The 269,073-nt window shown below is 27.0% G+C and overlaps 58 protein-coding genes across 59 annotated transcripts; 32 read left to right on the top strand and 26 right to left on the bottom strand.

Moving 5' to 3' along the window:
* Positions 1-284: 284 nt before the first annotated feature.
* OCT59_029147 (uncharacterized protein) lies at positions 285-1,498 on the bottom strand. The gene is made up of 3 exons (XM_066141820.1): positions 952-1,498; positions 742-885; positions 285-663 (listed from the first exon to the last, which is right to left on the bottom strand). Exons 1-3 carry the CDS (start codon positions 1,481-1,483, stop codon positions 641-643), a joined length of 699 nt encoding a protein of 232 aa, XP_065994518.1. The 5' UTR covers positions 1,484-1,498; the 3' UTR covers positions 285-640.
* A 10,702-nt stretch (positions 1,499-12,200) lies between these two features.
* OCT59_029148 (uncharacterized protein) lies at positions 12,201-13,954 on the top strand. The gene has a single exon (XM_025332262.2). The coding sequence runs from the start codon at positions 12,224-12,226 to the stop codon at positions 13,709-13,711; it is 1,488 nt and encodes a 495-aa protein (XP_025174571.1). The 5' UTR covers positions 12,201-12,223; the 3' UTR covers positions 13,712-13,954.
* A 1,238-nt stretch (positions 13,955-15,192) lies between these two features.
* On the top strand, positions 15,193-16,699 carry OCT59_029149 (uncharacterized protein; the record flags this gene model as incomplete). Its single annotated transcript, XM_066141835.1, has 2 exons — positions 15,193-15,446; positions 15,517-16,699. 2 exons carry the CDS (start codon positions 15,193-15,195, stop codon positions 16,697-16,699), a joined length of 1,437 nt encoding a protein of 478 aa, XP_065994519.1.
* A 4,298-nt stretch (positions 16,700-20,997) lies between these two features.
* Positions 20,998-22,947, bottom strand: OCT59_029150 (uncharacterized protein; the record flags this gene model as incomplete). Its single annotated transcript, XM_025323556.2, has 9 exons — positions 20,998-21,011; positions 21,092-21,157; positions 21,247-21,300; positions 21,373-21,420; positions 21,498-21,560; positions 21,631-21,675; positions 21,752-21,763; positions 22,622-22,643; positions 22,714-22,947. 9 exons carry the CDS (start codon positions 22,945-22,947, stop codon positions 20,998-21,000), a joined length of 558 nt encoding a protein of 185 aa, XP_025174572.2.
* A 3,030-nt stretch (positions 22,948-25,977) lies between these two features.
* OCT59_029151 (uncharacterized protein) lies at positions 25,978-27,597 on the bottom strand (the record flags this gene model as incomplete). Its single annotated transcript, XM_025319090.2, has 1 exon — positions 25,978-27,597. One exon carries the CDS (start codon positions 27,595-27,597, stop codon positions 25,978-25,980), a length of 1,620 nt encoding a protein of 539 aa, XP_025174573.2.
* A 6,961-nt stretch (positions 27,598-34,558) lies between these two features.
* Positions 34,559-35,246, top strand: OCT59_029152 (uncharacterized protein; the record flags this gene model as incomplete). Its single annotated transcript, XM_066141863.1, has 3 exons — positions 34,559-34,576; positions 34,688-34,944; positions 35,015-35,246. 3 exons carry the CDS (start codon positions 34,559-34,561, stop codon positions 35,244-35,246), a joined length of 507 nt encoding a protein of 168 aa, XP_065994520.1.
* A 79-nt stretch (positions 35,247-35,325) lies between these two features.
* Positions 35,326-36,207, top strand: OCT59_029153 (uncharacterized protein; the record flags this gene model as incomplete). Its single annotated transcript, XM_066141872.1, has 1 exon — positions 35,326-36,207. One exon carries the CDS (start codon positions 35,326-35,328, stop codon positions 36,205-36,207), a length of 882 nt encoding a protein of 293 aa, XP_065994521.1.
* Positions 36,208-37,504: 1,297 nt separating this feature from the next.
* Positions 37,505-39,177, top strand: OCT59_029154 (uncharacterized protein; the record flags this gene model as incomplete). Its single annotated transcript, XM_066141880.1, has 3 exons — positions 37,505-37,914; positions 38,199-38,368; positions 38,759-39,177. The coding sequence occupies 3 exons, from the start codon at positions 37,505-37,507 to the stop codon at positions 39,175-39,177; spliced, it is 999 nt and encodes a 332-aa protein (XP_065994522.1).
* A 2,491-nt stretch (positions 39,178-41,668) lies between these two features.
* Positions 41,669-42,122, top strand: OCT59_029155 (uncharacterized protein; the record flags this gene model as incomplete). Its single annotated transcript, XM_066141887.1, has 2 exons — positions 41,669-41,785; positions 42,021-42,122. 2 exons carry the CDS (start codon positions 41,669-41,671, stop codon positions 42,120-42,122), a joined length of 219 nt encoding a protein of 72 aa, XP_065994523.1.
* A 418-nt stretch (positions 42,123-42,540) lies between these two features.
* OCT59_029156 (uncharacterized protein) lies at positions 42,541-44,075 on the top strand (the record flags this gene model as incomplete). Its single annotated transcript, XM_025326752.1, has 2 exons — positions 42,541-42,794; positions 42,878-44,075. The coding sequence occupies 2 exons, from the start codon at positions 42,541-42,543 to the stop codon at positions 44,073-44,075; spliced, it is 1,452 nt and encodes a 483-aa protein (XP_025174576.1).
* Positions 44,076-48,673: 4,598 nt separating this feature from the next.
* OCT59_029157 (uncharacterized protein) lies at positions 48,674-50,218 on the top strand (the record flags this gene model as incomplete). The annotated part of the gene is made up of 3 exons (XM_066141900.1): positions 48,674-48,927; positions 49,012-49,958; positions 50,172-50,218. The coding sequence occupies 3 exons, from the start codon at positions 48,674-48,676 to the stop codon at positions 50,216-50,218; spliced, it is 1,248 nt and encodes a 415-aa protein (XP_065994524.1).
* Positions 50,219-51,895: 1,677 nt separating this feature from the next.
* On the top strand, positions 51,896-53,410 carry OCT59_029158 (uncharacterized protein; the record flags this gene model as incomplete). The annotated part of the gene is made up of 2 exons (XM_066141903.1): positions 51,896-52,149; positions 52,219-53,410. The coding sequence occupies 2 exons, from the start codon at positions 51,896-51,898 to the stop codon at positions 53,408-53,410; spliced, it is 1,446 nt and encodes a 481-aa protein (XP_065994525.1).
* Positions 53,411-56,052: 2,642 nt separating this feature from the next.
* OCT59_029159 (uncharacterized protein) lies at positions 56,053-57,935 on the top strand. Its single transcript, XM_066141907.1, has 2 exons — positions 56,053-56,329; positions 56,398-57,935. The coding sequence occupies exons 1-2, from the start codon at positions 56,085-56,087 to the stop codon at positions 57,587-57,589; spliced, it is 1,437 nt and encodes a 478-aa protein (XP_065994526.1). The 5' UTR covers positions 56,053-56,084; the 3' UTR covers positions 57,590-57,935.
* Positions 57,936-59,168: 1,233 nt separating this feature from the next.
* OCT59_029160 (uncharacterized protein) lies at positions 59,169-59,375 on the bottom strand (the record flags this gene model as incomplete). The annotated part of the gene is made up of 1 exon (XM_066141910.1): positions 59,169-59,375. One exon carries the CDS (start codon positions 59,373-59,375, stop codon positions 59,169-59,171), a length of 207 nt encoding a protein of 68 aa, XP_065994527.1.
* A 1,327-nt stretch (positions 59,376-60,702) lies between these two features.
* OCT59_029161 (uncharacterized protein) lies at positions 60,703-62,440 on the top strand (the record flags this gene model as incomplete). Its single annotated transcript, XM_025319093.2, has 2 exons — positions 60,703-60,956; positions 61,027-62,440. 2 exons carry the CDS (start codon positions 60,703-60,705, stop codon positions 62,222-62,224), a joined length of 1,452 nt encoding a protein of 483 aa, XP_025174580.2. The 3' UTR covers positions 62,225-62,440.
* A 3,130-nt stretch (positions 62,441-65,570) lies between these two features.
* OCT59_029162 (uncharacterized protein) lies at positions 65,571-67,103 on the top strand (the record flags this gene model as incomplete). Its single annotated transcript, XM_066141921.1, has 3 exons — positions 65,571-65,824; positions 65,897-66,029; positions 66,435-67,103. The coding sequence occupies 3 exons, from the start codon at positions 65,571-65,573 to the stop codon at positions 67,101-67,103; spliced, it is 1,056 nt and encodes a 351-aa protein (XP_065994528.1).
* A 2,980-nt stretch (positions 67,104-70,083) lies between these two features.
* OCT59_029163 (uncharacterized protein) lies at positions 70,084-70,320 on the top strand (the record flags this gene model as incomplete). Its single annotated transcript, XM_066141925.1, has 1 exon — positions 70,084-70,320. The coding sequence occupies one exon, from the start codon at positions 70,084-70,086 to the stop codon at positions 70,318-70,320; it is 237 nt and encodes a 78-aa protein (XP_065994529.1).
* A 3,098-nt stretch (positions 70,321-73,418) lies between these two features.
* OCT59_029164 (uncharacterized protein) lies at positions 73,419-74,961 on the top strand (the record flags this gene model as incomplete). The annotated part of the gene is made up of 2 exons (XM_066141930.1): positions 73,419-73,672; positions 74,274-74,961. 2 exons carry the CDS (start codon positions 73,419-73,421, stop codon positions 74,959-74,961), a joined length of 942 nt encoding a protein of 313 aa, XP_065994530.1.
* Positions 74,962-78,297: 3,336 nt separating this feature from the next.
* Positions 78,298-78,711, bottom strand: OCT59_029165 (uncharacterized protein; the record flags this gene model as incomplete). The annotated part of the gene is made up of 1 exon (XM_025326753.2): positions 78,298-78,711. The coding sequence occupies one exon, from the start codon at positions 78,709-78,711 to the stop codon at positions 78,298-78,300; it is 414 nt and encodes a 137-aa protein (XP_025174582.2).
* A 2,754-nt stretch (positions 78,712-81,465) lies between these two features.
* OCT59_029166 (uncharacterized protein) lies at positions 81,466-82,073 on the top strand (the record flags this gene model as incomplete). The annotated part of the gene is made up of 2 exons (XM_066141942.1): positions 81,466-81,673; positions 81,814-82,073. 2 exons carry the CDS (start codon positions 81,466-81,468, stop codon positions 82,071-82,073), a joined length of 468 nt encoding a protein of 155 aa, XP_065994531.1.
* A 1,519-nt stretch (positions 82,074-83,592) lies between these two features.
* Positions 83,593-85,025, bottom strand: OCT59_029167 (uncharacterized protein; the record flags this gene model as incomplete). The annotated part of the gene is made up of 12 exons (XM_066141946.1): positions 83,593-83,618; positions 83,718-83,772; positions 83,864-83,883; positions 83,975-84,016; positions 84,069-84,103; positions 84,172-84,209; positions 84,381-84,395; positions 84,494-84,531; positions 84,704-84,735; positions 84,806-84,844; positions 84,910-84,925; positions 85,001-85,025. The coding sequence occupies 12 exons, from the start codon at positions 85,023-85,025 to the stop codon at positions 83,593-83,595; spliced, it is 381 nt and encodes a 126-aa protein (XP_065994532.1).
* A 6,449-nt stretch (positions 85,026-91,474) lies between these two features.
* Positions 91,475-92,218, top strand: OCT59_029168 (uncharacterized protein; the record flags this gene model as incomplete). The annotated part of the gene is made up of 2 exons (XM_066141950.1): positions 91,475-92,104; positions 92,213-92,218. 2 exons carry the CDS (start codon positions 91,475-91,477, stop codon positions 92,216-92,218), a joined length of 636 nt encoding a protein of 211 aa, XP_065994533.1.
* A 2,879-nt stretch (positions 92,219-95,097) lies between these two features.
* OCT59_029169 (uncharacterized protein) lies at positions 95,098-95,355 on the top strand (the record flags this gene model as incomplete). The annotated part of the gene is made up of 1 exon (XM_066141955.1): positions 95,098-95,355. One exon carries the CDS (start codon positions 95,098-95,100, stop codon positions 95,353-95,355), a length of 258 nt encoding a protein of 85 aa, XP_065994534.1.
* A 1,892-nt stretch (positions 95,356-97,247) lies between these two features.
* On the bottom strand, positions 97,248-97,873 carry OCT59_029170 (uncharacterized protein; the record flags this gene model as incomplete). The annotated part of the gene is made up of 4 exons (XM_066141961.1): positions 97,248-97,267; positions 97,340-97,387; positions 97,457-97,770; positions 97,869-97,873. The coding sequence occupies 4 exons, from the start codon at positions 97,871-97,873 to the stop codon at positions 97,248-97,250; spliced, it is 387 nt and encodes a 128-aa protein (XP_065994535.1).
* A 4,365-nt stretch (positions 97,874-102,238) lies between these two features.
* OCT59_029171 (uncharacterized protein) lies at positions 102,239-103,288 on the bottom strand (the record flags this gene model as incomplete). The annotated part of the gene is made up of 1 exon (XM_066141969.1): positions 102,239-103,288. One exon carries the CDS (start codon positions 103,286-103,288, stop codon positions 102,239-102,241), a length of 1,050 nt encoding a protein of 349 aa, XP_065994536.1.
* A 2,378-nt stretch (positions 103,289-105,666) lies between these two features.
* Positions 105,667-106,589, top strand: OCT59_029172 (uncharacterized protein; the record flags this gene model as incomplete). Its single annotated transcript, XM_066141975.1, has 3 exons — positions 105,667-106,023; positions 106,432-106,509; positions 106,575-106,589. The coding sequence occupies 3 exons, from the start codon at positions 105,667-105,669 to the stop codon at positions 106,587-106,589; spliced, it is 450 nt and encodes a 149-aa protein (XP_065994537.1).
* A 94-nt stretch (positions 106,590-106,683) lies between these two features.
* OCT59_029173 (uncharacterized protein) lies at positions 106,684-108,567 on the top strand (the record flags this gene model as incomplete). Its single annotated transcript, XM_066141983.1, has 8 exons — positions 106,684-106,688; positions 107,017-107,035; positions 107,105-107,204; positions 107,301-107,384; positions 107,448-107,527; positions 107,609-107,939; positions 108,207-108,492; positions 108,561-108,567. The coding sequence occupies 8 exons, from the start codon at positions 106,684-106,686 to the stop codon at positions 108,565-108,567; spliced, it is 912 nt and encodes a 303-aa protein (XP_065994538.1).
* A 3,744-nt stretch (positions 108,568-112,311) lies between these two features.
* Positions 112,312-113,772, top strand: OCT59_029174 (uncharacterized protein; the record flags this gene model as incomplete). Its single annotated transcript, XM_025319096.2, has 1 exon — positions 112,312-113,772. One exon carries the CDS (start codon positions 112,312-112,314, stop codon positions 113,770-113,772), a length of 1,461 nt encoding a protein of 486 aa, XP_025174588.2.
* Positions 113,773-117,906: 4,134 nt separating this feature from the next.
* OCT59_029175 (uncharacterized protein) lies at positions 117,907-119,836 on the bottom strand. Its single transcript, XM_066141995.1, has 3 exons — positions 119,594-119,836; positions 119,234-119,491; positions 117,907-119,163 (listed from the first exon to the last, which is right to left on the bottom strand). The coding sequence occupies exons 2-3, from the start codon at positions 119,485-119,487 to the stop codon at positions 117,969-117,971; spliced, it is 1,449 nt and encodes a 482-aa protein (XP_065994539.1). The 5' UTR covers positions 119,488-119,491; positions 119,594-119,836; the 3' UTR covers positions 117,907-117,968.
* Positions 119,837-120,514: 678 nt separating this feature from the next.
* On the top strand, positions 120,515-124,554 carry OCT59_029176 (uncharacterized protein; the record flags this gene model as incomplete). The annotated part of the gene is made up of 10 exons (XM_066142001.1): positions 120,515-120,879; positions 120,947-121,405; positions 121,470-121,928; positions 121,994-122,458; positions 122,527-122,674; positions 122,858-122,991; positions 123,068-123,505; positions 123,573-123,762; positions 124,168-124,474; positions 124,548-124,554. The coding sequence occupies exons 1-10, from the start codon at positions 120,544-120,546 to the stop codon at positions 124,552-124,554; spliced, it is 2,943 nt and encodes a 980-aa protein (XP_065994540.1). The 5' UTR covers positions 120,515-120,543.
* A 717-nt stretch (positions 124,555-125,271) lies between these two features.
* On the bottom strand, positions 125,272-125,824 carry OCT59_029177 (uncharacterized protein; the record flags this gene model as incomplete). Its single annotated transcript, XM_025332264.2, has 2 exons — positions 125,272-125,497; positions 125,682-125,824. 2 exons carry the CDS (start codon positions 125,822-125,824, stop codon positions 125,272-125,274), a joined length of 369 nt encoding a protein of 122 aa, XP_025174590.1.
* A 1,057-nt stretch (positions 125,825-126,881) lies between these two features.
* On the top strand, positions 126,882-131,351 carry OCT59_029178 (uncharacterized protein; the record flags this gene model as incomplete). The annotated part of the gene is made up of 14 exons (XM_066142010.1): positions 126,882-127,238; positions 127,306-127,411; positions 127,607-127,752; positions 127,817-128,269; positions 128,334-128,679; positions 128,763-128,788; positions 128,854-128,968; positions 129,164-129,300; positions 129,369-129,505; positions 129,815-129,833; positions 129,904-130,356; positions 130,431-130,567; positions 131,069-131,275; positions 131,345-131,351. 14 exons carry the CDS (start codon positions 126,882-126,884, stop codon positions 131,349-131,351), a joined length of 2,646 nt encoding a protein of 881 aa, XP_065994541.1.
* A 7,136-nt stretch (positions 131,352-138,487) lies between these two features.
* On the top strand, positions 138,488-138,727 carry OCT59_029179 (uncharacterized protein; the record flags this gene model as incomplete). The annotated part of the gene is made up of 1 exon (XM_025326756.2): positions 138,488-138,727. The coding sequence occupies one exon, from the start codon at positions 138,488-138,490 to the stop codon at positions 138,725-138,727; it is 240 nt and encodes a 79-aa protein (XP_025174593.2).
* A 1,010-nt stretch (positions 138,728-139,737) lies between these two features.
* OCT59_029180 (uncharacterized protein) lies at positions 139,738-144,421 on the bottom strand (the record flags this gene model as incomplete). The annotated part of the gene is made up of 5 exons (XM_025319097.2): positions 141,842-144,421; positions 141,022-141,736; positions 140,824-140,942; positions 140,424-140,726; positions 139,738-140,335 (listed from the first exon to the last, which is right to left on the bottom strand). Exons 1-5 carry the CDS (start codon positions 144,247-144,249, stop codon positions 139,738-139,740), a joined length of 4,143 nt encoding a protein of 1,380 aa, XP_025174594.1. The 5' UTR covers positions 144,250-144,421.
* A 3,724-nt stretch (positions 144,422-148,145) lies between these two features.
* On the top strand, positions 148,146-148,982 carry OCT59_029181 (uncharacterized protein; the record flags this gene model as incomplete). The annotated part of the gene is made up of 5 exons (XM_066142025.1): positions 148,146-148,148; positions 148,326-148,380; positions 148,465-148,573; positions 148,711-148,762; positions 148,860-148,982. 5 exons carry the CDS (start codon positions 148,146-148,148, stop codon positions 148,980-148,982), a joined length of 342 nt encoding a protein of 113 aa, XP_065994542.1.
* Positions 148,983-153,675: 4,693 nt separating this feature from the next.
* Positions 153,676-155,382, top strand: OCT59_029182 (uncharacterized protein; the record flags this gene model as incomplete). The annotated part of the gene is made up of 3 exons (XM_066142033.1): positions 153,676-153,929; positions 154,005-154,015; positions 154,226-155,382. The coding sequence occupies 3 exons, from the start codon at positions 153,676-153,678 to the stop codon at positions 155,194-155,196; spliced, it is 1,236 nt and encodes a 411-aa protein (XP_065994543.1). The 3' UTR covers positions 155,197-155,382.
* Positions 155,383-156,465: 1,083 nt separating this feature from the next.
* Positions 156,466-158,121, top strand: OCT59_029183 (uncharacterized protein; the record flags this gene model as incomplete). Its single annotated transcript, XM_066142042.1, has 2 exons — positions 156,466-156,719; positions 156,799-158,121. The coding sequence occupies 2 exons, from the start codon at positions 156,466-156,468 to the stop codon at positions 157,997-157,999; spliced, it is 1,455 nt and encodes a 484-aa protein (XP_065994544.1). The 3' UTR covers positions 158,000-158,121.
* Positions 158,122-160,083: 1,962 nt separating this feature from the next.
* On the top strand, positions 160,084-160,440 carry OCT59_029184 (uncharacterized protein; the record flags this gene model as incomplete). The annotated part of the gene is made up of 2 exons (XM_025326758.1): positions 160,084-160,189; positions 160,250-160,440. The coding sequence occupies 2 exons, from the start codon at positions 160,084-160,086 to the stop codon at positions 160,438-160,440; spliced, it is 297 nt and encodes a 98-aa protein (XP_025174597.1).
* A 1,940-nt stretch (positions 160,441-162,380) lies between these two features.
* OCT59_029185 (uncharacterized protein) lies at positions 162,381-163,533 on the top strand (the record flags this gene model as incomplete). The annotated part of the gene is made up of 4 exons (XM_066142055.1): positions 162,381-162,393; positions 162,616-162,656; positions 162,755-162,768; positions 162,840-163,533. 4 exons carry the CDS (start codon positions 162,381-162,383, stop codon positions 163,531-163,533), a joined length of 762 nt encoding a protein of 253 aa, XP_065994545.1.
* A 176-nt stretch (positions 163,534-163,709) lies between these two features.
* On the bottom strand, positions 163,710-165,976 carry OCT59_029186 (uncharacterized protein; the record flags this gene model as incomplete). The annotated part of the gene is made up of 2 exons (XM_025311149.1): positions 163,710-165,530; positions 165,596-165,976. 2 exons carry the CDS (start codon positions 165,974-165,976, stop codon positions 163,710-163,712), a joined length of 2,202 nt encoding a protein of 733 aa, XP_025174599.1.
* Positions 165,977-168,691: 2,715 nt separating this feature from the next.
* OCT59_029187 (uncharacterized protein) lies at positions 168,692-170,458 on the bottom strand. The gene has a single exon (XM_066142072.1). The coding sequence runs from the start codon at positions 170,413-170,415 to the stop codon at positions 168,967-168,969; it is 1,449 nt and encodes a 482-aa protein (XP_065994546.1). The 5' UTR covers positions 170,416-170,458; the 3' UTR covers positions 168,692-168,966.
* Positions 170,459-171,846: 1,388 nt separating this feature from the next.
* On the bottom strand, positions 171,847-173,362 carry OCT59_029188 (uncharacterized protein; the record flags this gene model as incomplete). The annotated part of the gene is made up of 3 exons (XM_025319099.2): positions 171,847-172,330; positions 172,431-173,036; positions 173,109-173,362. The coding sequence occupies 3 exons, from the start codon at positions 173,360-173,362 to the stop codon at positions 171,847-171,849; spliced, it is 1,344 nt and encodes a 447-aa protein (XP_025174600.2).
* A 5,079-nt stretch (positions 173,363-178,441) lies between these two features.
* On the top strand, positions 178,442-180,474 carry OCT59_029189 (uncharacterized protein; the record flags this gene model as incomplete). The annotated part of the gene is made up of 7 exons (XM_025309412.2): positions 178,442-178,633; positions 178,720-179,047; positions 179,180-179,193; positions 179,280-180,138; positions 180,212-180,250; positions 180,333-180,368; positions 180,431-180,474. The coding sequence occupies exons 1-7, from the start codon at positions 178,577-178,579 to the stop codon at positions 180,472-180,474; spliced, it is 1,377 nt and encodes a 458-aa protein (XP_025174603.2). The 5' UTR covers positions 178,442-178,576.
* A 4,503-nt stretch (positions 180,475-184,977) lies between these two features.
* OCT59_029190 (uncharacterized protein) lies at positions 184,978-185,298 on the top strand (the record flags this gene model as incomplete). Its single annotated transcript, XM_025326760.2, has 1 exon — positions 184,978-185,298. The coding sequence occupies one exon, from the start codon at positions 184,978-184,980 to the stop codon at positions 185,296-185,298; it is 321 nt and encodes a 106-aa protein (XP_025174605.2).
* A 16,212-nt stretch (positions 185,299-201,510) lies between these two features.
* On the bottom strand, positions 201,511-202,518 carry OCT59_029191 (uncharacterized protein; the record flags this gene model as incomplete). Of its 2 annotated transcripts, XM_025327679.1 has the most annotated exons (3): positions 201,511-201,567; positions 201,637-202,049; positions 202,152-202,518. In XM_025327679.1, the coding sequence occupies 3 exons, from the start codon at positions 202,516-202,518 to the stop codon at positions 201,511-201,513; spliced, it is 837 nt and encodes a 278-aa protein (XP_025170061.1). The 2 variants fall into 2 exon arrangements, with proteins under 2 accessions (XP_025170061.1, XP_065994547.1); XM_066142110.1 differs by lacking the exons at positions 201,511-201,567; positions 201,637-202,049 and having other exon boundaries at positions 202,135-202,518.
* Positions 202,519-216,811: 14,293 nt separating this feature from the next.
* Positions 216,812-217,369, bottom strand: OCT59_029192 (uncharacterized protein; the record flags this gene model as incomplete). The annotated part of the gene is made up of 1 exon (XM_025327678.1): positions 216,812-217,369. One exon carries the CDS (start codon positions 217,367-217,369, stop codon positions 216,812-216,814), a length of 558 nt encoding a protein of 185 aa, XP_025170059.1.
* Positions 217,370-218,454: 1,085 nt separating this feature from the next.
* On the bottom strand, positions 218,455-219,051 carry OCT59_029193 (uncharacterized protein; the record flags this gene model as incomplete). The annotated part of the gene is made up of 1 exon (XM_025327677.2): positions 218,455-219,051. One exon carries the CDS (start codon positions 219,049-219,051, stop codon positions 218,455-218,457), a length of 597 nt encoding a protein of 198 aa, XP_025170058.2.
* A 494-nt stretch (positions 219,052-219,545) lies between these two features.
* Positions 219,546-222,469, top strand: OCT59_029194 (uncharacterized protein; the record flags this gene model as incomplete). The annotated part of the gene is made up of 6 exons (XM_025327676.2): positions 219,546-219,636; positions 219,712-219,912; positions 220,198-221,820; positions 221,898-222,020; positions 222,096-222,270; positions 222,340-222,469. The coding sequence occupies 6 exons, from the start codon at positions 219,546-219,548 to the stop codon at positions 222,467-222,469; spliced, it is 2,343 nt and encodes a 780-aa protein (XP_025170057.2).
* Positions 222,470-223,187: 718 nt separating this feature from the next.
* On the top strand, positions 223,188-224,105 carry OCT59_029195 (uncharacterized protein; the record flags this gene model as incomplete). Its single annotated transcript, XM_066142148.1, has 4 exons — positions 223,188-223,190; positions 223,264-223,388; positions 223,464-223,691; positions 223,766-224,105. The coding sequence occupies 4 exons, from the start codon at positions 223,188-223,190 to the stop codon at positions 224,103-224,105; spliced, it is 696 nt and encodes a 231-aa protein (XP_065994548.1).
* A 1,627-nt stretch (positions 224,106-225,732) lies between these two features.
* On the bottom strand, positions 225,733-225,966 carry OCT59_029196 (uncharacterized protein; the record flags this gene model as incomplete). Its single annotated transcript, XM_066142156.1, has 1 exon — positions 225,733-225,966. One exon carries the CDS (start codon positions 225,964-225,966, stop codon positions 225,733-225,735), a length of 234 nt encoding a protein of 77 aa, XP_065994549.1.
* Positions 225,967-227,867: 1,901 nt separating this feature from the next.
* OCT59_029197 (uncharacterized protein) lies at positions 227,868-228,083 on the bottom strand (the record flags this gene model as incomplete). The annotated part of the gene is made up of 1 exon (XM_025320976.2): positions 227,868-228,083. One exon carries the CDS (start codon positions 228,081-228,083, stop codon positions 227,868-227,870), a length of 216 nt encoding a protein of 71 aa, XP_025170056.2.
* A 3,922-nt stretch (positions 228,084-232,005) lies between these two features.
* OCT59_029198 (uncharacterized protein) lies at positions 232,006-234,020 on the bottom strand. The gene is made up of 2 exons (XM_025330728.2): positions 233,748-234,020; positions 232,006-233,667 (listed from the first exon to the last, which is right to left on the bottom strand). Exons 1-2 carry the CDS (start codon positions 233,999-234,001, stop codon positions 232,464-232,466), a joined length of 1,458 nt encoding a protein of 485 aa, XP_025170055.2. The 5' UTR covers positions 234,002-234,020; the 3' UTR covers positions 232,006-232,463.
* A 1,661-nt stretch (positions 234,021-235,681) lies between these two features.
* OCT59_029199 (uncharacterized protein) lies at positions 235,682-237,244 on the bottom strand (the record flags this gene model as incomplete). Its single annotated transcript, XM_025327675.2, has 1 exon — positions 235,682-237,244. The coding sequence occupies one exon, from the start codon at positions 237,242-237,244 to the stop codon at positions 235,682-235,684; it is 1,563 nt and encodes a 520-aa protein (XP_025170054.2).
* Positions 237,245-252,427: 15,183 nt separating this feature from the next.
* On the bottom strand, positions 252,428-252,843 carry OCT59_029200 (uncharacterized protein; the record flags this gene model as incomplete). Its single annotated transcript, XM_066142189.1, has 2 exons — positions 252,428-252,550; positions 252,625-252,843. 2 exons carry the CDS (start codon positions 252,841-252,843, stop codon positions 252,428-252,430), a joined length of 342 nt encoding a protein of 113 aa, XP_065994550.1.
* A 93-nt stretch (positions 252,844-252,936) lies between these two features.
* OCT59_029201 (uncharacterized protein) lies at positions 252,937-253,407 on the bottom strand (the record flags this gene model as incomplete). The annotated part of the gene is made up of 1 exon (XM_066142195.1): positions 252,937-253,407. The coding sequence occupies one exon, from the start codon at positions 253,405-253,407 to the stop codon at positions 252,937-252,939; it is 471 nt and encodes a 156-aa protein (XP_065994551.1).
* A 113-nt stretch (positions 253,408-253,520) lies between these two features.
* OCT59_029202 (uncharacterized protein) lies at positions 253,521-255,401 on the bottom strand (the record flags this gene model as incomplete). Its single annotated transcript, XM_066142203.1, has 3 exons — positions 253,521-254,081; positions 254,178-254,451; positions 254,530-255,401. The coding sequence occupies 3 exons, from the start codon at positions 255,399-255,401 to the stop codon at positions 253,521-253,523; spliced, it is 1,707 nt and encodes a 568-aa protein (XP_065994552.1).
* Positions 255,402-262,735: 7,334 nt separating this feature from the next.
* Positions 262,736-263,392, bottom strand: OCT59_029203 (uncharacterized protein; the record flags this gene model as incomplete). Its single annotated transcript, XM_066142220.1, has 1 exon — positions 262,736-263,392. The coding sequence occupies one exon, from the start codon at positions 263,390-263,392 to the stop codon at positions 262,736-262,738; it is 657 nt and encodes a 218-aa protein (XP_065994553.1).
* A 4,336-nt stretch (positions 263,393-267,728) lies between these two features.
* OCT59_029204 (uncharacterized protein) lies at positions 267,729-267,962 on the bottom strand (the record flags this gene model as incomplete). The annotated part of the gene is made up of 1 exon (XM_066142228.1): positions 267,729-267,962. One exon carries the CDS (start codon positions 267,960-267,962, stop codon positions 267,729-267,731), a length of 234 nt encoding a protein of 77 aa, XP_065994554.1.
* Between the last annotated feature and the right edge of the window lie 1,111 nt (positions 267,963-269,073).

The raw sequence follows: 269,073 nt of genomic DNA on the forward strand, positions 1-269,073 counted from the left end.
AAAAATTAAACTCTTTGTTCAACATAATGCAATTGAAAATTTTACGACCGATCAATTTAGTGATGTTGAAACCTAAATTAAATTATATATCTATTTCTAAAACTTAACAATATAACAATCTAATCCAGTCTTATTAGAATGTAGTTTGGCATATTAGAGCGTTTTTTTCCTTAAATCTGAATTTGTTGATTTGAGATTATTTTGTTTAATTCATTTTTTTTATTATTTAGCGAAGTGACACTATAATAAAGCATTTTAATAATTACATACTTATACTGTAATTTATAAATATATCAAATTTGAAAATTTATATTTAATAACTGAATTGAATAAGTTACAAAAAAAAGAATTATTTAAATTACAAACTAAGAAATTTGTAAAATATTTACTACTCTAGTCTTAGTGTTTAAATAATTCTAAGTTAAATAAAAAAAAAAGAGAGAGAATACATATATTTAATAACTTGATAAGATATAAAAATAAAGAATTATTTAAATTACAAACTAAGAAACTTGTAAAATATCTTACTACTCTAGCTTAGTGTTTAAACAATTCTAATAGGATAAAGTAAAAAACAATTTCTGTTGAATATGTGATATCAAATATTACTTAAATCTTTTTAAGAACAAATAAGTAGTAATTAATTTTCATCTGTTTCAATATCTAAATAATTAAATAAATAAAATTAATTTCACATAAATAATTTGCAAGATTAATTTTTTTATATATCATAGTACATACCTAATGACCCCAAATCTTTAATTATACAATCATTCAAATCTTCACTTACTACTAGAATTTCATTTGCTTTTACACTAGCTTGTGAATCTTTACTTTCAAGAATTTCATTCAAATTTTTACTGTTATTTTCATCTGTTTTAATATCTAAATAATTAAATAAATTAATTAATTTCACATAAATAATTATTTTTATATATTTATAGTATATACCTAATGACCCCAAATCTCTAATTATATAATCATTCAAATCTGAATGACTTGCATGATATTCTTGTGAATCTTTACTTTCAATAATTTCATTCAATTTTTTACTAGTAAAACCAAGCAAGCGACTGTTGTAACATGCTTGTGGATGAGATTCAGCAGCAGGATTGTAATACTGCCCAATTGGTGCATTTATAAATACCATAATATTGCATTTTAACTCTTCATCAATATCTTCAATTTTCTTTCCATCTGGAAGATAAATCCACTTATTAAAAATATCCTTAACTTCTACAGAAGATGGTCTTTTTAATGGGTCTTCATCCCAACATTTTTTCATCAAATCCACATAGCATTGTGGAGTATTTTCAATAATTTCTGGTCGTTCACCTTTACAAATACTTAAACTAAGTTGAAGATCATGTGCTCTATTTTTAAATGGCGTAACTCCAGATGTAAACTCCCACATGATCATAGAAAAACTATATATATCACTAGCTGGAGTGTAAGGTTTACCTCTTAAAACTTCAGGTGCCATAAATGGTATAACACCATAAATACTATCTTTTTCTAAAAAAGATTTTACAGGTTTACATAATCCCAAATCACTAATATAAACTTGATTATCTTCATTTATATTCCCATTTAAAATATTGCCATCATGAAAATCACAATGAATAAGATTTTTTTGATGTATTCCATTAAGCCCATAAATAATTTTATATAACATATGCAATTTCTGTTTCCAATTATATTTAATTACTTCTGCCAAATTTCCTCTTAAATTACCTTTATTTGCATAATCCATTACTGCCATATAATTTAATGTATTTGGATTTTTTGTGAATCCATATAAATTAATAAATGCAGCCACTGTTGTAAAATTTGCAAGACATTTCCACTATAAAAATAAAATTAATATTATTTAAATGAATTATAATTGAAATTAAATAAATAATGCATTATCATACTTCTTTTAAAAATTCATCCAAATTTTCATTCAAATTATTGACACATTTAAGAACTACTTCAGCATTTTCTACATTTTCTACATTTTCTATACTATTTACCCAAATAGCTTTATATATAGTACTAAATCCTCCTTTATCAAGATATTCAACATTTTTAAATTGATTATAAGGGATCCATTTTAATTTTTCTTTAAGAATAAATTCATCCAAAATTTCATTTCCACTATTTCCAAATCTATAATTTAAATAGTTAATGAAAAAATTATTAAGGTTTATATTAAATTTAAAACTTTAATAAACAACAATAAATACTTACTCTAAAATTTAAATAGGAATTTAATAAAATATGAATTTTAGCCTTTGTAAAAATAAATACAATAACTTCGCTATATTATAACTTACCAATAACTAAATCGAATAATTTTTGTATAAATGATAAGAATTATATACAAATATTACATAAATAGAATTAAATAAATAACTTACAAGCTATATTATTGAATAATTTTTTTAATTAAAGAATTTAGTTAGGTTAAATTATATATAAATATTAAATAAATATTTAATATTGAATTAAATAAATAACTTATAACTTACCATCTAAAGAAATTACAAAATAATTTTTTAAATAAAGAATTTAGTTAGATTATTATATAAATATGCAATAATAGAAATAAATAAATAACTTACTATCTATATTATTAAATAATTTTTAAATAATTAATTTAGTAGTTTAAATTATATATAAATATTATATAAATATATAATAATAGAATTAAATAAATAACTTATAACTTACTATCTAAAGAAATTACAAAATAATTTTTTAAATAAAGAATTTAGTTAGTTTAATTATATGTAAATATGTAATAATAGAAAATAAATAAATAACTTACAAACTATATAATTAAATAAATTTTTAATTAAAGAATTTAGTTAGTTTAAAATTTAAATTATATGTAAATGTTATATAAATATGTAATAATAGAATTAAATAAATAACTTATAACTTACTATCTAAAGAAATTACAAAATAATTTTTTAAATAAAGAATTTAGTTAAAATATTATATAAATATGTAATAATAGAATTAAATAAATAACTTATTACTTACCATCTAAAAGAAATTATGAATAATTATTTAAATAAAGAATTTAGTTAGAATATTATAAAATATGTAATAATAGAATTAAATAAATAACTTACTACTTACCATCTAAAAGAAATTACAAATAATTTAGTTAAAATATTATATAAATATGCAATAATTAAATTAAATAAATCACTTATAACATACCATCTAAAGAAATTACAAAATAATTTTTTAAATAAAGAATTTAGTTAGAATATTATATAAATATATAATAATAGAATTAAATAAATAACTTACACTCTATGTTATTAAATAATTTTTTAAATAAAGAATTTAGTTAGAATATTATATAAATATGTAATAATAGAATTAAATAAATAACTTACCAGCTATAATATTAGATAATTTCATAATTAAAGAATTTAGTTAGTTTAAATTATATGTAAATATTATATAAATATGTAATAATAGATTAAATAAATAACTTATTACTTACCATCTAAAAGAAATTACAAATAATTTATTAAATAAAGAATTTAGTTAAAATATTATATAAATATGTAATAATAGTAATAAATAAATAACTTATAACTTACCATCTAAAAGAAATTACAAAATAATTTTTAAATAAAGAATTTAGTAATTTAAGTTATATGTAAATGTTATATAAATATATAATAATAGAATTAAATAAATAACTTACACTCTATATTATTAAATATTTTTTAAATAAAGAATTTAGTTAGAATATTATATAAATATGCAATAATAGAATTAAATAATTAACTTACCCCCTATATTATTAAATAATTTTTTAAATAAAAAATTTAGTTGGTTTAAATTATATGTAAATATTATATAAATGTGTAATAATAGAATTAAATAAATAAATTACCATCTAAAAGAAATTATGAATAATTTATTAAATAAAGAATTTAGTTAAAATATATATAAATATGTAATAATAGAAATAAATAAATCACTTGTAACTTACCATCTAAAAGAAATTACGAAATAATTTTTAAATAAAGAATTTAGTTAGTTTAAATCATATGTAAATATTATTATATAAATATGTAATAATAGAATTAAATAAATAACTTATTACTTACCATCTAAAAGAAATTACAAATAATTTATTAAATAAAGAATTTAGTTAAAATATTATATAAATATGTAATAATAGAAATAAATAAATCACTTATAACTTACCGACTATAATAAATTACAATAATTTTTTAAATAAAGAATTTAGTTAGTTTAAAATTTAAATTATATGTAAATGTTATATAAATAAGTAATAGTAGAATTAAATAAATAACTATAACTTACAAACTATTTAAATAAAGAATTTAGTTAGTTTAAATTATATGCAAATATCATATAAAGAAGTAATAATAGAATTAAATAAATAACTTACTCTCTATATTAAATAATTTTTTTAATAAAGAATTTAGTTAGATTAAATTTTATGTAAATATTATATAACAAGTAATAATAGAATTAAATAAATAATAACTTACGATCTAAAAGTAATTACAAAATAATTTTAAATAAAGAATTTAGTTAGTTTAAATTATATGCAAATATTATATAAAGTAATAATAGAATTAAATATATAACTTACACTCTATATTATTTAATAATTTTGAATAAAGAATTTAGTTAGTTTAAATGATATGTTAATTGTAATAATAGAATTAAATAGATAACTTACTTGCTATTTTATTGAATAATTTTTTAAACAAAGAATTTAGTTAGTTAAATTATATATAAATATTATATAAATAATTAATAATAGAATTAAATAAATAATAACTTACGATCTAAAAGTAATTACAAAATAATTTTAAATAAAGAATTTAGTTAATTTAAATTATATGTAAATATTATATATATGTAATAATAAATAAATAACTTATTATAACTTACGATCTACCAAATAATTTTTTAAATAAAGAATTTAGTTTAACTTATATAAATATTATATAAATATGTAATAATAGAATTAAATAAATAACTTACCAGCTATAATATTAGATAATTTCATAATTAAAGAATTTAGTTAGTTTAAATTATATGTAAATATGTAATAATAGAATTAAATGAATAACTTATAACTTACTATCTAAAAAATTTACAAAAGAATTTTAATAAAGAATTTAGTTAGTCTAAATTATATATAATAGAATTGAATAAATAACTTATAACTTACCATCTATCAGATAATTTTTTTTAAATAAAAAATTTAATTAGTTTTAAATTATATGTAAATATATTATAAATATATGATATTACAAAAGAATTTTAAATAAAGAATTTAGTTAGTCTAAATTATATATGAATAAATAACTTATAACTTACCATCTATCAAATAATTTTTTTTAAATAAAATATTTAATTAGTTTTAAATTATATATAAATATTTTATAATATATAAAATAATTAACTTACAAACTATATTATTTAATAATTTTTAAATGAAAATTTAGTTATTTAAATTATATATAAATATTATATACAGTATGTAATAATAGAATTAAATAAATAACTTACTTGCTATATTATTAAGTAATTTTTTAATCAGTTAGTTTAAATTATATGCAAATATATATAAATATGTAAAATAGATTTAAAATAAACAACTAATAACTTACGATCTAAAATAAATCACCAAATAATTATACATAAATATTATATAAATGTGTATTGAGAAAAAAGAATGAACTACATTTAACTAAGGGGAAATTAACCAGTTACATAATTTCCAGTCAAGCTTCAAAACTGGATTGTACTAGAAGTTATTTTCCCCCTGTTAAGATTAACAGCACTCATGTAATAATAGAAATAAATAACTTACATGCTATATTATCAAATAATTTTTTTAAATAAAGAATTTAGTTAGTTTAAATCATATGTAAATATTATATATATGTATAATAGAATTAAATAAATAGCTTATAACTTACAATCTATTTAAATAAAGAATTTAGTTAGTTAATTTAAATCATGTGCAAATAATATATAAAGAATTAAATAATAACTTACACCCTATATTATTAAGCAATATTTTAAATAAAGAATTGGTTAGTTTAAATTGTGCATAAATATTATGCAGCATATTAACATATGCCACTGCATATAGTGCCCAAAATTAAATCCTGTGATTAATACCCGAGTATTATACATGGCATAAATTATACAGTACCTATGGGTACTATTCAATTTTAAAACTAAGGTTCTTGAGTAAGACCCTGTAAGACCCGGATACTGTATGCAGTGGCATATGATAGGATCATGCCAATCTTGGCAGACCGTTATTTTTGCCAGTAAAAAGAGTGGAATAAAATATTGGTTATGTATAAAAATAACACATTAATAAATTAGGCATGATCTTGAGTGGCATGTATAATGATACAGTCATTGAACAGGAAGGGTAACATATAAGTCAGCCCTACAGGATGACTGATATTTTTATCCATCCACAACCATAATATATTCTATAAATATGTAATAGAATTAAATAAATATACTTACATACTATATTATTTTAAATAAAGAATTTAGTTAGTTTAAATCATATGAAAATATTTTTTAAATATATGATAATAGAATTAAATAATTAACTTACTAGCTATATTATTAAATAATTTTTAAATAAAAAATTTAATTAGTATGTATATTATATAAATAAATGTATAATAATAAATTAAATAAATAACTTACCCCCTATATATATTACAAAATAATTTTAATAATTTTTTTTAAATAGAATATTTAGTTAGTTTAAATTATATGCAAATATTATATAAATATATATATATGTAATAGTAAATTAAATAAATAACTTACCTCCTAAAATAATTTTAATAATTTTTTGAATAAAAAATTTAGTTAGTTAAAATTATGTGTAAATATTATAAATACTATGTAATAATAGAGCTACATAAATAACTTATAACTTACCATCTAAATTAAATTACAAAATAGTTTTTTAAACAAAGAATTTATTTAGTTTAAATTATATGTAAATACTATATAAATATGTAATAATAAGATTTGATAAATAGCTTAATAACTTACCAACTAAAATAAATTACCAAATATAGTTTTTTTAAAAAAGAATTTAAAGAATTTAGTTAGTTTAAATTATATGTAAATATTATATAAATATGTAATAATGGAATTGATTAAATAACTATAACTTACAATCTACCAATAATTTTTTAAATAGAGAATTTAGTTAGTTTAAATTGTATGTAAATATTTTATAAATATATGATAATAGAATTAAATAATTAACTTACCCCCTATATTATTGAATAATTTTTAAATAAAAAATTTGGTTAGTTTAAATTATATGCAAACATTATATAAATATGTAATAATAGAATTAAATAAATAATTTATAACTTACCAACTAAAATAAATTAATAAATAATTCATTAAATGAAGAATTAACTGATTTAAATTTATATAAATAACGAAATACAATATTATATAACTTACACCCTGTAGTATTATTAATTAATTATTAGATATAAATATTACAATGAAAGTATATACTGAAAATAATACATTACTTACAATCTGATCATTTAAATAAGAAAATAATTAATTTAAATTATATGTAAGTATTAAAACTAAGTATGATTAAAAACTGTAACTTACCTTCTATAATAGAATTAATTATTAAGTAATTATTTAAATAGTTACTGAACATTATAAAAATATTGTAAAAAATAACTTACTAACTATAGTATTATTAATCATTAAATGAATTATTTTAATTATATAAAAGTAAGTAATTTCATTATTATTCAATTACAAGATAACCTATTGACTTACGAGCTAAATTATTGAAGATAATTTTATGTAACAGATAAGGATATAGTTGTTAGTTTAAATTATATGTGAATATCACGTATATTAAATTATTTATAAATAATTTTCTTAATAATCAAAAAAAATTTTAATATTACAAATCATTTGGTGTTTTGCACTTACCTATATACTCCTCTGTACTACTTTCTTCAATTTCCTTGATACTACTTGCTTCAATTTCCTTGATACTGCTTTCTTCAAATTCTTCAGTGTTACTGGAAACTAGTTTTATTATATTGTAAGTTTGTTTTAATAATATTTAAATTATTTTTTTATGATTAAATAAAAATTTTAATATTTCAGTCTTTTTAGTATATTATATTTACCTTCAGATTCCGTGTCGTAACACAAAGCTGATTTTATTATTTGTAAATTTGTTTCAAAATTTGAATAGTGTATATTTTCATGCTATAATCTTTTTTACCTTCATCAATATATTGACTCATTACTATATAATTATATAATTATATCAAAATTCTCCCTAAAAAGAGATAATGTAAATATCTTTTTTTCTTTATTAAAACGCCTTATTAATATTTATGCAAAATGCAGATGCCAAATTTTCAGGTTTCACTGCATCATTATGTACATGTACTGATTGTACTGTGCAATATATGTTGATCACAAGCACTGCATGTATGACAGTATGACAACAAATTTTTTTGATACTGTCAAGCCTCGTTGTGGCACAGCAAAGAATCTCTAATGGAGAAAATTTTAATATACAATTTCTAAAGGTCATTAAATATAAGTAAATTTGGCTGCTCCGCAAGTTTACTTATAATGATAAAAGCGGTTTGAATATTTTTTTTTTTTTGAAAAATATTTTTTTCACTAAGTCCCCTTGGAAATGATCGGCAAAAACGATAATACATATGATTTTAATTTATTTTTCAGTAAAAGGTTTTAATTTATTTATATTTTTTTTGAAAGTGTGATGCCACAAGGAGGCTTACGCATTCCAGATATACCCATATTTTAAATCTCTAGCATAAAGTTTTTGAAACATAGCCGAAACTAAAAAAAATAATAAATTGTTAATAAAAGAATTTTTTTTAAAAAAGAACTTGAGCCTTTTTTTAAAATCAACATATTTGAAGCAGAACTGGTTATACAGCAAAAAAAAAAATTAGTGATTATAAAATACATACCTTTTTTGTAATTAATTATTTTTTTTTAGAAATCTTATCATAATGTACGTAAAAAAAAAAATTTTTAGTTCTCTTCATCTTCTTAGTTTACGAAATAAATTTACTTTGGATCCACGTTAGGTGTGTCGACACACCAACCTATCCTTAATTTAGTGATACAATTTCTTTCAATTTAAACTAGCATGACCCGTTGTTTCGCACCGATTAATGTTTTTTGATCAATATATATAATGAATTATGTACAAAAAAGTATTATACAAAGCAGAGATATGAACAAAAAAACTATAAATTATTTTAGTGAAAAAATAAATAGCGACTATATGTTTTTTCTTTATTATAAAAACAGCAGTAGGATAACGGGATAAGCCATTATTATACATAATATATCATGTGATTATTTCTGTATGACTAATATATTTCTGATATATTAATCTATGCTTCAAATCCTATTTTAACGTTATTTTTAGATACTGTGCTTTCACAATTATATTCATCCTTCTTTTTTGAGCTATTATACTATATGTCTACAAAAATATCCCCATTTTTATTTCGTTACTTTTCTAGATGTATTATTTTTTTTCCCAAGGTTCTGAAAAATAAATGATTTTTTATGATATTTACTTATAAAAAAATGACTAAAGTTCTAAAATTTGTTATAAAATTTGCATATCAATTATATATAATAATGGTTTATTTTCTTTATTAACATTTTGTAATGAATATGCAATTATCTAATAAAGTATATAATTTAAAAAATAGTATCGATAATTTAAATACCTATAACTATATGAATCACTTAAAAATTTTTTATCACATTTTAATATAATTATTAAATAAAATAAAAATTTTCATTTCTCTATTTTGTGAACCATTTTATTTAACAACATTTCGAATATCATTCACTATTATTATCTTTTTTTTGGTATTTTTTTTTTTAATTTATTATTCCAGATTTCGCTAAAATGTCTCATTTAGTGATTTCGAAGAATTTGATTCTTCTAATTTTTTTTTTTTTTGTTATATCCTTTTTCACTTTTTTCTATATTTTCAATTTCCCTTAAGAATGTTATTTTCAATCTCTTTTTATAAGATATTTTTCTAATAAAAATATGTTTTATGATAACAAACTGTGTGTCATATTTTTCGTTAACTATTTCGTTTTTTAATTATATTTTTTCAAAAAAATTTTGGTCAAATGATCAAATATAATATGTAAAAAGATTTTGAACGAATTAAAAAATTCTCAAGTAATTTACTTAAATATAAAAAGAACGATAAAAATAGTTATTTATTTAAAGTCTGAACTAAATTTTTAACAAAAACTAATTAAAAAAAATTTTAGTTTGAAAAAAAATTGAAAATAACAATTTTTCCAGTTTGAACCGAAAGAAAACAAAAAAAACTAATTAAAAAAATTTTTTCGGCTCGGAAAAAAAAGAACCGAAAAAAATAAGCCTATAACGGTATTTAAAAAAGTAAAAAAAAGTATAGCTTTGGCGATCTGCTGCGGCCGATCACGAGGTAGTAGAGATACAGAAGGTAAGTTTCATAAATAAAAATTACAGATTAAAATAGAATATTGAAATATTATTTATACTTTTCAATTCGGTATAATAAGAATAACGTTCACTTAAAATCATTATCAAACGATTATAAGTCCTAATAAGTTGTAATTGTCAAAAGACAATACATTTTTTTTTGTTTAACGTAAACATTTGGGTGTTTATTATCATGTCTGCATTTAATGTTACATAGTTCATGAAACTTTTTAGGTCTTAATTCATCTCAGCTTTCCCTTAGTAATAACTTTACAGTTATTAAACTCAAGTGTTAAAGTGAAAGTGCAAGTAACGAAATTTTATTTCTTTCACCTTAAATAGAAAATCGAGGGAACCAGGCATAGTTGCACGTAAATAAAGTAATAAAAGTACTTCATTATAAATATTTAATTAAAATTTTATTTTTCGTTAATAGATAATATATGTTTCCTTATGCTGGTTGAGCCATCAATAATAATGTTAAAGGAATTTCTGTTATATATTCCGTTAATGAACGTTGTAAATAGTTTTTTAGGCAAGAACAACATGAGACATTTCTGAATATTTCAAATTACATAATTTGTAATAACTTAACTTTTTTACTATTTGAAAAAAATTTGCAATTAGGCAATAGCTTATTTTTATTATTTATTATATTTTAGAAAAAAAAAAATTTAAATTGAATTAATGAATGTAAACGAAATATGAAACAAACATTTTATTCTAGTCTACCAAATATCATATTGCTGTATTGCATGACAGTTTACACATTTAATATTTTTGACAATTTATAATCAATTTTTTATTACATTTACAGATTATACTGTACGACACCTAAAGAGGATAAGCCAAGTGGGTACTGATATTTATACTTGAATAATGATGACGTAATTATTTGTATATATTGTTTTTTTTATACTTTGTATTACTTACGATATTTATAAAATTTAATAAATTAGAGAATTTTTGCGTACAATACGTATTTAATTAACACTTTTAACATTCCTATTAACTTTTTTACGCACAGAATATGTTAAAAAAAAAGATTTGATTAATTAATGTATAAATTAGTTACGTTAATACAAATTTTTTGACATTGAAAATTTTCATCATTGGCATAATAATGATCCAAAAACAATTATGAGAGACGCATGACGGTATAACTGTATAGAAACAGATGTAATAGATATAATAAAAATCGGGAAGCAGTGAATTTAATTCAAGAAATGTAATTAGAATAGCATATACTGCAACCTATAATAATTTAACACGTAATTGTGAGAGATTCGATGATGTCATCTGATCACGAGTAGTAAGAGCAAGAATACATGTTCGTATTCTTAACGGATTTCTAACTTTCCATTTTCAAATGGAGTAATTCTATTGATCTATGATTATGAGATTTGTGATTTGGGATTTTTGCAAAATTTTTAGCGCTTTTGAAAATAATAATTTCCGAATATATATCACGTGATCACATTCATCAATTAAATATCGGCGCAAAAAAAAAAAATTTTAAAATGATCGTCAAAAAAATATTGATTTGTTTAGTTACATATTTTACGCCAACCGTCGTCCTACAAATACAAATAAAGGTTATAAATTATTTCCCTTTGGAAAAAAAATTCAGTAAAAAAAAAAATGTTACAACTATGCAATGACATAATTTTACTAATATTAGAAGAATTTCAAGATGATGTCAAATCATTATTTTCATGTCTTTTAGTCAATAAAACCTGGTGTGAAGCAACAGTACCAATTTTATGGAAGAATCCTTCTAAACAATTTTTACCAGCCGATGAATCATTAAAAATTCTATTTAATGTGATACTTTCACATTTATCTGAAGAATCAAGAAATAATGTGAAAAATCAAGGAATTGATCTTTTTATGGAAGAATTTGAATTTCGACGACCTTTATTTAATTATATTAGTTTTTGGAAACATTTAAATTTATATTTCTTAAAATATATGATAAGTAAAAATGTAACAAGAATTGAAATATCTAATAGATTTATTGTAGGTAATGAAGTATTGAAATTATTTATTAATAATGATACAAAATTTATTTCCCTTTCTATTCCAAAAATGAATTTTTTTCATATTTCAGGATCTGAAAATTGTTTTTCAAAACTTGAAAATTTTCATTGTGATAATAATATTGATAGTAAAATTTTAGAAAGATTGGCTATAGTAAATAAGTCAATTAAAAAATTGACTTTTGAGTGTAACAGTACCATTAATCATGGAATCGTTAAATTTGTTGAAGTTCAAAAAAATTTGAAAGAAATCAATCTTACCTCAACAAAAGGAAATGAAATATATCGTCAATCTCTTGAAGAATTATTAATCAAATGTGCTGATACTGTTCAACATTTAAAAATAAATTGGAATCCTGTCACTAAATTCCTTTCATATCTCGTAAATTTAGTTAGTTTAGAAATAATGAATTCTGTTGTTTGTTTTTTTAAAATAAATGAGAATCATTTGGAAAAAGTATCTTTACCACATTTAAAATTTTTAAAAGCAAAAAGTATTTCATCAAATATTTTAACAAATATTATTGAAAATACGAAAGGTTATCTTATTGAAATCACTATTCTTCATCAAACTGAAGATGATGGAAAACTTATTCAGAAAATTTATCAAAATTGTCCTAAACTTAATTATCTTAAATTATCATTATATAATAGTGATATTTCAGAATTTCAAAATTTGTTAAAGAGTTGTCAATTTTTAATTGGAATAGAAATTGTTGATGTTTCTGTTGAATGGAAAGAATTATTTGATGTATTAGCAAAACTTTCACCAATTAGTTTGTTTAAATTTAAATTTTCTGCTGAATATTTTATTTGGGAACATAAATTGGAATCTTTAAAATCATTTCTTGATACTTGGAAGGATAGACCTTCTATGTTATTACAAATAAGTATAACAGGATTAAGAGGATTTGCAAGTTGTAGAATTCCATGGCAACATCATCAACAAGAGCCACGGCAAAGATTAGAAGCATTATTACGAAGATATAGAACATATGGTGTAATTAAAAGATACGAAATTGGTGGTATTGATTTTGAAGATTTTGAATGGATCCAAAAAAGAACCCCGACTTATACTTTAATAGTTTAAAAATTTTATAAATTGGAAAATATATTTAGTCAGTATTAGTTTTTTTTTTGCCTGTTTTTCTTATATATATATATTTTCGGTTAAACATTTATTTAAGTAATATATTTTATAAATTTAGTTATAGTATAGTTATAACTAAATACGGTTTAAAACTTACATTCTTATTAATGTAAAGTAACGTAAATAAATATGTACATTGAGTCAAATGTTATACACAATAAATTTTTAGTTGTATTTTTTTTTTCATGATAGTAGGATAACTCAAGAATTATTATTTTTTTTTTCGCAATAGTGGGATACCGGTTGCATTTTTCGGTCGGGTTTGTTTATTTGATTTACCTGTTTTTTGTGTAATATATGAAATATGCGACCTTTTGACCCATAAAATTTTTAGGTTTTTCAACATGTTCTACCAATTGAATGGTTTATTTTGTATGTGAACGAAAAATGCATTGAACCGGACTACCTTTAGAAACTACACTATCAATGTTGTTATAGCGCGTTCAATTCATTCATTGGTTTGTTATGGTTGAACCTAGAAGTCCTAGCACTAGTTGACTCAGCCAGAAACCTTTAACAATAATCCTAAAAGCCTCCATTACGTCATTTGCAATAATTATTATTAAAAGAGCGTACCATTCTATAATTATCTACGAGTAATAGTATTATTTCTTTCTAAGTTCTTGTTACTGTAATCATACTTTCAAATGACTTTATATCATTATATTTTCAAAAAAAAGTATATCCTATTTGGTGAAATTATGGTTGAAGTATTCATACACTTTATATTGAAAAGAGCTAACAAAGTGTTAATCTATAAAATTTTATGATTCCAGAATTTTTCCAGTCAGCCATGGGTGAAGCAGATTTCTGGAATATTTTAATTTTACTCGCAATTACAAACTTTTTAACTTTTTGAATTTAAGTAATTAAAATCGACTATATAACTATATAAGGAAGATATACGATTCATACATTTTTAAAAAAGGCTCAATTATTTATTCTTTCCTTGAAATGTAATATTATTAAATCTACTAAATTGTTTAAACGATTTAAAATCATATTATTGCCAGTTTTTGTAGTAGATATTGTTTGTAAATAAATAAAATTATCAACAGGATAGTATAAACAAAATCATGAATTAATTAGTTTAATTTAAGGAATTTTTGATATAACAATATTGATTTTAATTAATGTTACAAATTTGAATATGATAATTCAAAAAAAAAAAAGATTTGACATAAACCTAATATTAAGGTTTTTTTAATCGTCTTTGAAGAATCAAAATTAGAATAAATAAAATTTCAATTAATACTTCGATTGCTTTGCATACTTATGGGAGGACAAAATATTAAAATGGTAAGTTGTACGGAATTTGTCAGCTGGTCGTCCAACATATAACGGATTCACAAACTTTATTTTTTAAAAAAAAATTTTTTTTTACTCTTACTCTTTCACATTGCAAATTTGACAGGAACAATATGTCCAAGCAATTTTTTCCAAATTTAAGTCGAAACTATATTGAAATTTTGGAAGATGATGAATATTATGATATTACTATTGAAGTTGGTGAAGACCCAAATGTAAAAATATTCCGTGCACACATGATCATCCTGTGTTACCGTTCTCCATTTTTACGACGAACTTTGATTTCAAGTAGAAATAATAATAATAATACCGTAGCTCACATTAAGTTGCCAAATATCTCACCAGAAATTTTTCAGATTATTTTAAAGTGAGTTATATTATGAACTTTGACGGTATCTTAATATTTTTATTTATCGTATAATTTTTTTATAATATAGATATATTTATGGCGGTATCATTTCATTAAATGAACAAGACCCTTCGGAGATTTTAAAAGTTTTAGTCGCTGCTGATAATCTACTGCTTCAAGAGCTAATTGATTATTTGCAAACGTATTTAATTGAAAATAAATCTGAATGGATGGAACAATATTTTGAACTTATTTACCAAACAGGTTTTCAATCTAATTCTTTATTAGAACTTCAACAATATTGTACAAATTTCATGGCTAAATTTCCTGAAAAAATATTTGGATCACTTGATTTTACTTCACTCTCAGAAAAATCGTTAGTTTTACTTATTAAAAGAGATGATTTACAAATGAAAGAAATTGAAATTTGGGATCATGTATTAAAATGGGGTCTTGAAAAAAATCCTACACTTCTTCCAGATCCTATTACTTGGTCAGATGATGATTTCAGAATGATGGAAAATACTTTACAACATTGTTTACCTTTAATTAGATTTTTTAGTTTATCTTCGGAAGATTTCTTTCAAAAAGTTCGACCTTATAAAAAACTTTTAAAATTTCAATTTTATGAAAAGTTATTAGAATCATATTTAAATCCTAATAGTGAACCAAATGATAATATTTTACTTCCTCGATTTAGAAATATTGATGGAATTATTGATTCGAAAATAGTCAATTTAAATATTGCCTCTCTAATTTCTAGATGGATTGATAAAATTGATATTAAAAGCAAATACGCTTATGCAAGAGAATTATATTTACCATATAAATTTAAATTACTCTTAAGAGGAAGCCGAGATGGATTCACTCCTGAAAAGTTTCATGAATTATGTGATGATAAACTTTATACTGTAACATTTATTAAAGTGAAAGGAACAGAAGAAATTATTGGGGGATATAATCCTTTAGTATGGAAATCGAGTGGTACATTCGCTAAAACCAAAGATAGTTTCATATTTTCTTTTAAGAATAAAAATAATTTTAAAGATCTGATTTTAAGTAATATAATAGATATGAATGGTGCAGTGTATTATGGCAGTAATGATGGACCTACGTTTGGTTATGATCTAAATATTTGTAAAGGTAATGATGGTTCAAAAGAATATGATTATTTTCGGTGTAGACAAAAATACTATGAAAAAAAGATAAGAGATACGGAAGATAAGTTTTCAATAGAAGAATATGAAGTATTTCAAATAAAAAAAAGATGATTAATGCTCAAATAATTTACTTTAATTTTATTTGTTTAATTTATATTTAAATTAACTTTATCATTTATTATGTTTTAGAAATATATTTAAATTTAATGTAACTATAGATTCACTAAATAAGTGACATTATTTACCAAAATTATATTACTGTATTGCTTACCAGTTTGCGCATTGTAAAGGTGTAAGCTACAAATAACTAACAATATTAAATAAAATTTGACAATATAACACAAATATTTAATAATTTGACGCACAATTTTTACTGTGCATTTACAGAATATATGAAAATTTCAAGTTATTACTTTAATCATAAATTAATATTCTTAAAATTTAATAAATTGGAGAATTTACTATAACTTTCTCTATATGATAATACTAGTTATTTTTACAGTACATTTGTTTTTGTTTATGTTGATACATGATTTGCAAAATATTTTCTTATAGCTTTACTCATTTTAACTGCAATCTATCTATACTCTATAATTCTGTTTCAGTAAACTTAAAAATTATTTTTTTTTTCAACAGTTAAAATATATTTTTATTAATTTCCCAGTTTTGCTAAAAAACATAGATTTTTCTAAAAACTTATCCCAGCAAATACATTGTAAACCATTTATCTATTATTCATAAAAGGTCGTTAATTTTTGGCTATGGTGATACAATATCAAATCGTGGTTTTTATATTCCCTTCCGATATGTATCATACTCAATTTCAAACCAACAAACCAACGGATATTGTAGTTTATCTTTTAAAAAATTTTCTTTCTTAATGTAATAAACTTTTTCTTTTTCAAACAATAAAATATTTTTCTTTTCCTCAATTACCCATTTTTTCTGAATATTTACGTATATACGGCTGTATAAATATTGAAATATAAAATAACGAATAAATCACGTCTAAGAAATAGAATGATTATTTATGTTTTCAGTATTTAAAACACGCGATAGTGATACATTTAACTAATTTTTATTAGCTAATTATATTGGGCGCCAATTACATTTTCCCTATTTAAAAGGAAAAGCTAAATAACTTAATAAATGTTGTTGTTATTGTAGTTCGTTATTTATTATTGTCAAATTAAGTTTTTGAAACTACGTCATATTGCACAAAAAAGGGAATTTTTAAATCTTAAGCACATAAATAGCGCCCTGGTACCTCATAGTGTACGCTTCCACTTTCATATGGGTGTTAAATTGAAACCCTGATACCTTCTGGAGAATTTTCTTTCTGATTACCTTAATCATTAACTATTTTATTTATTCTTTTGCGTTCATTATGCTCTTTTTTTGATTCCGACAATGCAAACCCGTATGTATTTTAAGTACTGATGCATCCTCATTTCGAAAGTCCATTCTTACAAGCTCTTAATCGATGATCCCGAATTTTTTTTTGATTCAATACAAAGTTCCTTAAAGACTACAACCATCTTCCTATCTGGAAAAAATTTAGTTACGACTGGAATTGTATATACTTTTAATGGACAAAATGTTACATTCTTCCAATATACTTTTGGACCCTTTACAAAAATTTAATAGCAGTTTTTTCAATACCATTTGGGATCATGGATTAAAACTAGATCATCATTCTTAATTAGGGATGTTAAGTAGTTTGATCCGGACCAGTTTAACCTAAGTATAAGTTAAACTGATATTGTTTAGCCTAAACTAGTTAGTTTACTAGAAAATGAAACTAATTTTGATCAATTAATCAGCCAACAGTTTATAGTGTAAATAAAATTGTCAATAACTTTATAAATTCACACTTTATCTTCCCAATTATATAATAAAGATATTAGATTACTTTTCCGTAGTATTTATTGTCATCCGGGGAGACTAAAGTTAATTATAACATTATTTTAATCCATACTCTTAATAATGCTAATACCAACAAAACACAAGTAAGCCTCTTAAATACAAGTGAAACAGTAACCTACCCTTCTACAATTGATAATGAATGACAAGTGAAACATCAAGTACGGAAATATCTCTCATTTAATAAAAATTCAAGCATGGATAAAAATCCATTGATTGGTTCAATTTTATGTGATGATTAACAAATTGCCGACCTCACACATTTGATTCGAACTTTATTAATAAATAATTTGCAAATAATTAATAACAAATAATTAATAACAACTAATTAATATATTTAAATAATAATTTTAATTTAATTGTTAATGTATTTTTTTTATTATTAATAATAATAGAAAGTATCAATTTATTTTAATAATTAATAATAATATTAAAAGCAATTTTACCGTAGCAAGTCAATCTGGCTGATCACTTCAAATTCTCCATTGATCGAGCTTAAAAAAATTTTTATTTTTAAAATAAAAATAATTTAATAACAATAGAATAAACAAAACTTACTGCAGCATACCACCAGAATTTTAGCATCCAGATTTAGACACCATTCACCATCCAAAGGGGTATAAAATGGTATTGATGACAAGTTGAACATCGAAGAGAACTCAGGTTCGTCCTGCGTGATGATGTTGGATACGGTAGTTCTTGTTAGGTAATGTTGTGGGAGGCGACCTTATTATCACTATTACACTGTTTGCGTTTACTTTAACAAGAGGATTGCTTGTAGTGATTGGATTTCTGTCGTGTCGTGATATAGTGGAGCTTTTTCCATTTTTTGGGGATGAGTCGTCCCACAATTTTGCCATTTCCGCATGGAGCGAAGATAAGAAATCAATAGTAATGAAACGAGATTTAATATAACTGTAAATAATGTTAGAATGTTCTTTGGGAACAAGCTGATGGAAGATTAAGTAAATCAGATGGCTTTCATACCAAAAGATCTTATATTTTCATTACATGTAAGTGAACCTACGTTAAAGGGATGATACGAATGAATCATCTGTGAATTTACAATATAATAATCAATAATCCATAATGTATTAATGTAACTTGAAGGATACATATTATACATTTTTGTTAGAATAAATCAGATTGCATTATAATAAATCCTAAACATAATAATACCCTAATATTGTATTTGCAAAATCAAACAGTGGTTATCATAGTGATTTCAATCGCAGATTTTGTTTTATTTTCACTTTCCTTTTCAAATTCTGGAATTATATTTATGTTGAGGACTAGTTTATGAAACATTTATGTTTCTCTTTAATAACTCAACAAGAATCCAACATTTGAATAAACTATGAATTGGTTTAAGATTTATCTACAATTTAAATTATTGTATAGGAAAAATTCAAAAAAATATAATATTTTAAAAAATTCAATATAAGGAACTGAAATAGATTTTCTTTCAACTTCCAGTTATAAAAGAAAAGTTAATATTATAAACAAAAAACAAAAGGATATCAGTGGAAAAATAAACAAATTCATAAGTTCCTACTTGCAATAATTACTAGATGATTTTTCTGCTCAAGAATTTTATTGGTCCAATAAATTAATTTATTTTATTTATTTTGTTCATTTTTTTTTATTTTTTATTTTTTATTTATTTACATGATTTACATGTATGTACTGTATATAATAATACTTTGCATTGTATGTTAATTTATAAACCATTACAAAAGCAAGCTCGCCAGCGGCCTTCTGTTTCTTAACACGCTATTACCAATTTTTTAATAATAATCTTTAATGAAGCAACAAAAAAGAAAATATGATTTTGAACGCTATTTTGAAGCTAATGATAAATAAACAAAAATACAGACGGTTAAGAAAATTGCTATAGCTTATTCATTATATCACTCATAAAATTTTAATACAATATCGAAATTAAAGTGTGAATTATAAAAAAAAAATTTCAAACTCCAAATTTTATTAGAAATTACCAAAAAAATATATTATAATACAGTGTTTATTAGAATGAAAGCTTTTAATTGAGCCATTAAAATTGCTTTTTAAAAGTGGAAAGGTTTAGATCGGTAAATCGATACCAAATTGTTAATTGATATTTTTCATAGATAATACTGCAATATGATTTCATAATTCATAAAAATTTCAGTGATTTTCACGACTTGATGATATACATTATATGCTATTTGGACATATTTCTCAAATAATATTAAAGGCTCATTATGTCAATTCTTTTTAGTGAAATTATCTTAAATTTCAATCATAATATATAATTGAATAATTTTATAAAGTAATTTATTGATAAGTTATAATATAAAAACAAAAAATAAATAAAAAAATAAATTATTTAAATTACAAACTAAGAAATATTTAATCTTACTACTCTAGTCCTAGTGTTTAAATAATTTATATAAAAATACTTCATGTGTAATAATAGTATTACATAGAAGATAGCATTTTTATGATTACTTATCTATATCTAAAATTTATTAAAAAAAGACTTTAGTAGTGATTTTTGAAATTAATTAAAATTCAAATTTAAAAATAAAGAATCCTTACTATCCGGAAGTTCCAATTCGTCTTGTTCTTCCGAATGAAGATTTGGATTATTATGTATTTCGTCATCTACAAATAAAAATAATTATTTAGAAAGTATTAAATTAATTGAAATTATTATAATTATTATAATCAGTTTAAATAATTATATCACATACCGTCAATATCATCATGATATTTTTTTATTTGTTGTTGCATTGTTTCTTGAATATCTAAAAATTAAATAACGTTATGTTCAATATTAAACAATTAAATTTGATAATATTAATCATCATTCTACTTGCCATTTTTTGAATTCCTTTTGAATATTTTGGATAATTTTTTACTACCAACTAAAAAGTTTAAAATATAAATATTAATTGATTTGATTATCTAAAGGAAATAGTATTAAATATGTTTTATAAATTACCTTTAAAAATGCTAATTATTTTTGAACTATTCTTCTGATTATTCAACTTATCAAAATCATCAACTAATAGATAAAAATAAATCAAATAAAGTACTTTATTATATTAAACTCAACTTAAATATAATATACGTACTGTTATTGGGAATATGAAAGTTGTATGATTTATTACTGTGAAATGCTAATAAAAGAAAATAATTTATTATTTAATTATTTAATATAAAAATATATATAAAATTGTAATGTTTAATTTATACCTTCTTGTTCTTCTGCATTATTATTTAATTAAAAAGGTAAGATTTTAATTATTAATATCGACCATATATTAAAAACCAAATAAAAAATTTCAATAATACCTCCTGTTGCATTTCTTGGTTCAGGAAAATTTTCAAATTGATGAACTTTACTCGTAAATAATCTGCTACTATTTGTATAGTTTTCTAAATCACCTATTTCCAAACTATTATCTTCTTCCAGTTTAGTTAATAATTCATTTGGTTTATTTTGATAATATAAATTAAGTTTATTTATCTCTTCAATAAGTGTGCCGATATAAGGTCGCTTTGATGGATCAGCATCCCAACATTGTTTCATTAAATTTTTATATTCTAAAGGAGTTCCTGATACAATTTTTGGTCTTATACCATTAACAATATTCATAGCAAGATCATAATTATGTTCGAAATTAATAAATGGTGGTTGTTCAGATGAAATTTCCCACATAAGTATGCCAATACTATAAATGTCAGATTTAAAAGTAGTTACTTTTCCTGAAATAACTTCCGGTGCAATGTAAGGAAGATTTCCATATACACTCTTTAATGGTTTATCTGCAGGTCCACAAAATCCAAGATCACTAATATTAAATTTTCCACTACAAAAATGGAATAATATATTTCCGGAATGCAAATCTCTATGAATTACATTCTCATTATGAACTCGTAAAAGTGACCGAGTTATATCAACTACAATTTGAATTCTTTCCTTCCATGTAAGTTGATTATGATTTTGTTGTAAATATTTTCTTAAATCTGTATCTAATTTATTCATTACAAGCATATAATCTCCATTTAATGGATCTTTTGTTAAACCAAAACATTGGACAATCGCATCTGACCATTTTTTACTTATATTTAAATGCGAATTAGCCTATAAAATAAAGAATATATTATAAAAAATTTTAAATGAAAAATTACTATACCATTTTTAGATTACAAACCTCTTCAAACCAACGTTTATTTGCACTTTCAAGATTTTCTAATCTTTTAAGTACTACACACTGCTCTCCAAATCTTTTTAATTGTTGTTCATTAGAATCCCATTCAATAAAATATCCATCAGTCCATTCTGCTGTATAAATTTCAGAATATCCACCTTTTGTTAAATATTTAATATTTTTTAAATTATTATATGGAATCCATTCAACTATACTATCTGGTTCAAGTGTTTTCATCTGACATTCTTGTATTAAATTATCAATAACATCATTTCCAGATGTCCAATTTGAAAAATTATTTTTTAAATAATTTCGAACACAATATTCACAATATAATGTAGCTAAACATTTTTGGTTACAATTTTCACAAACTCTTCTTGTTCCTTCATTATAAATAAGTTTGTCTTTATCATAATTTGCAGTCAACATTCTTATTGCTTCGGATTTTTCATCTTTTGTAAGTGATTCATCAGCAAGAATTGTTTGTCTTTGAAATTCAGTTTGTTTGTGTATATCATTGTGAATATTATAATCCGTTAGTGCATATGCTTTATTAAGTGCAGTATAAATTAAATCTTCTCTAATAACAGACATGATGAAATATTTTATTGTAAATTTTTTTAAATAAATTTAAAAAAAAAAATTTCGGAACGGCCTACTTATAAAGTCAATAATGTGTAACAATGACTGCGTATGTACTCCTGTACTCAAACCTAATTATGATTTGTGATTTTCATTGTTAAGGAAAAATTTTTTTCCGATGCATCAAAAATTTAATTTTAACCAAAAAGTACGATAATTTTTTATTTAAACTTTTATTTTTTTGATTTTCAATTTTTTTAAATTAATTAATCCAACTTTACCATTTATTTTAAAAGATTTCAAAAAAAAAAAAAAAAATTATTATTTGTCTAAAGACGCAGTAATGGATCACTTACGATGATCGTAAATACTGTAACTATTAAATATATATACATCAGAAATTTATACCATTAAAATATTTTAGACAAATTTAAATTTGATTTTAATGTACATAGGATTGATAGAAGAAAGTTAAATTGATAAACTAACATTATATATGTTAAAAATTGTAATATAAAAAATATCCATAATATTTCTTTTTTAAGGATGAATATCTAAAAATAGAATGTTTAATTTTAATAAAAAGTTTAGCTTATAATAAGTTGCTACTCTGATATGAAAAAATCTTTTATAATTTATAAGTTTTCCATTTAAAACATTACGATATATCAGGTATTTACTGAAGGGAAGCGTCTATATACGACATGCGTGTCACGTCCGCTTTATATACGTTTATATTATTAATATATAAAACCTCTATTTATTTTTCGTAATTAACTGGATTAACTGAGTGAGACAACTGAATATGACGCTCAAGACACTAAAGTTTCAGAAAAACTAAGTTTTACTACGTGCTGATTAGTGAGGTATGACAATGGATTTAAATAGTATTTATATAGTATATTAATTTTTTACATAGCAGTTTAAAGTTAATGATTTTATAGTTTCTAATAGATGAATAAACATTGATTCTTTTAATGTATACATTCGCTGGCCGAGTGGGTGTCTGGGTGGTTACAGCATTAATAGTATATTTGAGATTCTATTAATAAATAATATCACGCATGTCTATTATAAAGGAATAATTTTCGTATGTAGTAATTTATATTGGGTCGCCATTTACTAAGAAAGAAAATTTTTGCGTCTCTTAATTCTTTCTTATATAAATTTAATCATAATAAAGAAAATTCGCTCACGTGAATTTTAAATGATATACTCGACTTTTAAGTAATTTTGTATTTTTCTGTATACACATAGTGAGTAAAAAATTACATTTGAAAATAACTGTTATTCAATTCTGTTAATTACTAATTGTCATTTAAATTTTTTTTTTGCATAAAAATCATGATATAATATGTAAAATTAGAATCATTTATTTGTTACTCAGTTTATTATTAAATGTTCTAATTTTTTCTAAGAACAGATCATACTGCTGTTCGAAGTATTCATAATGATTCTTCGCTTTAAAAGTTTATTAAAAGGTTGAATTTTTTTGAAAAAAATCTTCAGATGAAATACTAAAAAATCTCGTAAAAGGTAAACAAGTGTTTCAAAGTATTTTTCATCATTTTGAAGTCCGTCATCTGACCAAGTTGTAGGATCCGGAAGAAGTGTAAGATTTTTTTTTAAGTCCGCATTTTAATACATATTCCCAAATTTCAATTTCTTTCATTTGTAAATCAATCTCTTTGAATGAGCAAAACCAAAGATTTTTCGGAAAGAGGTGATTTAAATATTTTTTCAGGAGTTTTAGCTATAAAATTTGTATAATATTATTGGAATTCTAAGAAATTATTTTATGAACATCCACTTAGATTCATTTTCAATCGAATAATTTTGTAGATAATCAAAGTAGTAGTTGGTCAGCGGTAACCAAAACTTTTATAATTTCATTCGTTTAAAGAAATGATACCACCATAAATATATCTAAAAAAAAAAATTTATAACAAATATAATATTTAAGATGCAAATAAAAATTAGAGTGTAACTTACCTTAAAATAATTTGAAAAATTTCTAGCAAAAATACTTTGACAATTTAACGTGAGACAAGACACCATTATTATCATTTTTATGACGGAGGATGAAATCCGGCGTAAAAATGGAGAACGGTAATGCAGAATAATCAATAATCATATGTGCATGAAATATTTTTATGTTTAGGTCTTCACAATTTCAATAGTGATATCATAATATTCATCATCTTCCAAAATCTCTATATAATTTTGACTTAAACCTGAAAAAATCGTTTAACATTTCTCGCGCAACACAAACAAAAAAAAAAATAAGGTTACGAATATATGAAAATGAACAACTGACAGATGTAATCCTTTTTATGAGCCTAGGGCCTAGGCTAATACTTTATCCGATTAACGGATGATTATGTAAAAAAAATGAATAGCTTGTCATTATTATTTCAATTTTTTATTATTTTTATTTTTTATTTATTCATTTTATTATGTGATAAAAATACCTAAAATACATAATGAAAATTATGATATCATATTGTATAATAATAAATTGTAGTGGAGCAATGACTAATTTGTGATTTGAGACGTACTGTACAAAAACTCACTCTCCTTTTAGTACATTATTGTTGAACTAATTTATAAAATTGTCATAGATAATAAAAATTTCTTAAAAAATATTTATTTTAGGATAAAGCAACTAAAATAACAACTAAATAATTAATTATTTTCATTTACAAATTTATAAATATCAGTAGATAAATTGGCATATCCTAGAACTTTAATATTATGTGAATTAAATTCCTTCACTTCATCTTTCAAATTAAACAAATCTACATTTTTTCTATTATACCTATTATACCTATTATATCTTGAAATTAAAGTATTTTTAATAGCCAAATATTTGACTCTTTTCTTCTTCATAATATATTCTTTTATATAAGGTAAAATATTAATATTTTCATTATATTCTCGCATCACATTATTAATTAACAATTTCTTAAAGAAAATATCTTGAGAATTTTTTAAAAATACTTCAAAATCTTTTGCTTCAATGTAAAGAATTAAATTTAAATATTCAAGTTTAGAAGGTAGTGTTTTTCCTAAATTTTGTAATATTAAATTAATATTACTATCTTCACAATTCCTTACACTGATTGAAAGATAATTAAGTTTTTGTTTAATATTTTCAATTAAATCGAATATTGGAGAAGTAATGTGAATTTTAAATCTATCTAAATCAAGAAATTTGATATTTCTGCAATATTTTATAACTAATTCTAATAATTGTTGTTTAAATGACTGATTATAAATAGTAACATAATCAGAGCCTTCAAAATAATTCTCATATCCGAAATTTTCTAAATAATTCCCAGATTTTTGTAATAGTGCTTGTGACAAATCAATTTGCAATTTCCCACTTATAAATAAAGATTTCAATTTAAATGGTTTGGTTAAGTTAATAATGTGTTGAATAAAATTACCTAAATAAGAACAATAAATGATATGAACAGACTCCAAAACATTTAATTTTTCAAATACTTTAACTAAATTAATTATACCATTTAAATTGATGGAATAGAAAATTATTGTATTTAAGGTATTTGAACAACTAGATTCTTTTGATAATAATAATGATTGATACAAAGATAAATTATCATAACCTAATAAAATTCTTTTAAGATTTTGATGTGAATTAATTATTTGTGATACACGATTATCAGTTAACGTATTAGAACATAAAATAGAAACTTTTAAATTTCCAATTTTGTTAATGAAATTTGGATTTTGTAAAATCATTTCAAGAATGTTATCACAATATTCGCTATTATATGTGTTTATCTCAATTTCAAAAGTATGTAAATTTACTTCATTTTCAATAAATAATTTAATTAATGACATATTAATCAATCTTTTAAATTCTAATACTGATTCCAAAATTAAATTAGGTAAAAAATATATATTACTGAATTTTGAAGTTACATCATTAGCCTCTAACCATTTCTCAATAGAAGGAGTAATTTTACGTATATTCAAATATCTTATAAAACTAGGATAATTGAAAAGGGTATTTGAAGGTAATAAACAATCAATTATTTGATATTCATTTAATTTTGTTTTTAAATGATCATTCAAATTATACAAGTAAATTTCAATAAAATTATAATTTCCAGTAGAAATTGAAAATGGATTTTCCCATAATAATGGAATCGCCAAACGACACCATAATCTATTAACTAAAATACATGAATGTAAGGTTGAATAATCATTCTGAAAATTTTTGATGATTTCATTTGTTAATTCAGGTAAATCTCCTGAAAATATTTTCGAGCATGACATATTGTAAATGAAAAGTAGTGTACCATTTTATTTGTAAGACCAAACTGAGTTGAATTTATATTCAATTTTCGGAGTGATAATTCCGATATTGGTCGCACAATTGATGTCAATAAATTGTGTAACATGCTTAATAATTAGGCGCAGTTTTATTAATTACTGCATTCGTATTATTATGCAGATCATTAGAAAAAAAAATCAAAATTCTAACTAATAAAAAAAAAATTAATACTTTCAGAATTTGATTTAATTTAGTAAATTTCACATACTCAATCATGTGTAGCTTACGAAACGTTAAAATGCTTAGTATAATATAACAGATAAGTTAATTGGTAAATTAAGTTTTAATAAAATCTTTCTTTTCCTCGTATAATTAATTATTAATTGCCGTTAAGATCAAATTTATAATATTAACATTAATAAAGTGCCGTTAATAATATATCACGAGACTATAATTAATCTAAACCACAATTTAATCCAATTATAGTTAAAATATAGATTCATATAGTAAATTATCTTATTCGACTTTTTTTATATAAAAAATTATAAAAATTTTTGTAATTGTTAGTACGTGACGTAATAACTTTAAGCATTCCAACTTTTTTTACGGATTTTTATTGACTTCCAAGATTTTATTTAATAGAATTATTGCCGCAAATAATTAAGAAAGCTCATAATAAGAATATGCTGTTACCACAAAGACAAGAAAGAAAATCAATAGTGCATCTGTATAAAATTTTGCATAATGTTTTTGTTTAATTGAACTAAATGCAATATATCATACTGCAAAATTGCCGATTAAATGATTCTACAGTGTCCAAATCTTTTAGTTTTTTTTTTTGGTTAGTACTTAGTAACGCACTAACGCCTAATGCGCATGTCTTCATTAATCGTTTAAATTTAGTTCTTTAAAGCACATTTAAGAAATACATAGAAATAAAACAATTTTTAAATTTACTTACTAACACAACACTATTTGTAACAGTTGGCAATTATATTCTATAAGGCCAATTTCCGATATAAATATAAGAAAATCCTTTTTTATTTTGGTTTAAATACCATATACAATATTTTTAACCCGAAATAAATCAATAAATAAAATTTAAAATTTAAAATATGTTTTTTTTGAATCAAATATCGATATGAATATATATTGTTTATAAAATAAAGTAAGGTAAATTTTTCATCTCAGATAACAAAAACGAAGTTGTCACATAAAGTACATAACCTAAAAGAGAAGTTTGTCATAGAAATGAGATAATTGGGAATAATTAACATTTGAGATATCTTTAATTTACCTTTCGTAGCTCGCCCTTTACCTCTCCAATTGTGGTCGCGGTACTTTTGTCGCCTTTGGATGATTCAGTATCAGTATCACGGTAGGGTGAGTGAATTTTTGCCCTAGCAGCAGCTAAATGGGCGTAATATACCGGAGGTACCTATTTAAATACAATAAGATATTTATCATTTACTACATAAAATGATAAAAAATGTAATTTAAAACTTTACCAAAGATACTGCACGTGTACAACGCGCATATACATAACAAAGATTATAAGATAACATTTGTAACCTAAATTATTAATTATATATTAGTTACGCATATCAATTATTATTAAATTAGATTAAATTGACTTACCTATTTGCATCAAACCCGTTTTCGTCATATAAAACACGATAATGGGCTGGCCGAGACGTTCCCAGCAGTCCAGCATGACTTAATAAATCTGGTAAGGATTTAAAGTCATTTAGAAATGCTACAGAATTTATACATCAATGTACAATTTAATTACTTACAAAAATCAAATTCAAATGGATGTGTAATGTCCATATCAACAACAGTGCCAGGAATACAATTTCCCGTTCTATCGCCGCCATGAATTGGGAAAAGACGTGTGTGGTGTCTCTTCTGCACCACAACAAACGTGATATTGGGTTTATAACTAGCCTCAAGACTTCGACACGCGGCTGTAGTAATTAAATAGATTAACGAAAAGCATGAATAAATCTAAGAATAATATGTTTCAATTACCTCTAATCGCGGTTAGTTCACATTCTAATACCTCCATAAATTGACTCTCTGAAACTCCGTCTCGGTAAAATAAAATTTTTTTGGGTTTTAACCCACAAGTTTGATAAAATGCTTTTAACGATTCCTTAACCATATTTTCCAAATCTATTATTATTTCGGTACCGCCGGTTTGAACCCTAAGTGACGCTGCATAACGTGATGCCTTAACGTTCATGGAACCACACAGGGCAGCATAAGATGGACTTTCATCATCGGCTGAAGAGATGCAAAAAACATAAATATATTAGTAAAATAATTCGTGTGAAAAAAAAAAAAATTACAATTTACCAGTCGCCGTAGGATGAGTAACGTCTGCGCCCATCAAAATAGTAGGATCATCTATCAAAAATTGAATATGTTCGGGAATGAGAAATGAATTCTCTCCTCCAAGTTTAACGTTCATCTTTAGGCAAACATTCGCACAATATTGTTTTTTTGGGTTTTTCATATGTATACTTTGGATACACTGTGTTGCGACACCAATAGCTGTTTCGCTAATACGTTTAATTTCGGCATATAATTCTGGTCCAGCATTTGGGAGAATACAAAGAATAAGCTGTGGTTTAATTACCCTCGCCTTTTCTTTAGCATTCAAATAGGCTTTGTTTAATGATTCCTCAATATTTCCTATAGGATTTCCGCGACATATAGGAGGATCTCTATCTAAAATGTTCTGTTATATATGATTAGAAACTTGAATGATTCATACAAAAAGGGTTGATATCATTTAACTTACCATTCCAGTATCTTGACACGTATTAACTAATTCTCTCACAAAAAACTTAATAGCTTGATCAGGTAAGTGCTTATAATTAGAAAAGACCATAACTGACCATGAGCTGAGGGTGGCACCATTTGCTACTTTTTTATCTCGTAAATTCCACGCTCCACCATTCGGCCGGACACGATGCTCCCTTGACGACTGATGGTATTGAATTGTTGGAGTAGGGAGAATCCTAGCGTTCACCTATAAATTATTGTTATTAAAAATATTCCTATGATGCAACAATAATATTTCAAACCTACCACAGCCATATCTTTTGATACTTCCATCCCGAATTGTTTAAGGTACTCGTTACCTTTATAATTTAATATATTGAGACCATCATGGATCTTATTTGCCCGAACGTTCGGATTTTGACGAGTAAATTTCATCATTTCATCTGTTAGATTCTTATCCAATTTCCGCATATATCGTTGTTGCTGTTATACGAAATAACAAATTTTTTTAATAAAAACATTTCTTATAATCATATGATATCACTAGATGAATATATAATTACCGGAATTACGTCACAAACTTCTAATGGAAGATAAACGGTTTTCCTTACGACAACACAAGGAAGAAATGGGTATATTAAACGTTTATTGAATTGATTTTGAAAATAGGTTTTCACATCAATCCTACTACCGTCCTTATCAAACGTAGTATGAGAAGCTGGAGTCTTAGTTAATTTCTCAATCTTAAATTTTCGTTTATTTTCCGGGTTATGATTATCTCTTATTTTAAGATTTTTTATTCTCTTCTCAACTTTTTGACGGTCTTTATCTGATAATCCTTTACGTAGATCATTGGGAGATCTAAGATCCAATATTTTTGCAACCATCCGAATAAGTGGACCTTCTTCATAGAAGGCGGTAGCACTTAAGTCTATGTTTATCATCATTTTACCCCTTGCAGGACGTGCTGATTGGTAATACCCCTGCCAAGCCTCAATACCCCCAAAGAGTGATCTAGCTCCCTGCGGAGTGTAAAATGAATTACGTACAGTAGGATATTTTGCAGAAATCTCGTGACTGATAATGATGTCCATTGCCGTTATTGCTTATTACATAAATATGAACATAATCTATTATGAGATTCATTCTTATTTAAGAAAGAAAGAAAGGAATAAACTTACCCATTTGGCAATTTTCAGTCATCCTGCTTTTTGCGAATAAAAATTGGAATAGGTCCTCCATGTCAATATCTCTAGCTTTTCTTATTGTAATTCTGAAATCTTCAGGTGGACGTTTTCTTGCCACGGGCACGTTACCTTCCTCTAATTTTACCTAATTATAAATTAAGCTTAACGTTAATAATTTCAAAGCCATAAAAAAGTAAAAATAAACTTCAAGATATTTTACGTCAAAACTTTTGCCTTCAAATGGTAATGGCTTGTGTGTAAACATATTTGTTCTTCCTATAAACATTTACAATTGGTTAGTAAATATTAATTTCCCCCTTTTAAATACAAGCATATATTTAGACATCATATAGCATAATATTCTAAAAAAAGGAATTAGTATGTAATACAATTTGGTATCGCTATATTATAAAATTACATTCATTTTGTTTTAGATATTTGTAACGAAAAATATTTTTTTTTTTTTACCGAATACGTACCATCGAATACTGGTCTTACACCCCCAAGAGCTTCTTGGTTTTTCTCCGAAAAAAGGTTAAATACTTTCCTATTTAATCGCGGGGGTACCTCAGGTTTTATCGTTACATCATAATGTATAATTTTCGTTTTTTGCATCTTAGTAACTTCAAAGAAGTTTGCTCGAACTTTTATTGGCTCTCCTTCATTACCAATACCTGGTCTTTTTATAATTTGAAAAGTTTCTTTTTCCATATTATAAAATTAACGAAGATAATATAAATGGTAATAAATAAAAATATTTTTTAATTTCTTTTTCGTGACTTGAGATAAAGAAAGATATTAAAAGTGATTGAAATTTTTTTTTTTTTTTTTTTTTTTAAATAGAGTTTTTCCGGAATTCGGCCAAATTTATAATTCTGACCAGAATTATGACTCGATAAGATGATCATTGCTTTTTGGCGATAGCCGTTCCAACAAATTCTTAAAACCGACCGGACTTTCCGACGATCATTGGTCTAAGGACGAAACAAAATCGGAAAAGTTCACAAGGTCCTTAACAAAAGTTCGTATTTGACACCAGACATAACACCAACTTATTTTTTACTCCTTTACCTTCGGTTTGAGACTTTTTTCTCGGGGGTTGATAAGAAGAAAAGTATTTTAGGCCTTTTGCAAGAATTTTACTCACCTGCGGTCAAAAAGCGTTCTAAACCTTACAAAATACAAGGTTTCTTTGAACTACAGAAGTATCGGACGGTGAACTAGAAGTTTTGAACGGAGACAGACAACTTTTTTTCTCTTTGACTACTTGTGGACTTGGACTTGGACCGTCTTTGGGCTTCGGATTTCTAGGGATTCTTGGGAATTTTTTTAGTTCTGTGGCGCAGTACAAATTTGACAACAACAAACTAGGAAGTTTTGGATTCTCGTCCGCACCAATAAGTTTCGACAGAAATGGCGCAATCGATCAGCGGTCACGTAGTCTCGCAAATTATGAACCACACATTAGAGTTTGGAACCGGTTCTATTTTCGAAAACCGATTTAAAACGGGTGCAACCGGTTCAATCTGTTTCAAACTGGTTTCGCAAAACCCGATTGAAACCGAATAACCATCTGGTTTATATTTGATAATTCTGTCCAGAATTAAATGTGATCGGCATAAATCTGGCCAAGTTATAATTCGACCAGAATCACAAATCTTGTGTAACACAATACTTTGCCACACTCCGATCACCAAAAGACGTCATCAGTATTCTCCATACGTTATCGGACCGGATTTTTGGATTAGCTGGACTCATCTGCTCAAGGTTAACTTCTCGGTAGTGTTCGTGATGCGTCTACTTCCTCGGCGGGAGTACGCACAGTATCCCAATCATGGAGGTTTCAGTTTTGTGACCTGGCTAGGGAAAGGTCGGTCATGATGGGGAGGGAATGCATGGTTTACTGCCGGGAGCCCGTAATGAAGGGTAGGTAGTTAGTTGGAGTCGGTAGGTTGTGTGTTCCGTTTTCCAGAGCGACGTCAGTTGGTGTTATAGTTTAGTTTTTTAAATATTTTTTGTTTTATTTTTTTGGATGGCCATATGGTGTTATTTTATTTAGTTTTGTATTTTATTTATTATCTGTTATAGATAGACTGGTTAGTTATAGGGTTATCGTTGTCTGACGGTACCTCTATGTGTTATGAGTGTTTTTATACACCAAATAAATAAATAAAAATGCGTTGCTATTTTTTTTTTTAAAAAAAAAAAATTTTTAAAACCGGAAGTAACAATAAATTTAAAACATTATTCTGGCTAGCGCTATAAAATTGGCCCGAATTACTGCCCCAATGGATTAGGGTTTGGTTCATACCAATTTTATCAATCCACTTTCGAAATTAAAGAAACTATTAAATTAACAAATAATTTCTAGATTCTAATAAGTTTTTTACTGGAGGTCAGAATTATCAATTTTTACCGGCACTATATTTTTTTAATGCTGGTCGATCGTCATAATTTCAGTCACAGGTGATCATCACCCCGGTGATAGTTAGAAAAATTCTTCTAATAATTCCTCATAAAATTGACTTTTATAGTTTTCCATATAACAAATTGATATAATTTTAACAATGTTTTAATTAAATGATTACTTAATTATTACTTACATCACCCAGATAAAATAGACAAGATTGCTCATTATTTTAATTAAGTTCATAGGATATTTTGATAGTAAAATCGATTTTGGTGAAACATCACAAAGATTTCGTCTTGAATAATCAAAATCAAAATTAAAAATTTTTGAATTAATACTTTGACTGCTTGTATATAGTGCTTCGATCCGGATGGGTTTTTAACGGATCGATCCGCGGTTTACTACGGGTTGGCATGAGTTGGAGCTATAAGTTTGGCCAAAATTAATAAAATTTGTGGAAGGATAATTTTTTTAAATCTGACAAAAATTATAGTTTGACAAAAATAATAGAAAAATGTTGTGATGCTAATTAACGGATCAATCCGGATCGAAGCGCTACTTGTATACTTCACAATAATGGCAAATATTAAAATGGTAAGTCGCACGGAATTTGTGACATCCAACATTTAATGGGGATTCGCAAACTTTATTATTAAAAAAAAAGTTGTTTTCTTTCTTATTCTTTTTCATATTATAATTTAACAGAAAATGTCCAAGCAATTTTTTCCAAATTTAAGTCAAAACTATATTGAGATTTTGAATGATGATGAATATTATGATATTACTATTGAAGTCGGTGAAGATCCAAATGTAAAAATATTTCGTTCACATATGATTATTCTGTATTACCGTTCTCCATTTTTACGACGAACTTTGGCTTCCAACAAAAAGAATGATAATGGTGTCTTGTCTCATGTTAAGTTACCAAACATTTCACCAGATATCTTTCAAATTATTTTAAAGTAAGTTTATATTGCTAATTCTTATTAGTATTTTAAATATTTTATATTTATTACATTTTTTATTATTTAGATACATTTATGGTGGTGTTATTTCATTAAATGAACAAGAACCTTCAAAGATTTTAAAAGTTTTGGTCGCTGCTGATCAACTACTGCTTCAAGAATTAATTGATTATTTGCAAACATATTTAATTGAAAATAAATCTGAGTGGATGGAACAATACTTTGAACTTATTTACCAAGCAAGTTTTCAATCTAATTCTTTATTAGAACTTCAACAATATTGTACAAGTTTCATTTGAAAAAATATTTAAATCACTTGATTTTACCTCACTTTCTGAGAAATCATTGATTTCGCTTATTAAAAGAGATGATTTACAAATGAAAGAAATTGAAATTTGGGATCATGTATTAAAATGGGGACTTGAAAAAAATCCTACACTTCTTTCAGATCCTACTGCTTGGTCAGATGATGATTTCAAAATGATGGAAAATACTTTACAACATTGTTTACCTTTTATTAGATTTTTTAGTTTATCTTCGGAAGATTTCTTTCAAAAAGTTCGACCTTATAAAAAACTTTTAAAACGTCAACTTTATGAAGAGTTATTAGAGTCATATTTAAATCCTAATAGTAAACCAAATTATAATATTTTACTTCCTCGATCTAGAAATATTGATGGAATTATTGATTCAAAAATTGTTAATTTAAATATTGCATCTTTAATTTCTAGATGGATTGATAAAATTGATATTAAAAGCAAATATGCTTATGCAAGAGAATTATATTTACCATATGAATTTAAATTACTCTTAAGGGGAAGCCGAGATGGATTCACTCCTAGAAAGTTTCATAAATTATGTGATAACAAACTTTATACTGTAACATTTGCTAAAATAAAAGAAACAGAAGAAATTATTGGAGGATATAATCCTTTAGAATGGAAATCAAATGGTAAATTTGTTAAAACCAAAGATAGTTTTATATTTTCTTTTAAAAGTAAAAATAATTTTAAAGATTCAATTTTAAGTCGTATAAAAGATTCGGATCATGCGTTGTTTTGCGGTAGTAATGTTGGACCTAAATTCGGTACTGATGATTTTGATATGATTGCGATGGAAGATTCAAAAGAATATGAATATTTAAGATGTTTACAACGAAGTTATGAAAAAAAGATAAGAGATACGGAAGATAAGTTTTCAATAGAAGATTATGAAGTATTTCAAATTATAGAGAAAGATGATCAATACTCAAATAATTAATTTTCTTTGCTTATTTTATATTAAATAAACTTTATAATTTATTATATTTTAGTATATTTAAATTGAATAATTAAATGTAATAATTATGGATTCACTAAATATGAAGCATTTTATTTACAAAACCATAATATTGTATTTTCACTCCAGTTTACTTGTTTGATACTGTTTATTATTATAGACTACAAATAACTTACAATATTAAATAAGTTCTGGCAATTACTTAGTATTTTGACACACAATTTTTTAATTTACATTTACATTATTACTTCAGGCGTAAATTAATATTCTTATAATTTAATAAATTGGAGAATCTAACATTTTCCTATATTCCATGTTTACGGTCCTATATATAATACCAATTATATTGTTTATGTTGACTCATTGTTTGAAATGATGTCTTTCTCCATTTTAAAGGAATAATTTATTTTCTGTATACACATTGCGAGTACGAGATTATATTTGTCATTTAAATTTTGTTATGATATAAAATTGGTAAATTAGAATCACTTATTTGCTATTAAATTTCTAATGTTCAAAGTATATCATATTATCATATGGTTCTTATTACAGTATACCAAAAAAAAAAAAGAATCATAAACTTAACATACATTTGGATAATGGTTTGATAAAATAAGTTGACAGCTTGACACAATTGTGAATTTATAAAATGTATATAATTATATAGTTTTAATTAGCTTTCTTATAATTTGAAATACTTGTTTTCAAATTCTATTTAAAGTAAAATAAAGCGACTTGAGAAAGATTTGATTATGCAGTTTATATACAATATTATTCAAATTTTAATAAAGAATTATTATATTGCAAATAATCAACTAATTCTTATTTGATTAGCAGCTGTCAATACAAAATTTCTGAAATTCATACTCATTTAATAAAATGATATCACCATAAATATATCTGTATTATTATTAAATTAACTTGCTATAAAATAACCAAGTTATTATTGAAAACTAAATGTTACTTTATAAGAATTTGGTAAGATATTTGGCAACTTGACGTGGGTAAAGGCGCCGTCATATAAGTTGGTTCATCTTTAAAAATGAACGTTTTATTAAAAGAAAAAAAAAATAATTTTTTATGTTGTAATCTGCTAAAATATTACAATAATATTGTATTCTAGAAATATATAAATTAAATATGAATGAGTGACAAAGGATCTAAATCTTATACATCATTTCTCAAGTCTATTGGTTAGAGGATGAAATAGGAATGATTTACATGTTATTTGTTGTCTTTTTATGGAATACTAAATAAAAATTGTACAACGCCGAAAAAAATGAAAGCAAACTTCTTTTCTCCTTTTCCTTTACCAAACAATCCAAACATGGCATGTTCAAAAATATTTTCAGGAGATTTACCTGAATTAACAGAAGAAATTATACAGTATTTTAGAAAAGATTTTTCAACATTATATTCATGTATTTTAGTTAATAGATTATGGTGTCGTCTAGCAATTCCATTATTATGGGAAGATCCATTTTCAGCTCCTACTCAAAATCATCATTGTATTAAAACTTATTTTTGCTTTTTAAGTGAAGACAGCAAAGCAAAACTTAATGAATATGAAATTAATGATAATTTAATACTTTCAAATACACTATTCAATTATCCTAGTTTTATTAAATACTTGGATATAAAAAAAATTTGTCGTTCTATTAAATATTGGAATAGTACTTTAGCTGATGGGTACAATAATGAGTTAGGAAAGTTAATTTATAGGTCATTATTTGAAGTGTTTATTGAAAATGAAGGAAATTTACAGTCTTTTGAAGTTATACTGAATACGAGTGTTGATCATTATTATTTTGGGGATAATATGGATTTGATTTTACAAAATCCAAATTTTACATACAATATCAGAAATTTAAAATTAAATTTTAATCCTATTATTTTTCAAAATTACATTCCATTTTTGACATTTTTATGCTCTAATGCAAATCAATCTTATCTATTGTTTTTACTAAAAATAGAATTAATAATTATTCATTAATTGAAAAATATTTATCACAAATAATTATTTCCCAACATAATCTTCAAAAAATTTCATTTGAATATAATACCAACCCATTTTTATCATTAAAAGATTCTAATTGTTCTAATACTTTAAATACAATTATATTTTTTTCCATTGATTTTGAGAGTATAGTTAATATTTTTCAAGAAGTTTTTAATCAATTGAATGTTTTAGAATCTTTTCATATTATTTATTGTTATTCTTTAAATTTTGAGCTTATTCAACAAATAATCAAGGTTATTAAACCTTTTAAGTTGAAATCTTTGTTTATTAAAGAAATATTACATATTGAATCATTATTATTACTATTACAGAAATTTAGTGATTGTTTAGAAAATTTTGGATTTGGGTTTATGAATGAAGAATATAATGAATCAAAACAACAATTATTTGAATTTATTATGAAATATTGTAAAAAGATTAGATATTTTGAATCAGGTGTACCTAATTACGATAATATTTACTTATTCATTGAAAATAATCAACATAATAATATTAATTATCTTACTATTAAAGTGGATTATATCGATCATTATACTGTTTATAATAAATTGAGTTCAACTGTATTACAAAATTTAGGTCAGGTTCTTCCTTCTAAATTAGAATATTTATGCTTAACTCTTTCTATTAAGACAAGTGATTTGGAAATATTTTTAAAAAATTCACAAAATACTTTTATTGAGAAATTATTAATTAGAAATATAGTAATGGATGAAATTGGAAATATTTCATTTTGTATTAAGAAATATATTATGAAGAAGGAAAGGTTTAAATATTTGGCTATATTAAGTCTTGACGATAATGCGGATGAAAGTGATTTGTTTTTTTTAAAAGATGAAGTAAATGAATTTAAATTACATAATATTATAGTTCAAAATTATGATGTTTTACATATTAATGAATATGATTATATAAATAATCATTTACAATATTAATAAATAAATTATATTTTTAAGTATCACCTAAATAGGAGATGTATGATGTCATCTATTTATAAATTAGAATTATAAAAAAGTATTTTGTTATAATTAATCACTAGAGAACTAATTTTTTGTTACAAAAAGAAATACCAATGGTGTAATCTTCTCATGGTAAAATTGTTCTATGCTACTTTGCTCGTAGTGTGCTCTAACGTTTACGTCAAATAGGTTGATCCCATGTTCCTTTCTATAGTAAATCTTAGCATCTCCTGTAAAATTTTCTGATTGTTTGTACTTTGTAGTAGTTACGCTGTAACTTCTTGGGAGTTTTTCTCTTTCCCAGATGTAAGTCATTGCCTCCAGTTCAGTTTTGAAGTGTCATATGTTAATGATATAGCTAACACCATAACATTTGTTGTGAATTTCTTTAGTGGGACCTTCTTCTTTTTGTTGTTATCGGAAATAAAGTTCTTTTAATTGGTCATGTTTAAAAACAAGGATCACGTGGGATTATATTGCTTGAGTGCGTTTGATTAATGTTCTTTTCATGTTCTTTTACATCGAAATCAGGAATTTGACATAACATGGGCATAATTACATGAACCTTGAAATGTCTTTTGAGAATTAGGATTAAATCCCTCATAAGGATTATTGCAGTATATGAAAAATCCAAGGTAGATCACGTAAGCCTTATACCTTACAATTAGTAAATTTTTTTTAATGGATGAGCAAAATGGTTAAATAAATTTTAATTAATCTAAGATTATTCGTTCAATTTTAATTTATTTATTTGTCAACCTTTAAAAATGGAAAAACACGTCTATTTTTATATTTTTGTATAAAATCTGACATATGTCGTAGTTTTCTATTATTATCTGAAGTGGACGTTAATTTATTTTTAAGCGCCAATAATTTATCTTTTAAAAGTGTACGTAAACGGTGAAAATAAAGAGTAACTGTAGACTTGGGAAATTGCCTATTAAGAGAAAATACATGTGAGATAATTTCCTAACAGAAAATTTAAATTCTGTTTAAAGGATATGTCTGTTCATGTGCATTAATAGTGATTGGTTAAAATTTTGTCATGTCAGTGGCAAAAGCCGATCATCCATTAATACATGAAAACTATGTAAAATAAGTATATTATTATTGTACGACCTGACCATAATAGAAAAGTTTATCAATAGTCTATATAAGTTTATTTTAACAAATTTTATTTTAATATAGATGAAGACTATTAAAAATTCTTACAAGGAAATACTTTTAATAATTGCAATATAACTTTTTACTTTTAAATAATAGTGTTTATTGCAAAATGAATAACTCCTCCTACTAACAGCAATAATAAATAATATATAATATATAATTTATCCGATGCTATAATTTTTAATCTCATGTTATGGCGTATGATAATTTCTAATATGATAGAACATGCTTGCTTTAAAGTGAAATTTTATAACGTTATATAAATGTAAAAAAAAAAAAATAATTGGCAACTTTAATTATTAAATATTCAATTGATTTTTCATGTCAAAATCAAGACTATTTTAATAATTATGGTATCATTTAACTATGATTTATTATAAATTCGCAATACGAAATTTTTAACATATGAAATTATTGATCGGATAGTTATAATAAATTTAAATTTTATTGATATAAAAACCTGGACGGTCGGGCCAAAAAAGCAAATTATGATATGAAAACCAATCTTATAATTTTGCGTTATCTATCCTGGATATTTTGGGCAGAATTAAAAATGCCATGAAACTCCGCCCATTAATATTTGCTAATGCTGGTGCGGTGAAAATCACCTGCGGTGAGATTTAGCAATACCCAATATAATTTGTTTCTTTTCTACATTGTGAAAGTTCTCCGTCATAATAACTTTTTACAAGCATCCGAATATATTGATTCTTAGAAAGGAAATCTGGGTTTTCCTCAAGAATCTTTTTAGTCGAAGTACGGATTCGAGAACACTACATTTTTGGCATTTCATTATCATTTTTCAGATGCAAATTGATAAACTCTCCTTTTATTTTATTCTTGCGAGGGTTCATTCCGCTGTAATCGCAACAGTTTTAACCATTTTTGCGAATCTTAGTAGTCTTATAGCCGATTTTGCGATTTAACGATTTATAGTGATTTGTTTCAAGTATATATATTAAAGTAAATATATTCGTTTTTCGTGGGTTAGACAGACGAGTGAAAGGTACTAATTCCGATCGAATTTTCATTTTCATAGTCCGGCAATAGGACGGGATTTCAGGTCGATTGGGGACGTCATAGCTAACTATCCGGAGCAACGATCAACAGCTCGGAAGATGTTTGTCGAATCACATGTATTTACTCCTGTGTTACAAAATAAATGCGTCATACGACAGGATCTGTACAATAGATGAATTCAAATAAAACTTTTTTACTCTTGGTCTCACATATCGCTAGTTTGTACCAATAACATTTCGTAAAAACCAGTATATGAGTCAAAAACGTCTATAATGTTATCATGGATTTCGCTGTAGTTATTGATAGTGAAAAGTTGGTTAGCCACCTCAAAGAGGCTATAAAGACGAAAAACCAAAATTTTAATAGAGTAGAGGCTAACGAACTCAGGCTTTGGAAGGTTGAATTTAATGAACACTGATGCAACTCACGAAAAATGAATAAGTTTATTCTAATGTATATACTTGAAACAAATCACTTTAAAACACCAAAATGTGTAAATATCATACTAATGAAGAATTATGTAACAATATCGTTATAGGTGATCCGACTCGGAATCTTCCTAAACCCATCAATTATCGTCCCGGATATGATATGGATTATGTTCGTGCATATTACTAGAGTAAATTTTCTAGATTGGGGCTTATTATGGTAGAAATAATAGATTAACCGAAGCGGGAAAGGAATTTGACGCATTATCAGTTGTGAAACCTGGTCAGACAATGGTCAGACCTTAACTTCTTGGTTGTATTTAACAATCACAAATTATAGTTTATATCATCGATTCTGCTTATTTGTGGGATTTGGAGAAGGTAAGATGGTTAATTCTGCCTATTATCGACCTAGAGTTCATAAAATAAAATGGCTTCTTGCTTCGATTGTTGGAAATCAGTAAAGATCGATGATGTGAAGCCAAAAAGATATATCTTGAACGTTGGCGTTGTTCATATCTATGAGGTTAAAGCTAGAGATTCGATGAAGCATCATTAATACTTTGCAGTAATGATAGTAGGACAAAATATTTAAAATGGTAAGTTGCATGGAATTTGTAAACTGATCGACATCCAATATTTAATGGATTTGCAAACTTTATTTTTAAAAAAATTTTTTTATTTACTCTCTTACACTTTTTCACATTGCAATCTAATAAAAAATATGTCCAAGCAATTTTTTCCAAATTTAAGTCAAAATTATATAGGGATTTTGGAAGATGATGAATATTATGATATAACTATTGAAGTTGGAGAGGATCCAAACGTAAAAATATTTCGTGCACACATGATTATCCTGTGTTACCGTTCTCCATTTTTACGTCGAACTTTGTCTTCTAACAAAAAAAATGATAATAGTGTCTTGGCTCACATTAAATTCTCAAATATTTCACCAGAAATTTTTCAAATCATTTTAAGGTAAGTTATGTTCTAATTTTATTAGATAATTTTGAATATTTCATATTTCAGTATTTGTCATAAATCTTTTTCTTTTTATTTAGATATATTTATGGTGGTATCATTTCTTTAAATGAACAAGAACCTTCTGAAATTTTAAAAGTTTTGGTTGCTGCTGATCAACTATTTCTTAAAGAACTAATTGATTATTTGCAAAAATATTTGATTGAAAATAAATCTGAGTGGATGGAACAATATTTTGAACATATTTACCGAACAAGTTCACAATCTAATTCTTTATTAGAACTCCAACAATATTGTATAGATTTTATGGCTAAATCTCCTGAAAAAATATTTAAATCACTTGATTTTACCTCTCTTTCTGAAAAGTCTTTGGTTTCGCTCATTAAAAGAGATGATTTACAAATAAAGGAAGTTGAAGTTTGGGAACATGTATTAAAATGGGGACTTGGAAAAAATCCTACGCTTCTTCCAGATCCTACAATTTGGTCAGATGATGATTTCAAAACGATGGAAAATACTTTGCAACATTGTTTACCTCTAGTAAGATTTTTTAGTCTTTCATCTGATGATTTTTTTCAAAAAGTTCGACCTTATAAAAAACTTTTAGGGCATCAAACTTACGAAGAGTTATTGGAATCGTATTTAAATCCCGATAGTGAACCAAATGATAATATTTTACTTTCTAGATATAGAAACATTGGTGGAATTATTGATTCAAAAATTGTTAATTTAAATATTGTATCTTTAATTTCAAGATGGATTGATAATGATATTGGAAGTAAATTTGCTCACACAAGAGAGTTATATTTACCATACGAATTTAAATTATTATTAAGAGGAAGCCGAGATGGATTTACTCCTAAAAAGTTTCATGAATTATGTGATGGTATACCTCATACTGTAACATTTATTAAAATAGGAAGAACAGAAGAAATTATTGGAGGATATAATCCTTTAGAATGGAAATCATCTGGTGGATATTGTAAAACCAAAGATAGTTTCATATTTTCTTTTAAAAATAAGGTTAATTTTAAAGATTTAATTTTAAGCCGTGTAGATGATGCAAGTAGTGCATTGTTTTATAAAGATATGTATGGGCCCACATTTAGTAATGACATTTGTTTGTATGTGAAAAGGAAGAATGATGGTTCAAAAGATTATGAGTTTTGTCGATGTAAACAATCAAGTTATAAAGAAAAGTTAAGAAACACAGAAGATTACTTTTCAATAGAAGATTATGAAGTATTTCAAATTAAAAAGAAAGATGATAATATTTAAAATTATATATTTTTACGCAATTGTTAAATTAACATATTATTTTTCTCAAATATTATCTTCATGTTTCTACTCTGTTTTTCTGTTTTTGAATAAAATCTATATATTTAACAATCTATTGTGAAGTCTGATTAAGGGTTTTGAAAATAAAATTGCTAAAAAAATAAATAAAAAAATAAATTTATTAATTGTTAATAATTTGAAATAATGCAGTATGGAAGCAATCCTATGTTAGTGATATATTTACTACGTTTTAATTTGGTTAAAATTGATGATAATTAGTCAATAAAGGAGTTATTTGAGTTGGCACATCCACAATTCCTACATACAATTTTTTCCATCATTCAATATTTGGTTCATCAATAACGGTAAGAACCGACGTTGATATACAGTATCTCCAGGTTTTTCTCTTCAAATGTAAAAATAGCGTTTCAACCAACTTTTTATATTGTTCGAATCATCAGAGGCAAATTTAATTCATTACAACAATTTTATATAATAAACTAGATTAGGTTTATATGTGGCCAGACTGCTTAAGACTACTTTGCTAATAACTTAAAATTTTTAAAATGTATTTTAAAATTAATATTACAGTACATTATATACAAACCATGTTAAGATACTCGTTATTGGTCTTGTAGGGACATTTTAATATAACATTAATTGTAATATTAATTTATTAACATATATATTTAACATATTGAAAAATATACTGTAAAATTTATTGTAGAATTTATTTAAAAATATTAAATACTCAACTACTTTAAAAATACTAAACGATTTGAAATTTAAGTTGAAAGAATATTGTCCACATTTCAACCTGCAAAAAAATGAAAAAGAAAAATGTCAATGAAACATTTCTAATAAATAAATAAAATCACCCTCATCACTCATACCCTTAGCTTATTCAATATACCTTTAAGCCAATTTCAACAAAGAGTTAAATCCTACAAAATAAAGAAATTATAATCATGTTGATTTAAACTCATTAATCCTGCAACTCGACAAGTTACGGCTAAAAAACTTAAAATAGTCATAAATGTATAAATTATAAAGTTACAATATAATTCATGTATAGATAATAAGTTGGTATTTTTTTTTTTTGAACAATACTAAGTTCACTTCTTTTTTATAGTTTCTCTTATGTTGTCCTTGAAACTGCTTTAGAAATGGATCAGATATTTGGCGTACTTGAAATGATTAATAATAGTGAAATTTACATATCAGCAGCAAATTTGCTTTTACAATGTTGCAAGGTATTTTATTAATTTAAAAACCATGGTATTGCAAGTTTTGCAATGTTCTAATCAAATAATTTTCTAAACAAATGATTATGGATTGTCGACATACCAAAATCGATTTTAGTGGAACTGACATGCATGTGTTTAAAGTCCTGGCAGACACAAAACATAGTCAAATTTCTGTTAAAGTAAGTGATACAATTTCGATTTTATAGTTCAAATATAAAATAGGAATTGAAGATATCTTTAAATTCGTGCTTAGCATTAGTTTAACAATAAAAAGTTGTGAGACCTATGTATATGATTATCTTGTAGATCAACTTCCTTGCGTTATTGAAAAATTATATTTGAAAAAAATATTTCTGATATATTACTAAGCGTACAGTATATTATCCAATGAAAATTACTAAAATCTTGGGTCTAAACCGGGTTATTCGAATTAAATATATTCGGGTCAGGTTAAAATCGGGTCATTTCTATTTTCGCCGGGTCGAGTCGGATATATTCTCCAAACCCGACCGAATCTGACCCGGTAGGAGCACTACATCGATCCAATGAATCTAATTATATTAACCCTTTTAATGATTTTAGAAATTTTAAACTTCAAGATTTTTTATATATTTTATTTTCTTCTAATTTTTCACATAGTGGAGGTTTTTATAATCATTTAGAATCTAATGTTTTTAATAATTATTCATTCACATTAACATAGACAATAGTTTTATTTTTATTTATAACGTCTAGTTCCTACATTTCTAAATATATAGAATCCTTAATATAGTTTTCTCATTTGTATATTTTTTTTTCGGTTCGTTATTACTATCCTCAATTGGTTGTAATTTTGGATAGGTCCTAGGGTTCTTTTAATTAGAAGTAAGGGTCCGGACTGGTTGGTTTTTTTTCCGGCCTTGACGGATGACAGGTCCTATAATGGAGTTTCCTTACCCTTTGGGTAGATTATACTCCTTTGATGCCCTTGCCAACTTCACATAAAATAAATAAAAAATAAATAAACGGAATAATGATAATTATTAAGTTTAAAAATTCAGTATAAATTCCGTATACACAATTTTCATTCCGTATACATTAATTTTTTAAAAAATCTTCAAAAATAAATTACTTATGAAATATACGGAATTGTGATACGGAATTTATTTTTTTTTATTTTTTTTTGTGATACGGAATTTATACAACCACATATAAAATGAATACAAAACGTGTCATTTCCGTACATAGATTTTTTATAGGGTCAAATAGGTGTAAATCTTAGCATCTCCTTTAAAATTTTCTGATTGTTTGTGGTAGTTACGCGGTAACTTCTTGGGAGTTTTTCTCTATCCCAGATGTAAGTTATTACCTTCAGTTCAGCTTTGAAGTGTCGTATGTTTAATGGTGTAGCTAACACCATAAAATTTTTTGTGGATTTTTTTAGTGGAGTGGAACCTTCTTCTTTTCGTTGTTATCGGAAGTAAAGTTTCTTTAATTGGTCATCTTAAAAACGATGGTCACGTGAGATTCTATTGCTTGAGTATGTTTGATTAATGTTCTTTTTCATGTTCTTTACATCGAAATCAGGATTTTGACATAACTTAAGCACAATTACATGAACCTTGAAATGTTTTTTGAGTATTAGGATTAAATCCTTTACAAGGATTATTGCAGTGTATGAAAAATCCAAGGTAGATCACGTAAGCCTTATACCTTACAATTAGTAAATTTTTTTTAATGGATGAGCAAAATGGTTAAATAAATTTTAATTAATCTAAGATTATTCTATTATTTAAAAAATATTGCATAAATATTTGACGATTTGGTTAGTTTCTTAAATTAAATACACATTCAAATTTAATTTATTTATTTGTCAACCTTTAAAAATGGAAAAACACGTCTATTTTTATATTTTTGTATAAAGCGCCAATAATTTGTCTTTTAAAAGTGTACGTAAACGGTGAAAATAAAGAGTAACTGTAGACTTGGGAAATTACCTATTAAGAGAAAATACATATGTGAGGTAATTCCCTAACAGAAAATTTAAATTCTGTGTGCATTAATGAAAATTTATAGCCGATCATCCATTAATCCATGAAAAATATGTAAAATATGTGATATTGTTCACGTATTATAATATTATTATCGTACGATCTGACCATAATAGAAAAGTTTATCAAGACTATTAAAAATTCTTACAAGGAAATACTTTTAATAATTGCAATATAACTTTTTACTTTTAAATAATAGTGTTTATTGCAAAATGAATAACTCCTCCTACTAACAGCAATAATAAATAATAAATAATATATAATTTATCCGATGCTATAATTTTTAATCTCATGTTATGGTCATATGTAACCGTATAATAATTCCTAATATAATAGAACATGCTTGCTTTAAAGTGAAATTTTATAACGTTATATAAATGAAAAAAAAAAATAATTGGCAATATTCAATTGATTTCTCACGTCAAAATCCAGACTTATTTAATAATTATGTATCATTTAACTATGATTTATTATAAATTCGCAATACGAAATATTTAACATATGAAATTATTGATCAAATAGTTATAATAAATATAAATTTTATTGGTATAAAAACCTGGACGAACGCGTCAAAAAAGCAAATTATGATATGAAAACCAATCTTATAATTTTGCGTTATCTATCCTGGATACAATATTATTTGGCTTTATTGTGTAGCATTAATTGTAAAGACGGTATACTTGGTCCGAACATTTATTTCGATTTTCGAAACTGTTATACAAACTGTTATTATAGTGTGCAACCAAAGGAATTGCGGTATCAAAAGGTTTTATATGAACTTGGCGTTGGTACCACTAATAAAATTATTGTTTACAAAAAAAAAGGATAACTTGTTGTGATATATAAATTTACTTGATAGAAAAAAAATGTTGTGGCGATATAGCATGTGACGGCTGTGGCGCGTCAACCAACCTCCGACGTTAGTTATCAATTGACGCAAATCAACACATATTTATTTATTTATAAAAAATTTCTTATCCGATAAATAATCATTTTTATGCCTAACTTTAACTTACAATAAAAAAAATAATAATAGTGCTTCGTAAAATTAAGTAATTAATTATGATAAATCAGATTCCTATATTTGCATTAGACTTACTATTAATACTTTTTTTTGGTTTTTTTTTATAATTTTTACGTAATAATCCTAATCCGTTGATCATTAAAAGTGGATGAAGTATTAACGTGGTTAGCCTATATTCTTAAAAAGGATGTCATCTGTTGGATCATTTAAATTCGTAACCTTAATTATTTTTTTTTTTTTTTTTTTTTTTTTTTTTTGTTCGTTTACATTTGTATTTTCGCAAATTTAATAAGAGAAATGTCCAAACAATTTTTTTCAGGGTTAAGTCAAAATTATATAGAGATTTTGGAAGATGATGAATATTATGATATAACTATTGAAGTTGGAGAGGATCCAAACGTAAAAATATTTCGTGCACATATGATTATCCTGTGTTACCGTTCCCCATTTTTACGCCGAACTTTGTCTTCTAACAAAAAAAATGATAATAATGTCTTAACTCACATTAAATTCTCAAATATTTCACCAGAAATTTTTCATATCATTTTAAAGTAAGTTATATTATAATTTCTATTAGGATAATAAATATTTCATATTTCAGAATTTATCATAAATCTTTTTTTTTTATTATTTAGATATATTTATGGTGGTATCATTTCTTTAAATGAGCAGGAGCCTTCTGAAATTTTAAAAGTTTTGGTTGCTGCTGATCAACTATTTCTTCAAGAGCTAATTGATTATTTGCAAAAATATTTGATTGAAAATAAATCTGAGTGGATGGAACAATGTTTTGAACATATTTACCGAACAAGTTTACAATCTAACTCTTTATTAGTACTTCAACAATATTGCACAAATCTTATGGCTAAATCTCCTGAAAAAATATTTAAATCACTTGATTTTACCTCTCTTTCTGAAAAGTCTTTGGTTTCGCTCATCAAAAGAGATGATTTACAAATGAAGGAAGTTGAAGTTTGGGAACATGTATTAAAATGGGGACTTGTAAAAAATCCTACGCTTCTTTCAGATCCTACAACTTGGTCCGATGATGATTTCAAAACTATGAAAAATACTTTGCAACATTGTTTACCTCTAGTAAGATTTTTTAGTCTTTCATCTGATGATTTCTTTCAAAAAGTTCGACCTTATAAAAAACTTTTAAAACATCAAACTTATGAAGAGTTATTGGAATCATATTTAAATCCTAATAGTGAACCAAATGATAATATTTTACTTCCTCGATATAGAAATATTGATGGAATTATTGATTCAAGAATTGTCAATCTAAATATCATTTCCTTAATTTCAAAGTGGATAGATAAAGTTGATGTGAAAAGCAAATACGCTTATGCAAGAGAATTATACTTATCATACGAATTTAAATTATTATTAAGAGGGAGCAAGGATGGATTTACTCCTAAAAAATTTCATGAATTATGTGATGGTATACCTCATACTGTAACATTTATTAAAATAAAAGGAACAGAAGAAATTGTTGGAGGATACAATCCTTTGAAATGGGAGTCACATAAGCAAGCTGTGTGGGGAGAAACCAAAGATAGTTTTATATTTTCTTTTAAAAGTAAGAATAATTTTAAAAATCCAATTTTAAGTCCTGTTAAAAATGTTAATTATTCATTATATTATAGAGATGTGTATGGGCCCACATTTAGTAATGACATGTGTATGTATGTGAAAGAGGGAGATGACGGTTTAAAAAATTATGAGTTTTGTCGATGTAAACAAAAAAGTTATAAAGAAAAGTTAAGAAACACAGAAGATTACTTTTCAATAGAAGATTATGAAGTGTTTCAAATTATAAAGAAAGATGATGATATTTAAAATTATTATATATTTTTACGCATCTGTTATATTAAAAATATTATTTTTATCAAATATTATCTTCATGTTTTTACTCCGTTCTTTTGTTTTTGAATAAAATTCATATATTTAACAATCCATTGTGAAGTCTAATTTAAGGGTTTTGAAAATAAAATTGCTAAAAAAATTTAAATTTATTAATTGTTAATAATTTGAATAAAGCAGCAAAGAAACAATCCTATGTTAGTGATATATTTATCAAGTTTTAATTTGGTTAAAATTCATGATAATTAATCAATAAAGGAGTCATTTGAGTTACATCCACAATTTCTACGTACAAATTTTTTTTTTCATCATTCGATATTTGATATTTGGTTCATCAATAACGGTAAGATCCGACGTTGATATACAGTATCGTCAGGTTTCTCTCTTCAAATGTGAAAATAACAACTTTTTTATCACATTGTTCGAATCATCAGAATGAGACAAATTTAATTCATTATAACAATTTTATATAATAAACTAGATTAGGTTTATATGTGTCGACTTCGTCGCCGCCAGACTGTTTAAGACTATTTTTGCTAACAACTTAAATTTTTTAAAATGTTTTATAAAATTAATATTACAGTACATTATATATAAACCATGTCAAGATACTCGTTATTGGTTTTGTAGGGACATTGTACAATAGTTAGTATAAAATTTATCGTAACATTAATTTATTAACATATATATATAACATAAATTATGGTTAAATATATTGTAAAATTTATTGAAAAATATACTGTAAGATTTATTTTAAAATATTAAACTATTCTAAAATACTAAACTACTTTAAAATACTAAACGATTTGAAATCCAAGTTGAAAGAATATTGTCCACATTTCAATCTGTGAATTAAACATTTCTAATAAATAAATAAAATCACCACCTTTCATCAACCATTCCCTTAGCTTATTCAATATATCTTTAAGCCGATTTCAACATCCAAGAGTTAAATCCTACAAAATAAAGAAATTATAATTATGTTGATTAAAAACTCATTAATCCTGTTGCAACGCAATAAGTTACAGCTAATTTAAAAAATTAAAATAATTATAAATGTATAAATTATAAAGTTATTACAAAATAATTCATGCTTATAGATAACAAGTTAGTGTTTTTTTTTTTTAAACAATACTAAGTTCACTTCTTTTTTATAGTTTCTCTTACGTTGTTCTTGTAATTTCTCTAGAAATGGATCAGATAGTTGGCGTAGTTGAAATGATCAATAATAGTGAAATTTACTTTGCAACATTGTAAAAGCAAATTTTTTGCTGCTGATATGTATTTTATTAACATAATATTGCAAGTTTTGCAATGTCTCAATCAAATGATTATAGATAGATTATGGATTGTTACAGGATATTTTGACATATCAAAATCGGAACATCGCAAATCTGTTTTATAAAGAAGCAAAATAAAAAACAAGTTCTTTTAATTTTAGAATCAGAATTGAGTTAAAAATTTATACTGTGCATTATTTAATAAGTATTACTTAACAGTAACGATAGGACAAGATATTTAAAATGGTAAGTTACACAGAATTTGTAAACTGATCGACATCCAATATTTAATGGATTCGCAAACTTTATTTTTAAAAAACATTTTCTTTTACTCTTACTCTTACTTTTTTCACATTGCAGATCTAATAAAAAAATGTCCAAGCAATTTTTTCCAAATTTAAGTCAAAACTATATTGAGATTTTGAAAGATGATAATTATTATGATATTACTATTGAAGTTGGTAACGATCCAAATGTAAAAATATTTCGTGCACATATGATTATTTTGTATTACCGTTCTCCATTTTTACGACGAACATTGTCCTCCAACAAAAAAAATGATAATGGTGCCTTGACTCATATTAAGTTATCGAATATCTCACCAGACATCTTTCAAATTATTTTAAAGTAAGATTATTACTAATTCTTATTAGTGTTTTAAATATTTTTATATTTATTATATATTTTATTATTTAGATACATTTATGGTGGTTTCATTTCTTTAAATGAACAAGAACCTTCCGAAATCTTAAAAGTTCTGGCCGCTGCTGATCAACTACTACTTCAAGAACTAGTTGATTATTTGCAAACATATTTGATTGAAAATAAATCTGAGTGGATGGAACAACATTTTGAACTTATTTACCAAACATGTTTTCAATCTAATTCTTTATTAGAACTTCAACAATATTGTACAAATTTCATGGCTAAATTTCCTGAGAAAATATTTAAATCACTTGATTTTACCTTACTTTCAGTAAAATCGTTGGTTTCGCTCATCAAAAGAGATGATTTACAAATGAGAGAAATTGAAATTTGGGAACATGTATTAAAATGGGGACTTGAAAAAAATCCTACACTTCTTCCAGATCCTACAACTTGGTCGGATGATGAATTTAAAAAAATGAAAAATACTTTGCAACATTGTTTACCATTAATTAGGTTTTTCAGCTTGTCGGCAGATGAATTTGTCCAAAAAGTTCGTCCATATAAAAAACTTTTAGGACGTCAACTATATGAGGAATTATTGAATTCATACTTAAATTCTGATAGCAAACCAAACGATAATATTTTACTTCCTAGATATAGGAATATTGATGGAATTATTGATTCAAGAATTGTCAATCTAAATGTCATTTCCTTAATTTCAAGATGGATAGATAATGTTGACGTGAAAAGCAAATTTGCCTATACAAGAGAATTATATTTGCCATACGAATTTAAATTATTATTAAGAGGAAGCAAAGATGGATTTACTCCTAAAAAGTTTCATGAATTATGTGATGGTATACCTCATACTGTAACATTTATTAAAATAAAAGGAACAGAAGAAATTATTGGAGGATACAATCCTTTGAAATGGGAGTCACATATGCATGCTGTGTATGGAGAAACCAAAGATAGTTTTATATTTTTTTTTAAAAATAAGAATAATTTTAAAGATTCAATTTTAAGCTATGTTCAAGACATGAATAGAGCATTATTTTATCATGCTGAATTTGGACCTACATTTGGTAGTGATGATATTACTATAGGTGTTGATGATTCAGAAGAATATGACTGTTGTTGGTGTAAACAAGAAAGTTACAAAAAAAAGATAAGAGATACAGATGATTTGTTTTCAATAGAAGATTATGAAGTATTTCAAATTATAAAGAAAGATGATTGAAGTTTAATTTTATTTGCTTATTTTATATTTTAAATTAACTTTATAATTTATTATGATATTTTAGAAAAAAATATTTAAATCAAATAAATAAATGTAACTAATGGATTCACTAAATAAGAATTATTGTAATTTATAACAATTTACTTATTTTTATATGGTAATATTTATAAACTGCAATTAACTAACAATATTAAATAAAATCTGACAATATAACAACAAATATTTAACACACAATTTTTCTGAACATTTGCAGATTATATGAAATTTCCGATTGACATTTATTGTTTATGTTTATTAAAATTGTTTGAAATGATGTCTTTTTCCATTTTAATATTGGGTTACCATTTATTAAGAAAGAAAATTTTGCCCCTCTTAATTCTTGCTTATATAAATTTAATAGCAGCTAATATTTGAAAGGAAGTTCACGTGAATTGTAAATGATATATTCAACTTTGACTTTTAATATTTTTCTATATACACATAGCGAGTAAAAATTATATTTGAAAATAACTTATTCAGTTCAATTAATTATTAATTGTCATTTAAATTTGTTGCTTAAAATCATGATATAAAATTAGCAAATTAGAATCATTTATTTGTTATCCAGTTTACTATTAAATGAGTTGGATAATACTTTGATAAATAAGATAAAATAAATTTTGTTGACAACTTGGGCCTTATTCCAAACCTTCTAACTAAACTAGCTACGATTAACTATCTACAGGTAGGGAGAAAAAACAACAAAAGAAAATGCAGCTACTCGTTACAGTAAGTCCAGTTTAAACTATTTCGACTTTTTTCCCCCATATACCTTCCGGCATACAAATAAAAGATTAGTCTAATCTAATTATCCTAAACCCCAACTAACATTGGTAGCAACTAACGCGATCTTGCCTATGAATTTTTGATCGGAACATTTTTGACGTGAAATCACGTGACTTCGATCTCAAGGAGCAAAAGGTTAGTACTCCATTTTCTATATCTTTTCCAGAATCCGGTGCTGGTGGTAGTCCAAGGCCAATAAGCTTCCCAACCTAAAGATTGTTGATTGGTCCGAAGGGTTAACTCATCCATGGTCCACAAAATTCCGAAAGGTTTCTAACATCCTCACTCATCTAAATACATACTCCACTAACCAAAATTCCGTTTTCTTTTTGTTTTTCTAAGCCTGGTTATCGCCTTCTGACAAACATTTTATTGGAGCGACGCCTCGCCCTCTTCTGGCGCTTTTTGGTCCACTACCTTAAAGCTGACATTCCAAATTTAATATGTTTTCTTATATTTAATCAAATTGTTTGATGTATAATACCTGCAATTTCTTTTGCTTAACTATATATAATTATGGAGTGGATACCATAACCACCATATGCTTGAATTGAGTACAAATCTAACAAAATTTTACTAGACAGAATACACTTTTAACTTTATACTGTAATATTACTTATCTAATTTGTCATATTTAGATTACCCTGTATAAATAATTTGAATTGTGTAGCATTGAAAAGTGTGATATTCTTGCGTCCGATCTATTTCGTATTTATCATAATTTATCATAATTAAGGAATTTTGATTGACCTTCCTAACTACGATATAAACCAATCTTTAAACTAATCCATTTCCAATTAATTAAAATCTTAACTGGATTTTTTCTAACAAAAAAAAAGTAATTAATTGCATTTTATTTGCGGTCATTTTCGCTCTCTTAATTACCACGACTAATCATTTCTATAATAATGATTTTTTTTTTATTGTTCAGTTTTTACCGTAAAGACCAAAACTACCTTTTTAGTCTTTTTTTTTCATTAACCCAAAAAATATTGTTTATTCTTTTTTGGTTTGGGTCAAGACTATAATCAGATTAGAACTATGTAGTAAGTCCTATTGCATTGAGATTTTTTATACTCAATGGATATTATTTCTGACTAATAAATTCGCATGAAAATTTTTTTTGATATTAACGAATTTTTTTTTTAGTGAGATTGTTTTTAATTATATAGATGCATAACAATATTAATAATTTTGTAATTAAATCTATAATAAAATTTTTTGATAAATCTATTTAACTAAAAAATCTATAGATGTTTGGATTAGCCTCCGTATAAATAATTTGAATTATGTAACTCGAGATCCCATGCCATATAATTTAAAACCTCCGCCTGATCCATTTATGGTCAAAACCTATTCGATCCGTGTGCATTCCAATCAAATAATCCAATTTCAGTTAATGAAATTTTACCTTAACCGGAATTTTTTTTTTTTGATTATTAATTCAAAATATTTTTAGCTCATTATTATTTTTTCATTCTTTTTCCATTTAAGCTTAATCAAACTAAAGAATTATTTTTTTTTTAGGTCTTAAAAGACCAATTTTTTTTTATATTATTTTTTTCAATCTTTTTTTTTAGACCGTATTGTTATTTTTTAAATTTTTGGTCAGTTACCGAAACTGATCGGTAATTTACCGAATGATTCGGTTTTGGTAAATTGCAAAGCCGATACCAAAACTGATCGGATCGACCGATACCGATCGTAGCCCTAGCATTACTTAACAGTAATATTATTTAAAATGGTAAGTTGCACAGAATTTGTAAACTGATCGACATCCGACATTTAATGGATTCGCAAAAGAAATTTTTTTATTTACTCTCTCACATTGTAAATCTAATACAGAAATATGTTCAAGCAATTTTTTACAAATTTAAGTCAAAACTTTGTTGAGATTTTGAAAGATGATAATTATTATGATATTACTATTGAAGTTGGTAACGGTTCAAATGTAAAAATATTTCGTGCACATAAGATTATTATGTGTTACCGTTCTCCATTTTTACGACGGACATTGTCCTCCAACAAAAAAAATGCCTTGGCTCATATTAAGTTATCGAATATCTTACCAGACACTTTTCAAATTATTTTAAAGTAAGTTATATTGCTAATTCTTATTAGTATTTTAAATATTTTATATTTATTATATTTTTATTATTTAGATACATTTATGGTGGTTTCATTTCGTTAAATGAACAAGAACCTTCTGAAATCTTAAAAGTTTTAGTCGCTGCTGATCAACTACTACTTCAAGAACTAATTAATTATTTGCAAACATATTTAATTGAAAATAAATCTGAGTGGATGGAACAATGTTTTGGACTTATTTACCAAACAGGTTTTCAATCTAATTCTTTATTAGAACTTCAACAATATTGTACAAATTTCATGGCTAAATTTCCTGAAAGAATATTTAAATCACTTCATTTTACCTCGCTTTCTGAAAAATCATTGATTTCGCTTATTAAAAGAGATGATTTACAAATGAAAGAAATTGAAATTTGGGATCATGTATTAAAATGGGGACTTGAAAAAAATCCTACACTTCTTCCAGATCCTACAACTTGGTCAGATAATGATTTCAAAATGATGAAAAATACTTTACAATATTGTTTACCTTTAATTAGATTTTTTAGTTTTTCTTCCGAAGATTTCTTTCAAAAAGTTAGGCCTTATAAAGAACTTTTAAAACGTCAACTTTATGAAGAGTTATTAGAGTCATATTTAAATCCTAATAGTGAACCAAATGATAATATTTTACTTCCTCGATCTAGAAATATGTATGGAATTATTGATTCGAAAATTGTTAATTTAAATATTGCCTCTTTAATTTCTAGGTGGATTGATAAAATTGATATTAAAAGCAAATATGCTTATGCAAGAGAGTTATATTTGCCATATAAATTCAATTTACTCTTAAGAGGAAAAAGAGATGGATTCACTCCTAAAAAATTTCATGAATTATGTGATAATAAACTTTGTACTGTAACATTTATTAAAATAAAAGGAACTAAAGAAATTATTGGAGGATATAATCCTTTAGAATGGAGCTCGAGTGGTGATTATGCTAAAACCAAAGATAGTTTTATATTTTCTTTTAAAAGTAAGAATAATTTTAAAGATTCAATTTTAAGTAATGTAATAAATGTGAATTATGCAATGTATTATGGTGATAATGTTGGGCCTACATTTGGTCGTGATATTGATATTTATGTTGAAATGGGGAATGGTTCAAAAGAATATAATTATTGTCAGTGCAAACAAAAATACTATGAAAGAGGGATAAGAGATAAAGAAGATTTGTTTTTAATAGAAGATTATGAAGTATTCCAAATTATAAAGAAAAATGATTAATACTCAAATAATTTCAGTTACTTGAAGCTTAATTTTATTTGCTTACTATATTTTTAAAAAAATATTTAAATTGAATGAATAAATGTAACTATGGATTTACTTTATCAAATAAAAATAAGTAAACTGGTATGAAATACAATAATATGGTTTTGTAAATAAAATTATATAAAGTTTATAAACTACAAATAACTAACAATAAGGCGTAAATTAAATATTCATAAAATTTAATAAATTGGAGAATTTAACATATTCATGTATCGTGCTAGTTATTTTACATTTATTTTTGAGATTAGCTGTCATTAGATTTTCATGTGTAGTAATTTATATTGGTCCTATTTTTTATACTAAATACATGGTCCTAATATATTAAAAAATATTATCATTGCCATTTAAAAAATGAAATTTTGTGTCTCTTAGTCTCTTCAATTCTTTATACTTATATGAAATTGAGATAATAAAGAAAATTCACATGAATTATTTTTCTTTTAAATGATAGTATATCCAACTTTGACTTTCAAGTAGTAATTTTTATTAATACCAATATTAGTAATGATATTGTGTTGGATATATAATATACTGTATATAACTGTATATATGACTGTTTATAAAAGTATGTTATTTAAAATCAAATAATATGCTTACTAAAAAAGCATATAATGAGAAACGATTCTTACTTGTGAATTCTGCATTATAATATGATTTTTCTGTATGCACATGATAGTGTTTATATGTATTCGGTTTACTTTTAAAATTTTTTAATTTTTCTTAAAAGCAGATCGTTAAAATGTATAAATATAGGTTTGATCAATTTTTTTTTTTTATAATTTGAAACACTTTATAATTTCCATAAGAACTTGTCTTTTGTATCTCTCATTTTTTTTTATAACTATATTGCTTTACTGACACTAATCGTATTATTAATCTCTTCCCCTATACTGTATATCAATACCATCATTACCAAATGTAGGTCCGAATATATCTATCTAATCTATCTAATTAAAAAAAATTTGTCATATTTAGATTACCCATATAAATAATTTGAATTGTGTAACATTGAAAAGTGTGATATTCTTTTTTTTTTTTAAAAAAAAAACTGTAACGCATCTTTATTAGGATTTAATAAATAATGTATCCTTAATAACAAGATACTTAGAGCTAACCGTGTCAAACACGTGATAACCCTATAACAGAGTTTAATCTATTTAATAAAAAAACATTACAAAAATAAAATAAATACTTACTCCCTCCCATGATCAAAAAATTAAATTTAAAAGAAACCTAACTAAGCTTTCAAACTATTTAACGTAGGGAAAAGGTTGAAAATTGTAATAAAACTAAACCTATGCTATAACTATCATGATAGATGATTCCCAACGGTCTCACGTTTAACGTTAATTATTTCAATCTTTCTCCCAACCCTACAAAAAAAAGAAAATTAGTATTCTAGACTATAAATCTTTATGGACGAAAGTGCATTATTTATATTTTGCTATCGGTAAATTTTTTAACGTGAAACCACGTGACTTCGATTCTATATACACGATCGTCCGTATCCTTATTATTGTATATTTTCCATTCCTCATTTCTTTTTCGATCTCCTCTTGTTCTTCTTCTTCGTGTTTACCGCATTTGGCGTAATCTTTACTGATTCTTGTTTTACGCTCGTCTCTTCTTCTTTTTCTGCTTCTTCTTCCGATTCCATATTATTCTCGTCGTGCTCATTCTCGTTTGTCTCAACCAAGACAGGCTTGCGAGACGGGGCGTGAGGTGATTCCAAGATCGGCATTTTGTCTCCGACTTCTTTTCCATCTTGATATCGATTTACATCTTCTAGTCTTTTTGTGAAATCATCATTTAGCGTCTTATATGTTTCAAGATCATTTTGTTGTTCCGCTAATTCGATGACTCTTCTTCTTACTGACGTGGTATTTTCTTGTTTCTTTAACCAAAAAAGTGTGATATTCTTGCGTTCGATCTATTTCGTATTTATCATATCATAATTAACCGACTACGATAACCAATCTTTAAACTAATACATTTCCGGTTAATTGATTTTAACTGGATTTTCTTTATTCTGATGGATTACTACTAACAAAAAGTATAATTAATTGCATTTTATTTGCGGTCATTTTCGCTCTCTTAATTACCACGACTAACCATTTCTATAATAATAATTTTTTTTTTTATTGTTCAGTTTTTACCGTAAAGACCAAAACTACCTTTTTAGTCTTTTTTTTTATTAACCCAATAAATATTGTTTAATTTTTTTTGGTTTGGGTTAAGACTATAATCAGATTAGCCTACTGCATTTTCGATGTTAGAGATTTTTTTTTTGTCAATGGATATTGTTTCTGACTAATAAAATCGCATGAAATTTTTTTTTGATATTAACGCATTTTTTTTTAGGGAGATTGTTTTTAATTACATAGTTAATTATATAGATACATGACAATATTAATAATTTTGTAATTAAATCTATAACAAATTTTAAATTTTTTGTTAAATCTATATAACAAAAAAATCTATATAACTAAAAAAATTTGTCTGATGCTTGGATTAGTCTCCGCATAAATAAAACCCATGACATTCCTCCGCCTGATCCATTTGTGGTCAAAACCTGTGCATTCCGATCAACTAATCCAATTCCAGTTAATGAATTTACCTTAATCGGGAATTTTATTTTTTGATTATTAATTCAAATATTTTTAGCTAATTTTTTTTCAAGCCGAAAAATTTATTTTTTCTCATTTTTTTCCCATTTAAGCTTAATCAAACTGAAAAATTATTTTTTTTTTTAGGTCTTAAAAGACCAATTTTTTTTATATTGTTTTTTTCAATCTTTTTTTTTTTAGACCGTATTGTTATTTTTTAAAATTTTTGGTCAATTGATCGGTAATTTACCGAATGATTCGGTCTCGGTAAATTGCAAAGCCGATACCAAAACTGATCGGATCGACCGATACCGATCGAAGCCTTAGAATTACTTAACAGTAATATTATTTAAAATGGTAAGTTGCACAGAATTTGTAAACTGATCGACATCCGACATTTAATGAATTCGCAAAAGAAATTTTTTTATTTACTCTCTCACATTGTAAATCTAATACAGAAATATGTTCAAGCAATTTTTTACAAATTTAAGTCAAAACTTTGTTGAGATTTTGAAAGATGATAATTATTATGATATTACTATTGAAGTTGGTAACGGTTCAAATGTAAAAATATTTCGTGCACATAAGATTATTCTGTGTTACCGTTCTCCATTTTTACGACGGACATTATCCTCCAACAAAAAAAATGATAATGTTGCCTTGGCTCATATTAAGTTATCGAATATTTCACCAGACACTTTTCAAATTATTTTAAAGTAAGTTATATTACTAATTCTTATTAATATTTTAAATATTTTTGTATTTATTATATAATTTATTATTTAGATACATTTATGGTGGTTTCATTTCTTTAAATGATCAAGAACCTTCTGAAATTTTCAAAGTTCTGGTCGCTACTGATCAACTACTTCTTCAAGAACTAATTGATTATTTACAAAAATATTTGATTGAAAATAAATCTGAATGGATAGAACAACATTTTGAACTTGTTTACCGAACAAGTTTTCTATCTAACTCTTTAATATTACTTCAACAATATTGTACAAATCTTATGGCTAAATATCCTGAAAAAATATTTAAATCAATTGATTTTACCTCTCTTCCCGAAAAATCTCTTGTTTCACTCATTAAAAGAGATGATTTACAAATGAGAGAAATTGAAATTTGGGAATATTTATTAAAATGGGGACTTGAAAAAAATCCTAAACTTCTTCCAGATCCTACAACTTGGTCAGATGATGATTTCAAAATGATGAAAAATACTTTACGAGGTTGTTTACCTTTTATTAGATTTTATAGTTTATCTTCTGAAAATTTCTTTCAAAAAGTTAGGCCTTATAAAAAACTTTTAAATCATCAACATCAACTTTATGAAAAGCTATTGGAGTCATATTTAAATCCTAATGATAGTGAACCAACTGATGATATTTTACTTCCTCGATCTAGAAATATTGATGGAATTATTGATTCGAAAATTGTTAATTTAAATATTGCATCTTTAATTTCTAGATGGATTGATAAAATTGATATTAAAAGCAAATATGCTTATTTAAGAGAATTATATTTTCCATATAAATTCAATTTACTCTTAAGTGGAAAAAGAGATGGATTCACTCCTAAAAAATTTCATGAATTATGTGATGATAAATTTTGTACTGTAACATTTATTAAAGTGAAAGGAACGGAAGAAATTATTGGAGGATATAATCCTTTAGAATGGAAATCAGGTGGTGAACATGCTAAAACCAAAGATAGTTTTATATTTTCTTTTAAAAGTAAGAATAATTTTAAAGATTCAATTTTAAGTAATATAATAGATGTGAATCATGCAATTTATTATGGTGAAAATGTCGGGCCTGCATTTGGTCGTGATATTGATATTTATGTGAAATGGGGGGATAGTTCAAAAGATTATAATTATTGTCTGTGTGAACAAAAAAGCTACGAAAGAGGGATAAGAAGTAAAGGAGGTTTGTTTTTAATAGAAGATTATGAAGTATTTCAAATTATAAAGAAAAAATGATTAATACTCAAATAATTTCAGTTACTTGAAGTTTAATTTTATTTGCTTATTATATTTTAAAAGAAATATTTAAATTGTATGTAAGAAACATTTTATTTACAAGAACCATATTTTTGTATTTCATACTAGTTTACTTATTTTTATTTTATACTGTTTATAAACTATAAATAACTAACAATATATAATAAAATTATTCAATATATTATAAATATTTAAATATTTTGACACATAATTTATTGTACGTTTACAGAATATATGAAATTTTCAAGTTATTACTTTAGGTGAAAATTAAATATTCTTAAATTTCAATAAATTGGAGGATTTAATATATTCCTGTATCGATCATTTATTTTTGATATTATCTGTCATAGTGTCATTATATGTTCATGTATAGTAATTTATATTAGGTGCTGATTTTTACAAGTAATATGCTTACTAAAAAAGCATATAATAAGAACATGATTTTTACTTATTTTTCTGTATGCAAATGATAGTGAGTAATGAGCTGTATTTGTTATTAAATTCATTAATTATCATACTTAGAATTAATGATGTAAAATTAGCAAATTAGAATTTATATGTATTTGGTAATATTTAATTTATCTTAAAAGCAGATCGTTAAAATGTATATACAGTATATAGGTTTGATCAATTTTTTTTTTATAATTTGAAACACTTCATAATTTCCATAAGAACTTATCTTTTGTATCTCTATATTGCTTTACTGACACTAATCGTATTATCACCATTACCAAATGGTCCGAATATATATATTATATCTAGTCATATTTAGATTACCCTGTATAAATAATTTAAATTGTGTAACAATGAAAAGTGTGATATTCTTGCGTTCGATCTATTTCGTATTTATCATAATTTATCATAATTAAGGAAATTTGATTGACCTTCCTAACTAAGATATAAACCAATCTTTAAACTAACCGATTTCCAGTTAATTAAAATCTCAACTGGATTTTTTTTATTCTGATGGATTAATACTAACAAAAAAAGTATTATTAATTGCGGTCATTTCCGCCCATTTCTATAATAATAATTTTTTTTTCATTTTTCAATTTTAACCGTAAAAACGAAACTACCTTCTTTTTTTAGTTTTTTTTAATTAACCCAAAAAATATTGGTTATTCTTTTTTTGGCTTTCGATGTTTAGTGATCACTATTTTTTTAATTAATGATATTGTTTCTGACTAATAAATTCGCGTGAAAATTTTTTTTTAGTGAGAATTTTTTGATTTAGTGAGAACTTTTTTTGTTTATTGTGATTTTTTTTTTTCAATATGAGTTTTTTAATATTAACTGTTAACGAATTTTTTTTAGTGAGATTGTTTTTTAATTATATAGAAACATAACCATATTAATAATTTTGTAATTAAATCTATAATAAATTTTTTGATAAATCTATATAACTAAAATATATAACTAAAAAAACTTGTCTGACGTTTGGATTAAGTCTCTGCATAAATAATTTGAACTGTGTAACTTAAAATCCCATAATTAAAACCCGCGACATGCCGATTTATCCCAATCAACTAATACAATTTCGGTTAATGAAATTTTACTTAAATTTTTCGATTTTTTTCAAACTGAAAAAATTTTTTCTCCCTTTCTTCTTTTGGTTTAGTTTTTTTTTTCAAACTGAAAAATTTTGTTTTTCTCATTCTATTCCCGTTTAGGTTTAATTTTTTTTCCCATACTAAAAATTTTTAAATAATCGGCCTTTTTTTTCAGAATTTTTTCGGTACTTATTTTTTTTTAGATTCCTTTTTTTTCGGAAATTTCCCTTTTTTTTGAACCGATTTCTTTCTTTATCCTTTCTTTTTCTTTCCCAAATTTTTTTTTATTTTTTCTTTCAATTTTTTTATTATTATTAAGTGAAAAAATAAAATATTTATGTATTAAATATATTTACAAAATTATTATTTTTTTTAAAAAAAAATCAATAACATGTACGACTGGCCGGGTCAAAACTATATATGGTATCATATAAAAATTTACTATTGAAGATTTTTTTTCACGTGTTAATTCCAATTATATTTTCCTAATACAATGTTATAAATACAATAATACTGCAACTATAAGTAATAATAATCATATGATACAATTAAAAAGGTTGACGCAATAACTTCCCCTTCCATGGGTAATTAATTGACTTGTTATTTCCTTGATAGTATTATTAATTTATTATGGTCATTTTTTTAGACTCTTTTGGGCTGCTATCCGAGCTTGATACTTTCGTTTATATGATTTGTAAATACCCATGCTAAATTTAGATGTCTAGTAATTCTAACTCGTTTTGCAACCAAAAACATTTTAAAGTTAATTTTAATTCCAGAATAACAGAGTTACGTTGCTAAATTTGAAATATTTTATCAATTAATGAAAAAATAACCTTCTTTTTACTCAATATTAGTATAGAGAGAGGTTTTACAGGGCATTGATTTAAAAGTTGAATAATAATGCAAAAATAACAAACGTAACTTTGTCAGAGATATGTATGAGAATGGTTATTTATAAAAAAAAGTAATAAATAATAAGAAAGTTTGCGAATTTTTAGATGTCTAGAGTGAACTATTCTGTAATTATTGTGGCCTATGTAAAAGAGACTCTCTATTAAGTATCTGTTATGATTTAAAAAAATCTTTGATTAATAGTTTAATTAAGCTACTTGATATAGTTTTGATTTACATAGTTGACCGATCACGACGTTGATAGAAAGATGATTAAGATTTTCAATTAAATTAATTAAATTGAACGCTGGATAAATAAATATTATATCCCGTGATTCGAATATTGCCTGATACACGGATTTTTGCCTGATACACGATTTATTATAACCATTTTTAATTATAAAAAATCACGTGATACCAGATAAATTGTTTGATTTTCAAATTCATAAAAATCAAAAAAATTGATATTTTACAATATTTTATGATTAATTAATTAAAGAAATTGTTGATTTAATAATAGACTATTATATTCACTTTAAAAGAGAAAATCGATATATCATAGCAAAAAAAAACACTACCCGGAGCAAAGCATAGCTTTCGTGATCTAAATTGAAAATTCCCTTTAAGCTCCAAAATGAAGGGAAGCTAGAACCTATAAATTTACAAACATGAATTTTTTAGCATAAAATTATATTTATATTTGCAAACCGAAAAGTTTCCCATTGTCGATCCCACAATAATGGTGGAACAGTGGTGATACAACGTACACAAATATGAAAATAAATTCGTCAGCTGATCATTTTTTTTTTTAAAAAAAAAAATTTCTACTCTAAGTCGGTTATACATTTTTTTTTTTACATTTACTAACTTTAAAGCAAAAAATGTCCAAACAATTTTTTCCGAATTTAAGTCAAAATTATATAGAAATTTTGGAAGATGATGAGTATTATGATATTACTATTGAAGTCGGTGAGGATCCAAACGTAAAAATATTCCGTTCGCATATGATCATCCTTCGTTATCGTTCCCCATTTTTACGACGAACTTTGTCTTCCAACAAAAAAAGTGATGATAGTGACTTAACTCACATTAAATTATCAAATATCTCACCAGAAACTTTTCAAATTATTTTAAAGTAAGTAATATTCTGATTTATATTAGTAATGTAAATTTTTATAAGTTACATTAAAATTTTATTTATGTTTAGATATATTTATGGTGGAATAATTTCTTTTAACGAGCAAGAACCTTCAGAAATTTTAAGAATATTAATTGCTGCTGATCAACTTCATCTTCAAGAATTAGTTGATTATTTGCAAGAATATTTAATTAAAAATAAAGTTGAATGGATGGAACAACATTTTGAATTAATTTATCAAACAGGTTTTCAATCCAATTCTTTATTAAATCTACAAAATTTTTGTACAAGTATCATGGCTAAATCTCCTCATAAAATATTTAATTCATTTGATTTTACCTCACTTTCTGAAAAGTCTTTAATTTCGCTTATTAAAAAAGATGATTTACAAATGAAAGAAATTGAAATTTGGGATCATGTATTAAGATGGGGTCTTGAAAAAAAATCAAAAAATTCTACACTTCTTCCAGATCCTACAACTTGGTCAGATGATGATTTCAAAATGATGGAAAATACTTTGAAACAATGCTTACCTTTAATTAGATTTTTTAGTTTATCATCTGAAGAATTCATACAAAAAATTCATCCATATAAAAAACTTTTTAAGCATCAACTTTATGAAGAGTTGTTAAATTCTTATTTAAATCCAAATAGCAAACCAAATGATAATATTCTACTTCCTAGAAATAGAATTATTAATGGAATTATTGATTTAAAAATTGTTAATTTAAATATTGTATCTTTAATTTCAAGATGGATTGATAAAATAGATATTAAAAGCAATTATACTTATACAAGAGAATTATATTTACCATATGAATTCAAATTATTATTAAGGGGAAGCCGGGACGGGTTTACTCCTAAAAAGTTTCATGAATTATGTAATGATAAACTTTATACTGTTACATTTATTAAAATAAAAGAAACAGAAGAAATTATTGGAGGATATAATCCTTTAAAATGGGAGTCACATAATAGTGGTAAATGGGGTGAAGCTAAAGATAGTTTTATATTTTCTTTTAAAAGTAAGAATAATTTTAAGGATCCAATTTTAAGTTATGTTAAACAAATAAATCGTGCATTATATTATAGTAATAAATTTGGACCCACATTTGGTGATGATATTGAATTATTCATAAATGAAGATAATGAGCTAAAAGAATATGATCGTTGCCGGTGTGTACATAAACATTATGAAAAAAAGATAAGAGATACAGGAGATTTTTTTTCAATAGAAGATTATGAAGTATTTCAAATTTTAAACAGAAATGACTAATGATTACATACTGTAATTATAACAGTTTTATGTGCAACTTATTGTTGTTAAATAGAAAAAGGTATTATCTTACCTAATGAAAAGTCTTCTTATAATTTATGCACGCAATTTATTATTGGTAAAAAAAAAATATTATTTTTAATAAGAAAATATATATTATTTTAATAATGTGACTGTTAAGATACTACTAGTTTCAGGTCAAATAGCTTATGAATCAATTGATGTAACAAATAACTCATGAACTTTATACTTATTACTTACATAAATGTTTCGATGATAGGACAAAATTTTGTTCTTTGTAGTGTTTTCATAAATTCTTTCTTTTTCTTTTCTTTTCTTTTTTTTTTTAAAAAAAAAAAATCTTGCATCCATTTAAATTTAATTGTTTATAATAATATTGGTGAAAATATAAATAAATAATAATAAAATGTTAAATAAAATTATTAATAATAAAAAAATTACAATAAAATAAATAAATTTATGAATTTACTTATAATTTCTTCGATTTTCTAAATAGTTTGTTTAACCAAATAAATATTTAATAATTATATCATACAGTATAATATCTAACACTATTGTTCAGTCTATATATTAGGATCATGAATGAGTTTTATCAGACTTGTGATATCTTAAATGTTTAATCAGTTTGTTAATAAATTGAGATTTTAAAAAAAGAAATCTATGTTTTCTGGCATTAGCCATTTTGTCTTTTATATCCATCATATCCGGATCTCTAATCCCAACGATACCTGATCGAAAAACACAGATAAAATGTCGTTGAAAATGAGCACGTTGCTTTTTAGCGGTGTGAGGTATTGTACTATATTCATGACAAAATTTCTCTAACTTTTTACGATAAATATATCTTTTGTCGTGGTCCATGAAGTAACGATGGCATTTGCTTGATAACGGACCGTATAACTGATGCCAAGACAGTGAGAGTAAACGAGTTTCATAGCCCAACGTCGTTGGAGTAGGTTAGCGTGACATGCCTTGTCATTTTTTTTTTGAATTTTGGAAGGAGTTGATATATTTTTCTTTTGAAGTTTTTAAAGGTGTTAAAAGCAAAAAGTAGTTTTTGGTGCTTGACGCAAGTGCATTGGCCATGTAACATAATAAATGGACTCGGTATGGAGCATGTATTCCTGAGGCCTTCCTGAGCATTCCTCATATGCTGAAAGCTCTAAGCCCACATAAAGTGATTGCCTTAGCCCTGAGAAAAGTACTACAATTATTTATGAAATATTATATATATTTTTATATTTTCTTATAGTTTTCTACATGTATAATTTATATCAAATATAGTATTTTATTTTGCATATTTTATATTTAAATTAATAAAAATCCATAGTTTCACTTTATGTTGTTACTGACCTATCAAATTTGATCTACTGTAATCATAATTCCTGAAATTCGGCCACAATAATTCTTAAATTCGACCCAAAATAATTCTAAATTCGGCCATAAAAGTAAAGATTCGCTTTGTGAAATTGCCAAAATAAAACTTTAAATTAGATTAAACTCGGCCCACAATAATTTCTAAATTCGGCCATATAAGTAAAGATTCGCTTTGTGAAATTGCCAAAATAAAACTTCAAATTAGATTAAACTCGGCCCACAATAATTTCTAAATTCGGCCATATAAGTAAAGATTCGCATTTGTGAAATTGCCAAAATAATCAACTTATATTCAACTCGGCCCACAATAATTTCTAAATTCGGCCATAAAAGTAAAGATTCGCATTTGTGAAAGGTTTTTTGCCAAAATAAAACTTCAAATTAATTTTGACAATTATTCGTTATTTATAAGTACATTTAGGAAATTGTTACACCACATGTATCAAACAAATACTTTCTTTATTTGGAATTTATAATCAGAATAAATTAGTAGAGTAAACAAATCGTAAAAGAAAATATATATTTGTTGAGAATTAAAAATATTTTTTCTAATTTTTTTTTATTTTTTATTTTTGTGCGAAAAATCCAAAATCCACTAAAGTCATAAATTCATTAGCAAAAACCTAAATTTTTCAATATGGGAGATTCTCTCGATACAGTTCCCTTTAATCATAGTTGGTATGAGACCCTAAATGGCGGAGCCGGATTGTTTGCCTTAGCGGTTGCCATAATTTTTGTATTTATTATAATTATTGTATTCATTATACGAATCATTCAATTACCCCGCCTCCGCCAGCAAGTTATCGATGATTTTAGTGTTGTTGACAACACTCGAAGTGTCCCTACAAGAATACTTAAAGTGATCATTTTCCTGTTACTAACTGCCGGGTTAGTAGGAGTAATTTATTTCAATATTTCCAAAATGATATATGATTCCCCCAAGATATCTGTGGCGTTAATAAAGAACAATATGATGGCTCCATTTATGCTTTTTTGCAACGGTGAAAAAAGAAGTCTCAAATATACTTCTGCCGAATATTATCCTGCTATTAATGGTATTTCTGAATCTGCTCCCATTGATTTAGTCCAACAATTTAGTATTATTTCAGGAAAAAATGGGGAATGCCAATTTTTTAATGGTACAATGTTCCTTAAGCCAATAAGTGACAGCAGTGAAGGAACCTATTCACTAAGCTTTATTGGTGATGCTTCCGGTATTATTGTTTTCATTGGCGATAACAATACGAATATGGATTGGACTCTTACCATTCCTCAAGGAAACTTGCTTAGTAATGTAGGGGTTCAAGTGTTAGAGGGAAATGGTGGTACTATCCAATATACAGAGACCCGTCATACTGATTTAAACGAAAACGTGGATAGAAGCTTTCAGATCTCTGTCATTGAAACTGTTATTATCGAACCTGCTTTAAATGGAACACGAATAAACGTTACCATCTTCGAACCAAGAATCGTCACAAATCAGGTTGAGAATCCATCCATCACGCTAGCTGACCTTTTTAGTAACGTCGGTGGTTACCTTGGCATCTGGGGAATTTTCGGCTTTCTCTTTGGTAGTAGCAAGATGGATCCATTCGGGTTTGTGGCACGGTTTGTATTCATAAAACAAGATAGGGAAAAACTTCTTAAGGAATTGAAAGGTGATGGCAATGTAGAATTAGGCACCTGGGAAAAAGAGGAAAAGGAGGTTGACATTGACACCAAAACGAGTATTCTTAGCAATCAAGCTGAATTCAAAAACCTCCTTTCAAAATACTATGTCGAAACAGATTATTACGAACATGCCGTCGAAAATGTATAAGTATGATAGTTATTTAATGTCTGCGTGCGTAGAATTATACAATTTTTTTTATGATAATATATATATATATATATACTTTTTGTAATATTTTGATTAAATAGTATATAAAATTAAAATGTATAACATCATTAACATATAATAATTAACGGTATCAGTTCCCACCATATTTATTATCATTCTTTCATGCTATTCATTGTATTTTTAATTTGGAAAAAAGATCAAAATATTTCGTTTACAAAAGATTTATCAGATTTTCATGTTTTATTGATCATGTGATATGTTTCTTTGATTGATAGATTATTTTATGTGAAGTAAGTCGGCAAGATTATCAAAAAAGCATGGTCGACCCAAAGGAAGACCTGATGTGTTTCTTTGAATAAAACTACCCCAGCGTCACCATAAAAAATTCACTTTCACGTGACCTTTGGCCCGCATTACGGCATTATACACTAACGTGAAAATAGTGATGAATAAGGTGTGATTTTGCCCACCCGAAAAAAACTAAGTTCCTCAAATAAATATAAAAAGTGAAAACGCGGTAGGGTGTGATGCCTGTGATGAATATTTCTACTGTCACATGATAATGAATTAATAACATATCACGCACATTATGAAGCAATACCCTTCAGCATGTTCAGAATTTTTCATATCAAGCTCTATTGACATGGAAATTATTTGTACGCAAACGTTTTCATCTAGAATACGTAGACGTGCGTGTGGACGTGTAGAAATAAAAAAAAATAAAAATGTAAAAAAAACAAATATCGTTTTACAAGTATTTAAAATATACAGTAATATAATTTATTTATTATAATGTAATTAGATACTAAAAATGATTATTAAAGATGATAATGCAAATATGCAACACATAAAGGATCAAATATAATTTTTAATGGTTAAGTAAAAATGTCACAATTTTTACAATATTTTAATTTTATCTTTAATAAAGTATATGATAACCCAAATCTTCATTCTGAAGAATAAGATGGTAAAAAAAAACTTTTTTCGATTGTAACATTATTTTGATTTATTACTAATTTTCTTTATTTATATAAATATTTTTTTCTAGCTACTGTAGACTATGATATTGATTATTTTAATTTTAAATTGTTTTTTTTTTACAAACTCATATCTTTAACAAAGCTAGCTTTTTTATTGATACCCCAACTGTCTATTCATAATAATAAATGTAATTTTTGACAAGTTTAATAAATCAAAAATAAAGTCTAAATATTAATATACCTTAAAGTATAATTTACTAATGTTATTAATACAGTAGTATTAGTTTGGGCTTTTACGAGTGTAAATCGTGTTTCTGTAATGAATAGTTCAATATTTGATATTGGTATGTTTGATTTAAATTATCATTATTATAATTGATTTGATTTTATATGTAAAGATATTTTATCCCATCGGTATTATGTATACACCGATGGATTTTTTTGTAAATTATTCCACCGGTATAGAAAAAGTATAAAAAAGTATAAAATCCATCGGTGTATACGCCATACACAATGAGATAAAATGTGTAACCGTAACGTTTAGATTAACCTGTATAAATTAATTTTGAATTGCTGGTCCGTATTCTTTATAACTAAGACCCGATCAGCAAGTTTTTTTTTTCAAATATCATTTTTTTTTTATAAATAATCCCATTGTTTTGGTCTTTTAAGACCGATTTTTTTTATATTATTATTTTTTTTTTGGTCATTTTTTTAGACCATATTAATTTTTTTAAAACAGTCTTTTTGGACCGGATTATTGTCCTTTTTTTTCAGAATTTTTTTCGGTACTTATTTTTTTTACGGATTCCTTTTTTTTCAAACATTTCCCTTTTTTAAACCGATTTCCTTCTTTATCCTTTTTCTTTTCCCCAAATTTTATTTTTATTTTTTTTCATATTAGTAATTAGTGAGATATTTTTTTTTTCTATAACAATAGATTGCTATAATGAATTCTTTGAGATATGGCAACAATACATATGTATTTTTTTCCAATAGAGGATGTAATTTTTTTTAATGTTACAATAGAATTTTTAAGACTAAAAAAAAAAGGATTTTTTTTGTAACAATGTGACAATAAACTACTTATACAAAATTGTTTTTGTAACGAATTTATAAATAAATCATAAATTTCACAGTACCGCAACATTTATTTCGTGTGATAAATAAAATTTGCCATTTAATAATAATAATATTTCATATACTGTATAACACTTGCACACAACTCATTGTTATTTGTATAATCATATAAATTGTGTAATTTATTACATTTATTTCCTACTAATCCCATCATAATAATAGTAAAAAACTAGGCCTATTCACATTGCATGGCAAATAAAATATAAGTGTATTTATTATTACTCTCTTACTTTATCGTCCCTGGCGCATCGCGACAGGTTACGCCTAGTTAACTAAATAAAAAGGTAAAAAAAAAGAAATTATTTGTTAAATTAGTAATTAAATAAAATCAGATAATTGTACTTTATGGCGCATAATTGAATCAACACAGTCATACATAGTAATATCGAAAAATAAATAAATAAATAAATAAAATAATAAATAGAATTAATAATTAAATTACCTCCTTTGATGACTTTTTTTTTAAAATATGTCATTATAGTATTACACTTTGTTAAAATCCGATTTGCAAATGAAGTAAAGCAAATATCTTTTGAAATTAAATTATAAATAAATGAGAGAATTTAAAAAATATTATTCACTTTGAAAGCGAAAATCGGTGTATTATAAAGCAAAAAAAAAACCCTACAAAGCGAAAAGCATAGCTTTTATGATCTAAATTAAAATTCCTTTTATGATCTAAAATGAAGGGAAGCACCACTAAATTTGCAAAATGATTCTTTTAATATAAAATTATGTTTTATTTGCAACCGAAAAGTTTCCTAAGATTATATAAGAACTGAAATAATGAGCTTCTACAATCTAAATTGTCGAATGTCGATCCCACAATAATGGTGGAACAGTGGTGATACAAAATACAAATATGAAGTCAGCTGATCTTTTTTTTTTAAAAAAAAATTTCTACTCTAAGTCGGTTATACATTTTTTTTTTACATTTACTAAACTTAACAGAAAAAAATGTCCAAACAATTTTTTCCAAATTTAAGTCAAAATTATATGGAAATTTTGGAAGATGATGAGCATTATGATATTACTATTGAAGTCGGTGAGGATCCAAACGTAAAAATATTCCGTTCACATATGATCATCCTTCGTTATCGTTCCCCATTTTTACGACGAACTTTGTCTTCCAACAAAAAAAATGATAATGGTGACTTAACTCACATTAAATTATCAAATATCTCACCAGAAATTTTTCAAATTATTTTAAAGTAAGTTACATTCTAATTTTTATTAGTAATATAAATCTTTCATAAGTTACATTAAAATTTTTTTTATGCTTAGATATATTTATGGTGGAATAATTTCTTTTAACGATCGAGAACCTTCAGAAATTTTAAGAATATTAATTGCTGCTGATCAACTTCACCTTCAAGAATTAGTTGATTATTTACAAGAATATTTAATTAAAAATAAAGTTGATTGGATGGAACAACATTTTGAATTAATTTATCAAACAGGTTTTCAATCCAATTCTTTATTAAATTTACAAAATTTTTGTACAAATTGTATGACTAAATCTCCTCATAAAATATTCAATTCATTTGATTTTACCTCACTTTCTGAAAAGTCTTTAATTTCGCTTATTAAAAAAGATGATTTACAAATGAAAGAAATTGAAATTTGGGATCATGTATTAAGATGGGGTCTTGAAAAAAATTCTACACTTCTTCCAGATCCTACAACTTGGTCAGATGATGATTTCAAAATGATGGAAAATACTTTGCAACACTGTTTACCTTTAATTAGATTTTTTAGCTTATCATCTGAAGAATTCATACAAAAAATTCATCCATATAAAAAACTTTTTAGGCAACAACTTTATGAAGAGTTGTTAAATTCTTATTTAAATCCAAATAGCAAACCAAGTGATAATATTTTACTTCCTAGAAATAGAATTATTAATGGAATTATTGATTCAAAAATTGTTAATTTAAATATTGCATCTTTAATTTCAAGATGTATTGATAAAATAGATATTAAAAGCAAATATGCTTATACAAGAGAATTATATTTACCATTTAAATTCAAATTATTATTGAGGGGAAGCCGGGACGGGTTTTCTCCTAAAAAGTTTCATAAATTATGTGATAATATTCTTAGTACTGTTACATTTATTAAAGTAAAAGGAACAGAAGAAATTATTGGGGGATATAATCCATCAATATGGAAGTCAAGCAGTAACATCAAGTCAAAATTTTCTGAATGGGGTAAAGCTAAAGATAGTTTTATATTTTCTTTTAAAAATAAGGATAATTTTAAGGATCCAATTTTAAGTCACGTTAAGAATATAGATCATGCACTACTTTATCATTCTGAATGTGGACCTGTATTTGGTAACCATGATCTTAATTTACATGTAAATGAGGATGATGATTCGAAAGACTATGACCGTTGCTGGTGTGAACATGAATGTTATGATAAAAAGATAAGAGATACAGAAGATAGGTTTTCGATAGAAGATTATGAAGTGTTTCAAATTTTATACAGAAATGACTAATATTCACATGTAATTATAACAGTTATATGTGCAACCTATTGTTGTTAAATAGAAAAAAGTATTATCTTTCCTAATGTAAAGTTTTCTTATAATTTATGCACGCAATTTATTGTTGGTAAAAAAAATATTATTTTTAATAAAAAATATATATATATATATATTATTTTATAATGTGACTGTTAAGATATTACTAGATGTAACAAATGACTCGTGAACTTTATAAATATTACTCGGAATTTTTTCATGTAATTGATGTAAATCATTTTTTCCCATAAGTTACAATATTAAAACTGAAGAAAATTGATAGTATCATTTGTAATCTTCTATAATTTCGGTTTAGATATCAGTTAAATAATATATTAAATATACTACTATATCATCATGTCGTTTATTCACATTATCATAAATATTGTAATCTACTAAAGCATATTCTCTGTTAATTGCAGCATTAAACTAATTGATTATTACCAAAAGACATAATGGGTTTTATTGTTGAAGCTTCGAATTTTTAAAAATTAATTCGAGGGACTAAACTTATAAAGTTAATTGTGTAATCCCATAATCGTTAATAAAAAGGTACTACATGAGTTCGTGGTACAGTAACTACAGTTTGTACACGTAAATTTTATTTTAGAAAATCAAAAAATTAGAAATTACATTAATAATAAATTATAATGGAACGGTTATTTCCCGGTATAAAATAATTATTATTGTTCAAAGTGATAATTTTCATAAGGAAAATCTTACAAAATTTTATTTATATAAATTTGAAAATAATTTTTTGAGATTTTTAAAAATAATTCTAAATTTCTAAATATTTTACTTCATTCTTGGATTGATTTTATTTTATATATTGTATGTACCGTAATAATTATCATAATATAAATAATTCGATCAAAATTTATTTTATACAAAGCAATTTAGAAAAGAAATATAAGATATTAAATTTGAATTAAAGCGAGTAATGAACGTTTCTTTCTTTTTAAGTTTTTAAAATTATTTTTTTTTTACAAGACAAATTTCTTGCATGTTAACTAGTTTTTATTTTCAGAAGATTGTTATTATAGATTCTTAATTAAGATCATTAATAAATTGATAGGCGTATACGAGGTAAATATTGTAGTAATATGTCAATAAATACAAACTTTCATGTATTGTTCTATCATTCGTTTATTTATAAACTTTACCAGTAATTAACACAAGTGTGCGGTTTAGTCATGTGCTAAAATCTTATGATTTTTTTTTGTGCCCATGCATAAGTTTGAAGAAAATCCAAAAAGACGATTAAACATTTTGCATTGTACAAAATTCTTTGATATATATATATAGTTAATAGTAAATAACTGTATTACAAAATCAGATCTAAAAGGGATAAATGACATGTTGTGTAATGTTATGTAATGGTCCATGCTTAAACCTGTAAAACTTTGTAAAACCAAAACTAAAAAATACAAAAAAACGAAAGGGGACTTAAATAAAAAAAAAGAATAAATAAAAATATTTTTAGGAAAATTGATTAATATTTCATTAAATATATTCATTTATGGAAATTTTATGAATAATTTTGCGTGATACTCAATTATTTATCATTGTATATTAATATAAATATAAAATCACGACATGTTTTTTATGTATTTCAAAATAAATAATAAAAGAAGTAAAAAATGTCCATAAATGTAATCTCGATTATAAATTATTTTTTAGATTTATTTTTTTCAAATCAAGTTCGTTAAAATGATTTAACTCCAAAATATTTATTCTTTCTATTTTATTACGAAATAAATAAATATTACATCTTATTATTTAAATATATTAATTAAATTTATACCTCGTTTATTACAAATCTTGTAAGTCACTAGTTACTACGCAAACTTTTTGAAGTAACTTCTTTTTTTGAATCTCTTGAATAGCCTATATTCCATCTATTCTCCTTATATACTAATGTCCATATTGTTGAGTATACAGTCATAAAACTATTTTTACCTATTTCTTAAAATGATTATATGGTATCCATTCTAATATTGCATCATTATAGCCACTAACTTTTAATTGAATTTTTTGAATGAAATTATCAATTTTTTCATTTCCACTTGTCCAGTTAAAAACCAAAATGTAATCATTTTTATCTGGATTTTGAAATATTCCATATATTTTAAGAATCTTTTTAACAAATTTCCTTGTTATAGTTAAAATTATTCTTAATAATATTTAACCTTATTAGAAGTTTATTTCTAAGAAAATACTCATTTTATATTAAAAACATTAATGTTACATTTAATCAATAACAAATTACTTAAGAGTATAATAGTTGCAATAAAAAAATGGTTTCTCAATTTCTACCATATAACTTATTTGTAATTATCACCCGGTCAAAGTTACCTATTAAGTAGTATACTGAAAAATTTTATAAACATAATTTTTGTTCAATTATTTGATTAGTCATCGTTTATTAACATTTATTGGCATTAAACTTTGAAATTAATATATTAAAGCACACTTAATAATTATAATATTGATCACTATGCTATTTGGAGACTTTATATTCTATTGAAAAAGTACGAAATAGAATTTCTTTCTCAACTTCTCCAAACGTTCATAAGCTATCATGATCATAAGGAATGTCAATTTCTATACCTGTGTAATATCTCAAATTAAATGTAGGGCTCATATTGACATTGTAAATCAACACACTCAGAATAATAAATACATCACGAATTGTTTCTTCCCGGCTATCAAAATTTGCTATAACTTATGAAATTTGTAAATTTATCTTGAAATTATTGAAAATTAATAGGATTAACTTAATTGTACTCTATTTACTTATTTTTATTCATCAAAAACTAACTAAAATAAGTTACATAACGGTTTTTTTGAACATATCATATGATTTTCATTATACTGTATACAAAAGCTTGGAATAATAGTACCCTATAAATATTTTGAGAAACTTTAATTTGACTCACATATATATAAATGATTGTAAAACATTAACTATTTACTTTTCTTTATAATTTGAAATACTTCATAAACTTATCTACTGTATCTCTTATCTTTTTTTCATAATTTCGTTGTCTACAATAACACTGGTCAAAATCTTTTGAATCATAATTCTCAAACACAAATATATTAATATCACCACCACCAAATAAAGGACCATATTTAGTATGATAAAATAATGCATTACTCATATTTTCAACATGACTTAAAATTTGGTCTTTAAAATTATTCTTATTTTAAAAAAAAATATAAAACTATCTTTAGTTTCACCCCATTTACCATTATTATGTGATTCCTATTTCAAAGGATTATATCCTCCAATAATTTCTTCTGTTCCTTCTATTTAATAAATATTACAGTATGAGGTATATTATCACATAATTTATGAAATTTTTTAGGAGTAAATCCATCTTTACATCCTCTTAGTAATAATTTAAATTCATAAGGTAAATACAATTCTCTTGTATAAATGTATTTACTTTTAATATTTATTTTATCCATCCATCTTGAAATTAAAGATGCAATATTTAAATTAACAATTTTCGAATTAACAATTCCATCAATATTTCTATATCTAGGAAGTAAAATATTATCATTCGGTTCACTATTAGGATTTAAATATGACTCTAATAACTCTTCATAAAGTTGGTTCTTTAAAAGTTTTTTATAAGGTCGAACTTTTTGAAAGAAATCTTCAGATGAAAGACCGAAAAATCTCACCAAAGGTAAACAATGTTGCAAAACATTTTCCATTTTTTTTAAATTCATCATCTGACCAAGTTGTAGGATCCGGAAAAAGTTTAGGATTTTTTTCAAGTCCCCATTTTAATACATGTTCCCAAATTTCAATTTATTTCATTTGTAAATCATTTTTTTTAATAAGTGAAACCAAAGATTTTTCAGATAGTGAGGTAAAATCAAATGAATTAAATATTTTATGAGGAGATTTGGTCATACAACCTGTACAAAAATTTTGTAAATTTAATAAAGAATTGGATTGAAAACCTGTTTGATAAATTAATTCAAAATGTTGTTCCATCCATTCATATTTATATTTAATTAAATATTCTTGTAAATAATCAATTAATTCTTGAAATGAAGTTGATCAGCGGCAACCAAGATATTTAAAATTTCAGAAGGTTCATACTCATTAAAGAAATGGTACCACCATAAAATATATCTAAATAAAAAAAAAAGATTTATTATAAATATAAAATATTTATTATTGTCCGGAGCGACAATCACGTGAATTTCCCTGTCCGCCACATGATCGTTACCCAATGAAATCGCAAATTTTAGTTTTTCGCTCCGGACTTTCAACGGTTCCCGTTTCCTTAGTTCTAATAAAAATTAGAATATAACTTACTTTAAAATAATTTGAAAAATTTCTGGTGAAATATTTGACAATGTAAAAATGGAGAACGGTAATACAAAATAATCATATGTGCACGAAATATTTTTACGTTTGGGTCCTCACCAACTTCAATAGTAACATCATAATATTCATTATCTTCCAAAATTTCCATATAATTTTGACTTAACCCTGAAAAAAATTGTTTGGACATTTTTCTTATTAAGTTTGCGATGTTTACGATATACGAATATAAGAACCTAGACTAACGATATTAATACTTTAATGGTCAAAAGATGATTATGTAAGAATGACAAAAAGTTTGAACATTGTAGATTATCACATGCATTCTGCAGATTCTGCAGATTGGCGGAAACGTATTCAGTACACATGATTTCTTTGTATTACCATAGTTCTCCGTAACTTGATAAAAAAAATGATGACCTTGGTTCACATTTAAAAATATCTTTAAGTTATATTCATTCTTCTAATATTTTGATATTTTATACTCATCACAAATTTTTACTTGTTATTTAGATTAAATGAACAAGAAACTACATAGTATATTTAAATTTTAGACTTCAAAAATTAACGAAAATATTTGATTGAAAATAAATCTGAAAAATATTTTGAACAAATTATTTATCGAAACAGTTTTCTTCAAAAAATATTGTGCTATCAGTCAAGCAGTCTACCAACTAATATAATGACTAATATTGAGGAAGCACAAGTTACAATCTTTTAAATTACTTTGCTAAATTTAAGCAATAAGTGACATACAGTACAATCAATAATTTTGATAATTTGACTATAAATTTCTATCATATGATAAAAGTATTGAGTGTTATATTAGTTTACTTTATTCACATCCACAAAAATTTTTAAATATTATTATTCTTTTTTTTTTTTGATTCATAGAAGCTATGTTAGTTGAGCAAAACCAATCAACCCATATTATTCAATAGAACTAATAGTTATACTGCAGATTGTAGTAGAGAATGACGATCATATTCGCACGAAATAATTTTATTTTCGGATCTTCATCAACTTAAATAGTAATATCATCCTCCAAATTTCAATATAATTAATATAATTTGACTTAATTTGAAAAAACTGTGTTGGCACTTCTTCATTTATTGAACTTGTATATACAGTATTGAAGTGAGGACAAGCAAATGAAAAAAAGAAAATATTTTTTTAAAAATAAATAAAAATTGGAGCAGCTGACGTAATTAGACTTACCATTTTAATATTTTGTTCTCTCTTACAGATCAACAAATCTAAACTATTGTAACGTGAAGTTATCTATCAAATCACGACCGAACAAAATAAATTAATCAATATATTGTATATAAAATTAGTCAGCAACTGCAAGTACAAAGAGAAAAAATTAGGAATAATTGGAATACATGTATTATAGAGATTTAACGTCAATTAAAACGAAAGTAGTAATTATGGGTTGGGTTATCTATATATTGCGGTATATAATATATTGTAAACTTTTATTTAATATATATTTTAATTAATATCATATTAAAAGATCATTTTAGAATTAATTATATATATATATATACAATATATTGATTGAATTATGGAAGTTTTAAATTAACTTTTTTTTTAAAATAGAAACAATATAAATTTTGACTTTTTTTTCCTTCAAGATATCAGTCAGATATCAGTTTCTGTTTTTAATGTACGTGATATCATGATATAAGTATATTTGATTAATATATCTTTGTGTGTAATGTGGCTTTGTGTGAGTGATCAAGTTGGTGAGCTGATAGATAACATCAATAACATCATAACAATTTTTTTCGTATTCAGAGGCTTATAGTATATTCATAGTTGAATTCCAAGTTGATATGCAACGGAGCTTGATAAAAGGGTCATGTGTGATACAACTTTTTTTCGTGTTTATAGCTAAGTTAATAGATAACTAGATAACGCGTAAAATCAATGGCTAAACAATATCCCAAGTTGTTTGTGCATCGGACTTTGATAAAAAGGTCATGTGTGATACAAACTTTCGTGTTCAAAAGCTTAGTAATTCAGAAATTGTTGTGATCAGAATTATTTGACAGATTCGCAATAAAGATATAAATACCCACCCTCCCCCCTTCGCAAAAAAGAGAAATTTATAAACTTTGTAGACAAATATGTCTGAACAATATTTTCAACAACAAGAAATAAAGAGCTCGTCATTAGTCGATTTTGATAGTTGGTCAGTTCAAAACTTTAACCACTGTCAGATGGCCAGCACTCACAAAAAGTTTTATTCGTGCCTTAATTCCATCTTATTAGATGAAAACGCGTCGGAGGAAGAAATTAGTGCAGCTAGAGGACTAATTAAGGCGAAAAAAGTGAGTAATTTCAAACCAGTTCAACATACAGTTAGTGAACTGAAACTAAGCTGAATCACGGAATGGTGTTATTAGTTGCTTCTTACTCAATTTATTGCAAGGTAGTTAGGAAAACTTTTTGATATGTTTAACTGAATCCTCAAGCCTTTCTCAGCGTTTGCATTGCAGATGATTTAAAATTCGCTGGTTCTTTATGGAAAAATCTGGATCTTCTCAGGAAGATCCATGAAGGATTTAAGGATGATGAAGGCGCGGATTCTAGGGAGAAAACTTACGAAGAGAGGGAAAGAGAGCTCTCTCTCAGAGAGCGAGAAATGGCTCTCAGAGAGAGAGAGGCTAGTGTCCGTGCTCTGGAGTTGTCCAACATGGAAAAAGAGTTGGAATTGAAGGCTTTAGAAAATTAATAATTTATAGAATAATTTTTACAAAAAATTATAAAACATAAAATTATAGGTCTCATAGACACTTTATATAAACATAAAAATAAATATAAAGCCAACGACTTTTGCATATAAAAATAAATTCTTAAATAAATAACTTTTTACAATATGTCAACACAAGCTTCTGTCAAAAACTTACAGAAATTCTTCTAATAAAATAGTTGACAAAAATCATACATACTAACATAATACCCTTTCGCTAAGTATCGTGCAAGAAATATATAGAACTACCATTAACAACAATTTTCATTTTCATTTTTATTTTTAATATTACGAGTGAAAACAGCATCAGTTACTGCATAAAAATTTCCACTCTTTATTCCATGTTCCTTCTGATGATAACGATATATACTTTTTAGGTGAAATTTTATTGTATCATGCTGAATTTTTTTGCGAGTATTTTTTTTCTTAGATGATTACTATTGTAATGCCACTAAAACAAGTTAACTAATGAGAAGAAATGGCGCAAAACATTATAATGAAAACAAAGGAAACAAAAAGTACGAGAATACGAACTTCTACATCATGTAGCTTACAATGTGTACAATGTGTAATTACTCTACACTCTAATTGCAAAGAACTTTCTGCTATATTAAGCAAGTTGCTCGTACACTGTGGCTTGTTTCCCATTCATTATAAATTCTCACGTATTCCATGAGCACATTAATGATTTTATTATGAAAGCTATCTTAGATTTTGATTATGACTTGAAATCAGATGATTGTCCTGCTTATATCCATAACTGCGAGAAGAAATCATTCAAATTTTAAATTAAAAATTTTCTTTCTGTATGGAAAATTTCCTGGTGACATGAATAATAACCAAAACATTTGTAATTTTGTCAAAGAACATATCGTAATTCTTTTCAAAAAAAAAATTTTGCTAATAACAAGCGGATATTAACAATTTAATCAGACCGGACGTATTGGTCAGTCTTTTATGAAAGCAGCACAAAATATTTGATTGCAGTAAATCTAAATTAGTGGTGTATCGATTAAGTCGTTATACTGCAACTGATTTAATTTTATTAAGATGGCAATATTTTCACTAATTTATCGTTACATGATACAAAGAAAACAAATATAATCGTACTCGAACTATAATTTAACGTTTCTTCACATTATTGCATCGTTAAAATTATTGTTAAGTAGCACATATATATTTGAATTACTATTTCTTTTTTTGCCTTATTTGTCACATTGCTATATAAACTACAAAAAAATATATCTGAAAATTTTTCTTACGCAAATTAAATTGCATTTTGTGAGGTATTGACTTCATCCCCCATTATCTTTTACTCAATATTATTGGCAATCCATATTTAAATTTAAACTGACGTTGGACAAAATTTGGTCTGTCTGGTCAAAAAATCGACCGGAAAGATTCAACAATTTTTATGATTTATTAAATAGAATTTATTCAATTATTACTTCCATTGTAAACAATTTATTATACAATTTATTATAAAATACTATACAATGTATTAATATAAATGAATGTATTGTCTATCTAAGGGTAAATTTTTGTAAAAAAAAACATAAATATAATAAAGTTTCATCCATAAAAAACAAACTAAAAAAAACATTAAATTTTTAAGTTTCGAGTTACTTTTTTCGAAACTTATCTGGATTCCACATTCAAATACTCCAAAGGAACCGGCTGTCTATAAAGAAAAAAAAAAATATTATTAGCCATTTCTTTATAAAACAAATTTGCTTTTTTTAATGTTTCGAAAACTTAACCAAAAAGCTGACCTGATAATTTAAGATGATACCTACAGAATAGACGAAAGAAGAAACGGTTAGTTTCTTCAAAATTAAAAAGAAAACTTTAAAAATATCGAAACAAACCATTTCAAAACTTACTGATTCCATCACCAGGATCCAAGAAGCTCAATTTACCAATACCTGCAAAAAAGAAAAAAAAAATTAAAAATGTAAGTTTCGCATTGAAACTTACCAGATTCTAGACAAAGCTCAAGGTCGAAGCGATATCTACAAAAAAAGAAAAAAATGAAAAAAAACAAATAAGTTTCAAAAGAAATGAAACCTTTGAAACTTACCGTCCAAAGTGAAAAGTCAGAGCTGATACATACAGTACCTTAAAAAAAGAAATGAAAAAAAAATCAGAAAGATTTTTATAAAAAAAAATCAAAAAAATGTTTCGAAAGAAAACTTTCAAAACTACAATACAAAGTGAAGAGTCGAAGCCGATACATACATTTTGTTAAATAAAATAGAATTTCGAAGTTTTACCTTCGAAATTCCATACCGGAAAGCCGAAAAACTGCAAAAAAGAAAAAAATAACTGAAACGTTAGCAAACGTTTCGTTAAATAAAAAAAAAAAAATTTCGAAATACTTTCAAAATTCCATTCAGGTTTACCTTCGAAATGGAAGATCGGGATACATGGCTTCGGCTTCCTGAACCCAAAAAAAAGAAAATCGAGACGTCCTTCAGTAAAATAAAAAAAATAAAAAAAAATGCATTTTTTTTATCCCAACGTACCTACAATAATAAAATTAAACGCTGATTAACATTTGCTAAATAAAATTAATCTAAAAAAAATAAATAATATTTATTCTAAGGCTATACCCCTCAAAATGAAATCTGGCGGGCGCCTAGACCTATAAAAAAAAGAAAACTGAATGTTAACTAATGCTCGTTAACTAAAAATAAAAAAATTTTCGAAATTACCTTCCAAACCCGAAATGGAGTTCGGCGGCGTCCTTGGATCTACAAAAAAAATTATTTTTTTTTTTGGTTATTTTTACCTTCAAAATTGAGTCCGAGACACGTACCTTCGGCGTCCTAGACCTACAAATAAGAAAAATGAATGCTAGTTAGCATTCGTTAAAAATAAAAAAAAAATACTTTTTTTTTCGAAATTACTTTTGAAATAGAGTCCGGGACCCATCCTGGACCTACAAAAAAAAAGAAAAATGAATGTTGGCATGAAGGAATCAAAATCGCACGAACATTCCAATTTATTCTTTTAGTTCAGGAACTAATCTTAATTGGCGCGGTTAAAGGACTAAATTAGTATCAAGAACATCAAAAGTTTTAGAATTAGGGTAAAATACTCCAACTGAGTGCTTTGCCCGGAAAACCAACTAAGAGACAGTTTTGAACCAAAAATGATTGAGACGGCAAAATGTTAGTAAAAGCTCCAAAAAGTTAGCATAAAAGGGCTATCCAGAAGAGTTGTGGCAAGGACAACGATAATGTCAAACAGCATGGTGGTTTGAATCGGATTTAAAAGTCACGTGATGTTGATCATTATGTCAATGAGGGAATAAAATTTAAAAATAAAATATTTTTTTTTGTTAAATTTTAATAAATTGAATAATGAAAATTGAAATTAAATTTTCAGGTTAATGATCGGCAAATAAATTATTGCACAGAAGCATATCGATTGGCGTAATCACATGCCATTTATTTATTAAAACCGACATATGATTACGCAACCCCGCCGATAATGGTTTGCAGAATCATATGATATTGAAATTGCAGCTAAGGCTTAAGGGTCAATTAAATAATTTAACCATTAACTTTTCATATTTCGAAAGTTTCGGAGGTTTCTGAAATTTAGAAACTAGTTTCTGAATCGACCCCTGGAGAAACTCAGGTTTCGCCCACGACACTAACTGCAATAAAGCTAAATTAGAATATAAAAAATGTTTTTTTTTATTAAATTAGAAAAGAATCATTTTTTTTTGTTTCTTCGTTAGAAAATTAGAAATTTTTTTTTTTTTGCTTTTTCATTAGAAATTGGAAAAAAATATTTTCCTACCAAATTGATCGTTTTTTATGGTATTTTTTAAACAATATTTATTATTGAAATTTTTTTTTTTTGTAAAAATGAGTTTAAATAATATTTCTTTCTTCATTTCTTTGTGAAAAAAATTATTCTAAATAAATCGATTTTTTATTTATTTTATTGAAATTCGGTTAATTAAATATTAAATTTCATATTTATTATTTGTTTTAGCTCCTCAAAGAAAAAAGATGATCAACTAACATGATAAAATAACCCGGTGCTGATCGATTTATGATATAATGCTTATGAATATTTTTGAACAATGTATTTTGCATAAATATTGTTACTGGCTGACATTTAATAATAAAAAAATGCCATAATCATGCTTGTACATATGATTAATATTTTTGCATATGATGCATTTTGCATAAATATTGTTGCATACAATGCTTGTACTTATGATCAGCATAAACATTGTTACCATACTAATAAAGGCGTTTAATAATAAAAAGAAGAAAAAAGATATTTACATTATCTTTCCTTCTTTTCCAGGAGAATTTTTGATATAATTATACAATAATGGCTCTCAATAACGATAAAGGTAAAAATCATATATAGCGTGAACATTTTTAATACAAATTAGATTCTAAAATTTTTAAACAAATTGTAATAAGTTTCAATCAGCACCAAGGAATATGAAGGTAATTATAATATATTAAGCAAGCTAATTAATAAAAATTATTTGTAATAATTTAAATACTATCTATCTATGATTATATAATATACTTATAAATTAACCATATTATGTCAAAATTATATTAATTTAGCTCGTAAGTTGATAGGACATCTTATAACTTATAATTGAATAATAATGAAATTACTTACGTTTGATATATTCTATATAACCAAATAATCCCATTTAATGCTTAATAATACTATAGTTTGTAAGTTATCAGTTATTTAATTCTTAAGTTCTTTACTTTATTTATAAATTCTTTGTTTAAAAAATTTTTTGTAATTTCTTTTAGATGGCAAGTTATAAGTATATAATATTTAGAAAAAGTAATTTATCGACCTCCGATGTATCGACGACTACTTATTTGTCACTTAAAGTCGTACCCCACTTTTCAAAAATTCCATTTGTCACGTTATTTGTCACATGCATTAATTTCTTAATGTCGTAATGCTGGCCAAAAATAATGTATCGAGGTCGAAATCCTAATATTTACATTTAAACTAATTAAATTCTTTATTAAATAATTATTTTATAATATAGGCGGTAAGTTATTAATTTAATTCTATCATTACATAACTATATAATATTTACATATAATTAAACTAACTAAATTCTTTATTTAAAAATTAGTTAATAATCTAGATCGTAAGTAATTCTATTATAGCATATTTAAATAATATTTAAACTAACTAAATTGTTTATAAAATTATTTAATAATATAGCTGGTAAGTTATTTATTTAATTCTACTATTGCATACCTATATATTATTTTTAAACTAACTATATTCTTTATTTAAAAAATTATTTAATAATACAGCTTGTAAGTTATTTATTTAATTCTTACATGTTTATATGATATTTGAATATATATATTTAAATAATAAATTCTTTATTTAAAAAATTATTTAATAATATACTAGATCGTAAGTTATTTATTTAATTCCATTATTGCATATTTATATAATATTTATGCATAATTTAAACTAATTAATTCTTTATTTAAAAAATTATTTATAATATAGCTCGTAAGTTATTTATTTCATCTTATTATTACATATTTATATTTATATTAACACATAATTTAAATTACTAAATTCTTTATTAAAAATTAATTAATAATATAGCTTGTAAGTTATTTATTTAATTATTGCATGTTCATATAATATTTAGCATAATTTTAAACTAATTAAATTCTTTATTTAAATAGATCGTAAGTTATGAGTTATTTATTTATTCTATTGTTACTTATTTATATAATATTTACGTATAATTTAAAAATTATTTAATAATATAGGGCGTAAGTTATTTATTTAATTCTATTATTACATATTAATATAATATTTACATATAACTGGATTTAAACTAACTAAATTCTTTATTTAAAAAATTATAGCTAGTAAGTTATTTACTTAATCTTAATTTTGCATATTTATATAATATTTAATCATAATTTATACTAACTAAATTCTTTATTTAAAAATTATTTATAGAGCGTAAGTTTTTTATTTAATTTTATTATTACATGTTCATATTATATTAACATATAATTTAAACTAACTAAATTCTATATTTACAATAATATAGCTCGTAAGTTATTTATTTAATTTTATTATTAGTTATTTAAATTATAATTTAAACTAACTAAATTCTTTATTTTAAAAATTATTTTAGTTTGTAAGTTATTTATTTAATTCCATTATTTACTATTTATTATTTACTAAACTAAAAAATTATTTTGTAATTTTTTTAGACAGTAAGTTATAAGTTGTTTATTAACCATATTTATATAATATTTACATATAATTAAACTAAATTCTTTATTTAATAAATTATTTAATAATATAGCTCGTAAGTTATTTACTTAATTTTATTTTTACATGTATATAATGTTTAACTAACTAACTAACTTAAATTCTATATTTATAATATATATATAGCTTGTAAGTTATTTATTTAATTCTATCATTGTATGTTTATATGATATTTATACATAATTTTAAACTAACTAAATTCTTTATTAAAAAATTATTTAATAATATACTAGGTGGTAAGTTATTTATTTAATCTTATTATTACATATTTATATAATAATAACACATAATTTAAACTAACTAAATTCTTTATTAATAATTAATTATAATAATAATATAGAGAGTAAGTTATATAATTATTTATTTAATCTAATTTTATATAATATTTACATATAATTTAAACTAAATTCTTATTTAATAATATAGCTCGTAAGTTATTTATTTAATTTTATTATTACATATTCAAATAATATTCACATATAATTTAAATTAACTAAACTCTTTATTTAATAATATACTAGCTCGTAAGTTATTAATTTAATCTTATTATTGCATATTTATGTAATATTTATGCATAATTTAAACTAACTAAATTCTTTATTTAAAATTATTTAATATTATAGGCAGTAAGTATTTATTTAATTCTATTATTACATATTTATATAATATTTATGTATAATTTGAACTAACTAAAAAATTATTTTACAATTTTTTTAGCTGGTAGTAAGTTATTAGTTATTTATTTAATTCTATCATTGCATATTTACATATAAACTAAATTCTTTATTTTTTAAAAAATTATTTAATTTTATAGGCAGTAAGTTATTTATTTAACTTTATTATTACATATTTTATAATATTTGCATATATTTTAAACTAAATACTTTATTTAAAAATTTATTTAATAATATAGCTCGTAAGTTATTTATTTAATTTTATTATTACATATTTATACAATATTCACATATAATTAAAATTAACTAAATTCTTTATTTAAAAATTATTTAATAATATAGCATGTAAGTTATTTATTTAATTCTTATCATTACATATTTATATAATATTTATGCATAATTTAAAATAACTAAATTCTTTATTTAAATAGATCGTAAGTTACAAGTTATTTATTTAATGCTATTATTACTTGTTTATGTAACTAACTAAATTCTTTATTTAAAAAATTATTTTGTAATTTTCTCTAGTTGGTAAGTTATAAGTTAGTTATTTATTCAATTCTATTATTACTTATTTATGCGTAATTTAAACTAATTAAATTCTTTATTTAAATAATTATTCTATAAATATAGGTGGTAAGTTATTTATTTAATTCTATTATTTGCATATTTATATAATATTTACGTATAGTTTAACTTAACTAAATTCTTCATTTGAATGACTATTTAATAACTAATATAGGAGGTAAGTTATTTAACTCTATTACATATGGTTAAAAAAATTGAAGACATTAACGAATAATTAAAATACAAGATTATGAAATTTATAGATACACCAGTCGTTAATGAATATCATCTACAAGCATATTATACAAGTCGCTTGCTTGATCTTACCAGTAAAAAATTGAATGAAATTCTTGAAAATGCTCAGTAAGTGAATATTTGGATGATTGTATTAAAAGATTTGAGGCCATCAGATATGTAATATAGTATATAAAAAAAATTAATTTGCAAATTATTTATATGAAATTAATTTTATTTATTTAATTATTTAGATATTAAAACAGATGACAATCAACTCTTTAAAAAGTGATATTTGATATCCATGTATTCAACAGAAAATGTTCTTTATTTTATTGCTTTTTAGATTTATTTAAACACTAAGGCTAGGGTGGTAAAATATTATACAATATTCTTAGTTTGTAATTTAAATAATTCCTATTTTTAAATTTTATATATATTTTCATTTTTTAGAATTATTTAAACACTAAGGCTAAAGTAGTATATATATTGCGAGTTTCTTAGTTTGTAATTTAAATAAATCAACTTTCCAATTATTATCAAAATAATGAACAGTATATAAACCAAAATTATAATAAATAATGTAAAAATTTTTTTATATTTATTTCAAAAGCTGATTCATTAAATTCATAAATAATTACAAAATCACTGACTAAATAAAAAAATTTAGCCAAAATGTATTTTCTACAAAGAATTTTTTACTTCACTAAAATATCCCATAGAATTTTTTAATGTATCTAATGAATATTATTTTATTGTTACTGTATTTTTATAAAATGCAAATTACATTACTATATTATAATAATTATTATGTTATTATTAAAATATAATTGAATTTATAATAACATAAATACTGTCTAAAATTATACACAAATGAATAATTTTGCGGTCTATTCACGCTGATTTCATTTGATATCGTTGCAGTAACATTATCACTAGTATTACGATATTAAAATCAAAATGCTATTTTGATATTGTCAAATAATATTTTAAACTCGATTTCAAATTTCAATGTTACGTGAACCGAAAAATCAAATTTACGTGCTTCAATATTCCAAATTTATGTCAAATAAAAAAAAAATTATTTGCTTTGAAAGCAATTATAACGATAAAGCAACAATCTCTATTGCAATGCGCATCTATTGTAAACTCTAAAGTTGTAAACGTGATTTTAACATAAAGTTTTTAAGATGAAACAATGAATTAAATATATTAAATATATTTTTTTATTACATTTTTTGGGTTAATTAATCCTATATCATTTTCATGTCATCATGTGTCGTCTGTGTCGATCATATTACGTCACAAAATTTTTTGAGTAGTTTGCAAAAGGCCACATTAGCCTAAACTGAGAGGTACACTGATGCTTTATTTTGTCATAACAAGTCACAAAATCTATTTTATTTATTAGTCACGATGTATTCAATAACTTATATATACCCAACGTTAATATTTGAAAACTCGTACATTTTTACATTTTTTTTACTTTCTCAAAATTAATATTGAAAAATTCGTACATTTTTTTTCAAATATCCACCTATTTCCAATAACGTTACGAAATATTTTAATTCTAATCTAACAATCATGTCATATATACCATATAGAACCATAAATGATCTTGATACAAATCAAATATTTGCTATGCAGCCTATGCTCAAAAAACAAATAGATCACGTAAAAGACTTTATGCCTATTATGGAAGAACTAGTTAAGTCGGTGAAACAGTTGCAAGAGGAGTTGGTAGAGGTTAAAACTAGGTTGAGACGGTTAGAATTATTAAGCAAATATCGAGATTGGATTACAAGATTAAGATCTATTATGGTACGAAAGATGAACGAAAGGAATAAAAAGTTCAATATAATGAATCAAGAGTTCAAGAATTGGGTTGAAGTAGCAGAAATGCTTCTGGTGGAGGCGGATACTAAAGTTTTATACGAAGAGAAAGGTGAACGCTATGAGCAAACATGTACAAATCTGTTAGTCAATGTTTTAAAAGACTTTGACTTGAAGAAGTCAAATTTTAATCAATTGCTGCTCATGTATGATGAAAGTATTTTCGGATTTCCCAATAAAAAAACAACTCTCGCAGATCTGCCATATGCTCAAGTAGAGTTGGCCGGGACAACCTTTCCTGAAAGCATGGCAGATTACAAGAAACTATTGGAAAAAGCTTTGAATGCCATAGGAATTTGGAAAAAGGAGTTCGTAATTAAAGTGAGTTGCATTTCTGTGTTATACTCGAAACTGTAAAAGGAATATTAATTTTTGACATATTCGTTGGTCTTTAAAAAATTCTTATTCTAATCTTTATTTTATATTTAGAAATAGATGGCATAAGGGGAAATCAATAATTCGTTATTTCATTTTCCCGAACTAGTAATTATTATTTGGTATTATTTAACTTGTTTAATTTGCTTTTCCTTTGGCATTTGTAGTATGTGCAAAAAAAATTCTGTTGGTAACAATTAAATAATGTTACGTTTGATATTATTGAACATTTGCGTTTAAAATGTGAGCTAGCTAGATAGATAATATACTATATCCGATATTCCATAGGATCATGTAAAGCAAAATTTTATAGTTATCCGATAGTATTTTATATGCAATATCAAATATGAAATTTATTTCATTATTATTTATACACGCAATAAAATTATATTTATATACATTATCAATTCTATAAGCTAGTGATAAGATTATACTTTGTTAGACTATTAATAAACTATTTATACATGATCATTGAGGCCTCTCGGATATAAAATTTATCCGATAGAAAATGATTACATTATTTTTACTTATTACAGGAAAATGATTGGCTGAATAAGCCACTTCGTGGCTTATTTTCAGCCAATCATTTACCCTCCATAAGTAAAAATAATGTTATTCACTCTTTTCCATCGGATAATAATATAGTATATGCTTTTGTTACGTAATAAAAAAGGGAACGGTACTTGTAAATGAAGTCATTTTAATTTCTATTGCTCTATTGCAATTATCACGTAAATTTTTTCTTTTGCTTTATTTTATATGCAATAAAATTAACATTTTTTAGCACTTTATAATGTTTCTGTAAAAAAAATCAAAAATAAATTTAGAAACTTGTTTAACTAATCTTGCTAAGCGTACTTTTCTAATTGTTAAATATAGATTATAAAAATATAAAACCGCTTCCTAAAATTAAAATAAATAATGTAAAATTTTTTATATTCAATTCAAGTGCTAATGACACTAAAGTAATTAAAATTTCATCATAAATATTTGATTTATTTTTAAAGAAATAATACCACCATCAATATATCTAAAAAAAAAATCATGATAAAAACATTTAAGGTGCAAATAAAAGTGCAAATGTAATAATTTAAAATATTTTTTGGTGAAATAAGTCAAGTACAAATTTAGAAAAGATTTCTTATTAAATATATATTATGACATTGTTACTATTGTAAGAATCTTTCAATTTTACGTCTATCTCCAAAAAAAAAAAAAATTCCTGTAAAAAATTTTACATGAATATGATACATTTATGGAAATAATATTAAATAAAAAAAAACACGGAATAAATTTTTTATGGGGCTTGAGATATTTTTTATCCGAGTGGACGGACAATATTTTGAACTTATTTACCGAACCAGTTTAAAATCTAATTCTTAATTTTATGGCCAAATTTCCTGAAAAATATGGTTCCACTTATAAAAAAGGATGATTTACAAATGAAAGAATTGAAGTTTGGTAAAATTTATCCCTCAAAAATGGTAAAGTCGCTTGAATTTATTTCTAATAAATCTTTTGCTCTATTTACTCTCAGAGATGATTTACAAAATGAAAGACTGAAGTTTAGTAACATATATTAAAGTGAGATTTTGTACAAAATTCAACTCTTGTTTCATATCTAATACTTATTTTTTTTTAGTTCACAGATGAAGAAACTGTACAAAATATTCGTCTATACAAATTTTTAATTTTCAAGAAATTGTTGAATTTATATTGAATCGTAATGGCGAATTAAATTCCCAAAAATAAGCAACTCGTAAAATTTATTGAAAATTCTTTGTAAAATTTCAACAGACAATATAATAAATATAATTATAATTGAAAATAATGTTTAATGAAGAAAATTATGCTATTCCGGCATTAAAAGTATTATAATCCTAATTACTTTAATCATCAGTTTCATTGATTAGCAATTTCCCAATTTCTGATTCTATATCAATATTGATTTCCCACTTCTTTATGATCATAACAAGTGATAAGCTTAGCTATTTTGTTTGGGTTAGAACGATTTTTCATTCATTGTTATAAAAAATTTATATTAATTAATATTCCAATTTTAAGCGTAGAAATGTTATGGATTTTCCCGTTATACAATTCAAATTATTTCAAAAGAATTTACTGATATTTGTAGTTTTATGTATAAAATTTATTTCCATCATAACTAATTATATAAATAACTTACACAGTACGAAATGATTTTAATATAATCATCTAAGTTATTGGTCTATAGACAATAAAAGCCCCAATTTCTTCAATTATAAAAGTATTGCCTTCTAATTGTAAATTATTTTCATAATCATTATAAATATATAAATTTTGAACTTTCACATATAATGAATTCCAACCAAAATTAAAATCGGTACTAATATAATCTAATATATCTTTAGAATTATTTACACGATTAATTTTCATATTTTTCATATCTTCATTATTTTCGAATGAAAAGATTTTATCAGATTGTTGACCTTAATTAAACTAGACTTACTACTTAACCTTTACATTTATTCTTAAATGAATTAATATCAAATTGATAAATAAGGTCAAATCTATTTAAAGGAATCTTCTTTCAGTACGAATAAATAAAGGATTTTTTATCAATCCAATTGGAAATTATATTCACAAGTTACAATTTGAATAAAACATATAATTTAGGTTGATCAACTAAATAAACGTCATGATATTTTCATAATATCGTTAGGGATAATAGCCTTAAGAATAACGATATTGTAATCATCGGCATGATTAATATAGAATAAAAATCTTTTGAAAGTCAAGAATAAAAAATTCTAGTTGTAAATAAAGATAGACAAACTGAAGTTTTGTTCCAAGAAATACAAAAAGCTAATGCTAAACGGACGACTAAGGATGATTTTTCAAAATCAGATGATAAATTAAGAGAGCCTGTGGATGCGAACGGTCACGTGACCAACGAGGGAATGGAAGGTACTTATAAGGGTTTAAGTCAGAAAGAAATTGCTGGAGAGGTTCCAGTATCTGCTGAAGAGATAGAAATATATAACAAGGTAAATCAAGCTTGTTCATCACGTTTACCACCTGAAATAAAAAAAGAGAAAGTTGTGGTAGACGAAAAAATTGGACAAAGCGAGTTAATAAAGAGGAATTGTGTAGGGGAACGATTAGTAGTGAAGGTTCTGAAGATAGCAGTGAATCAGAAAATGGTGAGACAATTTTAGAAGGGAAAAAACAGGTAATGGGAGGAGGAAAAAGTAAAAAAAAGAGTAAAAGTAGGAAGTCAAAGAAAAAAAGCAAGAGAGATGGTAAGTAGGTAAGTAAAGATTTATTGGTAATAAAGTGTGTTAGCTTAAATTTTAATTAAAAAGGGTTAAATTAAAATTAAAAGATGGCTAGCGTTAGTATAGTTGATAGAATTTATAGTTAAATTTTTATATATTTGTAAAATATTTTGGTTTTTATTATGTTGGTTTTTGAAATTTTTAGATTAGTTACTTTATTAGCAGATGCATAGCGTCTAAATTGTGATAGGTTGTTTTATATAATTATCACAATATTAATAAAGATTAAATTTGGAAAAAAAAAAAAAAAAATTCTAGTCATTTTTTTCTTTTACCGAAAAAAGGCAAAAGGTCAATAAAGTTCATGTGCTCGAATGCGCGAATGATTTTTTGGTTAAAATTCATGTCAATCAACGACCTAATCGCCTATGGCTTCTGAAAAACACGCACATAAGCACGACCAGCATTTTGGATTACCGCGAAATTTTCAAAATATCATTTGTACACCATAAATGAAGAAATATTTTTCATATTTTAAACTATTAAGTTTATTTATACCACCTACATTTTATTTAAGACTTCCAAGATATTGTGTAAAAAATAAAAGTACATTAATAAATCAAAGTCATGGCTGATAAGTTGCATATCGAACATATTAAACCTTTAATAAGTTTCTGTTAAGATCGTTATGCTGAAATAATTTTTTTTTTTTAATGATTACTTAATTTACTTTTCACCAAGTATTTTTTTAACCGTGGCGTAGTTATTATATATAATTATGTATAAAGGAAATCAGGAAATCAGAAAATTAAATCGAAAATTAAATCAACAATCAAAATTAAGCTCAAAATTTAAACTGTTTTTACCGTTTTTGCCAAAATTATATTACAGGTTAAACATAAAGTCCACAAAGTTATTGCTAATAATTCTGTCATTCTATTGAAGATATATTGTATTGTATATACGCCATTTCAAATCCTCACTATATACTGGCAGCGTGCTAAAAAAATTTTATATATAAAAGCCTTTAGATTTTCATAAAATATCGAAATTAGGTTAATTTACTGACTGTTCCTGGTAGGCTGCAGCCACTATATTTATCAGGAAATCTGGCGAATCACATGAATTTTCCATGATTTTGTAATACTACACCTTTTTAAAAACGAATATTTGAATTTACCTTTAATTGTAAAATTATCAATATCGTCATGTTCAAATAAGTCGTGCACTAATTACATATGAGGATTATTTATTTGGGAACACTTAAAGATCCGGATACAATGTAGTCTGGAGATGTATTTGAAAAAAGATTTGCTATGTTCACTGTTTACGTTTTAAAAACAGATTTCTAAAAATGGCTCCAGTTAAGCTATAGCTGACAGTCGATGATTGGAAGTTAAGGTGATGTCAAGTTTTTTTTAATGGATTCTTTCCTAAATTTTGATGGACGTCATTCTACAAAGTTAAATCATACAAAGAACATACAATTTTCTCTTTTATTTTATATAAATTGATGCTTAAGTACTGTATATAAAAAAAATTTATTAAAATCCATGTTTATTGAAAATTAATAATTCGTTATACCAACAAAATAAAAATTTCGAAATAATTTAATCGTGAAAATAAAGTGATTGTAAAACTTATTTCAATTTAACATAATATTGATGCTAAATTTTTATCGAATTATCCTATCAATCAATAACATTATAGAATTTTAATTGTACAATAATAAAAACAAAGAGATAATATAATATTGAGAAAAAGAATATATAGCTTTAACCTAATTTGAATAAATAAAACCAAAAGAAATGATAACTAACTAATTTAATAAACTAAATAACCTTTGATTTTCCTGTAATATAAGAGATAAAATGAGTTAACCATTAAATTTATTTCTTAAGAATAAATTGAAATATATACGTACCAACATTATCTTTAATTGTTAATTGAGAAATATCAATTTGTAAAGATTCTATTTAATGAAATAAGATATATTAGTATTTTTTACATTTAATTCATACAAAATTATTACAGTATTTACCTGAAAATTTTTCACTAATTATATTGTCATTTTGTTCATCATAATAATCATCTGAATTTTTTAGTTCTGGAAGATTATTAAAATTAAGTAATCTACTTGTATAAACGGCTTCAGAATGTGTTTCGTATGATAAATTAGTTAAAGGTATACTGCTAGTTGGTAGATTATTATTGATTTCTTCTGCTTCTCTAATTTCTTTTTGTAATTCTGTATCCTGTTTATATTCCAATTTAAGGGATTCCTTTTGCCATTGACCTAAAACTTTTTTGACTTCATTTGCCGTAGGTCGATTTAATGGATTTGCATCCAAGCATCTTTTGATTAAATTCACAATCAATTGAGGTACTTTGATATTAAATCTTGGTCTAAGTCCTTGACAAATTTTTATTGCTAAATTTTTATCATGGCTTACATCATGGTATGGAGGTAATCCAGAAATTACTTCATACATAATTATACCAAAACTATAAATATCAGCAGCTTTAGTATAATTTTGTCCTCTTAAAACTTCAGGAGCAATATAAGGTAAAACTCCATATATACTGTTTTTTGTATTTTCCGATGCATTATAATCTGCAGGTTTACATAATCCCATATCAGTTATAGAAGCATAATCATTTTCCGAAAAATGAAGTATATTTCCAATATGTAAATCTCGATGAATTAGTTCTTTTTCATGAATACTCTTAAGTCCTAGTGTAATTTGGTATAAATTTAATAGCTTAGTATCCCAAGTTAATTTATAATGATTTTTATCCAAATAAGTTCTTAAACTTCCATTATTTGCATATGTCAAAACCATCATGTAATTTTTTGTTTCTGGTTCTTGTGTAATTCCATTAACTCTAACAACAGAAATTATACAATCTTTAATAGTCTTACAATGCATTGTTATCTATATACATTTAAAAATCCGTTAGTAAAAATCGTATTTAAAAATTTCATTAAATTAAGAAATTAGGTAATACCTCATTGATAAATTCTAATGTAACATTTTCTGAATTATTTAAACTTTTCAGAGCTACAAACTTATCTGAACTATAGTGACGTCGTTCCCAATTTTCATTTTTATTATCCCAACCATCAATATATCCATCAATCCATTTTGCTCTATACACTTTTCCAAAACCACCTTTTGCAATATATTCAATATCATATAATTTATTGTAAGGTATCCACTCTAATACTTGATCATAAAAATTCGCTGATAGTTGATTGTCTTGAATAAATTTGTCAATATCGTTATTACCACTAGTCCAATTTTGAAAATTTTGTTGAAAACGTTTTACATTACATGTTTTACAGTATCCACTTCCAGTATTTTTTTGTTTACATTCTTCACATTCCCCATAAACTTTCTCATAATCCATAGTTCAATAGATAAATTTAGAAAACTTTATTAAATGGTTAATAAAAATGTGCAAATCAACAGCAAAAAAAGCTGAATGTTACCTTGAAATTTTTTTTTTCCGATTTACGTTCACATGCACGACATAAGTGTAACATAGATCGACAAAATAATACTGCGTCAAATGTTGGACAAAAAATGATATACACAGTATTGAATTGTAAAAAAATTTTTTCTTATACTATGTTCAAAAGTTTGAAAAGTTTATTTGATAATTTAGTATTTCTTATTTCAGAGATCCTAAATAATGAATTAATAACTCTACAAATTTATTATACATTTGAATGATATAAAATAAATTCTCGTCATAATAATTTATTAAAAAATTTTGTTTGTAAATCATGCTAATTATTCTGTATAATAAAATAAATTCTACTTTACTAGAAATATAAGATGGTCACAATAATTTATAATATAATTTAAACTCGTTTAAAATTTAATTTACGCACGTTTATTTAAAAAGATCCTGAGCTAATTCAATTAAATTCAGTTTGAAAATTAACATCCCGGAGCAACAAATGTGATTGTTGTTCACATCGTAAAAGCTTAGTTATAAAATTTTCAATTAATAACTTTTAAACTATTGTTTTAATACATTAAACCTTCCATAGTTATAGTATTTTTATTAAAACTAAGCCTTCGTAATACACTAGACTTTTTTTTATCTTCCAAAGTGTTGAATTTTTTTCATTTTGCTTAATGGGCTCTATAAATTTTAAAGAATCAAATTTTGTGTGATTAGTAGTTTTAAGAAATCTTTTTTCATCCAACTAAATTTAATCACTCTTCATTTCTTTTTCTTAAAATTAAAAAGTCCAAGCTAATATTATCGCCGATTTCAAATTAGTGTATCGGATGATTTTTCGATCAATTATAAAAAAAAAAATACCAAAAACACAAGAAAGTAACTAAAAACAAATTAAATACAAAAACAAATAATAATATTAAATTTATCTTACACATTAATTAAAAAAATAAATTTATTAATGAATAATAAATAAGTTATATAAAAAAATAAAATTTTTTATTAGATTATAATGGTAGTAAAAATTATTCCTTCAAAAAAAAAACTTTTCCTTATATTAAACATTTAAATATTTAGATTTTAGAGACAAGTATGTATGAACCACTAAGGAAGTTAAGTTAGAATTAATTATTGTAAAAAAAATTGTAAATTTACAAAAAAAGCTTAAATTAAAAAAAAGATAAATCTTTTCGTCCTAATAAAACCAAAGACTCAAAAATAAACTTCTATAATAAAACTTACGGAGTTACGGTAGAACCGTTAAAATCGTTAGTAGGAACCTCAAACTTGCTTTTTTACCTTTAAAGAAATCTTTCATATATATGAAATATTCACTAAAAAAAATAAACTTTAAATAAATTTAATTAATGCTTCGTGAAAACTAGTACTTTATGTCGCACCGATCGACAAATGACCCAATATCACTAATTCGAAAATTTTCTTTAATCAAGAAAAATTACTGTATATAGAATTTTAATTATCTCATTTAAAATTTAATAAAGTTAGAAACCAAAAATTTCCTCTTTCAAATATTTTTTATCATATATTGTTTTTAATACAAATTAAAGAGAGAATGTATCATTATGATGTAAGTTTGCCGCAAAATTTAGCCGCAGGAGCAGTAATATTATCATAATAATCAGCTCCTGAATATGCTTTATATGATAAACTTATCGAAGATATTCTGCTAGTTTGTAATCTATTGTTGATTTCTTTAGCTTTGATTTGTTTTTGTAATTCTATTTGATCATAAAATCTATTACACAAATTAAATATCATAAAGGTCTTCTGCTTTTGGTCGGTTTAATGAATTTGCATCTAAGCATATTTTAACTGAATACACAATCAGTTGGGTAATTTAATTTATCATGACTCAAATCATGGTATGGAGGTAATTCAGAAATCACTTTGTAAATAATTATATCAAACTATAAACATTAGCATTTAGGAGCTTTAGTATGATTTTGTTCTCTTAGAACTTCAAGAGTATAGCGCCGTGTATACTATTTTTTGTATCTTTCGATGTATTATAGTCTGCAGATTTGTATAATCACTTATCAGTTTACCATAACATCAAATCCAAAATGGAGTATATTAACAACAAGAAGTAATTTTCATGGGGGAGCTTGACATGCTTTTAAAGTTCTTTTAAGTGAAAGTTATTGTAAAAAAAAATGGCTTCAATTTATAAATATACAAATTGTTGATCTCTCCTTTATAAATAAGCTTTGTAAAATAAATAAATTTTTTAAATCTAGCTTTTTCCTTAAATCAAATGAATAAACAAATGATTTTTTTCTATTTATAATGATATAGAGAAATGGCAGATTTCGATTTATTATAAGTTAAAATAGTAAAATAGTAAAAATTTAATGGAATTGCTAAATGTGACCTGGGCAATTGTTGCTTGGTGTTTTTTTCCAAATAAGTCACATGATGTACAATATATAGAGTAAGTTTATTAATGGGCTGACGGCTGATTTTTTTAACTTAGCTAATTTTTGATTGGCTAAACTTTAATATAAAATGTTGAAAACGTTTTTTGAATGTCTGGGTTGTTTACTATAGTAGATAGGGGAGTTAGTAGTTCTTTTTAGTTTGTAACCTTTGAATTATTCTTTTCAAGAATTCCTTTTTATTTAAGCAACTGTTGATAAAATTGATAACATATTTATTATTTTTTTTTAAAATTAATTAATGAATGTTAAAAATCAAATTTTTTTTAAAAAAACTACCATATAATACAATTGAAACCTATGAATAGAACGCCTTACTACAACACAACATTTGCGTAAATACATCACTCTGTACCTAACAGTGTACATTACGGATAAAAGCCCAACTTTTAAAAAGAAATACACAATCAAGTTTCTTGGGCTGGCAAGAGTTATAGTTAAATCATGTTAGTAATTATACTACTTGGAGACCTATAGTAATTCTCTTAGAGAGTAAGGAATAATACCAATTGTTTTTCGTGAATGTTTAAATATATCTTTATTATCTTTACTTCTGGATTTAAAAATTGGTAAAGTTTATGTAGTAGGTATAGAAAGCAGCGGTTAAATCAATACACTTAAAATAATATATTACGTGTTTGTTTTCCCAGTCATCAAAAATTTGCTATAACTTAGTGTAAAATTTAGATTTTATATTAAATTATTATAATTAATAGAATTTAATTTTATTATAATAAAGTTTAATTGTATTAATTTAGATTCTCAAAAAGCAACCCTAAATTAGGTTTTATAACGGTATTATTAAATGTAGAATTTTTATTATACTGAAAAACAAAAGCTTGTATACAGCCACATACAATATACTGTATGTATCGATTCAAACATTAATTATTTTATTTATTATTTTTCTTTATGATTTGAAATACTTCATAATCTTCTATTGAAAAATCTTCTATATCTCTTATTTTTTTTTCATAATATTGTTGCATGCTCAAAAGATTGTCATATTCTTGTGAATCATCATCCTCACTTACATTTATATTAATATCATACGCACCAAATGCGGGTCCATATTCAGCATGACAATATAATGCATAATTCATATTCTCAACATGACTTAAAATTGGATCTTTAAAATTATTCTTACTTTTAAAAGAAAATATGAAACTATCTTTGGTTTTATAATATCCACCAGATGATTTCCATTCCAAAGGATTATATCCTCCAATAATTTCTTCCGTTTCTTTTATTTTAATAAATGTTACGGTATGAGGTACATTATCACATAATTTATGAAACTTTTTAGGAGTAAATCCATCTTTGCTTCCTCTTAATAATAATTTAAATTCATATGGTAAATATAATTCTCTCGTATAAGCGAATTTGCTTTTAATATCATTATCAATCCATCTTGAAATTAAAGATACAATATTTAAATTAATGATTTTTGAATCAATAATTCCATCAGCGTTTCTATATCTAGGAAGTAAAATATTATCATTTGGTTCACTATTAGGATTTAAATAGGACTCTAATAACTCTTCATAAAGTTGACGGTTTAAAAGTTTTTTATAAGGTCGAACTTTTTGAAAGAAATCTTCAGATGAAAAACTAAAAAATCTTACTAAAGGTAAACAATTTTGCAAAGTATTTCCCATCATATTGAAATCATCATCTGACCAAGTTGTAAGATCTGAAAGAATTGTAGGATTTTTTTCAAGTCCCCATCTTAATACATGTTCCCAAATTTCAATTTCTTTCATCTGTAAATCATCTCTTTTAATGAGCGATATCAAAGAATTTTCAGGAAGAGAGGTAAAATCAAGTGATTTAAATACTTTTTCAGGAGATTTGGCCATAAACTTTGTACAATATTGTTGTAGTACTAATAAAGAATTAGATTGTAAACTTGTTCGGTAAATATATTCAAAATATTGTTCCATCCACTCAGATTTATTTTCAATTAAATATTCCTGCAAATAATCAATTAGTTCTTGTAGAATAAGTTGATTAGCAGCAATCAAAATTTTTAAAATTTCAGAAGGTTCTTGCTCATTTAAAGAAATGACACCACCATAAATATATCTAAAAAAGAAAAAAATTTTATGATAAATATAAAATATTTAAGGTGTAAAATAAGAATTAGAATATAACTTACTTTAAAATAATTTGAAAAATTTCTGGTGAAATATTTGACAATTTAATGTGAGCCAATACATCATTATCATTTTTTTTGTTGGAGGATAAAATTCGTCGTAAAAATGGAGAACGATAATACAAAATGATCATATGTGCACGAAATATTTTTACGTTTGGGTCCTCACCAACTTCAATAGTAACATCATAATATTCATCATCTTCCAAAATTTCTACATAATTTTGACTTAATCCTGAAAAAAATTGTTTGGACATTTTTCTTACAAAATTTGCGAAATACAAATAAATGTAAACGAACAAAGAAAATAAAGTTAAGGTTACGAATTTGAGTCGATGTTTAACAAAAACAAATGGATAATCGACAAATGATATCCTTTTTAAGAACATAGCCTAACCATATTAATACTTCGTCCAGCGGTGCTAGTAGTTTGATCATTTCGTAATTTTAGAAATTAAAGTAATCATGAATTGGGCTTGTAAGTTTAATTATCAAATATTTAAATAAGCTTTTGTAAAAAAAAATTTTTGTTGACCATTTTTTTTCTTTGATTATATTTAATTAAAGAAATTTTTTTATTAAAATTCAATTTATCCATTACAATAGGATAATTTTTTTATCTGGATTCTAAAAATTAAATTATCATAAACCAATAATGCAATTTAACTAATTTAACTAGTAAGGGCAGTGACAGATATTACCTAATATTCTAGGGGGAGGGGGGGTAATTGAAAATCTTAGGTTACATATATACTATATAAGGAATGGGGGAGGGGGGGTAAGCTCTTATAATAAGCTGATATTAGGTAATATCTGTCATTGCCCTAACACACTGTATATATATAATTGACATTTACTGCGCACTGTTCATTCAAGCATTATATTCTACTTGTAAATTCTTATTGATGAATGTACAATTGAGAAATTTAATTTATTCAATCTTATTCATAAACTTTTACTTGACAGTTACAAGTTTTCTGTCAAGAAAATAAGTACTATATGTTATGATATTTCAACGTTTATCTGCAGATCAATTTTTATTTGAAAAAAAAAACAATTAAGGGTAAATTTAAAATCCAGCCCTTTGTATCTCGTCTTTATTCCAAAAATGGATATTTTTTATGCCCATCATTTAATTCTGGCCAGAATTAAATACGTCATGTGATTTAACGAAAAAATCGGAAAAAAAAAAATGTCAAAAAGGAGATTTAAGCATCACGAGATACACATTTATTCAAAAATTAATTATTGATAAAAAATTATACCAATAAACCATCTCTTTTTTTTTTTTATAATAGTTTAATTTTTTTATTTTTATTTTTTTTTACTTGTTTCTAATAAAAAAAACTTGAAGAAAAGATTAATTTTTTTCTAATTTTTTAATAATGAAAAAATCTTTTTTTTTCCTAATTTTCTGATAAGAGACAAAAAAAAAATTAATTTTTATAATTTTCTAATATAAAAAAAAATAAACTACTAATAAAGAAACGTAAAAAAAATACTTTATATATCAAAAAAGATTTTTTTTTCTTTATTAGAAAAAAATATTAGAAATTAGAAAAAATAAATGTCCGTTAGCTATTGCATATATTAGAATATAAAGGAAAGGGACTTCTTTCGTTGCAAGTAAATCAATACTGGTACTTAAATATATATGAATATTTTTGCTAATTTCCTTAAATTCGATGGTGTAACCATATTTCTGAGAAGTCCTCCGCAAGTTGTATGTTTAAACTGAATATAAAAAAAGAACGGATAATTTGAAACGCCAATTACCAAAAACAAAGTAAGTTTTTAAGAAAAATTCTCATGAATTTTTCTTGCTAAATTCGTGGGAATTTCTTCCTTTTGTACAAAAATACTTTATAATAAATGCGGACGAAGTCCCCCGGCAAGTTGCATATTCAATAATTAATAGTTATCCGGTATCCCGTGATTTCTGATACACGATTATCAAAATCACGTGATACCGGATAAAAGACTTGTACGTTTTCGTGGTACATCATTCTTTGTTAACCAAATTTAGTATTTTACTTTTTTTTTACGCAAAAAGGTAAAAGGCTTATACGTTTTCATTACGCCATATTTTTTTTTTTAGTATTGAACTACTTATATTTAAAATCAAGTTATTAGTCTATCGTATCGTTTAAAAATTTTAATATTTTAATGGAATTTCTTGGTTTGAGAGATTTGACCGCCGGGAAAAAAATTATTGCAGAAAATTTTGCAAATTGGACCAGTGGAAATGAAATAATTGATAATTTCATTCAAGAAAAGCAACTAAATTACGATAGTACATATGCAAATGGTGTTTATAAAAAAGCAGTATTTGAATGGATACCATATAATGAGCTTATTAATATTAACGAAATAGGAAAAAATTGTTTTGCTACAGCAATATGGAAGGAAGGTCCATTATTTTATTTTAAAAGTGAAAATGAATGGGCAAAAATTTCGTATGAAGTTGTTATATTAAAATTTTTATATGACTTACAAAATATAACAGACGAACTTATTAATAAGGTATTCAATTTCTCTATTAATTAATTAGAATATTAACTTTTTCCATATATTGATAGGTTGAACCATATTTAAAAAGTGATGTTAATTTTTGGAATATCTTAAAATCCGGATACGGAAGTTTATCTTTTAGTTTTTAGTAATTACTATTTTAACTATTATTGTGAAAAATGTGATAATAAATACGGTAGTAGTTATAGTGAATGGTGTAAAGAATGTCAAATAAATCAATTAAAAAATGATTTTACAAATTGGACTAGTGGGAATGAGAAAGTTGATAACTAGTTGCCGTGATGGGATATTTGAATGTATGTCATACAATGAGTTTATCATTATTGAAGAGTTAGAGAATTATACTTTGGCAATATGGAAAAAAGGTCCATTATATTATGATTATAATGATAAAAAAAGGTAAGAAAATCGCGTGAAAAAGTTTATTTGAAATATCCATTCAATTCACAAGAAATTACTGCCAAATTTTCAAATGAGGTATTAATATTTTCTATATTTAAATCAAATATCAATATAATATTAATTTTTCCATATTTTAATAGGTGGATCATATTTGAAAAATGATGTAATCCTTGGAATATCTCAAAATCCTGATAAGGAAGTTTATCTTTTAGTTTTCAATGTTAAATATTTTGACCATTATTGTGAAAAATGTGGTAATGAATCCAAAAATAGGCTTGATAAGTGGTGTAAACAATGTGAAATAGATTATTTAAAAAATAATTTTGCAGACTGGACTATTGGAAATGATAAAATTGATAATTCCATCCAAAAGATGCTATTAAAAATTAATAGTTGTCGTGGTGGGATATTTGAATGAATATCATACAATAAGTTTATTGAATTTAAAGAAATAGGAAATAATGTCTTAACAGCAATATGGAAGGATGGATCATTATATTTTAGCAGTATAAGAAAGAGTTACGATCGGGAAATAAATAAAAAAGTCATTTTAAAATTCCTATGTAATTCACAAAATGCCAGTCACTTATTTTTAAATGAGGTATGAAACTTTTCTAATAATCTAACTTATTTTTTAATAATTAATAATATAATGATTTTATATTTAAAGATCGTATATTCAGTTAAGGAAAATTATGGAATAACTCAAAATCCAGATACAAAAGATTATATGTTAGTTTGTAAAATTGAATACTACTGTGAAAATTGCGGTAAGCAATACAATAATCAATTTGAAATAAATAATAAAAGCTGTATATCATGTCAGACAAATCCTGAAAATAAAGAAATTAATGATTTAATTCAAGAAATTAAATTAAGTATTGATAGACGATCTGACATTATGTTTGAATGGATACCATATGACCAGTTTAATGATATTAAAGAGATAGGTAAAGGTGGTTTCTCTACAGTATATTCAGCAATTTGGAAAGATGGCTTATTATCTTATAAAGGGAAAAGAAAATCAAATACAAAAATTGCTTTAAAATGTTTAAATAATTCACAAAAATTACTTGATAAGTTTATAAATGAGGTATGAAAATTCTTTATATATTTAGCAAAAACAATAGCTAGTAATTTACTAATTTATCCATATACTAATATTATTTAATAGGTTAAAGCATATCTACAACAAAATGTAAATAATATTCTTAAAATATATGGAATATCTCAAAATCCAAATACAGAAGAGTATATTATGGTTCTTGAATATGCAGAAGGTGGAAATTTCAATAGTTATTTAAAGGAAAAGTGTGTAGTTTTTGATTGGTCTAATGGATTAAAAATATTAATTAATATTATTGAAGGTCTTCATAAAATTCATCAAAAACAAATAGTTCACCATGATTTTCATACTGGGAACATATTATTTACAAAATGTGATAATTATGTTGGTTTATATATTGCATGTATTTCTGATATGGGATTATGTAAAAAAGTTAATGGTATTAATTAAACACATATTTATGGAGTTATGCCTTATGTAGCTCCTGAAGTGTTAAAAGGAAATCCTTATACTCCAGCAGCAGATATATACAGCTTTGGTATGATTATGTATGTCATAGCAACTGCAAAACAACCTTTTGCCAATTGTGCTCATGATGAGGTTCTAGCATTAAATATATGTAATGGAATTAGACCTGAAATAAATGATCAAATTGCACCAAAATGTTATATTGATTTAATGAAAAGGTGTTGGGATTCAAATCCAGATAATAGACCAAATTCAGTTGAAATAAAAGAATTGATTGACCTATTTGGCTATTCATTAAATCAATATTATATCATGAAACAACAAATACATCATGAAATTGAAAAACAATTTAATGAGACACAAGAATATAGAAAAGAAAATTTTTTATCAATAAAAAATAATCAATTAACTACTCATACACAAGCTATTTATACATCTCGATTACTTAATCCTTTTACAAAAAATCTTCTAAAATATAATGATAATATTAATAGTAATACAGTAGAAGTTACTGATTTTACAAAGTAAGTTGTATTTTTTTTTTTATTCTTCTGTTTTTATTTTTTACTCATCTTTTATTCTACTTTTATAGCTTATAAGTTATAACCATTTTTTGTAAAAAAAATGATAGTTTAAATTATAAGAAAATAAATGTATTAAACTACTAATAAATGACATAAATATGAATAGCAGAAATTATTTTGACTAAATTTATGATATATCCTTTCAGTTAATATTTACTTTTAGGAAAAATTTAGTATACTTTTTTTCATAAATTATTTATTATTAGGTAGCAGTTTTATATTTACTAGTTTTTGTTTAACACTGATTATAGAGTAATATGTAAAACTTTTTTACATAATAAAAATCAGTTTGTAATTAAACAAAGTTTACTTTTAGAAAATTTATTATACTTTTTTTTTCATAAATTATTTTATCATTAAATAGCAATTTTATCTTTATTAGTTTTTGTTTAACACTTGATTATAGAGTAATATGTAAAACTTTTTTACATAATAAAAATCAGTTTGTAATCAAATAAAATTTTATAATTTTATGAATGATTAATAGATAAATACCATAAAATCAAATAATTGAATTTAATTTTTATTATTATTTTAATATAAAAGTAAGTACACCAACAAATTTCAGCAACTTTTGTAATCTTGTATATTTAAACTTAATACAATTTAGAAAATTCAAATATTATAAATATTATAAACTTTATTATAACCCCTCATATTAACTTACTCTGATATATAAATTTTAATTTCGGCCAGCACTACGAATTCTGCTGACAGATTTGTTATATATACCATAAAATTTCCTCAGATCATCTTTATTTTTTGAAAAATTGAGACCTAATTTTTTAGTGAAGCTTTCGAGATCTAGACTTTCAACAGTATTATTATTTGTCACTTCAGGTTTTGAGGTGAATTTTATATCAGTAGACGTTTTAAAATTAGATGCAATATTTTCTTTTGTTTCAAGTGGGTTTTCAGAAATTTTAACACCTATGAGCAATTTGCATGTTATCACTTTGAAAATATAATACTATTCCGAAAACTGAAAACCCCAGTAAAAAACCTTTAGTTTTCTTTTTAAATCACTTTAGGGCTTCTAGAATTTGCATACTGTTATAGGGAATTTGTAAATACAAATTTTATTTAAATTAACAAATCGAGAATTATTTATAATTCAATCAATATTTATTTACTCATTCTGAATCGAATTACATAATTTTTTTTTACTATAACTAGAAATCTTTTTTTATATATATATAGCACAATTATATCACTTTTGTAGCTGGGAATTATTAATATAGATCATGTAAGTGATGTAACCAGAATTATGATAATAGTCATGATGAGTCTCTTCTAATTTGAGAAGGATATGTTGGTAACACATATTTTCTTTATTAAATTTAACAGGAAATTTCATATATTAAAATATAGTAGTCTTAAACCATCAACTAACACAATATTAAATTTTTGTGGTCATGATGACATGATATCAAAAAACTACTACAGTGCATACAATTTAGTCCCAGCAATTAAATTTGATGAAATTTAAATCACTACTATTCATTCAAAAAAAAAGATAAACATAAAGTATAAACGTACAATGATAAACCAGATTAAGCTTAATAAAACTATGTTTTTAAATTTCCTGTAAAGTATTTTTTAATAAAGTAGTAGCAATTCAAAGTTGAAATATTTTACTATTAAATTAAATATTTGGCCGTTTTATTCTGACCAGAATTACATGTAAGTCTGGCCAAAATTACTTTCGTTTAATTATTAACTATGTAAATTTGGCTAGAATTAAGAATTATAACTTAAATTAAATAAATTTGACCAATAAAATTACAGGATTAGTATTACATAATGTAAAAAATTTGGCCGCTTAAAAATTTTTTTGTTGGGACTAGGTTGTATGCACTGTATCATTATACCTTGAAACTTCAACTAAGAACTGCCAATATTAAATTTCTTTATATAGTAAGTCTGTATCAACCGATTTATTAATTAAATATTGTATTACCAACTATATTAATATTTGAATTGATTTCATTACTATTTTAAACCATTTCACTATCATTTCATTATTATTTACAATATTATTATGAAACAATGTTGAAAGGTCTTATAATTTCGTATCAACATTATTTTGAAATATCTTTGAAATTATTTCGTACTTAATAATAAATAATTTAGTAATTAATTTGAAATTTTATTAATACACTTTTGCAATTACATTGAAACTATATTATTCAGACTGCATAATATAATTTATAAATATAGTATATATTATCCTGAGAATGCTGATGTACGAAATGAATGTTCAGTTGATGATCAAGCCATTTTATTGCATAAATACGCCTCCATGTATAATCTGATGGATACTGTAATTTATATATAGGGCACTTCTCAATAGTATATAGTATATTGAGCAACAAACCAATCTAAAAAAAGAAATGGTACTTGTTAATTTCCTTTAGTACTATGTAAAAATATTGTTCTAATTTGTGCGTGTAAGATACTCTAGTAGTTGTTTCTTGAGAAGTTCCATAGTTTATAAATCTTCCAAAACATCTATAACATAACCAACCTTCAATTTTACATCAATTTGATCGTTATCATCATTATCTACAATCGTATAGGATGCACTCTTATAATATTTGTCTTTGCGTGATGCTAAATGTTCTGATACATTTAATTCTTCATCATAAGCCTGACATAATTCCGCAAATTCAATAGATATAAGCCCAGCCTTTTCCAATTCATGTCTTTTGAGCTGTGATCTGACGTATATATTAATATAACCTTCAACCTTGCAGGATAACAGCAAATCTGTAAATAATAACTAAAATTATTTTTAAAAAAACCTTGGAATGGGATTCTTATTTTAGAAATAATTCAAATATTTTTTTAGCAAATGATAATAATTTTAGAGTGATTCAAAAATTACAAATGATTAATGAGTGATAAAAATACGAAAATATGAAAAATGTTATATAGTAATTGGCTATGCTAATTTTCGCCCCTAGTTCCATTGATTCCGGCTGGTGAACCGGGTTCGATTGATCAAGATCTAGAATTTATTGATTTGTAATCATCCGGACCATGTCTACTGTCGTCATTACATGGAATCTGAGCTAATTCCACATCGGATCCAATAGGGACCTGGTACCAAAAATTGGTAGGTCTGCATATGTATGATGAAAAATATAATTTGATAGAATTTTTTCAAGTATTGAAAAATTGGATTATACTGATTAAATGGATGCATTTTTGACTTACTTTATCGATAATCAAATTGTTTTTGACCGATATAATTATATATCAAAACATACAATTCGTCAAATTTTTAAGGAAGAGTTATGTAATATCATATGGACTTGGGTTTGATTAAGACTTTTCCACCATAATTCTTAATATAATTTACTATAATTATTATAAATATGATGATGTTAGAGAAGAAAATATATAAATGGTGAAGTAGTGATAAATGAGTCAAGATTTATTGTAAAATTTTATTTGTGAAATATGTATGAGATATGTATGACAAATTATGACTATCAAGTTTACTTGTTTTTTTCAAAATATTAATAAATTATAATATTAACACTATAAGCGTTATGTTTTGATATCGTATGACATTATATTAACAAACTAACTTTAATAATAAAAATGTTATTTTAACATCTAACATCTCAGTTCTTTTAACATCCCATTGAACATCTCAGATATTCTTTTAACATCCTCAGATCTCTGTTCGTTTAACATCTCAGTAATTTTATTTTAAAAAAAATTGAAATATTCTTATTTTATTAAGAAAAGATGATAAGGCTTAATGTGGATTGCCTAGTTTTCATTTTTAATGAATTACAAATCAAAGAAACATATTTATATTCTTGTCTTTTAGTTAATAAAGAATGGTGTCGTTTAGTAGTTCCAATCTTATGGAAAAATTATCCACAGAAAATTAATGATAAATTAAAAGAAAATAAATCAAAAGAAAAACTTTTTAATATAATACTTTATTGTCTTTCATCAACTTCAAAACAACTTTTATTTGATAATGGTATTAAATTACCTTCAACAATTCTTTTAAAACCACCTTCATTTAATTATATTAGTTATTGTAAATTTCTGAAATCTAAACTTATTAAAGAAATTATAGAAATGGTATCTGGTGAAACCTTTATAACTGGAAGATGTGGAAAATACAAATATTTAGAACAAGAGTTATACAAATTATACATTAGTCAATGTAATAATATTAAAGAATTATCATGGAGAACCTCACAACCTATATTATCATTCCCAGGAGCCTCAACATGTTTTTCTCAACTTCATGGTTTGAGTATTGAAATTGATAAAGTTGATAATGATTCACTTTATAAGATGGCACAACTTTGTAAAGATTTGAACGTATTAATTATTCATGATTATTCTCAAGAAAAAATTTCTGGATTAATCTCTTTAATTGATGCACAAAGAAAATTAAAAAGTGTATCATTTGAACATATTACGAAAGGACCTACTTGTAAAGAATTAAGTGAAGCATTAGCAAGGAAAGGAAATACGATTAATAAACTTAATTTACGCTCAGTTAGAATTATTCCACCTTCATTCTTAACATCACTAACTAATCTAAAAAAAATAACAATTTATAGTGATTATGATAGTGATGAAGATACTAAAGAAGAATTTCAAAATTATCTTGCAATTTCAGAATTTCCTGAACTTCAAATTCTTTGTCTTAATGGATTATCATGTTTTAAAGAATCTGCAACTTTAGTTGAAAAAACAAAAGGAAATATTTCACAAGTTAATATTTATACTTTTGATAATGTTGCTGAAAATACAGGATTGTTGATTAAAGCAATAGCTAATAATTGTCCAAATATTGAACAATTATCAACATATCTTGTACCTGAAGATTTCGATTATGTTAAATCATTGTTATTAAATTGTAAAAATCTAATATATTTAGGATTAAATAGTTTAGATTATTCTATGGGTATGAATGATGAAAATGATAATATAGGTGATAATTTATTAGATATATTAACAAATTTTTCACCAAAATCTTTAACTAAAATAGTAATAGGTGCAGGTTGGAAATATTCTGTTGATGCTTTTGAAAGATTTTTTGAAAGTTGTAGGGAACGAAAATTATATTTTTTTGGAATCACTCATAATGGTGATAATTTTGAAAATATTACATATAAACATTTAAACATTATAAGAAAATACATGGATGAAAAAGTGATTATCGAATTTTTCGATTATTAATCTGATGCGATAATAGGAAAATTTAGATACCGACAGATAGTTTGCATTTGGAGTTGTGCAATTTTTGTCATAGGTTGTATTTATGATGTAACTGTTGATTTATAATGATAAACTCCGTATGTAGTAATTGTTGTAATTATGTAAATAAGAGCAGTTTTACTATTTAACATGAGCAAAATCTTTTATCTATTAAATATTATTTTTGCAATATGTAAAGAATAAATAAGCAGGATGAATATTTTGTATAAATCTATATTCCTTTAAGAAACATTATACTTTTAAGGAGTTCTGGAGCAATATGAGTTCTCTTCACAGATATCAAATTGCCTGCATCGCTAAATAATCTTTCAGAAGCCGTTGAAGTTGTTGAAGCTGCCAAATATATTTTTGCCAATTTTAAAGAATTGGAAATTGTTTGGCATGCAAATCTCACCAAGTAAAAGGCCAAAAGGGTCTATAAAAGAAGTTATTTTAATGGTATTATTACTAATATAATTAATTTTAAATTTTAGAAATACAATATGGATACAAATGTATGCAAAGAAATTATGCTACGAGTAAGATGGATCCCAAATATTTATTAAATTAGAGTGATATCATTATTATTTTTGTATTGTTTTATTTAGAATTATTTAAACACTAAGACTATAGTAGCAATATTTGCAAATTTTCTTAGTTTGTAATTTATATAATTCATTTTATTTATTTATAAACTTGTATACAATATATAGAATATGAATATACTTATGATTTGAACAGTCAATATTATAGATTTTTACCATATTATTGAATTTGAGGATAATTAGATTTTTATTTATAATGTATCGAAACCAATTATGTACCAATATATTGATATATAGCTAACTAATGTCCAAACTTTAAATTACACGAAAATTACCAAAAACTGTAGCGTCATAACCGTCACATCCATGCAATTTATTTACCATACGAATACTTAGTTCAAAGGAAATTTTAACTGGATATAAAGCCTTATAAAGTATAGCACATTATGTAATGCAATAGTAATTTCTGACTATAAATGTATACAATTGATTAAATAAATAATTGTTGGAAGAGTAGTAATTGGAAATATAAAATTATGTTATATATTGAAGATGTTGTAAATATAAATATCAATAAATATAAGAAATACTTTTGTAAAAAAGTCGGAATTTTCAATAATTATCGTCGGAACAAATTAATTTTTGTCTGGAATATGAATATTCTATAGATTTTTAATGATTATCAGATTTTTTGTTATTTACTAAAATTGCAGAAAAAAAGTGTTATTAATAATAGTAACTAAACTTTTATACTTTTATACACATGATTTTTAATATCTGTAATAGTTTTTTAAGAATAAAAACGTGATAGACTTAGTTTCAATATTAAAAATAAATTGTAAGGCAAACTTATCTTTAACTAAAGAATTCAATAAAATCAATTATCAATAACTTTACAGGAATCTTAAAATTTTTCAGTTCTTATTTAAAAAAATTATCAAACAGACACAATTACAAATCATTAAATGAATACTCTTAAAATTACTCACTCTATTATAGTATTGTGCGTATGCGTAAAATTAATATGATATTAGTAAGTTCAGATCTTAATAAACTTATAATAATGTTTATAATAAGACTATCTTAACAACTTATACTGTTATTTAATATCTCAGAAGGATTTACCAGTAGACTGAATTCGTGTTCCATCCCGTTCTCCCCTTAACTTTTATTAATTGATTAAACTATTAAATATGCATTATACAAACTTTCATTTTATTACGTAATTATTATTATATTTTAGTTTTAAAATTAATATAATGAATTGAATAAATATAATATAATCATATAAGTCAATCAATAAGGTCATTACAATTTAAAATATTGCCTAACATTATTCCTATTAAAATTTTAAAACTATCCACAGAAATAAAATAAATTAGTAAAATATAAAAATTTTATAATTTATAGTAACTAAACTTTCAAATGGAAATTGCTATTTATTTATAGTTTGGTGCCATATTTCTTTTGATTTGTTATAATGTCCTAAAAAATGAATAGTCTCTATAAAAAAATCCGAATATTAAATTTTTGCGCGTACGGAGCAAATATTTGCACGTATTGCCGTATAGGGGAATTTTGCGCGCATAGCGCAAATTTTGCGTTATATATGGTGTACGCAGAGCGCTAACCATCTTCAATAACTTCAATAATATGCGCGGGGATGTACTGTACGCTGCGCCTACACTGCGTCTACTACGTTGATCGTAAATTGTTTCTTTTATTTTCTGTTATCACCTTGTATTTAACGTGAATTGGTACCATTTTTAAAGTAAGTTTGAATTTGCAGTACATGTAAGCCTACGTGATATTTCCTTAGAATCTTCATATTTAAAACAATTGTTGGTAATTAACACATTTTCTAATACTTAATATTAATTTTGTTTGATGAACTATTAAAAAACCAAACTTATTATAAAATATTCGTCGCATTGTCTAGATTTTAAATTTAATGTTTTCTTCAATATATTGGATAGGGATAGGGATAGTTTATTTCAAACCGCTTTATTATTATTAAATCAATTTTTTACACAAAATCTATTTTTATTATTTCGCAAAAAAAGTTGACTACTATGGAGACTACAGTATTCTGGTGGGATAGAAATTTTTATCACGTGAATTGTAACTAATCTTGTCCCTGTAAAAAAAGTCAATCCGTTTTTTATATTCCATCTTTTTTTCCGTAAAAGGCTCATATTTCCGAAATTAATAACCTTATATCGCGGAATTTATCGAATTATTTACATTTTACGTGAATGGATCCGTGAAAGGCTCATTTTTACGGAGCTTTTATAGAAATAACGGATAAAATTTTTTATAGGGCGTGATATCATAAATCATTGCACAATATGATAAATTGATTATAATACATAAAATAAACTTTTTTGTACTTTCATACGGTCAAGAAAATAGATCTGAAAAATGATGTTTGAATTGTAAATTGTAATTGTTTTATCCATCTTTAGACCAGTGAGAATCAATCATGGCAGAATTATTTAAAAAAAAGTAAATTTATGCCGATTATGTTAATCTATTTTCTTAAAATTATGGTTAATCATTTATAATTATGGTTAATCATTTTATAATGATGAGTTACAACCTTCCCGAATGACTAAATGTACTTAAGTTTTCAAAGATCATAAATAATTTCAAATGTTTACTAATAAAACATAGTATCAGTGTAAATTAATGTATTAATAAATTAATATAATGTATATATCTCACCATGGCTCACTGCTAAATATTTTCATAAATCAAGTTTTAATTAAAAAACTTTCATATAAAATTTTTCCCTCCTCCCCCTAAAATTTAATCGGCATTTTTTGATTCACATGTATTGATATTGGTATAGAGGCTTTTATAAAAGCATGATTACAACCAGACACCATTCTCTTTCATCTTACCTCTTATCTCAAATTAGTATATTACGTGTTTTTTTTCAATTTACTATTCCATTCATGATATGTTATGAAATTTGCAATAATTTTAAATTTATTTCAAATTATTAAAATCAACGATAAATTAGAAATTAGGCGACATAAAGTTAAAAAAGTGATTCTCATTTCAAAATTTACCTAATTTGATCAAACCGCATGGATTTTTAAAAATTTTATCGCATCACAAAAGATTTCATACGTTGATTTTGCATTAGTTGCATATTATAGTAAAATATAAAATATATAATATAACAATAAATTCTCATTACAGCATTAATGATTTTTAACAATAAAATTTCATAACAAACTTTAGTATATAATTGAAGCAATATTATTGGTTAAACACAAAAAATCAGAAATTTGGGATTCTTGCTCGAGAACCAATTTTTTAATTTTATCAAGGGTAACATTAAACTAAGCCTTATAACGATTGTTTGTCCGAAGCTTTAATGAAGTTTCTTGTTGTGCTGACACGTTTTCCCTTTTAAATTGTGTTATTATTGTATATTTTACTGATTTAATTTCCTTTCTTGTACTCCCATCGCCATTTACGCATTTTGTGTTATTTTTGTGTTACTTGCTATACCGCTTTCCTGATTATATATATGATATTTTTGTATCAAAAACAGAATATTAGCATCGGTAATATTTGAATTTCACTTTATTTAATTTAACAGATGCATATAAAATTATAATTTTAAATATCATCGACTTTCTCTATAATTTGAAATACTTCAAAATCTTCTATTGAAAAACCATCTTCGATATTTCTTATCTTTCTTTTATAACTTGTTTGTTTACATTGACAAAAATTATATGCTTTTGAATTATCACCCCTAATTACATATATACAAATATCATTATCAAATGTGGGTCCATATGACTTGTCACAATATAATGAACAATTTATATCTTTTACATGGCTCAAAATTGGATCTTTAAAATTATTCTTACTTTTAAAAGAAAATATGAAACTATCTTTAGTTTTACAATATCCACCCTCTGATTTCCATTCCAAAGGATTATATCCTCCAATAATTTCTTCCGTTTCTTTTATTTTAATAAATGTTACGGTATGAGGTACATTATCACATAATTTATGAAAATTTTTAGGAGTAAATCCATCTTTACTTCCTCTTAATAATAATTTAAATTCATATGGTAAATATAACTCTCTCGTATAAGCAAATTTGCTTTTAATATCATTATCAATCCATCTTGAAATTAAAGAAACTATATTCAAATTAATAATTTTTGAATCAATGATTCCATCAATGTTTCTATATCTAGGAAGTAAAATATTATCATTTGGCTCACTATCAGGATTTAAACGAGACTCCAATAATTCTTCATAAAGTTGATGCTTTAAAAGTTTTTTATAAGGTCGAACTTTTTGAAAGAAATCTTTAGATGAAATACTAAAAAATCTTACTAAAGGTATACAATGTTGTAAAGTATTTTCCATCATTTTGAAATCATCATCTGACCAAGTTGTAGGATCTGGAAGAAGTGTAGGATTTTTTTCAAGTCCCCATTTTAATATATGTTCCCAAATTTCAATTTCTTTCATTTGTAAATCATCTCTTTTAATGAGTGATATCAAAGATTTTTCGTGAAGAGAGGTAAAATCAAGTGATTTAAATACTTTTTCAGGAGATTTGGCCATAAAACCTGTACAATATTGTTGGAGTACTAATAAAGAATTAGATTGTAAACTTGTTCGATAAATTAATTCAAAATATTTTTCCATCCACTCCGATTTATTTTCAATCAAATATTTTTGTAAATAATCAATTAATTCTTGAAGAAGTAGTTGATCAGCAGCAACCAAAACTTTTAAAATTTCAGAAGGTTCTTGCTCGTTTAAAGAAATGACGCCACCATAAATATATCTAAATAAAAAAGATTTATTATTAATATAAAATATTTATTATTCTAATAAAAATTAGGAATATAACTTACTTTAAAATAATTTGAAAAATTTCTGGTGAAATATTTGACAATTTAATGTGAGCCAATACATCATTATCATTTTTTTTGTTGGAAGACAAAATTCGGCGTAAAAATGGAGAACGGTAATGCAAAATGATCATATGTGCACGAAATACTTTTACGTTCGGGTCCTCACCAACTTCAATAGTAACATCATAATATTCATCATCTTCCAAAATTTCCATATAATTTTGACTTAAGCCCGAAAAAAATTGTTTGGACATTTTTCTTATAAAGTTTGCGAAATAAAAAAAAAGAAAAATTACGAATTTGAGTGGATGTTAAACAGATAATCGACAAATGATATCCTTTTTAAGAACTTAGCCTAACCATATTTATACTTCGTCTATTGCGGTGACTAGTATGAATCAAAATAATCATAGATTGGGTACAGTTACTGCTTGTAAGTTTAATTATCAAATGTTTAAATAAGCTTTTGTTTAAAAAAAAAACATTTTTTTTCTTTGATCATCTTAAAATAAAAAAGAAAAATAATCATGAAAAATAATTAGATTTATTAATATTTAATTAAAGAAATTTTTATTTAAAATTTATTCATAAATCAATAATCGTGAATTTTTCTTCATTTTGTACAATAAATATTTTTATAATAATAAATATTGTTCAATAAAAGACTTGTACGTTTCCGTAGTACATCATTCTTTGTTAACCAAATTTAGTATTTTACTTTTTTTTTTTACGATACGTCATATTTCTTTGTACATTTTTTTACGCCATTTTATAAAAAAATTGCACCTCCGTTTTGTGGGCGCGGTTTGTGTCGATCTTCGCCATATAAGGAACAAGTGACATTTAAGTGTCACATGATCACGTGCAGCCACGAGTTCAATATCTGAGGGACTTAGTTTTTTTTTAGTGTCAAAAATTTATTTGTCACCCCGTGATACAAAAAAACCGCGCCCACAAAACGGGGGTGCAAAAAAATTGAGGTATGACGTTTTTGGTAACTCTAAATAAAAATAATCTAACGTTAATTGGAATGATCGATGAATGATTGTCTTATGCGTTTTCGTTGTGCATCATTACGTCACATTTTGTTTGTACGTTTTTTACTTTATTTACTCCATTTAATAAAAAAAAAATTAAGGTTTTTACGTATTTAGTAATTTAAATAAAAAAAATAATAATAAAAGGCTAATAGGTTTCATTACGCCATATTTTCTTTGTTAACCAAATTTAGTATTGTACTATTTATATTTAAAATCAAGTTTATTATTCTATCGTTCATTCGTTCTTACGTTTAAAATTTTAATATTTTAATGGAATTTCCTGGTTTGAGAGATTTGACCGCTGGGAAAAAAATTCTTGCAGAAAATTTTGCAAATTGGACCAGTGGAAATGAAATAATTGATAATTTCATTCAAGAAAAGCAACTAGATTACCGTAATTTTGATAAAGCAGTATTTGAATGGATACCATATAATGAGCTTATTGGTATTAAAGAAATAGGAAAAGGTTGTTTTGCTACAGCAATATGGAAGAAAGGTCCATTATTTCATTATAAAAATGAAAATGAATGGGTGAAAAAATCGTATGAATTTGTTACATTAAAATTTTTATATGACATACAACATATAACTGACGAACTTAATAAGGTATTCAATTTCTCTATTAATTAATTAGAATATCAATATAATATTAATTTTTTCCATATATTGATAGATTGAATCATATTCAAAGTATGATGTAATAGTCTTTGGAATATCTCAAAATCCGGATACTGAAGTTTATCTTTTAGTTTTCAATGATATTTGTTTTGACCGTTATTGTAAAAAATGTGGTAATGAATACGATAATATTTGTTATAAATGGTGTAAAGAATGTCAAATAAATCAATTAAAAAATGATTTTACAAATTGGACTAGTGGAAATATAAAACTTGATGATTTTATTCAAAAAATGCAATTAAAAATTTATGAATATAATATACTATTTGAATGGATACCATACAACGAATTTATCATTATTGAAGGGTTAGAAAATTATACTTTAGCAATTTGGAAGAAGGATTCATTATATTATGATAAAATGTATAATAAATTAGAAAGAAGATCAAATAAAAAAGTTTATTTAAAATCTCTATATAATTCACAAGAAATTACTGACGAATTTTTACATGAGGTATTATTATTTTCTATATTTAAATAAATATCAATATAATATTAATTTTTTCATATTTTAATAGATTGAATCATATTTAAAAAATAATGAAATCTTCGGAATATCTCAAAATCCGGATACTGAAGTTTATCTTCTAGTTTTCAATGATATTTATTTTGGCCATTATTGTGAAAGATGTGGTAATAAATACGATAATAGTTTTAATATTTGGTGTAAAGAATGTCAAATAAATCAATTAAAAAATGATTTTACAAATTGGACTAGTGGAAATATAAAAATTGATGATTTTATTCAAAAAAGGCAATTAAAAATTATGAATTATGATGATACGATATTTAAGTGGATACCATACAACGAATTTATCATTATTGAAGAGTTAGAACATTATACTTCAGCAATTTGGAAGAAGGGTCCATTATATTATGATAAAAAAGATAAAAAATTAATAAGAAAATCAAATGAAAAAGTTTATTTAAAATATTTATATAATTCACAAGAAATTACTGACGAATTTTCAAATGAGGTATTAATATTTTCTATGTTTAAATTAAATATCAACATAATATTAATTTTTCCATATTTTAATAGGTTGAATCATATTTAAAAAACAAAGAAATATTCGGAATATCTCAAAATCCAGATACAAAAGTTTATATTTTAGTTTTTTATAATGAATATCTTATCCATTATTGTGAAAAATGTGGTAATAAATACGACGATGAAGAATATAAACGGCGTAAATGGTGTAAAAAATGTCAAATAAATCAATTAAAAAATGATTTTACAAATTGGACTAGTGGGAATATAAAACTTGATGATTTTATTCAAAAAATGCAATTAAAATTTAATATACAAAGTAGAACATTTGAATGGATATCATACAATGAGTTTATCATTATTAAAGAGTTAGAATATTATACTCTGGCAATATGGGAGAAGGGTCCATTATATTATAATAAATATGATAAAAAATTAGTAAGAAAATCAAATGAAAAAGTTTATTTAAAATCTCTATATAATTCACAAGAAATTACTGACGAATTTTCAAATGAGGTATTAATATTTTCTATATATTTAAATTGAATATCGATTTAATATTAATTTTTTCCATATATTGATAGGTTGAATCATATTTAAAAAATGATGTAATCCTTGGAATATCTCAAAATCCGGATACTGAAGTTTATCTTTTTGTTTTCAACGATATTTATTTTAACTATTATTGTGAAAAATGTGGTAATGAATACGATAATAGTTCTTATAAATGGTGTAAAGAATGTCAAATAAATCAATTAAAAAATAACTTTTCAGACTGGACTAGTGGAAATATAAAAATTGATGACTTTATTCAAAAAATGCAATTAAAAATTAATGGATGTCATAATGAGATATTTGAATGGATACCATACAATGAGTTTATTGAAATTGAAGAAATAGGAAATAATGACTTAGCTACAGCAATATGGAAGGATGGACCATTATATTATAGTAGTATAAGAAGGAGTTACGATCGAGAAATAAATAAAAAAGTCATTTTAAAATACCTATGTAATTCGCAAAATGTCAGTCACTTATTTTTAAGTGAGGTATGAAACTTTTCTAATAATATTACTTATTCTTATTTTTTAATAATTAATAATATATTGATTTTACATTTAACAGGTCATATATTCAGTTGAGGAAAATTATGGAATAACTCAAAATCTGAATACAAAAGATTATATGTTAGTTTGTAAAATTGAATATTACTGTGAAAATTGTGGTAAAAAATACAATAATCAGTTTGAAATAAATAATAAAATCTGTATATCATGTCAAACAAATCATGAAAATAAAAAAATTAATGATTTAATTCAAGAAATTAAATTAAATATTGATCGTGATGTTAAACAAAATGACATAATGTTTGAATGGATACCATATGCCCAGTTTAATGATATTAAAGAGATAGGTAAAGGTGGTTTTTCTACAGTATATTTAGCAATTTGGAAAGATGGCTTATTATCTTATCATTCTGGATGGAGAAGACAACCAAATACAAAAGTTGCTTTAAAATGTTTAAATAATTCACAAAATTTCCTTGATGAGTTTATAAATGAGGTATGAAATTTCTTTATAATTTAAATATATTTAACAATAATAATAATATTTAAACATTATTCAATAGGTTAAAGCATATACAAATCAAAAAATAGATAATATTCTTAAAATTTATGGAATATCCCAAAATACAAATACAAAAGAGTATATAATGGTTCTTGAATATGCAGAAGGAGATTTTAATAGTTATTTAAAGGATAAGTGTGAAGATTTTGATTGGTATAATGGATTAAGTATGTTAACTATTGCTATTGAAGGTCTTAATAAAATTCATCAAAAACAAATGGTTCACCGTGATTTTCATATTGGAAATATATTAATTAGAAAATTACATGGTTATAAGAGCATATCTAGTGCATGTATTTCTGATATGGGATTATGTAGAAAAATTAATGATATTAACGAAACAAGTATTTATGGAGTTATGCCTTATGTGGCTCCTGAAGTGTTAAAAGGAAATCCTTATACTCAAGCAGCAGATATATACAGCTTTGGTATGATTATGTATGTCATAGCAACTGGAAAGCAACCTTTTGCTAATTGTGCCCATGATGAGGTTCTAGCATTAAATATATGCAATGGAAATAGACCTGAAATAAATGACAAAATTGCACCAAAATGTTATATTGACTTAATGAAAAAATGTTGGGATTCAAATCCAGATAATAGACCAAATTCAATTGAATTAAAAGAATCTATTGACCTATTTTACAATTCATTATATCGATTAAATCAACATTTTGAAATATCTATTGAAAAGGAACAATTAGTAGATCGTGAAATTGAAAAGCAATTTAATAAGACACAAGAATATAGAAAAGAAAATTTTTTATCAATAAAAAATAACCAATTAACTTCTCATACACAAGCTATTTATACATCTCGATTACTTAATTCTTTTACAAAAGATCTTCCAAAATATGAAGATAATTTTAATAGTAATACAGTAGAAATTACTGATTTTACAAAGTAAGTCGCATTTTTTTTTTATTCTCCTGTTTTTTATTTTTTTACTCATCTTTTATTCTGTTTTTATATATAGCTTATAAGTTATAACCATTTTTTGTAAAGAAAAATGGTTTAAATTTTGAGTAAAAGAATGTGTTAAACTTCAAATAAATGATATAAATATAAATAGCATACAGTTTATACTGTATTTACTAGTTTTTGTTTAACACTGATTATAGAGTAATATGTAAAACTTTTTTACATAATAAAAATCGGTTTGTAATTAAACAAAAATTTATGAATGACTAATAAACAAATACCATAAAATCATATAAATAAATTTAGTATTTCTTAAAATATATTAATATTAGTATGAAAGTAAGTACACCAACATATTCAATTATTTTCAACAACTTTTGTAATCTTAAACTTGCAATTTACAAAATTTAAATATAATAAACTTTATTATAACCCCTTATATTAACATCCTCAGTTGCTCTGTGATATATAAATTGTAATTTCAGCAGTACTACGAATTTTGTTACCAGTTTCAATTTTTTTTGAAAATTTAAATAAAAAAAAATCATATAAATCAACATTTAATTAAATTTGAGTCTTTTACTTGAAGAAATCTTTCAAGATTCACTTATGAAAAAATTTGAAAGATGAGCTATATGAAATTCTAATTTTCAATAAGTATTATTTAAATATTTAAATTGAAGAGCATGAAATTTTAAAGTGAATTTTATATTAGAATATTTGAACATTTTTTAGCTCGATTCCATCAAATTACAATTATTGCGATACAAAACATGTTTTTATGTGAGGTATACTTGCGTACAACATCGTTGAAGTTCTAATAAATTACTGGATTGAAAACTTGTTCTATGTGTGAGTTCAAAATGTTGTTTAATCCACACAGATTTAATACTTTGCAAATAATCAACTAATTCTTGAAGTTGATCAGCAGCAGCCAATAATTCCAAATTTTCTAAAACGTTTTGGTCGTTTTGCCCATTTAACGAACGAATGCCACCTAAAGGTCTGCATTGACATCTATTTTACCCGGCTCATTTTTCGGGAAGAGAGGTAAAATCAAGCGATTTTAGAGTGATTTTAGATACTTTTTCAGGAAATTTGGCCATAAACTTGTACAATATTGTTGGAGCACTAATAAAGAATTAGATTGTAAACTTGTTCGATAAATTAATTCAAAATATTGTTCTACCCACTAGATTTATTTTCAATTAAATATTTGTTCGGGTCCTCACTCGGGTCCTCACCAACTTCAATAGTAACATCATAATATTCATCATCTTCCAAAATTTCCATATAATTTTGACTTAATCCTGAAAAAAATTGTTTGGACATTTTTCTTACAAAGTTTGCGAAATAAAAAAAGAAAATAAAGTTAAGATTATGAATTTGAGTGGATGTTAAACAAAAACAAGTGGATAATCGACAAATGATATCCTTTTTAAGAACCTAGCCTAACCATATTAATACTTTATTTAATATTTGATGATTAAACTTACAAGCAGTAAGAGTGATCAATTCTTCTGTATGAAATTAACTTTTGTAAAAAAAATTTTGTTGAACATTTTTTTTCTTTGATCATCTTCGAAGAGCTAAAATAAAAAGAAAAATAATCATGAAAATAATTAGATTTATTAATATTTAATTAAAGAAATTTTTTATTTAAAATTTATTTTAAAAATTGTCATAAATCAATAATCGTGAATTTTTCTTGTTAAATTAGTGGAAATTTTTTTTCCTTTTGTACAATAAATACCTTATAATAATAAATATTATGCTTTGGGGACGAAGTAGTTACATATTCTAGTTGTTCAATAAAAGACTTGTACGTTTCCGTAGTACATCATTCTTTGTTAACTAAATTTAGTATTTTACTTTTTTTTTTTACGCCATTTAAATAAAAAAAATTAATTACGTCATATTTTCTTTGTTTTTTTTACGTCATTTAATAAAAAAATTGCACCCAAGTTTTGTGGGCGTGGTTTTTTGTGTCACGGGGGTGACATATAAATTTTTGACACTAAAAAACTGTTAATGATTTTGAACTCGTGGCTGCACGTGTTCAGTGACACTTAAATGTCACGTGCTCCTTATATGGTGAAGATCGACACAAACGCGCCACGAAACTTGAGTGCAAAAAAATTAAGGTGGTAACTCAAAATAAAAACAATCTAACGTTAATTGGAATTGATACTGTGATTGTCTTATGGCGTTTTCGTAGTGCATCATTACGTCACATTTTCACATTCATTTAATTAAAAATTAAAGGCTTATACATTTTCATTACGCCATATTTTTTTTTGTTACCAAATTTAGTATTGTACTATTTATATTTAAAATCAAGTTATTATTCTATCGTTCATTCATTCTATCTTTTGAATTTTAATATTTAATGGAAATTATTGGTTCGGGAGATTTGACCGCTGGAAAAAAAATTATTGCAGAAAATTTTGCAAATTGGACCAGTGGAAATGAAATAATTGATAATTTCATTCAAGAAAAGCAACTAAATTATGATGCTTCATATACAAAATATGGTGATATAAAAGCAGTATTTGAATGGATACCATATAATGAGCTTATTGGTATTAAAGAATTAGGAAAAAGTTGTTTTGCTACAGCAATATGGAAGGAAGGTCCATTATTTCATTGTGAAAGGGAAAATGAATGGATGAAAAAATCGTATGAATTTGTTACATTAAAGTTTTTATATGACTTACAAAATATAACTGACGAATTTATTAATAAGGTATTCAATTTCTCTATTAATTAATTAGATTATCAATATAATATTAATTTTTTCCATATATTGATAGGTTAAATCAAAAAGTGGTGTAATCTTTGGAATATCTCAAAATCCGGATACGGAAGTTTATCTTTTAGTTATTTGTGATAAATATTTTGACCATTATTGTAAATGTGGTAATGTATACGATCAGAGTTATTATAAATGGTGTAAAGAATGTCGAATAAATCAATTAAAAAATAATTTTACAAACTGGACTAGTGGGAATATAATATTTGATCACTTCATTCAAAAAATGCAATTAAAAATTAGTAAATATTATGATACTGTATTTGAATGGATACCATACAACGAAATTATCATTATTGAAGAGTTAGAACATTATACTTCAGCAATTTGGAAGAAGGGTCCATTATATTATACTGATGATAAAAAATTAGTAAGAAAATCATATGAAAAAGTTTATTTAAAATATCTATATAATTCACAAGAAATTACTGACGAATTTTCAAATGAGGTATTAACATTTCTTTATTTAAATTAAATATCAACATAATATTAATTTTTCCATATTTTAATAGGTTGAATCATATTTAAAAAATAATGAAATCTTCGGAATATCTCAAAATCCAGATACAGAAGTTTATATTTTAGTTTTTCACAAAAAATATCTTATCTATTATTGTGGAAAATGTGGTAATAAATACGACGATATAAAGTATAAATGGTGTAAACAATGTGAAATAAATCAATTAAAAGATAATTTTACAAACTGGACTAGTGGGAATATAAAATTTGATGACCTCATTCAAAAAATGCAATTGAAAATTAATAAATCTGATACTGTATTTGAATGGATACCATACAACGAAATTATCATTACTGAAGAGTTAGAACATTATACTTCAGCAATTTGGAAGAAGGGTCCATTATATTATACTGATGATAAAAAATTAGTAAGAAAATCATATGAAAAAGTTTATTTAAAATATCTATACAATTCACAAGAAATTACTGACGAATTTTCAAATGAGGTATTAATATTTCTATATTTAAATTAAATATCAACATAATATTAATTTTTCCATATTTTAATAGGTTGAATCATATTTAAAAAATAATGAAATCTTCGGAATATCTCAAAATCCAGATACAAAAGTTTATATTTTAGTTTTTTATAATAAATATCTTATCTATTATTGTGAAAAATGTGGTAATAAATACGATGATATAAAGTGTAAATGGTGTAAACAATGTGAAATAAATCAATTAAAAAATAATTTTACAAACTGGACTAGTGGGAATATAAAATTTGATGACTTCATTCAAAAAATGCAATTAAAAATTAATAAATATTCTGATACTGTATTTGAATGGATACCATACAACGAAATTATCATTATTGCAGAGTTAGAACATTATACTTCAGCAATTTGGAAGAAGGGTCCATTATATTATACTGATGATAAAAAATTAGTAAGAAAATCATATGAAAAGTTTATTTAAAATATCTATACAATTCACAAGGAATTACTGACGAATTTTCAAATGAGGTATTAATATTTTCTATATTTAAATTAAATATCAACATAATATTAATTTTTCCATATTTTAATAGGTTGAATCATATTTAAAAAGTGGTGTAATCTTCGGAATATCTCAAAATCCAGATACAAAAGTTCATATTTTAGTTTTTTATAATGAATATCTTATCTGTTATTGTGAAAAATGTGGTAACAAATACGAAAATCGGATTTATAAATGGTGTAAACAATGTGAAATAAATCAATTAAAAAATAATTTTACAAACTGGACTAATAGGAATGAGAAAGTTGATAACTTCATCCAAAAGATGCAATTAAACATTAATGATTATCATGATAAGATATTTGAATGGATATCATACAATAAGTTTATCATTATTAAAGAGTTAGAAAATTATTCTTTGGCAATATGGGAGAAGGATAATACTAATGATCAAAAATCGGTAGGAAAATCACGTGAAAAAGTTTATTTAAAATATCTATACAATTCACAAGAAATTACTGCCGACTTTTCAAATGAGGTATTAATATTTACTATATATTTAAATCGAATATCAATTTAATATTAATTTTTTCCATATATTGATAGGTTGAATCATATTTAGAAAATAAAGTAATCTTTGGAATATCTCAAAATCCAGATACGGAAGTTTATCTTTTAGTTTTCAATGTTGAATATTTTGACCGTTATTGTGAAAAATGTGGTAATGAATACGATGATATAAAGTATAAATGGTGTGAACAATGTCAAATGAATTATTTAAAAAATAATTTTACAGACTGGACTAGTGGAAATGAGAAAGTTGATAACTTCATCCAAAAGATGCAATTAAAAGTTAATGTTTATCAGGGCGGAATATTTGAATGGATATCATACAATGAGTTTATTGAAATTAAAGAAATAGAAAATAATGTCTTAGCTACAGCAATATGGAAGGATGGACCATTATATTATAGCAGTATAAGAATGAGTTACAATCGAGAAATAAATATAAAAGTCATTTTAAAATACCTATGTAATTCACAAAATGTCAGTCACTTATCTTTAAGTGAGGTATGAAACTTTTCTAATAATATACCTTATTTTTTAATATTTAATAATATAATGACTTAATATTTAACAGGTCATATATTCTGTTAAGGAAAATTATGGAATAACTCAAAATCCAAATACAAAAGATTATATGTTAGTTTGTAAAATTGAATATTACTGTGAAATTTGTGGTAAAAAATACAATAATCAGTTTGAAAGGAATAATAAAAGCTGTATATCATGTCAGACAAATCATGAAAATAAAAAAATTCATGATTTAATTCAAGAAATTAAATTAAATATTGATCATAATTCTGGAGACTTTGACATAATGTTTGAATGGATACCATATGACCAGTTTAATGATATTAAAGAGATAGGTAAAGGTGGTTTCTCTACAGTATATTCAGCAATTTGGAAAGATGGCGTATTATTTTATGATTGTAATCCTTTTAAAACTGGATGGAAAAGACAATCAAATACAAAAGTTGCTTTAAAATGTTTAAATAATTCACAAAATTTCCTTGATGAGTTTGTAAATGAGGTATGAAATTTCTTTATAATTTACATATCTTTAGCAAAAATAACAATATTTACACATTTATTATGATTCAATAGGTTAAAGCATATACAAATCAAAAAATAGATAATATTCTTAAAATATATGGAATATCCCAAAATCCAAATACAAAAGAGTATATAATGGTTCTTGAATATGCAGAAGGTGGAAACTTCATTAATTATTTAAAGGAAAAGTGTGAAGTTTTTGATTGGTCTAATGGATTAAAAATATTAACTGACATTATTATTGGTCTAAATACAATTCATCAAAAACAGATGATTCACCGTGATTTTCATATTGGCAATATATTATTTAAAAAATTACATAATTATAATGTGTGTATTTCTGACATGGGATTATGTAAAAAAATTGATGATATTAATGAAACAAGTATTTATGGAGTTATGCCTTATGTAGCTCCTGAAGTGTTAAAAGGAAATCCTTATACTCAAGCAGCAGATATATACAGCTTTGGTATGATTATGTATGTCATAGCAACTGGTAAACAACCTTTTGCTAATTGTGCTCATGATGAGGTTCTAGCATTAAATATATGTAATGGAATTAGACCTGGAATAAACGATCAAATTACACCAAAATGTTATATTGACTTAATGAAAAAATGCTGGGATTCAAATCCAGATAATAGGCCAAATTCAGTTGAAATAAAAGAATTGATTTTCCTATTTAATAGATATCAGATAAATAAGGAAATTGAAAAGCAATTTAATGAGACACAAGAATATAGAAAAGAAAATTTTTTATCAATAAAAAATAATCAATTAACTACTCATACACAAGCTATTTATACATCTCGATTACTTAATCCTTTTACAAAAAATCTTCCAAAATATGAAGATAATTTTAATAGTAATACAGTAGAAATTACTGATTTTACAAAGTAAGTTGCATTTTTTTTTTATTCTCCTGTTTTTTATTTTTTTACTCATCTTTTATTCTACTTTTATAGCTTATAAGTTATAACCATTTTTTGTAAAGAAAAATGATGGTTTAAATTTTAAGTAAAATAATGTATTAAACTTCGAATAAATATATAAATATGAATAGCAGACAGTTTTATACTGTATTTATTAGTTTTTGTTTAACACTGATTATTAGAGTAATATGTAAAACTTTTTTACATAATAAAAATCAGTTTGTAATTAAACAAAATTTTACTTTTAGAAAATTTATTATACTTTTTTTTTATAAATTATTTTTTGTTTAACACTGATTATAGAGTAATGTGTAGAACATTTTTACATAATAAAAATCGGTTTGTAATTAAACAAAATTTTATGAATTATTAATAAACAAATATCATAAAATCAAATAAATAAATTTAATTTCATTATTATATACTGTATTTCTTAAATGTATTGGTATGAACCAACGGATTCAGTTATTTTCAGAAACTTTTGTAATCTTGTATATTTAAACTTGCAATTTACAAATTCAAATATCATAAACTTTATTATAACCCCTTACTAATTTTGCTGCTAGTTTTAATTTTTTTTAAAATTTAAATAAAAAAAAAGATCCTATAACTCAACATGTAATTAAATTTGAGTCTTTTATTTGAGGAAAATCTTTCAAGATTTACCTATAAAAAAAATTTTGAAAGAAGAGCTATACGAAATTCTAATTTTCAATAAGTATTATTCAAATATTTAAATTGAAGAGCATGAAATTTTAAAGAGAATTTTATATTAGAATATTGAACATTTTTTGGCTCGATTCCGATCCATCAAATTACAATTACTGCGTTGCAAAACATGTTTTTTATGTAGGTACATACATGATAATTTTTACATTTTTTTCATCGTTAAATGTCCCATTTTTCTCTTATTTTACCATTTTTTTAATTTTTGGGTTATTTAAACATTCTTTTTTTTACTTTTCCAAATAATATATACACTATATTATAAACTATATTATAAAATATATAATTAAAAGTGTTTATGTAGAAATGTGAAGCTTTTAAATCAGTTATTATAAACAGTGTTAAGTGTAGTGCTTCGACCCGGATGAAAACCGTCATCCGGATTACACAAAAAAAAAATCCGGATTATATCCGGATTGACCCGGATTTTGAATCCGGATCAGATAATCCGGATAGAAACCGGAAACCGGATTGGATTTACAAATGATCGGCAATAATTCTGGCCAGAATTCATAACGCCGGCCAGAATTACAAATTGTGTAACATTAAATTTTCATGCCAGCCGATAAAAAATTTTTTGCCCGGTGGCTAAACTATTTTCCGGTGTCACGTGATGTTAATTTCGGCCAGAATTACAAATTTGGCCAAAATTATTCAAGACCACGAAATTTACATAATTCCAATTTCATTAAATACTTTTCTTTAAAACAATTTCATATTATTTCAGCATTGTCTCAGAATATTGTTTAACATTTCTTTGTAAATTAACTAATTATGAAATTTTAAACAAGATATTTTTATATACAGCTAAAGATTACTATAAATAGATGTGTTGGGTTAGTAAGGCAATTTTTTAAGGATTTGTTTCTTCTTTCAAAAATTAAAGAATCATTTGAATCAAATTATATAACACTAGTTTTAATTTTTAAAAAAAGTTGTTATAATTATATAAATTTATAATATTGAACAATTTTTCATTTAAAACAATAATTATTATTTTGTTGTAACAAAAATAATATAAAGTTTTTTTTCTTTTGAACGTTTGAATGTGAAATCTAAAATTATTTGTTATTTGTTAATGTATAAATTTAAATAAACAAATCTGATACAAACTTCAATAAATAAATTATAATTGAAAAATCTTCTTAAACTTACTGTATTGAAAAGTTTAATATAACAAATATAAATTTAATAAATTTTAATAAAAAAATTGGTATTAGGCGCAAAAATAATTAGCCATAATATAATTTAGATATAGATCTTTATGGATCAGCAAAATCATTATTAATTAAAAAAAAAATAATAAAAATTTCATCCGGATTCCGGGTCAAACCGGATATTTTTCATCCGGTTTATAATCCGGATGAAAACCGTGAAAATCCGGATATCCAAAAAAAAAAAATCTGGATCAATCCGGATTGATCCGGATACGGGTCGAGGCACTAGTTAAGTTTAACTAATACTAAAAATGTATTAAAATATAATATATATATACATATAGTATGATATAAAGTATGTGCAAAGAACAAGAAAATATAAGAAAAATTTAAAAAATGATTTAAAGAGTTTATGGAAAATTAATCGATATAAGAAGTATGTATAAAAATTAATGAAAAAATGAATGATGAATCAAATAGAATAGAAAAATAACTACAGATATTGATAAATAAATAAATTATGGTTATCATTTATTGGATGAAAAATATAAAATATTAAAGATAAATAACAAAATATGATAGGTTTCTAATAAAATTACAAAAAATTTTGCAGTAAAATTGTGATCTTATTTTAAGAGCAAGAGACTTAGAAGAGTTTTTATTTACTTACACTGATGAATTTGAATTTTCTTCAGGAAATTTACTGAATGATCAGAGGAATAAAATTCTAATTTTTAAAGCTTATATTAATAGTAGCTGAGATACTAAGATACGAATTTGAAAATATATGACTAATATGAGTAAAGGTAACAAGGAGTATAAAAAAGTTTTTATATGATCAGAAAAAAGACTTACATCTTCGTCCCTGATGCGTTTTTTGTTTTCGTTCAATTGTTCGGATTCTGCTTCTAAACTTTTTCTTTGTCATTGCTTTTGGTAGTTGATTTATCTTTTCCACTAATCTTTGTAATACGATTGCTAAATTCCGATTTAATTGATTAAATTTTTGACAACTTCTTTACTTGGCACTGTAGAAATTGTAGGACTCATTGGCGGCTTGGCGCATCAACAAATTGTTCGTCCTCCGGAGGAGTTTGTGCGTTATTTGTAGGAGTCTTGCGATATCTCGACTTCTTAAAACGTCCATCTTTTCCTATAACTGAAGTTCATTTTGAAGGTAAATTTATGATCTGATTTTTACACTGCAGGGTCTCGAGGGAGTCTCAATGAGTACAGTAAACTTGAAGCTGCTTTTTGCCACAAACAGCTGGAGGATCTCACGCAGGTCTTGATCGTTCTGAGGCGAATATCTTTCTTTATCTTCGCTTATGAATTTCAATACCGTTTCATCTTTTTCAAGAGAGGTGGTTCATATTCTTTGTGTATTATTCTGAGGCCTTCGAGAGTCGCATGTTCAATATTTGCAGTCCACTTATTTGACTTCCGCTCTTCCACTTTGGACTAATGACGACATCGAACACTGTAATGCAACAACCGGTTAGTAGTTATTTCAGCCTGAAGATTTCAGACGAGGCCCCCAGCTGAAATACAACCTAAAATTTCGCGAAAAATATATACTATAGACAGACTTACTAAGTAATAACCGTAATGCAGCGAGTTCATCGAGTAATTCCTGTTCACGATTTGAAGTGGCGGTTGATGCGGTGGCTCAACTATGACGTGAATATATCCTCTCCAATTGATCGTCATGCCTTCCATAGCCTGCGGGTAAATTGTGCTTTTTCTGCCTTAATAACTTTTTTGAGGTGGCCAACAAACTGGTCCTTCTCAATATCAACAGGAGATATGATATTGCACGTGTAGTATCATTGTAGTATCATTGAATACAATGAATGTATTGAAGCAAGAGTGAAACTCGAAGGATCTAAGACAAGACTATTACCTTTAGTTGAAGTATTTAAGACTTTAAAGCGTTCGCGGTTGTGTTTCCTTTGACGAGACAGAGTAACGTGATAGACATTTTTCAGCTTTTATAGTATTTTTGCAAAATGTTATTGGCTCAAAGTACAGTGTGTGAGGACAAGAGTAAAAAAGAATTTTATTTGAAAATACTGAGGTAGGAGTATATGTGAAAAATTCATCAGTTGTACAGACCCCATTGTATGACGCATTTATTTTGTCGCACAGGTTATGCCGTGTGGTCATTTATTTTGCAATACAGCCTATTAAAAAGATAAGGATTTGATCAACTTTCTTGAAAAACTTATAAAAAAGAGCTTAAAATGACTCTCTCCCCCTGCCCCAATGGCATTTAAGAATTTAATTTTCACTGTGATTATAGCGATAATCTTCATCATTATTCTGTGAACCGACAGGAATGGTGAAGTGATGTCATTTGGAGCGAAAGTGGCTGCGGATTTAGATGGACACAGCGTCCAACGTAAATGGTAATTACATTTTTGTATTACCACAAGTACTACTTTTTATTTAATTTTTTGAACAGAAAAACATTCGGTTTATACGGCTAAATAAAAATATTTTTTTCTGACAAGCCAAATCCTGCAGTAGTGTCGGACAAATCTTAAATAGCTAAAGACGGACGATTAAATATTCTAATGACAAGAAACCACTTCTCAAGAAGCACTTATCATAAGAATTACGTGCTAAAGAAAGAATCTATATGAAAGGCAAACCAATCTATATTTAGATTACATAAATAAAGAATAAAATATCCATCAAAGAAAGAATAAAGTTTACCTAATTGATTAATCCAAAAATCAACATTGTAAATGAGAAGTACTGATGACTAAAATACTCCCTGAAGAAAAAATACATATTTTAGCATAAAGTCTAATGAAACACAATAATCTCTTAATTTCCCAAATGTTAAAGACACACAAGTATTGTTTCTAAACTCCTAGTTCTTTATCCATTATGAAAACTTCCCATATTCCGTTTATCAGTAAGAATTAATCTGGTCATAACGAACTTTTGAAATATAGAGAGAAAGATTATCGAGGATTATCACTAGGAAGGGCGCAGTTATCATTGCACATCAACGGAGCCGATATATGAAGTCAAAAATCCCTAGGTACTACTCCGGATGCATCCGGGGTAACTATCCGGAATTTTTGATCTGTACGGCACTTCATACCGATACGAATAACGGGTCACTTGATGCTTCGAGTATCATTGTTGTATATACTGTAAGTTGTTGCAACTACCATTCTCTACTTTATTATTAAAATATTCACCTAGCTAAAAAATTGATTTCATACTGTATCGGCTTGAATACAGTAGTCATAGTGTAGTCATTCGAGCCATTCGTGTAAAAATGATCGTTTTATGTTTAGAGTTGGTAAAGTCGGTCTTAGTCCTAAGACCCACAAGTTCTATCCGGTAAATCTACAAACTAAGTCCATATATGAATTATGTTGTGACGAATGTGACGTTATACCGTGCAATAAATGAATTTCAAGAGGATATTATTGAAAGATGGTTAGCGCTCTGCGTACTCCGTATATAGTGCAAAATTTGCGCTATACGCGCAAAAATTTTCCTATATCTTGTATGCGCAAAATTTACTCTATACGTGCATATTTTTACAAAAATTTTCTAAAATTATCCTATATCAAATGTAACAGTGGAGAGAATTATTTCGCATCAAAATTTAATTAAAACAAAGCTTCGAAATAAGCTTTGCACAGAAAATTTGAATAAATATTTTTAAAATGATTTTAATCAATGGTCCTGATATAGAAGATTTTGACTTTGAAAAAGCATACGATAATTGGATTAATTTAAAAGCAAGGCGGATGCAAAATGTAGTAAATTCTCAAGAGTGAAATTAATTTTTATTAATGAATTGTAAATAAACATTTTTAGCGGTAGGAGATGTAAATTTTTATATTTTAATAATAAATAAAATTTTTTTGCGCGCTTATTATAATTTGCTTTTATATATAAAGAGCAGATAAAAAATTTTTGAATAAGCGCACATGATTTTCACTTGCGCCTACAAAAGTTTTTTAAATTTCGTCAGATAAAATGGAAGTGTGACACATGACGAATAATTTCTGCGATCACGCGAGTGTAAAATTTTGTTGAGAAGATATATACTATCTGCCATTGTCACGTGACACTTCTACATTGGTGTGCGCTGCGCCTACTGCACCGATTCACTGTTTGTCACAGGTAATTCCGTAAAAAAAAATATTTCAATATTTCACCTCTACTTTTTAATTATTCTTGGGAGCATCCCATTTGTCATCCTATTATTTGTCACATGCGTTATGCGTAATTTTTTGATGCCGTAATATTGGCCAAAATTACTCCCAAATTTTGATGTTTAATGACGTTTTTTAATTTTTGTGAAAATAAAAACATATGTATAACGAAATTTATTCATTATTTGATTCGTTTAAAGGTTTAAACCAGTATAACTGAAATGAAATCAGTCGATATCATGTGTAAATTTAGGGATGGCAACGGTCGGTTATGGTCAGTTATGGTCGGTTATAATCGGTTATAGCAATTTAAACGGTCAGTTATGGTCGGTTAAAAATTGGTTAAACGGTCGGTTAAATGGTCGGTTATACCATTTTACTTAAATAATTGGTTAAATGGTCGGTCAAATGGTTAAAAATGGTCAATCAAATAAATGGTTGGTTAAACGGTTGGTTAAACAGTTATGATCATAACCGTTGCCATCCCTATGTGTAATGCTTTAAAAAGGGACCGATGCACAACATCAACGTGAGTATCTTTACAATTATTGAAACATTCAAAAAAAAAGTTTCACCTATTTTATTAAACTTTATTAATCACGTTTCTTAATAAAATATAAGTTACGGTACATTTCGCCGAAACCCATCTCTCCGAAGTCATTTCGCCGACGGAAGGGATGTTTCGCCGAAAGAACATTTCACCGAGAGTGCATTTTATTGAATCCATTTTACCGAATCATCCATTTGCCGAATTCCATTTCGCCGAATTTTCGTAGCGATTAAAGTAGTATTCATTGCGCAATGAAAATAAAATAAACTATTTCTAGAGATCTCTTTTTTTCTAGGATATTATCATAACATTCAAGTAACATATATTAAATGTTAAGCAATAAATAAATAACTTTATACCTCGTATATCAAAGTAACAGAAATGTTCTTAGAGAATTGACGAGGTATTATCAACGAACAGTGGATTAAAGTTAGTAAGGTTAAAGGAGATAAAGATATAATTTATAAAATATGTGATAGATATATGGATAAAATACAAAAGTTATTTTGGAATAAAAGATGTGAGGAAACGATAGAACTTGAAAAAAACTAGAGGAATGACGAAAGAATTAAAAAGGAAAAGAGGGAAAAAAGTAATTGAGAGTGAAGGAGATGAAGGTTGTAGTGGCGACGAAGGAAAAAATAAAATTAAAAAAAATAGTAAAAAATTAAAAATAGTTACAAAAAATATGATGTTAGAAAATAGTAAAGATAACGTATTTAGATTAGGGGAATATGATAAACATAAATGGGGATATAAAAATAATGGTATTGTTCCAGATTTAATTAGATTATAGTTATTTTAAAAATTGATAAATTAGGTAGATATAGTATACTTCGTTAGTTATACGAAGGTTGTTGATATGAAGAAATTAAGTTGGACTCATTAGAGTTGTTTCTTAATTTCATATGTATTTCTTAATTTCATATGTACTTCTAAATTTACGATATAATATGAAATTTAAATTCAATTACTAATAAAGAAATGCGTTTATCAAAATAAATAAATAAATAACTTTATTTCCTGAAAACATTTATTCACGAAAAAGTAAGTAAAAAAAAGATTAATGTATTATAAACAATGAGATAAATTTAATAAAGATCAAATTCAAAAATTTTTCTAGAAAAATATAAAAACGATAAAATACAGTAACCAAATAGAATAAATAATTTTCGGTGAAATGTTCATTTACAAAATAACCATTCGGCGAAATTTCCATTTGGTAAAATGGGCTTCGACGAAATGGAATTCGATGAAATGGATTTCGGCGAAACGTCCCTTCGGCGAAACATCCCTCCGGCGAAAAATCCCATCGGCGAAATGGATATCGGCGAAAAGTCCAGATACCAAAATAAATAATAAACAAATGATTCATTTTAACCCACAAAACACATTACACCCTGTGACATTAATGTAATAAAGCTTTATTTTTTAGTGATCGTTTTCTCCTTTATTAATTTTTTGTATCACTTAAAATTCTCGCGTAGTTGATGACGCAGCAATCGCAAGTAATTTATTGTACTTAAAATTTTTTTTAAATATTTTCTTAAGTGTATATGACATTCAAAAGCCATTTTTATCTTTTAAAAACGATTTTTATATTTTTGTATAGTGTCAATTGGTAATGAGTGAAATTTTATGCTAATAAAAATCTTTAATAATCGAACTTTAAAATTACATAACGTATATTACAAAAATAAAAATAAAAAAATAAAAAATGCTCAAAAATGTTCAAAACATTAACTTTTTTTTTAAACTAAATAAATTTATCAGGTAAATTAAAAAAAAAAAATTTTTTTAAATCATTTATTGATTTTGTATTGTAGTGATTAAATTTTTGATAGTTTCTTCCATAGAATTTAATTTTCCAGAAAATTCTTCTTCCAAGGATATAATTTTTTCTTTTAATAAACTAGTTTCTTTATCATCATCATTATTATTATTTTGAATAATATTAGTTGATTTAGATAAAATATTTGAAGATTTTGATTTTGATAATTTCTCCTTATTATAATTTTCATCAACAAACCAATATAATGATAATGGAGTTTCTTGTTCTTTTCTTGGTGATGCAATAGAATCAGTCTCAGTTGAATAATAATGTGAAAGATCTTGATAATGATATCCTCCTCCTTCATTATCATCATCATCGTCATCATCATCATCATCATGATCGTCCCAAGGATTTTTGTCATCAACTTTTGATAAGAGATTTTTTCTTGCTTTCTCGGATTTTCTTAACCATTCTTCAATATAATCAGATTTTCCGATATAATAAATATATCGAGGATTTCCTCTTTTATTTCCAAGAGGTTTTTCGATCGTTTCATAATCTTCGATCAATTCCGCTCGATATTCTAATACTGCATGTCTACCAATTTCTTTTGCTTCTTCATATGCGCCACTAAAAATTAAACATTATAAATAAGTTTATTTGAAATATGATTAATATAAATAATCATTATTTTATATATATATATATTAAAACTTACGTCATGATCGCAATCAACATATTCTGTAAAATTGTAACAAGAAGGATACTACCAATAATAGAATAAACATCTACTGGCCAAAAATCCCATTGTTCTAATTGATCCCAACGACCACCAGTCCAAAAGAAAACCGATTCAACAGATTTAATAAAATTTGTGTAATAATTATCTGATTTATTATCCACATCAATCACTTGATCCACTTTATATGGTAATGGTTGATCTGAATCAGTAGGTGTGATACTAAAAGAGGAACCATCAGGTATAACTCCTATGGTTTTAGTATCATTAAGTAAAACGAACCTAATAAAAATAAATAAAATTATATTATGAAGTTTTAGTAAAAATATCAATCGTCAACGTTACTTTTTTAGAATTTTTTTTTAAAATTTTCACTCACATAGCATGACCAAATCCGAGGACAACCACTAGAATAAAAACTAAGAAAGGTATAATTTGTTTAAATATATTAACTAAAATATAAATGTAAGCTCCAGATCTCTCAAAGTATCGTAACAACTATTTTTATTAAAAATAAAGTTAGTATCAAATATTTAAACGTTATGTGTATTTAAATATTCATTATTCAGAAACTTACCAAAAAAAGTTCCAACCACATTACTAAAACTGCAAATGAACTAAGAATAATATATATTCGATAGTTTCTTAAATAATTTTCAGCTTGTTCTTGATATTTTTCTGGTTCTTCATCTTGATTAGGGATAGTAAGAAGAAGGTATAGAAGGAAACTAGTCATCACTAATTGAAAAATGACTGAAAACAAATCAAAAAAATTATAAAGACCAAAGTATCTTCTCCATCCCTCATATTTTAATTGAATTCTTTCAGTATTCAATAAATAAAATCCCAACCAATAAAATAAAATAAGCATTACAATATTTATATAACCACTAGCAATTTTTTCACCTATCACTTCAATTGCACCGTTTATGATTGCAAAAAGGAATGCAAATACAACGTATATAAGTGCATGTCTTAAGAAATGATTTCTTGCCGCTTTCCATTTAAAATCAATTACTGCGGCTATTGATGGATTATCGTAAATTTCTGCACCATTGTCTTCTCTTATCATTCTCAAAAATGGACTCATATGATGCTTTTTTCTAAGCACATGACCACGTGGCCAAAATAATAATTTTAAAAATTTGAAAGGAATCTTCCAATATTCTACTCGTTTATCTTCAAATTTCTCAGGATATACGGTAAAATCAGGAAGAGGTACCATGTAAACCTGATTAATAAGTGAAGAACTAGGGGCAGAAGTCACTAAATCTGAAATAATTTTCTCTCCACTAAAAAAAAATGATAGGAAAAAAAATTAAAAAAAAAATGAATTATTTTCGTTTATTGTCTGTGCTACACTTAATCTTATTAATTATTAATATATTAATATCTACCTTTGTTTTCCTTTAACGATTGATTTTTGAAAGAAATTACGTTCTTTTCTTTTCTTGGTGAGACCCAAATTTACGTTTAGCGCATGAACATCTTTCTGATTACTTCTATCCATGTCTTTATCACTAATTTTAGATTGATCCAAGTAAACTTCGCTGGCACCAAAACAACGTTTTTGAAATAGTTCTTCAACGTAAAATTCTAAATTATATTCATAAAGGATCGGAATTGCTTTAGCAACGGTAAACATCCAATTTGAAGAATCTAAAGCATTATTAGAATAATAGTCTAATAAATATTTAACTATCATCGTATCTTTACGATAACCTCCTTTTGTACATGCGATAGCTATTTCAAGATCAGTCTCTTTCGCGAGTTGACCACCCCAAGAATTACATCTTGGAATATGTAAATAATTATTTTTTCTATCGGATATGGACCATAAAATATTTCTAATAATATATGTACAATTACCACGAATTAGATTTGTCATAATATCATAACGTATATCTAACATCCGCCATAAACCGCATTTTTTAGTTAAATATTTTCTAACGATACGTTCAGTTTGTTGAATCAAATCATCAAATTGATGTTGCCTTTTTGGATCTAAAGGTTGACCTTTTTTCTCATTAAAAAATTCTAATGCTTCACAAGCATGTACTGGAGGATTAACTTTTTCAGGCCATTCAAGTGTAACTGTATCTCCAGGTTCAGAAAATGAATTTATGGAAGGAATATGTAATGTTAAAGAGAATTCTTTATGACCAACTTCTAAAGATTGGATTTGCATTGGTCTATTAAAATTATTTGTCCAAATATATTCAAGAATTTTCGTAGATGATAATGATGATGCTTTTGAAGTTGACGTTCCACTTTTTCTTTTACGCCATATTTGAACGGTGGATTCACCAATAAATAATTGAATAGATTTATAATCATCAAGATAAACCGAGGTACGTTCATAATTTTTATTTAATATCCAAGGTTCAGGATTCTTAATAATTCTATTTTCGAATTTAGAACCTAAATATTTTCCATAAGTATCGTAAATTGAATGATAATTCATGGTAGTATTAGTTGTTATGGCAGCTGATGAGGAAGTATTGGACTTTTCGTTAAGTTGAATAACATTTCTTGTATTATAATTTACAGGATCTAATAATTTAATTATTTCAGAATCTTGTAATAAAGAAGTAATATTCCCATCATCCGTAATTGTAATAAGATTTCCTGAAGAATTAGCCAACCTTTGATGATGTTCACATTTTTTAGGAAATAACGAAAAAGTATCATTTATCCTTCTAATACAATTATCAGAACTACTAAATAAATCCCAAACTACAATAGTAGGAGTTTTAACTATTTCTGAATTTTCTTCTTTATAACTTTCTTTTTCAACAACGATCAATAAATTTTCATCATTCTTTAAGAAATCGAAAAAAAGTATTTGAATATTCGTTTCATCAAATTTTTTTGTAGTAACCTCCAAACCATTCTCCATTAAATAAATGGTAATACTATTTGCACCACGACAATAAGCGAATAAGGATTCATTCTTTGATATAGCATAACAAGAATAACCACTTCCTAAAAATGAAGCAGCATTTTCTTCCGATTTTTGAAAAGTATTTTCTAATAAACTTGATCTTAAATTATACATTTCAACAGTTTGTATTTTATTTTTATAACTTTCTACCAAAAAACGATCTTTTACTAAATTTTGTCGAATAGAAAAACTAGAAATTTCGTTATTTGATAATTTACTTGGTAAATTAAAATTTTCAACGGATTTATCAGAGAAGAGATTAAACCAACCATGAACATAGTTTTCATTTATCATAGAATTGATTTTATTATGATGAATAGAAAATCTTGAAATTCCATAAGAATTTATAAGGGCTAAATCTGTCTTTTCAGAAACCGAACTTTCATCATCCAAGAATTTAATTATACCACCCATATCATTAATTGAAGAAGAAATTCTCGCTTGTTTAACAGAAGAAATGACCCAAGTATGTTTGATAGTTGAATCAGCATTATTAACATCATCATCAAAACAAGAGACGGCAATTAATACATCAGTTGTCCGATCAGGTAAAGTAATTTCATTAGATACGGCTAAACTCCAAATTACAGCGGGAGAATCGAAATTTTTAAAACTATCATAATTTAAAGTATATAATTTTGATATATTATCGGATTGACATAATTTTAATTGATAAGTTGTGGTATTTAATGTTACTATCTGATTACCATCTGGACTTATAGCTATATATTGATGACCATTATAAACATTCCTTTTGTTACTATACTTTGATTCAAAAGAAGCAATTGACCTAATCTCTGCTTTTTCTTCGTCATTATATAAATGCGATGGTGTTTGATTAGTTTTCTGGAACGCAAACATGATTATTAATTATACTTTTACACGTTATATATTTTATGTGTTCAAAAAAGATTTTTTATTAATCCATTCAATGGATTAATAAAAAAGTAAATGGAAGGAATTTTTTTTTTTGAGAAAAAAAGAAAGAAATCTTGTTTTTATTTATATACTTTTTGATTTTTTTTTTTATAATAATATTTGATATGCAATGCCCATAATAATTTATATGTAACTGTAACTTTATTTTTTACATAATCATGTAACATATCACACATGAAATACCGTTCTATATTTAACAATACTTGTATATATATATTCGGATTTTTTTTTAGCTATGGAAAAGCATTTCCTTCTTAAGTTAAAAATATAAATTGAACTTTTACTATATTCAATTATAATTGGACACTCCTTAACGCCGCAAAGTATTTATTTGAAACTCAATGAGAAGTGATCGACTTTAGCAACCCATTAAATGTTGTACAATTCAATAAGAATAAATATTTATTCATGAGTACGATAAATAACTTTCCTTTATCGTCTGTATTAGTTACTTAAAATTAATAATCCGAATGCAATTATAATAACGGATATAGCGCCATTTGTTTTTTTTTTCTTCTCGTAACAAATGGAGATTCCGTGCATAAGCAAACAAAATGTTTGAAAAAATGAGATGTAACTTAAGTTTACCTTATTATTTAACGTAATCAATTATATTGAAATGTATTAATATTAAATTTAATTAAATTAATTATAATTTTAATGAAAGAATTCAAAATAAAATTAGAATTTTTAAAAAGTTCTTTATTAGTTCAATGTGAAAATGGGATCGGTTGTAAGTAATATTTAAACCGTAATATATAAACCAATTAAACCAAAGGATTTTCTTCACTTTATTTGACATTTTGGAATTTCAGGGTATAGTAGATTAAGTAATACAATGTACAGTATATATCATTGTCTGAAACTGAGATAACTTCCCTGCAGTTTCTAAATTCTAAACCAAATTTCTCTTTTAACAAAAAAAAAATATATATATGTTTAATTCAGTTAATTTATTATTATTTTTTTATTGTTATTTTTATTTCACCCTCTAATTGTATCATCCCTAATGTTTCATATTAAAAAAAAAAAGATGTTTTTAATTTAATCTCCTTTTACGTTTTTTTACAAGTTTTTTTTTTTCAAACTTGTTTGTATTTTTCTTTGTAATTAAAAATGTCATTATCTTTATTATTATTAATATTTTCGAGCAAGGTTAAAATGGTGAATTTTATTTATGGAAAAGTGTAGATCATAATTTCATTTTTTTTTTTTATACATGTAATGCAAAATGTGATCGAAAATGTGAAGATGTTCCTTAAAATTTTAACAACCAATTAAAATCAACAACTCACATAATTCGTTAACTGATTTGTTTGTATTACACATTTACATTTAGAGTTTAATTATTGTGATCTTTTCGGAGTTTCGGAGTTATCTAATAACTTTGAAACAATATCAACAATTATTCCTTTTTTATATAAAAAAAAATTGTTTAACAAATAAAAAAAGTATAAGTTCTTTTTCCTTCTTTTTTTTGAAGAAGAAGAAGAAAAAAAAAAATTTGTTTTTGTCTTAAAAATTCGTTATATAATTTCTTTGTTAAAAAAAAAAATTGATCTTCATTATTAAAGAAATGTGTTTAGAATAATTATAAAAAAGGTATTTAATGACTAATTGTGATTATTTGTGATTCAATGGTGCAACCCTTTTGATTTTCAATAATAATATTTCGAAGATAAACAAAGTACAAAAAAAAAAAAATCGTACGGTCTATTTTAAATATGATTTATATGTAATAGTGCCGATCGTTAACTATACGCCATTGAAGCTTAACTATATTTGATTAATCCTTTTATAGACATGCCAAGAATTTTTTGTAAAAACTAACTATTATAAGTAGTTTATTGAAAAAAATATAAATTATACTTTAAGAAATATATTTACATTTTTGATAAATATTTTCATATGAAATTCAAGCTGAATGTATTTTGCGCAGTGCGCAATTTGCGCGAATCCGTAATATATTTTCGCGCAAAAATTATTTATTAAGAAATAAGAATTTGATTATAAAAATAAATAAATAAATAAATAATCATCTATTTAATTAAACAGAATTAAGGAATATTTATTAAATTTTATAATTGTTACAAGTTATTAACAACTACTTGAGCACCTAAATGACCTAAATGACCTAAATTTAACGAGTCAAATTATTCAGATAATTGCGCCCAATGATTGTAAGCCGCCTCAAAATCAAAAGAATGTAAGTAAAGTTTACTGACTAAAGATGGTAAATTGGTTAATCACTGGTCGAAGTGGAGTGATATGCAGTAAATTTACGTCGGAGAAATTTTGTACATATGTCACGTTTAATATAGATTTACCAGTAATTTCGATTAAATCTAGTTAAAATGTATGTTACAGAAATTAGTTGTAAACTTGTCCAATTTCCATGAAGTGTATATATCATTTGAAATTTACAAATTTCCATTATATAAATGTAATTTAAATTGCAATAATATCATCATTTAAATTTATGACATATTTTTATATCATAAAGAAACATTAGTGAAATTCTGCTCATATTTGCAAGTATATAACTAAAATATTAATAATAAATACAAGAAATACAGTGTATCCATATAAATAGAATTGATTTTGTACACGCTATTAATAATAATTAAATATGATTAAACTGAAATCCAACCACTATGGTAGCATCGCATTTTATGTCTGAATTAGAGTTTCGATCCGTAGCGGTTTTATCCGGTTTTTATTTGGATACCGGCTCGGTTAATTTAGGCTGGGACCACCAAAATTAATAAAAATTTATGGAATAATATTATTTTAATTCTGGCCGAAATTATAGTCCACTCAAAGCCGAAATTTGTAACCTTTTTTAATTATAATCCCACGTTAAAATATTTGAGGTTTTATCCGGATCGAAACACTAGTCTGAATTCCTTGTAGACGAATTTCCAATTAATACCATCTCTTTTGATTCCTTTACTGTTTAATTGATGATTTCTCATTATCATCACAATCATTTGTATTGTTAAACTGTATTATTTATCATTCGTTTTGGTGGTAAATTAGGATCTACAATAAACCAGTGATTTCAATATGATCAGCTTCGGTAATCATCAATACCGATTAACCGATACCGGTTGGTAATAAAAAAAATAGGGTTAATACACGCCATCATATAAATCAACTTACCAGAAATATTAGATGGATAGAAAGCAAAGAGAAAGTCCATTTATATCTTACATCACAAATTTTAAATGCAGTCAAGGGAAAACCCATTTCTATAAAAAAAAGCAAAGAGAAATGTTAGAATTTTTCCAACATTTTTTATTTTTCAATTGAAAAAAGATTAAAATTGGAGTCTGGATCGTCGTCTAACGTAATTAAGGCAATTCGTTACACAAAAAAAAATTAGGTTTATCAAATATTTATGAAAGAAAAAAGAACATCTGTACAATTTAAATAATCTTTCACAAAGAAAAAAAAAGTAAAAAAGTTCACACTCCTTAATATAGTAAATGATTTTAAAAGAATTAAAAAATCGATTAAAAATTCCATTTAGATTTTCCAACATTCTTTAAATCTTTTTTTTTTATGATATAATTTCAGTAATTTTATAAGAATACACTTACATCACTAACGTAATAAACGTCAGCCTGAAGGTTCCATCTTATCCCTAAAAAAATAACTAACATTTTACATAATGACATCATCTTGCTTTTACCTACTAAATGGATCTTTTTTTAAGATTTAAGAATGTTAGACACATTTCTAATGTTCTTTTACATAAAAAGCCACTCTTTTTTACCCTAAAAAAAAAACAGAGAAATACAAACATTTAAACCGCCATGGTAGTAAATGACATTTTCCAAAGATTAATACCAAAAAATATACTTAACATAGTTTTTTGTTGCATTTTTTTGTATATTTAAAAAAAATTACAATTGAAAAAAAAGCTTGTGTCGCGTTTATAATCAATTCTATCCCTTTATATGAAAGTATAATTATTCAAATTATTCCAAATTAAGCTTAATAGACATTTTGTACATAAAATCAATTGGTCATGTCGTGCCAGTCAATCAGGTAATTATAATTATAACATACTTCTTAAAGTAAAAAATACTTTCCTAAAAATATCTAAAAGTTTAAATTCATTATCATTTACAGCTACTAATAATCCAGGAACTTTAACACAGCAGCAAGATATTAGCATTATCAACAAACATTTTAAATTAATTGAGGAAATAAAGTGCTATTTTCCATCAAGCAGAGATTAGTGAGAATGAAATAAGATTTTATTTATTAAAATAATATATCTCTTATAATAACGGAAATATAAACTTCGTTGACGTTAATATCGTTATTCAATTTAGGTCATTGTATTCGTGGATATATCGATATCCAGATAGGCAGCAGGTCTCAAGCGTTATTCAAACGCAACGAACTAAGACTCTACTTTAAAAAGGTTCGTCACAAGAATTCCTATAAATTTATTTAGAAAATTGATCACACGTCAAAGATTTTCATAATAAAAACCATCGTTTATTCAAAAATTTTTATAGGGAATATTCGATAGAATTTTAAATTTTCTATCAGGATGTAGGCCTATAAATTTTAAATTTCGTTTATATAGTAAAATTTCAATAATAAGTAAGTTGGATCGAATAGTTCTTGACCATAAATAAGATCAGGCGGAGGAATGTCACAGGTTTTAATAGTCATGGAGACTAATTTAAATGTCAGAAATATTTTTTTAGTTATATAGATTTATCAAAAAATTTATTATAGATTTAATTACAAAATTATTATAATTATTACATATCTATATAATTAAAAACAATTTCACTAAAAAAAAAAATTTGTTAATATCAAAAAAAAATTTTCACTTAAATTTATTAGTCGGGAAATAATATTGAAAAAAACAATCTCAATAAATAAAAAAAGTTCTCACTAAATCAAGAAAATTCTCACTAAAAAAAATTTTCACACGAATTTATTAGTCAGAAACAATATCATTTACTAAAAAAAAGTCTGAAAAAGCCGTAGGACATAGTTCTAATCTGATTATAGTCTTGACCAAACCAAAAAAAAAAAATAAACAATATTTTTTAGGTTAAAAAAAAAATTCCGAAAATTTTGATTAAAAAAAAATCCCCTAAAAAATCAATAAAAATAAAAAAAAAAATAAGAAAAATTTAATTTTGGTTAAGTTAACCGAATGAAAGAATAATAATAAAAAGAGGGATAAAAAAAATCAAGTTAAAATTTAACTAACCGGAAATGTATTATTGGTTATTGTAGTCAGGAAGATAATGGTGTAGTTATGTCAGGAAGGTCAATTAATTAATTAAATACGAAATAGATCGGACGCAAGAATATCACACTTTTCAATGTTACGCAATCAAATTATTTATGCAGGGTAATCTAAATATGACAATTTTTTTAATTAGACAGATGGAATAAATTCACCCTTTTTTTTGATCGAAAATGTCGAAAATGGGACGATGTTCCTTAAAAAATTTTTTTTAACAACCAATTATTTCATTTCACATAATTCGTTACTGATTTGTTTGTATTACACATTTACATTTAGAGTTTAAATTATTGCGATCTTTTCGGAGTTTCGGAGTTATCTGATCATTGCTTATTGTTAAACTTTGAAACAATATCAACAATTATTCCTAATTGTGTTAAATAAATAAATAAATAAAATTTAAAATTAGAAGTATATAGAAAAAAAAAATTGTTTTTGTCTTACAAATTCGGTATTATAATTTGTTAAAAAAATGATAGTAATCAGAAAGAAACGTTTTTGAACTCCATTAATATCGTACAAAAAAAAAATCGTACAGTTTATTGGCCAAATAATAGTGCCGATCGTTACCTGTTAATGGATTACGTCATTGACTTCATGAACAAATTCGTAAATACTAACTATTGTAAGTAATTTTATTAAATATGAAATTATAACTTTAAGAAAACTACAATGCTATATTCATAATTCATACTCAATTTATTATTTTATAGGTGTTCTTTCTAAATAAAAAAAAACTTTTTATGGATCCAGTATTTTTTTTGAATAATTTTTTTTATCATTAAAAATCAATTCTCTTCATATTTCATGTCGATAGTTATTAAAAAAAAAATTGTTTAATAATATAAAAATATGTAGCACCAAATAAAATAAGCAGTGTTACAAAATCAGGATACTTAATCAAGAAAGGAAAAGCAGGGGTAATTAATAAGGTGACGTCAGCGGATGGACGGAAGGAAAATTTCATGGGTTAATCCAAAATCGTTAGTTCATTATAAGTGCTCTATAATAGAAATCTTTCGCTACGCTCCAGACAAAAAACGTTAATCGCTACCATTTTCGGCGAAATGTCCAATGGAATTCGGCGAAATGGACGACTCGGTGAAATAAATGGATTCGATAAAATACACTTTCGGCGAACCGTCCTTTTGATGAAATGGATCTCAGTGAAATGTACCGTAACCTGAATAAAATAATTCCATCAATTTCGAGGTAATATATCATCATATGGGACTATCAGGATCTCTTGATTTAAAAATTCTTATTAATAACAAAAAAAAAAATTGAATAGTATGAAATTTCATTTTATTTTATTCCATCTAAGTTTACAAAATACCTATAAACTTGCTTTATGAAAGTGAAATATTATATTGATATTTTTACGGATGCTATCAAGATTCATAATTTAATATACGATCTGTATATAGCATTTCTGATCATAATATGCAGTATGTACAGTACGTTTAATATAACAGATATAAATGTAAGTAAGCCAGATATTATTGATTTAATTTGGATTTTAGCGAATTAGTTTAGTTTAATTCATTTAAATTTTGATGGATTATTGAAAAGTCTCAAATCTGAATATAGAGCAAAAAAAAGGTGATGTCCGTATAACCATCAAAATTTCATAACAAATTAAACTTGTAAAATAATTTCAAATTAATAAAATTAAATTTTAAACATCAATCATTACTCTTGTTCAATATATACGGACTCAGTGACTTAATTTCTGATTATGAGTCATTTGACAATTGATCAAGTCATTTAATTCATTGTATAAATTATATCACGTAATATTCTGGCCATAAATTCAAAATATGGAACCTTTTGGATATTTTTTTGATCATCAGATCACTCATCAGTCTATCAATTGAGATTTTTGAGACCCTAAATAATTCTTATTATTTACATGAATTTCTTAATACGTATTCAACACATGTTCTAGCGCTGTACTCAACTACCCCAAGAGCACCCCCAAAAAATTCTGCGTTAAATCATGTGATTATCTCATATCACATGATTGGGATAAACGATTACGTATTAAATAAATTAAACTTTTTACAACGAGGTATTTTTTTACACTTTTCCACTTCAAAATATGGATATTAATTTGCAGAAATGTAAAAAATGTCGAAAAGTTTACCTTTGGAAGCGTTCATTAGTGAAAATACATGCCAGTTTAAAACTTGTAATATAATTATGTCGCCATAATGCTACTTTACAATATGAACAATCTAATCAATTTAATTCAAAACTTTTAACACTAGAGGAAATATCAAAATAGCTTTTTGAATAGATTTTAGAAATTGATACTAATGAATACTTAAAAAATGATTTATTTTAATTGCAATATTTCAATTGATATGATGGACGATGATGGCTATTATTATATTTTAAGGATTCTTATACTTCAAAGAAAGCAGCTGTTATTTTAACATTTTGGTATAAATGTTCTCAATATAAATCTCTTGCAAAAAGACCTAGAAATGAATCCATTGAAAAACAGAGATCGAATACTAATTGAGCGATTTAATTGCAATGGGTTGATTAAATTAATAACATAACGAATTTAATGAATAATGATGAATCTACCTAATTTACAACTGTAAATTCAACAAGTGATAAACAATGCAACTATTTAAAGATTATAAATTAATACTACATGAAGCATTAAGAATTTTAAAGGAACAAGTAAATATTGGTAATAAATGATGGGCACAAGCAGTTCAAACAAGTTTCAAGGGCGTTAAAAATTTAGTAACTAATATTAATAAGTAAAGACAAATTACAAATCCACGACTTGGAAAGATCATACGATGTTTTTAGAAAAGTGATTTACTTCGTAGATAAAATAGTAAATTAATTAAATTATGAAATATTCGCTTTTTTAAAATTATTTGAACTTTTTTAAAGGTGATTTTCAACATTTAAAATTTTAAACAAAATGTTAAATATTAATTTTATGTGGTTACGAAACCGTTTATCATTACAAATCACAATCATGTGATATGTGATAATCACTTGATTTAACGCAGAATTTCTGGGGTACCTATATAACTTTTTGAACTTTTTTTTATGCATCAGAGTAAAAATCAATTATTTTAAAAATTAAAAATAATACATATATAATTATAGTGGTCAAAAAAGGTTTCAGAAAGATACTTTTATTAATGATTGGTATATGAAAATTTGCGGATATATTTTTTATGTACACTTGCAGCGGGTCACTATTTTGTAGTAGTCTTCGATTTTTTACAATCCGGAGAACATGTTGAATACACGATAACGCTTCTCAAGGCTGAGGACTGGAAACGAAGACGTGTTAATATTACGAGGGAAAATAACGAAAATTACAGACCGTAACAGGACCCAGAAATATATATATAGGGGTCAGGTGATGAAAAAATCTTTTATGAGTGTACGCATTTTTTCAGGGCCGGAATTATGATAATGCCAGTCGGTTACTATAATAGGAAATAAAATTCTGACTGGCATTATCAAAAATTATCTAAAAAAGGAAAGATTTTCATGATTTTTTAATACGCCTGACCCTTTTATATATATATATTTTATATATTTCTGGGTCCTACCGATTTTACGATGACATGGATATGTTCCTCGGGACAATATTTAATCAGTGAGCCATTATGATATTTATTTATCGGATTTAAAATAATTTTTACAGAAAAAAATGATGAAAATATTGTTGATTATATCAACAATAATTTTGGTTCTTTCTCTTCTTTTCTGAATATGCAATTTGTGTAACTTCAAAAAAATTTTGGCTGTATATTTTTATGTACGCTTATAAGTAAAATGCTCCCTTAGTCAATATATTATTATTATTTACTTTTTTCACGGTGAAAATTTGTATTTTTGTATATATATTGCAAATTCGAATTTATTTGAAAAAGTTTATTTTCATTCGTTGATCACTATAAGTAAATAAAGTATTAATTTGGTTAGCCTATGATCTTAAAAGGATGTCATTTGTCAGCTGTATAACATTCACATTCGTCTTTTTTTTTTACTTTTGTATTTTGCAAACTTTAATAAAAGAAATGCCCGAACGATTTTTTTCAGGTTTAAGTAAAAATTATATAGAAATTTTAGATGATGACGAATATTATGACATCACTATTGAAGTTGGTGAAGACCCATACGTAAAAATATTCCATGCACATATGATTATCTTGCATTACCGTTCTCCATTTTTACGACGAATTTTATCCTCCAACAAAAAAAATGATAATGGTATCTTGGCTCACATTAAATTGTCAAATATTTCACCAGAAATTTTTCAAATTATTTTAAAGTAAGTTGCGTTCCAATTTTTTTTAGTATTATAAATAATTTATATTTATCATCTAATTTTTTTTTTTTTTTTTAGATATATTTATGGTGGCGTCATTTCTTTAAAAGAGCAGGAACCTTCTGAAATTTTAAAAATTTTGGTTGCTGCCAATCAATTACTTCTTCAAGAACTAGTTGATTATTTACAAGAATATTTGATTGAAAATAAATCTGAATGGACGGAAAATTATTTTGAACTTATTCATCGAACAAGCTTTCAATCTCACTCTTTATTAAAACTTCAAAATTTTTGTACAGATTGTATGAGTAAATCTCCTCAATCATTTGATTTTACTTCTCTTCCTGAAAAGTCTCTGGTTTCACTCATTAAAAGAGATGATTTACAAATGGAAGAAGTTGAAGTTTTGGAAAATGTATTAAAATGGGGTCTTGAAAAACATCCAACGCTTCTTTCAGATCCTGCAACTTGGACAGATGATGATTTCAAAATGATGAAGAATACTTTACAACATTATTTACCTTTAGTTAGATTTTTCTGTCTTTCATCTAAAGATTTCTATCGAAAAGTTCACCCATACAAAAAGATTATAAAGCCCCAACTTTATGAGGATTTGTTGATTTCTTATTTAGAACCTGATAATCAGCTAAATGATGATATATTACTTCCTAGATACAAAATTATTGATGGAATCATAGATTCAAGAATTATTAATTTGAATATCGCATCTTTAATATCTAGTTGGATTGATAAAATAAATCTTAAAAGTAAGTTTGACTATATAAGAAAACTTTATTTACCATATGAATTTAAGTTATTATTGAGAGGAACTAGAGATGGATTTACACCTAAAAAGTTTCATAAATTATGTGATAATATACCTCATACTGTAATATTTATTAAAATTAAAGGAACAGAAGAAATTATTGGAGGATATAATCCTTTGGAATGGGTAACTCATGTTAATTGTAAATGGGGTAAAACTAAGGATAGTTTTATATTTTCTTTTAAAAGTAAGAATGATTATTTTAAAGATCCAATTTTAAGTCATGTTAAAGATATGAAATATGCAATATTTTCTCATACTTTATATGGACCCACATTTGATGATGATATTAATATACGTGTGGACGTGAATGACAATTCAAAAGCATATAATTATTGTCGGTGTAAGCAAGAAAGTTATGAAAAAAAGATAAGAGATAAGGAAGATAACTTTTTAATAGAAGATTATGAAGTATTTCAAATTATAAAGAAAAATACTAATTGATGTTTAAAATTTAAATTTATTAAATTGAATAAGTTATGGAAATTTTTGATGTCCAGGAAAAAAGCAAACGTGATATATTATTTTATCGATTTAATGACTCAAGTCCAGAAAGTTATGATCAACTTTCAAACAACAGATAGTAAATAATTTTCTTATTATCTTTATAACCATTATTGCTTTTTCTTCTGCAGTTAATAAATAAAGTTTGTCCTAAAAATGGAGAATTATAATACAGGATAATCATATGAACATGGATCTGGGTTTATTATATTTTATTATTTTGATCATTTTTTATTCAAATTTACGATTTTTCAATTTTGTTATGCCAAAACTTGAATGAATTAAAACTGATCTAACTCAATAAAATCAATGATAATCAATAATGTCTGGCGACCTATCGGCCTATCTATATTTATATCTGACATATATTCAACGAACTTATGTATACAGTTTGCATATTAGTCGCGTGTTTTAGTGTTGTTTTAATAAATTTGCATTAACGAATCAATGATATGTAATGAATATAATAATAACGCTTGTATCCGCAAAAGTATTAACACATTCTTTTTAACACTTTCGTATGAAAATGGAATAAGTAGAACTCTATACTTTAATTTTTTTTTTGCCATTAATAAGAAATTTTAAAATTAGGATCTTCCTAATATAAAAACATTGTGGGTCTATAAATACAGCTATGGCAGGTCGTAAACGATAAAATAGTTTAATAGTTTAATAATAATAAAGCGTAATAATATCGAAGTAATATTGAAGCAAGTATTGATTATTATACCAGGTTTCCTAATAGTCGTCCGTAGCTAAAAAAGTCTATCAGTAGCTTAAAATTGTATACGGACGTTAGTCTCCGTGTTATAAGCCAGTTATTTCACGGAACATATTTATTATTTTTGGCTTTAGCTTAAAATCTAATGAAATTTATTATAAAATACTAGATTAATAATTATTCGACTTATTGGACAAAAAATATGAAGACCCTAAGGTAATATCATGTATTCGTATTATTGCAATTAAATATCTAAATAACATTAGTTTTTAGAATTATCGCATGTACTGCAAATTCAAACTTATTCAGATTTTAATTAATGGTAGACTAAGTATTAATATGGTTAGGCTGGTTAGCCTATGTTCTTAAAAAGGAATAACATTCGTCAGCTGTTTATTTGTATAACATTTCACATTTGCAATTATTTATTTATTTTTTTTATTTTTTTTATCCGTTTATTCTTGTATTTCGCAAACTTAATAAAAGAAATGTCCAAACAATTTTTTTCAGGATTAAGTCAAAATTATATAGAAATTTTGGAAGATGATGAATATTATGATGTTACTATTGAAGTTGGTGAGGACCCAAACGTAAAAATATTTCGTGCACATATGATCATCCTGTATTACCGTTCTCCATTTTTACGTCGAATTTTATCCTCCAACAAAAAAAATGATAATGATGTATTGGCTCACATTAAATTGTCAAATATTTCACCAGAAATTTTTCAAATTATTTTAAAGTAAGTTTACATTCTAATTCTTATTTGCACCTTAAAATAAAATATTTTATATTTATCATAAAAAAATTTTTTTTTTTAGATATATTTATGGTGGTGTCATTTCTTTAAACGAGCAAGAACCTTCTGAAATTTTAAAAGTTTTGGTTGCTGCTGATCAACTACTTCTTCAAAAAATAATTGATTATTTACAAAAATATTTGATTGAAAATAAATCTGAGTGGATGGAAAAATATTTTGAATTAATTTATCGAACAAGTTTTCAATCTAACTCTTTATTAGAACTTCAACAATATTGTACAAATTTAATGGCTGAATTTCCTGAAAAAATATTTAAATCACTTGATTTTACCTCTCTTTCAGAAAAGTCATTAGTCTCACTTATTAAAAGAGATGATTTACAAATGAAAGAAATTGAAATTTGGGAACATATATTAAAATGGGGACTTGATAAAAATCCTACACTTCTTCCAGATCCTATAACTTGGTCAAATGATGATTTAAAAATGATGGAAAATACTTTACAACATTGTTTACCTTTAATAAGATTTTTTAGTCTTTCATCTAAAGATTTCTTTCAAAAAGTTCGACCTTATAAAAAACTTTTAAAACATCAACTTTATGAAGAGTTACTGGAATCTTATTTAAATCCCGATAGTGAACCAAATGATAATATTTTACTTCCTAGATATAGAAACATTGATGGAATTATTGATTCAAAAATTGTTAATTTGAATGTTGTATCTTTAATTTCAAAATGGATTGATAATGATGTTGAAAGTAAATTTGCTCACACAAGAGAGTTATATTTACCATACGAATTTAAATTATTATTAAGAGGAAGCCGAGATGGATTTACTCCTAAAAAGTTTCATGAATTATGTGATGGTATACCTCATACTGTAACATTCATTAAAATAAAGGAAACAGAAGAAATTATTGGAGGATATAATCCTTTGAAATGGGATACTTTACATGATAATGATGATGTTAAGTGGGGCGAAACTAAAGATAGTTTTATATTTTCTTTTAAAAATAAGGATAATTTTAAAGAACCAATTTTAAGCCATGTAAATGATGCAAGCCGTGCGGTGTATTATAGAAATAATTTTGGGCCTACATTTGGTGGAGGAGATATTGAGATATGTGCAGATATTGATAATAAAGAATATGATTGGTGTATTTGTATACGACAAAGCTACGAAAAAAAGATGAGGGATACAGGAGATTTGTTTTTAATAGAAGATTATGAAATGTTTCAAATTATAAAGAAAAATGATTGATGCTCAAAGTCATATACAATGATCAAAAAAGTCTTTGGAATAATTTTTAAATGTAAGAGTTTTATATGAAACTAAATTTTTGTCTTAAAACACAATATCTAATTTCTTAATAAAATTGCATTAAATTCAATCAACTGAAATTTTATATTTTTTAAGATTTTAACTTTAATATAATTAATTTATAATCAAATATACTAAAGTAAAATAAACAAAAGAACATTAAATTTGTCCGGGTGTATTTTATCATGAAACTGTTTTTAAAGCTGTTCAATTAGTAAATATTAGCTAGCTTATTTTTTTACAATGATTGGGTGATTTAAATTTTAATAGAGAGTTAGTATTTGGCCTGTTGCTAATGTACTTTTGGTAGCTTATTTATTATATAAACTTTGGGGCGTAAAAGTGAATCGACCAACAACCAAGGTTCGAGAGGCCATAATTTACTCCAGATAAAGTGGTATTAAATGAGAAGCATGTTCGTGTTTCCATTGACGTCAATTATTGTTTGGTGTTAAATATGCTTACAGGGCCAGAATATGAATTTTCAAAACGTCCAACTCATACTCCCAGTCCCAGCATACCAGATTCCAACTGTCATCTCGTGGGCTCATTGATCTTGGTGATTGGGCAAAAAGAAAGCATGTTTTTGAAGATATGGGCGACCGGCGACAGCATTTCCCGAATCTATGATACACTGTTCTACGCTGAGAGAATGCAGAGTTCGGATCTCAAAAGCCCTTCCACTTCAATCTGAATCTCCACTGTACTCAAGGCATATGCTTATCTAACTTGACAGGAGAAAGAATCCCAAGTCTCCTAAACCTCAAGTACTAGTTTCGGTTCACGGGGACAATAATTCACGTACTCTTTGATCACACTCAAAAATGCTTTACAGTTCCTTGCCAACAATCTTCTGATACTCCCGTAGACCAGCAAAAATTTAGCTTCGTGGATTTAGGTTTAGGTAATACCAAATTATTACGGCGGCGTAATTATTACACCATTGTAATGTTGAAATGAATTATACCACAATAATGTCGAATTTCCGTAATGCTTCAAGTTTAAGGATATACTGGGCGAAGGACGAAGTGGTAAAATGCTCCTATGTGAGTTTTGTGGCGATATGATTGCTTTGAAAAGTGTAGACTTATCAAAAGCCCCACCGTATGTCCTGGAAGAAATACAATAAGAAGTCGAGATTTATAAAGACCTAACTGAATATCAGGACAAGTATATCCCAAAGTTAGTCTGTTATGGATATTATGGAGGAGGTATAAGCTTCATTATCGGCATGACCATTGTCGGTACTACGTTGAGTAAGCATAAAATAACAAAACGGTAAAGGTCGAGGGCTATTAAGAGGTTAGTAGCGATTCACAAGCATAGAATCCTCCACAATGACATTCAGGAGGAAAACATCTTAATTAATGATCTACCTGATTGACTTTGGAATGGCAAGTTGGGCAGACATAAAATAGAAGAGAAGTCAAGGAGGAACAGCTTAAATATTCTAACTTTCTAGATAGATATAATGCTTAAGGATTTAATATTACCAAATTCCTGTATTGCGATTTCTTGCAACTCTATTTTCTTATTATTAATAAATATGTACTTTATAACAGACATCATTTTGTAAAGAACGTGAGGCGAATTTCCAAGGCACGTAAATGTCAAGTGGTTTGTTAGTAACCTATGTATTTATTTTTACATGTATCAAATCTATTTTAATAAAAGTATTTTCATTTTATCATGTGGATATGTATTTTTTTTTAGCGGATCTATTAATAAACCCAAGGAAAAAAGATGTATTGCATGCGTCTTTGGCCATTTATTTCAGGCCTATATTTCGAGCAGGTTCTTTCTTCCATATAACATTTTCACATAATTCTAAGATAACAAAAATCAATCTAACACAATGATCTCAAACACTGATATTTTTTTTGTCGTAATCTTCAGCGTCGCAATTGCAATTTTCGGAGATGTTAACCCGAGATGTCTTGATATATATGATCAGGGCATTTTTCGGGAAATGTAAACATTTATATAATCTTTGCCATTGCTAACATCTTTTTCGCAAATATTTAATGGGATTACAAGATAATAGTTTTGAAAGAACTATCTTAGCATTAAGCAATGAGCTTCAAAGAATACGTTCGGAAGCTGAATGGAGAAATGACGCGACATCTCAATGTAGGTCATGCACTAGAAAAAATTATATCTGACACTTATTTGCGCCTTACTCATTTTTAGCAGGGACAAATCGATTCTCTACTACAAGTCACGTTTCTATGGGACATTATTCTGAATATACAGATGAATATGAAACATACTGGATTGAATTTACGGCCCTTTTAATAATAGGAGGAAAAGAGAAAGTTGTTCTCCAACACAACTGTATTACATTTTATCAATCGAAATCGGTCTTAGTTTTAGCACATTAGCTAGTTTTTAACGACATCAAAATCACCAAAGAAGAACTATGAATAAAGTAAATAAGGAATTAGTTAGTTTTTCCGATAGTTTTTCCGATAGTAGCAGTCAGTAGTAATAACAGTAGCAGTAGCGGTAGGTAGTATTAGCGGTAGGCAATATTGAAATAGCTTGATACTGGAACTCTCATTTATGGCCTAAGATCAACTCCCTCCCTCTTTGATAGCATTGTATTGTTTCGTCTACTATACCATTTCTCTAGATTCTTTATATTTTCTTAGTCACAAAGGCAGATATCTGGAAATTTTAATAAAGTTTCGCCCGACATGGGCTTTTACTAATTTGGAACATTTGGAACCAAACAAAGACATATTTGTTATTGCTTTATTGATCGTACAAAAAAAAAGGATTATTAAATTTATGTCAATATGGTGTGGTTAATTAAATTATAAATAAATAATGATAATATGATGCAGTATAGGTAATTACGATGCAATTGCTGAAAGCATTTTACAAATAATAAAGACATAAAACAAGTTGGTCATTAATCACTTTTTATGACAAGTATTAACATTACCTACTCTTTCGTAAGTCCAAACTTACTCGTCGCCAGTCAGGGTAAAACATGAATCGCTATTTTGAATCATAAAATATCGATTTCTTCTTGATGAGTTTGTGGATACACATGAACACAATATAAGTTTGGATTATCATCCCAACAAACAAGCTTTTTTTTGTGCAATCAACCAATCCTTTATCGCGTATCACAGTACCATTACAGTCCGTTACGTATATGTGAAAGATTCCCGAACAATAACCACCGATGACGGATACTCCAGTGTATGCTACACACATAGACGAAGTTGTTAGAATAGAAATTCATCAAATAGTTGCTACACATAATCGAAAATTAAGTACTTGCATTGAGTTATGTGAATAAACAAAAAACAGATGAAAATGATGAATATAAGTTTATGAGTGACACTAGAATATTGCATGGTGAACGTAGTAAATTGTGAGAATTGTAGTATGATGTTTTTATGCTAACTTTTGGGTTTCTTTTATAATTTCTGTCAAGTTTTCACGTGTTTTCTTAGTATCTATGTCTTTTTATAAATTGCGCATCTCGAATAGTTTCAGGAGTTTTAATGCGACTTCGTTTTTATTCTTGCCTCGTAAAAATTTGAAAATGTCCAATTTAATTTGCTTATCATGCCTTCTTAATCGACCAGAATTTGCCTTAAAAATGATGTCTGATATTACAATTTCGACAGCACCTATATAAAGTTATTTATGTATTGCGTAACAATTAGTTACTTAAATGTTAAAGTGATAATGGAAAAAAAGATATTTTAAAATGGAAGAGTTTGTTTACAGCAAAATTCAAAATATACGGGACACTTTAAGAAATTTGATAAGAGAAGTATAAATAGCAAGTGACATAAGAATAATAGTATCAAGATAATATATAAATAAGACAAATTGGACAACAAAATTTCAAAGGAAGAGTCATCATTCAAGTAAAATTATATGGTTATAAAAAAAAAAGTAATTATTGTTACATGTTATATACTATTATACTTTATTTATAATCTGCTAATATACTTTTTATTTTCATTGCGCGTTATAAAAATGTTAATCACTATCATTTTCAGCAAGATTCCATTCAACAAAATGGAATTCGGTGAAATGGACGCGGCAAAATGACGATCTTTAATCATACATGTTGCCGATCAGTAATAATTATTGCGTGAAATTAAAAATTCATCGTCATCAAGTGATCTCATTACTTTTAAAATACAAGCTATATATATATACTGAAAACCGGCCTTATTTGAAATTCATATACGTGCGTATAATCTCATTAACCATGCGGGTTTACTCAGCAATTAGAATCCCGTTATAACAAAAAACTGGACTCATAATCATAATCCAAAAAATTCATATCCTCATGAATAACAAAAGTATATTTAAAAAATTTATATCTTTATATGCAAAACATTACATTTTTATTAATGTAAACATATCGGCTGATCGGAAAAATTGGGCCTGATTTCATGTCACTAAATTTTGTTATGTGTAACATAAATCATAAGATCTAGTGGCTTAGAATTATTGCAGATCCCTAAAACTCCATTCTAAATTTATAAACACATAAAAAATATTTTAATATGTAAAACACTAAGAAACCCATCAACCAAGAAAGGAACCCATCAATAAATTTCAAGTAAGTAACCAAAAGAAAATTCAATGTTGCTACCTTTTATTTTTAAAAACGCGTTAGTATTATAATATTTTGCTTAAAAAAAAATTTTTTTTTAATAGAAAAGACAATTGTTGTACCTATGTCTTCAAATAACGCGCCTTGTAACAAGTTTGAATGTAAGATATGTGGAAAAATTTATAAAAGACGTTCAGGTTTAACTAGACATGCAATGACAATTAAAGAAGCCAATAGTGTAAAGTCAACTATATATGATTTACCAGAGAAGGCAATTGAAGAGACGCGGCAAGTTTTAGTTTATCATATAAAGGAAAGACTAAAACAACATTCAAAGCATGTTGGTAACGTTCACATCATGGTTAATTGTACAGAGAGTCAGTTTTTTGGTGTTTTCAAAGGGCATATACATAATTATTATCCAAGGACAGGGAATTATAAGTGTATATTTAAAGGCGTTGATTCTTACTCTACTCTATCACATATATTGGGAGATGATAATTGTGGAGCTAAATATTTTTTGCAACATCAAAAAACATTTGTTTTAACATATCAGCTGCCATCAAATCCAAGTAATCATCCGGATCCTCTTCAAAAATCGTGTCTATATCAAGAATCAGACCCCCTTCAGGAACCCGATCCTCTTCAAGAATTGCATTTATGTCAAGAGCCAGATCCCCTTCAGGAACCTGACCCTCTTCAAGATCAAACGTTAATGCATGCAGCTAGAAAGCAACGAACTCGCAAACCAAAGCCTATACAAATTGTTATTGGCTGGAAAAGAAAATCGAAGTCAGATGTGCGCAATATTGTATATTCATCGGGATTTGCTTTTATAAATTTTACAATTTCACGTACAAAAGTTGTAGATAATCTTTATTAAAGTATAAAAATTAGAAATATAGAAAGGCTTTTGTATGAAAGTGTAAAATAAAAAAATTAAAATTAACATAGAAATTAGCGAAACTAATGCAATAATATTTTAACAAATATATTTTCAAACCAAAATCTTTAAAATTTTATTGAAAAATACACGAAAAAATACATGAAAAATCATTTTTACTTGAGACATAAACGCTTTGGTAATTGAATTGAATCAATTTCACTATGATTATTAAAATATAAAACTCTATTTTCATGTTCAAGAATATCTACAATTGCAGATTTTCTTCCTTTTCCAGTGCCACCATCTTTAGTTGTTTTTTTGAAGAAATACGAAACTTGTTGATGATTTTTTTTTTCAACAGCTGAACACGAAAATGCTGCTAAACCAAAATGGTGATGAATACGCATCATTTCTGGAATATGGTACACTAATACATGCATATACGGTGTAATATCACTCGCCTGGTAAAAATAATTAGAATCCAAAAATTGATGTAACCATGCACGTGCATCGTTAGAAAACTGTGCAGCATCGGTTTTAGGATTTTTCATTGCCTTGTGAAGTGAATAAAAGTTATTCCACAAATTTCGAATTTGGGCTGCTCGAGAATTTGGAAAAAGTTTAGCTAAATTAAAATGTTGAAGTACAATTAACTTATCCTGCCCCATTAAAGAAGTATATTGCCAATTAGTTGATCCCACTTCAAGCCAAAAATGAAATTTAACATCAATATGCTTCATTTCTTCAACAATTACGTTTCTTGCTCTATCCCCCCAAGTATTTCTAGATTTAAGTTCATCAATTACCAGTCGCCAAAGAACATCTGTAATGCGTAGCATAACATGCAGTTCATCTGGAACCCAATTTTGTAATGGAATCATATCAAAAATTGCTGGTCGAATATAGCCTTGATAAAATGTATGATCTATACGAATTTGATCCATAGTTTTACTAATTGTCCACTCATATGAAAAATCACCTTGCTGCTCTTTAGATACCTCACACCATGGGCAGAAATACTTGCTATTTGCCGCATTCATCCCTAAGCAAATTGCAAGAAACTTCCAATCTGACGAAAAATAAAGTTCAATCTTCCATTTAATGCCCTGATCATCTTTTAACCCTTCTTCTTTTAGCTTTCTCAATTCAACAATTAATGGCTCTAACACAATATGTAAAGTTTCATATTTTTCGATACCAGGATATAGAATTGTGGTATGATGACTTTCTGGCCGATGGAAATTATCAATATCATCAATAATTGAACAAGTAATCATCACTTGTTTAACCTTTCTTCCAACATTCCTCCCATCACCAGAAATTCGCAAATGTATTTCAGGATTTGTTGTGTCTAACACCTTTTTTTTAACTAGATCTGGTATTAAGTATTTTAATATGTTAATAATATTTCGTCGTCCTCCTTTTCCAATTGATTGTTGCATATTATCAATGATTTCAGCATCATTAATATGCACTTCAGAATTTAAAGAATTGTCAGATAGTGGTGGTGCTATATTTACAAGTGAAATTGGTATAATTTCATTCATTTCGTATGTAATTTCTTTTCTTTCTGCAGAAACTTTCCATTCACGTGGTAAATCATGACTGATCGAAGCTAAATTTCTATAACCTTCACGTGTTATTTGACCTTTATCACACGCTTGAACAGCAGCTCTTGCCTTATGCTTTAATTCCTCAGTATTTTCCTTACCAACACTAAAATGAAATGATTTTTTTTTAATATTGAACTCAATTGATTTTAAACTGGGATCATCTTCTGAATGACAACTTTCTGTTGTTGTTTGATCAAATATTGCATATACAGATTTTGCAATTTTTTTTGCTCGATTATTTTGTCCAGTTGAAGTCAAATTATCAAATGATTTTAAGATTGTTACTTGTCGGTGAGCATCTCTTGCTTGCTGAAGTACTTCCAAATGAAGACCAAAGAAATGTGGTCCTGAATAACGTGTCTTAGTTTCTGGATCTAAGACCTATCTTAAATATTACTTTTTGTATTAATCAATTTATAATAAATTTAATAAATAACTATATATACCTTAGCATATAAACCTGCCGCATCTGAACTTGATTTTTCTGACTTTACATGATATTGAAATGCTTTTCCAAAATACACCCAGTAAACCGGATTTTTTTCTACATATTTAATTATACACCTAACTGATTGCCTTTTCTTAGGCTTTCCCCAACTAGATTCAATCTCATAATTATCAGGAATTCGAAAATTTTGACCTTTTGTATATTTGAGATAATTAGCAGGCGGGTAATATCCTTCTTCAATAACGTTATAGGTATAACTTCGTCCAAGTTCAAAATATTGAATGATATTTTCTTTAGGATAGTTATGAATTTCAACAGGATTCTTTCTCTTAGTTTGTTGATTTATTTGAGGCGGTAAAGGAGTTTCATTAGTTTCCATCTTTTTTCTGATAAAATAATTCTTTTTTAATAAAAAAAAATTTTTTTTTACGTGTAATATATTATATCGCAAATAGCAGTTACACCATCTGCAATATGATAATCTTTTATTAATTTGAAAATGTAAAATCATAACCAATCAAACGCGTAAATAGAATTCTATTTATAGTAAATTTTAATTAAATCCCCAAAAAAATTGGGGGACTTTTCCAATCAGCCGATATGAGCAAATTGAATTTTTTTTTTTTTTTGACTAATAACATTATTAAATTTTACGTAGTATAATTATTAAACTTATTTAAAATATTAATAAAAATTTAATTTTTAAATAAAAACCATTAATGTTTTCGAAATATTTTAAAAAACATATTATGTAATAGTTATTTCATGAATATCAGTGATTTTCGTGAAAATCATGAACTCTTTTATCTCATGGAGACTAACGTCCAATGATGGGAAAGGTATAAATAAACTATAAAAGACACGTGAGCATAAAAATATCTGGAGACCAAGGACCCCATAGTTGTCACATCCGATTATGTTTTAAACTTAATATATTATTTTTTTAATATTATGAAATAATATAGATAAAAATGTTTCTTTTAAAGAAAGAAACTTTTGATACCAAAATTATGCAAACTTACTGATTAAAATTAGAGATAAAGTTGTGTAACAAGGCAAAATTTGGCAAAAAAATATACACTTTTTCACTATCAGTATACATAGAAGATGGCAATAATAAATTTTTAAAATTCTTAACATAGGGATATGACCTTGATTATAATTGCCCGGGTCCTGGCGACCAATGTTATCTTTTTTTTTAAATTTTTTTTAGACGCAATAATTTTGACATTTTGTTATATTTTGTAATGAATAAGTGCCAGGATAATGAGTGTCAGGATCTTGAACTTTCGGGATTATGATTTGTCAGGATTGTGAGCGACGGGCTTGTGATATAACAGGATTCTGATCGTTGGGATCTGATGTCCAGCATATTGCTTGTTACATATTTATGCAATCCTAAACAATAAAACTATAAAATGACGTTAATGAGCTATTTTCTTTCCTCTAAAAATGTTTGAACTCAATCAAGACGTTATTTATTTGATATTTAAAGAATTAGAAGATGTAACAAATCTCTTTATTCATGTCTTTTTACTAGCAGAACATGGTGTAAAATAACGGTACCAATTAATTTAATGGAATGACCCTGTTAGACGATTCCATTCAACAATGTGCTGTATGTAATAATTTATTTAATGTAATGATTTTACATCTATCAGAAGAAATAATTTGAAGAATAAAGGAATTAATCTTGCTATAGAAACATATCAGCAACCTTTATTTAATTGTATTAGTTTTTAGAAACATTTGAATTTATCATTTTTGCAATATATGATGATGAAAGTAAATTACCTTACGCTATAATGATAATGAACTAAATATTATTTAATATGAATACAAAATTTGTTTCTCTTTTCCAAAGGCTATCATATTTTCATATTGCAGGGAATGAACATTGCTTTTCAGTATTTAAATATTTTTATTGTGATGATGAAAGCAAGACACTTGAAGAATCTTTAATTAAATGTGCCGATACTATACAGTATTTGAGAATATTTTGGGAACCTCTCACAAAATCTCTTTTATATCTAGTAAATTTAGAAATAAAATCCCATAGTGACACAAATTGGAAATATTTATTAATTAATTTTTAATTTTAATGGGATTAGAAATTATCGGAGCATATGATTATAAATGAATTTAATTGGAATAAATTATTCAAAATATTGACAAGATCTGTACCAATTAGCTTGTTAAATCAGTAATAAAGGTTTGTTCTTAGTTCTAATAATAGTAATACAACTGATAATTGAAGGGATAGACATCCTATGTTATTATATTTAATAGCATGGGAGCAAGAATCGCATCAACATTTTATAGATCTATTACAAATATATAAATCAAAAGGAATAGTCAAAGAATATATCAGAAAATTTTGAATGGGTTCAAACAAAATTTATACACCATTTTATGATTTTTAAATTAATATTGAAATTTTCAAATACAAATGAAAAAATTTGTATTTATAATATTCTTAATAGTATTTTACATGATTTTTGAGTTTATAATTTTACTATGTAGACTAAGGCAAATCATGTGAAATTTAATAAGGTATTTGAAATTTATTTTTTTTCGTACTTAAAGTATCGGATATCTAAAATCATTAAAATTTATAATAACTTATCTGCATGGTAAATATCATATAATAATTTACAGTTCATAACTTCGTATACCCTGTAAAAAAAAAATGTCCGGAAATTGTAGCTAAAAACATCCGGAAAATGTCCGTGTGTCCGGAAAACGTCCAGAAAATTGCAATATTCCGGACACTTTCTGGACGCTGGGTCTGAACCCTCCTAGACATTTTCTGGACATTTTCCGGAAAATGGAAATTTTCCAACGTCCGGAATATTGCAATATTCCGGACATATTCCAGACAAATAAACATTTTCCGGACGTTTTCAGCTACAATTTCCGGACATTCTTTTTTTATAGGGATATATTTAGTAACAGCGAATAATACGATTTAGCATAAAGTGACATTATCGAAATATTGCTCAATTTGGAATAATAGCACATACATTACGACACCAATAATTATTAAGACATATTTTAAAATAAATTTCCATTTGCACAATCTTACAAGAGAAATAAATATCCTAAATAATTAATACATTTATTGACTTCTAAAATTCCTTTATAGAATTACTCAATATCCTGATAATCATTTAAAGCAGATTACCATTTTTAAAATTTATAAATTTTAACAGAAGAAATGTTTAAACAATTTTTTAAGTCAATACATTGAAATGTTAGGAGATGACGAACTCCATTTTTATGACGAACTGACGAACTGTACTGACTTTTCATACCAATAAAGAGCTTTTTCAGAATTCTTTTCTGTCCCTTTCCATTCTCATAACATGGCTATTGCTTAATACCATTTTCTGCTGCTTTTTGATACCAATAAGTGGCATTTTCCGAATTCTTTTCTGTTCCTTCTCCCTTTTTATAACATACGGCTAAATTAAACATTGCTTCTTTTATACCATTTTCTGCCGCTTTTTGATACCAATAAAAGGCTTTTTCTAAATTCTTTTCTGTTCCTTCTCCATTTTCATAATATCTAGCTGAATTAAACATTGCTTCTTTAATATCATCTTCTGCTGCTTTTTGATACCAATGAAAGGCTTTTTCTGAATTCTTTTCTGTTCCTTTTCCATTTTCATAACATAAGGCTAAATTAAACATTGCTTCTTTAATACCATTTTCTGTTGCTTTTTGATACCAATGAAAGGCTTTTTCTAAATTCTTTTCTGTTCCTTTTCCATTTTCATAACATATGGCTAATTTAAACATTGCTTTAGCATGGTTATTTTCTGCTGCTTTTTGATACCAATGAAAGGCTTTTTCTAAATTTTTTTCTGTTCCTTCTCCATTTTCATAACATAATGCTAAATTAAACATTGCTTTAATATAATCTTTTTCTGCTGATTTTTGAAACCAATGAAAGGCTTTTTCTAAATTCTCTTCTGTCCCTTTTCCATTTTCATAACATATGGCTAAATTAAACATTGCTTTAGCATGGTTATTTTCTGCTGCTTTTTGATACCAATGAAAGGCTTTTTCTAAATTTTTTTCTGTTCCTTCTCCATTTCCATAACATAATGCTAAATTAAACATTGCTTTAATATAATCTTTTTCTGCTGCTTTTTGATACCAATGAAAGGAATTTTCTAAATTCTTTTCTGTTCCTTCTCCATTTTCATAACATATTGCTAAATTATTCATTGATTTAACATGATCATTTTCTGCTGCTTTTTGATACCAATAAAAGGCTTTTTCTGAATCCTTTTCTGTTCCTTTTCCATTTTCATAAGATCTAGCTGAATTAAACATTGCATCTTTAATACCATTTTCTGCTGCTTCTTGATACCAATGAAAGGCATTTTCTAAATTCTTTTCTGTTCCTTCTCCATTCCTATAACAACTAGCTAAATTAAACATTGCTTTAGCATGACTATTTTCTGCTGCTTTTTGATACCAATAAAAGGCTTTTTCTGAATTCTTTTCTGTTCCTTTTCCATTTTCATAAGATCTAGCTGAATTAAACATCGCATCTTTAATACCATTTTCTGCTGCTTTTTGATACCAATAAAAGGCTTTTTCTAAATTCTTTTCTGTTTTTTCTGTATTTTTATAACTATTGGCTAAATTAAACATTGCTTTTTCATCACCATTTTCTGCTAATTTTTCTAAAGAATTAATACATTCTTTACACCATAATTCTTCATTAAAAGATCTATTGCAATATGAACAATTTTTGGTATTAACTGAATTAGAGTCTTTATCTGAGATATTTGATTTAGTTTCCATTATGATTATTTTAGAAATTTATTTTACTGAAAACGAATTTTTTTTTAAACAATTTTTTTTTTTATTTAGTGTATTAATGAATAAGGAATATTTTAACCAAAATTAGAAATAATTCATTTTTTCGGGCCATATTTTTCCCGATGCACTAATCTGCATCAAGAAATATCTCGGAAAAATATAGCAATAATTAATCAACGGAATTTCTAATTTTTAGATTCATTTTACTTTTTTTAATAGATTTGAGTAGCGGGTTACAAAATTTCGAAGGTAAGATGCCTTTCGAAAGAATTTTTTTTCGAAACTACACATCTCTTTAGGGTCAGAATTACGTAATTCTGCTTTGAATTATCTAAAAGGGAGGGATCTACACATTATTTCGAGTGGGTCCCGTAAGATTTGTAAATTTAGTATATATATTGACATTTTTTTAAAAAATTTTTGAATAATATCCCATCAGGAGTTAGAAACTAAAAAGTTACAAATAAATAAATTACTCTTTAGCTGAAATAGATTATTAAAATAATTTTAAGAAATATCACTATTAACTTAAAATCAAAGTTTTCTAAAAAATTGCAAGTACGATTTCGTGATTAAATGATGATCAAAGAAATTATACAAATATTCGCAATTCATTTATATTTATTTATTTAATTGACATACTTATCTTTAGCAATTACAATTACAAATAGTATATATAAAAAATAAAGCAGATTTTGGGTGTTCATGTCAAAGCAGATTTAATCTATCGTTAGCATATGGTTTAACATTTTATATGGGTACTAAATTTATTTAATATAATCTATTGATTTAACATCATAACATGAAGATTCTGACTTGCAAAGTTGCTAATATTATGGCATAAATCCTAATAGATGTTAGATAATTTTTATATTACAGAGTTTCTTTCATTATATCACGAATGCAATATTTTTTTTTTGATTTTTAATCTAAAAATAAAATAAAGATTTAGTTTCTTTATAAAATTATTTTATTTATACGGAAAATAATTTAATTTAAATACTTAATAAAATTGTGATTAGACTATATTGTAACACTTGTATTTTTCAATAATTTACAAAGAAAATTTTATAGTACAGTATAAACAATATCAAAATGAATTTCATTAAATACGCCAAAGCGTAAGTATATATGGAACCTCACGGTAAAGTCATTCATCCAGTATTTTTTTTTTTCATTTACGTATCACACTTTATAATAGCTCACATGTCAGTTTATGTAAAGTAAAAAGATATACAAAGAAACCTCCTTAGGATATTACATATACAGTAACGGATAAGCATGACTTAGGAGTTATGACCTTATCACACGTTTGATAATAAATTCAAAATAACTTTATTAAATAATGTTTCAAATATATTAAATATATTAAAAAAGTTATTCAAATAAAACAATTACACATTATATATATAATTAATCGTTTTTCCTTATAATTTGAAATACTTCATAATCTTCCATTGAAAACACCCCTTCAATATCTCTTATCTTTTTTTCATAACTTCGTTGTTTACATCCAAAATAATCATATTCTTTATCATTACCCTCATTTGCATACATATCAAAATCATCATTACCAAATGTAGGTCCAAATCTATTATGGTAAAATAACGCATTGCTTGCATCATCTACATGGCTTAAAATTGAATCTTTAAAATTATCCTTATTTTTAAAAGAAAATATAAAACTATCTTTTGTTTCACCCCATTCAACATCATCATCATGTGGTGTCTTCCATTTCAAAGGATTATATCCTCCAATAATTTCTTCTGATCCTTTTATTTTAATGAATGTCACAGTACTAAGAATATTATCACATAATTCATGAAACTTTTTAGGAGTGAATCCATCTCTAGTACCTCTTAACAATAGTTTAAATTCATATGGTAAATATAAATCTCTTATAGAAGTTAACATCATTATCAATCCATCTCGAAATTAAAGAGATGATATTTAAATTAATGATTGTTGAATCAATAATTCCATCATTACTTCTATACCTAGGTGGTAAAATATTGTCACTTGGTACACTATTAGGATTTAAATAAGACTCTAATAATTCTTCATAAAGTTGATGCTTTAAAAGTTTTTTATAAGGGCGTACTTTTTTAAAGAAATCCTCGGATGAAATACTGAAAAATCTAACCAAAGGTAAACAATGTTGTAAAGTATTTTCCATCGTTTTGAAATCATCGTCTGACCAAGTTGTAGGATCTGGAAGAAGTGTAGAATTTTTTTCAAGACCCCATTTTAATACGTATTCCCAAACTTCTATTTCTTTCATTTGTAAATCATCTCTTTTAATGAGTGAAATTAAAGATTTTTCAGAAAGTAAAGTAAAATCAAATGATTTGAATATTTTTTGTGGAGATTTAGTCATACAATTTGTACAAAAATTTTGAATTTCTAATAAAGAATTAGATTGAAAACCTATTTGATAAACAAGTCCAAAATGTTGTTCCATCCATTCAAACTCATTATTAATTAAATATTCTTGTAAATAATCAACTATTTCTTGAAGACAAAGTTGATCAGCAGTGGTTAATACTCTTAAAATCTCCGAAGGTTCTTTCTCATTTAATGAAATTATACCACCATAAACATACCTATATTATTAAATATAAATAATATTAAATATTTAATATTTTAAATAATTATTAAATTACTGTATAACTTACTTTAAAATAATCTGAAAAATTTCTGGTGAAATATTTGGGAACTTAATATGAACCAAGGTACCATCATTATTCATTTTTTTGGAAGCTAAAATTCGTCGTAAAAATGGAGAACGATAACAAAGAATAATCATATGTGCACGAAATATTTTTACATTTGGATCTTCACCAACTTCAATAGTAATATCATAATACTCATTATCTTCTAAAACTTCAATATAATTTTGACTTAATTTTGAAAAAAATTGTTTGGACATTTTTATTCTTAAGTTTTGCGAAATACGAAGGTAAAGCGAAGAAAAAAAAATTGTTTGTTACGAATGGTGAATGTTATACAAATAAAAAGCTGTCCATTTTAAGAACTTAGGCTAACCATAACCGTATTAATACTTTATCTGATCAACGAATGATCACATAAACAAAGGTCTTATTATTGTTAAAACATTTACAAAGTTATTGATACTCTACAAAAATTTTAATATGAAAAATTCTTATCATACGAAAAAAGTAGTATGAAATTCAGCTTACTCCATTTTAATTTATATAAAAATTTTTGTAATGTATACGATAAATTTTGCGGATACTAATAAAGATTCATAAACTACAAATATACTATTACATATTATGGTCGCTCATACAATTTTTATTGAAATTAAAATGGGACATCTAACTAAAATATTATAATGTGAGAAATTTCGGCGTAGCAAAATTGATATAATCTGATCTTTCGTTAAGTAAATTTTACGTTAATGTTGATGATTATTAAAATGTATTAATTATTATGAACTATTGTTTGCAATACTTTTTTTTTACGCCGATTATGATCACGATTAAGCTGACTCACTGCGGTTGATCTGAATGAACCGAAATTTCTTTCTTTATTTTATTTACTTTTCGATCTTTCGAACAGAAATATTTTTTTTAGTTTATTTTCTTATTTTTTTTTTCAGTTTTTTGAACCAAAAATTTTTTTTAATTTTTTTTTTTTGTATGTTTCTTATTAAACCGAAATTTTTAAGACAAAGTAAATTTATAAGATATTTGTAAAAAAAAGTTTTTTTTTTTTGACGAAAATAGATTACAAGACTATGATTAATTACTATTAATAAATCTTTATAATAATTATATTAATTGAAACATATTGAACTTATTGATTTTTTATAAATAAAAAATTAATTTTTTAACGTAGTACGAACATTTATTAATTATCAAATAATTGAAATAATTTATGCCGCAAAATCCGATGATCTGGAGCAAAACTTCAAATAGACAATCCCGTTTCAAACCAAAACTAGTCAGCCAACCACAAAAAAATCGAAGAAAAGATATAAAAAAAGAGTGAAAAATGTGAAATTTTCAGATAATAGTAACTATCAACGCGCATGAAAGAAAATGGGTTAAACGAAAAATGCCGCATACGGCCAAAAAGTGACAAGTAAGATCATATTTCAAACATAAGATGAATTTGTTAACGTTTTGTCTGACAATTTTTTGAATATAAATTCTTCATCATTTCTGTTAAATTATTTAATTGCGAAAAAAGGAAAATTTTGAGAGGAATCACATGTATTACAGTTAATACTTTTTATTATTTTTTTTTTCATTTTAATTACATACATTTATTTAGATTTTATTACCATTTGTTATGATAGGAAATAATTTTCTTATGTAAACGAATTTTTTTTTAAAAAATAAAAAATTCTAATAGTATTGTAAAAATCAAAATTAAGTAGTCACTCTCTTCTGATAATCACCACTGTAGAAAAATTTTCAACATAAATAATTGAATTTTATTTTGTAAAGATTACAAAAAAATGGAGATGTATTTAGTAATTATTTTTTAATTACTTGAAATACTTCATATTTTTCCACCTTAAAACTTTCTGGAATTCCTATTTTAGGATAAGCAAAAATAACATCATTAATAGAATTATGAAATGTCCAATTGTTGGTACCGTTACAATAGAAATTACCCATGTGTGGGCCATGATCACTACTGCAATAAATAGCATAATTTGCATTGTTATTATTAACATAACCTAATTTTGCAGTAAAAGCATTTTTTTCATCTGCAATATGAAATAAAAAACTATCCGTGGTGTATTTCCAAACATTATTTCCCTTCCAATCAAGTGGATTATATCCTCCAATTAATTGTGTTGTACCTTGAATTTTTGCTATCCAAATAGTAGCTCCTTTATTGTCACAATTTCTATGAAATGATGCAGCATCAAATCCATCTCTACTTGAACAATATAATAACTTAAATTCATAAGGAATATCATTTTTTTTATAAGAATCTTTTCTATCAATCCATGAAGCAAACAATGTGATATGATTTGATTCAATTAGGGTTGAATCAAGTTTAAATTTTAAGTTTGGCTTTCTTGAAGGTACTACATTAGTTTTGGGTTTCATATTAGGGACTATATGAAATTCCAAAAGATTATGAATTAAATCTTGAGGCAATATTTCTTTATAACAATAAACTTTATAAAAAAAATCTGCAGGGTTAATATCATAGAATCTAATTAAAGGAATAAATCTGTGTAATGATCTCTCAATTTTTATAGCATCATCTTTACTCCATTTTGTTGGATCATTTATCATGTTTTGTTGAGCAAAACACCATTTTAATAAACCTTCCCAAATCTCAATTTCTTCCATATTTAAATCATCTCGTTTAATCAACATTTTCAATAATGGAGCCTTTAAATCAATAAATTTATCTGAATTAAATAAAATTTTAGGTTCTTCACAAATTTTTTCAAGACAAAAATTCCATAAATCAGTAAATGTTTCATATTGATAAATAGTTTCAAGAATACCAGTTGGATTTTGATGCAAAAATTCGGTTTGATGTTCAATTAAATATTCTTGAATATAAGAAATCAATTGTTGAATATTAAGTTCATCCACTGCTATCAAAAGTTTCAATATTTCAGGGCCTTGTAAATTTTTCAATTCAATATTTCCACAATAAATAAATCTAATAAATTATTATTAATAAAATATATAATATTAATTAAATACAAATAAAATTTTCAAATTTAAAATTATTTGTTTGTTTGCAATCATTGTTAATATTTATATATTACCTGAGAATGATATTAAATAAGCGAGGAGAAATATTTGGCTTTCTTAAAATAAATTTTCCATCTTTTTTCTCAGACCATTCATTAGAAAATGCAGAACGAAAATATTGAGACCTGATACACAAAATATTTGAATGAGCATGAATTTCTTTAACGTTTGACTCTTCTCCAGCATAAATGATAACATCATATCCTAATTCTGTTTCAAAAAGTTTTTCATAATCACTTGATAATTCTGCTAAAAATTTTGAAGACATCATTTTAAAATGTTTAAAATTAAGAAAAAAAAAAATATTTAATTAAACTGAATTTATACTAGTTATGCATATTGTCGATCTATAATCAAAACTAATCCCCTTAAAAATCCCCATCATATTATATCATCTTTGATAAATGTAAGGATGATCACTTATTGAATTTTTGAAAATTTTCTTTATTAGAATTTTAAATTTCTGTTCAAAATAATCAGATTAACTAAATCAAACTTACTTATTAGATCAAATCAACTAATACATGTTTCTTTATTAGATATTTATAAAAATATAAAATATAATTATAAACAATCCTATGCGTATATCAATTTTGGATTTTACAGTATTTTAAATTTTTTTTTAATTTTCTAAAATTTTCTATATTATCCTAACTATTTATCAAAAAAAAAAAGTTCACAAATCCATAATTATGTATGTACAGTATGTATTGTATTTATAAGATAAAAGTAGACAAGCGTATGAAATATTAAAAATAAAGAATTTTTATGATCAAAAGTTTCAAATTGTTATACTTATTATACTTAATAATTGCTTGAATGTAAAACTTAATGTATATTAATCTAAAAACTGCTAATACACTTGATATATTTGATCTTTTTATACGTATATAAAAGAGACTATACAAATTATGATAGACAAATGTTGAACTTGTATAAAAATTTAAATAATTTCTTTCTCCATAAATTATAATCATAATTGATTGTAACTCATCATTCAAATTTATATTTTGAAAAAGTAATGATCTTTTATCGAATAATGTTACCTATGTCTCTAAGACCTATAAAAAATCCAAAATCACTTATATACTAGGAATTATGATATTTAATATAAAATATTTCCTGTGTAAAATCTCGATGAATTTGCATTACTATCATGAATTCTATAAAGTGACTCAATTATGTCATAAGCTATAGTTTTATGCTTAATATGAGTTAATAGAAATGTAATTTTGTAAATAAGCTTAAAACATGCACCTATCAAACCAACTGAATTTTTATTAGCATTCTCAACATTCTCCAACTTCTGAGCATTATATTCATTCAGCGTGAAGTATTTGACATTTTTTGCATTAATTTTGAAAAATTCTCTATAAAATACAATATTCAAAATATTCATGAAACCTGTAGTCCGTTAGATTGCCCTTTTTAAAAACATTTATTAATATTTTTATCGTAGAAATGGATTTGTTAACAAGTGTTATTTACTACTTGACCATAATTTTCACACTTTATTCATTCTCAATTTTTATACGCCTCATCAAAGATTAGTAAGATTAGTGCAAAGGTAATATGGAAAATAAGATCTCAGTTCAAAAATATATCTCTTGATATTCTTAATACATAATTAAATAAATATCATTTAAAAGATAAATATATTTTTTTTTGTTTTAAATTTACACAATTTAAAACTGCATAATAAATTATTATTGATTTACGTATATACAATAAAATTTTCGATCCTTCAATGTTTGATTATCTTCATAATATTAACTTCTCCATACGGATAATAGTATGAAATACCTTACATTTCTTTCATTTACCATATTTACTAGACAAGGTTCATTTAACCAATCATACAATATTATTATTTATCTTCCTAGCGTAATGACATAAAAAGCTTACCGTATGTGCAAACTATAATCCGTATACACCTTGATTTTCGCTAATTAAAAATATATTAATTAAATTTTTATTCCAAACTAATTTATTTTTGGTATATAATTTAAAAATGATTTTTCTATTATAGGTTTATTGCTATTTATCTTTTGAAAAAAAAACCGAAATAATTTTACTTCGCATTTTTCATTTTAACCATTTCGGGTTAGATTTATTTTTTATGATGATCAGCTGCTGCTTACGAATTTTCTTTGTTACAAAAATAGTAATTTGTATACAATAGTAGAACAAATAGTAATACAAATAAGTAATACAAATGTGCACAATTTATATAAAAAAAAAAAAAAAAAAATGTGCGCAATTTATTGAACTTCGTTCAATTCATAATTTTTTCTTTTACCCATAATAATTTTGAAATTTATTTTGAGTAACGTAGTTATTTATTTATATTAACTAAAATTAAAATTATAATCCACAACTCAATTAATATGGATGAAACCCCAAAAAATTTATGGAAATATTATATGGATAGATCTAAATATCAGGTAATAGCAATTTAATATTTTATAATTATAATTATTTTATTGAATTTTTGTAGTTAAAAATATTAATAGTTTTTTGTCTATTAAAGGACCATATTACAATTCCTACTATTGATTCAACTATTGAATCAGAAAATGTAAATGAAGAAGTAGTTTATATAGGAGATTTAGAAAAAAGAAAACAAGCGTATGGAATATGTGGAGAATGTAAAGAACCTGGCACAGGATGGAAATGGTGTCAATCTTGTAATGCTAAAAGACTTAAAGATAACTTTAAAAATTGGACTAGTGGAAATAAAGATATTGATGAATTTATACAGCAATCACAACTTAATGCTGTATATTATAAAAAATATCTTGAATGGATACCTTTTGAAAAATTTCAAAATATCACTTATATTGCGGAAGGTGGTTTTGGTAAGATTTATTCAGCCGAATGGCCTGAAGGATATATTTATTATTGGGATATTGAAAATCAAAAATGGTTTAGATGGCAAAATAATAAATATGCATTGAAAAGTTTGAATGATTCTTCTGATATATGTTCAGATTTTTTAAATGAGGTAATTAAATTTACTTTGTCTTATATATAAAGATTGTTATTTGCTTTTATTTATTAATAAAATTTTTCCTTTTTGATGATAATTAGATTAAATCTCATCTTCAGATTTATCATCTTGATATTGTTCAATGTTTTGGAATTACTCAAGATCCAAATAATAAAGAGTATATGATGGTTATAGAATATTGTGAATATGGAAATTTGAGAAATTATTTAAATAAATCTGAAAATTATATCAATTATAAGTCAAAAATTGAAAATTTACTAAAAATTGCAAGAGGACTTTTAGATATTCATAATGCTGAAAAAGTTCACAAAGATTTTCATTCAGGTAATATATTACTTAATAAAATAGGTAGTCCATATATAAGTGATTTAGGAATGTGCCAACCAGCAAATATAAAGCAAACAGTTAAAGAAGGAATTTATGGAGTATTACCATATATGGCACCAGAAGTTTTACGTGGACAACAATATACAAAAGCAGCAGATATTTACTCATTTGGAATAATAATGAACGAATTACTTTCTGAAGAAATTCCTTTTAATGATATTTCTCATGATGAAATTTTAGTTATTAAAATATGTAAAGGACTTAGACCAACAATTCCTAAAGACATACCAAAGTTAATTGCAGATTTGATAATAAAATGTTGGGATGCTGAAATAAAAAATAGACCAACCGCTAAAGAATTGTATCAACTATTAAAGAAATGGTATGATGATATGTATACAGCAAAATATAATAGTGAAGCTGAAATTTATATTCAAACAAATGAATGTGATAAAATTAGAGAGGAAAAATTCAAAAACAGATCAAATGAAGAAAAATCCAAAAGCTTCAAAACGCATCCACAAGCAATTTATACTAGTAGACTTTTAAATTTCAAAAATCTTCCAAAACCAGTAAATTCTTCAGATTTAACATCTTTTCAATTCAGTTCAGGTAATTAAATTTAATTTTGTTTTATCATATAATCCATTTTACATTATTAATGTTATTTTTTTTTTTTTAATAGACACTAGTTATACTGCTCAAACAACATCAGCAAATCCAAGTAAGTATTCCCTTTATTATTATAATTATTTTATTTAAATTTATTAACATTTTAATACTATAACATAATACATAATATACAGTTTCAGAATGTTTAGATGTTCAATTAAGTGAATTAGGTAAAGTAATTATTATTTGTAATTTTATTAATATTCTATAACTAATTTATTATTTTTTATAGAACTAAATGAAATTTGTCAAGATGTTGAAGATAATATTGAATGAAGTTTCTTTTTATGTGAAAGTTGAAGTCAGATAGTTTATGTATTGAAGTTATTGAAGTTCTATTTTTCTTTCATTTATTTGTTATACTTTATAAATTTTTTATCTTAGTTTTTATATTTACAGTACATATTGATTTATTGGATTTTATATTTAAGAATATTCTATACAAATTATATAAATAAAGATTTTAATATTTGATTATATCATTTTATGCGTAATAAATAGTTTTGGTCTAAAGGGTTTAAATAATTAATGACCTTAATAGATTTAAAAGGATAAAAAAGCAATTTTATACTAAATGTCTAAATGTGATTCTCTGACAACTGGAAATTTTGATGCAATATTACACACATTATAGTTTAATGGATTCAAATATTCGTAATTAATTATTAGATATATAACTATTAAGTCTAATATTTTAATCAAATAACCGTAGTACATTTTCTAAGGAATAATAATCAAAAACTATAGCCTATTATTTAGGAACTTAAAGTAGTTAGATCAAGTTAATCACATGATATTCTATTAAATTATATAAGCGTTAATAAGCAAATATGTTATTTTTTTTCTTCGCTTTTTGATTCAGCAATTACCTAATTGATTTATATTACGATCCTAATCTTTTACAATAAATTAAATGATTATTAAATATCAATTATCTCCATTCAAATCATTCCACCATATTTTGCTTTTACATTAAACATAATTAACTTTATTTTATTCATCCTCCTAAAAAAAAAAATTTTTTTTTTGAGCAGAGATAGCCCCTTAGAAAATGGGTATTTTTTAATCTGTAAATAAATAACAAATAATACTATTTATAGTATTAATACATAATCATCATTATTAATGAATAATTCTTTATCAGAGGAAAAGTATTATATATGTACAGTATATATATACGTATATATATATAACAAGATAGGTTTGCTAAATTCAGGTATTAAGTAAAGTAGTACTGTACGGTAATACAAATTTGGACGGACTTTAATCCTTTTTGTTTGTACGTACGTTTCTAACAGATAAAGTTTTTTATACTAGTACGTACGAATGTTTTTAAAATTTTCATACGACTTTGAATTTTCGTACAATTTTGAATTTCGTATATGTTTTGTTTTTTTAATAAAATACTTTATGTTAAAAAATATAAATATATCAATTAAACTCTTTGAAAATAAGCTTATAAATTTCTATTTCTTTAATAATATTCAGCTCTATAATAATAAATTGACTCATAAAGTCATAATAATTATATAAATCTGTTCAAATTCAGAATTTACCAATTCAATTGGAAAGTTCTTCAACATCGGATATATTATTAATATTCATATTTACAATTATTTTTCTTCTTCGAAGCAGTAAGATTAAAAAGAAGTATTTATGACAAATATATAATAAACAAAACGTTAAAATCATTACACTACAAATATATAAATTAATCAGATTTATTATATTATGTAATTGTAATATTTAAAGTTCTATCACATGATGCTACGATGTAAAATTATTAGTACGGAAAATCAAAATTTATTTTTGATAGTCCTTCTGAGTACGGAAAAATTAAAAAGATTTTTTCGAACGTCTGTCCAAATTTGTAGTACCGTACAGTACTATCGTATTTTACTATATATTCGCTAAATTCGGTGGATAGTGTCATAGTGTACCGTACATGATAGTGATAGGAATTTTTGATATTATTAAACATTATATTAAAATAATCATTTTGGTTATCTTCAAGATTTTGTTCATACAATCACACTCATATTTAATAGTAAGTGATCTTTTTTTTTAACATTTGTATTCATATAATAATTGTGTTATTTGACGCATTCTTCAAGTTATAATATAGCAGAAAGTGGATGAAATTAATTTAATATTTTTTAAGTAAAAACAATAGTATTTCAAAGAAAACATAATTTTTTAATTCAATCAATTGATCAATCAATGTTAGTAAATTTAGAATATCAACCTAATGCTGGCCGAAATTAATCATAATGCGGGCAAAGTTTACTACTCGTAATACAAATTTTCTCGAATCCTATGATTAAGAACACGATCAATTATGTGATAATTAATATTTTTTGGTCAATTAAATTAATTCACTGGTCAATATTGAGAATTATAGTGTCAATATCAATATCAATATCAATAGGCAAAAATATCAATAGAATCAAAAATTGAACTTTTTGTTAATATCACCAATATTAACATTATTTTCATTCACATGAATGATTGGATATTATGTAAATATAAATGATTTATTTATATTTTAGACGAAGCAAGATCAATTCATAGAACACGATCCTTTATACTTTGATTTATAATTATTTATTATATGGCGAAATAAAATGATCCCCGGATTTAAGTCATTAACTAAACGTCCTGTATCCCTGAAAAACTTTATAAAAATTAACCAATTTCAACTGCTGTAAATTAAAAGGTTAAAAAATAATCTACCGCAGACATCGGAAAATCAACTAGCCCAGTCGCACCGGCAATTTTTGCACAGTCACGTGATCGCTTTTTATTCATCACACGTCCGAGTTTCACTGTTTATATTTATCTGAGACTTAGTTTTTTTCGAGTAGGCAAAACCTTATTCATCACCTTTATTCGTCACTGTTTATTTTCACGTGTTAGTGCATAACGACGTAATGCGGCCCTGTGTGCAAAATTTTGCCGGTGCGGCTGGGGTAGTTGAAAAATCCTTGCCTTCTCAAAATTGGCGCAGTAGCATATCATGATATCTGATTTGTGGTCTGGGCATGTGATTTAACTACGCCTGTAATAGTTTTTGAGGATTTATTAACAAAAAATTTTCCGGAAAGTTCTAGCAGATTTGCGCGGATTAAACCGATGCCCTCTTTTTATATATGGGATGGCGTTAAATTTTTTTATTATTGAATTAAGGAGAGGCTGTTGATCAGATTTTCGTGATGCGATCATATTAACATAATTTCCCCTCAAAAGCGTGTAACAAAATCAATCCTGTGAATTATATAAAAAGGTGTCCACCTAGTTGGTGAATCTTTTATCCGCCTTGTGCAAATAAAAAAAAAGAAAAAACAAAATATTCAAACTTACCATAATTTACATCATCGATATTAACAATCAAATGAACTCTTATATTCCGCAAAGCAATAATAAGGTATATTGATTTTGTGCTCGGCTAGCTTCTTGAAACATGTCATCATGATGTTAATCAATTTTCCTGCCTCTATAGGTGTTCCAAAATAAACTGGACATATTACTCTTCTTGTTATTATATCAGCATTTTGATCTTTACCGAGAAAATCTTTGACGTGTTTGACCATCATCACGCGTACAATCACGCAGTATCAAAAAATAAATCTTTATTGTACCAGTGATAAAAAATCGAAAAAACTTTAATAACGCACTAAGCAATAACTTTCTTGTAATACTAATTCTAATTTTTTTTTCTATTTCAAATTAATTTCAAAATGTAATTTCATCATTTTGGTCAAATAAATCATCTTTTGTTATTTATATGGAAAGCTACTTAAATATTAATTTAGAAGAAATTTAAAATTTTACAATTTGGTTTTTTATAAAATAATGTATAATAAATTTATTGGCATTTTTTATTTTTTTTATTATTATTATAAAATAGAATATAATACAAAATAAAATTTTTTTTAAATTATGCATAAATAAGAAAATACAAATTGGTTTTTTAAAATTAATACTAAAAAATTACTAGTAGTAAATACAGGTATTCTATTATATTTTGTATGATTAGAACTTTATACCAACTGAATATGTAATTTTTTAAAATTTACAAATTACATATTTATCATTTTTTACTATTTATTAGTTCTTCAATTATTCATAGAATAAGAACTATCATGATCCTCCAATAATGTGAGGACAATGATGTCCTCCATAGTGTGGTCCTCCAATAATGTGAGGACAATAATGTCCTCCATAGTGAGGACCATCATGGTCCTCCAATAATGCTCGGACAATAATGTCCTTAGTGAGGACCATCATGGTCCTCCAATAATGCGCGGACGATAATGTCCTCCATAGTGAGGAACCATCATGGTCCTCCAATAATACGCGGACAATAATGTCCTCCATAGTGAGGACCACCATAGTCCTCCAATAATGTGCGGACAATAATTGTCCTCCATGGTGAGGACCATCATGGTCCTACAAAGTGAGGACAATAATGTCCTTTATTATGGACAATAATATCCTTACTTTTAGACCAATCAGAACCCGTGGGCTGTATATGCCCATGGGTAGTTTATAAGCTAGGATCTGGTGCGCAAAACTCCAGCTTATAAACTATGTCGATCATTTTGCTGGGGTGAATTTTGGCCGAATATAGGCCTTTAGTACAATATAAAATAAAAAAAAAACTAAAAATAAAAAACTAAAAAGAGGAAACCATACACGATTTAAAAAAAAAATTAATAGAAATGGAAGAATTAGCTATCAAAAAAATAAGGAGAAAAATTTAAACCTATTAGACGAGAAATGAAGATAAATCTAATAAGTCAGGTAGTAAGACCAAACGCCACAATCGTCATCGACATAAGAAATAAAAAAAGGGAAGAAACAACTTCTGATGATGATTATTTGGAAAAACACTTTGCCGAACAATCACGTGATTTAAAATTTTACGATTTCCCAGCTTACTGGAAAGATAATGAAATATATGAAACGTTAAAACAAGTTGGTTATGTAGAGAAGCTTGAAGTCAGATGGAATTATAAGTACAGGACTGTTCGAGCTAAAATCCGCCTAACAAAAACAATGGAAGATTTATATTTAAAAGGCAGATCTAATATACTGTAGCCGTACAAAGAAACGAATGTTCTTACTTCTTCAGGATGTTTGATACAAAGCTGGACGCAGGGCAAATTAAAAAAAGATACTCTTGGCAAGCATATAAAAAATTAGATGAAAAAGACAAGAAGAGAACAGAATATGAAGTAGTTAAAAAATTTGTAAAAACATACGGTGGTCATTTTGCCAAAGTTATCAAAATTAACAAATTAAATATATTTTGATATACTTCAACAATGAAAGAGATAATTTAGAGGCAATTTATAGATCCACCATGGACGAAGACATGGGAAATGGTTTGCAAATGAAAAACCAAGAGGAGTTGATCGGATCAAATGGGGTATATAAAAAAAAGTACTGGAAAAAACAGATTTAGAGTACCTACAGCAACAACATCGAAAGGTGACACATTTGTAGATGCTCAATCAAGTCCTCTTTCTACGATACCAAGAAGTAAGGAAGAGCACGAAGAATTGGATAATTGAATAATAATTTTACCTCCCGCCTAGAAAGGCACCTGTTAAAACAATTGATTTGGAGACAATGGAAAAAGATGATGTTAATAAAAACAAAAAACGAGTAGTGACAACACAAAGACGTAGGGACGATTCTGACAGCAAATGAACAAATACGTCCAACAAATTATACAAATCACGAATTGAAATCTCAAGATTTACGCTTGGAATTGTGTGAAGATTATACGCAGATGAAAATTTAGATTATCTTTCGGCTAAGTTGGATACTATTCCATCAAGAGCTTAGATTTGGGATTTTAATTTTTTAATGTAATAATTATTTGTTCTTTCATTTTTTTATCTTTTCAATTTATTTTGTTTTAACTACAATTTATGTTTTTATTTTGAGATAATTTAGCATTGTATGGTTTTGTTATTAGAAAACTTAGAAAATTACAAAAATATTTAAAAATTTAGAATAGTAACATGTTAATACATAATATATAGATTTTAGACTAACAAAGATAGTTCAATTTCTATTTTTTTTTCTTTAGACTAGACTAAACTCAGTTATAGAGGGAAGCATGATTTTGTATCTGCTTTTTTCTAGGTGTTATATTATATTATGTAACTTTTCGATCGCTAGATCTAGTTCATGAATAATAAACGCGTTACTGTTTTAAAAAAAAAAACTAAATATGTTATTTAAAATTTGTATTCTGGTATGCATTTTATTAAACTTTATTAATAAATAGTAAAATTGCATATATAGTTTTATAAAAAGGTCTTTACATTATTTTTTACTGTAATTTTATTATTAAAATTATTTTAGCGTTAATATCAAAACAATAGTACAAAGTAATACTATGTTAGCTTTAAAAGTAATGCTATAAATGTGTAATTTACAACCTTTTTTGAACAACTTTGCTTAACCCCAAAACTTTTTTTTTTAAAAAAAAAACATGATTTCCAGAATGATATCAATATATCTGATATATTAAATCTCTTCAAAAAGAAAAAGAAAATAAAACATTTAGTATTATCATAAAAATACAATAAATACAGTAATAATTAAAATATACAAACTGAAATGAAATATGAAATACTAAGTACTAAAATACCACAAAAAGGAATAGAGAAAGAGTGAGAGATAGGAAGAGCGAGAGATAAAATAAATTATGCGGAGTTAATAAAAGTACCGATTAGCCAATCAAAAGTTGACTGGTCCAGAATAAGCATCTGGACCGGTGGATCGGGCTAAGGATGGCCTCACTTAGCCGCATAGTAACAAATCATGGGTTTCTGGAATGAAGTATAGGATTGATGTTGAGTTTTTATTTTATAACTGAGAGTCTGAGACAATGATTGTTGTAATATTTTTGGCCACTATATAAACTTTGAAGGGATTCTTTTCTTGTTTTTATAAATAACTATGTAGTTAATTATCCTGATTATCAAAATGACATTGAATATCTTCATATTTATAATAAATTTCATTTTTCGTTAACCTTTCGATTTGGTCAAATGTCACGATTGTCACGTGCTAATTTAAAAGCGTGGATTTCCATGGATTGTTAATCATTCTATTTTTAGTTTAAATTTTTAAAAGTGTGGAAATGATGATCATTTTAAACTTCGAGGTAATCAAATTTTCCATCCCTTCAAATGTGATGTTTGAAATTATTGAAACTTAATAACTAAAATAAATTGTAAAATAATTTTTTAAATAAAGAATTCAATAAACAACTTATAACTTACTATCTAAATTACCAAATAATTTTTTAAATAAAAAATTTAATTAGTTTAAATTATACTAGTATGAAGCTTTTTTAAATATAATTGATATAATTCATATTCTAAAGAATAACAGATAATGTATTTGTGTGCATAAAATTAAAAATTGGGTTATCAAAACTTTTATCATAATAAAAAGAAAATTAAAATCAAACTTACTAGCTGTCACCAGTTGCTTCGCACTGGGACCAATGAGTTTTTTTAAATAGAAAGATTTAGTATTATAATGTACTAATACTAAGTAAATTAAAGAAGTTTTTTGTTTATACATAATTAGGAATTTAATATGGTAATAATTACGTAATAAAAAATATGTATTAAATTATATTTATAATATTAGAATCTATATAATTAAAAAAATTGTGTTTGTGTTGACTAACGTTTAGATTAGCCTATATAAATAATCTTTGAATTGTCCAATGTGTTATTCATCCGCGCCTCTACACTTGATCTATTACGTTTTCTTATAAACATATTAATTACTACTAATGTTGTGTAACATTTAATATGATCTATTGATTTGTTTGCGCCTGATCTATGCAAGACCACTTGATCGGCAAATTCATTCTAATTACTAATGTGCAGGAAAATGAAATTTGTATAATTCTGGCCGGAATTATACCTTTGCAACTTTCTCCCAAAATTAAAATGACCACTCACGTTATAAATTAAAAATTTTAACTGCGTCAAATTATATATTAATTGCCAAGACTTCCAGAAATTATTTAAATTTTACATTTTACATTTAAAGTTATAACTGATATATCACATACTGTAACCCTTTTTTCCATCAAAATTAATTTAGTCACTTTCTTTAGCAAAGATCTAAATTTGATAAACGTGTGACGATCAATCAATTTATACAACCTGATGCGAACGATGCGAAGCAACGGGCTACTGCTAGTGATATAAATAATAAATTATTAATGATTTGATGTTTGAGTGTAGAGTGAAATTCGGATTAATTAGGAATTGTGAAAAAATAATTATCAATAAAAATTGATTTATTTTTTAGAAGTATTTTTGAAAAAACTTTAATATTATAAAAATACTACAAATATTTTTATTAATTAATTAATTATTTCTTATTATTTTATATTACGTCAATTTTAAACTTATAATCAACTTAGGAAAAATATTTGAACAATTAAATGTATTAGAAATCTGTTCATTTCTTATTATTCTTTTGATACTCATTTTATTCGATAAATTATCAATTTAACTAAACCATTTGAATTAGAATTTTTATTCAAAATCTGGTGATTATTTAGAGAATTTCGGATATGGATTTGGTTATAATAGTCTATTATTAAATCAACAATTTCTTTAATTAATTGAAAATCTTAATCATCTTTCTACATGTTATTATTGATTTTTTTAAAAAAATTGAAAGAAAAAAAAAATTAAAAATAAATTTGGGGAAAGAAATCGGTTCAAAAAAAGAGAAATTAAGGAATCTGAAAAAAATAAGTATCGAAAAAAATTTTACAATAATTCGGAAAAAAAAAATATTTTTCAGTTTGGGAAAAAAAATTAAACCTAAACGGGAAAAGAATGAGAAAAAACAAATTTTTCGATTTGAAAAAAAACTAAACCGAAAGAAGAAAGGGAGAAAATTTTTTTTCAGTTTGAAAAAATTTAAAAATTAAAATGAAATTGTATTAGTTGGAATGTACACGGATAAATAGATCAGGTGGAGGTATGTCACGGGTTTTAATTATATGGCATGGATTTCAAGTTACACAATTCAAATTATTATGCAGAGACTAATCCAAACGTCAGACAAATTTTTTTGGTTATATAGTTTTTTAGTTATATAGATTTATCAAAAAATTTATTGATTTAATTACAATAATTAAAAACAATTTCACAAAAAAAATTCGTTAATATCAAAAAAAAATTTCTCACTAAAAAAAAATTTTCACACGAATTTATTTGTTAGAAACAATATCATTGACTAAAAAAAATCTCACAAAAAGCCGTAGGACATAGTTCTATAGTCTTGACCTATTTCTTATTGGATTTTTTTTTAGAGGATTTTTTTTTAATCAAAATTTATTAAAATTTTGGATTTTTTTTTAACCAAAAAATATTTTATTCTTTTTTTTGTTTGAAAAAATTTTGGTTAACCAAAAGAAACAATAATGATAAAAAGAGGGATAAAAAAATTAAGACTAAAAAGGTAGTTTCAGTTTTTTGGTAAAAACTGAAAAAAATTATTATTATAGAAATGGTTCGTGGTAACTGGTAACTAAGAGAGCGGAAATAACCACAAATAAATGCATAAGAGAAATTATACTTTTTTTTGTTAGTATTAATCCATCAGAATAAAAAAAAATCCAGTTAAAATTAATTAACTGTAAAAATGTATTAGTTTAAAGATTTGGCACACTTTCAATGTTACACAATTAAATATGACAAAATTTTTTTAATTAGATAGATGTGAATATTACAAAAATATAATAGAATTAAATAAAGTACCATCTAAATAAATTACCAAATAATTTTTAAACAAAAAATTTAGTTATTTTAAATTATATGTAATATATAAATATGCAATAACTGATATCATTTCACATCTGAATTACAGGTAGTAATCACGGGTACTAGTTTTCGGGTACTAGTTTTGATTTCAGGAACCTGAACGTCATAATCACGAGTGCAAGCGAAAACTTGAACGCCAAAATCACAAGTATTAGCAGAAACCTGAACGCCAAAATCAAAGGTGCTAGTTTTAATTGAGCATTAAAATCACAGGTTTTAACAAGCTCACTTGATTATAATATTTTCACATAAAGAATATGATTCTAAAGAATATATAAAAGGTTCATGTGTTTCGAATTATGCAACGGTTACGTGTGATTACATATATTTAATAGTAATTTGGAGCCTTAATTTAGGTTCAATTACAAAGGTATGCCATGTGCGTGTAGCATCGCTACAGACTGGTTCATCGGTGGGTGGCTGCTGCCTGAAAGACCCAAGGATATTGATAATCTCAATATCGGAATAATTTAGATTGATAACAGATAACTGGTTACTCAAATATTTGAGGCATTTTCGCTATTCAAACAGATTTGAAGATATTTTTACCGATTACTAAGGATTTTTTGCTGCAAAGATCAAACATTTCGGAAAAAAAAATTATTTCAAACAATCGAAAAACAATATAAATATACCCTTTTCGTCTCTCAAAATCTAAGTTTTTTACATACAGTATAACTGAAACATTGAAAATAAGAATTTAAACAATCAAACCTTTCTAAATACTTCTATCTAAAAAAAAATTATCAAAATGACTGACAATGACTCTTGCCTAATCTGCTCTAACCCGTAAATATTTTTTTTTTATTGTGTGTCGTTTATAAAAAAAAAATATATTTAATTGTTTTTGTAAATTAATATAGCAAATGCTTCTGCAAGAGTTGCAAACATGGATGCACATGTGTTTAGTAAACCGCGAACAAAAATGCTAATACCTTCGGCTCCGGATCTTTTTTTTTTTAAAGAAATAATGTTTTAAATGTTCTATTTTATATATAGTTCTGAAATATATTTTTATGAGTACGAAATTATATAAATAAAATTTTATTTTTGTTAACATTTTTACTTGAATGAATGAATGTGTATATTACAATAAATCTATTCAATGATGATATTAGCGGCCTATTTTCATGAGAAATGAATAATTATACGATAAATATACGAGATAAAATATCTTTTTAGTTCAAAAATAAAGAACGTTCCTTTCTTTTCTAATTGTTTAATTGGAGATTTCCACCTAACTGTAACTTTCATTTAATAATGACAATAAAATTTTAATCATCATTCATTTAATAAAATTAATACATTTTCACTTTACAAATAATTATTATTATCAGATAAGCCCATCTTTTGCCCAGTACTATATTTAAAGTTTAAAAATATTTTTATTTCTTTATAGGCTCAGGACATCGGGTCTCGGACGTTATATTAAGATACGTTATGTTAAATTTGAATAATTTTGTTAGTTGGCTTGGTCTTATGGCTAGCACAAATTTTTTCTAAACAAAAAAAATTCTTTACCCAATTTTGCTAGTGGTAGATGTTGATGTGCTTATCAAGTTTTTACAAGTTATAAACTTGCTTGACAAGGATTCCCATTTGAAAGAGACTGTCAATAATAAACAATACAGTTTTTTTTTAATATTGTTGTTCTATTTGTTTTTTATGGACGTTCTGCAGTAAGTATTTATTCTGTGCATAGTGATTGATAAAAGATATTTATTATTTTTTTTTAGAACCAATTTTGTATTTTATTGTTGATCCATAAAAAGCATGATAATCTCTTTTTGATTCTAACTTACATTTTTGTTATAGTCTGTTGATCTACAATTGCGTCATACAAATAAATTTAGTAATTTTCTTTATGACAGACATAGTTTGCTGATTTTCAGCTGCAGCATATGACATACATAGTATCAGATTAGTTAAATTTAGTAATCCTAAATGAATTCAAAAAGTTACATAAATTACTTGGCTATAAATTTTATTTTTATTTTTATTTTTAAAATATAGACTCGACTGGAGTCGAACGCTAAATAAGAATAAACATGATCTAAAAGAACAATAAATTCTAAGCTAATGATAAACCCAACCTCTTGGGAGGAGCCCGAAGGGGTCATCTTGCCTCTTATTCAATAGAACAATCGGGCATAACCGGGAGTCTAGAAAGTACTATCGAACGAAAAAGAAGAACAAAAAAAATTAAATTTAAAATTACATGAAGAAGAAAAATTATCTATATCTAACTCGGAACTACTAGGATGCCGGACAGAAGACAACCATCCACCAGAATGTAAAAAATTACATGTACACAAAATCAACCACATCGGTAGATGCGGAAGGTGAAGAGGATGAGTAGATGGCGCCGTAGAGGTCCATGGGTGAAACGAACGGCTAGAAATACCATCTGAGGGTGAGGAATTCATCCTGGTCCTGGGATGAGAAAGATTATGTAATCCGTGATGAGAAGAAGAGGCAACTCTAGGTTGAGCAGTAGGTTGAATTAATTGTTGATCACGAGATTTCTTTGGTTTTTTCCTTCGAAAATCACGTTTACATTTGGGTGTAATTCCATTGTGTTGTTCCCATAATTTCAATAAAGAACAGTGTTTAGGCCATATTTCTTGATAGATGTGTTCATGAAATGATATTAAAAATTCCCATATAATTAAACGGGTAAGTTTATCATTAAATATAAAAGACCGGACAAAGTTATAAAGATCTTGTGAAATGAGTTGATGTATAATTAAATATATAGGATGATTATAAGAGTTCGAATCCGAGATTGGTGTTAGGAGTTCGAAATGATCGATGGATTGTGATATGAGGATGGGATTATATGAAGTGTTCTCCTCAAGGAGGCGTTGTAATATCCGTTTGTGTTCTACTAAAACTTTGTTAATGACAGGTAAAAGGTTTGAACATATTCCCAGATGTTCATTAGTATCTTGGTGATTGTTACAGACCGGACAAGGTATGTAATTATCAGGGTAAAGGTCAGGGTAATGTTTAGTAAGAACGTCACCGCAAGGGAGAATATGATTAAGTGCTTTGATTTTAAAAGCGTTGTGCGATGATTTGGTAGAGCTACAAACGTCGGGCGTGGAATTAAATTGTAACCACGCTCGGGTAAGAGGCCAATGTATTGAAGGTAAGGGAAATCTATCAAAGATAGGTGAAAGTGAAGGGTTACCCAAGAATCGATCAAAAGTATAAACATCTGTTAAATTATGACAAAATTTTCTAATGTCACGATCGATTGGTGCTATAGAAGCCCAGATAGGGGTCATTAGTGAGTCCGGTAAATTTGTAGGGTTGATTTCATAGGGTGCGAGTTGGCGTGCTGCGTTAGCTAAACCATCTGCCATGTCGTTCCAATGGTCATTGGAGTGAGCTTTGACTTTGTGTAATCTTACAATCAAGGATTTTTTCGTAATTAAGATATCAATCAAGCGCCACGCTAAATGGTTATTACATTTCAAAATTCTTCTTATAGAAGTTAATTTCTTCGTAACTACGTGAAAAGTATGGATAACATTGAGCGAATCCGTGAAAACATCCAGTTCACTATAATCAGGTACTGCAATAATTGCCGTAAGTAAAGCATAAACTTCCGCTTTGGTAGAAGATGGATTAAAAGATAAAGCGCCTTTGTATGATGGCGGAGGAGGGCCTGAATTAGGAGTAGCATCAGAAGTTTCTATTCAGGCAAAACCCATTTGAGTTTGAGTAGAAAAATTAACATCGAAACTAGTAAAAGAACCGTCAGTATAAAAAGTAAAATTTTTTCGTAACAGAAATTGTTTGGCTATATCTAAAAGTTGAATAATCAAGTCTCTATTTCCTATAAATATGTTATTAATGAAAAGAGAAGAAAAAATATTTAAATTTAAATTAATCGAATTATTAAATATTTCCGAGTTCACATTTAAGTATGAATCTAATGTGGATAAAATAAGAACCGTTGAGGGTAAAACATTGGGTGTAACTAATCTATGTTTACTAAATGTAAACGCTTGAGTACGAAGTGTATGTAAAGGTGTGACTGGAAAAATAAAAGTTTTTTCCAATTTTAAAAATTGTTTGTTGGGTATAAATTTTTTTGCATGAACATTAAAAAGAATCAAATGTGATATTAGGGAAACAATAATACATTTTGGACGTAGATCGCCACTGGTCAGAATAGTCCATTTCGGCAAAATTTTAAATTGCCGAATGTTGGACGAAATTTGGTCTGACCTTAGCCGATCAGTACCAAAAAAATCGGCAACTAATTTTATAGGCGATTTGCACCGTAACGCCTGCCACTCGCAATTAGAAATTGGCAAAGTTTCGGAATTAGTTAAAAAAATCGGCTGTACATATCAATAAAATTCGAACCTGCCATGCAAATGAAATTCGTCATAAACAATCGACTATTCGTCTAAAAATCGATATTGATTTAAATTGCCGATTTGCAAAAATAAATAAAATCGACCATAATAATTTTGACGAAATTTAGCAAATTTAAGTTTTAAAACAGCGATTTTATTTCGATTGATTTACCAATTATTTTAATTAAATCGCAAAAATTTCCTACAAAAATAGTAAAAATTTCCTACGAAAATAATACGAAAATAATACTAAAATAATAAAAATTTCCTACGAAAATAATACGAAAATAATACTAAAATAATAAAAATTTCCTACGAAAATAATATGAAAATAATACTAAAATAATAAAATTTCCTACGAAAATAATATGAAAATAATACGAAAATAATAAAAATTTCCTACGAAAATAATACGAAAATGATAAAAAAATCCAATCCACAATTCCACAAAAAAACCCATAATTTTCAAAAAAAAAATCCAAAAAAAAACTGACGAATCAATCTAAAATTCGAAAAAAAGTTAGTATAACAAAAACTCAAAACAAAAATTAAAGTACAAATTTATACCATTTTTCTGTTTCATCTTCTGTTTCCGGCGATTCTTCCACTCCAATTGGTTCCGATTCTTCCACTCCAATTGGTTCCGATTCTTCCATTCCCGTTGGTTCCGAATCTTCTATTACCTCTATTTCGTTCATCTCCGCCAACACTTCCGCATCTTCCGCCATTATTAGATTATCCATCGTTTGAATCGGCGTCTCCGGCTCAGAAAAGTCAGTATCGGCCGGCGTATTCTGCTCCACATAGGTCCAATTTGGAGTACCTCGTGGATGACGAGAGATGATATTATATATCTCATCATCATAATTTCGCGTTCGTATCAGTTGTGCAGATTGAAGAGAGAAAGCGTGTTGGTCCAAGATATTTCGTAATAAATCTATTAACTATTATTAGAAAAAAATCAATCCTATTACGAAAAAAATAAAACAAATAAAAAATAAAAAATAAAAATACGACAAATAAGTTATCGAACCTCTTCAGATCTCCAAGACGGATTATAAACATTGATATGTCTTTTACCATCTGGTTGCTCCTCATCCGATTCAGAATACTCTGGAGAGTGATATCGGTTGTCGCTTAAAACATTCAAAAGTTCTTTTCGATCATAATTCTCCAGTTTTTCGTCATTTTTGTCGAAAAGCGATTTTGCGCCTTTAACTCGTCGTGCTTTTTTCTATATTTAAAGTTTTGACGAATGATGAGATTTTTTTTTTTTGAAATAATAAAGAAATTATTTACCTCATTTAACCGATTGTTTCGATGTAGACGACGATTATCTTTGTCTAAAGTGCCGCGTTGTTTATATAACAAACGCACTCTGCGATGTTTATGTAAAGCGGCAAGCCAAAACTTGACTTGCCTGTATCGTGGAGTATACCTTGGCTTCATCGCTTCAATTAATCGAGGTATAATCTGTCGAAGAATTTCATCATTTGACTCACTGCTAAACTTTTCATCGTATATTAATTCTAGTTCAATCGGAAAAGTTTTTAGAATCGTCTTCATCTCAGCCTAAATTGAACAAAATATCGGTTTAGCGAGCGTTAAAAGCATACATTGAAAGAGGAATTTTGGACGAACCCTAGCTTCTTCTTCATCTACTTCCATTTCATCTTCAGAATCGCGCACAAGATTTTTTCCTTTCCTACGCTTTGTTGGTCATTGATCCTCTTCAAATTCGATATCTTGAAGGTCAGATGAATGTCGGTGATGCAAGCCGTCGTTTTCCTAACTAAGTATATTGTTATACGATTGTAATTGGCCAACATCTAGCCGTAGGTCTATAGATGTCATCGGAATTCCCTAATTATGACATTTCGGAGTTACGACATATGTCGTAAATCATGCCGTAACCGTAATAAAATGCCGTAAATCGTAAATGCCGTAATTCCGTAATTTAATTTGATGCCGTAATGCCGTATTTTAATCTAGCGCCGTAATGCCGCAAATATATATGCCGTAAATATTTTTTTTAAAAAAAATGTTTACAGCGCACCTTTTTTTTTAGGGACAGTTCTTTCTGAAATATCATTAACTTCTTTTTTTTATTTTTAGAAGTATTTTCTTATATTTCCCAGACTTCCTGTAGGTAAAGGTTTTTTTTTATTTACTTTTAGCAAATGATATTAACTAACTTCATTTCTTTTTCTTTGTATTTAGGAACAGTTCTTGTGGACTTCTTGTACCTCCTAGTAAGTAGTAAAGGATTTTTTTTTTTTTGACATTTACTTTAGGAAACAACATTAACTTCGCTTTCTTTTTTCTTTTTTAGAAGCAGTTCTTGCAGGATTTCTTGGATTTTCTGGTAAGTGGAAAGAGGTTGTTTTTGATATTTACTGTCAAAAACAACAACTAAATTTATTTCTTTTTTTCAGAACAATTTTTGTGGACTTCTTGGACGACTTCATGGTTAAGTGGAGAGGATTTTTCTTAACATTTATATAATAATGTATGCAAAAAAAAACATGTCTAATAAAAAGTAACCCAACAATAGTACGTATATAAAAATGTGCTTATTTTTATATAATAATGTATGCAAAAAACACGTCTAATAAAAAGTAATCCAACAATAGAATGTATATAAAATGTTTTTATTTTTATTTTTATTAAGACGTTAATTTGTACAAAATACAAAGAACTAAATAAGATACATGAAGAACTTTGTAGGTAGGGAATGGTTCAACCATTGACGAATCTATGGTAAGCAGAGGAAAGTTTCTTGCATTTACTTTTAAGAAATATTATTAACTTTCATTCCTTCATTCTTTAGGAACATTATCTAGTTACCTGTTGGAATTGAACTAGCTTGGACAAATGTCTAAACCATTGATAAATAAAATTGAAACAAATCAAACAACTTAGAAATTTTTGAAATTTTTTATTATTACGAAATAAAAAATATTTTGTGTTACATAGACTTCTAATCAGTTGATGTGTAACATGAATCACGATTTTGATAATCTTTTTTTTAACTTAAATAATCTTACAAATTGTGTATTACGTTTTTGCTTTTACATAATCTTTGTGACTGTAAAAATGGATTCAACAGATTTATTTGATAATCAAAATATTAGAGAAGTTAGAAGGGGTCGTAAAGAATCACATGTCTGGGATCATTATTTTAAAGAACCATTGGGTAGTGGGCATTACACAGCTAGATGTCATTACTGTAATCAAAACTGGTCTAGAGGAAAACCAGAAATTTTGAAGTCACATTTAGCATTGTATTGTAAAGATGTTCCACTATATATTAAAACAGAATATATGGAAATGCTGGCTGTTGGAACTACATCTACTATGAATAGAAAACAAAAAACAGATTCTGATTCATCAGCTGAGCTTACTGCGGATAGAAAAGATAAAATCGATCAAGCACTTATACGATTTTTTATTTGCTGTGGAATACCATTCTCAACCGTTGGTCATCCTTATTTTATTGATTTTGTTCAAAGTCTCTGTTTTGCTTATGGTCCTCCTAAAAGAACAACCCTATCAACAACTTTCTTAAATCATGAAACTGCTATAATTTTAAATAAAATCAAAGAAGAACTCAAATATGAAAAAAATTTAACATTAGGTAATTTATTTAATTACTGTATATCAAATTAATTAATATTTTTACATACATATTAATATTTTTAATTTTGTTATAGCGGTTGATGGATGGTGTGATCCTTTAGGAAGATCTATTTATGCATTTATAATAATTACCCCAAGTAAAAGGCAATATATTCATACTTTGAAAGATACATCAATGGATTCTCATACTGGAACTTTTAATGCTACTGAAATTGAAAAAGTTTTGACTTCAATTGGCCCAGAAAAATTTGCAGCTGTAGTATCAGATGCTGAATCAGCAATGCAAATGGCGAGAAGACTAATTACTGAAAAGTACACCCATATTTTATCTATACGATGCATGGCACACCATTTGAATTTAGTTTCAAGTGATATTATTAAATTGGATTTTGCAAAAAACACATTAAAAAAATGCCAATCTATTATAACTTTTTTTAAAACATCATATCGTGCAGGTGCAAATCTCCAAAAAGATATTATTCAAACTTTAACAGAAGGAGGTGGCCTTAAGACATCAGTAAAAACAAGGTGGTCTACTGCATGGACTTGTTGTGACTCAATTATCCGTTTGGAAAATAATCTCAAAAATGTAAGTTAACAAATAATAACATATTTAATAATAAACTAAAATTAATAATATTTATTTTTGGATTATAATTTAGGTTCTTGAAACTCAAACTGAAATTTTTATTAATGCAATAGCAATAAAAAATCTTCTTCGAAATCGCCAGTTTTTTCAAGATGTTGAACAACTTCATACAATTCTTGCACCTGCTAAAAAAGCAATTCAAGCTGTTGAAGCTAATTCGAGTAATATGGCATCAATTTTTTTGCAATTAATTCAGATGGCAGTTGAAATTAAAAAGATTTCAAATTATTTTGATCCAAATTTCAAAAAGAATTGTATTAACATATTTAATAAACGTTGGGCACAGTTTGATACTGATACATATCTTGTTGCCTTTTTCCTCCATCCAAGATATAGAGGTAAAGTTGATTATTTTTCTAACTTATTTGTTAAATATAATGTATTTATTGTTCCTACTTTTCATATTAGACAAGAAATTTCAAGACAGTACATTTCGTCAAATGGCATTAACTGCTATGAAAATTTGGTCAAAATTTGGTAGTAATAAAAGAAGTTGCAAAATTTTGCTATCACAACTTCGATCATATGGTGATAATGAACCACCTTATGATATGGAATATACTGATGAATATGATACGCCTGAACTTTGGTGGTCAACATGTCGACAGCCAAATAATTATATTCAAAAATTAGCTTTAAAGTTATTTGCTATTACTCCTCATCAAGCTGCATGTGAACGAGCCTTTTCAGTATTAAATTGGATGATAGGAAAGCGGAGAACAAGGTATTTGTTTAATTTTAATAACAGTAATAATATAATATTAATTTATTAATAATTTTTTTTTTTTTTAGGTTAGATATTGATCGCCTCCAATCCATGGCTCAAATGCACTCCTACTATATTACAAATGCAAAATCAGAGTTAAAATTTTCTAGTAGTGATTTAAGTGAAAATGAGCTTGAAACTGCATTACAAGAAATTACTACAGCTATGATTAATAATGATGATATTTTCATTGATGATGATGATATTGTTTTGGATGATGAAAGTATTGATTTGAATGATGATGATGCTAATACTAATGATTTGATTATGGAAAATATCATGAATTTAGATAGTTTTAACGAACAAAATGATGATAATTCGAATTCAAATATTTCGGACCAACAACCTGATGAATCTATAAATTATGAGGATTCAAATATTGATTTTGAAGCAATATTTGATGAAGAATCGGAAACAGATTAGTAAACAATGTAAATGAAATTACATTATAATTAGTATTAAATAACATTATAAAACATGATAATTAGTAAATAAACATTATAATTATTAGTGAATAAAATTAATTATATAAATAAACATTATATTTAGTTGATTACATTTAGTAAATAAAAAAAAAGAATAAGAAACGAAGTTAAATGTCATTTCTTAAAGTAAATTTCAAAGAAAATCCTTTTCCACTTAGTGATATCGTTCCTAAAAAAAAGAGAGAATTTGAAGTTTCTTAAAAATAAATGTAAATGAATTATTTTTTAATTATCTATTTACGCCATGTAAATTTACGACATTACGGCACCAAATTAAATTATGGCATTACGGCATCAAATTAAATTACGGCATTACGGCATTTACGATTTGCGGCTTTTTTTTACGGTGATATGGCACATGCCGTAACCGTAAAAATAATTCCGACGGCATCTATACGTAGGTCACGCAACTCGCCATTTGCATTATCGAGTTGCCGATGAGATCCCCCAATTCCCCCTGTCATCAATTTACAGAGTTGCCACATCGAACGGGCATTCTCATGGTCGAACGAACGAATAAACGAACAAATAAACAAATAAACGAACAAGCAATTAATCAACAACATAATTAACAAACAACAAATTTAACGAACAACATACAACAACATTCTTGGTTCACAAAATAAATAGCGTTAGTAATATAAAACGTTGAACGATATAAAATAAAATTAACTTCTCTAAATTTTCCTCAAATTATATCCACTTTTACCTTTAATTTCAAACTTCGATAGCTTTCGCTACGAATTATTACTTTTCAAAAAACATATATTTAATTCATCTTAAAATTTTCACTTGTTTAATTAAAATTAATTAAGCGAACATTAATTAAAGTTTAGGGCGAACCTATTACCTTTAATTAATATTAAACTTCATTAACAAATAATTAAATGAAACTTATATTTTTATTGAGTTCTGTGGATGAGAACTGTGGAATTACTTTGAATTCCGCTCTCTATTTATACAATTTTTATGCTACTTTCTATTTTATCTATATACTATCTTTGATATTCTTTTTACATATTATCTTTGAACTATCTTTCTAATATACTATCTATAGTTTAAATACGCTATCTTTTAATATGCTATCTTTTATATATATATATTATCTTTTATAATATCTTTGTATTATCTTTTTATATTATCTTTTATATTATCTTATGTTCTTTAATCTTTCTGACATTATTTTATATGTTCTTTCAATCCGCTTTATGTGTTTTGCTTATAATCTATCTTTTGTGGCTTATAATTATTCTTTCTAATCGTTCTTATTGTTGTTAAAGATTGCTAAGCCGCAATTGATCGACTCTATTTATCCTATTGGTTCTTTGTCAATCATTCAACAAATATTACATCATGTAGATCATTACTCTTCCTAAATGTTTATCCTTTTCAGCTAATTATTTATCCATCTATGCCAATTCATAATTAATTTGTTCGTTCTTAACATTTGGCAATTACATTTGGTAGTTGAATTTTATCATCTTTTCATGCTTGATATTCGACCGTTTACACCGATTTAATTCGTCGATTCTTCTCCGTAAGTAGGCATTTTCTTCTCGGAGATCATACGTTTCTAAAAAAATGTTAAAGTCGACCAGAACTCTAAAATGAATACAAAAGTCAATTGTAGCTCACCATTTACATCTCTAGTCCAATTACTACTATAAGGTTCACGTATAATTGGCGTTGATTCTCTCCTATATGGTTCGGCGATGCGTACATTGCTCCTATACGGTTCGGCAGTGCGTACATTGCTCCTATACGGTTCAGTGGTATGTGTAATGGGCGTTAATTCCCTATGTATATTGCTCCTATACGGTTCGCCTGTGCGTGTAATGGGCGTTAATTCCCTATGTACATTGCTCCTATATGGTTCGGCTGTGCGTGTAATGGGCATTAATTCCCTATGTACGGTTACATTACGAATCGGTGGTACCATCCTGCTTTGTTGTGAGTACAAGCTGGATGGTACCACTAAGCGAAATGGCCCATTATCTTCCGAAGCTTCTGGTATCGACGTTTGTTTTTGAGTTTTGGTAGAACCGGAACCGGAAGCTGCAGATTCCTGTATCGACGTTTGTTTTTGAGTTTTGGTAGAACTGGAACTGGAAGCTGCGGATTCCTGTATCGACGTTTGTTTTTAAGTTTTGGTAGTACCGGAACCGGAAGCTGCGGATTGTTGTTTCGACGCTTGTTTTTGAGTTTTGGTAGTACTGGAACCGGAAGCTGCGGATTCCTGTTTTGACGCTTGTTTTTGAGTTTTGGTAGAACTGGAACCGGAAGCTGCGGATTCCTGTATCGATGTTTGTTTTTGAGTTTTGGTAGAAATGGAACCGGAAGCTGCGGATTGTTGTTTCAACGCTTGTTTTTGAGTTTTGGTAGAACTGGAACCGGAAGCTGCAGATTGTTGTTTCGATATCGACGTTTGTTTGGGAGAATCGGAACTTACAAATTCCTGTGAAGAAGTTTGTTTGTGAGACTCTTGACGACTTTTTTTGACACTTTTTTTTCCAGATCGTTTCATTCTTTATAGAGATTTTAATAAACAGAAGAATAGTAAAATTAGTAAATAACATAGTACTTTCTTTCAAAATGACGAAAAATATTGTTCGATTTATATAAAAGTTGATCAATATAAAAATGTATTGCAGATTTTATAAAAATTACGAGAATTGTTTATCGAAAAAATAAAATTATTTTTGCGAAAAAAATTCGATTGATGGAGCTTTATAAATTCAAAATAAGCTTTCCTGGGAAAAAGTTTATTTGATAAAAATAAAACCGAAATTTGATTTATAAGTTAATTAATCATTAAAAAAAGTCTAATCGAAATTAAACTTTTATTAAATCAATTGCTAACGGATCAATTTAACCGAAATTTTCAAATTAAAAAAATTTCTCATGATTGAAAATTTAATTAAATCGACTAAATCAAAATCTCGAAATTAAACTTTTATTAAATCAATTGCTAACGGATCAATTTAACTGAAATTTTCAAATTAAAAAAATTTCTCATGATTGAAAATTTAATTAAATCGACTAAATCAAAATCTCGAAATTAAACTTTTATTAAATCAATTGCTAACGGATCAATTTAACCGAAATTTTCAAATTAAAAAAATTTCTCATGATTGAAAATTTAATTAAATCGACTAAATCAAAATCTCGAAATTAAACTTTTATTAAATCAATTGCTAACAGATCAATTTAACCGAAATTTTCAAATTAAAAAAATTTCTCATGATTGAAAATTTAATTAAATCGACTAAATCAAAATCTCGAAATTAAACTTTTATTAAATCAATTGCTAACGGATCAATTTAACCGAAATTTTCAAATTAAAAAAAAATTTCATAAAATTTTAATTTTCAAGAGAAAAATTGACTTCATTTGTCAAAATTTCGTTAAATTTTAAAGTACATATTAATTATAACCGATTCTTTATCAAATTTTATAAAACATGACGAGAAGAAGATCGATTAATCAAATTATGGGTTCGGAAAGGATAGCAAACCGACTATCTTCTAGAAGGTTTAGCAAAAAAAGAACCAAAGTCCCTTGTTATTGTGACTAAGGATGGGCCCTCAAATGATTTTTCAAATCCGCAATATTGCGGATTTTGGAGTCAAATTGCGGTTAGTAATCCGCAATTCCACAATTCTGATTGGCTAATGTTTTTAAATAATAAATTATTTTTTAAACGTTTATAACGATAAATAAATAAAAATGTTTTTAAATCAATATAATAAATTTATTTATTTATTTATTTGTTTGTTTATCATTCGTCTTAAGCATAGACCGATATTTTTCTAAATTGCATAACTGTGCCATTTCTTAGAAAAAATTCTGGACAATTTTGTCCATTTTTAAAATAAGTCTCCCCGCTATATATATTTTCATCCAGCAACCCTATAAAAAGAAAAGAAATGTTAGTGACGTTTCTTTTTAAAGAAAATTAGCAACAAACATCTTTTCCTTCGGCTCTCCCTTACCTCAATTTCAAAATTCTGGTCGTGTCTTTAATTATTAAAACCCTACGAAAAGAAAAAAAAATAAATTAATTAAATTTATCAAAAAAAAATAACGAAAATTTTCCGGTCCTCCCTTACCTCAATCCAGAATTCTGGTCATACTTTTCGTCTGGCAACTCTACAAAAACGAAAAAAAAATAAATTAGTGAAAATTATTAAAAAAAAGTAACAAAATCCCTTCCCGGTCCTCCCTTACCTCAATTCCAGAAGTTTGGTCGTGCTTTTCGTTTGGCAACTCTACAAAAATGAAAAAAAAATAAATTAGTTTGAAAATATTAAAAAAAAAAGCAACAAAAACCCTTCCTGGTCCTTCCTTACCTTAATTTCAAAAGTCCGGTCATGCTTCAACAAAAACAAAAAAAAAATAAATTAGTTATTAAAAAAATAACGAAAACCCTTCCCGGTCTTCCCTTATCTTGAGCTTTTCATCTGGCAACACTACAAAAATGAAAAAAAAATAAATTAAAAAAAAAATAACAAAAATCCTTCCCGGTCCTTCTCTTACCTCAATTTCAAAAGTCCGGCCATACTTTTCGTCCGGCAACTCTACAAAATCAAAAAAAAAATAAATTTATTAAAAAAAACAACTTGCTGTCCGGTTTCTCCTTATCTATATGACTCCATTTTAAAAAGTTCAGTCATAATTTTTGTCCAGAAACTTCAATAAAAAAAAAAAAGAGATCATCAGATGATTTGTACTACGCAATTCATCTGATAATCTGTGTCGGACTGGCGGACTATAATTGGCAAATCTGCAAATCCGCAAATGTTCCGCAATTTCGTAAAGTACCGCAATTGTACCGCAATTGAATTGCGGTACTTTAGATCATTTGCGGAATTGCGGAATATTTGCGGAATTGCGAATAATTGCGAATTGCAGATTTGCGGATATTTAGACTTCAAAATCCGCAATATTCCGCAATACCGCAAATCGCAATTATTCCGCAATTGCCTATTTGCGGCGTCATCCTTAATTGTGACAAATGTAATGGAAAACTGGTTGTAACACGAACCAAAATGCTTCACGAAGCGGCGGAAAACACAACTGACTCGAATCTTAATAGTGGTTTGGCTTCATTGTTACTAATTAATCAAGAAGAGGATTCGACAATAACTTCGTTAGAAGAAAATCCGATAAATGAAGATATTTTGATATCTCCATTAAATGAAGAAATTTCGGTAATAACTCCTTTTGAAGAAGATTCGACAACAATTCCATTAAATGAAAAAGATAATTCGACAACTCCAGAATACAACGAAAACGAATATATTTTTTTACCTCGAAGCCGTACAAGAAGCTACGCAAATCGCCCACAAATTATGCTTGAACATTCAGGAACAGAAGATTTGAGCAATTCTGATTATGAACAACATACTGATACTTCTTCTTCTGATGGCAATGAGTCAGATGATGGAACTTTTGCCGATACTTTTGAAAATTATTCACCGCCAGATTTTAAGTCATATCAAGAGGAAGAAAAAACGACAATAGATGATAAATTTTCATGGATTTTATTGTGGATGATGACCTTTCGAAAAAAGTTCAATCTCCCTGAAACAGCGACCGAATCTCAACTAAAATTCATGAAAATAGTGTTAAAAGAAATCGGTGGAGATATTTACGATAGCTTTCCTGACTCTCTATATCTGGCAAGAATTCAACTTGGCCTGAAAGATCGTTTCCATAGTTTCGTGCCATGTCCGAAATGTCATAAATTATATAATAAGACAGACATGGACGAAATTCAAAAAAATGACAGTATCAGTATCATAAGATGCAGTCACGTCAAATTTCCAAATTCTGCGTCTCGAAGGACGAAATCGTGTCAAACGGTCTTGGCTGAGAGAGAGGTTAAAAAGCCAGAATTAATATATCCGTTTGTACCGATTCATCAACAATTGGAAGCTCTATATCGTCGGCCTCACTTTGAACGGTTACTTCGACATTGGTCAAATCATCGACAATTCGATAACATACTGACTGATATATATGACGGTCAAATCTGGAAAACATTCAGAGAAACTGACGATGAAAATTCAGCCAAATTTTTCCGACCAGAAGTAGCCGATTCACATCTAGGACTAATGATAAACCTTGATTGGTTCCAGCCCTACGATGGTACATTTTATAGTATCGGGGTAATTTACGCGGCTATCTGTAATTTACCCCGTAACATTCGGTTCAAGCGCGAAAATTTGCTGGTTCTCGGTCTACTACCAGGACTGAACGAAGTAAGCTTGCACAAGATTAATCATTATATTGCGCCTATTGTCAATGAATTAGAGTTACTATGGAGTGGAATAACTTTAAATCGAACATTTGAGTGCCAAAACGGAAAAATATTCGTGCAGCTTTAGTACTAATTTTGTGCGATATCCCTGCTGCTCGGAAAATATGCGGGCATATTTCAGCTTTGGTTTCTTGCCATCGGTGTATGAAACGAGCAAATTATGAAGACCACCAACATAATTTTGCAGGTATGGAGGATATGGAGAATTGGTTCATTACTCGCGATTCGACCGAACATCGTCGGAATGCTCTTGCATGGCGAAGTTGCAATTCCACCAATTCAAGAAAGAATTTCGTTAGTGAAAAAGGGGTTAGATGGTCGGAGTTACTTCGATTGCCGTACTTTGACCCAATTCATTTTATTATTGTAGATCCAATGCACTGCTTATTCTTAGGAATTGCGAGGTGGATAATGAAGAGGATTTGGATCGACAAGGGTGTTTTAACCCCGAACGATCTAAAGAAGATTCAAGAAAAAATGAATCAATTCAAAATACCGGCTGATTTGGGATGAATTCCCGGAAATATTGAGCGCGGAGAAGGGTTTTCGAACTATACAGCCGATCAGTGGCGAATTTTCTTTATGATCTACGCAACTACCTCATTGTGGGAACATTTACCGTCAAAAGATCGAAAAATCTTGACACATTTCGTTAGAGTTTGTTCTATTTTAGTAAGCCGAATTTTAGAAATTGAATTAATGGAAGAAGCTCATGAGAGGCTAATTAAAATAATTAAGCTTATTGAAGTACACTATGGAAGAGTAAAAATTACGCCTAATCTTCACCTTTCGCTCCATTTGTGCGATTGTTCGAATGATTTTGGTCCATTATATGCATTTTGGTGTTTTTCATTTGAGCGTATGAATGGAATACTCGGTAAGATATTCTTTTTTTTTACTTTTTTTACTTTATTCAGATGTTTACATTGTTAGTCTTATTTTTAATAATTTTTAAGGCTCGTTGCCAACAAGTAATAGACAAATTGAACCGGAAATAATGCGTCGGATAATGAATGATAATCGAATTGGAGATATCATTAGTTCTGACATTCAAATGAAAGGTTTAGAATTGCTTGAAGATCGACCCACAACTGGTTCAATATCGGCTGCGGACCAATTTTCTTCAGATGAACTAGAGCGGTTTTGGCTAAATGCTAAAAACATACAGGAATCGACTATTACTCGTTTCCTGGAGAAATGCTGAAGCCTAGTTCCGAAGCAATAATGACCGAATCAATGCTCGAACTGATGGTTGCTTTTTATAATGCTTCTTATGTCGAAATGTACAAGTTTCGCAAACCAGCAGATGAAATTATCCAAGATTCTATAACAATTCGAGTAAAGATAAATCAATTTGGAAGATGCCGAATTGGTTCTGAAGTATTTGGCTCCGCAATGTCAGTTCGACATACAAAAAGCTCGTATGTCCTAGCCAAATTTATAACTAGTGATGGGGAAGTCGACAGTTATCCTGGACAAATTCAATACTTCTTCAAACATACAGTCGACTTGCCAAATGGACAAATGGAACATAATTTGGCATATATTCGTTGGTATCGACCAGCTAGTACGAGTGAAAGTCGATATTATTTTCATATTGATGATGAAGATGAGAGCTGTAACGTCGAGTTGTGGAAATCTGAATTTTATGATAAAAGCCGCGATTGTATTATTCCTGTACATAATATCCTTTGTCGATTTATACCATCAAAATATTGAATTTCTACTCGGAGTAATGCTATTGAATATTTGGCGATTAATCCAATTAATCGCAAACTCCAAATTCGTTAATAATTAAGTGTTTTTAGTAAAAATCAGCCAAATTATTATTATTTTTTTAAAAAAAAAAAAATTTCATAATTACTTGTCGAGAGACACGTTTATTAGACGAAATTTCATTTTTACGAAATTTTTACGAAATTTCCAAATAAAGATTCTTTTGTAGTATTTTTATTATAATTTCTTGACGAAAGACGAGTTGAAATTCATTTTTACAATTAAAATTTTTCGTTAATGATTATGCACTGAATATAAACAATGTAAACAATTATAAATTCAAATTAAAAAAGAACATATTTTTTTGATTTTTTCCATTTGGCAAAAATGTGTCGATTTATATGACCAATCGGCAAAATTTTACTGAACGATCTCAAGTAACCATTTTTCGTATAACAATCAGTATAAGTCGATTTTTCACCAAAAGACTGAACGAGGTTTCGTTTAACAATCAGTATCAGTCGATTTGTGATTGATTTTACCGATTTTTACCATTGGTCAAAAAATGTGACGAATCACATGACCAATCAGCAAAATTTATGCCGAAAGCTCTTAACGGTCGAAAGTTTTAATTTCGACCAGTGCGCCACTAAAAGGTACACTATGACCACATTGTCCAGGACAAGGGCGCAAAATGGGGGTGACTTTTTTGGATGTTAAATTGGATCTAGTGTCAGCGTCTACAACTGGAATATAATGTGTTCGATAAGTAAGGCTAGTACTGTAAAGGTCATTTTGTTGTTCAATCGTCTTGCCGTATAATTCACATTAGTGTACAAGGTCCCAAGAAATAGTCCATTCATTCTTAGGGCGGTAATTAGATGTTTTTCGTACAGGAGGAGACATGGAGTCGTATCGGGCTGGTGGGGAAACATTTAAATTTTGTAAAAGGTGGCGTGAATTTTCGGCCGTAATAATGTTGGATTTTTCAAGTTGTTGAAACCACTTGGGTGTAGGTCCTTTAAAATTTGCCTTAGGGTTTTGTTTTTTGACATCTTTCCAGGTGCTTAAGTAAGAACCATTGATGGACGTTAACTGGTCCATGAACATTATGCGTTTTTTCCGCAAGCTTTGGAGGTCGCTACTTGATAAAGAGTGTAAAAACTTATTTGAATTAAAATATGATACTATAGAATTACCACCACCGGAAACAGATGTATTACAGTGTGGTAAAAAAGTAATATAAAAATTATTAAATAAACGTAATTGTCTAGTTAAAAGGGATTGGTAATTTGAAGAAATAGGATTAGATAAATCTTTGGACGTCGGAAAATTAGGAATCCAAAAATCATATTGTGTATTTAAAATTTTTTGCAAACCAATAGTAGAAAACATAGGGGTATTAAAAATAACATTAACTATTGATATATGTAAATAAAATTGATTATAAAAAAAACTATTGATAGACGGAAATAGTTTGTTATGAATAATGTTATTATGTGTAGAAATTGGTAATTTTAAATGTTGTTTAAAAAGTTTTTTAACTGGGGCTAATAAAGAATCACATTGTGAGCGCGTGAAGATAGTAAATTGGTTAATATACTCTAATTTGGGTAATAATACTTTGTTAATAATGTAAATAAGGTGGTCATGGGTTATTTTCTTGAAGCGCATTGTATACGCGAAATGATTAACTATTTTTTTAATCTTATTTAACGTTGGCGTATGTGAATTAAATGTGTTGATGTAGATTCCAAGAATTCGATTGGACGAGGCACGCGGCGCTGTTCTAATCGTAATAAATTTGGAAGGGGTGACCTGGAATTGTAAATCCTTATTACAAAATTTAGGGTTATTAGTAAGGATAGTGTATTTGTCATGATTAATAGTAATGTTCGCCATATCGTAAAAGGAATTCGCTATTTGGAGATTTGATTCCAATTGTGATTTGGAAGATGCGAACCAACTGGTGTCGTCAAGGTAACCCACATCAGGAAATTTTATAGCGTGAAAAATTGCGTAAGTTTACGATTTTGTAAGTTTACGAAAGTTTATGGCATAATATTTCGAAAAATTTCAAAATATTACGTAAGTTTACAATTTCGTAAGATTTATGTGATATTACGGTTAAAATATTACGTGAGTTTTCAATATCGTAAGATTTACGCAATATTACGGTCAAAATATTCTGCAAATTTACGAAACTGTAAACCTGCGTAATATTACGGTTGAAATATTTCGAAAATTTACGAAACTGTAAACCTGCGTAATATTACGGTTGAAATATTTCGAAAATTTACGAAACTGTAAACCTGCGTAATATTACGGTTAAAATATTTCGAAAATTTACGAAACTGTAAACCTGCGTAATATTACGGTTGAAATATTTCGAAAATTTACGAAACTGTAAACCTGCGTAATATTACGGTTGAAATATTTCGAAAATTTACGAAACTGTAAACCTGCGTAATATTACGGTTAAAATATTTCGAAAATTTACGAAACTGTAAACCTGCGTAATATTACGGTCAAAATATTCTGCAAATTTACGAAACTGTAAACCTGCGTAATATTACGGTTGAAATATTTCGAAAATTTACGAAACTGTAAACCTGCGTAATATTACGGTTGAAATATTTCGAAAATTTACGAGATTGTAAACTGCATATGCAGTAGAATGTATACAAGGGGCATGTGATACTATTGAATAATCAAAAATAATATAAACACCTTTTCTTTTATATAAACACCTTTTTTTTAAGTTTGGGAAAGCAAATTTATTTTTATTTACGAATTTTTTATTATTTACAATTTTTATGTTAAAAATTAAAGTAAATTCTAATTTTTATTATAACTTAATAAAAAAAATACACATTTGATACTTGTTCGCTACTATTTTATAAAATAGTACCCAGGCTGTACGGCGTGGACGTCAGTATCAGTCACAGCCCAAAAAAAACGTGAGTCTCCAGCCGATATTTGGTACGGACTGGGCCTAGCTACTCACTTAATAAATAATAAAAAAATAAAAATAATTATCTTCTTCTACGATACGTAGGTAAGTTTCTCCTTGCCCTACGATCATCACGCGTGACTAAAATTGATCAAATTTATCAAATTTAAAACATGAACGTAAATATTAATTATAAATTTTATTATAGTATAATTACCCGGCCTCTCCCAAAATCTCGTTCTAAATTCGCGATAATATCTTGCGCCGGTACGCGTCCACAGCCGCCGCCCAGGGTTACCATTACGATAAAGGACATAGTTCTAAATATCAAAATCAGTTTGAATATTCGGTAAATACATTTAATTTATATGAATGTAATGTTATTTATTTACTTACATGGTAATCCCTGACGAGGTTCCTCCACTTTTGGCTGCACTGTTGCCCGGAAACCCTCGTTCGAAATATTCTATTTATTCTGATTCAATTAAATGGATTGGTTAATTTGAATTTAAATTCTTTCTTAAAGAAATTATAGATATTAGTCATATGAACCTATTGGCAACAGAGTCCCAAAAATCTTGGCGGCTTCTACCATTAATATTGTGGTAGGCGCGGTTTCTGTCTCGGCGTATGTCAACAAGTTCGTCCATCATAGCCCAGTTCCAATGGACGTTATAGTGGGAACGACGACGTGTGTGGCGAGGCATTATTAGTAATTTGATTTTGGGATGAGTAAAAATTTGAAAGAAAGTCGTAAAATGTCACTTTAAATAAAATTTGAACAATACCTCTTTGGTTTGATTTTATTTCTCGTTTCAATTAAAATTTAATTTATTAGACTTTTCATCATTAAACATATTAATTAAATCTCATGCGGATATGGATTATCTAAATATAAATATCATGATTCTAAATATAAATATAAATCACTTAATTTATTTTAATTTTTTTTTAAAAAAAAAAATCTTAGTTTGATTTCAATTAAAAATAATTAAAAATCATGTACATGATTTCAATTAAAAATAATTAAAAATCATGTACATGTTTTCAATTAAAAATAATTAAAAATCATGTACATGTTTTGGTTATTTAAATATAAATATCAATATATTATATTTAAAAATAAACCAATTTATTATTAGCACATTCTATTGAATTTTAAAAAAATCAATTTTTTTTTTAAAAAAAAATCATCAATATATCATATTTAAAAATAAAACAATTATATTCTGATTAAATATTTTGCGTACATTTCTTAAAAAAATCATAAAAAAAAATCTTGTACGTCATACATGCAATTACTAAATATCATCCCCTTGTGATAAATAAAAAATTACGCAACACAAATTCAACACAAACTCAACACAAATTTAACAAATTTAACGAAATTTGGCCAAAATTAATAATTTTTTACCAGAATTATTAACACAAATTGAACACAAATTGAACACAAATTTCAGTCACGATTTATTTATGTCACACCCGCTATACGATGTACATGATTTCTGGCCAATCAAAATTAGGCTGATTCTTGCATGTGATTTAATCATTTAATCATTTAATCATGCACGCGTTTTTGTCTTATTTATTTTTGTTTCTTATTTCTTTATTCTTTTGTTCAATATTTTTAAATTTTTTGTCTCTTCTTTCTATTATTTCTTTAATTATATACAATATATTTACATATATTTCATAATTTATTGCTTTGCAGGTATAGAAATATTTGTTTATTAATACTAATTATTTTCATTTTTTTTTACCTCTTTGTTATTTTGTATCGTAATACTAACAATAATATCCATGTTTCCTTTATTCCTTTTTACTTGTACTTTAATACTAACGATACTAACAATACTAACAACATGTTTATTTTTTCCTTTCTCTTTATTTCTTTATTCTTTTGTTCAATTACTTTGCAGGTATAGAAATATTTATTTATTAATACTAATTATTTTAATATTAACGCGTTTTTTTTTTACCTCTTTGTTACTTTATGTCGTAATACTAACAATACTATCTACGTTTCCTTTATTTCTTTTTACTTGTACTTTAATACTAACGATAATATCCATGTTTCTTTTACTCCTTTTACTGTTTCTTTAACTCTTTTTACCTTAATACTAACAATAATAACAATATTTCTTTTATCTTTATATCTAATACTAACGTTACTATAGCTGTTTCTCTTCTTTTTACGTCTAATAATATTGTTACTCTACTCTTTCTTTTTTTACTTTTATGTATTCTGTATATATTAATAAATACTTGTAATTTTTTATGGTTTAATAAAATTATATCTAATAAAACATACATTATATAAACTTATAGTACAGAAAATGAAGTATTATTTATCGAAATATTTTGAAATATTACGAAATATTAAGTTGTGTAAAATCACAGAATATTACGAATCGTCAAATTATGGAACATTACGCATCATAGAATTTCGAAATATTTTAAAAAGTTGCGAAGTATTACGCAGTAAAATTACGGAATATTACGAATCGTAAAATTACGAAGCCTTGCATACAGTAATATTACGAAATATTTTAAAAAGTTACAAAATATTACGCTTACGCAAACTTGCGGCGGGTCTGAAAACTTACGAAATATTATGTAAAATTACAAAATATTGCGAACCGCAAAATTACGGAATATTACAAATCGTAAAATTACAAAGCTTTGCATATCGTAATATTTCGAAATATTTTAAAAAGTTACAAAATATTACGCTTACGCAAACTTGCGGCGGGTCTGGAAGCTTACGAAATATTATGATGTGTAAACTTGCGCAACTTTTCGCACTATATAATTTCCTGATGCACTACTGATGATGAATAATCTATCTGTAGGTCTGTGTCCAGTTGGTATATATTATTAATTTTGTTGATATGGGTAATGTGTAAATTTTCGGTTAATTGTGATAAGTGTGAGAACATAGGATCATAATAAATAATCCATAAAATCGGACTAATGACTTCGCCTTAGTCTATGCCTTGAATTACATCATAGTCAGCGGATAAGCCAAAAGGTAAAATAACATTATTTTTCCGATCACTAAATAAAGATATTAAAAGAGTGGTAATTTTATCAGAAAAGTGGAGGCGTTCTAAAGCTAATTTCAATAAAGATAGATTAACTCTATCATAGGCCTTGCTAAGGTCTTGTGGACCAATCCAGAGCTGTTTTTTGTCCTTGTAAGCAGATTCAATTATATGTTGGATAACTTGTAATGGTTGTAACGTTGATTGTCCCGTCAAATCCGCCCAATTGTTTTCATTAATCAGGTTGTACGTCGTAAGCGTAGTGTTAATTCTTTGTGTCAAAATTTTAACGAATAATTTTCTGAACGTTTCCAACAAGACTATAGGTCGTGTGTTTTCTATTTTGCAGTCCCAAGCCTTCGGTTTGGGTATAGGAAAAGAAATGCATGTAACCAATCCCGTGGGTAAATTTGGACCTGCATAATATAGTTAAAAAATTGTTTAATATATTCTCTGAAATCTTGATGTGTATGTTTGATATCTTCGTATGTAATGCCAGAGATGCCAGCGGCTTTATTATTTGGAAGTGATGAAATAACTTGGGATAATTCTTCAATTGAGAAATCCTCTGATAATGAATTCATATGTTTACAATTACGATTATTGATGGGTTCATAGGTCGATCTCCAATATAGCGGGAGGTCTTGAATTGACATATATTTTTTAACATCATTAATTTCATTAAGGTCTTTTCCTAAACGTTGAAAATGTAAATTAGATTGTTCTGCTATAATATGTGGATTATTAGTAAATTGAAATTGATTAGTTTGTTGATTGTAGTAATGTAAACGATCTAAGGTTATCTTTTGAGGTTTGCATTCAAGGATACTATTAATCATCCTTTTTTGATCGTGGATTAAATTATTATTCCTATCGTTGATATATTTATTAATATTATTGATAGTCCATAAATCTTCTTCTTTTTTGTGTAAAACAATAGTTACTCGTAAAAGGCTTTGTAAATCTTTTTTGACATCGAATATATTATCGATCGTCAAATTAACTGGTAACCAAATAGTACGTTTGGCATTGAAGTGAACATCTATGACCAGAATTTGTTTTCGTAATGTACTCCAAGGTTTCCAATAATCTTTCCATTTATCGTGATCACCTCTTATTCTATTAATTTTAATGTTAGAGAATTTTCGTAAAATCGTACGAAGTGTGAGTATTTTATTATTATTTTGTCTTAGATAAAGGGGACGATCATGTTTCGTATATTTCTTATGTGTAGAAAAGGGAATACATTTTTCTTTGGTTTGGTTAATAATATCTTTAATATTAGATCAATAGAATTCAATTTGTTGTTCCGGTGTTAAATCCGGTGAGGTCGAATTGTTAATATGTTGTCGATATATAATACCGTTGGTAAGTTTGTAATTAGACCAGGATTCTGTGGTCATAGAACGGTATTTATAGTGGATTTGAGGATTGGTATTAGGTTTGTACGTAGGTGATTTTTCTAAGCTTTTCCTAGAGCTATTGAATTTGTTTCTAAAGTAGTCTTGAGTCAAGTAACAACTTAGAGCCTTATGATCTGTAGTAAAAGGTCTTCAGAAACGCTATGAGTATAAGCGTAAAAACTATAATGAAGAATGTTGGACGAAGTGAATATATAATCAATACGAGATTGTATATCTAGTCCTTCGTTTCTATTGGAACTATATGTTGGTGATGGACGTTCGTAAAAGAATTTGAGTAAGTCTTTGAGGCCAAAATTTTTAAAGATTGTTTTAATTTCTCGTCTCCAAATGGGATAATGATTGGATTTTTTCAATTTGTCAAAGCTAATATTTAAATCTCCTAAAACTATACATTCAAAATGATTATGCATAGCGTTGGTTAAAATATTTTCAATTTCCTTATAACATTTAATAATTAATTCTTTGTCATCGATGGCGTTAGCTGGTAAGTAACAACATATAAATTTGATATAATGGTTGCCCTTAAAGCACAGGTCTACCGTTAAGATACGACCAAAAAAAGTGTTGGTTTTAATGATATGTTTTTGCAGCTGATCTGTGATTATCATAGAGACTCCACTGCCTTTGGTATATCCTTTGTTATCTGTATAAACATGAATATTTTGTTTAGTATTGTCATTATTCAATGACGGGAGTAAGTGTGTTGAGTGTATTGTTTTATTTAAGTCCATGTCTATATTGGTATATTGATGGAGACCGGTTTCGGTTAAGATAAGTATATCGTAATTGTTAAGTGTAAAAAAATGGAGGATATCATTTAATTTATTATTAAATCCTCCTTGAATATTAATTGTACCAAACTTATGGTAATCAATAAATTGTGTACGTAATTGGGGAGATGATGGTATAGGAGTGTCGTGTAGTTGAGAGGTAGACGCCATCCCTATTGTATCATTATCGTCGAGTAGGTTATATTCGATATAATTTAACATGTTTTCATCTTCTTCATTACGAGGTTCACGAATGTAATTTCGTGAATTTGATGTATATGTATCATTGTTGTATGGGGTGTGGAAATTTTGATTGATATTTTTGTGATTTTGGGGTTTTTTAAGATTTTTTTGTGTTTTTGTATTATTGTTATATTTAGAATAAGAATATTGTAAAACGGGTTCAAAAGGCTGATTTTCGAGGTCAGCCGGGGATTTCAAATTGGTGTATTCCATAAAAAAAATTATATAAAAAAGTATCAATATGTGAATCGAAATATTTAAGCCGTTAAAAACTAAATGGGTAAATCCGAAAAGTATATCCAAAAGAAAGAAAAGGAGGTGAAAGTATTAATGGTAGACACGTAATCAACGCGTCGCATTAAACTGCGGGAGGAGGTTAAGAGGGTTATAAGATTTAACTGAGAACTTAGTCTCAGTTGGTGTTGTGTTCGATAGTTCGTCAATGATTCCTTCAAAGACGGCACCGTCTGATATAACGGTATCATTGGGGGCGTCAGTGTCTTCATCAGTTGCTAAGGGCTGTTCACTGTCTTCCGCTGTGATGTTTCCTTGTTTATTGTTTCTTAGATTATATCTAGTTTTTGCTGCCCTATACGAAGATTGTTCGTATGGTGATGTTCTTTTTGATGATTTGATGGAGCGATCTTTAGATTGTGCGATCTTTTCTTGACTAAGCAGGTTAATGTTAGTCGTGAGATGTTGGATAATTGTGTCATACTTGTCGAGTCTGGTTGTTATATCATGGAGTGATGAACTCATTAAATTATGGTTGTGGTGGATATCGGCGATAGTACTATCGACTTTAGATTTTCCTTCTTGAAGTGTCTTGACACTATCTAAAAGTGATTGGACTTGTTGTTCCAATTGGGTAATTCTGTGTTCTGAATTATTGGTGGTTGGCATTTGAGGATTGTCCAAGTGCAGGGCAATATAGGAATTGTCATATTTATAATTTTTGCTATTATTGCTAGGTTTGTGTGGTTGTATGGTTGTTTGTTTTGACGTGGATATAACAAGCTGCCTGATTGTGGATTTTTGTTATTGTAATTGCGTGCTAGTGGTTGATTAGACTTATAATTTTGTGACGTCGTGTTCAAACTCTTATTTGCGTTTAGAGTTATGACGTGGTTATATCTGGCTCTGTGGTTTTCACTGATTGTAATTTTTTCCTTGTTACGATTAATAAATCATTTTTTGAAGAGTTTGCGGTTAGATTGGTCTGTATCGAAATTTTTGTCATCACAAACTCTTGTCTCGTGAAGTGGTAATCCACAAGTGTTACACATTTTGAGTGATAGGTGACCCGGTAGGACATGGAGGTTATAATCTTCAAATAGTGAAGAAGCGCCATTAATCGCGTCTACTGGGTAATTGTCCGGTGATACGTAAATATAGGCATTTTTCATAGTTGAGTGTTTGGTGGTTTGTGTAAAGGTACAAGTTCATCCATAGACGTGCTTGATAAGTGGTTCAATATCCTTGGCTGTGGTGTTGAGTGAGAGTCCAGTAATTTTAAAGTAGCAACTGGTACGTTTTTTATATTCGGGGTCGTCAGGGTTTCCAGGTAAAATCCTTACTACGAAGTTCTCGATTTCGAGGCTCCAATAGTTTTCTTTCATAAAATAATCGTATGCTGATTGTTTGTCAAATTGGACAATAAGCTATTTGTAAGCTGGTTTTATGAAAATAGGACGTCCGCGATTGTTGCGGTTGGGAATTTTTCTTGGAGGTTTTTTAATTTCCTTGTGTTCAAGGACGTTACTGCCAGTTTTTACGGCAAGGTGTTTGATAAGCATGGATGTATCGTAGTTGTATGGGATATCCATAATTTTTATAACGGCCTGGTCTAAATTGGCGAATTTTCGTTCCATTAATGTGTTGATAGCCTCATTGGTGAGTTCATAAATTTTTACTTGTTTGAGGTTGTCAGGACTTTTTTCGATATATTGATCGAGTGAGTCACGTGTTCTGAAGTGAATAGTAAAGTATCAATATGTGGATGTTGTATTAACATCAAATCTAAAAGCATTACTGTCTTTGATAAATGACATCTTTATTAGATTGATAATTTCGTTGTTAGAAAGTTTCGGTGGGAAACTATCTCTAGGAATAAATCCTTTGTGTGCTTTGTTTGAAGCTTGTGGTGTCTGTTTAAAAATATCATTTAGCACCGTGATTTGTATCGGATTAGGAGTATTTGTTTGTGTGGCTGATTGTGTTTCTGGTAATTTCCCCTTATCGGGGTTAGGTTCAATAGGATCTTCCTCCATAAAAGTCAAATTTTCAGTGATTGGTGTTTGCGTGTGAATATCATTTTCCTGTGAGTCACGTGATGTAAGTTCGATTTCGCTGTGCGAGAGAATATGAGTGGGAGAGGTGGATGATGCCTCTTCTATAGTCGTATCCGTTATAGTATTGTTAACAGTTTGAGTAGAACCTGCAGGTTGACTGAAAGTCATATTGTTTCGTTTATTGGGAGAAGAGTATGTGAAATATATGTCTTCTTCGTTAGTAACAGGATGATAGGATTTTTCTAAATTTTTTAAGAATTTTTTCGAAAATTTTTTTCCTATAGCAAAACTCATATGATAATGTTTCAGGAAGAACGTAGAGACCAAAATTGGTGAAAAAATTGACACTTGTCTATAAAGAAATGTGTTTTTTAGTGAAAATTTCTTCTGTGAATTTTTGGTTTTTAACGATCGTCAGGAAGAGTTTTTGGTAAATGGGTTCCTTAGCTATAAATTATTACGGTAATATACTAAAAATCAACTTAAATTTAAAGTCACATGACTAAAATCTCTTCTTTTGATTGGTTAATTTATAATTAACCAAATTAACGGTTAAGTCTATACAATACATTTAAAATTTTAGAAATAGCAAATAAAAATTTTTTGTGATAAAATTGAGAATAAAAATTTGTGAAACTTCAATTCAAAGAGTCATGTTTCAGTAATCTGTTTGTATGCTTTCTCCTGCAGGTACATGCAGAGATTACGAGACATTTGCAATAAATAATGAAATCTTAACGAGTTTTGCGCTCGGAAAAAATTTTTTTTTTTTTTTCAATAAATAAGATATGGTCGAAACTGAACCAGATACATATGGAGAAAAAATTGATTACGTGGCAATTAGCCCAGATGGTTCGATAGTGGCAAATTTTAATCCATGTATGTTATAATACTATATTGTCAATTTTTATATTAAAAAGCATAGAGTGAACTTCTCTAAATCTTAATTTTTAGATAGTTCTTCTATATCAATTACAAAAGTGGTGACAAGCGAAACAATGACAAATGAAGCGGTAACAATTGAAATGAGTAGTGGAATTGAGAAACACAACAAAACAGAAATAGGCTTTGATAAGAGAATCTTCAAAGACAAGAATTCACTTAATATTATTAGATGGTCTTTAGCAGTTTCGGATGTCATTGACAATGATATTGGTTTGATTGCAATTTCTTGTATAACTAGCAAAAACACAAATCAAAAAAATCAAAAAGAAACTATGAAAGTCATCCAAAAAATAATTCACATAATTCACATTCTCTTCAAAAAATATCTTCCAACCTTGCATTTCCAACACCTTATGATTTTTATATTTATTTCATATTATTTTTACACCGTTTTTTATTACACTAAGGTTTTCATTTACATGTTTTTAATTATCATCCCTATTTATATTCTCTACATTTATGAATATTATTACGCCCGTAAAATTCTAAAAACAGATGTCAAACAATGTCGATTGTCCTCTACTTCTAGTGAAGGGATGATAAAACTTTTTATGTTTTCATTTAACAATAATGATGATACTGAAGACATTTCTCCAATAAATTATTTCAGTGGAATTGTTAACTTTTTAAAACATTCTAAAAATTCTTTGAAGAACAGTGCAACACTTATTTGCACGGATTATATGAAAATACAAAAGATTAAAATTAAGTTATTTCCAAAAAGGATTCATTGTGGTCTTCATAAAAATGTTTCTGTTTCAAATGATGGGACTTATTTATTACCTGAAAATTTATTTAAAAAATTAGAATATGTCAAGGATGAAAAATGTATTTGGGAATATCTTTTAAAATCTATGTATCAGGAATTTTTAATAAGTGTTACATATAATCAACAAAAAATAAATATTGAAATTTATGATATTAATAATTTACAGTTAGTAAATGTTTTTTATAGTCATTGTAACAAAGAATGTTTAATTTCAAATGATAATAAACCTGGAATTTTTGCAATATCGATGGATTCGAGATTATTTGCGTATTCTTATGGAGATAATATTATTACAATATACTTAATGGAAAGTGGTCTTGAAGTCGTTACAAAAAGATTTAATGATATTTGTGAAATTAAATTCTTAGAATTTATTGAGGATGATAAAAAATTACTCATTATTGAACAAAGTGATGTGAAATTTTATACTTGGCTTATATCGGGATGTTTAGATGATTATTTTCCTATCACTGGCAAAACTTTACCAGACAGTGATATTTCCTTATCGAAATATAATACTTTTAAAAAAGCAAATGGAACAATAGTTTTTCATAATAAAGACGAGGGTCAGTCTAAAGTTGTAAACAAGATAGAAAATATAGATAGAACAACCATTGGAGAAAGCGACGTTGAAATTGATGAGTATGAATGTAATTCATATGATCTAGAACCATGGAATATTACGAATGTTACAGAAACAGAGACTGTTCGTGGTAGTTTTCTTAAAAACGACAAAAGGTTTCTCCTTATAATTGGTCATAACAGTATTCAACTATGGAAATCTAAATACATAAAATTTGCGGATTTTAACGATTTTAACAATTTTGAAAATTCAGATCTCGTCTATATTTTAATAAGTGATAAAATCAAACCAACGACAAAAGCTAAATTTATAATTGATGATATGGATACTGTTATAACTCATGCATGTAAATCACTTGCTTATCTATACAAACGTACAAAAGGGATCAATTATAAAGAAAAACATCAAAAGTTTGAAAAGTTTGTTAATATAATTACAAATATTATCGAAGATTTTATTAAAAGATATCCTGATAATTGGAGACTTATGGAGGTTCAATACCCTTTAATGGCATACCTAATTTATTCCCGCTCATTTTCTTTAATCAAATATATTCTGTTTGGCATTAATGATCAGAGTAACTCTCATACTGAAAAGTTACACAAACCAGCGAATTATAATAATCCGAAATTATCCATTTTGAATGATTTACACGAATATTTGGAATTAAAAAATGAAAAAGATAAACCAGCTAATGATTTAGAATTAGCTCTAAAATTAAAAGATGAACCAACTGATGATGAATTAGCTTTGGAAATTCATCAAGGTTAAATATTTTAAATTTATTTTATATAATGACTATTAATAAATATATTTAAACAAACAATTAATTTTTATTAATAGGTCGAAATGCTATTATTTTAGCATACTTATTAGAATATTATTTCGAAAATTCTATGACTCATATTGGTTGGATGATTAATGTAACAACAATTCTTCCAGAATTGTTTAATAATAAATATTATGGTATATTTATTCTTTATAGTATAAATTTTTATTGTGGCTTTTTAATTAAAAATGATTATTATTTATCTTTTGTAGCTGATCTTATGAATTTATTACTTTGTAAACCCTGTTTCGGAGAGATGAAGTACAATTTTCCAATTAAAAGATTCCGAGCATTATCAGTTTGTCAAGATACATTAAAAGTATATGTGCCTCTTACTAATCTTATATCAACAAATTCTTTGGATCCCATTCTATATGATAAAATGAGGTATTTATCATTCAATTTAACTTTTACATTAGATCTTTAGATCTTTTACTGATGTTACTTTTAATATAGTAAGGATATATTGCCTGATATTCATATGGTTCCATTTATAAATTTTACAACTCATAACGATAATATAAAAACTGAAAGAAAATTAATAATTAGAAATTTTTTGAGAGATATATTTTTTCCACCTGGTTAGGCCGCACCAATTCAATTTTTTGTTTAACATAACCCCCTCCCCCCTGTTTTTGGATTTTTTATGTAAAAAAAATACATGTAATTTAGGCCGGAATTATACAAATCTTTAAGTCTTGGCCGGAATTATCATCCAAAATTTTTGCTCACTCTTTTGGTCAAAATTTTGGCCAATATTAATGGTAATTCTGGTCATGTATTGTATTTTATGTATTATTTTTTGTCCTCCCCCCCCTAGATTGGGGCCCCTATGTTATGTTAAACAAAGAATTGGCTTGGAGCAGCCTTATAAGGACTTAAAAGAAAATTTTAGTCCATTTCTTCAAATTAAAAAAATTAAAAAAGTATATTTTACTATTCCAGCTATAGAAGCATCTATAAATTCAAGATGGTACCAAGCAATGGCATATTGGATAAGACCTTTAGGTTTTTATACTATGTTTTTAATTCTGTTTACTACTATTCCTCAGTTTTATCTTATAAATGGAGATAAAATACTTGTTGGAATATTTTATTACTTTGGGTTTTATTTATTAATAATTGAGATTATGCAAATAAGATAGTATAAAATTAAATATATTACGACATTTAATATATTTGATTTAAGTAGTATTATATTGGGTATAATTTTTTTTTCTTTATATTTAACAACTGAATATGATGAAGTAGATGAAGTATTTATTTATTTGAATTCAATAACTTTATTTATACTTTGGATTGAAATGGTATGCTTTATAACTTTTTGCAAGTTTTATTCTTTAATAGTAATTATACTAATTTATTTTTTACTTTCTAAAGCTCTTATGGCTTCGATTATTTTCAATAGTAGCAATAAATATATTTATTTTTGGAAATATTTTCAAAAAGATCATACCATTTTTTGCATTTTTATTTTTTTTAATATTTGCATTTAGTGATACAATGTAATAATTTTATTTTTATTTTATTCTTATATTAAACATTTTAAAGAAATTAATTTTTATTTATATTTATAATAGGTATTCTCTTGGAGATTTAGTTAAACAAAAATTAGTAGATGAAAAGCAAGATAATGATACTTTTAATTTATCATCAATATGGGAATATACTCTTTATATGTACTATCTAAATACAGCTAGTTTTAGTGATTTCAAAGATATAGATTCATGGCAAATAAAGTTATTTTTTTTGGTCGCAAATATTATTCTAGTTCTTGTTTTAATGAACATGATTATTGCATTAATGAAGTAAGTTACATATTAAATTTTTGTTTTATTTATAAATATTATTTAATACTTAAATTTTTTAATAAATTATTTAGTGATACATTCAATAAAGCTAAAGAAGATAGTAATCTTGGAATTTTGATGTATAGAAAAGAACTTATTGATGATTTTGAAAAACTTGATATTCCATATAATAAATTATATGACTCACCATATATTTGCTATCTTCAAGATCCTCAATTGATGAAAAAATGGATGGAAAAATCTAAAGAACTCGGAAAAATAAAATTATATTCATTGTTTGAAGAAAGTGTTGATAAGGAAAATATAACCTATGATAAAGATAACATGGCATCTTGGTATGAACTTATCTTAAGTAACAAAAATCAAAAATCAACTTTATCTACATCTGATCATATGACTCTCTGGTTCTAGTTTTTTTGTTTACTTTTTATTTTGTATTTAGATATATTATTATTTATTGTTACTTTTTTTGATGTACTTTTTTATTTTGATTATTATAATAAAAAATTCAGTGAATAAATTACAATTATATTCTGACTACTTACTGGTCAAAATTGATTCTATCAGATATATATCAGGTACAGAAAAGTGTAAAAAGGTAATATTTAATGCTTATTACTACAGTCTAATGATCGTTAGACTGTGACTTACATATTCACAGAAAAGTGCAACAAGCTAAATTCATCATAAAATTTGTTCTTGAAAAATGATAAAATAATCGACTAATTTACCTGATTATTCCAATACTTATTAAACAGAATGTTCAATTTTGATTTATCGATTAATTTTAATTCTAAATTTAAAAAAAACAAATAAATAATGACTAAATTTTATTAAAAATGACTATAAATAAACAATGAATATGAAAGAATTCAAGGTAAATAATAAATAACAAACATTATTTAAATCAGATATCAAATTAATAAGAGTTTAATATTATAGAACCACTTTGCTGAAACTCGTGAAATCGGGGCTATGTAGTAGCCATATCGCCACTATTTATATAGTAGGCGTATGGCTACTTTATGTTAAATTCGACGCATCCGTATGGATTTGACTTTCCCAGCGTAACCTGAAAAAAATGTTACGAAAAATCACGTGACTTTTTTGTCACAACCATCACTCCTTACCGCGTTTCCATTTTCTATAAGTATCTGAGGGAAAGTTTTTTTCGAGTAGGTAAAGATTTATTCGTCAAACCTTATTCGTCACTTGTGCGCCACACTTAATTTCAGTCAAGTTGCGTAATGCCGGCCATTTTGTGACATTTTTTTCAGGTTACGCTAGGGAAGTCTATGGATTTAATATAGAAAATATGTGGTAAAATGTAGGCATAATATAGAAATTGTATTGCTAATTCAAAGTAAGTATACTGTATAATTGATAGCAAGAAACTGTATAAATGAATTAAAGTAATCGTATGTATGATTTGCATTCCATACAGCGCATACATAAAAAACCATACTATACATGATTGCTATTATCATAACGTTACATAATACAAGACAACTCAAAGTTAAAATCTTTTGAATTGGAAATTAACCTGGTCATTTGACCATTTAAAGTATTGCTCATTATTCATAATCGTTTTCATTTATTTTGATTGGTTGATGTCTTATCACATGATTTAAATCGAAACACAAATATGTATAATGTAGGCCAGAATTATAGCACTGCTGGCAGATATCAACCTCAATTGAAGGTGAAATGACACGTTATTCATCATTTAAATTACATAAAAACTTTGATACAATCATCATTGATGATGCTTACAGGTGTTCAGTTGATATTATAATTTATTAAGAAATAATGATTATAAAAGTATAGATTTGGACAACAAATTATAAATGAAAATAAATAAACAGTAATTCAATAATTTATACTTGTATTCATTCAATAATGTTTACTTCATTCTAAAACTGGAAAAGTACACAATATAGTAAATATCTTCTATATAATAACTAAATAACCCAACATAATAAGTAACAGAATTATTAATCTTCAATTATACATTCTAAACAGTCAGAATTTTCTTGGACTAAAATTCAGTAAGTTTGTGACTTGTATAATATGCTTGTGGATGAAATTGTATAATTGGAGTATTTGCTTGTTCTTGTGCTAAAACTTTATCAGCTTTTATAAATTCCATCATATCATTTTTTAATTGTTTACTAATAATATTAGGTACTTCAAAGTTATAATCTACATCCCTGTTTATTCTGTAATATTCACTAATACATCTAATCCATTCAGATATAATATTTTCAAGCATTATTATGGTTGGTCTATTGGAGGGATCTGAATCCCAACATTTTTTCATTAAATCTATATAATTTTAGGGCGTTTCCCTCCACAAATACTCAAGCTAAGTTGATAATCATGTACTTTAAGATTAAATGGTGGAATGCCTGATGTAAATTCCCACATTATCATTGAAAAACTATAAATATCACTTGCTGGGGTATATGGTTTTTTCTTAATATTTCAGGTGCCATATAAGGTAAATTTCATTGACTTTACTTACCATCAGAATTTTGCAAATCACTTAGGTTTACATAATCCTAAATCAATAATAAATACCTCATTGTAATTATCTGACATTAAAATAGTACCATCATGAAAATCACCGTGAGTTAAATTTGATTCATGAATTACTTTAAGTCCTAATATAATTTTCTTCAATAATTGTAACTTGTATTGCCACTTAAATTTAACTATATCTGACAAACATTTCTTAAACTTCCCTTTTTTGCATAACTCATTACTATTACATAACTTAAATTATTTGGATCCTGGGTAAATCCATATTATCCCATCGGTACTATGTATACACCGATGGATTTTTTTGTAAATTATTCCACCGGTATAGAAAAAGTATAAAAAAGTATAAAATCCATCAGTGTATACGCCATACACAATGAGATAAACCTGTTATTCCATGGGTATCTAATAAATACTCCATATACACCGATGCTCCCTCCCTTCGGGGCCCCCAAGGCATCGGTGAATATTTCAGTTATTCATTGATACCCATGGAATAATAAGTATGAATTGAATAAATTTTGAAAATGATTTTTCTGACAATTATAATGATATTTTTACTATAATTAATAAAAAATAATTAGATTTTAAAAGAAAATAAAATTTGCTATTAACTGAAATAAAAATACCATACCTCATCCAGTAATTTACTATTTAAACTTGATGAATTATTAAATGTTTTAAGAATGACCTCATAATCTGTTTGTCTATTCCATTGTTGTTGTCAAAATTCCAACTAAAAATACTAGGTCCATCTGACCAGATAGCTTTATAAATTTTACTAAATCCTCCTTTATCATAATAATTCATACTTGATAATTTATTATAAGGTATCCACTCTAAAATTTCATAACTATTTTTGGCATTTAGTTGTGCATCTTGTATAAATTTATCAATAAATTCATTTTTTACTAGTCTACTTTGAAAAATATTCTTGTAATCGTTTAGTATTACATTGTTGGCACCATTGATCAATATATAGTTGTTCACATTCGTAACATAATTTTACTTCAATATTAAAACTTACTTTGTTACTTTCTTGTTTTTTTTTTGATGCCAATAAAAAGCTTTTTCTAAATTCTTTTCTGTTCCTTTTCCATTTCTATAACGACTGGCTAAATTAAACATTGCTTTTTTAATACCATTTTCTGCTGCTTTTTGATACCAATGAAAAGCTTATCTGAATTCTTTTCTATCTCCCTATAAAAAAAGAAAATTCGGAGTTTGTCCTGAAAAGTATGGAAAATGTCCGGAAATTTTCCGTGCGTCCGGAAAACATTCGGAAACAGTCACGTTTTGGAACATTTTCCGGACGCACAAATTCCAGACATTTTCTTGACACTCCAGAATTTGTCCGGAATTTGTCCAGAATCGAGCATCCGGAAAATGTTCCAAAACATGACCGTTTCCGAATGTTTTCCGGACGCACGGAAAATTTCCGGACATTTTCCATACTTTTCAGGACAAATTCCGAATTTTCTTTTTTTATAGGGTCTATTCCTTCTCCATTATAGTAACTATTGGCCAAAATAATCATTGCTTCTTTATTATCTTTTATTGCTGCTTTTTGATACCAATAAAATGCTTTTTCTAAATTTTTTTCCGTTCCTTTTCCATTTCTATAATTATTGGCTAAATTAAACATTGCATTGCCGCTTTTTGATACCAATAATTGGCTTTTTCTAAATTCACTTCTGTTCCTTTTCCTTTTATATAACATACAGCTAAATTAAACATTGCATCAGTATAACCACTTTCTGCTGCTTTTTGATACCAATAAAGGGCTTTTTCCAAATTCTTTTCTGTTCCTTTTCCATTATTATAACATTCATTAGCTAAATGATACATTGCGATAGTACAGCCATTTTCTGCTGCTTTTTGACACCAATAAAAGGCTTTTTTCTAAATTCTTTTCTGTTTTCATGACATATAGATAAAGTGAACATTCCACCAGCATAGCCATTTTCTGCCGCTTTTTTATTCCAATAAAAAGCTTATTCTAAATTCTTTTCTGTTCCTTATCCTGTTACATAACACTCAGCTAAATAAAACATTGCTTTTTCATTACTATTTTCTGCTGCTTTTTGATACCAATAAAAGGCTTTTTCTAAATTTTTTTCTGTTCCTTCCCCATTCATGTAATGCCTGGCTAAAATAAACATTATTGCTTTGTCACCATGATTTGCTGCTAATTTTCTAATGAATTAACACATTCTTTGCAAAATAATTTTTTAGTAAAAGATTTATTGCAATACAAACAATTATTAACGTTAACTGTATTGGAGTCTTTATCTAAGGTATTTGATTTAGTTTCCATTTGATTATTTTAAAAATTTATTTTACTGAAAAATATTTTTAGACGAAGTTTTTTAAACAATATTTTTCTTTTGAGTTACTAAAAAGGGGATAATTTAACCAAGAGTAGAAGGTACAAAAAATTAATTTTTCGGGTCATATTTTTTCCGATGCACTGATCTGTGTATGGAAATTAATTGTGTCAATAAATAGGTATTAATTACCTTTTCTATAATAAGCAAAAGTGAATGTGAAAAAAATAAATAAATTATAAAGTATTTTTATCTCCAATAAAATTTGGGAGATAAATAAGTGAATAGTTCACAAATATAAAACTCAATATATGGGTTACAAATATAAATAATTAAATATTTTGATTTGGGTTTTCTGATTATTTTTTTTGATTCGTTTGAAAAATGTGATAAATTATGTTCATGATACATAAAATAAATAATTATTTAAATTTAAAAATCTGTTATATTCACCGAATACACAAATAGTAGTATTAATTTGCTACATTTTAAAAGAAATTCTTAATCTCTATTCTATTGGTAAATAAATTATGAGCATGATTTGTCCAACAATCATAATGCAGATCAATGCATCGGAAAAAGTATAGCCCGAAAAATAATAATCCAACGGAATTTCTAATTTTAGTTAAAAAATGCCTTTTTAGTAAATAGTAGCCAAGAGTAACGAGATCAGCACTAATATACTATTAGCTCTACGCATCTCTTCAAGGCTAGAATTACGTAATGCCGCCTGGAATTATCAAAAAAGGAATGATCTACACATATTTTAATAAAATTAAGGTCTGTACTTTGGTCAAAACTGGTCCATAATGATTTCTCAGTATTGTTACCTTTTTATATATTACCCGGGGGTCCTGGTATATTAGTACGATTTATAAATTTACTATAATATATTAATAGATAACAAAAAAAATTATATTTAAAATAGAAATATCTATGATTTTGTTTTACAACCTTTGTAGCTCAATCAATCGACTTAAAAGTTTCCGACTCGAATGTGCTAATAAAATTACTATTTATTATTTAATTTAAAATTTATAGTGAAATATTATTTTTTTTTAAAAAAAAAATAATAGTTACTAATTATACTGACGAGGAAAATATTGTTGATATTTAAACATAAACTATGATATATTTGCTTCTTACTGACAATTAAAATTTCCCCAACGTTTCAATTTTAATCAATACTTTAATCAGTCAATCACATGATTTAAATAAAGTTAACAGCTGATTAATTTAAATAACAAAATTAACAATTGTTTTTATGCAATATAAATATAAGATAAATTAAGCAATCAAAATTTAGTTGGCCGTCATAAGTAATTTAATTTACTGTAAAAACTTAAAAACAATATAAAAATTATCATAATGAGAAGATTATAAAATGTTAAAATTAATTTTATCATAATAAACAAAAAATAACAAATTATATACAAAAGATCAAAAAATATATATATATTTATATTCAATTGCAGTATTTGTTCAAGAAATAGTAGTGATACTGATGTTGACTTAACTAAACCAAATGTTAAAATTATTTTTGATTTTATCTAAAAAAGTAACGAAAAAATCTACTGTATATAAATATCAGTGATTTAACAAATTAAAACATTTCAATAACGTTGATTTTTTGCTTTAATTATAATTCTGGTAAGTTAAGTCGGTATCACTAAGAAATAGTCAGCCACTCAGCCTATCTAAGATTACATATTTATTGGATTAAATTGACCATCAACCTGATGAAAGATATGATTCTAAGTCCTGAAATCATCCTAATTAAGGGGAATATAATGTACAGTAAGTCCATATACCAATCCCAAAGTAACATATGAAGCGTTATCAACCTATTAAAAAAATACAATGATTAGACAATGAAATTCTGACATAGTAATGATACGAATAGAATGAAAAGAAACATGCACTATGTGAAAAGACAAAGTAGTACTTTGATTATCAATAAAATCACTAACAGCATCTTTGTGTCTAAATGAATTATGTTTGCAGTTGTCATAAGACATGACATCATTAAAAGGTGTTCAATTAAAAATGTAAAGAAAGAGATAAAAGAAACGACAATAAAAGAATGCACTCATTTATAATAAGGTGTAATATAAGGATCATATGGAATAACCAAACCAGGCAAATTATTAATTATTAATTATTATTTTTTGACCAGTTTAATATTTTTCATTAGCAATCTTTGGGTGAGAAGGTTTATTAAATTGGTCTTTACGATTATTTAAGGTTTTGAATCTTATAATAATTAGTTAACAACGCCAATTCCTATTAAAAGCTACGAAACTAAAAGTTAGAAATAATAAATTATTTTTAGGTGAAATAATATTTTCTTGTTCTTGCAGATGGTGAAACAATTTATGGAATAATACTATAACTTTTAAATGTAAAGAACCAATCAAGGTTTACTGAAGACGATTTTGTGATTACATGATGATCAAATTTTACATTCGATATAACGGAACCCCAATAAACCGGACTGACCTTATACCGGAATATTTTTCCGGAACCAAATCACATATATTAAAATAAATTTGATATAACGGAATTTATTAGTAAAATCTCGATAATGGCTATAACGGAACAAATAACAAATCAATTATAATAAAAATGATTCGATTTACCGGAACACGATTTTAAACCAATAAAATTAGCAGCGTGATAACTTTTTAGAAATTTTAGTGGAATACGCAAGCTTTGAAGACTCAGATAAAGATTCAATATTTTCAACATTCCTAGTCTACTGATATATTCAGAAAAATTCCATCACTTTATAAGGAGTAATATAAATAGAATTTTCTAAATAAGTTGTTTATTTGAAAATATTAATATATGTGAACCCCTAAAAATAAATTCACGAAATCGAAATCTTTTTTTACATTTTAATCACGAACTTTTTATTGAAAATATGTCTAATAGTGAAGTAAGAAAAAGCAAAAACAGGGTAGAATAAATGATTTTTTTTAAGTTTTAGTTAATTTCAGTGTATAAAATTTATCAAATAATGTTTTAAATAAATTTTCAATGTTTGTCGCACATGTCGCACAAATAAAAACTTGATATAATGGAATTTCATGTGATTTATATATAAAATCCGGTATATCAAAATTTTTTGATATATCGGAAGTCTCGATATACCGGATATTTTTACTGGAACGGATGGTTCCGTTATATCGAATTTCACTGTGTATATTCGCAATTATCTAATTGATTTGAAAAAAATTTAGTCTGTTCGAAACATATGGTGTAATACTTTATATGGACCCTAAATTTATTGAAATCAAATATATAGTTTATTGAACCAATAATATATCTACTGATTTTATTTAATAACGAGAGTGAATATGACTTGCAAAGTTGCTAATATTATGCCATAAATTCTAATAAATATAATATAAATATTAGATAGTTTTTAATATTACAACAATTTATCACGAATGCAATTTTTTTCTCTTTTATTTTTTAATTATAAAAATAAAAATAAAGGTTTAATTTCTTTATAAAATTATCCACTTTTAGTTCATTTATACAAAAAAAAAATTATTAAAATAAATAATAAAATTGTGTTAGACTATATTGTATTACTTGTATTTTTTAATGTAAGTTTTCACTAAATACGACAAAGCGTAAGTATATATGTAACCTCACGGAAAGTACATTCAGTCAGTATTTTTTTCTTTAACCCATGTATCTCATTTTGTTATAGCTCGCCTGAGCTTAGCTGTTACTGTATGTAATATCTCGAGGAAAGTTTCCTTTATATATCTTTTACTTTATATAAATATTATGAAACTGACAACTAAGGAATAAGGACCCTATAACGCATTTGATAATAACTTTAAAAATTATTCAATAAAACAATGATATAAACTTGAGTATCACATAATTATGTAAATATATAATTATCATTTTTCCTTATAATTTGAAATACTTCATAATCTTCTATTGTAAATAAATCACTCGTATCCCTTATCTTTTTTTCATAGCTTTGTTGTACACAATCACGACAACTATATTCACCACCTTCACCCGCAAAGATATCAAGATCACCATCACCGAATGTAGGTCCAAATCTACTGTCATAAAACAATGCATAGCTTGTATCAATTACACGACTTAAAATTGATTCTTTAAAATTATCTTTATTTTTAAAAGAAAATATAAAACTATCTTTTGTTTCACCCCATTCACCAACATCATATGACTTCCATTTCAAAGGATTATATCCTCCAATAATTTCTTCTGTTCCTTTTATTTTAATGAATGTCACAGTACTAAGAATATCATCACATAATTCATGAAACTTTTTAGGAGTAAATCCATCTCGACTTCCTCTTAATAATAATTTAAATTCATATGGTAAATATAGTTCTCTTGTGAAAGCAAATTTACTTTTAATATCATTATCAATCCATCTCGAAATTAAAGAAACAATATTTAAATTAATAATTGTTGAATCAATAATTTTATCAACATTTTTATACCTAGGTGGTAAAATATTATCACTTGGTACACTATTAGGATTCAAATAAGACTCTAATAATTCTTCATAAAGTTGATGCTTTAAAAGTTTTTTATAAGGTCGTACTTTTTTAAAGAAATCCTCGGATGAAAGACTGAAAAATCTAACCAAAGGTAAACAATGTTGTAAAGTACTTTCCATCGTTTTGAAATCATTGTCTGACCAAGTTGTAGGATCTGGAAGAAGTGTAGAATTTTTTTCAAGACCCCATTTTAATACATATTCCCAAACTTCAATTTCTTTTATTTGTAAATCATCTCTTTTAATTAGTGAAATTAAAGATTTTTCAGAAAGTGAAGTAAAATCAAATGACTTGAATATTTTTTGAGGAGATTTCGTCATACAATTTGTACAAAAATTTTGAATTTCTAATAAAGAATTGGATTGAAAACCTATTTGATAAACAAGTCCAAAATGTTGTTCCATCCATTCAAACTCATTATTAATTAAATATTCTTGTAAATAATCAACTATTTCTTGAAGACAAAGTTGATCAGCAGCGGCTAATACTCTTAAAATCTCTAAAGGTTCTTTCTCATTTAATGAAATTATACCACCATAAACATACCTATATTACAAAAGATTAGTATTAAATATAAATAATATTAAATATATAATATTTAAAATAATTGTTAAATTATAGCTTACTTTAAAATAATCTGAAAAATTTCTGGTGAAATATTTGGAAACTTAATATGAACCAAGGTAACATCATTATTCATTTTTTTGGAAGCCAAAATTCGTCGTAAAAATGGAGAACGATAACATAGAACAATCATATGCGCACGAAATATTTTTACATTTGGATCTTCACCAACTTCAATAGTAATATCATAATACTCATTATCTTCTAAAACTTCAATATAATTTTGACTTAATTTTGAAAAAAATTGTTTGGACATTTTTATTCTTAAGTTTTGCGAAATACGAAGGTAAAGCGAAGAAAAAAAATGTTTGTTACGAATGTGAATGTGATACAAATAAAAGCTGACAAATTATATTCATTTTAAGAACTTAGACTAACCATATTAATACTTTAACTATCTTTATTCGTCTAACTCAGGCGCCGATCAATGGTTATAACCTTACTATTTATGTCAACTTTATGCAGCTCGGTTATCTAATTGATTAAAATGAGACTACTATCAAAAATCACATGAAACTAGGACAAACTTTCAACTTTCAGCGAGTTCGTTCATTTTTCCTTGATTTTTGACATGACTCACCTTTTTTTTGCCATTTTTCTGTATTTTCCGTTCGTCTTTACCACTTTAGCGAACTGCAGTTCTATAAAATAAGAAAAATGACATTAGAATTGTCAAAATAACGCGAGTCTAATAATAACGTATTACTTTGAATCATGGGAAAAATCGGATATCCATGATCAATAAAAAGTAGAGATTTTTAAATAGACTCTAAGGCAATGTAAGAAAGGGTACTTCGTTTTGAAATATAAAAATAATTTTATTGTTATTTTATTTATTATTATAGAATTGTATTGGCGCGAGTTACTATATTTGCGCAAGATACTATAAGAAATATCATAGTTGTTATAATATTAGTCATGGTTCAGAAGGGATTTTTTATATATTTGAGATTAAGCAATGTTCTGTTACCATCCAACTCAATTATTCATATTTTTTGGTTCAATAGTCCAGTACTCACATTCTGTCTTTGTTTAGATCAACTACACATGACTTTGCATGCATTTCGCCTTAAAATTTTGAAAATTGCAATAGTATTGATGAGATTTTATTCACATTGTTTTTTTTATACATAGCACGAATAAAATTGTACTTGCTCTTTTTAAGGTAAATCATAATATTAGCCCGTAGCCTGTTAATAGATAAATGTTGTGTTTGGGTAAGTGGCTGTCGAGATTTTGATCGGATACCGTCTAAAAGCTAAAAAATGAATTCTACAACTATGCATGTTGCCCAATCTAATGTCAGCCAATTTAATGCCTAGTTATTTTTTATAATAAGTAAGAGGGACAGGATTTAAGAGTTTTTAATACATTTTAGCCCAAAAATTACTCATAAAATAAACCAAAGCCAAAAAAATAACTAAAACAACCCGATTTTAAAATTTTTTTTTTTATATTTTAGAATGAACTTTCATTGCTAAGCCATACTATTGAATGTAAATTTTATAACAACAAATGTTAATATTAACCAATTAGTAAGTTAATTAAACTAGGTTGTATAATGTATAGGTCTATTAATGTTGCATGCAGGAAGTTAAATAAGATTTTCTAATTGCTAGCTAGGAAAATTTAAGAAAAATAATATTTGAAAATATCATTATAAATCAGGTAGTGCACAAATGGTTAACTTTTAGAAGAGAAAATTAATTGGTAATTTGAGACGTACAAAAGTTCAAGTTAATTTTCTCCTTTTAATACATTATCATGGAACTTTATTTATAAAATTGTCATGGATAATAAAATTTCTTTAAATAAATATTCATTCATTAGTAATTTATAATTTTTAAGATAAGTAATTTATAAAGTAACTTTCATTTATAAAATTGAAAAAATATTTCTATCTGTTATTTTAAATAACAACTAAAATACTAAATAATTAATCATTTTCATTCGCAAAATTATAAATATAAGTATATAAATCATTATATCTTAGAACTTTAATATTATGTGACTTAAATTCCTTCACTTCATCTTTCAAATTAAACAAATCTATATCATTTCTAAAACTTAAAGCAAAAGAATTCTTAATAGCCAAATATTTGACTCTTTTTTTCTTCATAATATATTCTTTTATATAAGGTAAAATATCATCACTACTATCTCCTTGCGTCACATTATTAATTAATAATTTTTTAAAGAAAGTATCTTGAGAATTTTTTAAGAATACTTCAAAATCATTCGATTTAATGTAAAGAAACAAATGTAAATATTCAAGCTTGGAAGGAAGTATTTGTCCTAAATTTTGTAATATTAACTTGATATTACTATCTTGATAATTCCATAAACTGAACGAAAGATGACTAAGATTTTGTTTAATATTTTCAATTAAACCGATTAAAGAAGTAATGTGTGTTTCAATATTATATAAATCAAGAAATTTGATATTTCTGCAATATTTTATAATTAATTCTAATAATTGTTGATTAGACAACTGATTATAATTAGTAACTCCAGATCCAAAATTTTCTAAATAATTTCCAGATTTTTGTAATAATGATTGTAATGAATCAATTTGCGAATTCCCGTTTATAAACAAAGATTTTAGTTTAAATGGTTTGGTTAAGTTAATAATTTGTTGAGTAAAATTATTTAAAGAAGAACAATAAATGATATGAAGAGATTCTAAAACATTTAATTTTTCAAATACTTTAGCTAAATTACTTATACCTTTAAGATCGATATAGTAGAAAATGATTGTATTTAAGGTATTTGAACAATTAGATTCTTTTGATAATAACAATGATTGATAAAAAGATAAAGTATCATAACCTACACAACCTAATGTTATTCTTTTAAGATTTTGGTGTGAATTAATTATTTGTGATATACGATCATTAGTTGACGTATTAGAACATAAAATAGAAATTTTTAAATTTCCGATTTTGTTAATGAAATTCGGATTTTGTAAAATTGACTCAAGAATGTTATCACAATATTTGTTATAATATGTGTCTGTCTTAATTTCAAAAGTATGTAAATTTGCCTCATTTTCAACAAATAATTTAATTAATGACATCTCAACCAATCTTTTAAATTCAAATATTGATTCCGAATATCTATTATTGAGTTTTGGAATTATATCATTAGCTTCTAACCATCTATCAATAGAAGAGGCAATTTTACACATGCTCAAATATCTTATAAAACTAGGATAATTAAAGAGTGTGTTTGAGGGTAATAAATAATGATCAGTAATGTGATACTCATTTAATTTAGATTTTAAAAAATCATTTAAATTATATAAGTAAACTTCAATAAAATTATAATTTCTGGTAGGAATTGAAAATGGATTTTCCCATAATAATGGAATCGCTAAACGACACCATAATCTATTAACTAAAACACATGAATATAAGGTTGAATAATCATTCTGAAAATTTTTGATGATTTCATTTGTTAATTCAGGTAAATCTCCTGAAAATAATTTCGAACATGACATATTGTTAAACTAAAAAGAAGAAAAAAAAATAGTGGCTATCATTTTATTGTAAGACCAAACTGAGTAAATTATATTTAATTTTCGGAGTGGTGATTCCGATATTGTCGCACAATTAATTGTGTGTAACAGGTTTTAACAATTAGGCGTAGGTTTATTTAAAATTACTGTATTCGGTTAAAAAGTGTATTATGCAGATCATTATATAACATTCGTAACTGTCTTTGCAGATCTTGTTTTTACACCTTTTTTATACAATTAGAAAAAGTATCAAAATTCTTTTATATAAATCAATAAAAAGTTTTTAATTTAGGACAGTTAAACTTTTATTTTAAAGTTGTTGACTAATAAACAAATTAATATTTCCAACTTTGCAAATTCGCAATGTTAATTGATAAATTAAGTTTAATAAATTATGATCCCATCTTTTTTTCTTTTTTTTTGTCGTATAATTATTAATTGCTGCTAAGATCAATTAATTTATTTATTTTATTACTAAAAGAGTGGTGAACCCAGACTATTACAATTTACAAATAAAAGAAAAAAGAGTTCGAAAAGACTTAAAACTAATATATGTGTATAGATCTATGTTTGTCATCCCCTATGGGACCTCACTCTTCGATCTGTACTATTTGATAAAGTAGGACTACGCTAATAAATCAAATGGGAACCTTAATAAAAACCATCTGAGAGACTAGCAACTATCTAAAAAAAAAAAGTTAAGGGCGAGTAATATAGTCTAACTTTATCTACAGTGTGTGACGAGCAAAGAGGTTATATAGTGTAATAAAATAAATTGTGATCAAAAGTAATAGAATCTATAAAATTAATTGATAACGAATTGATCCATGGTAAATTATGGCGAAAATTACTACTAGTTAAATAGATCCAAAATATAGAATCATCAAGATTTCTAATAGAAGTCATGAATGGATTAGTATATCCAACGTTTGTTATATTATAATTAGTTCGGTCAATGAATGATGAGTTGTAATCGTTGGTTCTACGTCATTTTTTTCATTGTTTTGGTCGTTTTAGAAAGGATTTTTTGGTTATACCATTAATTTTCTTGTGTTCTTTCCATGTGATATTGCGAGTTTTCCATAGTTGATCATAAATATCATGATGTAGATCAAATAAAAACGAAAGAAGTGATTTTTTGATTAACTTTTTATGAATTTTGGCATCTTTGAACGGTAATAAGAGACAATTCGGGACTAGATTAATCAGGAGGCAATGTAATTCTGGTGTATCATGAATCGAATTGATAGGGAATTGAAAGAAGTAAATATAGGGATGTCAAAATTGATATCATTAACATTGATCTTTTCTTTATCCAGGTTGTTAATAATGTATGATCAAAATTTCAGTTCATGGTTTTTGAATATGGATTTTAGAATATCTATCGACTTTGGACAAGTCCAAAAATGTTCATTAGATTCTACAGCAGAGGAACATAAAAAGCATGTGTCGTATCCATTAAGGATGTCTGGGTAATTCTGATTAAGAGCATCCAACGTAGGTAAAGCATAATTTGAACATTTGATACGCCAACCAACGTGTTTACTATACGATTCACTTGTGGCTTTTTGAAAGGGGTTATGATTAATCCATAATTGTGAAAACTCCCAGTTGATGATATGATTGGTGGTGAATGATTTGAGTGCATGTAAAGGTTTGAGTGAAATTTGACGTTCTATGTAACGAAAATTAATCGGTTTCTTTAATGTTTTCCTGATATTATGATCAATGATAGTATCATTGTTGAACATGATATAACCTTTTTGTGCTTTGACGCCCTTTGGTGAAATTAAGATCATCCTATTGAAATCACATCCGTCTTTGGCCAATTTATCGGCTCTATCGTTATAGTCGACTCCTGAATGTGCCTTTACTTTCGTGAATTGTACCTGTAAATTCAACTCAGCTATAATTTGTTGGATTGCCTGCCAGAAAATGATATTATTAATCTTTTGTTTTCGTCTTGGTGTTAACTTGTAATTCGATAACGACGTGAAAGTATTGATCGTACATTGACTATCTGTAAAAATGTTAATTAAACTATTAGGCGGACATACTATAAGGCATGTTAATACAGCCATAATTTCAGCTCTAGTAGAACTGGGCCATTGTGTAGAAAATTTTATATTTAAATTAGTATCCGAAGTAAATATCCACCCAAAACCCATACGAGGATTATCATCATCAATTTTTAAAGAACCATCAGTATAAAATTCTAAATTTGTAAAAGAAGCTAAATTATTAATTAAAATATAAAATTCATTAAAGATATCATTAGGTAATAATAAACCATTCACTAATCTATGATTAATGTTAGAAGGGATATATAAATGAGGGGTGTTTGATTGTGAAGAAATAATTCTATTTCTAAATAAGGGGTCTGTTCTAATTTTGTAATCTTTGAAGGTGTCTGCGCGTAATTCACTGTCAGACTTATGTACAATAAAAATGTTATTAAATTGATTATTATCTTTTTTGAATATATTCACGTGTAAAGTGATTGTAAAATTAGAAAAATAACTAATAATGCACTTGGGACGAACGTCACCAATATAGAATGAATCATGAAGATCACAACCAGTGCAAGGTGTAAGTAAATTAGGTGTGGAGTGAGGAGTTATGTTATGATTAGGATTAGACATATCTTTGAACGGAATATGATGTTCTAAATAGACCTTTGGTGAATCTCCAGGAAAGTGTGATTTTTCCAAAATTTTTCCATAAACTATACTTGAAACTCGTGGTGACCAAAAAGCAGCCCATTGATTTTTACAAGGAACGCTATGATTATTACACTTAATTATTTTAGGTCGTGGAAATCCGAGATCAGGTGACATATTATCAGATTGAGTCGTAAATTGTAAACGATTTGTTGAAGGATTTAATACGATATTATCTTTAAGAAAATCATACCATTTAGATCGGCGCCTTCGATTATTTTTTAATAATTTCTTGATCTCTTTCCAAGTTTTAAGAAAAGCACCATCGTTACTAATTATTTGATCCAAGAAGAAAATATTCTTGTTCTTGAGTGATTTAACAAAACCAAAATATTTTTTGGGGTCAACGATAAAATAACTAATAGGATGTAAACTACCAGTAACATTATATTTAAAATTTGTATTAAAGGATAGGTTATAGAAATGGAAAATGCATAGTAAATTTTCCAAACGGTTAAAATGTTTAGAAGGTTTGTGAAAATATTTAGTCGTTTCACTTATATCATTTGTCCAAAGTTTACATTGTGATGTTAAAAAAAGGAATTCTATAACTTTTGACGTGACTGGGTTATTAATTTGTGCATTTAATAAGGATGCTTGGGAACGCAATTGTGAATCCCAAATATTCAAAATATTGGGGTATATCAGATTATGTACCACTGAATTAAAAAAAGATTTTGGTAATGATAGGGAATGTTTAAAAATTGAGCGTAAGATTCTATTGAATTCATTACATTTGTTTGGTTCAATAAAAATGTGTTGCGTTAAATATTCTATCCTCGGTAATAGCACCTTATTAATAATATACATCACGTGATCATGCGTGATTTTTTTCTTACGAAGTTTGAAACTAATATAATGTAACATTTTTTTGATTTTGTTGTAAGTAAATGATGGTGAATTAGCTATATTGACGTGGATGCCTAAAATACGTTATCTTTTCTCTTTGGAACAATTTCAATTTCTACGAGATCATTGCCAAATTGTAGATTGCATCTATGGTTTGATTGTTTCAAGAGGTCCTCGTCGTTGGTTAATAATTTTGTTTTTTCTTTATTGATCTTAATATTCGCAAGTGAGTAGAAATCATCTGCTATCTTCAAATTGTTTTCTAAATTGTTGAGTGTATCAGAAAACCATGTTGTATCGTCTAGGTAACCAATTAATTTTACTTCAATATTTTCTTCATGATGTTCGTCTAATCGATGAATATTCATAGGTAAAGAAGCTTGAAGATGATAACCTGAATAAGGGGACGAATTGATTTTAGCGAACATTGGATTATAATATATTATCCATAAGAGTGGTGAAATTATTTCTCCTTGAATGATACCCTGTTTAGTTTCATACGGGTCTGAGAGAGTGTCCATTAAAATGATACGATTTTTGTGTCCTTTAAACAAATTCTCTATAAATTTAATAAGATTGGGAGGAAAATTAATCCTTTTTAACGCCAAGGATAATAAAGGTAAGTTAATTCTATCGTAAGCCTTGCTGAGATCTTGTAGTAACAGATATAAAGGATTTCCATTTTGTCGCTGATCTTCAATTATAGTTTGAATATATAGAATTATCTCATTACATGATGCTCCTTGTACACCAGCTTGATTATTATATTGAAGAATATTGTTAGTACTCAGGTAATAATTAAGTCTAGAATTAACAATTTTGATGAGGAGTTTTCTGAAACAATCTAGCAGTATGATAGGGCATGTATGATTAATATCATAATTCCACCATGTGGGTTTGGGGATGGGATATAAAAAGGCTAATTTAAATTGTTCAGGAATTACTTCATTGATTAAAATATAATTAAAAAGCGATAATAGAACTTCTAAAAGTTGTAATGGTAATTGTTTAATAATTTCGTAAGAAATTTTGTTAGGATCAGCAGCTTTTGATGCTGGGAGATCTTTGATAGCTGATTGTAATTCTTCTAGAGTTATCAAGTCATTTAAACGCTTTTTGGCATCATCAGGAACACCTGATATAGGGTCGTCGGGCTGGATGTGGGAGGTGCAAGCACCACCCACCTCCGGGTCTACGACCCGTCGCAGTACCTCCTTCCCTCCTACGGGGCTCAGGAATCCCCTATATCTGTCACCATCTGTCATTAACATCTGTCATATAACAATATACTAAAAAAGGATAAAATAAGGGAAAAGAGAGGAAAATACGATAGAATCAAAGGGGTATGACAGATATGACGGATATGACAGATGTTTCAGAAAAATCGGGAGAGGGTATCCCCAGAAAAAAGTTTTGATTTTACCCCCCAGATCTGTCATTCTATCATAGTTCTGTCATATAATCAGGATTCCGTCTAATAATCTGTTGGAAGCAGTGAGATAGCAAACCAGATAAGTTAGCAGGTAAGCCCCTAGAAGGTCTATAAAGCCAGTAAGACCAACCCCGTCCCGCCCCCGTCAGAAAAAATAAGTAATTGAACAATGGGTATTGAGAATAGAGCATATCCAGATAAGTTTAGAAGACAGTACTAATCCGTCTTCCTCTTTTTTGCCTCCTTAAGGCATTTATCAATACACTGTTTACACGCGTCATCAGAATCTAAGATTTTCTGTCCAAGTTTTTTGCATTGCCGATTGTAAGCCGTCTGCTGTCTTTTAGCAGCGGTTTCTTTCTTTTTCTCCTTAGTCTTCTTCTTGATCACCCAGTCTATTCCAGTAAAAGTATTCTTATGCATACCACAAATTGTGCAGTCACCATGCAGCCAGTAACGCCCATTTGTAGTCATATCTTGTATTTCATTAGCCGTCTCAGTTTCCTTCTTGCACTTTAGGCAGTAAAAACGTGTCATTTTAAGATTTGAAGTCTAAAACCATTCCTTTAATTTGTCATAATATGTCGCATTTAGAGAATTATTACAAATACTACAATCTCTCCAGAGTACCAGCACGAATTCTAAAAGGTGAGGAGCACTACAACCTATACAAAAAGCCCCTAAAGGAGAAGTCATCAGAGCATCCATGAGTAGTTGTATGGAAACCAAATGCGACACATCAGGCAGATCTCGCAGAGATGCCAGTCGACCCCAAAGGATTCCACTATTTCCTCGTAGTGGTAGAAGTCGCGGGTAAATGAGTCGACGCAGAACCCCTAAAGGATAAAACTGCAAATAGGGTTCTCAATGGATTTGTTAAAATCTACAGAAGAAATCGCATTAAGCCACCAACACATCGAATAGAGACAGACTCCGGATCAGAATTCACCAATGATCAGGTACGTGATTTTTTCCTGAACAGTTTAGGGGTGATGATGAGGTTTGGAGAGCCGGGAAGACACAAACAGCAATCATACGCTGAACGAGCTATCCAAGCTATTCAAGAACCCCTTCTCAAATGAATGGTAGCACAGGAGTTGAAAACCGGGGTGACATCCGTGGAATAGTCAGAAGATTTCCGTGATGTAGTTAATAAAATAGATGAAATCTGGCAAAGAAATCCTCCAGATATTCCGACTGGGTCACCCAAGGTGTCAAAAAAGACAGAACTTCTCTCTGAAGGAACGTGTGTCCGAGTAAAGTTAGATGAACCTATCTCAGTACTCGGTAATAAACTTCACCGAAAATTCCGTACAGGAGATATAAGATGGAACCCAAACATTCGTGTAATCAAAAAAATGATACTCTCACCTGAACAGCCTCCTACATATCTCCTTAATGGACCACATGGTCGATTAGGTGTATCCAGATGTGCATATACCCGAAAGGAATTGCAAGTAGTTCCTATTAATGAAAAGCCTCCACCTGACTCTGTGATAAGAGGACAACCTAAAAGATTTGTTCCTGAGCAGATACTTCGGCATCGCATTAGAAAAGGTCAAGACCAGTATTTGGTTAAGTGGGAGCGCTATCCAGACACTGAGGCTACTTGGGAACCTGCTGACCGGTTGAAGGAGAATGTCCCTGACTTAATTCGCAAATTTTGGGAATAAAAAAAAATAGAAGAATTAAAGGGTCTTATTTTTTATCCCCTCGATTAGCATCAGGAACTATCGGGATAAAAACATTCTTCCCATCACAGGTAAAGGCTATATGTTCACGTGATTCATGGACATCATAATTGTAACGTTTCAGACATGTTCGGCTTAACCCAATTTCCCTATGCTTGTATCCATCTAAAACTGCAAGATCCTCAGTGATAGCATAATCAGGGGTAAGTTTGATTGACACTCTCTTTACCATGCCGAATGTCCTACCTGTTCCTGAAGCACCAGATATATTGTATGTAATACTCTTGTCGATATTCAATTCTAATTCCTCAGCAGCTTCTCTCTGAATAAAAGACGCATTAGCACAAGTGTCTGCTAAACACTGAATTGCTATTCCATTAACCTCCCCATCTAGTGCTAAAAGATCTTTAGTATTCTCTAAACGAGCTATGTCAATATCCATAGGATCGTCTACCCTGATATCCTCTTCTTGTTCCTCCTCAACTAGGTCCTCCGGAATCTCTGGGACTTTTCTAGCAGACAATAACTCCTCCTGAAGAATCTCACGGAGTAATTTCCTAAAGTCTGCAGACCTTAACAGGCTTAATAAGTCATTCTTAGTAACAGCTTTTGCAGGTGTAGACTTACTACCAGTAACTTTCACAGGAATCTTAACAGGGATTGCTTTGCCTTTCAATGGCACACTAGAAGAGCTAACTGCTGTCTTATTTGGGACGACTTAAGAAGTTTTGAGATACTCGAACCTACTTTTTTTTTGACCCAACACGAACCATATAGACATCACCATCTTTTTCTCTCAATTCTACCTTTTCACCAAAACTCGCAGTATCAATGTCTATAGCATCATCATTAAGATCGAGGTTTCTCATTGCTCGGGCCAAATCCAGATCATCACGTCTATCTTTAGCCTTCTGAAGTTGATTTGTAAGTATTTTAGACGTCCCACGTTTATATCCCATAATAAGATCAATAGCATGTTGATGATCATCCAAAGTCCATTCAGGAGCATCAGGGTCATCACCAACATCATGATCTACATAACCATCATCCCAATCAGGATCCTGAGGATCCTGAACAACACGTCTCTGTGGTTTTGGTCGAACAGGTTTAATCTGCTGTCTATAGACTGGTGGATTACGAACTGGCCGAGCCTGTAATTGTTTAAATTGCACCTGAAAATTCTTTGTAAGTTCCTCAGCTTGAGCCTTAAGTAACTCTTGTAATTGTTCTTGAGTAACCCCAGATGACTTTGATGTCAGTACAACAGGTTCCTGTTTTCCTAACGGAGGTTGAGTTACATCACTGTAATCTGCTTGAAGTCGTCGATTTCTATCTTGTAACCCCAAGCGCATTTCAGCCCTTCTCCGTTCTAAATTTCTCAGATGTTTAACCAAGTCATCAGGATTAAGATTACTAAACCTTTCTGCTTCAAAAATATTATCAGCCAAAAGACCTCTAAAGAACTGGTCAATAATAAGATCATCAGTTAGTTTTAGTAATTTTCCAGCTCTCTTTACAGTTCTATAAAATGCATCGACTGGCACATTTTCCTGATAAAGACTGTTAAAACGGATACGTTTCTTTTCATCTAAAATAGTTGGAAATTGTGTTCTAAGCCAATAAAGTGCCTGGTTAGGTTTAATACCTGGAAAAACTATAGGATGATTATTAGCAGCAGCAACACCAGCATCTGCAGTAGCTGGAGCAACTCTATCTGTCGGACGAGCACCAGCTCTTCCCCAAGCTTTATCTCCACCTATTAAATCATGGGTAGGAATAAATGCTGCTCTAATAGTTACTAATGCATTAGCTGCATCTGTAGCATAAACATGTGCTTCAGACCCATTTACATAGGTACCTGCATTTGGTCCTCCTACACCTTCTGGTATTACTAATGCTACAAAAGCAGCTAAATTAGCTCCACCTCTTGAAGTGATACCAGAAAGTTCCCAATTTTTCCTGTAATTTCTCGATCAAACCATTCAGCCGCTTCACCAGCCATGCAGCTTCTAAGTATACCCATAGCTCTTTTCCAAGACTCTGGTGGCCCTCCAGCAGCGTATGGGTTAAGATTAATAGTATCAAGATAACCCATATAAAGCCTAACAAATGTATCAATATCATCAGTAGCTTTACCCTCAAAAATCGGCAATTCTATCACAGTGGTAGCCATATCGTCTCTAGTGGATTGTTTAATATAGGTGGAGGAGGGTTCAATTGTCTAATTCGAAACCATTGTACCTGAATTCTAAGAGCAGCTATCTGTTGGAAAAGTCTATTTCTAAGTCTCCCTAATGTCTGAATCCCAAAACGCACCCTATTATTAGCATGTGCTAGCTGTGCATTAACCTGTCCAAGTTGCGCATTAACCAATACAAGTTGTCCTCCAGTCCGAGTAGCCCTCAGCCGCCAATGATTTAAAAAAATATTACCACGATTCACAGCATTTTGAGCCTCATTACGATCCCTTACTGCTTGAGTATAATCTGCTTGCAATACATTACGTTCATGTCGTGCCTGATTACGTTCACCTATAGCCCGTCGACGAAGCTCTACCATAGTATCATAATCTCTTTGCAGGTTATGGTTTTCTTCTATGAAATTATCATTGGCAGCACGTATAATAACTAATTGACGTTCTAAATTAGTAAACGTTTCATCAAATGCATTTATCTTACCTTGTGCAAAAACTAACAAATCTTTTGTAATACCAAGTTCTTCATGTTTTGCTTTACAGCGATACATTAATATATTAATAATATGTTTGATTTGATTATTTGCCTCCTGTATCTCTGAATCAACAGTTAAACGACCCCTGGTAGTCAATAAATTTGCATGAGCCTTTAGTATTCTAACTAATTCATCATCGTCTTTTTCATTGACCAAGTGTGCAGGAGGCGGTCCAGTAGGTTCTGAAGGAGTATAAACTGGAATTGGTGTTGATGTCGACATAGTATTTAAACTAAGTTAGAATAAAATTCAAATGGATCTTTATGTATACAATTTGGACGAGTACACGACCGACTCAAGACAAGGCAATGAGTTTGCTCCATCATGGCCCTTTCGATTAGCCGTAGCAGGTAGCTCAGACTCAGGTAAGACAACTATGATCATTAATTTGTTAATGGGTGACAAGAAAGCAAAGGAGAATGGTAATCGGTATGTACTATGTGATGCAGTACTTTTAGTTGGCAGATATCTTGATGAGCCGAAGTGGGCAGTTGTACATGATTTTTTCGAAGAGGAGAAGATCCCATTCACTGCAGTAACCCATAGTGAGATTCCAGAGATTGACTCCTTCGACCCTACTCAAGCTACTGTGGTAATCTTCGAGGATCTGATGGATGCACCTAAAAAAATCCAGGATCTCATCACTGGTTACTTTACACATGGACGACACAAAAATATTTCATGTATTTATGTAGCCCAAAGATTCTTTGCCATTCCTAAGGCTATTCGAGAAAATGTTAACTACATCTCACTGCATGGAGGTCATGGGAGCCTTACAGATACCAAGAGAATCATCCGCCTATATACAGAAGAATCAGAGTCATTAGCACCAGTAATTGATGATCTTACTCTGCAACGTGAATTTGTAGTGTTTGATCTTAGACGGTCCAAAAGTGATCCACTGTCCATTCGAGTAAGATGGGATACTAGTCTCAGTTCTATCACAGAGCAATCTCAGTTCAATCCTAGTTCGATCTCAGTTCAATCTCAGTTTGATCCAAGTTTGAACCCAGTTCGATTTCAGTCTGAACCCAGTTCAATCACAGTTCGATCCAAGTTTAGTCCCTATGGTCAGAAAGCTGTATCTGAAGCAAAAAAAGGTGGACACTTGATTGAATTTGCTCGGGTATTTCCATCCCCTAAAGAGCGTCAACATTTACTTGTACCTGGTGTCTTAGCCAAGAATACAGATACCTGGATTAAATTTGTCTTTTGGGAAGCTTATGGACTCTCTGGTAAGACCCTAGGAGCTGACTTTCAGGACTTCTTAGCAAAAGTACAGGGTAGGACTGCAAAGACTGAAACTCTGAAAACTGAGAATGTGAAGGAGTTATTCTCCCGATATGAAGCCCTGAAGTCTAGTCGCCCTCTGGATAATAAAAAAATAATAGAAGGTATTGAAGTCCTTCTACAGATCTTTTCTAAGAGCCACATGGACCGTCGAGCATTACAAGTAGGGATTAATAGTGTTAGAGCCAGTTCTTTAGCGTTTACAAACGTAAACAAATGGAAAAGGGTAAGCAGAAGGTATATAGGTAGGCGGGTATAATCAATAAATAAACTATATGTATAAACACTTAATAAACAATCCAATCAGACGTGTAGTATAGCACTGTACGTCGGCATATACTCCCAACACGAATAAAGGATAACAAATTTATATTTCGTTAAATTCAAACAACAGTTTATTTAATATAATCATTAGAACCATTTTTATTAAGAATACTCTTCTACTGAACTTCAATTTTTTTTCAACTACAGATCTAATTACAGGTCTATATATATGCAAAAATACCAGACTAAAAATATCTAACATATTGCATATATTAAATATATTAAATAAATTAAACATATTTGATATGTTGCATATATTTGATATGTTGAACATATTTGATATGTTGCATATATTTGATATGTTACATATATGCAACATATGCAACATTTCGAACATTGATCGTCACCTCGTAATTAGGCCGAATTTTGGTCACGTGATCGATCGTTTCGCTACATCATCCCCCGCAAAAATTTCAACTCCCGTTGAAATTCCAATGGATTTGGTTACCAGTTTCTGATATTCTTCATGACTTAATTGCCAAACCATGGTTGTTAGTCCTGGCAATTTGAGTAACTCTAGGAAGCTCAAATATATAATGTATTCAAATGGCTGTAGGTAATGTATCGATAATTGCTGCACATAATGACTTCGCAAAATACCAGTCATCCTTTTTCCCAGAAATTGGCCCATATAGAACAATTTTGTCAACAATAAGACTTTATTTCCGAAGTGTTTTTATTATTCAATTTCTTCCTTTAACACACGAAACTTTTCTTCATGGCCAATGTGATTGCTGAATGGTAGAGGATAAGGTATGATAACTGCTGGTTGGTCTTAATACAAGTATTTTTCATTATATGAATATTTATGGATCCGATCATTGGTGATACAGTTTCAAGCATTCTGAACTGGTGGGATTAAAGTAAAAATGAAATTTCCAGAAAAGATAGTAAAAGTTGCAAATCTATCACAAATCATCTACAACAAGTCTTGTGGTCCATATACTGTAATTAATCCTCAAAATTTTTTGTTTATTGCAACATGCCTTTCTTATGGAGTGGTAACTTCAATTAGCCCAATCAATAACTGATGGCCATACCATTACATCATGATCTTAAGTGCACTACTTTTTTACGCTATGTGGGAAAAATTGCAATAATTTCTAGCAATAAAATCTCCAATTTCCCTATACATAAGTTCATATATTACAAATTTATCATGGCATTGCCTCTTATATACTATTTACTTTTAGGGTAAGTCCTGTGTTGATTGAGGAAGTAAAAGTATCTGATAAAACTACAGGTGTCAATAGATGATTAATGTAAGGTCAAAGACATAATCATTGTTGTTACCAAATGAAATAGAAGATTTTATACAAATTTTTGGTATCTTTCTTTTCATCAGAAAAATCATTACAGTCTATCATTATAAAGAAGGTTCGTAATAGTAGTGATATTTTCCTTTGTCCAATTTCTGTCCAAATTTTCAAGTAAAAATAAAGCATGAGATCGGAAAACTCAGACACACTATACCAATTAACTGTTGGTACTCTCTAAAAATGAAATTCTAAAGCAATGGCATCATTATGGACGATGCATTCTCAGATTCATCAATAAAACACTTAGAAAAACTATTATCAATTTCGTTGTTATAAAGAAAGATATTATTCCAAAGTATAAATAGGTAAATCTTTGCAATTTTGACGTATGATCCGACTTTAAGCCACTTGTAAACCATTATGCTTGATTAAAATTATGATAGCAGTATACATTATATCTTTAGTATCTAAAGGTAAAATTTCTCACTTATAATTCTCAAGTGTATTAAACAATAAGCTAGATGGGAAATTACATATATTTAATAATTCATGAGGAGAACCTCCCTTTTTGAAATATAATATCCTAAGAGAATACATAAGGATAACCACTTTTCTTCAAGATTATTATTAATCCGATTGATAAAAAAATTTGGGATTTGAAGTGTGTATCATTAGATCATTGTGAAGAGTTAATAAATGTTGATAATGTTAAATTTATGCTCTAAACTATTAAGAAAGCTCTATTTCTATCTTAATATCGGCAAATTCATTAAATAATGATTAAATCACGAAAATAAATATCATTAAAAGTCATTAATCATAAAGTTTTAAATAGGAAGTAGGAAATTTATGGTAGGGTAAAGAGGTTTTAGCGATATTAAGGAGTTTGGGGTGGAGTAAGGAATGTTTCTGGCAGAAGGCACCAAATGTTAGAGCCAGTTCTTTAGCGTTTACAAACGTAAACAAATGGAAAAGGGTAAGCAGAAGGTATATAGGTAGGCGGGTATAATCAATAAATAAACTATATGTATAAACACTTAATAAACAATCCAATCAGACGTGTAGTATAGCACTGTACGTCGGCATATACTCCCAACACGAATAAAGGATAACAAATTTATATTTCGTTAAATTCAAACAACAGTTTATTTAATATAATCATTAGAACCATTTTTATTAAGAATACTCTTCTACTGAACTTCAATTTTTTTTCAACTACAGATCTAATTACAGGTCTATATATATGCAAAAATACCAGACTAAAAATATCTAACATATTGCATATATTAAATATATTAAATAAATTAAACATATTTGATATGTTGCATATATTTGATATGTTGAACATATTTGATATGTTGCATATATTTGATATGTTACATATATGCAACATATGCAACATTTCGAACATTGATCGTCACCTCGTAATTAGGCCGAATTTTGGTCACGTGATCGATCGTTTTGCTACAATAGTATCTTGTGAGAATATCAAATAATTTATCTGCAGAAGCTCTAAGAATCATAGCACTTTTTTTACGGCCTTCAAAATCAATCCTTAACATCTTAGCCTTCAACCCTATTGCTCCTAAGGCACGAGAAGCAAAGTTCTTAGTCATTGAATTACTTATATGATTTACATAGTTCTCATAGAATGTATTGAAAGGCTCGTCAATACCATCTGGATATGTATCCCTTAGAAATTGATATAAGGCAATTTCTCCACTATCACAACCTATGGCTATAAGCTGTTCGAGAAGCCACTTCCTAATATCTTCATATGGCTCTCCATCCATAATTTTCATATCTAGTCTTTGTGTAAACAATTGTGTAAAGTCCACATTACTTGCCCGACGAATGATCTGAACTAACTTATCCCTAGCAAGTCCCAAGGCTTGTAGAGGGTCATTCTCATCACTAATCTTCTTTATAATCTGTCTGTATAATACACTGGATAATCCTCTATGTGCTGTTTTTGGAGTGATTACTCCACAGTTTTGGCACTGGTTTATTACGATTGATGTTGACATGGCTATCTTTCTTTATGTAAAAAAGAATTATTCAAAATTAAGTAACTATTCGGAGCAGTCCTTGCACAACTTGTCCGTTAAGTCACTTGGGCTTACAGGCATGAGACATTCCCTACACAACTCAATATTAAGCTCTGCAAGTCTCGGAGTATGGTACTCCAAAGTTCGTGGATGACCGGAAGGACCAGAGGAAGGTGTCCCGTTAGTCGTATCTTGCTGTAAGATAAAATCATCATATTCATCTTGGTCAGCCTGAATAGCAGTCCTGATTTGTTGTATATCATTGAAAGTTAACCGCTGCCCATCAAGATTTTCCTCATTATAGCGTGTTTCATTGATGATTTCCTCTATAAGCGCCTCTTCTTCATAATGGACAAGGTAGTAATCCTCAACTACCTCATAGTCACTCTCAATCAGTCTATGATATGTTCTAGTACCACGTCGAACATAACGTCCTGTATCTGTATTTAAATATACAGGTTGCTCTTCAGGTGGAGGTGCAGTTTGTCTACGGACAAGCCTTCCATTAATATAATCATGGGATTCCATAACTATTCGATTAAAGGTATCTCCACTGATAATAATTGGACGTCCAGTTATAGGGTTAGCTATATAAGGGTAAGACATGTCTTTTTTCTGTACGTGTCTACATACCTAATAGTTTTCTTCAATTTACAATAACCAAGTGACACGGTCATCAGTCCTTATCAAAAAATACAAGAATACCTGATGATAAGGTTACATGGTCATCAATCCTTGTCGAAAAAATGCAAGGATACCTGATGATAAGGTTACATGGTCATCAGTCCTTGTCAAGAAATATGAGGATACCCGATAAATAAGCTACTCCTGTTGAGTCCATTCATTCCACTCCCAGTTCAGTCCCCAAGGGTCGCCTCCCCATCTTTGTTCACTTAATGCATGCTCTATGGTTTCCCTCTCTTGGGGGTCCACGACATTCCATTCCTAAGCATTTTCTCCATAATATAAAGCTAATCCTTGGTGAGGCGGTCTATCCATCTTTTATAGAAGTCGTTTACATCTTCAAATGATATCCAGTCAATATTCCCTTTTTCAAACGGCTTTCCAAGAGCTTGGACATGCCCAATTGTAGTAGCGTAATTTTTCCATCTCTTATATGCTTCTTGACGAACCTCCTGCCACCACACACTATCTACTTTACTCGCTGCAATAAGGTCAGTATCTGGGATCTTTGCAACAATGCGTTCGACTATTTCTACTGGTAATCGGTCCAACATGATGTTATGTTACTTATACTATAGCCATCTTCAATTACTGTATACCTATTACAAATGGATAAAAAATATAAACTAAATTCGTACAGGAGCCGCTTATGCAAGAAGTTCTGCTAAGGTTTTCTCAGCCTCATTCATAGTGACAGCTCGCTTTGGGGGACCTGTTAATGAGTCCTTAGTTACATTATAATACAACTCGAAGAGGGCCTCAAGTTTGTCTAAAAGAGCTTGTTTATTCTTGTATGATTCACGAATCTTTGCTATCTTAGCAGTATATGCTGCATTATCTGGGAAGAGTTTTCTGGCCACGAACTTCACATATGATACAGGAGACTTTGCTGTCTGGATTCTCTTGATATACTTCACATGATCCTGGACAAGGTAGCTGGTTTTGCTAAACCCAGATACTAATGCGACTACTATAGTGTCTTTCAATGCACGGATAATCTTGAGGACAGTTTCATCAGAGACAATGGTAAACTGATTGTGTGATGCATCATAAATAACTTTATCACTAATGCTATCAGTGCTGTTAATAATGCTTGCTAATTCGGTATATGTTGACATGATTCCTTATACTTTTTTGTACTTTGTAATAAATAGGAATCTTCAAATTGACTTTACATTCAAGCAAGAAAAAATATATATACCTACTGTAAATCCAACCGCATTTTTGGCAATCATGTCCAGATAACCTTGTTTGCATTTTTCACATGGCAGTATCCTGCGGTTTCAAACTTGAGAGCTTTCAATGCTTTGGATGTATTTTCTGGACAAGTGATAAGTGTAGGACTACTCGGCTGTTCCTCTAGAATAAATCCATCTGTATGGATGCGTCGTACTTTATCCTTATATGGTTCTAATAACTCTGAAGTCGTCTTCCGTCCATGTGCTAATAAGAATGGAGCGATCCTAGGATACTCACCCTTGAAGGGACTACCTGGGTTTGTGAACTGGAATCGCCACTGGTCAGATCCTACTGGTACGATGGAGTCAAGTGTGTGGCCTTCTGGAAACTTGAATGGATCTGTTTGATCTGTGGTGAGTGTCTTGTAATTGCGTTTCCTCTGGCAGAGTGCTCCCCATAGTGTATTGAGAACTCTCTTTGCAACACGACCAGCCACGCCACCCTGGTTCTTTATATTGAAGAGAAAGTGGACATACTCACCAAATATTACAGTCCCAGGAATTCTTGCTTCTCTGTCATATATCAAGGCATTTGGCTTTCCATCCTGGATTAACTGTATATCGAGACCAAGTTTCTTTGCTCGTTGTAAGTCAATGAATGTATAGACTCTCCTCTTATTCTATCAGAAGAGAATATCATTACCACTTACCTTGCCCTTGGGCGCTCCCTGGGAGCTAGCACGAAATAATCCATACAAGGCATAACCTTTATGGTCTACAAAGTCTTTGAGTATTTGAAACTTACCTTGTCGGATTGGAAAGTTTGCATTTGATTGCTGAATACTTGGATACAAACTTGTCACGTCGTATTGCCTTCCATAGCCCTTCCATTCATTGTCTGCCCAGATAAGACCTCCCATCATTGCATCACTTATCCACTCTGCTTCGACTGGGTCAAAAGGATCATTGGCTGGAACCCCTACACTAAACCGTTCAAAAAGCCAGAGTGCAGTTCTCTTTTACGACCAGTTGTGGTAAGATAAGTCGATTCCTAGACCGAACTTCTTTGTAGCCTGTAGGAAGGAATCCCGCTCTTCATGGATCCTCTGGTATGTTTCCTCAAGTGTTTCATATATTCCAGTTTTACAATTCTTCTCGATAGGGATGAAGGAGTAACTATCAGAGTTCTTACCTTTCTGAAACTGTCCAACTGTAAAAGACTTAACTGTCTTACCATTGTATATTGTTACTACATTATTAACCCCATCTTCACAATAAACAAAGGGAGACTTTTGTTTTCTATCTAATTTGCTAGGGTGGAATCTTCCGGGATTCAGTGCAAGAGAGTAGTGGCCTTCAGACAGGATAAGTGTTGCACATCTATCAGATTTGCTCTTAGAAATTCGAGTGGAATCCCCTACAATATTAAGTGCAAGGCTTCCTGCAAGTTGTTCAACCTTATCCATATATGAGACTGGAACTGGAGCATCACGATTGAGACCTAATGCCTTTTTGATATACTCGGGCTTTTCGATTGACTTTGGCATTTTAGAGAATGTGCCGTAGATATATTTCAGGCATTCATACAGGCAATCATTTAGCTCCCCATTGCACCCCCCTGCAACTGGTGGAGCATCTCTCACATAAATTATGAATCGTTCAAAATAATCAGGGTCTGCGTCATCCGGTAGTTGTGCTTCGTCGTAGTGGTCCAAGAGTGAGAAGAGGCTGGCTGGTTGGTTTCCTGATGTCCATCCACCGGGTTTCCAGTTTTCATAGGGGAGCAGAATCTGAAATTTATGTGTCGGATACCGGGATTGGAGTCGCTGTCCAAGTCTTGCTATTGCTCCTCTGGAAAATCTTGCGCCTGAATACTGTAATTCTTTGATATCCAGTCTTGTAGGTAAAGCACGGACAATCTCTGAATAAACCATTTGATGTATTTATGAATTGTGTTCAGTTGTAATATAGGTTTTTTATACAAAAAATATAAGATAACTAAGAAGTGCTTATCTTATTAAAAGGAGTCAATCTTGCTGCATACACGATCAAGATCCTCTTCATCCCAGTCGTCGACAATTCCATTGGCGGCTTCCCATTCACGTTCCATATCAGTTTTTGGACGTTCCTCTGGAATTTCTCGTGCTTTACCCTTATTCATCTTCATAGTTTCATAACCAGAGGTGGTAGGGATAATCTCGGCATCACGATCCTCCTTGTATACTCTTATTAGATCTGCGAGTTCTTTATGGCTAGGTATTTTAGGTAAGTTCCCATTATATTCGATCCAGTCCTTGAAGCGGTCTACTACCTCCCTAAGGTAATACTGGTACTCGTCCTTAATACGTGTTGTGGGACATTCCTCTACTTCAAACGCGAGTATTTCCCAGTCATAGTCGTCTGACACGTCTTGGTACTTAGCCCATAAATCCTTACCTGTATTGTTGAGATCATTGAAGACCTGGTCCTTTGAATTCTTGACCCATGGCTTACGATCCCATCGGTGCCTTTCATGCCAAGCCCAGTGTGCTCGAGTACCTTCCTTTGGTTCAGGGTCCCAGTCAACTTCTAGTTCTGTGTCGGGTTCTGGGATAGGTTGCTCTTTGATAGTCAGTTCTACTACGGGTTCTGTAGAAGATTTGGAATCTGTGAGAGATTCAGATTTTGCAGAAGATTCTGCAGGAGACTCGGATTGTTGCTCAGGAACTTTGTCTGCAGTTGTAGGATCTGAGTCAGATAGCAAGTCATCTAAAATGTCATAGTCATCATCAGCTTCAAATGCAGGTTCCTCAGCAGGCGGCTCATTTTCTTGATCAGGTTCCTCATCAGATAGATAACAGTCTGAGAAACTGTCTATAATTTCATCAGTATCTGACTCTATGGGAGCTGGAGATTCCTCAGGAATAGGATCCTCTTTGATGACAGGTGCAGGTTTTACCTTCAAGCAATCAGGTTTAGGTGGTACTGGTGGAGGAGCCTTTTTGGCAACTAGTTGCTCTTCAGTAGGTTTTTCTTCAACAGGTTTCTCAACAACTAACTCCACTTTCTCTTGATCTACTTGCGATTTACTAGCTGGATTATATATATTTGCCAAGAACTTCACCAAGGCATTTGGATCAGATGTGGGCTTCTCAGGAGTATCTATATCAATTCCTTCTATATCGATTTCATCTGTTTCATGTATCCATTTTTTGCTGAGGTATTTCTTGTAAAGATCCTCCCTGGATATGCTATATACTCGGGTTAACTTTTTATTTATATAAGTCCGATTACTATTTATACTCAACTCATTTGATAGGATTCTAGAAGCGTTTATCTTTGATAATGGTGAGATGCAATGAGTTTCACAGTATGAAGTATATACCCTATAAAATTCTTGAACAGGTAGGTCAGTTATATGATTTTTTACTATGAGGTAAGTGTCCTTTATGAATTGAAATAGGGGTGGAAGAGTCGATATGATGTGATCCTGCTTAGATGTTGTCATAGGTGGTGGATTCCCATTGAAGTCTGGGTAAGCGTCTGCAATGGCTCTCAAGTAAGCATAGAATGCCTTACTGGCGCCTGGGTATTTCATAGCGTCACTGAGTTTCTTAAAGTAGTTGAGGTCTCCCTTGCGGGATGGTGACACATCCAAGAACACTGTGCGCCTATCGTCATTCTCCACTCTGAGAGCATTTTCATTAGTGAGTACAATGGTGGATATAAAGTTTTTGTAATGTGTTGGCATTTTGTATTTTTCATGGATTTCCATTATATCGCCTGTTACCTTATCCTTCAACGATCGATACAGATTATTCCACTGGCTTTTTTCTGTAGGCATTTCCTCGAGGAGGAGAAGAACCTTACCCTGTAATTGCCCATTGAAACTTCCAAGAATCGTTTGAGGATCGCTGGTCTTATAAACAAGTTGAGTACCTAAAACACTACGTTGAATGAAATCTGTTATAATACTCTTACCCCAACCCTGTCCAGATTTCAGGTAGAGAATCGAATACATTTTCCTTCCAGCTGCCACACCGGCCAACCACTTTATGATATACTCAGTAAGATTCCAATCGCCTGAACACCAGATATCCTGAATGTGGGAGAAGATAAATTTAACCGCGAGGTGGGTTGTAGATTCAAAAGTGGATATTGGACGCAGGATATGGAGGAATCCTGGAAAGATATTGAGATAAAGTTGGCCACCTAGTTTAAAGATACGGGATTTTTGAGGGTCACAAGTAGCTACACATACAGTACTATATTCAATCATAAACCATTTGTTGATATTAAATTCAACCTTTTGTGAAGGACCCTGTTCAGATTGTGTGTAAAAGACTTTGGTAATTGGACGGATAAGTTTATTAATATTTTTATCAGGGATGTGCTCGAGGTTTTTGATTTCTGATCGCCACATGAAGACTCCATGTGGGTTGGAGCAGGGGATAAAGTAACTGCAAAGATAACTTTTAGCTTGATTGAGATCCCTCATATTCTTTGCAGCGTTAATGAGCCGTTTAAGCTCATCAATACTAAAAGCCTTCTTCTGTTCACCGAACTTGGGGATAACTTGAGCTTGAGTGCTAGTTTAGGCAGTCATTTTTTGTTCTATCAAATCGAGTACTAATTTATAGTTACCTAATCTTCAATTGCCGAATATTTTTCCAAAGATCTGCACTCCTACCAATTTACCTCCTGTAGTCCTATGGTCCTGCGATTCTGCGGTCTTCCGGTTATATCTGGTTATCTTCTAGGGGTAAAAAAAAACTATAAACCACGAACCTTTACGACTGCTCTAAATCTTCCCTTCCCCTTTTTCAAACTACATATATCTAAAATCCAAACCGCTCAAGAGCTCCTTTTACTATAGTTAGCTTTTTTCTAGTGTCCGTTAACTCTTTACAAGCCTTTTGATACGCCTTCCATTCAAGTTCACGGAGGATACCCTCCTCCTCCAATGATTGGCCAAGAGCATCATTTGCTTTTTCCTTTTTTTCTACTGCCCTGTCGTATGCCTCCTCGGCTTTTTTATGCCGCTTCCAGAGTACTCGTTCAGCTTCAGCTCTCCAGATTGGGCTGACTTCTAAAAGTTGTGGCCCAAAATTGCTACTTGGAATGTGTTCCAGGATATGGCTTACAAGTTCGGGGATTACTGATACTGCGTGCGGGGTATACATATTATCTGTCCTTATAGGTTACTTATGGTATACCCATTGTTCAATTACTTATTTTTTCTGACGGGGGCAGGACGGGGTTGGTCTTACTGGCTTTATAGACCTTCTAGGGGCTTACCTGCTAACTTATCTGGTTTGCTATCTCACTGCTTCCAACAGATTATTAGACGGAATCCTGATTATATGACAGAACTATGACAGAATGACAGATCTGGGGGTAAAATCAAAACTTTTTTCTGGGAATACCCTCTCCCGATTTTTCTGAAACATCTGTCATATCCGTCATATCTGTCATACCCCTTTGATTCTATCATATTTTCCTCTCTTTTCCCTTATTTTATCCTTTTTTAGTATATTGTTATATGACAGATGTTAATGACAGATGGTGACAGATATAGGGGATTCTTGAGCCCCCGTAGGTAAGGATGGTCATCGGTCCTACCGGTCCTACTCGGTCCTGGACCGGTCGGTCCCAGGACTTGTAGGACCGGACCGCGGTCTTGCATTTTTTTGTGGCGCAGTAGGACCGGTCCTGAGGACCGACCAGTCCTCGTACCGGTCTTTATATAATAAATGATTTTTATATTGAATAAACCTATTAATCTGATAAAGGTCTTCATAAAATAATATAAAGACCGGCCATTTCCAAACCAATAAATAATGACAATCACTCTTCCCACTTGTAGAGTTGCTTGTCAAAACGCTGAAACTCCGATACTCCAAAAAAAAGAGTTTAAGCGGAATATCTCGTCATCCAGTGATCGGAAAAGGATGAAACCACCACCATTCGAATCGTCTCAGCGAGACGCGTCGAATGGTGACTAAATCATGTTTCTAGGATCGATAGATAGTCGGTAATTATTGAATTTATTATCAAATAGTTTTGCCGACGTAATATTTTTTTATTGATTATAAAATCATGATTTTGATACCATTCGACGCGCTGCAGCGAGACGATTCGAATGGTGGTAAAATCATCCTTTTACAATCACTGGATGGTGAGATATTGCGTTTTGAAGTATTTTTTCTCAAAGCTTTAAATTTTCGAAACTATGACTTCGGAAATTTCAAAAAAAAACTTTGAAACGTAATATCTCGCCATCCAGTGATTATAAAAGGATGAATTTACCACCATTCGAATCGTCTTACTGAGACGCGTCGAATGGTATCAAAATCATGATTTTAGAATCGATAGAAAAACAATTACGTCGGCAAAACTATTTTATAACAAATTTAATAATTGTTGGTTATCTATTGATCTGGAAATATGGTTTAGTCACCATTCGACAGCGTCTCGCTGAGAGGATTCGAATGGTGGTGGTTTCATCCTTTTCTGATCACTGGATGATGAGATATTCCGCTTAAACGCTTTTTTTAAAGATTGGAGTTTCAGTGTTTTGACAGGCAACTCTGCCCACTTACATGCTTATATTCTTTCCTAATGCTAATTTATTAATTTTTAAGATTATTTGTTCATTCTGAAATTTAGTAATTTATTCATTTTTTATAAATGTTAATTTATTTTTAATGTTAATAATAAATACATATATTTTTAAAGAGAATACATAAAAAGTTAAAAAATTTATACAAAAAAAATAAAATAAAAGATTTTTTAATTATATGAAAGGATAAAATATCAAAATTTTTTAATATTTTATTCAATTTTTCCTTGTTCTAACCAAGATTTTAAGCATAAACATGCTCGTGCTGTATTAGCATCAATTCTGTTACGTGTTTGACTAAATTGGTTTCCTGCAATTGAAAAAAACTGTTCGCAAGGAACAGACGTTGGCATTATGGCTAAGTAGTCCTTTGCCATTTTTGATAATATTGGGTATTCCATAGAATGGTTTTTCCACCATTCTAAAGGTACTATTTCATCACCCGGTGAGTTAGAAGTAAAATAAAGTTCCAATTCATTTAAAACAGGCTGCGGAGTTTGATTTGGTGCTATTAAATTGCGAAAAAAATTTCTTGTTTCAATTGCTGATAAATTCATTAAATGACGCTGAGAAGCCTGAATGGGTTGAGATGGTATATGAGTATCATCAGATTCTCTATAATTGGCCATTGCTCTACGAATTGGTTCAAAAATATTATTTTGAGACATATCACCATATGCTAATTTTTTATAACGGAAATCAAAAAAGGCTGGAACATGTAATGCCTCACTTATTTCATCAAAATAATTTGTAAAAACACGGTTCATTTCATCTACTTGGTCTTGTAAAATAAAATTTTCACCTCGAGATTGATTTAAATGCATTCTAATACCTTCAAAAAGTAATTTAACTTCACCAATAGTTGGATAACTAGAAGCAGATATCACTCTTGTTACTGATGCAAAAGGAGCTAATAAGTCTGCTAAAATAGTAAGTATATTCCATTCTTCTTCATTTGGCCAATTATTTGATAATGATGTAAGATTTGATACTAAATGAGCCAAAAGAGGTTTAATTTCTAATGCTCGATCTATCATGTAGAATGTATAGTTCCATCTTGTAGTACAATCTGGAAGTGGTACTTTAAATTTAATTTTTTCAACTTGAAAAAACTCCTTTAACTTATCCATTTGTTTAGGTGAATTTCTTACTGTACTAATAAATATACGCAACTTTTTGACACAATTAGGAACTATACTTGTATTAAGTGCTACTTCAACAGCAAGGTTTAAAATATGTGCTGCACAGCGATAGTGGCAAAATTCTGATAAATTAAGATCTTCTTTAATCAGTCGAGTCGCAGCTAACATCTTTGCTTCATTGTCACTAGTAATTCCAATTAATCGATCTGCAATATTTAATTCTGAAACAATTTTAATAATAGAATCTTTAATTGCTAAAGCTGTGTGTGGTGAAGGAATATACAATACATCTAATACAAAGTGATCAAACTGCCAATCATCTTTTATAAAATGAATTGTTACTGCCAAAATACCTAATGAACTAATTGTTGTCCACATATCCATTGTTAACGAAATTTTGGAAGTTGAAAGTTGAAGGTAGTTTTTTATTTGAATTTGTGCATTTTCAAACTTTTTCATTATCATATCTTTTATTATGTGTCGAGATGGAATTTTGTATTTTGGTTGAATAGATGCTATAAATTTTTTAAAACTTTGATTTTCAACAATGGTAAATGGTTGCTGGTCTGTGATAATCCAATTAACAAAAAGATTATGCTTTTCTTGTTGTATATCAACTGTCCAGGGTTTTGCATTAGATTCAACTTGACCTAAGTCTTTATATACATCAAAATGTTTAGCTTTTAAATGACGTTCAAGAGTTGTAGTAGAATTGTTTGCAGAGAAATGGCCTTCACAAATATGACATAAAATATAAGTTTCAGTTTGTTCATCATCTTTTTCAATTGTCTTTTTTTCAAAATGTTTCCAAACTCGAGCTTGTCTTAATTCTTTAGATCTAATACTAGAAGTTTCAGTTTCAGTTTCAGTAATTTCAGTTCCTCTTTCAGCCATTTCTGTTGTTATTTCACTATCTCTTTCTTCATATTCCTCATCCTCATAATCAATAAAAATTTGATCCTCTATAAAGGATTCATATGGAAAAGAGTTGTAATTATCCTCTTGTTCTTGCTCTTCAGCCATAATTCAAAAAAGAAAAAAAAAATTTAATAAAAAAAAAAATTGCGATGGGAAAATTTTTTAACTACTGTGCAAGTTTGAACACTGTGATGCATTTTTGCATAAATACAACTAGTTTTATCATGCTTAACTCATATTTAGCTAAAAGGTTAGTGTTTGATTAAACGAAAATGATCATATGATTGTCACTAATACAATAATAGTAAGTGCATGACGTATGTGATGATCATAAATCCAGGTGATTTGTAAAAAAAAAAATTTATATTAAAAATCATCCCAATTAGTGTTCATTTATAAAACAAGGCTATTCCTAATAAAGTTAAGGAAGAAAATCTTTTTTTATTTGCAAAAAAAAGAAAAAAGACCGATCGGTCTTAAAAAGACTGCGGTCCTTAAAAAGACCGACGGTCTTATTATATGTGATACAGGACCGAAAGACCGCGGTCCTACACTAAGACGGACCGGTCCGTCTTTTTATGGTGTAGGACCGTAGGACCGCGGTCTTCTAGGACCGATGACCATCCTTACCCGTAGGGGGGAAGGAGGTACTGCGATGGGTCGTAGACCCGGAGGTGGGTGGTGCTTGCACCTCCCACATCCAGCCCGACGACATAGGCTGATAAATAGAGTTCCACTCTTCTCTTAAAGGTTTAGATGGGTCGTATGCCAATGGAGAATTATTTACTTTACCTATATTGCTGTAATAATCAATAGCTTTTGATTCTATTTCGTTTTTGTCTGTAGTGAAAGTAAGTAAGCCTTTCTTGTCCTGAAAAACTATTCTATCTAATTTTATCTTTTCGGGAACACGATCTAATAATGAGGTAAGCATACGTTTTTGATTTGAACGTAAATCATTATCCCTTCTATTAATGAATTTCTCAATTTTGTTACGTTGATGATGGCTAGTTTCTAATTGTAGTTGATTGTCAATATAAGTTTTGATTTTTAATAATGTCTTTAAAGATGAATCATAATGGGATGAAGTTAAGTAAGGTGACCAAATAAAATCAGCTGTTGTAAGATCGATGCTTTGAGGATCTATATTGGAACAGATTCTTTTGAGACGGTTTAATTTTTTGTGTCCGTTGTCACCCCCGTCTGCCACCCGGCGGTAAACAAGCTTCCCTGCTTTAATGTATATTCGTTCTCCACGAAACATTAATATTCTTGCTTGGTTTAGTTTTATTACTACTTAACTTTCAAATTGCGATAGCTCTCGCCATGATATTTCATCCATTATCTTCTTTCAAAATACGATAGTTCTCTTTACAAAAGTTTATATTTTATTCATTTCATAATTCTTGTTATGACATTAAATTCACCATAAATTTGTCCAATTAAAATTAATTAAGCGAACATTACAATAAAGTTTAGGGCGAACCTATTACCTTTAAAATAACATTACGCTTTACTAACAATTAATTAAACAAAATTACTTTTTCATCATAAGAAAATAGTAACAAAAACAATCGAAACAATTAATTTTCATATAAAGGGTATTTTATTTATTCTTCATAAAATTCACAATTAACTAATTTACTTAAAGTTTTACATCGTATCTAACGACTGTGGAATTCACCTCCCATTCCGCTTTTATTTAAACCAACTTTCTTATTCTTTCTTTTCTTACTTCTTATTTCTTTCTAATATTTTATATGTTATCTTTTATGCGCTATCTTATATGCTATTTTATATGTTATCTTTTCTAATATGTTATACTATTTTAATATGCTATCTTTTCTTTAAAATAATCTTTCACATATTATGTCGTAAAGATATAATCCATCTTTTGTGGCTGTGCTATCTTTTCTTTAAAATAAAATAATCTTTCAAATATTATATCGTAAAGATCCATCTTTTGTGGCTGTGCTATCTTTTCTTTAAAATAAAATAATCTCTCAAATATTATATCGTAAAGATCCATCTTTTGTGGCTGTGCTATCTTTTCTACTGCGTCTCATCCGCTATCCTTCTACTGCTGCTGCAGTTCATCAATATTTTACATGTTCCTATTTTTTTGTTCCTTTAATTCGCTATCCTTCCTTTTTATATGATTTATCATTTGTGGCTTATGATTACTCCTCCTAATTGTTCCTATTGTTGAACTTGATAAACTGGTTGCTAAGCCACATCGATCAACTCCCTACTTGATCTATTGGTTCTCCGTTAATCATTTAATAAACATTACATCATGTAGATCATTCCTTCTCCTAAAAGTTTATCCTTTCCGATTAATTTCATCCAATCATGTGACTTTCTATTGTTTGATCTTTTATTCCATATTATTCCTCCATATTATGCGATTACTTCAGTATCTATGGCTACAGTTTGCCCCCCACCTAAAATTTGAGTCCCATCAAATTCGAATTATTGCTTCAAAATTTGTCCTATCAATATATTCTTTCAGTAATTTACCATTTACTGGTGTTTTCAATATCTTCCCTTCCATAGTTTTAATTCTGTATGATCCTCCAGAAATTATCTCATGCACATAATAAGGTCCTTTCCATTTTTCTTCTAATTTTCCAGACCATTGTTTCTCTTTTGCTGCGTCATAATATAGTACTTTATCCCCGATTCGTAACTTCTGCTTTATTTTATTCTTCTTATCATGGTATGATTTTTGTTTCTCCTGAGATTTCCTGACATTTTCTTTAGCTTGATTTCTAATGTTTGGTAATTCTTCGATCAACCCATTAATTCTCTCTACCATGGTAATTTCCTTATCTTCTAAATCTAGTAATGTCTTCATTTGTCTCCCATATATTAAATATCCTGGTTCCATTTTCGTTGAATCATTTCTTTTAGTTCGATACGTGAACAATACTCCTGGTACTTTCAAATCCCAATCTTCGATATTACTTAGCTTTGCTAATGATTCACATAATGTCTTATTAAATCTTTTGATTAACCCATTAGTTTTTGGATGATAAGGCGTCGAAAAGTTATGTTTTATCTGAAATTCCTCCATTAATGATTTCACTAATTTATTATTGAAATGACTTCCTCTATCACTCAATATCTTCTTTGGACATCCATGCCTGCATATTATATCTTCATAAATAAATCTTGCAATTTCTTTAGCATCTGCTGCTTCCAATGCCTTTGCTTCAGGCCATTTTGTAAAATAATCCATTGCTGTAACTATATATCTATTATTTCTCTTTGTTACTGGTAATGGTCCCACTACATCAATCCCCATTTGATAAAATGGTTCTATAACTTTGATTACATTCAGTTCATGTTTTCCTATTGGTTTTCCTCTTCTCTGACAATTATTACATGATTTGATATAAGCTTCCACATCTTTTCTCATCCCTTTCCAATAATATCCATCTTTGATCCTATTATACATTGCATCTATTCCAAAATGTCCTGATAATTCATGATCGTGAGCTATGTACATTAATCCTTCAAATTCGTATTTTCTTATCACTCTTAGTCTTTTCCCATCTTTTATTTTGTAAATTAATCCTCCTATACTTTCATATTCCCGTTCGTTGTTGATATTTCTCGCTAACTTATTATATTCTTCCTCTTCCATGTCTATGTTGTAATTCTAAAAGCTAAAGTGTTGTAAAAGGTTGAAATGTTGTAAAGGGTTGAAGTGTTGTAAAAATTAAGGTATTGTAAAAATAAAGCGTCGTGATAACTGTTCCATATATATTTTTTAATTTTTATCTCTCGATTTATTTTTGATCCTTGGTATTTCTATCCTTCTTATATATTTTTCATTTCCTATAATCAATTTAGATCGTACCCATCCTAATCCTTTTTCCATTAATCTTTCTTCTATTATCATATTGTCTTTATCTTCCATAATTAATTTCACCTTTTTCTCTTTTAGTCTTATTATAATGTGTACATCTACTAGTATGAAGTTTTCTCCCTCTTCAATCCTTAAACGGATAATTGTTTTGTTCCCTTCTTCTTTTATAGTTACTTTCCATATCTTGTCGACCTTTACTCGATAGGTAAGAAACCAATTCTCATAACGATTTACTAATACCATCTTGGAAATATAATTCTAAGCTCCCTGGTGTTTTTCTATCTCCTTATATACTTTTCTCCAACTACCATTGTCGTTCCTAACTTCAATTTGACTGTATCTTTTGGTATCTTTGTATACATCCTGGTTTTCTTTAAACATTTTAACCATGTCCAAATATTCGTTTTTCTTTAATGTTGGGTATGACGATTTCTCCATTTTCTTCGTTTCTCTTCCAATATAATTTTCCCAACATACATCGCCATCTTTTTCCAAAAATATCACTATTGATTCATCTATTGTTTCTTTTAACCTGAATATTTCTTTTTCCATCTTATGGTTCCCATGTGGAGTAATTAATCCTCTGTTGAAACTTTTCATCTTCTGATAATAATATTCGCAATATGGTGATTTGTCTAGAATTATTATATCTGTATCTTCATCATATTCTAACATTCTTCTGTTTATTTGTTTTACTACTTCCTTTCTAAATTTCCATTCTGTTTCTAACTTTGATTCGTAAAATTCACCTTTGTCTTTTCTTCTCCTTTTGAATGTATTAAACCTTACTTTTAATCCTTGTTTTTCCCACTCTTTAATTAAATTTTGTACTATACTTGTTTTTCCTAATCCATCCACTCCATCGATTATAATAACTTGTGGCTTATTTTCTCTTCCCCATTTCTTTAATACTTCTTTTTCTGTTTTATCTTCCAAATTCAAAAGTATTGCTTCTTTATCGGTAAAATATTTTTCATCATCCCATCTCCCTTTAAATCTTTTAGCATTATACCATTTATTCCTAAATTTGATATATCTCAATTTCCCCTTATTACTTTCTATTTTTGTTATTTCTTGATTCTCGTTCCTTTCTGTTTCTTTTTCTTTAAATCTCAGTCTTGATAATCCATCTGCATTTTTAATTTTCTTTCCACTTCTATGTACTATTTTAAAGTCAAATTGTTGTAATTTCATTACCCATCTTGCTCTCCTTCCCGTTTGTTCCTTTCCATCTGTTAATCCTTTTAATGCTGCGTGATCTGTTATCACTATAAATTTCCTTCCTACTAAATATTTCTGAAAATGTTGTATTCCCCAAAATACCGCTAAGCATTCCAATTCTGTTGGTGGATAATTCTTCTCTGCTCCAACTGTACTCCTACTTGCGTAAGCTATTACAACCTCTTTATTTTCTTCATTCATTTGAGCTAACACTGCTCCTAATCCTATCTTAGATCCATCAGTTATCAATATAAATTCTCTACTGAAATCCGGATATACTAAAATTGGATTTTCTGTCAATTTTGTCCTTAATACGTCAAATGCTTCTTGTTGTTCTTCTTTCCATTCAAACTTTTCATTCTTTCTTGTTAAGTTAAGCAAAGGTTTTGCTATCTTCGAAAAACCTTTTATAAATCTCCTATAATATGAACATAATCCTAAAAATGATCTTACTTCTGTGACAGTTTTCGGCCTCCTCATATTTTCTATTTTCTCAACTTTCTCTTTATCCTTCTTCTTCCTCTATTCTTCCTTCTTCTTCTTCCATTCTTCCTTCTTCTTTCTCTATTCTTCCTTCTTCTCTCTCTATTCTTCCTTCTTCTTCCTCTATTCTTCCTTCTTCTTCCCCCTCTACACTTTCTTCTGATTCTTCCTCTTCCATTTCTTCTTCATAACGAGTACGTTTTGAAGTAAAAGTATTTTTATTTTTATTGTAATTGTGCCGTTTTCGTTTAACCATTTAATTGTTTGAACTTTTTTTTTTTGGTTGAGGGAGAAATAGATATTACACGAACATAGCTGATCATTTATCAAAAAGTCATCAAGCCACAAATCATGAATAAATTAGGAATATTGGTATGGTATAGCTATTATTAGTTAACGCGTTAAATTGATCTTTAACAGACCGTTTCATTAAACTTAATAAAAAAAATATTTGTTTTTCGGTCTTTTAACAGACCATTTTGTTAAAAAAATAAATTAAAAATTTTTTTCCAGTCTTTAATAGACTGTTTCATTAAATTTCGCCTCAAGAAAAATTGATTCAGAATCGGGAAAAGATCGACTCGAATCGAATGATCAGTTTGATTATCTGATCTTTTTTTTAATTAATTTTTTTTTGATTTTATGATTTTTCGGTTTTTTCTTTTTTTTACTTGCTTTATATATTCTTATTTCTTTAGGAACGGTCTCTTCTTTTAGAATGGTGATGATCAGGAATAGAGGTAAACGGGGACGGAGCGGGAGTGTGCGGATGTGTTTATTAATTAAGAAACGTTCTAACGTTTCTTTTCTTTTTGTAGGATATACTATTAAGGGTTGACTTGACTTGTTTCGGTTTTTAATTATTAAAAAAATTATTTTTTTACAGAAATACTTTAGGAACCGTCGCGCGGACTTGAATACGTGAAAGAGTAAGTTAAGTATATGGTTTTCTTTTGTTATAGGAACGTCACTAACGTTCCTTTTTTTTTCTTTAGGTACTGGCATTCGGACTTGGAATTCTCTTGCGAAAGGGTAAGTTAAAAGGTGTGAGGGAAGGGAGGTTTGCTGTAGGAAGTAGGAATGTCACTGACATTCTTTTTTCTTTTTTTCTTTAGGAACTTGCATTCGGACTTGGAATTCTCTTGCGAAAGGGTAGGTTAAAGGGGGTGGAGAGGGTTTACTATAGTAATAATTGTTCGACGCGATCCATCAGAATTTTCTTCAGCAATTAATCCCCTTGAACCTTCAATTCTTTAAAGATTTTTGATGTTTAATATGTCCTGAAATTCTTCTCGTACGTGACTGTGGTCGTGTTTGTATTTGTGTTTGTTACTGGTGGAGTTGAAGAAACAAACAGTGACGTTAAT

Source organism: Rhizophagus irregularis, chromosome 9 (genome assembly GCF_026210795.1).
Source record: "Rhizophagus irregularis chromosome 9, complete sequence".
Taxonomy (NCBI): Eukaryota; Fungi; Glomeromycota; class Glomeromycetes; order Glomerales; family Glomeraceae; genus Rhizophagus; species Rhizophagus irregularis.

Excerpts from the sequence above, each read along its gene's own strand:
- OCT59_029198 (XM_025330728.2), bottom strand. The coding sequence starts at position 234,001 with ATGTCCAAACAATTTTTTTCAAAATTAAGTCAAAATTATATTGAAGTT. Across the intron at positions 233,668-233,747 it reads ATTTTTCAGATTATTTTAAA|GTATGTTTATGGTGGTATAA; the intron begins GTAAGCTATAAT and ends TTTGTAATATAG.
- OCT59_029187 (XM_066142072.1), bottom strand. The coding sequence starts at position 170,415 with ATGGAAACTAAATCAAATATCTCAGATAAAGACTCTAATTCAGTTAAT.
- OCT59_029148 (XM_025332262.2), top strand. The coding sequence starts at position 12,224 with ATGTTACAACTATGCAATGACATAATTTTACTAATATTAGAAGAATTT.
- OCT59_029159 (XM_066141907.1), top strand. The coding sequence starts at position 56,085 with ATGTTCAAGCAATTTTTTACAAATTTAAGTCAAAACTTTGTTGAGATT. Across the intron at positions 56,330-56,397 it reads ACTTTTCAAATTATTTTAAA|ATACATTTATGGTGGTTTCA; the intron begins GTAAGTTATATT and ends TTTATTATTTAG.
- OCT59_029147 (XM_066141820.1), bottom strand. The coding sequence starts at position 1,483 with ATGGCACCTGAAGTTTTAAGAGGTAAACCTTACACTCCAGCTAGTGAT. Across the intron at positions 886-951 it reads TAGAGATTTGGGGTCATTAG|ATATTAAAACAGATGAAAAT; the intron begins GTATATACTATA and ends TTAATTATTTAG. Across the intron at positions 664-741 it reads TAAAGATTTGGGGTCATTAG|ATATTGAAACAGATGAAAAT; the intron begins GTATGTACTATG and ends TTAATTATTTAG.
- OCT59_029175 (XM_066141995.1), bottom strand. The coding sequence starts at position 119,487 with ATGTCCAAACAATTTTTTTCGGGCTTAAGTCAAAATTATATGGAAATT. Across the intron at positions 119,164-119,233 it reads ATTTTTCAAATTATTTTAAA|ATATATTTATGGTGGCGTCA; the intron begins GTAAGTTATATT and ends TTTTTTATTTAG.